The sequence below is a fragment of the Telopea speciosissima genome, chromosome 1, assembly GCF_018873765.1.
Source record: "Telopea speciosissima isolate NSW1024214 ecotype Mountain lineage chromosome 1, Tspe_v1, whole genome shotgun sequence".
Lineage (NCBI taxonomy): Eukaryota > Viridiplantae > Streptophyta > Magnoliopsida > Proteales > Proteaceae > Telopea > Telopea speciosissima.
This window is the reverse complement of record NC_057916.1, coordinates 3,229,961-3,476,188: the sequence shown is the minus strand read 5'-3', so window position 1 is coordinate 3,476,188 and position 246,228 is coordinate 3,229,961. Positions and strand designations below refer to the sequence as shown.

Below are 246,228 nucleotides of genomic sequence, written 5' to 3'. Positions count from 1 at the left end.
TCTCTCCTAGGGAGTTGGGGAAGAGTTTTTTGTCCAGTAGAGTGACCCATACATCAACCCGGAGGTCAATGAAAATGCATGCAGAAGCATCAACAGATGCATGATTTTAGTCTTTCATGGGGTGGGGTGGTAATTTTGCTCCATCCTCTATGCCCCATCTTTTGCCCCCTATTGATGTCGCCTACTGGCTTACCGTATACAGGCGGTGTGCCTATCCTTCTCCCATAAATAAATTTTGTATACGCAAATAACAACAAAGAATGCTTGATTAAATATCAAATATAAATAATTTTTGTTAGGATAATAAAATACATTATCACCAATGACAAGGAATAATATTATTAAAATCTAAAGAACAGTCTCTATCCTCTTCCTTTTGGTTTGCATGCTAAGGTTTGCTAAGTTGGTTCTTAGCTGGTTGATTGAAGTTGAGCGCGGTCGGTCCAATGACTCGGTGGCGGCGAAAATAGTCTCATTCTCTCTTATTAACAAATATGACTTTATTCTTTTTACTTGGCTAATGATGAGATGTGGGAGATTCCTTCTACATTGGCATTGTATGGGTAATGATGATAAAATTTTCCTTTTTTAATTTGAAAATTATCATTTTCCTTTCCTTCAATTTCACTTGCAACCAAACGGAAACTTATAGGGAAAATTATATCTGAGCCGTTGGAGTTTCCTAAATCCTCTATGCTCCAGGGAAATGGAAAATATCACCCATATTGGATGCCTCTATGTGTGCTCTCATTGGTTTTTGTGTTGATGCAACGTAGAGGCCACGCAGCCTGGTAGCGATCCCCCTACTTTTTAAGGTAAAATAAGGCTTCCATGCTACGTTAACTACGTGGTGCTTGTGCCTAGACATAAATAGTGCGAAATGATTGCTCCAACCCTATGAAATGAAAAATCCAACTCATGTTGGATCCCTCAATGTGTGCTCCCATTGACCCCACACTGATGCAGGGGTTACACGGTTTGGCAGCAATCAGCAACAACAAACTCAACATTATCCCAACTTAAGGGGGTTAGCTACATGGATCCAACCAGAACAAAGTATAGAAAGGCCTAAAAAAGGAGAAGGGGAGAGGGATGAAGAGTTGAGAAATGGAAAATGGAAAATAAAAAGAAAATTGAAAAACGAAAGTAAGAAGAAAGAGGCACAACCCAGTGAATCAGGAGAATTTCAGAAAACAGAAAGTAAGAGGAAATAGCAGCGATATCTCTCGTTTTGATTTTTTTTAGAAATTGATTTAAGGGAGACTGTTCTCTGTGGCGGGGGCGTAGGTTGCGTCCAAATATATGGTGGTAGGTGCAATGACCACCCTGCCCCCCTCAGTGGCAGGCCCATGTGTCTAGGCACAGCTTGCGCTGCAACACAGAGAACATGAGCCCTTGATTTAATTATACCCTGGCGGCTCCAGTACCCTTGACAAATTATTAATTAGTTGTTTGGCCTTGCATCATTTGGTAGGAACTGGGGAAGGAATACATGACTCAATATTGCTCAAGGTAGAATGCCACATCCCGTGAGGATGACATGTAAATGTGAATGGGACTCCTTCAAGGCTGAAGAAGTCCCTAAATGAGAACTGAGGGCTTCGCCTATCCCGCAATTCAGCTCGGGTTTTTTCAATGGGTCGGGTCTTGGAGTGCAGATCAAGAGTTTGGATCAGGTTGTCGTAAGTACAGGCACGAGCCACACAGATGGAATCCAAGAGAGGTGGGTTCCACTCTTGGATTCCATCTGTGCGGCTTAGGCCTGTACGAGAACCTGAGCCAGCCTCCAAGTCTTGTGGTTCTTATCTTTCTAATCACCAAGTGCCCCCCCCCCCCTCCAACGGTTGGATGAGAATAAATTGTACAGTTATCTATAAGTTTCATATTTGTCACCACAATCCAAAATCTGAAAAACTTCATGCAAATATTTCTTCCCCGTCACTATGTCCATTGAAGTATAACACTTTTCAGTATCTGTCACATGGTAGTACATTAGTTAGTCTATGTAATAAGGAATATGGATGCATCTCATTAGTACAATTTAAGCTTAAAATAAGTACAGGAATTAACCTTTTTTTTTTTTTTTTTTTTTTTTTTTTGTAAATTAGTACAGGAATTAACTAAAATTACAAAAGATGTTAATTATATTTATATGCATCTCCATTTGATGACCTTTTAACTTAGAATTAGAGTATGAACAATTTTCCTTATAAAATTTGATCATTGATATGTATGTCGGGTCCTCTATCACATGTACTAACCCATGTAATGTCATGTGGCAAATAGTACAACGTTAAACTTCACTATTCAACATTTGGTTACTAGAACTTCAAAGTTGAGGATCTAAGGAAAGAAGACCCATGAAGGTTACAAGTAGTCCAATCAAAGCAATTGATCAATTTCCTACAATGCAATCTAGTTGAGTTTACCAACTATATTTCTTTCTTTTTCTAACAGTATTATAAGTTTTTTAATTCTAGGATAAAAAAACATCATTCTATCATTCACACTACATATTGTTTCACATTTTTCAAGTAAAATATATATGAAATGACAAAATTTACCCTAATTATAATTTACCAAAGAGGAAAACCAAATTTTCTGACTCGACTCGTCTTTCAAAAAACCTGATGACTCGTCCTTATGAAATGCATCACGTTTTTTTTAATTTTCATACAATAAATATGATAAATTAGTAAAAAATTAAAAATATACAGAAATAGTATGGGAACAAAAAAAATAGATAAAATAATGAATCACATATCAATGCACTTTGAGTTTATACCATTGAACAAGAAAAGAGTCATAGAGTTGAACCTTTCTTATTGTTTTAGAATACGGATTTAATATTTTACTCAACTCAAATTTTAAGTGAACCGACTTTATAATTTTTTAAAAACTAACTAAACTCGTAAACTCGTCATGAATCGGGTAAAAATAGTGAGTTTTATTTGTCTCTAATGATTTATGACCTGAACTCGTCATTTTTACCCTGGCCTAGTCTACATGATAGTTGACCAAGTTTTCCAAAATTTTGACTCGACATGGACTTCTCGCCCCCAACCAAAAACCGATTTTCCAACAATGGTGTCAATAAGAAAATCCAGCTTATAAAAAAAGTTAAAAAGAGTAGAGAGTAAGGACAAGGGACTCGCAGCTTTAAAGAAAAAACGACATTAGGGAAAGAAAGGGTAGCAAATTCACATCTTTAGCCCCATCTAATTAATTGACGCATCACTTATATGGGAGCATTACAACCTTCTTGATTATAAGCATACGTACCTGAATGAAAAATACCAAATAACATTATTATGATAAATTATAATAATTCAAGCTTACTTTGGTTTTCATGGAAACCCCTCCCAAATCCAAAGCTGGCGGTTCTAGATCTCCCAAAAATGACAGCTTTTGATCGATTTAGAGGCAAGGGATGCATAGCCCAGAATAAACTGTTCCGACGTTGCCGCAGGTTACGAGCCCAAGAACAAAGCTCCAGTATATTGATTTAACTCAAATATAAACCAAGTACGCTTATTATAAAAAGGAATGGATTAAGCATAATTACTTTAATATACACATTTTTAGTGGCCTAAACTTTGGAGATGAAGGCCTTATACGTAGCAACATAATATTACATGAACCTCCTCTCTTACAAAACCGGAGCAAAAGGGATTTGGCCGAAGAGGATTCATATCGGGTTACCCAAGAATAAATTAAAAATAAACAATAATAAACAGGGAAGAAAAAGGAACAAACCATCATGTCAGTTGCCAAAGCCGAATGGGGACTTTCTCCTGCTACCACCTTCTCCATACTGCTCATTCCATTTCCTAAGCTCATTCATGCTTGTAGCATCATAAGCAACCGATGCTCCGACCTAATAAAAACCAGTCAAGGAATCAATTTCATTTGGTAATTCCACAATGTGCACAAGGCCTGTGAGGCCCTCTTGCAGGAATGGTCATCTTGTGCCACATGGTTCAGAATTAACCAAAGAAAAATCCAAGACGAGAAAGCTTAATACAAAAGGAATCATCCCAAATTATTGGAATAAATCCTCTTAATCACAGAGTTACAGAACTCCACTGTACTCCTTAGCACTTTGTGGAGAATTTCAAAATCTCTTCTTATTTTAATAGTGAAGCCAAGTAAAATTGGATGTCGGGAAGAACATTGACAAAATAGAAAGGGTGAAAGAATATAGGATGCAAGGTTCCAAGATGATAAGGAATTGCCATACAAGAGATAAGGGGAATTAAAGAGAATGTTTTGAAGATCTGAAAAGGGAGAAAGGAAAAGAAAGAAATTCTTAATTGAATGAAATTTAATAAATTGCCCAATCACTCCAGTTTGGATGAATGGCAGGGATACTCAGTACTTTGACTAGCTAGCCAGAGAAAAGATTATTTCCAAAAGGGCTGTGATTACGAGGAAAGAAATTCATCGAGGAAATTTTTTTTCAGAAATTTGTGTTTATTTATTTTTTAGCATGAACTGTTTTTCAACCAAACCTCAGTAAAATAGGTTATCCAGTTTCTGCAGTCATTACTTAATTATGAGGGTGGATTAAAATGTCATCCTCCCAGCGGGAACGGATGGGTTAGATTTAAGTCAACCACAAAGGGGATATAACATAGAGAACTAGTTGGAAATCAAATCGACTCAAATCATTGGCAAATATTGCATACATTTCACAAGGCGCATTATTAAACATTGAGTGTACATTAAGAGAGAAAATTTTCTATACCTTAGATTTTGCCTGAATGAAATCATCCAAATTAAGCAGCCTTAGAACTGGAACTGCATTAGTCACACCTCCCTAAAGAAAAACAACCAAATATTAAATGACAAAAGTTTGATTTAGAGGAAGGGCATCCAGTATCTATGTAACTAGTCCAAAACTTCATACCTTTTGATCTTCTTCCAGAAATTCTTGGACAGGCCTGTAGGCTGCAGCAATACAAAGGTTCTGCACAAAAAGAAGGTAATGAGAACTAAAGCATAAACTTCACAGAAAGGTATCAATATTAACATACTACCTTCAAATCGCTCCCTGAATACCCTTCTGTTGCATTGGCAAGCTCATCAAATCGGAAATCAGGTTCAAGGTTTTCTTTGGAAAGAACTATTTTTAGAATTTTCATCCGGTTCTCAGCATCTGGTAGGTCCACATATATCCTATATGCAGAGCCAACATGATTTTGTAAGGCAATATTCATGTAGTTTTTTAGTGAAAACATATAACCTACTACACCAGTTTCATTAAAATGGACTCAGCACAAATTTTAAAAATCAATGAAGTTCCACATATTGCATTTCTTGCCTACAATAAGTTGCTTGTAGGCCAAGCTTTGGATGAAAGTTCTATCTTCCCATGGAATATTCTATCACTACCCGAAAACAGCACCAGAATAGTGTTATTATATCAATCGATAGAACCGTTTTAATGGAACTGGTTCTAATTACATTCGTATGCCCTTTCTCATATGTGTATAATGCAATTCAAGCTTGCAAGAAACAGGACTTATCTCCCCCACCCACCACCACACACACCCTCTTACCCAACCCACCCCCCCCCCCCCCAAAAAAAAAAAAAGAAAGGAGAAACCGTCTCATAATCCAGCAAAGTACTTATAGCTCCATGAGAGCAACTACTTTCTCCAATATTTTAATGAAACATCCAAGTGCAAAGAGTAAGTGGTGCTAATCTCAATGACGCCTAATCATAGTTATCAAGGCAGGAAGGCGACCATGGCATTTTAGAGGGTAAAAAATCAAGGAGACACCGCCATGGCACCCAAGGCATCCAAGGAGCCTGGACACCTTGATAACTATGTGCCTAATAAGTGAAAACTTTGATGATTGAAACAACAAAGGAGATACCCAAACAAAACCATAAAAAGCAGTGGCTCCCAACCCTGGAATGCATACTAGGTACTTGGAACGTTCCTTTTTACAAATAGTAACAACGGTCTGTAATGCAACAACAATGGAATTGAGTGAGGAGGCAACTCCTTGAAGCATATTACCTCCTTGGCAAGCGACGGATGACTGCATCATCTAGATCAAATGGCCGATTTGTTGCACCAAGGATGAGAATTCTTTGGCTCTCTTTTGACCTTAGCCCATCCCAAGCCGCCATAAATTCATTTCGCATTCGTCTAGTTGCCTCATGCTCAAACGCACCGCCACGGGCACCAAGCAAACTGTCAATCTAAATGGATCCAGAAGTAGAGTTTTAGTTTCAGACATGAACTTAACAAGTGAGAGATCATACTATAGGCTTCGAGCAAACCATCACGCGGGTGGGAAGACATGACATCACAAAATCTGCTATATTTAAGAAATGGGCATAACTTTCACCAAAACTGGTGAACTCATTATTGTTCACCGCTGTTGTGGTGTGACATGGATGGGTGTAAATGATAGAGGACCCCACCCATCTCATGGGTCAGATTTCAGCTTAAAAAGAGCATGCCATGTGGATTAGAATGCTGAATGCCTATAAAGTTGCAAAATAGTGCAAAATAGAACTACAAAAATGCCACTAAATTCCACAAACCTTTGGCATTTTTGCAACTCCATACCTTGGACCACTCTTCTGACCAAGTTTTTATGCTAATCCAGCTTTCTTAAAATATGACAAGGGGAGGGAGGTTCAGATGTCAGGTTTTTCCTTAACAAGGTTTGAAGAAATGAAATGTTTGAATCCATAAACGCATGTGGCTAGTCAATTGTATTCAACTGGGTCCAAGGTATTCTCACCTCATCAACGAATACAATAACAGGGGCCAGCCTGCTGGCAAAGGAGAAAAGGGCCTTCGTGAGCTTTTCAGCATCCCCAAACCACTGTTTCAGAACAAAAGCATAATTACAGTTAATATACCTGCTATGAATAATATTGATGACCAATACTGCTCCTCTTATTCTACATGTGCACTTCTAATTCCCACAAAACTAAAACTTGCCAGCCGCATAGTTTCACTAACATGCAAGTTCCTAAAATTTCTTCATAATAAACTAAAGAATTGACATTCTACTCTTTATAGATAATAGTATTGTCACATTATGAGAAGGATACAGAGATTTAGTAAAATAAGTTATCTGCTTTAACATATTTAGACATGTTAATCAACTAGATTAGTGCATCAATGAGGCTCATATACTTAAGAAAATATTTCGTTACAGCTTTCCAATGCTACAAAAGGTATGGAAGGAGGCCAAGTTACCTTGGCAATTTGGTTTTTTGTTTTGCCCACTAATAATTTCATCTATTTTAGGATAGTCAGGATACTTTGATATTGTAGGCTTAATAATTCCATTAAGGGTAATATTTGAATATAGTCAACCTTAATGTTATTTTGAGTTGGTATCTGGTTGTTACTTCATCTCCAAACTTAATTTGAACCAAAACTTGAAATATCGGTCGAATCGACTGAAATTTTGTGAAAATTTTCAGTTTCATGAATCTGTGAAACAAAACTGGGATCGACTCTATAGGCATACTAGATTTCAATAAAATTTCAATTCATTTCGGAAAATTTTCAAGATTTCATTCGTCGCCTGAGAACTCCAAAACTACTAGAAACCTCGAACTTTTTAGAGAAATCCTTGCTCCAGAATCAAGACTTGGTGGTCAACAGTGGAGCATCCACTTTAACAATTGTGTGGATTTGGAGGATCATTTGGCCAAATTTCCTCAACTCTTAAATTTTCCAACCATAGGTGTTATAATAGGCTTTGAGAGATTCTTCAAGTAGAGGATGACATAGCCGCCAGGTGTCATAGGATCCAAAGCCAAATTGAATTAGGAGAGTTATGGGCAAAATATTACAAGGCATTACATTGTTTGGAGTCCAAGATCTGCAAAATGTGGCCGACCAGCTTGCCAAGGAAGGAGTAGAAAGCATGGAAATAGGTCGAAATGAAACCCAGGGTCAAAACTCTGGGTATCAACCCAAGGAATCCCAGGATCGAAACCATGTGTCGAAACCTCGAGACGAGATCCAGCATGTCTCGGTTTTGGGCCTGACCGAAACCAGGTCCGAAACCAGGATCTCGATCTTTGGTAGAAAGAAAAGGATGGATCACAGGGAATTTCCTTGCTTTTCAGGGTTAATGTATTTTTTCTTCTGTTTTGTAAATTCAAATCTGGGTTTTGGTGTTCTATTAAGCACTTTATGTGAAGATTTATTCTTTTGGGTGGTTTTGTATCTCTTCTAATGGATCAACTGCTCATTGCAACTTTGTGTGACGTTGTACCTCTCCGTTCTTCATTAAAATTTTTTTGCCTATCAACATAAATAAATAAATATATATATAATGATTTATTAATTTGTAGATCCACAATTTAAGCACAAGGCCAAGTTAGAGTCTTATTGGTTGAGAAATAGAGCCAAATGGTCATCTCCTGCCAATAATTCTGAAGAAGCATGGATGTTAGAGTAGAGAAAAACTTATTCTCCACTTGATTTCAAGAGTTCCAAATTAGACTCGTATGGATATCTATCAAATCTTCTTCTTGCTTGATTTACAAGTGATGAGTTTTTACTCTATTCCCTCCCAGTTCCCCCCAATTTTTTCAACAATTAGGGCTTCCCCACGGTTTCCTGCATTGTGCAAACTCATCAGAAAGAAGTAGGGGATAAGAACTACATTTTTATTCGCCCGCGGGGGGGGGGGGGTTTGAACTGCAATTGCAGTTATGTCATACTTATAGACTAGAAAGATACACGACTGTTGATTTGTGACATCCAAATTCGCAATTTATCAATAGATTCAAAGACTCTATAACCATCCAAACCACTGCTGAGTCATTCCATTTCAACAATATCACAATAAGATTCCACTTATAAAAAACAAAATACCATTGACAACCTAAGCAATGTATCTGCATTGTGTTTGAATAAATAAAACCCAAACTCCACTTGTAATCTGAAGAGCAACAAAGCGAGAAAAGTGTAAGGAAAAACTAGTATGCATTCAGCTCAATTTTTTAAGCACTAGAATTTGTTTGGAAAGAGGTAGCCAGAAGAATAACTATGACCACAATACTTTTTGACGAAAAAGCAATTAATATTTACCTAATTAAACAAAAAAAAAACAAGTTAATGTACGAAAAATTGCATGTATTACTATGTTTTAACTTCCAATGCAGATATTACATTGGAATATGACAGTTACTCAGGAACTGAAACCACATATGTTACATTTCCATTCTTCAGTTTCAATCCCATGAATTTCATGAACTAAAATGAAAATGAATGGGTCACAAAATATCAAGGAACAATGTTAAAGCTACAGACATACCTACGACCTTCAGAATTAAGTGCAAATATCTAACATTTTTACACAGGCTTTAAAAGCTACAGGAGCCCATGCAACAAATGAACAAATAGCATCCTAAAAAACTGATATCACCGGAGTTGCAAGAGTTTCAGAGTACCTTCGATGTAAGCGTTGAACCAGTTATGCTAATAAAATTGGCTCCAGCCTCTGTTGCAAGCGCTTTAGCAAGAAGGGTTTTCCCAGTTCCTGGAGGGCCGAATAGTAGTATCCCTTTGCAAGGCTGTCATCAGTTCCATACAATTATGATTTAGCTGGAAAACTGTAACCTAGGAATTGCAAACTAAACCACCTACCAGGAAACTACAGCCATTAAAGAAAACAAAACAAAAATACCCGCAATAGGTTTCCGTGCAAAAAAAGCTCTGGTCTTCTCATTGGAAGAATGACAAGTTCATTTAATGTTCTTTTGACTTCTTCGAGGGCACCTATATCATCAAACATGACTCCAATTTCATCAGGAGGAACCACCGCTGAAACGAAGTTGGTTTCATACTCATCCTTAGCAAGGTTCTGCAATAAATTAGGAATGTTACAAATGACGTAGCCAAGATAATTTAGCCTACTCAAAGCTTTAGCAAAGTGGACCATATAGAAATAGCTACCTTCAAGTTTTGTGAGGGTTTTGTGGATATCATTTCCTGCTCCCTTAATCTCAAAATTGCAATTTCAAGACTACACATGAAGCAACAGGGATCAACTTCCAGATCATACGAGATAAAAGGGACAACCAGAATAGTGGTAGAGAGTTCTTACCTTTCACGGGGTACATTTAACTTTTCCCCCTTTATAGAAGGAAGAAGGCACGTTGACAGGTAATGATTTCTAGCCCATCCAACAACTTTCTCAGCTTCTGCAATCCCAACACCCCCCCCCCAAAAAAAATGAAGCAAATAAAAATAGTGCAGTTAATAAAAACAGTTGTGCAGTATAATGCTCAAGTGATCCATCTGAGCACTTGAATTTCTGATTTTTTGAAACAATAATTAGTTTAATAAAAGAAATGGATAAATACTTAATTAAAAACATGCACAATTAATTACAAAACGAAAATTTCTTTTGGGTCATAGAATTAATGTTAGGAAGAACAAAACTTCTTAATTTTATCCAAGGATTTGAAATGCTTTGAGAACTTAAAATATTCTGTGAAATGCTTTGATAGAGAACTTAACATATTCTGTGAATTGCTTTGAGGTGGTAACAAGCAAAAGAGCAGCATGCCAAGTATAGCCTAGATGAAAAGGAATTTGTAGACATCGCCAGTATTTTGGGATGTAAGGGTAAGATTTAGACAGAATTACTCAATTGTCTTCTTCAACAAACCTACGTTTATTGCCTTTCCAGATGCACATTTAAAAAGCTTGAAAAAAGATTGGCCGCTTGATAGAAACTTCCTTTTTCCTTTGTTATTTTTTTTTTTTTGGTGGGGAGGGGGGAGAACTGGGTATTGCTCTATTCAATTTGACTCTACCAATGTGCCATTTTTTACTTCTTAAATATTGCTCTAAACATGTAAATTAATGATCGATTGAGTTTCTTACTTTGCTTTGTTAGGATCACACCATCTATATTTGCATGTAAAAGCTCCATGCAGGATAGCTCATGGTCCTCTAGCACCTGAGATTCATAGTTAGTAAAGAATTAAACCCAACATATTAGAGGTTCAGTGTGATCTAGTAAATAATTGAACTCACAAGAAAGAGCATGCCTTGGCATTGTTTGCAAGTAACAGTTAGTTATTGATCAATTGAAAAAAATGAAAGAGCATTTCAAGCATGCCTTGGCATCTTTACTTACAAGTAATAATTAGTTACTTGATTGATCACAAAAATAGGAAAGAGAGCATTTCCCCTTACCTTGTGCAATTCAATTAAATTACTCCGTGATATTATGATTCTCCTGTCATCTTCAATTTGTTTATTGAATGTTCTGAGTAGTTCCTCTTCCTGCAAAATGAAGAAAACAAAATATTTAATACATTGATTACTGACAAGCATATCTTGCTCCTAAGTGAAACCCTTTTGGCAGGAGAATGATATTGAGAGTGATGAAGTCCACCAAAAGGTTTAAAGGAATCTAGTTCCAAAAGAGTCTATAAATCCAAAGAGAAATAGCACAAAGCTTGAGAGAAAATCGTTTTACTCATTGATAAGGTCAAGTCTGTGAACAGACGCTTATAAAAGTGATCTGTAAAAATACATATACGGTTCAAAGGATCCACTTTCAAAAGAGTCCATATATCCATACAGAAATAGGCAATACCAATGCAAATCTAACTCAAGCTAGAAAACTAGAAGAGTGATATGCAAAAGACAGAATATTCAGAAACAAAAAAATAATTGAGCAAGTTCATATTTTAGGACACAAGGAGAACATGTATCTCTCGCAAAGGACTGATCAGAATCAAGTGATCTATTTGACAGACTACTGATCTGCAGAATTTCACAGAAATCTGAGAACAGGAAAGGTGCATGTAGGTCAATCCTATTCTACCAGGAAAATAAAGCACAGAACTAGAACCTGGAGTTCTGGATTCTAGTTAACCAGATTCAGTAATTGGACAAAGAATTTGGAAATAATTAAACAGGAACTGGAGTGTCAAATTTGAAGAAGTTCTATGAAGTAACAAGAGAGACAGAGATAGAAAGCAAGCTGTATATAGAGCTAGAACATGAGTACCACTATGGTTCAAAATTTTCAATAGAAATGACTGAAATTTTGCAAAATATTTCTATTTCGAGAAGCCTCGAAATGAAACTGGGGTCGACTCTGAAGGCATACCAGATTTTGACCAAAATGATTTCGACCAAAATATTGGCATTTCAGCCAAAATTTAAGTCATTTTGATTCAGTTCAGCAAAACTCCCAAGATTTTGCCCCCTTTTGACTGAAAACTCTAGAACTACCAGCAAACCTCAATTTTTTGGTGAAGTGCTTCATTTTACTACTGAATCAAAAATTAATGGTCAACTTTGGAACATCCACTTCAACATTTGGATGGGTTGAAGCGTCATTTGGCCAAATTTCCTCAAATTTCAAAATTTTCACCTACAGAGCTGTTGTGGTGGACTTTGAGAAATTCCTTCAGGATCTGAAACCAAACTACCATTTTGGGAATGTGTTCTTACTTCTTACAAACTAAATGTTCAAATATGTTTAGAGATGTTTAATCAGGGTTTCCCAGAAGTTTTGAGCCAAAATACAGCCATTTAACCACCAAAATAGCCAACCGAAATGTATCAGAATGACGTTCCTACCAAGATCGAAACCGAAGTCAAAACCGAAATCTTGAACTATGAATACCACTGGCTACAAGAAGTCATGAAGTAATAATAAGTAGGAAGGGAAAGTATAGAAGAAGGAATCAGATCTAGAAGGAATAGACAAGAGAAATAGCCGGTCAAATCTGGATAGAAGCCACGTATGCACAGCTCAATAACTCAAAAACTCTGAAGAAAACTCAAAATTCTGCACTCAAATCATGCTTAATTGATGGGGGTTGTATACATACATACATATACATATACATATATAGCATTTGAAAATTCCTAATCAACTCATGTTTGGAATTAAAATCACTCTCTCACATTGGCTTCATAAACTCAAATCTGGACTCTAATATGTATCCTATTCTAATCTCGTGTCCAGACCTCACCCCGCCCCCCCTCCCCCCATTTTATTTGGCTTATAAATTAGGCACATTACAAAAAAATAACCCAAAAACAAGTGGCCCAAGGCCCATAGAACCCATCCATGGTCCAAATTTGGACCCTTCCTAAGCCCAATTGGGCAGTCTTGACCAAGGTTCAAGTATCCTACCATGTCCGCAAATACTAACTGATATGTATCGTATCTTTAAGGTACCGATACAATACGGAACTGATACGATACCTAAAAATATATATCGACTATATCGGGTTGATACATGACCCAATAGGGTCAATAATCGATATGCTAGATACATCTCTTTTAAACTACAGAATACGATCTGTGACTGACAAACACATATCAAGAGTTCATGTAAGGCATTCTAATATAATATAATATATATATATTTGTTGCAAAATCAACTTGATTCCTTGATTCTACTGAAAAAAGTGACTCATCCGCAAAAGGCTTCAGCTTTGGAAGGACAAATTTCTTTCCTACGCTGGTAGGATTGAGTTGATAAGATCAATTCTTTAATCCTCCTACATCTACTGGTGTGGCATCTATGGGCTTCTTAAATCCACCATCAAAGTCATGGAATCATTATTTTGTGCTTTCCTCTGGAAAGGAAAAAAATCCTCCTAATTCCTCCACTCGATTAGCTGGGCTGCCACTTGTCTCCCTAAAGTGGAGGTAGGTCTTGGTCTGCACCGAATCTGTGACACTAATATTGTGGGCATCCTCAAATTGATATGGAAAATCTGCTCTAAGTATGATTCTGTCTGGGTTAACTAGGTCAATTCCTACCTTCTCAACCTTCTCAAAAAAGACTCCATCTGGACAGTTCCTCAACCAGCTGATTCCTCTTGGGTCTGGCGCAAAATCCTTTTCCTCCGTCCCTTGGCCCTACCTCCTCCGTGATCGCTGATGGGACTACCACCTCCCTCTGGCTCAATCCCTAGCATCCCTTGCCAATTCGGTTCTTCTGGTATCCCTAAATTTGCCCTGGCTTCCACTATAGTCAATCATGGCTCTTGGTCCCCTCCCCCCCCTTGTCTCACCAAGGTTTGGGCCTCTCTGCCCCCTCCCCCATCCCTCTCCTTCGGATAAGGTGTCTTGGCTCCCCTACCCTAATTGTCTCTTCAACTCCAATTCTGCTTGGGACTTTGTTACGCTAGATGCCCCCACTGTTCCCTGGCATAAACTTCTTTGGTTTAAAGCTCACATCCTCCGCCACAGTTTCATGATTTGGAGAACCCTTAACCATTGCCTCCCCATCCAATCCTTTCTCCTTCATCGCCAGTTCCCTGCTTCCCCCTCCTGTATCCTTTGTTGGAATGGTCATAAGGACATCGATCACCTTTTCTTCTCTTGCCCCTTTGCCTCTTCTGTTTGGAAAAAATCTTTAGATACCAATTGGTCCCGTAGTAGGAGACCTCTACCCTTCTGATGTAGATCGAAGCACGAAGAAGAAAATAACTAAAATAAAATTCAGGAGAAGTTACTGTTCATGCTGTTCACGTGAATAGTGCTACGGGCCCACCTTGACAGCTGGCTTATAGGAGGATTGTTGAGATTCTTTTCACTCTTCTAATTTGATTAGTTTCTATTTTTAAATTTAGAAAGAATATTTCATTGCAATAGTCTTAGATAGTTTATAATTTAGAATTAAGAAAGTAGGCTTAGCTTTTATTTAGAAGATTCAATTTAGTTTCTGTTTTTATGCAATATTTATTTTCTAAATATTTGTTTCTAGTTATGTTAAGTTTCAATTTCTTTTGTTACTTGAGGAGCACTTCTACACCCAACCGAACCATATTCCTGCTGAGTTTTGTGACTGCAACTGAGTGCAATCGACTGCTGCTGAAGACCAGAAGTGATTCCCAATCAAGCTCTTGACTGATTGTTGCTGACCATCACCAGAGAAGGATCAAGGTGCACCCCTGCAGATCAGTTTTCTGTCATGTTCCTCCTGCAACATCGAGCCACCTTTTCTTTGAAGCCTGGAGTTTGTTTCACCAGGGTTTTTGAGGATTGAACCAGACCATTGACTCCAGTTTGAGCCCTTGTGATGCTGGCTGGATTGTCCTGCAGCCTTAACCTTCTAATTTCATCATCATCTCAGATCTCCTCTGCTGGACATCATAACTGAACCAAATTTTTAACCAAGGATCCTTTTAGCAACCCCTACCCTCGCAACCCAAGTTTGATCATCCTCGCATGTCTGGTTTGGCTGGAAACCCTAAGTTTCTAATTCTGTTTCTGCTCCAATTTGGTATTTTTGTGGGTTTTTGGGACTAGTTACCTAGTCTTACATTACCTTCTCTAGGGAGTGGCTTTGGATGGACATGACATTCTGTGGCAGCACAGCCAGCACTATTTGTGATATCGCAGGTAAGCTTGTGTTTGGGGCCATTATCTCTCACATTTGGATGGAGCGGAATCTTCGAAGATGAGCCATCTTCTTTAATGTTAGCTCCAGACTTCACATGTTACCACATGGTCCTCTTATTGATTCCTCAAGGAACAGGCGTATTGTTGTCTCCTGGGGTTTACCTATTTCTCTTTTTCAGCTTCCTACTCATTCCTCCTAGGGCTTGAGGCATTGAATAGCTCCCCCCCCCCCGCCTTTTTCCTTCCCCTTCTTGGGGTTTTGGTAACGAATTATTTATTCACCCAAAAAAAAGGTGACTCTAGTAGTGTTAATTTCATCATCATCTAGAGCAGTTATCTATCAAAACTGACTCTTTTTTTTGCTAAAATATTGGTTTTTAATGTCTTTTTTGCAATGGACCACTAAATTAGTGAAAAACAAGCTGAATGATTGCATCAATTTTTATTTTTATTTTTGCAATGATGTGAGCATTTAAACCCTAAATCTTTTCCAAACTGAAATTGATATCTTTTTTGGTATTAAAACATGTAACAAACCTCATCCCTTATACATAATCAAATGAATGTACCCGTACTTTGTTCTCCTTTTTAAACATGATATATTTTACATATTACATATTTTTAGTGTTCATGTATCCTAAGCATTTCCATACGTTTCTTTACCATTTCCATAGGTAGCTTTAGCATAACTTACGTCTCTCCATTATGATACCATCATAGTTGTCAAGGCAGCTAGGCGACCCAAGGCGGTCGAGGGGGACGGGGGGAACCAAGGCACCACAAACAAGGCATGTAGGAGCCATCTAGGTGACACCTTGACAACTATGGATACGGTACGTCTCTTAAAATCACCCTTCCAATACGATAGCCGATACCGATACTTTAAACCTTGGTCTTGACTGCATCACAAATCCTAAGAGAAAATCACTTCATACATTGATAAATTCATGTATGGGTCTATACCTACATACACTTTCTTGCCAACACAAAAAAGTATACTTAATAAAATCCACATGCCCACAACTAACATGAAATCTGTGGCATTTATAGAAGCTCTAAGAGCTATAACCTTTTAAAACTAATTATGATACTGCTGTACAAAAACAATTTCTACGGGACATAACATCTAGCCTACCTAACCAAAAAAAAACCCCTTTATCCATACATGTTACTCAAATAATGACACTTAATAATAAAAGCATCAAACCCCAAAGTGCCCCCTAATCTGGCCTGCAACATAGTATGTTAGGCTATGATTCTTGTTGCCATTAAACTTCAAATCCCCCTCATAATGTCTTGGCTTTCTAAAATTATGAAGGGAAAAAGAAGCCCACGACGCCAGTGTACAGATTCCTGCGCACACCCTCTCACATCCTACCCATGGAACCCACACTCACCCTATCCTTATTAAACACCCCCTATTGGACGATTTGATCAACCATCCCCTTCATTGGTTGGAAACTGCACTATGGCATCGTAGTGATCCCTCTTCCAATCATGAATAAATGTTTGACCATGCAAGTTTTTTAGCATGAACTGAATCAGATCTGATGGCTGGCATGTCGCCAACAAACACTCTGAGTTCGGGAATAGTTGAGACAGATTACGAACACCAGCGTTCGATAATCACCCATTTGGTGCAAGGTTCAAGTGCAATGATGAGCAAGATACATTTTTTTTTTTTGGGGGGGGGGGGGTGTTACAACCTTTCCTCCCTCCCTACCCTTCCTCCCCTCCACCAACTCAACATGCAGTTGAAGGCAAGATTTGATCCCAGGAGGTGACGACAAGCCACAGCCCTTTCCAGCTGTACTGGCTGGGATTTTCATGAACATGCACAGTTGTAATCAGTATATTTTGAGTGGGATGGTACAGTTTTTTATTATGGTTAAGGGAATGGTTCTCTTCCAAGTTCCAAGTGGTCTGATAATCAAACATAGCTTTGTTTATGGTGAACAGGTCCCGTATCTTATTCTTTTTCAATTTTCTACAATTCTTTTGGGCCCATTACCAGCAAGTTTTGTATATCTGCCATCATCACGATGATTTGGTGAGAGCAAGGGTAAACAGGGGAGTCCTTGTATCTAAACGTTTATCCGGCTTATCCCTTTCATGGGTCCTTATAGACTTTGGATTATCTTCTTCTTGTTGTATACTATGATGTGCACTATATTTTTCTCCTGGCAATAGAAATTTAATTGTTATCTAACAACGGGGAAAAAAAGGTACTACTCCCACGCACTAGTGCACTACCATCTAACAAAGTTGGAAGAATCACATATTCTAATGGGTTTGTTGAAAAAAGAGGAGCAAAAACAAGATGTGACAGTTTTCAATGTCATTTAACAATGAGTGTTCTAAAAAAAAATTTGTACACTACATATTTACCTTTGGAGGATGAAGACAGTAAACATTATTGAAAAGCTTATATAAATCATTATCCTGCGATGTTTTTGTTGCTTTCAATCCCTCCGTAAGTCGTTTCAAGGAGAGAGGCTGTGAATAAAAAATGAAGATATAATGTTCAGAGCTAAAAAGAAAATAAGTGAAAAAAAATAACAATTCCAAATGATGTTCACAGGGCACCTACATAATACTAAAAACTACAGAAACTTAGAATACTAACGACTAATAAAATTCAATTTGGCAGAACAATTCATTCTTAAAGACATGATGCAGAAGTATGATGTGTAGCTAAAAATAAATTAGAAGCTATGTATGATGTGTAGCTAAAAATAATTTTTGTACTTGCTGTTTTGTTTTCCAATTATTACTTCAATTAAGAGAAAGAAAGAGAAATTAGAAACTATGTTCCCCAGATAAAGCAAGGGCATAGCATATCCTTCAGCATTTCACACAAAATTTACAATGAAAAAGAAGTATCTAACTCAATAGAGCATCAATTTGAAGTATCGAGGTAACATAGAATATAAACAAACATCCTAACTGTTCCAAGGAAAAGCAATACAATTATAAAGAGCGTCCCAGTGCACGAGGCTTCCGCCACGCAGGGTCTAGGAGGGGCAAATGTACGCAGCCTTACCCCCTGCTTCGCAGGAGAGGCTGTTTCCAAGTGAGAAGCAATACAATTATATACAACCAAAATAGGCGACAGTCTTGGCCTCCTCAAGCAAGCTCAGTTAGGCTACCTAACCAAATATACGAGATGTCACTACTTGTACATGGTAGATGCTAACCAGACCAAATTAAAATTATATTTAGTAAATGTCACCACTTGTACATGGTAATTACTAATGCTTCTATGTATAGCATCCACTATAAGCTAATTCCGGTAATAAAGCTAAGCATATTTAAGATTTAGAAGTTCAGGATAGCAGTGAAGTAACACAAACAACTTATCAAAAAAAAAAAAAAAATTAAAGGAAGAGGTCAAACAAGGAAAATGTGGAGACAAACAAGGAAAGTGGGACTTTGAAGGAGACACCAATGTGATGTGGAACAAGATGATGACTTGTATTAAGAGAGTTGCCAAAGAAGTTCTAGGGGAAGCAAAGGGTTGGCATCAGGGCCATAGGGAGACTTGGTGGTGGGATGAGGAAGTCCAAGCAGCCATCAAGACCAAGAAAGAGATGTTTAAGACTTGGCAACGGACTAAAGAAACAGAAGATAAAATAAGGTATACTGAGGCCAGAAATGAGGCTAAGAAGTTGGTAGGAATGGCTAGAGCGAGGAAATATGAGGAGCTATATAGTCATCTAAACACAAAGGAAGGGGAAAAAATTATTTATAAAATAGCTAAAAGAGTGAAAGGAAGAGTAGAAATTTCGACCAGGTGAGATGTATCAAAGGGGAGGATGGAAGAGTGTTGGTAAGGGATGAGTATATCTGTGAAAATCTGAATGGAGATCTCATTATTGCCTATTCTAGCGAAACCACCCATCAGAGCCATCGTTAACCATTGATCCTTAAGGCGTATTCTCAAAACACCTATATCTACTGCTGTGGCATTATGAGGAGATGGGATGAGTATATCTGTGAAAATCTGAATGGAGATAGTTCGAATATGACCGAACTGGTTAACTGCATTAATCATCAAGACATCACACATCATAGACATGTATGAAAGGTTAGTGTAGCGGAAGTTAAAGAAGCACTATGAAAGATGAAAGTAGGCAAGACACCAGGCCCGGATGAGATCCCAATTGAAGTGTGGAAGGCCCTAGGAGTACGTGGAGTATATTGGTTAACCAAGTTATAGGATGATCTCCAAAGCTGCAATAACTATAGAAGCATAAAACTAATGAGTCATACTATGAAACTTTGGGAGAAGGTTATTGAAGCTCGTCTGAGAAAAGAGACTCATATCTCAAAGAATCAATTTGATTTTATGCCAGGTGATCTCCATATGGTCTTTATTGACCAGGAGAAAGTCTATGACAGAGTTCCAACAGATTTAATCCGGCATGTTCTTATGAAGAAAGGAGTGTCAACTGTCAAGTAAATATATAGATTTAATTAAAGATATGTATGAGGGTGTGGTGACTAATGTGAGATTTGTGGGGAGCCAGGGCAAGGAATTCCCAATTACGGTTGTGTTACATCATGGATCAGCCCTAAGCCCTTATTTATTTGCGCTTACATTGATGAATTAACCAAGCACATCCAAGATGAGGTTCTGTGGTATATGCTCTTCGTCGATGATATCGTTTTGGTGGATGAGACAAAAGCAAGGATCGACCCTGGAAACAAGAAGCTTTAAGATTAGTAGATCAAAGACGAAGAATATGATGTGCAACTTCAGTCACACTAAGGCATGGTGAAAATTAAGGAGAGAGATACCGCCAAGTAACTATTTCAGATATTTGGGGTCTATCATACACAAAGAATGTGACATAGATGATGATGTTTCACAAAGAAATAAAGTGGGATGGATGAAGTGGAGAGATGTGACCGGAGAACTATGTGACCAACACATTCCTTTAAAGCTTAAAGGAAAGTTCTATAGGACTGTTGTCTGACATATCATGAATGGGGCGGAATATTGGGTAGTTAAGAAGTGCCGTATAGCGAAGCTGTGTTGCAGAGATGAGGATGTTAAGATGTATGCGCGGCAAAACTAGGAAGGATAAAGTGAGAAACGAACGTATTAGAGCTGATGTGGGGGTTGCCCCGATTAGCGACAAGCTTCGAGAATGTCGTCTGAGGTGGTTTGGCCATGTGCAACGGAGGCCTGGGGATCCCCAGTAAGGAGGAGTGATCAGATTCCGATTGAAGGAGCTAAAGGAGCTAGGGGTAGGCCTAAAATGACCATAAGTGAGGTTGTGAAGAATGACATGCATAGTCTGGGTCTTGTGCCAAATATGACCTCAAATAGAGCCTCCAAGGATCCACGTTGTCTACACCATATAGCTGGGATTTTTCTTGATGTTATGGGCTATCCACTTTCCTCTTACTTTCTTTTTTTTTTTTCTTTATTCATTTTCCATTTCTCACCTTTTTATCTCATTTCATATTTTTTATTTTGCATTACTCTAATTTTCCTTTTCTTTGTGAGGAGTGAGGATCTCAGTTTTTCCATACGTTGTTTTGAAAGGATCCATGTGGCCAACCACATGTAGTTGCGATAAGGCTGAGTTATTGTTGTTGTTTATTAAAGGCAAAAGGTTTTCTACTCTGCAGAGTAGAGAATCATCTAATCCGCACCCCTAGTTGTGCCACATGTAAGGGTGATGTGGCAATTGCATCCATTGGATATCTAGGAAATGTCATGGTTTGGCAACACACCAAATTTAAGACTAGAATTCAACCATATATCATCCCATGCATCTTTGTATTTTTAGCCATCCACGTATTAGTATGCACCTTCCTAGATTTTTCAAAGCTCTGTTTGCCACTTGGCCAATTCAATTTGGGCTGGAACTTGACATGTGAGTAAAGGACATTGGGCATTTGGGGGCTAACTGTCCACAAAAATTCAGTTGCACTCGGCGTCTTGGCCTGCCAGATGGCAAGATATATGTGTGATTGTGTGCAGAGCAGTCTACTCTGCACAAAGTAGAGATCAATCGCTCTTAATTAAATAACACATATATTTACAAATTTGACAAAACTATAAACATAAAGATCATTTGATTTCTAAATTTACTTTTGCCCTGCTAAACAGATAAACTGATTATAATACCAGCTTCCTAGTAGGATATTAACAGATGGAACCTAATTTCAGCCAATCAGATTCTGTGCCTCCTGACCAGTTGAGTTAATAGCCTAATTGTTACCTAGGCAACATTAACCACCTTGGTACAACTTAGTTGGGTTGCACAGACTAGGAGTCGGCACAAGCAAACCCTAACTCTAGAAAGACAAGCCAAACCCCACCTCAAGTTCGAATATACCCAAATGAAGCCCAACCTGCGTAGGGTTTGGCTCTAAATTGAGACCATCAGGTTTGGATTGATCAGGTTATGTTACGCACTAACACCATACATAAATGAAGCTAACTAGTAACTTCTAATTATTAAAATCAAGCCATGAGTGATGCAGATTCATCACCAAATAGGGCTCTTTGCTTAGGAATAAGTCTAGGGTTGGGTTCTACACATGTTGGACCTTTGATCCCATGGGTTTTCTATGTAATAGGCCACTTTTATGGGTCTAAAATATGGGTAATTAGGTTGCATAAGGCATTCCTTAGTTTTATTTTTATGTAATTAGTGGTCATGTGATCACTTAAGTGATCATGTGACCATGTGATCACTTAAGTGATCATGTGACTTGGTTAAGTGGTCATGTGACTATTTAAGTTGGGCTGGATTAGGACTCTGTAAGTCCAACCTTATTTTGAATCTATTTCATTTGTTATTTCACTTTCCTAATCAGTTCAAGTTACCTAATAGGTTAAGGACTGGGTTACACCTTTCCTTTTTAGTCTAGGAGTCTATTTTTTAGTCTTTTATATAAGGTTGTAAGGGGGGCAAATATTGAACACGAATTTTGATATTAATGAAAAGTTTTTGCTGCTCTACTTCTCAATTGAAGATTTTTGTCTTGTGTTTGATCAAGGCTGGTGGGATCGGTGTTTGATCCGATTGACACCTTGCGGTGGGAAGCCCGGGTGGTTCGTTGGTGGGATTACTGTTTGATCAATCAACACCTTGCGGTGTGAAGCCCGGGCGGTTCTTTTGAAGCTTTCCTTCAAGTTCTTTGAAGATCTCCTTCAAGTTCTAATTAAAGATTCAATTTTTATTCAAGTTTCTCAATCAAACAAGCTGCTGCCAAGGGAATTTCGCAACAGTGAGTTTGAATCATCCCAACCCTAACCTCTCTTCTTCTAATCTTCTAAACCACCAAACCCTAACATCCCCTCCATCTCTGAACATCATCCCATAACCCAAATTCTGCCCAGACCAAAACAGCCATCAAATACCTCCATATTTGGCTTGAATTTCCTTCTCACCCTAAGGAGAACTCAATCCAAAACCCTGCCCTAATTTCCCATCCTAAACCCTAGGTTCCACCATTATTCACTGTTCAAAAACCCAAACCAATAACCCTAAATTGCCGCAATTCCATTCCAGCCCACTTCCAACCATTAAAACTTAACAAGACATTCACTGATAGAGTCCCCTACATCAACTTGACCTAACCCTACCATCAAACACTAGGTCCCATTAAACCCTAACCCTAATTTTACCAAAAACCCTATTTTGACCTAGCCTATTCACATGTTCATAATAGATCCTGGTTGATTGGCTCCTAGTTGGTCTCCTACCAATCTAGGACTACATTAATGAGCTAGGGCTTCAGATTGGTAACTTTTGCCATATAACATGCTATATGGCCTCTACATATATGTTATAATGAAAACTTGAGCATATTTAAATTTTCTGAATCCAAGCTCAACCGAACAGTGTAACCTAGGGCACAACTCAGACCTTAACTGAACTAATGCATCAATATCTTAATAGCATGTTCAACATTCTTTTCTTCGTCATCTCCCTCAGGATCAATATATATTAACAGAATAACAGCATGTTCAACATACATTTGCCCACCCAGACCTTGCAGTAGCGGGAGCCTCGTGCACTGGGGACACTCTTTTTTGCTCAACGTTCGTTTCTTGGTCATCTCCCTCAGGATCCAACACCAGCACTTCAGAAATTGACAGAAGTTAGTTGTAGCACTCTTCTCACCCATTTGTCATAGGATTTTGGTCATTGGATGAATGCTCAATTGACACAACAAGTCGACAACAATATATATTGACCTAATGACCCATCCATATAACTTTGCCTATTCAGATCAACAAATTTTGGCAGAGCATATTATCTTATCTATTAGTTGAATGACTTCTGAAAAGAAATGCTGACACATCATCTAGAGAACCTCCCCCTATACTGGTTTTGGATCAGGAATGGATATTTGAAGCCCTTGTCAACAGAACGATGGCCCTGCAATCACTGTCTGTGTTGACCACAGCTACCCAATGCTCCTCCGCTGCAAAATGATTCACTATAGCAGCAGATAGAGATCCTTATTTTCTTTATAAACCAAAATTTTGCATCTGTATTCTTATTCTCACTGCTTAAATCAACTATATTCAGTTTATCAGTCTATTTCTTGAGACTTCTCAATCCCAGATCATGCTGTCAGCTAAGATGCACATGGTTAAACACAACAATTACAAGCATAAGACACCAAAATCAATTTCATCCAGTGTGACGGATACAATGCATAACCCTATCCACTAACAAGATAGATCAAATTTTAGACAAAAGAGAGCGTTGAAGGGGACAACAGTTTTAACATTAAAAATCAAAAGGAAAATACATAAAAAATGGCAGGAAAAGTTAAATTTATGTAATGACAAAAATGCTTACCAGCTTTCCAAGGTGACTGAAATTAGGTAGTATCATGGTCTGCCAAACAACATAAGAACAAAGCATTAGTAATATCTTATAGGATATCCGAGTGAGACCCAGATCCTGTCATATAGAAAAGTTACTCAATGGAAAAACTTTGAAGCTTACAAATTTTTCTTTCTCCTTCGAACCCGTTCCAGTTTCAACTTTGTTCTGCCCACAAATCAAAACAACAGGGCCAGAGAGTTGGTCAAACATTTCCTCGACCTTACGAACAAAGTCCTTACGTTTTGACTTGGGAACAGCCCTTGACAACCACTGGTAAGAATCTGGAAAATAAATGATAAGGGGTTGCAAAGATGGCAAAACCTGCAAATGAAGGAAAACCAGACTTCAGGTTTCAAGGGATTTCCATAAAAATGCACGAGGACATCACAAGAAGGATCTTACCAAATTTCTAACCTCCCATACATTGAAAAAAAAATGAAGAAGATAACTTGACATCATAAATTCTTTATACTAGATCATTGTACTTCACCTATTTAAATTGGTAGGCCCAGTTGAGCATCTCACCTCACAAAGTGCCTCCATGGCTATGTACCAATCTTCAGACTGTATATCAAGATCATGCTCAATATCCTGAACTGAAAATAAATAAAATTTGATCAGATTTTAGCAACTTAATATAAAGATATTATGTAACAGCAATAAGAAATTTTATTATGACATTTAAAACTGAGCAAGTTAATCATATTTCAATAATTCGAATTTATACAGACAACAAAATATAGAGACATTGGGAAATCTACTTAATATGTGTGCAAAGATGCAATAAATGTATTATCAAGAAAAAGAAAACTCTGCAAATTCAATAAGGAAATTTCCGTGCAAAAATAGTGAAAAAAACAAGTAGCAATGTAGCATGGTATCTTAAAGTCAAAAAGGTAGAAGCTTCATGGCAGATATTAGCTCTATATGTGTAGATGCAATCTCAAAATATAATCACAAGGAATGAAAATATAAAAGGAAAATAACAATTCAATGGTCAAGACTTCATACGAACTCTCCCTCCCTCCGTCTCTCCCATTCAGTCTCAAAAAATGATGAAAAACTTCAACGCCTCAGAAATAGGAGAAAAATGAGGATGATTCAATTAGGATATTATCTGTATAGAATCCTCCTCACATACAAAATCATTCAATATTGATGCGAACACGGGTCGGGACAACCATTATTGGGCCGCTTGTGGGCCCATCCAAAAAATAGAATACCCAAATCAAAGATATAGGGGCAATGCTGTAATTTTCTCGTATTTCAAAAGCAACCACATAAATAGGAGTGGAGTTCTAACATAAGAGAAGCAATTGCTTGAGGGTATTTCTGGAAAAGCAATAAAAGGAAAGGAAATCTTGTAATAAACAAGAATTACAAGAGATATCTCGTCTTCTAACCCCATTGATTCCAGCCAGTTGCACTTCCAATCACCAACTTTCAATCGAATGGTATGATAACTAAGATCAAAGGGTCTTCAGGTTTGGGTCTTACGAGACATAAATCGCCTATGAAAGGGCTTCATAAACCTAAGGTCTGAGAAGGGAAGTAAGGCAGGAGAGATTGAAATCAAACAAGGGTACTGCTGTAGCGCAGAACAGTAACAATAAAGGAGGAGGAGGGAACTCTCGCACAGGACGGGAAGAGAAGAGATGAGAAAGAGAAAGAAAGGGAAGCCCACAACCAGCCAACAGGCCACACAACTATTAGAGATGATTTGAGTAAAGAATATGATTTTTTTTCAAGATTTTTGGTGTTGTTGGGGAGTGCATATGGGATTAGTATTCAAAACCTTATTTCTTCTCCTCTTTTGTTCACTTCTTCCACACTTTTTCTCTCTTCTACCTCACAAGAAAATCGATCACAACTTTTTTCTCTACTCTTCCATCGATCTGATTTCTTCTCTTAACAACACAGTTGCATCCTTTTATCTCAGATCTGATCCCAGATTTGATTATTGGCCTGCTTGCATCTGAGATCCGTAAGCTGGATTTTCAGATTGCATCAAACAGTAATGGCAGGAAAACTAGTAGGGCCTATCAGATCTCAAGGAAACTAATGGTATTGAAGCTAAGGGTAAATATACAAGGTTAAGAACAAGACTTTGATGAGGCCGGCTCAGGTTCTTGTACGAGAACCTGAGCTGAGCTCGGATTTGATTGGCTAGAAGCCATAATTTTAGGGACAGCTCAGTTGTGCTGAAGGCTGACATTTGTTGAAGCACTGACCATTCAGCATTCCTATCTCTCCATCTCACTCAGCTGGAGAGGTAATATTGACAATACTAGAAGGGCCCTTCAAGACCGGACAGCAATCTTTTTGTTATGTGGGTAATCTTCAACGTTTCTGTCCTCACACTAAGGTTTTACTTTACTTCCCCTCACAGCCTGTAATGTGGCAGATTATTATTTGAAGTCCAAATTAACTGGACATACAGTCTAGTGTCTGTGTCATCCTTGACTTATGTGGCAAGTTACAACCCAAAATCCATGTGCCACAATCAACAGGTCAACTTTAATCAGATTTGGACCATAGTTGTCAAGTCAACAAGATGACCCAATGATGTAGTCCTAGGTAGGAGTAATCCCACTAGGAGCCAGGGTAATGGGTTCACCTAACAAGGCTGGCCGATTGGGGCAGCTTAGGCTAAATAGGACAGAAATTAGGGTTAGGGTTAACTAATGGTAATGGGGTTTATAGGGTTTTAATATGCAGGTTTTCAAGGTCTTAATGAACTAGGTTTGAATAAGTTTTTTAAATTTCAGAAATTCTAGGTTTAGGGTTTCGGGTTTTGGGAATGAAGGGGGAGATGAGATTTAGGGTTTAGAGCTGGAATTAGGGCTGGAGCTTAAGGTCGAGTGTTAAGGGCAGTGTAGGGGTGTTTCGGTTGTAATATGGGCAGATTTGGATGGTTGGAATGGTCTGGGTGATTTTTAGGGGTTTAGGTTTTAATAGAGAAGGAAGGGGATTAGGGTTTTGAGTTGTAAGTTGGGGCTGGGATGGCAGTCGAGTGGAGGGTCTGCTGTGAGGGGGTTGTGGTCAGATTTTGGATGAAAATTAATGAAGGATGAGGGCTGGACTGGTTTAAGAATAATTAGGGTATATGAGAATTGATTGGGAGAGTGTAGGTCTAGGTTAGAAGGTGAGAAACAGCAAGGTAGTTGCAGGAAAAATAAATAACTTACTTGTTTTGCAGGGGATCTGAAAACAGCAAGTAGAATCAGCTTGAAGAAGAAAAAGGACCTCCCGATCTACAAGATGCAAGGAGTCGCCGGAGTCCACCAGCCCTCACCCTTGATATGACTCACAAGGGCTCCTTGATATTACCCACAAGGAACACTCTCAAAGAGCAAGCAGCAGCATTCATGGCAGCAGCATAAAGAAACGATTTTTTAAAGCATAATAGGTGGGGGAGCCTCTCCCACGATTCCTTATTAAATAAGAGGCCAAAGGCCTTATTCCTAAATCTATTACAAATCAAATCTCTCACTTAAATCGTGGAGAGGTGGACCAATTTAAAAATAACTTAAAAACTTAAAAGAAAAAGACTTATCTATCCCCAATGACTTAAGACAACTTAAAACAACTTAAATAAAAGAAGATTCCCTACTAGCCAATAGGATATAAGAGCCTCTTAGCCAATAGGATCACTTCACTTAAATTAGACCAATTGAACCAATTGGATGCAACCAATTTAAACTGGTTCAATTAAAAACACAAAATAAAAACTAAGTATAGAAATAAACTAAACTAAGGCTCCTACTAAAACCCTAGGCTTAGGGTGGCTTCTTCAATTCGAGGAGGCTAGGATCTGCATCACGCAAAGCGGTGGAGGGGTGCCTAAGCGCTTAGGCGCCCAAGTGTTATTTTTTATTTCCCCTCTTTTCTAACATTATTTAGTATGCTACAATATACATATATATATATATACCTTAAATCATCAAAAATCAACATTAAGCCACATCAATTCATCAAAAATCAACATTAAGCCATATCAAATCATCAAAATCAACATTGAGTCACATCAAGTCATAAAAAATCAACAATAAGCCACATCAAGTCGTCAAAAATCAACATTAAGTCGCATCAAGTCATAAAAATCAACATTAAGCCACATCAAGTCTTCAATTCTCCTCCCAATGAGATGAGATCTCCCCCTCCCTCTTCCTCCCTCTCCCCCCTGGCTTAATCAATAAATTTGTCCGCCCTTCTCTCTTCGACTTTCTCCAATCTATCCCTTCAGATGATGAGATCCTCAAAGTGATCCTCTCTCACAAGTCTAATTGGACCTCTAGCCTTGATGGTTTTAGTATGGGGATCTTCCTAGCTAGCTGGGAGATCATTAAAGATGACCTCGTCAAAGCCATCCGTAGTTTCTTCTTCAATCCTAGTCAGCTCCCTCGGATCAATCAGACCTTTCTTTGTCTCATCCCCAAAAAAGTGGAGCCTCGTCCTTATCTAACTTCAAACCCATCTCCCTCTATAATCTCCTCTATGAATTCATCATCAAAATTCTTGCTAATCGTCTTCAGCAAGTGGTCACCTCCTTAGCAGAGTTGATAACATCCTCCTTTGCTCGAAAATTATTAGAGGCGTCGATCGCAAATCTCATTCTCTCGCTGCCCTCATGAAAATCGATATCCAAAAAGCCTTTGATTCCATTCGTTGGGACTTTATCTGTGATGCCAAGTCTCAGAAGTCCTTCCCCCTGCTTTTGTTCGTTGGATCCACTCCTGCATCTCCTCCCCCTTCTTCTTGGTCATCAGTAACGGTTCCCTGGTTAGGTTCTTCCCCTCCAAAGTGGGAATTCGTCAAGGATGTCCTCTCTCCCTTTTTCTCTTCTCCCTTACTCTTGAGATCCTTTCTAGGAGTATTCAATCCAAAACTGCCCAACTCCTCATCTCCCTAATTCCTAAATACAAGGCTTTAAATCTCTCCCATCTTGCCTTTGCGGATGACCTCATGATCTTTTCCAAGGCTGACCCCACTTCCATCTCATCCATTAAGTCTCCCTTCATCTCTTCGAAAGCCTTTCTGGTCTTAGGATCAATCTCTGGAAGTCCACATCATAGTTCAAAATCTCGACGAGATCTCGGAAATCTCGGTAAACTCGAGCTAGTCGAGACGAGATAGCATACGAAACACAAAAATGTCAAATCTCGACCGAGATTTCGAATATTTCAAGAAATCTCGGTGAAATCTTGACCTCCTCAGTACTCATAGAGTCATAGTATTGTATTGTTGGGACTTCGGAGTTAAGAATTGAGTGCTTTTTTTTTCAATTTGAACCTTTAAATATGTTTATTAAGCCTAAAACAAGCTAACCTTAAAGTTTCGGAGCCAAATATGGCCATATGCCCATCGAAACATAATTCCGAAACATTAAAAAAAAAAAATGCACTGTCTCGCCGAGATCTCAGAAAACTCGACCTGGTCGAGACCAAGTTTTAGAACCTTGGTCCATATCTTCCTCTCAGGCAGCGTTCCAGATTCCGATAAGGAGCATCTCCTTCGCCCAACGGGATTTTCTCTTGGTTCCCTTCCAGTCAAATATCTTAGCCTTCCTCTTATTCCTGCCAGGCTGGCTGGTCATCATTGTACCCCTATGCTTGACCTCATCCATAAACGGCTCCAACTATAGAAGGGTAGACTCCTCTCATTCGCTGGTAGGGTTGAATTAATTAGATCCATCCTCCAATCTTCCTACATCTACTAGTGTGGTATCTATGGGCTCCCCAAATCCACAATTAAAGCAATGGAATCCCTCTTTTGTTCCTTCATTTGGAAAGGTAAAGAATGCTCCAAATTCACCCACCCTGTTAACTAGGCTTCTATCTGTCTTCCCAAATCTGAAGGAGGTCTAGGTATTCGTAGGATCCGCGATTCAACATCACGGGCATCCTCAAGCTTATCTTGGAAATATCCTCCAAACATGACTCCATCTGGGTCAATTGGGTCTACTCTTACCTCCTAAAAAATGACTCCCTCTGGTCAGTCCCCTTTCCTACGGATACCTCTTAGGTTTGGCGTAAAATCCCCCTCCTTCGTCCTTTAGCCCTCAGAGCTACCTCCTTCAAGATTGCTAATGGATCATCCATTTCCATCTGGCTAGATCACTGGCACCATTTTGGTGTCCTTTTAAATCATTTAGGAGCCCGCTCTGTCTAGACCTCTGGCATCCCCAAGCATTCCCCTCTGTCTTCTTTTATAACAAACGACATGTGGTCTCCCCCCTCCCCCTTTCCCTCGTGCCTCCCCGGTTTGGGCCTCTCTCCCCCCTCCCCCCCCCCCCCTCTTCCTCCCACTGGGACAAGATCATTTGGAACCCCTCCTCCAATGGCCTCTTAAGTTTTAGATCCGCTTGGGATTTTGTTAAGACCCACGCCCCCCACCATCCTATGGCATAAACTTGTATGGTTCAAAGGTTGCATCCCCCGCCACAGCTTCAATGTCTGGAGAACCATGAACAATTGCCTTCCCACCCAAGCCTTTCTCCTTCACCGGCATATTCCTGTCTTCCCCGCCTGTATCCTTTGCTGGGATGGTATTGAGGACATTAATCATCTCTTTTTCTCTTGCCCATTCACCTCTACTATCTGGAAAAAAGCCCTTTATTCCATCTAGCACCGTAGTAGAAGACCTTTACCCTTCACCCAAGAGTGGCTTTGGGTGGATATGCATTTTCAGGCAATTCTATCTATGACTCGACAAGTAAACTTATGTTTTGGGCGGCTATCTCTCAAATTTGGCTAGAGAGAAATCTTAGAAGATGGACCTCCAACTCTCGTTCTTTCGACAAGAATTGGAAAGCCATCTTCTTTGATGTCAGTTCCAAGCTTCACTTGCTTCGCCTTGGTTCTCTCGAGGACTCTCACACAGGCACATTGTTACTTTTTGGAGTCTTGGTGCTTCTTAATTTCAGCCTCCTAGCCCGCCCCTTTAGGGCTTGTATTGTTCTTGGAAAGGATCATTGTCCTGGTATACCTAGTCTCACATTTGGTTTATATTGTTACTGGAAAATAAGATCATATCTATAAGTAATTAAACCGCTCTCAATTTTGAGAACTTGTTCTCTAAAAAGTTTGACTGGTCAAATGATTTTATTTTTACATGAGACTTTCTGTATTAGGTAAAGCGCAAAACCAACTTTCCAACAAATCAAATTTATATTGAAGGAATAATGTTTCGGTCAAACCTTATTTGGTGTGTGTTAATGCTGTTTAAAATCTCCCTGAATGGAATTAAATTTTTAGACATCAAAACAAAAGATTATTTTGCCGCTCTTTCGGTTTTTAGCGATGCACAATAGGATTTATGAAATTTTTAGATTTGAGAAAAACCCTAACATTTGAAACTTGAAAATCGCACTAACAACCGAAAATTCAGTTTTATTCTTAAACTAGGGAGTTGACTTTTTAGCCTTTTGGAATTTGAATTTTTAACTATTTTTATTAGATTCATTTAGGAGGTGTTTGCTTATTTATGAATAATATCTTAAGTAATGAAGTCATTTACTTAAATGATGTATGGCAAAAATCAGTGTGAAACTTGGTTCAATACCAATAGAAACATAATAAGTGGAATCATATCTGTCACGGAGTCTAGGGACCCAAGGCGTTGGACAAGGTCCAAAATTAAAACGACCAAGACGCCTGAACGCCTAGGCGACGCCTGAACAACTATGAATGGAATAAAAGAATAATAAAAAAATGAAACCAGTGACTTGCACTAAGGCGTCGCCTAGATCCCAAAAAAACCGCTTGGACGCCAAGGCAGGAGCCTAGGCGACTCCTTGACAACTGTGTTTAACAGCAATATAGGAATCTAACTAAATGTGAAAAAGAAGCATACCATGTATCCAATAAATTGAAGGTTGTGCAGCTTGTTCTGTATTTTTCTCATCCTTATCCCCATCTGTTTTGTTTTCAGTATTATCTAATATGACTGCCACTCGATCCCCATTCACCTCATACACTTCCCCACGCTGACCACTTGACAAAGACCTGCATAAGTTTTATTTGCTGATGAAAACATCACAATTAAGAAACCAAGCATATGAAACAGTGCTAACATCCAGAAGAAACGGCTTATTCAAAAATACTGAAGACAATAAGACTACTACAGAAATGTAAATAGTTTCCAAAGGAAATCTGTATAGATTTTACTCGACAAAGAATGATCTGAAAATTTTTAAAAAAAACATATAAGATAAAAAGAAGCCTCTATAAATCTGAAATCTGAAAAAGAAGGTGTAGAAGGAATGTATCTGAGAGATGAATTATATGATTCCAAGGTCTTAGTGTTTCCAAGCTTAAAATCAAAGCCAAGATTGAAAAAGTATATATATCTAAAGTTTCGCATACCAAAGGTATGAATTTGTATCATAACTTGCTCTACAGTACTTGCTAAGACAGAGTATGTAAGAATGGCATTTATAATATTTTCACTGAAGGGTTGTCCATCACAGAATCTATCCTGATCACAGTTTCCATTTATGCAAACTAATAAATTGCAACTGCTATGGATTCAAAACTCGGTAACATCTAAAATGAAGTTACATAGGACTAACACATCTACTGTGACTGATAGAACATCATAAACTGGAAAATTAAGTAGTTATGTAACAAGGCCACTGCCAGGTGTGTTGGTGACTTGGTGTTCACTAATTATATAAGATATCTTAACACAAAGACATCAGGAGATTCAAAAGGTGAATAAGTCCTCATGGTTTAATTCATATAAAATACGTTTGCAAATAATCTATAGTCCATATAAGAATGGAAGATAAACCGGAAGTGTTTTTAGTAAGCTAGAGTGCATGCAAAATACAACTGGTGTAAAAAAACAAGTGATATACATATGTGGATATGAAACTGCTGCGATTATTTTAGAGAAGAGAACATTACTTGTTTGTTGTTACACGTTAGCAAAGACTACAATTTCACAGAATAATTAATATGCTTTTACCGAAAGTGAAAATTCCTCCAAAGGACACAACCACCACCACCACCACCAAATCCAATAAGGAAAAACTAATCAAACCCAAACCATATGACCACTGATTTTCTCTTTGACAAGTCTGACCAGCAGAAAACAAGGGTAACTTATTCCTTCACTGACAAAATCCACAGAACACTGACATCTTTCTGATCCAATGTTGTCACATCAAGAAAATTTAACCTTAAATTGATGAAGTGCTAAAAGTATGCTACAAGAGCACATGCTTTTAAAAATATGTCAGCATAACAATTAATAAGACCTCTCTGCATAACCTTCAAGCCCCTCCAACTAGAGATTCAAGCGTAAGCCGTCCTTACATTCCCCTTTAACCAGCAGATCGGTCCAACATTCCTCCTAGTGAAGGGTATTGACCACTTATTTGCAACATTTAAATGTTATCTATAATAAATTCTACCAATTATCGACAGTTTTTTTTTTTCAGAAATAAAGATCACTTATGTGATTATGTCATTCTAGTAACCTAGTTTAGCATCAAAAGATGCCCTAAATTCTTTTGAAGCAATATAGTGAGATATTTTGGATCACTTACCAACCATGAATACAATTCAGAGCCAACAATGAAAAATTGGTCTTAAAAATTAAAATGGCAAGCATTTTACTTCATTAAGAATGACAAAGCTTAATTATGTTTGTAGATTGTCGCATTTGAGATGATTATGTACATAGAAAATACATTGAAATGTAGGGGCAACAGAAAGGGTATTCTATAATCTTTACTACTTACTAGGGCTCCCTAAAATATATCCAACCTTATTTCCTCTCTCAAGAAGCCCAATTTTTACATGAAGAGCTAACCATAATAAAGTTCACAATTTCTTAATGTTCTGAAGAAGAAAGTGTATGGACCATGATATATACTTGTACATAGTAAAAGGTGGTGATTGGTCAAGCAACACTACGTTCATAAGGTGCATAACCCTAAAGCTCTACCTTAAGGAAGATGAGATTAGTCCTTTTCACCTGGTTCAAACAGAATTTAAACCCCCCTCCCGACAGAAAAGTATTTATATAATAAGCATCTATAATTTCTTATACACATCAAGATGAGTATGTACACACTGCTAAGGGCATAACTGGCAATTCATCCAAGGATCTTGGAGAATGGATGAACATACAACCTCTTCAACTATCCCCAAGTATCATAGGTTCACTAGCACTGACTATTGACAAAACAAAAAAATCATTCCAGATTGTTGCAGACAAAATGAAAACATATATAACAAATACACTGTAAAGTGTCAAGAGCAAAATGTGATTCAACACTCAACCTAACAATTGTCTTCTATATATCACGAAGACTTACCAACCCACCTGCCACGAATAATGGTATAAGCATTTGTTGGACCATCAGAAGTTGATATTTTCCCCAATACGATCCTGTGATGCAATATATATGTTAATGGTTAGGTTTGGACGAAGTCATAGGTCATCGGTGACGAGATAATGATTAAGAAGGATCCGAATAAATACACCTATGAAATGACCCTCTATGGAAGCCAACCAACTAATGGGAGTATGGGACAACTACCTCCTCTTAACAAATTGGCTAAAAATCTTGGAAAACCCATGTGACATCAACAATATATTTTTAAAACCAGTCCTATTTTTTATTTTTTTTTAAAAACATAAATCCAGATTGCACATAGAGCAACATCACAATAAATCTATTTCACCATGTGTTCTATTTCAAGATGTCTGCATAATCAAATCAAATCAAAGCACTGACTCCTATATGCATCGGGCTCCTCTCCAGCAACTCCCATCTCCCAGGGAGTGCCCAGTGAGCATCCAACGCACACATCCCGGCGTGCGCCCAATCAGCCCAGCCATTGGATGCCTCATTGGGCACTCCCTGGGCAACGGACTCCCTGGAGAAGGGCTCGATCCCTACATAGGGACAAAATAGAATGACTAGAAAAGTCTGACTGACTCTACTAAACATCTACAACAGGTAACAAAACAGCATATGAGTAACAGGTTACTTATGTAATAGTTGTCACGGCATCTAGGCAACCCAATGTGTTGGAGGGGGTCCAGACGCAAGGAACCCGCCTAGGTGACGCCTTGACAAATATGCATGTAATGGAAGTATGGAACCAAAGAGTGCTCACAACTTTGTCTTCCTATGTGTTCATTGTGGTAATCCAAATCAGGGGAGTGATGTTTTGGTAGCCAAAAATTCCTTTACACGTTTTTCTTTACAACTTGGAATGGCAAGTTGCAAAGGTATGGGTAACCATTGGTAGAGAACATACGTGAAGAGGAATTCTTACTCTAGATTGTTCTGCAGGTGTAACATCCTCAAATTGGAACCAGAGGGCATTAAGGAGTCTTCCTCCCCCTCTGGAAATGCGTCATGGACCAGCTGCCAGTTGCAATTTGTAGGCATGGAACATTACAACCCTTGTGGTGTTGGACTGGAGTATCAGACACCAACTAGTTGTGAGGATATCAGAAACTGGTCTCTTTCTCAGTATTTTTTTGTTCGAAACAGACTCTAAACATCTACCATTTTGGAAAGTAGGACCAATGAAATAGAGGCCCCCAGTCTGTATCTCTACTCTCCTTTTTTCACTCTGATAAGAGAGATGGATGTCATACAGTTCAAATGGATGCAAGTCCCCAACATCATGTTGCAGGCTTGGTCCGATGCAGTTTCCAAAGCCATTGAGTACATTTGAGTGAGGCACTTCCATCGGAAAGAGGATATCAGAAACTGGTCTCTTTCTCATATTTTTTGGTTCAAAGCAGACTCTAAATATCTACCATTTTGGAAAGTAGGACCAATGAAATAGAGATTAGAGCCCCAGTCTGGATTTCTGCTCTCCTTTTTTCACTCTGATAAGAGAGATGGATGCATACAGCTCATATGGATTCAACTCCCCGACATCATGTTGCAAGCTTGGTCCTATGCACTTTCTGAAGCCATTGAGTATATTTGAGAGAAGCACTTACATCAGACAGAGGATCAGAATTCATACTGAGAGATGCTTGACTGTGTCAGAATTTTGGTCTGGTATAAAGAGGCCCTATCGAGCTTCATCTTCAGATGTAGGAGATGAAATCCACAAGAGCTCGTCTGAAATTGAGCAAAAAATGAGGTGCCCAGCTATATGTGAGGAAAGAGGAATTTCAAACCCGTGTCCTCTTATCTAATATTGGATAAATAACTATTTCAATTCTGAGTATGACATGTTCTCTATTTCTCCTGTTTCAGGGGCCAACATGAGAACCCTTACAGCTTGGTGAGAGGTCCATCTCTTCTACAATCTTCTCCAACCTGTAAATCTTGGGCATAGGCTCAAGCTCATGGTGTGCAGTCCATCTCTCCATCAAATCCAGCCTTGAACCTGAATCAAATGGGTCTTGCAGTGTTAGTTCGGGTGTGAACAAACCAGATTTAGGACCTGGCTGGTTTGGCTGAGAAAGTCTTTGGATTATCATTCCCAAGTCCTGGACTAAATCCTGCCACTACCACCCCCATCCCAATTTCCCTTTCCGCAAAGAGAGGGAAACTTAGTTGTCAAAGCGTCACCTAGGCGTCCAGGCTCTTTCTTGGTTCCAAGGCGACAGCATGCCTTGCTGAAACTTCACGAATTTATGTTGATTTATGTTTATTGTTTTGTTCCTTATAACCAAGGCGACAGCACGCCTTGCTGACACTTCATGAATTTATGTTGATTTATGTTTATTGTTTTTTTCCTCAAAAGAATATGCTTATATTATATCCTACGCTTTGTTTGTAATAAGTTGGTTTGTATATTAGAACATTACTAGCATAATTAAACATATTGCATTATGGCTTATATGTTGCATACAAAAATAATTATATAAAACTATCATTGCTATATTACATAGTCATCTCCTGCACGCCTAGTCGCCATGACAACTATGGAGGGGGGAAAAGTCCAATTAAGAAACCCAGTCCATGGGTTACTAGAGGAAACTGGCTTCACCGTCTGGCCTCATGTTAGGGTGAAGGGTGTCGGACGGGACTATTCTCATGTTTTTGGTTAATTGAGGGGGATCTCTAGCATCGTTGAGCTCTTTTTCTCATTTGGGGAAGGGTTTTCCTTTTTGCCCCACTGCGCCATTGTGCAGCAACATACTAGTCAATCCATGGTGAATGGTGATGTGGAACCCAGGTCACAAGACCCTATTGGGTTCGCTTATGGCCCACTCAATTCACAAATACCCAATTTACAAGGAATGGCAGATTTGTAACAACGTAGATTATTCAAGGAGCAATTTGGTAGTTAAATAGAATAAAGGACACACAGAGGTTTATATTTATAGATCAGGGGCAGACAAGGGACAAGCTCAAAACAAGAAAGAAGGGGTACTTGTGGAGAAACAGAATTTTGGGTGTAATACCAAAAGAAGAAGAAGCATCTTCTTCAACCTCTCGACCAAGAGAGTTACGATAGAAACAGAAAAGGGGAAATCGATTACAGCCCTTGAAATCAAATTCCACGAATCTGGCACTACAGATTTAGGATGACCCACACCCTCTGAGTTGGTCTAAGCCATGAGAATTCCCAACCAGCAAGTATTAATAAAAGTATTAGATTTCTGAAGTTGGAGATGGCGATAGTTGCAGGTCAAAATTGGGTTCAGAGTTCAGACGACACCAACCTATGAACTCTAGCAAGCATTCAAGGAGTTCAACAACTATACCCTTGAATGAAACCTGCAGAAACCAGATCTGGCAGACATGCACAAAGCTGGCTTGACTGCAGGTTTAGTTCAAGTGATTAGGTACGGTGCGGGATCACTCTAGGGTTTTAATCGACCCTCAAGTACGGTATTAACCTCCAATTCTCAGGCTTGATGGATAGGAAGATGAAAGGTTCGATCAACTCTACCTCATCTGAAGCAGCGCAGGTAACAGAGGTAACAGTAACAAGCAAGAAGAAAGGAGGGAGAAGAGGGAGCTATCGCAAGGAAGGGAAGAGAAGAACAGATGAGAAAGAGGGGGGGAAAGCTCACACAACACAGCCACGCAGGCTCTCACAACCTCAATTCATTATTCCACTCATCTAATATGCCCAATGAAATGGGTTACAAGCATATTTATAAAACAAAATTGCAGTTTCCTAATTGTAGTCTAATGCTGAAATAGAAATAAAATCTAACTCCAACTCCTAATTATCTAACCCAATCTAAATCTATAATGGAATCAAACTCTATAACTAAAAATGGAATGGAACTCTAGCCTAAGTAAAAGATTACAAGATAAATCCAAATAAGTAAATAAATAAAACTAATATGCTACTAGACCAAAGACCCAAAATTGGACCCGGTTCTCAATCTGGATTCTCGAACGGATTCAGCCCGGTCCAACTAACTGCTCCCGCGCAGGTGGTAAACCCGATTCCTACCAGCAACAAGCTGCGACTCAAGGTGGCTTTCAAGGTGGGAGCAGGTCAACCAAGAAGAAGGTGTTGCTTATTTTCATTAGAATTTCATCAAGACTATGGCATGTGGCCAAATTGTCCATGTTAAAGAGTTGTAGGCTTCCAGCGCTCATGAGGACATGGAATTGAATGAAATGTTGTACCTGAGGAACTTTCCTCTAGCATCTAGTATTTGCAATTGGGAAGAGAGGAAATCCTCACATCCAATCAATGATATATATAGAAAAAGATCTCTTTTTGTTCCTGATAAGAAAGATACTAGTCTTTTATAGCTCCAAAGTCAGGGAAGAAGGTAGGTCCCATTGTATTAGGTAGCAAAGAATATTAGGCCAATTTCCTTAGATGAACCTAGATGCATGACTTTTCGAGATATCAGGCAAAGCCTACTTCTCTTGCTAGAAGAAGGGTGAGTCACAACTCACATATGAAAAGGCTGAACATGCAGGGAGAGAAAACTGTTCTTTAGAGGGGGGGGGGGCAAGTTGTAATTTAGAACAAGGGTGATCTAACTGTTAGTGAGTAGTTGAAAACAATTTTTAGTGACTCTCTTTCTTTAATCGATTCCTGATTTCAAACCCTATTTTCTCTCCTAAACCAATGACTGCTGTTTCTCCATCCTCCATTCCACCTCATCAATATCAATTATCTATAGTGCTTTATTTCTAATTTTCTTGCCTATGAATTAATTATTGAGATCTGCTTGTTATTCCTTTAAAATCTGACCATTAGATCTGAGATCATATTTTATCCAAATCTAGCAATTAGATCAAGATCTCTTCCTCCAATCTCAGAAGTGAGCTCTTCACCTGTGAATTGATCTAATCAAATCTTCATCAAACTAGCAGACTTCAATAAACTGCTACTATCATATCAAGAGGTTGATCATTGCATGAACGTCAAGAGACAAGAAGAAGCAATTCCTTCACACAATGTCACCATGAACCACAACATAAAGTCACAGGTATAATTGACCCATAAAAAATGGAGGTCCAACACAGAAAGAAGTAATTCCTTCTCATTTCTGGCTCCTATTAAAGGAAACTCCAGGACATGATACCAAACATGATATCCCATGCAATCAAATGAATCTTCAAACAGATAAGGCATAAGAGAAGGCCAGTAGCCACTCAAACAGCACAGTATCTAGTAGACAATTCCCCAAAGGAACCTGAAGCATCATGGCACAAACAACTGAGAAAAAGAACAGTAAATAGGGTGATGTTTGATGTTACCAGGCCCATGGAAAAGCACATCCATAAGCTTCTAGACTTTCCAAGGTATAAGAGGTTGGAGACAGTCCAACGGTCAACTTTTGGGAAGATGTTTGGTGAGGAAACTTATCCCTAAAAATGAGTCAACCTACAGTTTACTTGATTGTTGGAGGATAGGCTGATAGCTCTTTATGTAGCACTGACACGGAAGCAAGATGAAACAAGATATAGATCACAGAAGAAATCTAACAAGTTTAGAGCAACTAGAGGCCATCTGTTAATCGAAAAAGGCCCCTATGGCTCCTGCTTTGACACGAATATTCACTCTTTTCATTACAAATTAAACCCCTGCAACCAAGAGGAAATAGACCAGCCTCCCAAACCTTTCCCTTTACATATAATTTGGAAAGTTTCGGCATAATGAGGAGTTTAAAGCTTGTAGTGCTAGAGGAACAATATGATTTTTAGGGATTCTTTTAACAATCAACGACAAAATAATGACAGTACGGGTATAAGTGCAGCTCAAGGGGCATCAACCTTTGACATCCTTGGGGGCATCCCTATTTTCATAGGAAATCAAAAAAGGAGTAGGAGGATTATCATACTCGCAACGAATCACTTCCACAATTATTACTGAATGAATTCCATTTCCTTCCTGGAGTGTTAAATCTTAACTTTGATGGCAGTTCATTGGCGAACACAGAGAGGTTGAGAACTACAAGATCATGGTAATATCCAAGTTGCCTATTCAAGTCCATGGGGGAAGAGAAGTGTTCAATATAGACAGAACGGAGAGTACCACATTGAGATATAGCATTGACTACAAGAATGCAGATCATATCAGTTGCAAGTTGGTGACTCAACCATATCATGGGTTGGATGAATTAGGACTTCATCATAAGAAGAGCTTAGTTCCTAGCAGCCATTACTGAAATCTTCCAGATACAGCCCCAAGATTGAGCAACACACATGAGCGTGAATTAGATGGATCAATTCACGTAGAGCCTCATTTCTCATTGCAGCAAAGGAGCCAATGTAATAGATGTGTAGATGCAGTGCTTTCATGTTTGTTGATTTAGTGTTTGTTCATATATGTTTGTACCTGGTCATGCTGATTTCATTTGAGGAATTGTGATTGTTCATCATCAAATGAGAAGGAAAAGAGGACAACAATTGGGCACTTCAACCAGTGACCATAATAATCTCTTTCCCAAGCAGCATGACCCCTAGTGTTCCGGTCAAGGCAGCAGAATAATTCCCACACACAAGTATTTAGAGAAAGTTAGAGAGGAGGTATGTGAAGAATGACATGCATAGTCAGGGTCTTGTGCCAAGTATGACCATAGATAGATCCTATTGTAAGGCAAAAACCAAGTTGTCGACACCATGTAGCTGAGATTCTCCTGATTTCCTGGGCTATCCTCTTTCTTCTTTCATCATTCATTTTTCATTTTTTATTTTCCATTTCTCACTTTTCTTATCTCATTTCTTCATTTTTATTCTTCATTCCTCTTACTTTCCTTTCCCTTTGTGTGGATCTCTGTTTTACTTAATTTGTTCTGAATGGATCCATGTAGCCAACCCCATTTAGTTGGGATAAGGCTGAGTTTGTTGTTGTTGAGAGAGAAGGTATGTGTAGAAGCAAAAGAAAAAACGTCTCAAGGCTGCAGCACTTAAAACTGAAAGACAAGACATCCATAACAAATATATATTGTATGATGGAAAAGAATTGATGAGAACCTGTTATCAGCTTCCACACATACAGCAGGCCCGACATATTTCACCCGATCCCCTAGAACAAGACAAAAGTAGTCATACATAGATATTATGACTCTAAAAGTCAAGACCAAAAAGTTCCTACCAGATCCAAAAAAAAATCTGGTTCAAACAAAAGAAAAGTGATAAAAATAAAAAAAAATTCCTCTCACAACTTCAAGGATAATATATATACATTACCATTTTAGGACCATACCACCTTCAAAACAATGTGGATCACTTACATGGACCATCAAGTGATTAATTCTCAATGTATCCTTTGCACTTCATTGTAACCCTTTCTTTACCAGTGGCATGCTTGCATTTTCAAAACATTACATTTTCTGATTCCTCATTAGCAAAGGATGTCTGAAAAAAGCTCGATTTATTTTCTCTTCAAGTAATCATCTTATCATACTCAATGTAATGGTAACAGAGTTGAATGGTGAAACAGGCTAAGTGTAGTCCAGCCCATTTAGTTAGGAAAAGGCTTAATTGAGTTGCATTGAGTCGTATTCTATTAAATTATTGGCAATCTTTACTTGTTCTAAACAAACTACTATTTGAAATCACATTGAATTGGCCCAGTCAAACTTAAAAGAAACTGGATGCTAGCAAAAGTAGATCGTGTTTCTCCTCAAACTCATCAAGTTTTCACAGAAACTCTGTTGACCGGGTAGTCATAAGAAACTATCTATTATTTATAGTCTCCTTCTCCCCTTTGAAAAAGCAGGTGAGACACTACAAAATGCAAGAAGAACAATCAATTCTAGAAACCTGCCAGGAATGTTGATCGCCAAAATAAGATATAGGCTCTCATGGGCTCAATTTAGGGTCCATATTAGGGTATATACAAATTCAGGCATAGTTGTCAAGGCGGCAAGGCAAACCAAGGTGGTGGAGGGGGCCTAAGCGCTTAGGCGACCAAGGCGCCTAAGTGTTATTTTTTATTTCCCCTCTTTTCTAACATTATTTAGTATGCTATAATTTATACCTTATATCATCAAAAATCAACATTAAGCCACATCAGTCATCAAAAAATCAACATTAAGCCACATCAAGTCATCAAAAATCTATATTAAGCTATATCAAGTCATCAAAAATCAACATTAAGCCACATCAAGTCATCAAAAATCAATATTAAGCCACATCAAGTTATAAAAAATCAACAATAGAACTACAAGACAGCAGAACTGAATAAGCAAGCTATTGGAAATTTGAAACAATCAAAACATACATTTGGTTTATATTGTTCTTGGAATTGGTCATTATCCTGGTAATGGTATACCTAGCCTCACATTTGGTTTGATTGTTCTTAGAAAATATGATCTCACCTATAAGTAATTAAATTGCTCTCGATTTAGAGAAATGTTTTTGTTCTCTAAGAAGCTTGACTGGTCAAATGATCTTCTTTTACATGAGACTTTTTGTATTAGGTAGAGCACAAAACCAGCTTTTCAACAAATCCAAGATTGCTTAGATCCGATTTATATTGAAGGAATTATGTTACCATCAAACCTTATTTGGTGTGCGCGAGTGTTGTCAAAATCACTCTAAATGAAAATATTTTTTTAAATCTCAAAACAAATGAATATTTTACCACTCTTTTTGTTCTTTTAGCAATGTTTTATCATATTAAGATTTATAGGATTATTTGAGTTTAATTTTTTTTTTAAAAAAAACCCAACATTAGAAAGATTTATGGAATTATTAGATTTGAGAAAAATCCAATTTTTGTTCTTGAACTGGAGGGTTGACTTTTGTCCTTCTGGAATTTGATTTTTTAACTATCTTTATTGGATTCAAATAAGGGGAATTTGCTTATTTATGAATAACATCTTAAATAAATGAGAATCATTTATGTAAATGATATTTGGCATAAATAAGGGTCAAACCTGGATCGATACCACTAAGGTGACAGTCGCCTAGGCCCCCAAAAATCTGCCTTGACAACTATGAATTCAGGAAGCAAGGGCCCTTTTAGGGTTTCAAAAAGATTACATTTCTCCACAATCTGAAGAAACCCAATCTGAAGGCCATAGAAATCCAATCTGAAAGCAGAACTGATGGGCTCAATTTAGGTTCCATACAAGGGCCCATTCCTGGTAACTATATTCTGTTAGGAATTATTTTAATTATTGGGGGCAATCTTGTACATTTGGTCTTTCAAATTCAGTAGCTTTTTGCTGATCGTAGGTAAAAGTATGTCTATCACAAGTCAGTCTTAGTGCTAGAAGGTCTGTAAAGGGACTATTTTATTGGAAATAAGTCCGTAAAGGGACTATTTTATTGGAAGTAAGCCTTGGGTTGGGTTATGTATGTGTTGAGCCTTTGATCCCATGTTTTTCTTTGTAACGGGCCTAAAATAGGCATAGAAAGTAGGAAAGCGGGATTTACTTCATTACTTTAGTTAGAGTCCTGTTTTGAGTCAGTTTATGTTACCTTACTAGTTAAGGATTGGGTTAGGCCTTTACGTTTGAGTTCGGATCTGCTCCCCACTTGGGGACGAGGGGGGAAGATCTGAACCTTTAATGGGGCGTGGGTCCCACACCCCATGGAGGGATCAAATCTGTCCCACTGCTCCCCATGTGGGTAGCTGATCCCTATTCTTTACGTTTTAGTGTTTTGAGTCTATTTTTGAGTATTCTATATAAGTTTGTAAGGGGCTACACAGCCTTGTATACGAATTTGATTAATGAGATCGAGAAAGAAAAAAAACACATAGCTTTGTGCTTTGCTCCATGAGAGAGTATGGTGACAGGCCGATCTGAGAGAGACTACCCAATCTTGAGTATCTTCTTCCCATCTTCAATTTCTTAAAATTTCCTGCAAATCTGAGAACCGATCAAAGTGTTTACTGTTGCTGGACCTAAAGTTTGCGATCCTGTTGTGGACTGGTTATCACTTGTGACTGGTCCACAATCTACATTACATTTCAATCTAATTCTCTCCCCCACCCTTGCGACAACATGCTGCCTCCTAAATTCTCTCCTTTTTTCTATCTTCTCTTTCTCCCGTCAATCTCCCTTTTCCCCCCTCTAATTCTTCCATTTCATAACCTGTTCTCTGTGTCTTGCTACTGTTACAGGTACTGTTGGCAGATAACTCAGCAGTTTTTCACTGTTGCAGGTCAGTCACCTTTTCTATATTCTGTAATTAAGTACCTTGCTACAGATATGTCTTCTCTTTTATTCTTTCTAGTATTCTTGTTCAGGTAACTTGCTATTCTGCTTTCCCTTATTGCTACAAGTCTGATCTCTGATTCTGTCTTCTATTACATACTACTGAATCCCCGCAATTCATTGTTTGAGATCCTCGTTGATAGCATTGAGACCTATTTATTCTGTCCCAAGTCTCTTAATTAAACACACTTAGACCATACAAAGAAGAAAAGAAACCCAAAAATCAAGTCTGCTCGAACACACTGCAAGACAGCCCTCAACCAGACAGGACTACGTAGGAATATTGGCCCCAGATTTAAGACTACGCGAAAGTTTTTTTTTTTCAGGGGGGGTGGGGGGGGGGGATTGGGGTTGGTGATAGTTTTTTTTTTAGGATTTAAGACTTTTGCAGGGCTGGGGCAGCTTCTTTTGATTTTTGAATGTTGAGGTTGTCCAGTTTAGTCCCCTCCTTTTTCCCTCTTTCTTGTTTTTTTTCATTGGTGGTTTTACCTCTATTTTCAGAAGGAACGTTAGTTTTCCAGGTCACATTGCTGGGAAATAAGTCAATACCATAATCTCCACAAACAGCAGAAAAGTAAATAGACAACAACTAATATTGTTCCAGGACACAAACGGTGGACTCAGCAAGACTATTATCGGCCCCATTGTTTTATAGGCCACAAAAATTGTGGGATCAGGACAGGACTGAATGAGGAACTATCCCAACTAATTGTGATGTGGACCAATTAGGCTGCTAAGTAGAAAATATTAGGCCTGTCAAGGAATGCTTACTTTGACGACCAATCAAGGAAACACATGCAACATGATTTAAGCAACATAGCTTAACAATCATTTAACTTGAAGTAACTACAATAGAGAATGACATTTAAACATAGTAATTGCAAGGAGAGAGACAAGATACCTTTTTTCAATAACCGTTTTGATTGCTCTGGAGACTCAGCAGCATCCGACTTCTCTGATCCATCACTTTCTGCTTCTCCAATATCTCCCTACAAAACATATGAACCCAGGATAACATTGTCAATCAAATTTCACTAGTTATTTAAATTACTAAAATGATGGGTAATTCAGGGTATTTTGGAGAGAACAAACTTAAGAGTTCAATACATCAAAACACTAAAGACAATTTTCGCTTCTTTTGTTTCAAAAGGATTTGATGGTACAACAGTATACCCTACTTTCATATGTATCTCTCGCCCCATAGTGAAAAGAGATGCAATTGCTGAACATTCACTCTCTCTTGTTCTCTAGAGAGTATTCACTAAAAGGAATAAAAATTCCAACCTCTGACCTAGGCCATGTGATGTAGATCTTAGTCTCCTCGAATTGAAGAAGCCACCCTAAGCCTAGGGTTTTAGTAGGAGCCTTAGTTTAGTTATTTCTATACTTAGTTTTTATTTGGTGTTCTTAATTGAACCGGTTTAAATTGGTTGCATCCAATTGGTTCAGTTGGTCTAATTTAAGTGAAGTGATCCTATTGGCTAAGAGGATCTTATATCCTATTGGCTAGTAGGGAATCTTCTTTTATTTTAAGTAGTTTAAGTTGTTCTTAAATCATTAGGGGTAGATAAGTCTTTTTCTTTTAAGTTTTTAAGTTATTTTTAAATTGGTCCACCTCTCCACGATTTAAGTGAGAGATTTGATTTGTAATAGACTTAGGAATAAGGCCTTTGGCCTCTTTTTTAAATACAAACCGTGGGAGAGGCTCCCCCACCAAGTTATGTTTAAAAAAAATCATGTTTTGCTGCTGTCCACGACTGCTGCTGCTTCTCTTTTCTGAGAATTGCCTTGTGAGTAATATCAAGGTTCCCTTGTGAGTCATATCAAGGGTGAGGGCTGGTGGACTCCGGCGACTCCTTGCATCTTGTAGATCGGGAGGTCTTTTTTCTTCTACAAGCTGATTCTACTTGCTGTTTTCAGATCCCCTGCAAAACAAGTAAGTTATTTATTTTTCTTACAACTACCTTGCTGTTTCTCACCTTCTAACCTAGACCTACACTCTCCCAATTAATTCTTATAAACCCTAATTATTCTTAAACCAGTCCAGCCTTCATCCTTCATTAATTTTCATCCAAAATCTGACCACAACCCCCTCACAGCAGATCCTCCACTCGACTGCCATCTCTGCCCCCATTCCAACAGCTAAACCCTAATCCCCCTCTTCCCCATTAAGACCTAAAACCTCTAAAGTCTGCCTAGACCTAACCAACCATCCAAACCACACCAAACTTCAACCAAACCACCCTTTCCATACCAGTGACTCTCGGACAGAACCCCTTGACCTAATTCCCCTTAAAAACCCTATATCCAATCATCCCCTTCATTCCCAAAACCCGAAACCCTAAACCTAGATTTCTGAAATTTTAAAAACTTATTCAAACCTAACCTAACCTAGTTCATTAAGACCTTTAAAACCTGCATATTAAAACCCTATAAACCCCATTACCATTAGTTAACCCTAACCCTAATTTCTGCCCTATTTAGCCTAAGCTGTCCCAATCGGCCAGCCTTGTTAGGTAGCCCTATTCCCCTGGCTCCAAGTGGGATTACTCCTACCTAGGACTACATCACCATGTAAGTTACATTTAGTCAACACAAAATTCAAGATTGGTAGGTGCATCTCCATCATTGATGATCCAAGATCCAAAGCTTTACATATGTTTCCTATTTGACTCAATAATATTTTCATATGGGTCCTATTTGACTCAAGACTGTTTGCAAAAATAGGTCTTAAGAAGAATATAAGCTATTTATATTCTTAGGAGACTAATGGAAAGACTTAAGAGAATGTAAGAAGGATCTCAATATGGTCTTTATTAACTTAGAAAAAGCTTATAAGAGAGTCAATAAAAAGTTAATTTGGCAAGTGTTAAAAAGAAAAGTTTTCGAGTACATATGTGGACATGGTTAAATATATGTATAATGGTGTAGTGACTAGTGCAAGAACTTTTGGGTGGTAGAGTACTGAATTCCCAATTACTATTGAATTATATCAAGGATCAGCTCTAAGCCCATATTTGTTTGTGCTAATTATAGGTGAGCCGACTAAGGACATTAAAGATCAGGTCCACTGATGTATGCTTTTTGCTGATGACATTGTTTTGGTGGATGAAACGAAAGCAGGGATAAATGCGAAGTTGGAATTACGGAGACGAACCTTGGAATCAAAAGGTTTTAAGATCAATGAAACAAAAACAGTGTATGTGGTGTGTAAGTTAAGTAACAATAGGACTGAATATGGGGTGGTGAAAATTGATGATAGGAAGATGTGTGAAGTGAAAATTTTGGGTACCTAGGTTCAATCATAACTAACAAAGGAAAAATAGAGGATGATATTGCAACGAATTAGAATAGGGAGGATGAAGTGGAAGGAAGAGTCCAAAGTGTTATATGATCGAAGGATTCCTATAAAACACAAAGGAAAAATTTTATGATTCAATTATTCGACAAACAATAATGTATGGAGCTGAAAGTTGAACAGTAAAGAAACATCATATAAACAAACTTAGCGTAGCTAAAATAAAGATGTCGAGATGGATGAATGGCGAAACATAAAAAGATAAAATAAGTAATGAACAAACTAGAGGTGGCATAGACATGTTCAACGAAGGCCTTCGAATGATCCAATACAGAGGGGCAATTTGATTCAGATTGAAGGAGCTAAAAGAGCCAGGGTTAGGCCTAAAATGACTCTAGGAGAAGTGGTGAGGAAAGACATGACACGCATAAGGTTTGGTTTCGAATAGAGTTGATCATAGAAGAAAGATCTATGTATCCAACCCCATTTAGTTGCAGTAAGGCTTGAGTTGTAAGAAGAATTTAAGCTAGTAAGGAAAAATCCCTGAGAAAGGTCTGTGGAAGCTAGATTTCAATAGGTTTGGTTTTGGAAGCACCTAGTAGGCAGCGATCTAGACTCAAGCGTTAAAGAAAAGGGGAAGCAGCATCCTAAAAAGTTTACCTTTTTCTTCTAGCTCTCTCCGGAACAAATTATCCAGAAAATGGAGCAAAGAGAGCAACCACTTCCCTATACTTAAAATCTCTCACCGTACTAAAATTGGCAACAGATCATGGAGGAAGACTCACAAAATGCTTCGGTTGGAGCAGTTCATTACCTTGAAGGGACCTATGTTGGATATATGTGTCCCTGCAGGCAATGAGACTAAGTCTTGTGCTTTTTGGCCTAGGCATTTCTTTCTTCCTAACTAGCATCTCTCCAGCAAGAATGATTGGAGGCTTCAACAGATGAAGGACACGTGTAAAAATATATGTGTCCATTAAACCCGAAATAAGAATGTTAATTTGCATTATCATTTTATGTGTGATGTGTTGCCCTAAGGTCATACCTTCAAGTATCAACAACTAAGAATTGTATTGGGCATACTGTTCATAGATTGTCACGTTGTATATTTCTCGGAATGTGATTCAAGAACATAGACGTGAGCATTCATATTGTATGAGTGTTTGGCATGATCATTATGAGAATCTTGTATGGATCACCATCAATTGTTTATGCAACAAAGCTCTTTGACGGTTGTTTTTGTCCTCATACATGAGAGGTCCCTATCGGTGTAGGTAAATTTGTGTGTCTTGGTGTGCCAATAGTTGATGCCTACACTGGCTATATATCGGTAGGCCAGATTCATGATGTGTATCTGTGTGTGGATGAGATACTCAACAAGGAATCCACTTCCTGATAAGAGAGAATATCCTGAGAGATTTACAGACAATGATAGGACAAAATCCAAGCTTCGTGGCAGTTTTGTAAATTGTTTACAAACGCATTTAAATATTATTATTAAATAATTATATTTCAAAAATGTTTTATGTCCAATCAATGGTAGAATTCTTTGTATTGGCTATTTTGACGGACTATGGCTTTCGATGGTTGTATACCCATACTGGAAAATCTGTTATGCGATATTGTTAAAGTGGAGGGACTTAAATGTAACATTTTCTATCACTCAAGGGTTTACAAATTATTTCTAACTGTTGTTGCACTTGTTGATAATTAGTGCTATTTACTGAGTAAATAATACTAATTATTGTAGATGAGTTAGACTCACCTTGTGCAACCTTTGTGGGACACCCTAAAGGGTCACACCACCTAGCTGGCACACTCAGTATGGGAGACTATTAGATGGCAATCTATAAATACGTAGTTAGGGAGGAGAGAAAGAGAGAGGCGCGCTACATCACTATTAGCCAACAATTTTAGGGTTTTAGAATCCCAAAAAATCGTGGCAGTCTCTCTCCCTCTCTCTCCTCTCTTTAGGTTTGAGAGATAGGGTTTGTGAAACCCTAATTCAGGAAGAACATCTCCGCTGTGTTGATCTTTGTCGCTCGTGCATAGTAGCCAGTTCAAGTGCTGCAATCCTCAGAGAACCTGCAATTGTGGGTTTTGAGGTAACCCTAAACCCCACTGTATGTTTTTTATCAAACCTGTATTGCAAGTTCCACGGTGTGGATGCAAAATTTTTGTCCGGCATTCCCCACCACCAACAACCTGGAGACTCGAAGATATTGTTGATAACAATAGAGATCCCCCCCTCCTCTTCTTCTAATTGATAGGTAACAGCACAGATCTATGTTCACATTTCAAATTCTTTTCAAGGAAATGAGATTTTTGTTTCAGTTTGGTGTTTTATTTGGTCAACCTAACAGGTCCAAAATAAAATAGCCAACGTTTTGTCTAAAGATGCTGTCTCATGCAGTGCATTGCACAAGAATACAGCATCAATGCAGATGTCTTTTTTGCAGTAGGCCAATTAATCACATGATTTGCTGGCAAACTACTAGTTTCATGAAAATTGTACATCCATAAATATAAAGTAAATATTTTGCAAGAGAGCGCCGTTTCAACTGCCTATCATTACCTTTTCAACGCCTTCAAAACCATGTGGTAAAAACTTCCTAAGGACTTCAACAGGTGATTGCACATCAACCTCATCATCATCGCTATTATCTGATTTCACCTCACTGCTACTAGCCCATCCTTCTTCATTGCTTGCATCATGTTCATCCTCCTCTGACTCCGATGAACACTCTTCACCCAGTTCAGCATTATCATCATCTGACTCATTTTCTGAGCCACAGTCTTCACCAAAATCCTGCACCGAATTTACAATAGATACCAATTGTCATATATTCTTCATGACCAACAATAAGCAGAAGAAATGCATAAGAATTCCAAAAAAAAATCTTAAAAGCCATAACAAAGCTTACATAAGGTGCAAGAACACTGCAGTCAAGAACCAGCAGGGGGACTTGTAAATCCTGTGCAAGTGCCCTAACTAGTCTTTCTCGATAAAGCTCGGTTCCTGTAGGGAAAGTTCATGATTCAACTTTAAATCAGCCAGTGTTCTCAATATAAAATGGGGAAAATAACACTGAACAGAATGGTATTGTTAGGGGCAACCTGGGATACTCTGAAGCAATATTCTCCCACTTGAAGAGTCCAAGCGAGAACCATAAGACACAGCAAACTTCCTATGTTTCAAATGGGAAGCTGCACATTCCACTAACAGGTTTTTGGTGTGTTCACTGCCACAAAGAATGCAATTATATTGGATGGACAAAGCAACAAGGCTCAGATGTAAAACATAAAGGATAATTTGAAGAAGAAGTGAAGTGAAGTGCAAATACATACTGAATATAATATGGAAATGTATCCCACGAAACTGTAATTTTATCCCATGGAACCACCCTCCGCAAAAACTCATTTTTGAACTTTTCCCGTCTAGAAATAAATGGAGACTCCTTCTTTTTACTCTCAATGGACAATTTCTCATTGTTTAGCCACTCCTTCTGATCTTGCACCCCAAGCCGGGCATGCTCATCACTGTGCCTCCCATCTGTCTTGACCTTCTCCCGCCGGGTCTTCCCCTTTTCAAAGTTAGAATCTTTTACCGGTATATGTTTATCCTCACTTGCATTCCGTCCATCACCTTTAGAACTATAGAACCTCAATGCTATACACGTTAAACGAGTATCAAACGTCCCATGCCACCCAATATAATTACTTCGGCTAGATAAACCTGACAATGGGAGTGGATTTACAGGCAGTTTGGGGAGCATACTACTTAGGTAAGGGTGGTTTCGGGATCCAGGTAGAGCTGTCTGGTGACAATATCCGTAATGTGAGAACTGCCGCTGGTTTGGCTTATTCAAACAATTGGATGGTTGAAACATATAATTCCATTTATGATTCTTACACTTGAATCTCCTTGAGTACATTGTAACGTGTTATTCCCAACTCAAAACAAATCTAGGATACTGCTGCCTTTGATCCCATCAGTAAACTTGAATATCTGAAATTTTGGACAAAACCCAAATCAAACATTGGTTGCTAGCAGAAAACTGCATTTTTTCGGAACATTAGCATATCGTGTTGGAACAGAAGAAAAGTCAAGCTCATCATACCTTAAACACAATGAAAACTAATAATTTTCACGATTTATGCTGTCGAATTATCTTGAATGCATTACAAGGAAAGTGCTCGATTTGCAGATGAAAAATATAAACAAAGTCCATTCACACACTCGGTGGACGTCGACTACAATCCTCATCCCACCCCAACAGTTACCCAACAACACAACACACCCCCCCCCCCCAAACCAAAAAAAAACCATGACGGAATCCTCAGAAGCTCCAAATCAGCAATGTAGAACATGAAACCAAACATTTAAAAACAAAAAATAAAAATAAAAACTTTAATTCAAGGTAAGCAGCGAAAACAAGGTTCTCGAATTGAGAGTTTAATCAAATAACTTATTTTTAATTGAAGGGCTGGAAAAACACAGGGAGACTGAAAGGAGGGGGGGGGGGCAGTTTTTCTATTCAAATGAGAAGTATGTGCTTCGCCAATAAAACGGCAGAAGTTCAAAAGCTTCAGAGAGAGACACGTAAACGACGAAGAGAAACTGAAACCGAAAGCCAAACCAAACCTAATTGAACATAAATATCGAAGAGATTTCGGAAAGGATGAGATCGATATCAAGCTCAAAAGAAACATACCTTAAGAAGCTTTGGCGGTAATTGCTGCGGAGAGACCGTTTATCAGATTATTAAGCAAAAAAATTTCCCTTCTTTTCCTTTTCTTATCATGGATGGATTCGAGCTTTCGACTGGTTCCAAGGAATAAGTGGAGCTTTTATGGCGGGAGAGATTAGATAATCCCTCAACAATCTCTTTCTCCTCCTACTCCTTCTTAGGATTTTTCTCGTTTGGGAAGAACGGCTCCCTCTCCTTCAATCTACTCTGTGCGTACTACGCAGTGGCTCCCAGTTGCCTCTCTTCCTCTGTTCGATTTTAGGTTTTTTATTTTTTCCTTTTCTTTTCTTTTCTTGTGTGGGCCAAACTTGTGGTCCTTGGAGTCCTCGAGATTAGCGAATCTCTAGCCCTAAGTCGAGCGCGCCCCACTTAGCGCTCACGTGCAAATCTGAGACTGGCAAGGCATGGGTTTGGTTTGTCAGCATGCAGTCTGGACAGAGTTGAGAATTTCAGACCCGGGTTAGTCTGTGCCGGACAAGACCTGAGGCATCGGTTTGAGCATGGCTTGGCATTGCTTAGTTATGTATAATAGATGGGCAAGAGATCAATGTATGGTCGAGTAGTGCCTGTACCAGCATGGGGCCTAATAGATGTCTGTTCAAGAAAAATCAAGTGGTCCTGTGTCTGGCATAGGAATCACACGACTGGTTAGTGTTCTATTTTCCATAATAGTATAATCACATATAATTTAATGGGAATGTTTGAATAACACCTCTATATGTGTATATATAAAGGGAGAATGTTCTCTATGCCGCAGTGCAGGCTGCGCCCAGGCACATGGGCAACCTATGCAGGGGGGTAGGGTGTTCATTGCGCCCACCCCCATGTGCCTGGGTGCAGCCTGCGCTACGACACAAAGAACAGCACCCCATATATAAATTAGCACTTAGTTTTGATTGCCTTTTATCTTACTTTCAAAAGTTCTTTAAAATATGGATATAAAATAATTTTTAAAAATAATTTAAAAATCGTCTATCATTATGTCATTACTAAAATATGTCATTGTCATTAACATACATGTGACATGAAACCATTTCCCATAGAAAATAAAAATTGTTATACATTCTAAAAAAGGTCTTAAAAAAACTTTCAAGATTACAAATTATTGAACACCTTCAAGATTAAAATTCCCTTCCTCCAATAGTTGAAAGTGGCATGTCTCTCTTCCATGTGGCACAACCAAATTTTACAATTTGATCCGTAGATTCCAAGTCAAATCATCCTTGAATTAGTCGGATGTACCCTAATTTGACCTAACTTGATCGGATTCAATATGCATAGAACCAAAATTTAATTGGAATCACTTTCGATTGATTTTGATTCCGATCTCTTTTAAAACCACCAGCATAGTTAGTTAGACCATCAAAGAGAGACATCATTGACTTCTTTCATCATCCTTTAATAATTGGTAGTTTCCTAAATCTTCCAACAATCTCAAGTGTCATCTAAGAATATTCAAACATATTCAACCACTTTGATTCAATGACATAACCATTAAGTAGACCAATTCGACCTCTTCTCTCTATCTCTCTTTCAGTAATTTATAAATGAAAGAGGGTTATTTGAGCAAATGGAGGTAAGAAACGCAATAGAGAGGAATGGCGGCTTGTATACAAGAGGTTTTTTGTTTTTTGGTTTTTTTTTGGTAGAAGGCTTGTATACAAGAGTTCAGAAGATAAAATGTCAAGAGGAGAGAGAGAGAGAGAGAGAGAGAGAGAGAGAGAGAGAGAGAGATAGATAATGACTGTTGATGTATTCCATGCCACTTGCTCATAGAATTTTTTCTCTTAGTGAATATCGATTTTACCCTCAATTTGCTTATTAGATTTGTCCTTACACTTGTTTTAATGTTTTATAACTTAGAAATTACCTTCCTCTTTTTAATGAAAAAAAAACATATTTTATTACATATGGCTATAGCATATCCTTCCTCTTTTCCACTTGCGGATATAATATACTTCATAGCTTTCTATTTTTTATTGGAATTTTCTTATTGACATCCCTAAGGTATCAAATAATCTTTTTTTTTTTTTTTTTTTTTTTTTTTTTTGTGTCTTTGTAGAACTACACACAAATTTTTTCAATGAGGGCAAATATTGTTATTTCACATGTGTACAGTGTACTCAAAAATATTTGCATAACAATGACACATTTTGAAAATGACATAATGATAGATTAGTTTCATCTTATATCACTAACTTAAAGAACTTTTAAAAATAAGACAAAGGTAAGTGAAAGAAAAATGTCAAGTTTTAAACACACCTATAGAGTGTCATTCAGAAACTCCCTATAAGGAATGGTTCGAATAAACCATCGTCAAATCCAATCATATATCCTCGCATGTATTAGCATTTGTTTGTTTGTTTCTTGTTTTTTTTAGTACGAAAGAAAATAAAATTTTGGGAAAAAGTTCTTTGAGCCTAAGGCGTACACTGCACCTCCCCACATCCTATTTTTTGTTGTTGTTTTGTTTTTTCCATCAATAAATGAATAAATATTGTTTATGTGAGGGTGAAGAGTACATTGCTTACTTAGAGAACCCTCGCCCTGAAATATTTTTACCACAAATTATCTTCTTTTTTTTCTTTTGAAACCATATTTAATATGAATCCTTTTCTACTAGATTTTCAAAGCTTTATTTACAAATTTAACCAACTCTATGTAGGCTAAACTTGAAATTTGAACAAAGGTCCACAAAATTATCATATCCAACATTCTTTATGAAAATATTATTTGAGCAATGGAAGAGAGGGATGGGGGAAAATTATCTCCTGCAATTCTCTGCCCGGTCCATTTCCCCAAGTCTCTCTAATAGGGGGGGTGGATCCCACCCAGGCAGTGTGTTGGGACAAGGGGTAGAGTAGTCATTTTTGGCCCTCATATGAGAGGAATTGCAAAAAATGGACAGGCAAGGAATTGTAAGGGATAAAGATCCAAGGGATGGATATGGTAGCGATATACCGCAAGCTAGAACCCTACGTGTTTATCTCTCTTTCCCCCCCCCATTCAAAGGGAGGAAGAGAGAGATGGTGGTTGACCACTGACCCTCCAGCCACCGGGGTAGGAAAACTTTCCCCATTAAAGACTCTCCCTACAGTTTGGATGCAAGCACAGCGTTGAAGGGTAGAAAACGGTTATAATCTGCACTGACCTTACAGACAACGTATCTAGTTTAACCACCATTTATAATAATGATTTTTTTTTTAATTTATGAAAATTTATAATAATGATTTGATATTAAAACCTTGGATGCCCAAGATCCATTCAGAGGAGGTTTAATATTTACATGTTTACCTTAGACGAAAAATTAAAGCTTAAAAACTCCAGTATTACAGCGCTCTTAGTTCCCTCTAGCTCACTACTATAAAGTCTAGAAAGTTAAGGTTGATATCATTCAATGATCCCCAGAACAATCACTCGGAAGATGGCTAATGTATGATCTCTAAGAATTTGAGATGTTTCTCTCTTAAAATAGTACCCTTTTACTCCTTTCCTCACTTCATAATTTCTCAGGGAATTACCAAAGAAAATCAAGTCATATTGCGAGGGTGAAGTTCCGCAACAGATGAATACATGCAGTATCATCTAAACATCTGAAACAGTTTTGGTTCCCAAAGCTTAATCAATGATACTACCTATTGATAAACACCATCAACGTCAATCATCAAGCGCATCGATACTTAATGGGCAAGACATCAGGAATGTTAAACAAACTGTCTAACATGTGATCAAAACCTCATGCTTCCAAATAGAATTAAGATCTGCAATACCCAATTTACACTGGTTCAGTGTGTTCTTAAGCGTTTTGGCATGTCAACAGTATACAAGTTCCTCTGAACACCAGTGTATAAGATAATGTTTATAATAAGATTACATTTAATAATCATAGGAGAAAAGTGGAAGAGTACTACTCAAATTTCTTTATCAAAGAGAGGTCATTTAACATTTTCTCAATAGCCTCGTCATCAAGCCCCCGTCCTCTGGTCTGCAAGACAGGTAGACTTGGTAACATAAATGAAGAAAAGTTTCCAACCAAGGAAAAAGAAAATGGAATCAAATATGAAATTGCTTAGACAAAAAAAGGCTCCATGAAGTTAATGTCTCATCATAAAAATGGAACCTAAAGGAAGCATCAACATGAGGACTTTTCAAGCAAATTTTAGCTGCTCACAGTTTTGACCCCAGAAGAAAAATTAAGAGGAGGATCATTATCTCCATCAAATTAATTAATAAAGAGCGTACCCAGTGCATGAGGCTTCCATTTCGGGTATGGTCTCTACAAGCCTTATATAGTCTCTCTAGTCCTCGGAAAGTCACTATAGGGGTAGATAAGGTTGAGTATGAAATCGTGGATACACAATCCCTGATCCACTCACACTATGGCGAGGTGAAACCAAACTGCTTCGAAGAAGCAACACTTAGATTACCAGATCCTGGACAATCTTCCGTCAAACAGAGAGCCCCTTGCCTGTTTCCCGACTCGAATCCACTATATAAGCTACTTGCATGATCAATTAGCAAACTAGGTCAAATTAGCTGCCTCAGGACCTTACTTCAACTTCAAAAAGATAGACCGGAACTAAGCTTTGCACTAAATAGTAGCTGAATGACTAACCAGCAGTGGAAATTGACAATCACTACAAAATCTCTCTCATCAAGGATGGTAGACGTTGACTTTTCACCCAGAATTTTCTGCTTAGAGAGGCTCTGGATTTCATTGAAACTTCGACTGGCTGCTTCTGCAGCGAGGAGATGGTGATTTTGTTGTTGCTGCTGCTGCCAATGGTGATGGTCTTTTAATCCTTCATGGGCCAAAAGGGAAAGGAAGATGCACTTGGAGAGGATTGAATGGAGGGAGAAAGGCTTGTAAAATGGCTGCATGGCTTGGCCAGATTGGTTGTCGTCCCATCCCCCTCCTCCCCTGCATTCTGAAACTTCCTCTCTCAGGTACGATTCTTTTGTTTCTAGAATCAACCCTCCCTCTTTCTTTGAATCGATTCCTTCTCTCTCATTATCCCCTCTCTTTTGTATTCACTTTCCTAACTTTGTTTGTTGCTCTTATTTTCTCCCTCCCGCTGTTGATCCCTATGGTTTGTAAGTTTCGTGCTACTAGCGACAAAATAGAAACCTATGAAGAGGTTATAGAGCATACCTCACTGATTTGGTCTGAGACTTGGGGCATGATCCTCCTTTCTTGGATGATCAGAACCCTAGAAGACCAGATCCCAGAGTGCCCTCTGTTCTGAGAATCAACTGCAACAAGAACCTGGTTCTCCTTCTACTAGGTTCAACCTTCTTTGGCCAACCCCTCCTCGAATCACTTGTTGTCCGGGCGCCTCTTGGTCGATTACCAGAGACCTAAGTGTGAGGATCTTTCACCTGAAATGTCAGGCCAGTCCATGGGCGTATGGAGGAGTTCTTCCCTTCAAGGTAGCTGTTTTTTCCACCTCCCTGTTTTGGCTGGAGGCAGGAGACGAGGGATCGGGATCCTTTCAATGAGGAGATCGCCCAATGAGTGCCCAATGAGGCATCCAACAGCAACCTGCCTGGCACACATCCCGGCGCACGCCCAGGCAGCCTAGCCGTTGGATGCTCATTGGGCGATGCTCTCATTGGAGAGGATCCGGATCCGGCCAGAAACCCTACTCCTTTCTTTGATATTTAATCCTTTATTCTTTATTACAAAGATTACCCTTCCCTATACTTCTATTTCCTTCATGTCCTTTCATTTAGTTCCTAGCTTACTCCTACTCATTAATTTCTAATTCCCCTCTTGCCCCTTCCTCTATCTAATTACCAACCACCCTTTTACAATTCTGACTATTTACGGTCCTGCCACTCCCCCTTGCAAACTTGGAGTTATTTACAGAGTTGCATTACTTCTCAACTTTTGGCTATTGTACACTTGGGTTGGCCCATAGCGACTGAGATCTAGGGTTTTTGACCCGTGGTGGCATCAACACAGTACCAAATCTTTGTTTCACAACCTCCCCCCCCCCCCCCCAAAGAAAACAAAACCTCCAGCTTGACCTTTACTTACAGATGTAAGATCTTGTAAATTTCAGCTAGGGTTAAGCAATAGCAGGGTTTGATGTTTTGAAACTAGATAAGAGAAACAAGAGAAAAGTTTCAGGGTCAAGGAAACAGAGTTTGATAATTGAGAAAATTGCAGCTGATTATGAATCACAGGATGAAAGTCGGAAATCTAGGTCTAGGGTTTGAGTTGCATGTTTAAACTTGGTGGGATCGGAGAAGAGGCCTCAGTAGGGAAAGGTTCAGATTTGGAAGAGATTTAACATATAGATATTGATATCTTCATCAGGTTCAATGAATGATCAAATGATGGGAGCATCTCCAGCTTCAAAGAATGTAGTATTGAATTTGAATTTAGAGAAATTAGCGTAGTTACTTTTCATTGCTGCTCTTAGGTTTGATGTGTTTTGAGTCTAGGGATAATTGGTACATAAACCTTGGGTAGGCTGCAACTCATCTAGTTGTTTCTTTCTTACCTTCTTTTCTCTTTTAAATTCTCATTAGAATTTGAGCCAGCTACTATAGGCACTTCCTTCTACCCTACACCATGAAAGGTGGGTAATGCAAAAGTCGACCTCGAACCAGGGAAACCAGCAGAAGAGCGATTGCAGCCAAGATCGATTGCAGCCAAGATCGATATAATGAAAAGAACAAATTAAAAACTGCAACTCTTTTTTATTATTGCTACTTTTCTGTTACATATGAAGAAGAAGAAAGGGATATAGAAAAGAAGGCGGGGGGGGGGGGGGGGGAAGGGGAATGGCTCTCTCAGCCTGGGTCTCTCACCCACAGCTATCCCAGCTGTTGAAACATGGAATTTCTCCCATAACCGATGGTAACAAGGCCTGAAAAACCTTTTTTCCAAATCTGTTTTATTACAAGAGGGGCTGCCTATTTAATGGAATAGGTCAGCTTACAAAATTAGAAACTTAAGAAATAGTAACTTCTAAAAATAGAAACCAAATGAAAATAGAAACTAGACTTTATATTTCAGCCAACATGTAAGGAACAAAATTAAAAACTAGTAAATATAGTAACTATTAAAAAGAAAGAAACAAAATTAGAAACTACTAGATACCTAGATTTAATAACTAAGAAACTATTACAAAATAGAAACTAAATTAATAGCAGCTTCTAATAGAATAGTATTCCACCAACATCCACCAGCTAATCTTCACACCAGCTGTCCATATCAGCCCCCAAATCACTGTTCACGTGAACAGTAACTCGGATACTGTTCATGTGAACAGTACTCGGATACTGTTCATGTGAACAGTACTTCCTTTTTTTTAAATTCCTGTCTTGGTCTCTTTTCTTCTTCATGCTTCTCTCTAGGCTGGGGCTGCTTTAGGTGATGCTCTATCGAACCAACAGAAATTTGCCACATCATCAGACCAGGCTGCCTCACACAGCAGTCAAATCCACAACCTTGCTGGGCTGGTTTTGGGGCTTGTTTCTTGCAGGTACATATGGACTTGTGATCTAGTGGGTCAAGATATGGTGTCCTTCTGGTTACGCCAGGAGAAGGACTTAGGTAATAAAGAAGGATTTCTCTAGCACAGGGCCAGGAAGAGACTATGGCAGTTGGTGTAATTGATGGAATCAGGTTTAGGATGACGAATCTATGAATTGATTGGAATAGTTGAAGGATTGACTTTTATCTAATGTAAAAAATACAAATAAATGTTCTTTTCCACAACCATGTACTCACATGTGATGCAAATTGTCAAATGTGCTTGCTAAAACACCAGAAATAAATGCTGCAGAAACTCAATGCACTCAGAAAAACATGACCAAGTGGACGAAATCACCTTAATAGATGGCACCATAGCTATAGCTTCCTCCACAGTTTCAGGGCAAAGGTTTCCAAGTACACAAAGCTGCATAACATACACAAATGACAAATAAATATGGTTTTTAATGGTAACAAGGAATTTGGATTTCATTTAGAGAATGACTAGTGGCATTACCTCAAACTCAGCCAACTGGTATCTGCTAAGGATTCTGAATGTCAGTTAAGAATCACATTGCTGATGTCATATACTACTCAACTAAAATCAACTAAGCCTTTTCCCACTGCTGATGTTATATCTAAATGGTATGTTATTAAATGGATAGGACAACAAAAGTTTTAAATGCATAAGAGATCACAAGTCGACAAGAAGCCAGCAGATGGCACCTAATTACTCAGATAAAATGAAATTTGTTGAGCTTCGTTATTTTCTCATACTATAGAAATGTAGAAATCTCCTGTTTTGCACATACATTTATCATGCATCTAATTAGATTTTGGAGGGATCTTCTAATTAGAAATCTAGTTGAAAGGGACTGCAAACTGACACAGGATCATAAATTAATGGTATAAATGAACAAAAACAAGAAGTACTTCACATCTATGCAAAAGTGGGTCCAAGTACATGAGATTTATATATTCACTGAGCAACCAACAACAAAAAAAATTATTTTAAAACCTAAGAAATGCATCTTGCTCATGTTAACAGAAGTTCCTTTGCCTGTTGTTCCCATATTCTCTTAGGATACAGTAAGATGGAAAAGATGAAGTCATGGTTGTGACAATAAAAATCATCCAACCAAGCCACATACTCAACCTCATTAGTAAATTAGTCTGTCCCCTAACTAAATTCTACTAATGAATACTCATTATGATGCTATACTTATCACACAAGACTAGGTATACAATCAGCCACTCAATCACTTGAAGGGGGGCTTAATTTGGGCTTTCCGATTTGATAGAACCAGAAAACTCCTGGGTAAACTAGAATTCATGGAATTCTTCAAAAATTTCAGTAGTCCCAGAGTACTTTGAGCAACAGCCACAAAAGATGGACATTTCAATATTTCTCCACAGTTAGGAAAAAATACTATTATCACATTTCCATAAAATTTTGAAGGATACTCTCGAACCTGCCTAACAGCATCAGGATTTTTGCAGCGGCTAAAGCGCTTCACATACTGCAATGATTTTTCAAATACTCTGGAAAAGGAAAGACACAAGATACTAAATTCTCTGGCTTAAGATTAGATGGATTGAAGCTGCTAAAATTAGTCTTGTTCCGCTACCACAGAAAAGAAAAGCCTCACACTCACTGAGAAATTTGATTCATAGGATCCTCAGACATCTGCTGGAGCTGCTCATATTTCCGATCAAGGATAAGTGCCACTTCACAGTTCATTAAACACTTGGCCTTCAAAAATTCTGACAAAAAACTCCAAGGTTAAGATTGGAAATAAAAAAGGGAGGAGGGGAAGATAAATTATACCCTGTAAAAGTAGAACAGGAGCCATAAAAAACATAAAAAAATTTCAATATCACAATGACAAACAAACAAATAAATATAACAGCAACAACATTTAATTGTTCCAGGCAAGAGTAATGTCGGGGTGGAGGGGTGGTTGCATATGTCTTCTTGAGATTGCCACAGAGCAAAGATGAGGGTAAAGGCAGGGATAAAACAATTCAGTCAGCCTCTTCTAAGCAGGTGAATTCAGTCAGTCAAACTTTTGAGCACTTAGCAGGCAATTTAAGTGATGCTTCCCCCCCCCCCCGGGGGCTTTTTTTGGTCCCTGCTGGGGTTACCTGGTGCTTGTGTCCCTTCAATGGTCTCACAACTTGAGAATTTTTAAGAGAAACAGTAGTCCATAATCAATATGAAAATAAAAGCATACCATCTCCAATTTTGAGCTCTGCAGCATTTTCTTCCTCTTCGCCAGACCCAGACATAATGAGAAATAAAAACTAGAGATGATCCTGAGAAATTCAACATGCAATTATTCAGAAAGCAAAATCAACCCAAAAAACAATAACTTCAAAACATATATTAAGAGAATCTCAAATGCAGCTGTAGTTGCAAAATAGCAAGATAAAAAGACATTTAGAATAATCTTAATAGAATATATGCAATTGTGAAGAAGAAACATATCATAAAGCTAGGTTTTTCTAATCAACCATTTACGAGGTTACTAAGATAAGACATAAATCTTCTAGTGTTTTATGCTGCCGGTCCCAATCCCAGATAAAGGAGGGTTGGTCCATCAGGTCAGCATCCAGCATTGTCAAAACCTTAGCCAAACCATTTTGCATGGATCCTAGAATTTCGACCTTATGTTAGGACATCCCTCTGGAAGCGACACACTGCACTGGCTCGAGTGTAGTAAATGGTGAACACGGGTTAGCTAGGGTGTCTCTTGAAAGTGACACACCAATTCGTTGCCAATTATGGTGACAAGTGGGAAAAGGGTTCTTGTATCATAGGTGTGGCCAGAATTTACAGAATTGCCGTTGGGCATATATTTTTACAATTTTATTGCTTTGGTGGGCTGTAGATCACATCAGTTTGGGGTTGCACTTTTTGAAGATTGGTACTTGCATGGAGTGATGGTTGTTATTGCTATTATAGGAGGAGATTAGTTGCTCAGATTTGTTTAAATCTGGCCTATTTGGGATCTTATTTGCGGTTGCTCTTGATTATGGGATTTATGTAATTCTCATCCTTCGTGATGCTGGTTATTATTGACTTATGATGGTGGATTATTCTTTATCGCATCCTCTGCATTATTTGTCCATGTGTACTGCTAAACGTTAGGGGGAGATTAGAGAATATTATTACCTACAGACTATTATCTACTTCTGTCATCTGCTCATCAGCATAGTGTCATCTACTTATTTGAAGATTATTATCATCGGTTCGTATCATCTGCTCGTGTCTTCATCAATAATTTTTTCTTATGAAGATTGTTATTTCTGTTATTCAGCAACAAGATTCTGCTACTTCTGATTTTGATTCTCAGCAACCCCATGCTATGTTATTTGGTCTCCAGCAACCTTATGTTGCTACTTGTGATTCGCAACAACCTATGTTGCATTTTATCAGTGGTCCCCAGCAACCTTATGCTGCTACTTGGTTCACAGTAACCTATACTGCATTTTTATTAGTGGTCCGTAGTAACCTATATTGCACTTTTATTAGTGGTCCGCAGTAACCTATGCTGCACTTTTACCAGTGGCTTTTGGTGAATATAAAATTGATTACCAGGAAACCTCAGAAGGGGAGGAGGAAAAATACAAGAAGAAAAGAAAAAAGACTAGCAACATCCAACTCAAGAGGGAGGGACAGACAGCTGCAACATAGGTAAAGGCAGGCCCTAGGAGACAACAATGAGCATGTTCCTTGGGGTATTAGAAACACTACCATGCAGAAACAAATGAAGTTTAGAGATTACATCAAAGAATATGGAGCTCCAAATCTTATCGAATGAACGGGAAGTGGAGGTAAATCTGCGGAGATTGCACTCCATCCAAATGTGGTTGATGGTGGCACCAAAGGCAAGCTTACTGGCAACATCACAAATCGATTTCCCAACAAAAGTCATATCCATCCATATCCACTCATGAGCAAGAGGGAGAATTCTTCTATTACAAGGCTAGCACTTACCCAAAACCGCCTTCTAAACAGCTGAGGAGAAAAGGCAAGAGAAGAAAAAGTTATCTACATCTTCCACTCCATTCCAACACAGAGCATAGGCCGGGGAGAGGGTAATTTGGCGGGGGGATGAGGAAGGACTAAGTTGGGAAGCAACACGAGAGGGCTCTCCAAACAGTGAAGCTGTCACGAAGGATGTGACCTTTAAACCAAACAATCCTACGCCAAGGAATTAAAGTACCTTGAGATCTAACATGCTTCCAAGCAGAGAAGGAACTGAAGATGCCGTTGGAGGAAGGAAGCCAAACTACCGAATCTCCTCTGGATCTCTGCCCAAGGGGGAGGGGGTAAAGAGTTCCAAACAGCAGCGGGATGGGGGTCCCCAAACACCTTGCAAGATAATGGAAGAAATTGAGGAGAACTTACAAATACTCGTAGAATATATATAGCTCTATTTCCCACAACTGAGTGAAGAACACCCAAGGGATGCCAGTTGTCAAGCCACAGAGAGGTAGACTCACCCATCAACAATCTTAGAGGAGATGGCCTCAATTGCTAGAGGCCTGAGACTCAAGATCTTATGCAAAACCCAAGAAGCATCAAAGTGGATGGAAGTCGTCCAGATGGAATCCTTACAGAGAAGACTGGAGTAAACCCAATTGACCCAAATGTTATCCTACTTAGTCACAATTTTCCAGGTCAATTTGACGATACCCGCATTAGTAGATCTGTTTTCTTTGTGGAGATTAATACTTGCCTTCCTTGAGAAGGGCTTATGATGTTGCTTTAATGCTATGATGTTTTAGATTACAGTCGGTGTTTTCTACCACTTATTTTGTTCGTTGTTGTTTGGGTTTATTCAACACGAAGATTTTTCTCTACTATGGTTGTTGATGACTGGTGTGCTTGAGTTGATATTGCTACCTGTAGACAGCTCTGAATATGAATGCTTGAGTGATCTGAATCGATCACCCAGGCCCTTTATTTATAGTAATCTGAAGTACATGTAATTGAAGTAAAACTCCTCAGTCCTAATCCTACTAGGAATTCCTAGTACAACTAGGAATCCCAGAGTAGTACTCGGCTGAGGAGGAAAATACAATAAAACAGTGGAAAATAAAAAATAAAAGAAAGAAAAAGAGTAATCCTAACACAACTAGGACTGCAATCCTAACACAAACACAACTAGGACTGCAATCCTAACACAACTAGGACTAGTTCCCCCAATCGGGTAACTAGCCTATCTCAACACTCCCCCTCAAGTTGGAGCATAAATGTCAACCATGCCCAACTTGACAAGAATAGGATGAAAAATCTTTCCACTTAAGCCTTTAGTAAACACATCAGCAAGCTGGTCAGAAGATTGCACAAACGGAACACACACTAGCCCTCCTTCCAACTTTTCTTTAATAAAGTGTCTGTCAACCTCCACATGCTTAGTACGATCATGCTGAACCGGGTTGTGAGCAATACTAATAGCAGCCTTGTTGTCACAATACAACATCATGGGAAGAGGAACAGGAGTCCTGATATCTTGTAATAAACTTTTGAGCCACAACATTTCACAAATACCTTGTGCCATAGCACGAAACTCTGCTTCAGCACTAGATCTTGCCACGACGTTCTGCTTTTTACTACGCCACGTAACAAGATTGCCGCCAACAAATGAGCAATAGCCGAAAATGGACTTTCTATCGGAGGAACCAGCCCAATCCGCATCGATATGCTTCGACACGAAGATGACCATTCGAGACAAAAGAATACCTTTACCCTGTGCTGATTTTAAATATCGAAGGATCCGGATAACAAGATCCATGTGAGAGGAGTGTGGATCATGCATGAACCGACTAACCATACTCACAGATATCGCTATGTCGGTCTTGTATGAGACAGATAGATGAGCTTACCAACCAATCTTTGATACCGACCTTTATCAACAGGAGTTCCCTCCTTTTCTTTAAGTCTTGTAGTAGCATCCATAGGTGTATCGGAAGGATGACACCCTAGCATTCCAGTCTCGGTCAATAAATCTAGGATGTACTTTCTTTGAGAAAGAAAGATGCCTTTAGAAGATCTAGCAACTTCTATCCCTAGAAAGTACTTTAGTTTTCCTAGATCTTTTATTTCAAATTCTCGCCCAAGATAAGTCTTCAACTGGGTGATTTCATGATTATCATTCCCGGTCACCACAATATCATCAACATAAACTATTAGGAGAGTTACCTTTTCACCATTTTTCTTGATAAACAAAGTATGATCAGCGTTGCTCTGCTTATAACCTGCAGAGACCATTGCCTTATGAAATCGTCCAAACCATGCACGAGGGGACTGTTTCAGTCCATATAAAGCACGCTTCAATTTACAAACTTTCCCGCCGGTCTTATCACAAGAGAATCCAGGTGGAATGTCCATGTACACTTCCTCGTCAAGTTCTCCATGGAGGAAGGCATTCTTCACATCTAATTGTTGTAACTCCCAGCCAAGATTCACTGCACAAGAAAGTAGCACTCTGACAGTGTTTAATTTCGCGACTGGTGCAAAAGTCTCCTGGTAATCGATCCCATAGGTCTGAGTAAATCCTTTTGCAACCAAACGTGCTTTGTATCGATCCACAGTGCCATCTACCTTCTGTTTCACCACAAACACCCACTTACATCCAACTGGTTTCTTTCCTGGAGGAAGAACCACAAGTTCCCATGTATTATTCTTTTTTAAGGCTTGCATTTCTTCCATCATTGCTGCTTTCCACTTGCCATCTGCAAAAGCTTCCTGCCAATTTTGGGGAATACGAACAGAAGAAAGAGAGGAGACAAATGTACGAAATGATGGAGAAAGGGAGTCATAAGAGACTACATGAGAAATGGGGTGCTGGGTACAAGCCCGAACACCTTTACGATGAGCAATAGGTAAATCAGGAGATGAAGGAGAGGATATGTTACCTGGAGATCGATCTGGTTCCAGGGCCGACAATTGTGGTGGTGCTGGAGCTACAGTGGATGGAAGCTGCTTGTATTGGGAATGTCCCCTGTGATATGTTTTGAGATTAGAGTCGTTAATTTTCTTCTGAAATTCCCTAATGGTTTGTTGGACTGGAGTCACCTCCCCCTGAAGGGAATTATCACCAATAGGATTTTCAACATCCTCTAAGTTCTCCCCCTGGGGAAAAGCCGGTGGGGGAGTAGGAGAGGGGAGAGGGGAGGAAACAACAGTCGGTTGAGGGGTGGGTGAAATAGGTAGTTGGACTCGGTCCAGGTCTCAGATGGGAAGGTCAACCATCACATCTTCACCAAAAGTCTCCCCGAAGAGGTGTGGGGTGATAATAAGATAGAGTTTCATGAAAGACAACATCCATACTGGTGAAGGTGCGACGGGTAGGAGGATGGTGACACTTATATCCCTTTTGGGAAGGAGAGTAACCTAAAAAAATACACCGGGTCCCACGGGGTTCAAGCTTGCCCGGAGATCGGGTATCGCGAACATACAGACACAACCAAACTCCTTTGGTGGGACAACAAAGGTGGAGGACCCTGCAGAATGAAGCGGGGTGGCGAGTCAAGGACTCGAGTAGGGAGCCTATTGATAAGATAGGCAGCAGTTAGGACAGCATCTCCCCAATATTGGGAAGGGACAGAATGGGCAAACATAAGAGCCCGAGTCACCTCAAGAAGGTGGCGGTTTTTTTCTTTCAGCCACACCATTTTGGGCTGGGTATCAACACAACCGGTCCGATGGAGTATTCCATGGGCAGCAAGGTCTGCTAAACCGACCATCCATGTATTCTTTACCATTGTCACTACGCAATATCTTGAGAGTGACAGTGTATTGGGTCTGAATCATTTTATGAAAATTTTGAAAACAAGAGAAAACTTCACTTTTGTTGTGCATTAAATATACCCATGTACACCTAGAATAACAATCAATGAAAGAAACAAACCAACGGTGGCCTTTAAGGGATGGTTTGCGGCTAGGCCCCCAAACATCAGAGTGAACAATATTAAAAGGAGAAGAGCTTCTTTTAGTAGAAATAGAATAAGTAGAACGGTGTTGTTTAGCCAAAACACAGGCTTCACAAAAAAAATCATCTTTATGACATTCTTTAGCTAATGCTGGAAATAAAAGGGATAATGTTCCTAAAGGGGGGTGACCTAGTCTATTATGCCATTGTTGAAGTTCAGAAGAAACTAACGCACTTTGAGGGATGGGAGAAGCCAAAGGCAGTGGTGAAGTAAGACTCCCAGTATCAAGCAGGTACAATCCACCATGCATCTTACCACATCCAATCGTCGCCCCCGTTGCCAGATCCTGAAACACACAGTGTGAAGGAAAAAAGGTTACTTTACAATTTAGGTCACGGGTAAGACTACTGATAGAAAGAAGATTAGTGGTAAATTTAGGAATATGTAAAACAGATGATAACTGTAAGGAAGGTGTGCAACTGATGGAGCCCTTTCCAGAGATAGAGGAGAGAGAGCCATCAGCTACTCGTACTTTGTCTTTACCAGATGTAGGAGAGTAACGAGTAAAGATCTTCGAGGATCCAAATATGATGATCGATGGCACCGAGTCTATGATCCAGGAGAGGAGACTACCGATGCACAGTGACCAACAAAAGAAATACCCGAGTGAGCTACATTTGAACCTGGAGGAGTGGAAGAATTGGCGGTGTTGTTGTAGCAGCGAAAGCCTCGTAACATACGACGGAAAGCCTGAAGTTCATCCTTGGATAGTCCAGGTCGTCAGGAGGGGTAGGAGTGCGACTTCGAGATGATTAGCTTTGTTTTTCGATTTGCGAGCAGCACGTTTAGCCTCAAAGTCGGCTGGTTTGCCATGTATCTTCCAACAGGTGGCCTTGGTGTGCCACAATTTTCCACAATGCTCACATTTAACCTGTGTCTTCTCAAATTTAGAAGTATCAAGAATCGAAGGAGTAGAACCAGCCCCGGTCCGCAATGCTGATCGATCCGGAATTGTAGTATTGAGCATAGCAGTTCTTCGGCGATCTTCACTGTTAACCAAGGCATAAGACTATTCCAATGTAGGGAAAGGGTCTTTGCCTAGAATCTGAACCCTAATTGGGTCGTATTCCACATTAAGTCCAGCCAAAAAATCATAAACCCTAATTTTGTCAATATGCTTTCCGTAGGCAGCAATGTCAGTGGCATTAGTGGGCTGATAATCAGAGTAATGATCAAGTTCTTGCCAATACTTGCGGAGTTCAGCATAGTATTGAGGGATTGACGAATCATTCTGCTTGGTGTCATGGATTTTCTTCCTTAATTCGTAGACCGAGCATCATTCCCTACCGTGAATAGGTGTCTTTGGCGACCTTCCATATCGGGCAGCGTGTCTAGGAGAAGGTAGCCCGATGCAATTGAAGGATGCATAGAATGAATAAGGTATGACATGACCATGGAGTCGATGGATAACCATTTAGTCTTGGCAGCTCCTTCTTCAGAGGGATAGGAGTAGTGCCTGTAAGGTGTCCGTGTAGCCACGGCCAAGCAATCGTAAGGTAAGTGGATCTGGACCACATTAAATAGTTTGTCCCATCTAGTTTGGTGGGAGAAGCAAAAGGAAGATACTCTGGTCGAGAAGATCCATCAGAGTCAGCTGAAGTGATGTCAGACATCATGTAAAGTTCCTTCAAAAATCAGAAAAAAACTGATGATGTAATAGGAAACCCTAATCGAGTAGAGCCCTGGGTTTTAAGGCTGTATGAGTTGCAGCCCTTAGAACTGGCTGAAACAAGGTTCGAGTGTCTTCCTTGTAGCAGAGAAAGTGTCCTCCAGACAGTGGCCCCTTCGGATGAGCCAATAAAAGCCCTGAATTGGAGAAGATTTAGATCAGCAGGGACAGATCTGAATGCAAAATAATTGCAGATTTGGATCTACTGTGGATTGAATTCAGATCTGCAGTTTGAATGCAAAAAATTGCAGCTTTGGATCTGCAGTTTGAAAACAATAGGGTGTAGATCAGAAGGTGCAGGAATCAATCTCCAAATAAAACCAGAAATCCAGCTCGATTAGGGCAGCAGCTTGATCTCCAAGGTTGGAGGAAACCTGCGGCAGGTTCAGATCACCCCAGTATTTGAATGATTTTCAGAGAGGTGTCATGGAGGGCAGCAGCTAATTCTTCATTGAATCACCTCAAAGATGCTGCCCTGCATGAAGTAGAGAGTCCGAGAGAGTTGGAGAAGAAGAGAACCAGAAGCCGAGAGTGTGTTGAAGATGGAAACCAGAAAAAAATCGAGGGGAAGCTGTTCTTCAGATCAGAGATGGCTCTGATACCATGTAGACAGCTCTGAATATGAATGCTTGAGTGATCTGAATCGATCACCCAGGCCCTTTATTTATAGTAATCTGAAGTACATGTAATTGAAGTAAAACTCCTCAGTCCTAATCCTACTAGGAATTCCTAGTACAACTAGGAATCCCAGAGTAGTACTCGGCTGAGGAGGAAAATACAATAAAACAGTGGAAAATAAAAAATAAAAGAAAGAAAAAGAGTAATCCTAACACAACTAGGACTGCAATCCTAACACAACTAGGAGTAGTTCCCCCAATCGGGTAACTAGCCTATCTCAACACTACCAAAATGAAATTCTCTGTGGTCACTGGCATCTACGACTGCTATATATGTTCGAGACTAGTTCTGTGGTTAATATCTATTCTTGTTGTTCCAAGTTTGAGTCTTTAAGGTTACTCACACTAGGGGGAGTGTCTCTATTCTGAGTTATGTTGAGTTGTAGAGTTTAGGTTTGTGCCTAAGTTGAATCTGAGTTTAGTTGTTAGTGACTAATATTAATGTTTATTTTCCTTTGTTATTTCCTTGTATTAGATTGTAATTAGGTGTTGGGGTATTAGAAGGTTTCCTACTAAGACTATACTTTGCTGATTTATAAATAAAGTTGGCTGGATACTCTACCAAATAGGGAGTCCATACTCTACCCACTTTTCTTCCCAAAAAACAAAACAATTGATCCCAGATATCAAGAAACATCACAAACATGAAGTAATCCCAAGCAGATATAATTCTCATCTTAGGAACCACACTTAACACCATCCTATGCCTTCAAACAGCACTATGCATCAACTGATCAACCAAAACAAATGTCCAGCCCCTAAGAATATACTGAGCATTTACAGCAAAGTCACACATGGTTGATGATATGATATAAAGGAATTGAAGCAAGACAAGGCTAGGTCTCAGCTGGAGCAAACTAATAACTCCTCAAGGACAATCTTACCAGAATGTGCCCAGTCCAAGTAATTGGTATTATCCAGCTTGAAAATAGAAATCTAGACATTTGTGCTTTCCAAAGTGACAAGGCAGTGATTACCACTACTAATGTCACCAACTTGGGATTCTACTGGTCCATTAACCTCAGACATGATTCGGAAATATACTAAGGAAGCTGGTAGGATACCCTAACCAAATGGGGAGTCCACACTCTACCCAATTTTCTTTCCCAAAAAACAAAAACACTTGATCCCAGATATCAAGAAACATCACAAACATGAAGAAATCCCAACCAGATATATTTCTCATGTTAGATACCACATTTAACACCATCATATGCCTTCAAACAACACTATGCATCAACCAAAACAAATGTCCAGCCCCTAAGAATGTACTGAGCATTAACTTGGTCTTCAACTTCCATAAAATTGCATCACAGAGAGATTAAAGCATTTACAGCAAAGTCACACATGCTTGATTATATAATATCAAGGAACTGAAGCAAGACAGGGCTAGGTCTCAGCTGGAACAAACTGATAACTCACAAACTAGGGCATTGCTAGGGTTAAAACATAGTCATCAAGGTGATGCAGTTAGACATTGGGTTAAATAGCGATATATGTCAATTTGTTAATTCTATGTGTCTTTATCTTTTTTGGAGTCGACAATAGCATTAGAGTTGGAACTTAAAGATGGATCGAATCTAGTAAGAGAGATGAGATTTACAGCAAGAAGAAGAAGAAGGATAGAAGAGAAGAGAAGAGAAGAGAAGAAGAAGAGAAGGGAATGAGAGAATCGATTATGTGTGTTGAGTGATTCTCAACACACATTACTTCATTAATAATCTCTTCTACATTACACAGGCCTCCCTAGGGAGGTAAAGGGAAATAAAATAAGAACAAGAAAAATACAACTTGGTCATGTCTTATAATATGACAATGACAGAACTACCCCCACAAGATATACTAACAACTCTAACAATTAGCACATAGGGTAGGAGTCCAAAGTAAACTCAAAGTCTATTTGGGTTTACGTATGATTTAGGAGTTTCTGTGATCTCTATCTTTGGCTTAGTTTCAGTACAGGAATAGGATTGTTTGAGTCTTTAAATACTCTTGTAACCATCGTATTTTCAGATTGGAATGAAATTACATTGAATTTACCTGCTGCTAAAGCGTGACTGTTCGTTCTTGTTCTTCTCTGGTCGATCCCTGTCTCTAGTGTTTGTATTCCTCTTATTTTCTCTCTTGTCTCTTCTAGTCTACAACTGTTATCTTTGTTTCCCTGGTTGTTGACAGTATATTGAGACTCAAAGATTTCATCGGAACTCTCTGGTTTCTGATCCTATCAGTTCCAAATTCTGGGAAGTGGGAACCAAATCGTTTCTCTAAGGCGGCTAGAATCTGAGTAAGGGTGTCAAATTAGAACCGGAACCGAAAACCAAAATCAAAACCAAACCGAATAAATATGTGGACATAATTAAAGAAAAATTTAATGGTGTAGTGCCTATTGTAAGAATTGTGGGGGTGTATGGTAGTGAATTCTCAATTACAATTGGATTATATCAAGAGTCAGCTCTAAACCCGTATTTGTTTGTGTTAATCACAGATGAACTGATTAGAGACATTCAAAATCAGATCCCTTGATGTGCTTTTTTTTTTTACGATACTGGTTGGACGATGAAACAAAAGCAAGGATAAGTGCAAAATTAAAATGGAGACTGAATTTACAATCAAAAGGTTTTAAGATAAGTAGAACAAAAACAGAGTATATGGTATGTTACATTAGTAATAATAGGACTGAAAGTAAGATGGTGAAAATTGATGATAGGGGGATACCGAAAAGTGAAAATGATGTTGTACAACGAATAACATAAGGCTAGATGAAGTGGAAGGTGTGTCCAAAGTTTTGTGTGATCGATGTATAAAAGAAAATTTTATAGGTCAACTATATGATCAACGATGATGTATGGAGCAAAATGTTAGGCAATGAAGAAACAACATATAAACAAACTTGGTGTAGCTGAAATGAGGGCGTTGAAATGGATTAGTAGTAAAACTATAAAATATAATGGAATGAGAAAATTAGATATAATTTAAGAGTAGCTCCAATACATGATAAGTTGTGAGAAAGTTGTTTGAGGTGGCATGGACCTGTGCAATGGAGGCCTTTGAATGCTCCAGTACAGAAGGGTGAACTGATTCGGATTGAAGAAGCTAAAAGAGTCATGGGTAAGCCTAAAATGACTCTAGGAGGTGTGGTGAGGAAAGGCATGCATAGTTTAGTATTCATAATAAATATGGTTTTGAATAGAGTTGATTGGAGAAAAAAGATCTACACAGCCAACCCCATTTAGTTGGAATATGACCGAGTTGAGTTGACGAAGATAAATATTTAACTGTGCCATAAAAACTGCACAATTCTACTAAAATAAGGTGAGAAATAAGCACAACTAGAGATGTAAACGACCCACAAAGAAGAAGAGCCCTAGAACAAAATGAGACATAGCAAACTAACTTCTTAGAGATACATAATTGACCACTGATCTCGGTAGCTACACCACTCATGGAAAATTGGAGCAAAATTGGCACCATTGGACTTCGAATCACTTTATGCTGGTAGCTATCCAAATTCAGTGTGATATTCGCCAAATACAAGAAAACAACTTTCAAATTTGAATTAGATTACTGCAGATTAGTATATCAGGTATCCAGATAATACCCAATTCCATTCAATGAACAAATAATGAATCTCTTAGATAGCAGGAAATATCCTATTTTAAAGTCAGCATGCTCCTAATTTTATCTCTGCAACTCAGTTAACAAACATATGTCCGCATGTCCATTAAAAACCAGAGTCACTAATAATGAGAATTAAACAGAAGACATAAATTCATTATCTCCATCAACAGGTGAAGAGGTAAAACATCTTGAAAGTGTGTTTTGCAGAAAAATAAAAGCCCGAAATAACAGTTTCAAGGATATGTCAAACGGAAATGGGCAATAGGAGACTTGATCTGAGTAATTAAAAAAAATAAATAACATCACCCTTAAGATATCAAAGAAACCCTAGCTGCCTGAAGGTGTTCAGAGTTGAGAGAGAGAAAGAGAGGGGTTTACTTGAAGTTGAGCTGAGTTGCGGGTTTGTCCGAGAAGGGAAAAGGGAACGAAGAAGGAAAAAGAAGAGCCGGGCTTGAACTTTCGAGCCTCTTACACGTCGATGTACGATCTACGAGACATATATAATGTACTCGTTTGAAAGTCTAGGTTTGGATCAGAGGGAATGTTTGGAAGCCATGAAGGTTCCGTTTGGTTGCAAGGTCAATTAAAGGGAATGGAAGTAAAATTTTCATAATTAAAAAAAGGGATTTTTGTAATTATTATACCATGTGACAATATCACTAACTTCAAATCATTTCATATTTAAAATAAGAAAAAAAAATTCATACATAGCCGTGTCCCCTCACACAAAGAGTTGAAAAAGTCATAAACTCGAATTTTTATCTCCTACAATTCTGACACCCTCCAATTCCCCTACAATCCCTCACATGGGAGCTGAAATGACCACTTACCCATTGTTTGGACACACTTCCCAAGGCAATGGGTAAGTGGTCATTTCACTCCCATGTGAGGGATTGTAGGGAATTGGAGGGTGTCAGAATTGTTGGTGATAATGATCCCATAAACCCCCACCCATTAATTAATGCCTTAAAACTTCCACCCGTCTCACATACATGGTTGTCCTTAAAATAAATATTACGTATAAAATGTATCATTACTAAATATGATAAGAAATTTAAGTAGTTGGGATAATGATTACAAAATGTTTTTTTTAGGTTTAAAAATTTTTCTTTTCCATTCCCTTTAATTTCCCTTGCAACCAAACGGATTCGAAAGGAACATAAAAGAAGGGTTTTCTTCCTCAGTCACTGTCCCTAGTAAGTATAAAAGGCTTCACTTTCTATTACACAATAGCAGATGGGTTACTCCATATGATAGATGACTAGGCAGGCATCTCATTGGTATACTTTCAACTTCAAATGATAAGAGTAAGTAGATAAAGTTACAAAAAATGTCATTTTGTATTTTGTATTCATCTCCATTTGATGGCATTTAGCAGTCATAAATCACGATACAATTTGATTTAATATCACACAATCGTTCAAACAATTTTTAATAAAAAATGATATAATTCAACCGTAATGTTTTAACATTTTTAAATTTTGGATTGTGACAATTCAATTGTATTCTAAATAATAACAAACACAATAATCCAACATTAAACCACCATAAAATTTTTACAAAAATGTTTCAATTGAAATGATACAAGTTAGTGATTATATTTTTATCTTTCTTAGACCTTTGATTTGTATGATAAACCCCACAATAGCTAAAATGGGAAAAAAAAAAAAATGAAGAAGTTGGTTTTGCATGTTAAATGTCTAAACTCTAAAGAGGCAACAACAAAAAAAATTTGAATTGTATTATTCCTATTATAATCTTTTAAATTGTAATATTGTATGATATTAGATGAGGTTGGATCATTGCATTTCTCATGATTTAAAATACTAATTTAATTTTCATAATCCAAATCAAACATCTAAAAATGTTAAAATAGTATGGTTGAATCTTATCCTTTCAATTGTAATCTTTTTGAAGTTATTGATTGTTACCATGGTGTTTGCTATGATTTTTAAATACTATATAAATGACCATGATCTAAATCAAATGCTAAAAAAAGTAAAAATGTGATATTGAATTGTATCTTCCAATTAAAGTCTTCTTTTATATATAGAGGAACTTGGGGCATTTAGATCATTTCATCCTCCTATATTAACATTCCTTGACACGATTTGTGTTTGAGGTCCAAACATAGTATTTAAAAACGTTAGGTATCTTAAATATAATTTTCTTAAACATTAGGTATTTATTGTGTAATTTAGTAAAAAAAACAGAGAATACAAACCATAATTGGAAACCACATTCTCTTCAAAACCGGTGACTTGAATGAATCATACCTAGTTAGCAAAGCTAGGTTACAAGTAGAGCTGAAGAGGAGAGCTACCTAGGGATGAGTTTGCATCTAAGATTATTCTGAGTGATTGTAAAAGATGAAACTAGCCATTGTTGTGGAACCAGAAGTCTTCACTGTGGTAGCTTACATAATCTTGAATACAGACACATGATAGGAGCAAGGAGAAGTGATAGGACTCAGCGAGTTTCATGTGACTACTTAGACCAAGTCTAATAACTTTTTTATATTGGCCGAGTTGTCTACATGACTCTTGACCAAGTTTTACCATTTTTTACTCGAATTGGGTATGACTCATCCGAGTCAATACATGATTTTCCAACTATGATATGAACAAAACAAATCCTATTCAAGTAAGTTTGTTAAATTTCAAACGGATAAGGTTTTGCGCACAACTGTGCATGGTGCATGCTCATGCTTGCAACTGTTAGATGAGAAGAATTTTCGTAAGTGGCACCATGTGTTTCAAATTATTTAAAAACCTTTTTTTTACCTATGACTCAAAGACCATTTTATCTTAATGATATGGTTTGGGGTTTTATGGAACTGGTAGAGACTACAATCAAACTGGACCAATCAAAACTAAGCCGCTGAACCAATAATAATCCAATAAAAAATTGGGAATTTTTTTTTTCTCAATGATTTCCTTGTGTACATGTAAAATCACAATCTAAGCGAACATAATAGTAATCCGATTACAAAGGGATAAAAAAAAACCGGATACAAACCAATTAAAACCAAAACTTCTTTAACGGTTTGGGTTTCACAATAGACCAAAATTGGTTTAACCTGATTAAAACTATATCGAACCGATCGGTTTTGATTTGGCCAAGTCAATTTCAATCAAGAATTGGTTGAAATCGGCTAAAATTGGGCCATAGCCATAGTTTTGGGATGTGGATCAACTGTTTCTACTAGAGTAAAAAACGATGGTATCAAATTTTAGCTTGACTGGTTTGATCAATTGTAATCGACAAAGAAAACCCAAATCTTCTACCAAAAAAAAAAAACCTAAATCAAATCGAACCAAATGTATATTCCTATTGGTTGTGTTCAATATAGGGCTTTTAGGAACTAGTACTAAATGAAACCGATCAGATCAATCGTTGAGATTGGTTGGAAAAAAAAAAATAGATAAAAAATGGAAGGGTAAAGAATGGGCAAGCTAGTGCTATGCCCAACATTGTGTCTGCCTCTTCCCCCGGTGGAAAAGTCCCCTAACCCCTCCCATATCAGCCTCCCATTGGTTGAGCTGCTAGTTCCAGAAAATCTAACAGTGTGTCCAACCTCTACCTTTAAAAAATATTATAAATATAAAAAAAAGATTGGATCACTAGAGTAATGCATTAGTGCCTTTGGGTTTATATTTTTCCACCCGACATGAATATACCATAATATAAGAACCTGTTAAGATTGAATTTTTTATCTTCTCAAATGTGATGCACTATGAAGTGTACCTTTAAAGAGCATTCGACGATGGTCAAGAACATGTTATTGAATTTTTATCCTTTCAAATACAATAGCCACCGTCGGATGCACTTTACATATGCACTAGAAAGTGCAACGCATTTGTGAGGATGAAAATCCGTTAGGACTACCGGGCTACCCATAGGTCGAAATTGAACCTCAAATCTACCTTGACACACGACTATGGACGCAGGGAATAAGCAGCGAAGCGAAAGAAGTTCGCGCGAATTCTCTGGCAGAGCGAGAGAGAGACAGAGAGAGAGGGGTAGCAAGTGCCACAAACAACTAACAAGGCCGTTCGTTGGCTCGGCTTTACGCCGAGCCGTTTGAGACAGCTGATGGTGGTGGGGCTTCAGCTTCGCTGACGGGTTGGCAGTGATAGTGGAGTGTCTGGGTGGGTCTTCTTCATTATTAAAATATTAGAAAATAAGTACGGTCGTTAACGAGGTGGGCCCCAGCATTGCGTAGGCATTGCCGCATTAGGACTTGATGGTGACTGGACAATTTGCGCTAGGGTCTGCGCACAAGAGTTACCACGCGGGTTATCACGGGATTCATTAAACTACATCCAACGGCTAGGATGGTTCCATCACATTAGTTCATGGAAAATTCCAAACAACGTGTTGGTGCAGTGTAGTGGACCTTCGTCTGCACGGTGTGTGGCCCACAAGAATCTGGAATGCCCATCGTCACATACTCATGACACGACACGCACACCACTGTGGCACTTTTTGACACTTCCCATCCTCTTCTTGTTATTTTGGGAAACGGTTCCGTCATCCGTTAGACATAGGAGGTCATAGCCGAGTGGAAACTGGGGAAGAGTTTTCTGAGCGTGGCTCCTGCGCAATGAGAATCCATAACTAAGGGAAATTTATCAACGGGGCAGTCAGGTAGTGCATCGTACTTGAAAATCCAACCATCCATTCAATACTTGAGAAGATAAAAAGACGTCACTATTTATGTTTTTACGATTGGATTTTCCAGTGTGATGCATCGCACTTGAAAGAATGAAAATCCACCACTAACTAAACATTAAGAGCAAGTTACAAGTATCTCCCCCTACAGTTTGGTTTAATTATAAGTAACCCCATTTGAACAATTACATGTACCTCCCCTCGAATATGGTGAGACTTACAAATAACTCTAGTTCATTAAGTTGTAACAAAAAAATTCGTAAATGGTCATATTATCCTTCATTAGTGTAGTTTTACCCTTTTACCCTTAGTTTAGTCCAATTTATACTTTTCATAGGGCTGAGACAGTCATTTCAGACAAGGTGGTTGAGAGCACATGAACTACACTCTTGGACAAAGTCTTAATTCCTCATATTTATTTATTTTTGGGGAAAGATAACGCTAACCGAGCCAATAGCCCCTATGACTAGACTTATTTGGGGTCCAAAATGACCGCCCCGCTATGGAAAGGTGGAAATCCCGCCTCCCATGATGCCTCCATGCACCCTCTAATTTTCTAAACATAAAAGTTAGGTTTTACTTCACTTTTCACCTTAACTATCAAGGAAATTTTTTTTTTTAATTCATTCCCATCTCTAGCTTTCGTTATGTTCTGAGCACCTCATGTTCTTAAGAGTCTTTGGGGATGATTTTCATTCATGGCCATATAAGGAGGAGTGGGTTACAATGCGTCAAATAAGGGTGGTTGATTATTTCAACTCCCTGTTGTCCAACTCTGATTGAAAGTTTTCTTTTACTGTTACTTTTCATTTTGTGTTATCATTGAAAATTTTATTTTTCTTCTTTTCCATTCTGACCAAAAGGTCAATTATTGGGTTTCAGCAACAACGTGAGATTTAAATTGAAAAAAAATTCCCCACGACGTCATTGTGGGAAGGAATGTACACACCACACCAATGATGGTGCAAATAATGGTATCATCCTCAAAGGGCATCCACATGGGGCCTACTACAAGTAGGAGAGAAAAAATAATAACGAACCACATATGAAAGGGAAATAGTATTCTTGCCTTGTGGGAAAGTTTTTCATTTAAATTTTATGATAACATCATATCAAGAAGTAAAATTTCTCATTTAAATTTTATGATAACATCATAGCAAGAAATAAAATTCAAATTTCATAAAGTACTTGAGGATGATTGATACAATCATTAGAAAGATAAGTATAAATTTTCAGGGATATATCTTGCTTCTGTCCAATTTTAAATTCATTATTTGCTGGTTTAAAAGCAAGTTGGTTTAATAAATTATTTTCTTAAAGTACTTTTTAGAAGATAACAATGGAGGTTAGATGGTAGGAAACCTACAGAACATATGCCCATTTGACTGAACACAAAATATTCAATTGCAGAATTCCACCAATCAAGTGTTATCAAGAGGAAGATAACACGAAATAAACACTTATTAAGTTTTTTCATATGGTCAATGCACCAATAAATATTCTCACTTAATTTTTAATTTCTGATTTAAATCTCATGAGTTATGCTTGCATAAGTGATGAGATGAAGTATTACCGAAAGGAGGAGGGGGGAATGTAAAACTTTTTGAGCTATCCATCTTGATAAGCTTATTAAGGCAGCAAAAATATTTGTTGTGTGACAGATTGGATGGGGTCCAAAAGTTCTTTGTTCACAAGAAAAACTTTTGTCTAAAGTGATAAATTTGAGATTTGAAAATTCAGGGCGTACCCAATGCACGAGGCTCCCGCCACTGCGGGGTCTGGGGAGGGTCATAATGTACGCAGCCTTATCCCTACCTTCGCAGAGAGACTGTTTCCAAACTCGAACCCATGACCACTTAGTCACAATGGAGCAACTTTACCGTTGCACCAAGGCCCGCCCAGATTTGAAAAATCAGGATTATGAGATATTGCACAATACCAGTTGGAGTACCATAAGTATGCATGGATATACATGGGGAAGTATGTCGATACACTTGAGGGTATTTAATTGAATTAGATTATAATTTTGACAAAGTGGCTAATGGAGGCCATTTACCCTCTCATGTATGCTATGCACTCTCTTGGTACCAATCGCATCGCCCTTGAACTAGCGTGGGACCAATAAGAGGATGCGCGGGGCATTGACTAGGGGGATTTTTCATTTTTTAAGGAAGTGAGAAGGTCATTTTCATGGGGGGGGGGGCTGTGTCTTGGTGCAGGTTGCACGAGATTAGACAACATTATTTTTTCCTAATTTTTAAGGGAAAAGGTTGGGCATGCTGCAAGGGTGCCCAACACGTGTCATCCTCTCGTCTCCCCCTTTAGAAATGACCCCCTTGCCCTACTGTGTCCAACCCTGTGATTGATGTATGCCACTAGCTTACCGAAAGCTGGCGACATACCCAACCCTCTACCTATTTTTAATATGAAATGATAGAAATTCATATAGTGGAGGAAGGTAGACGTCATTCTCTCTTTTGATGTAGTCAATTATATTAACTAAGGGATTTTCTCAGACACCCCTCAAGGTATCAAATAATTTGTATACTTACTTTTTTTTATCCCTTTTAGTATGGCATACATTTTTTTCCCAATAAGGGTAATAATGTCATTTCACATGTACACTAAAAAATGGGCCTGTCAATTACATCTTTTGATGAATAATTATCACCTCCAATTTGTGGGACCTCCAATTCCTCTAATAGGGAGGAGTGGACCCCACCTTGGGCAGTGTTTTCGGGCAAGGGGTAGGGTGATCATTTCCTCCCCCATGTGAGGAATTGGAGGAATTGGAGGGGATAACGATTCTCTTTTGATAGTGATACAATGATATGTCACTTTCAAATTATTTTTGAAAATCCATTTATACCCATATATATTAAACAATTTCTAGAATAAGACAAGAGGCAATTAGAAGAAGGTGTGAAGTTCTAAATACACTTATAAAGCCTTAAAGGTGTCATACAGATACTCCCATTAACTAATTTAAAAATACATTAGTATGATGAAATCATATATGAGTGGGTAACTACATTTTTCATCATTGCATTACGTGGAAAGATTGAAATTTTATCCTCTCAACAGTCAAACTATATATTTTTAGGAAAAATGATAATCACGTAGTCGGTATCATGCCTCTTTCATATTTTCTATCTTTCTGACACTCTCTCATTCATGACATGTCGGCCCGTATATATCAATTGGGTGACGTCCCCTCCCATGCTCCCATTGGTTTGGCATGAGAGATTCTATCCCACACTGGTAGTATGTCAATCCCCTAACCATTCTCTTAATAAGAAATGATAGATCATGTATATATCAATAGAGTAGGGTTAGTATTTAATGTAGGAAAATGAAGCTATAGTAAGCATTCTCTCTCTCTCTCCCAATGCAGTCAACTCGATTTAACTAATTAAAAAAAGTATTATTATGACTAATCACCCTTAGGTAGGTTTTGGTACAGGTTTCATGTTTGAGGATGCATGATGCAACCAAGTTGTGATTTACCCCCAAAAACAAGAACAAAAACAAAAACAAAAACAAAAACAAAAAAAAAAAACTACCAGTGATAGGTGCAATGTTTGAGAATCAAGAACCTCCATAAAGTTTACTCCCATCAGTAAAGGTGACTATTTTAAGCCAATCATGTCTTGTTTATGGGATCCCTTGACTTGATTCTAATTCTCAGGTTGAGAAAGAATAGTATCGATTCTATTGTTCTAATGTTAATGATTCAAAGGGTAGTAAGTTGGCAAATAAATGTCCTTGTAGTTCTTAAGCAATCGAATTAGATCCAATTTTATTTTTTCGGGTAACCTTTGAACTTAATTCGTAATATTTACAATATAATAAATATTTTATTCATGTAGTATTATTAGTTGGTAAATGCGTAAAAAGGGTTGGAATAAACCTCTTCCACTTACCTTCTCTACCCGGACAGGGTGCTGGACAGAATCCTTTTCGCTCCGCCAAAACTAAAACGTATAAGATCCTTATCCTTGCGATTTTGTTGCATGCCGTGTCCTTTCATGGCGTAGTGAGGCAAGGCAAGGTGGGGCACGACCGTTCGGGTATGTGAGTATTTCTTTTTGGGCAAAAGGCCTAATATTTATAATGAAGAGAAGAGGTGTCTATGTATGGACATATCTCTTAATATATGTGCAAGAGATATGGCTTTTGGATGAGTCACATCCCTTGGCAAATGAGCAAGAAATATGGCTCTTGGCTCACACTCACACCCTTACATATACAAAGATGTATGAATCAGACTCCTACATATACGTATGTGAGGAGACATCTCCACATACTTGGAAGGGTATGAAGACATGTTTCGATGTAAATGAGACATATCCATATGTAAGGTTGTGTCTATACTAAAAGGTACCTAAATTAAGAGGTGTGATCAAGAACAAATTAAGATTTAGAATATTTCATTAAGATTTAATCCTAGTTGTACATGTTAGATTTCAAATAGATGTTTCTGAAAAGGTGTCTTCACTCTATAAATAGAGCGGATGGCTTGCATCCCAACTCCCTCAATCCGTGCTATTCTCCTCTTTCTATTTCTTCCAATTTTATGAGTAAGAGTGTGTGCTCTAGTAGCCTATATTTTTATCTTTCAAGTTCCATCCTTCTTGAGTTTTATTAATCAAGTACATGCCTATTGTTGAAAGCCAACATGTTATTATATCTTTGAGGCTGTTTTGTAGTTACCCGGTTGCATCCATCATTCTTGAGTTTTATACCATGTTTTGCTGATAAAGAGTTCTTTTGGGTTTGAGCAAAACTCCGACGTATTCGAAAGTAAACAATAATCAAATACATGCCTATTTTCAAGAGATAGGTTCACGTTCACGTATGTGAGCGTACGAGAACGGGTCACTTTCGTTCAAATAGAATCCATCTTATGGGACCCACATGGGATAGATTCCATCTGAACGGATGTGACCCATTCTCGTACGCTCACGTGTGTGAACGTGAGCCCAACTCTATTTTTAGAAGCCAATAAGTTGTTATATCTTTGAGGCTATTTTGTATTTATTCGATTTCACGATAGGGCAAAATACAGTATTTTAGAGAGTGTCAAGTGTCACGTCTCAGCCTACATAGATCTTGGAATGTGTATACCCATTGTGGCATTCATCGAGTTGTACAAAGCACTCTCATACCAGTTCAAGAGGAACACTTAAAAAAGACAATTAAGTTCATTCTCTTATTAAGTTTGACTATTATTTATTACAACAGAATCAAGTAGGGCGGGTAAAATTGAAAAACGGATTTCGCTTGTTGCCCTAAAGAAAAAAGAGTGAGACATTTATAGACACTTCATTTTGTTGCCACATCAATGAGGTGCGATAAAATAATATCATATATGAGGATAGAGAGGTCATTTTATATTAAGAGGAGAGAGGTAAGACATACACGTGATAGTGTACATTACTCCAACAGTTAAGAAAACCTTTTTTCAAAAAGGGCCAAAAAAAAAAGTATACTAAAATGCATTGCTCCTTCTAGAATTATGTTCCAAATATAAGATTAGAAGGCAACTTTTATTATAGAAAATAAATAGAACTACAAGAACTGAAAGGGGCCAACCTGATGATGCATGAGGGGGGGGAGGACCAATGATGATGGGTCATTGATTGGTAGGGGAGTGTGTTTGAGTCAATTTTGGCTTTTGATGAGAATGACATTTTGCTTGGAAATACACGAAACCATTAGCCACTCACCCCTACACCTTGACCTAAAAAAAAGATTGAGAACTGGACGTTGTGTTGTGTTGTGTTGTGTTGCGTCGCCTTCGCCCAAAAAAGATTTAAGTCTTTTTCTTCGTCGTGCGAAAGTCTGGTTAGAATGATTTTTTTTTGTTTATGTGGCGAGTGGCCAACATAGCAAAGCAAGAAAAGCTCTAAACAAAGTTTCAACATTTGACAATGCCAACCAAACCCCGGCCCAAAACCCACGAGTCCCACCCAACACAAAGGACCACACCACAACAAATTTATGTATTGGGAGAAAGTATTAGATTATTTTTTTTGTCTTTTTCAAAAAAATTAATAAAAAAGAGAGAATGTTCTTTGGCTACAGCAGAGGTTGTGCCTATGCACATGGGCCTGCCACTCAAGGGGGCAGGGTGGTCATTGCGCCCACCCCCATGTGTCTGGGCACAGCCAGCGCTGCGGCACAGAGAACAGCACTCCAATAAAAAAATAAGAGTTCTTTTGGCAAATGGAATAGAGGAGCAACACACTAATGAAATGCACGGGAATAATTTTGTACATCAAAGGGTGGCAACTGGCAAGGTTATTTCATGTGAATAGAAGAGAGATTGAGAAAGAGATTGCTAACATACCATCCCTTTGTGGTTCAAAGAACCTTTTTTCTTCTTTTTGTTTTTTTCGAAAAAAATTCTTGAGACACTTGAGCAGGGTACACTAGCACTTCGCTGTCTAGTTCTCTCCTTCTCACATGAAATGTCCTTGCTGTTTTTCAATATCGCTTCTCATATGTGGGCTTCTCTATGCCGCTAGCTTATAGAATCCTCTCCTCCTTTTTTAAAAAAAAAAACCTCGATTTCTTTACTTAGATGTTCTTTCATATCTTTTAGATCTGTCAACAACAGAAAAGATTACTTTGGCTATTTGAAGCATGGATTTGGTTATCAATATTGTATCAGTCATATTGAATGTTACATATTGATACGTATTGACTGATATGATAAAAAAAAAATGATTTTTTAATCAATATGTGATTTTTTTGTACTAAAATCAACCAATACAAATCAATATAGCCAATTCATTTCGGTATCGATATCAGTTTCTATGATGACTCAAACCCACCTTGAAAAGGGTCCATGTAGGTTCCAACTTGCAGGCGAGAAAAGGTGGAAAGTAGAACTTTATAGTCTCAATAAAACATTCATTAAAGGAAGAGTGGGATGAGCTTCTAGCTCAATGGTAGGGGCTAGAGTGCTAGAGAATTGGGTCTTTTGAAGGGGAAAAAAATCTCAAGTGAGCACTCAAAAAGTTTCCCAACTTTTTTTTCTCAATAAAAATTAGTAACAATAGTGTAGTGGGGTGCAGTTCAGGGTGGTGAGGGGTTACACTTAGCAACTTGAACATCCAACGGTCCAAACTCATTGATTTCATTTTTTTTCTTTTTTTTGAAGCTTGGCATCGTCAGAGAGGATTTCTTTTTAGTAGAGTAGACTAATAGAACAAGTAATCACATAATAAGAGGACTGAAGTCTAAAATGGCGGCCGAGGATCCATTCTAAACCTAATTACAGCACGTTTGTGATTTGTTCATCCATTGTCTTACTCACTCTTTTAAGTACAGTACTTAGGAGTTGTTTGATTAACACATTGATTCAATATGAAATGATTTATTAGCTTCCAAGAGTCCGCTAATTACATCTACTTGACCAATAATATTAATGGATATGGGTCTACACACCACCGGTGTGTAATGGCATCTATACACCAAATCAATGGGAACACGGAATACGGTTCGTATACACAGAGGCATACGTGTTAGGGAGAAGTAAGAGTCTAAGGAGAAGAAAGAATGTGAGAGTATCATATAGGCATAGACATTGATGATGTGATCATTGTATTTATCACTCATTGTAATTCTTCTTCATACTAATGAATTATTTATCTTATTTATTCAAAAAAAGTGAAAAGATTCTCTTAGCCGACCGCAAAGAGTATATTAACATCCCCTCTCTCTGTTCCTCACATGAAATGACCTCTCTACCCCTATTAGGGTAGAATCGGATCAATGAATCGGCCGTGTTGGATCAATGGAGAATCGACCGATTTGGATCATAATAGGTTGTGACTGATCCCAATTTCCACTAATCCAACACGGTCGATTCACCAAAAAAAAAAAAAAAACCTTAAAAAATTCTATGTTTTTGGATACGATGATCGATTCTAGGGTTATTGAGCACTGATTCAGATTGATTCCGATCCGGAGACAGGCAATGGATCCTGTGTTTTAAAACCTTGGTCGCTATGTATTGAAAGCATTTCGTTGTTCTTCATCGGTGTGCAAAGTCAATCATTTGGGCCAATTGATTTTGGTCCGGCCTAAATCGCCCCACCAATTTAAGGCTACATACCCTTTTCTCTCATTTTGGTAATTGGGCCTTGTAGGCGAGGGCATTAACATGTTTCTATTCAATCATTCGATTACTAATCCATAATTAGGCTCAAGGTAATCAAGCTTTTAAACTGGCTAATCAAAAAATTAGGCTATAAACGATCCTTAATTAATGGGGGTTATAAACGATCCTTAATTAATTTGAGAAGGCATACCAAACACAACTTTAGCATCGGAGAGACGGAGACCATGTTGGGCAACACCGATCTTGAGACCGATTGGCAGATACGGCCTAATCTAAACAAGTCATTGGATTAGAGACCAATTTCACTTAACTAAAGAAGTGGAAGAATCTTTTTTTTTTCTATAAGGTCTTTACAAAACTAACCATTGATATTAAGAAAAATATTTCTAATAAATCATTTTAGATTTCTATCTTTTCATGGGTCATCTGATCAAATTGAGCTGTATAAGGAAGGAAACTATTCTCATTTTGAATGTGGGATGGATAGGGGACCACATAGATTGGCCACGTCTAATAGTTATTAGCTTAAAGGTGGAAGAGGACAACCCACACGTCCTCCATTAAATGGGTAGGAAAATAAAAATTATTTTTTTGACAGCTGATTGGTTGACATGACTCTTTTATTATAGTGTAAAATTATTTAGATTCTAGGTTTTCATGGAATTATAGATTTTAAATAACTAATGAATAATGATTAGAGCATCGCATTAAATACTTGGGAAATTTTAACGTACCTCCCTTGAGGTATCACTTATCAGTTTTGAAAAATTACACATGCCCTTTATTTTTGTAAAAAGTTATCAAATGCACCTATGCTGTTAAATTGGGACTAACAATGCTTAAATTAAATAGATATTGATCAAATTGCCCTTGCAAGTAAGGTTTGAAAAAAAAAACCCACATCTGAAGAGTTGGAATACCTCAAAAATTAGTCAGGATTTATTCCAGTTTCCCCATTGTCAACAGAATCTAAATCAGCAATTATTGACAGTTTTTTTTTATAGAACATCAATTTGAAAAGTTTTTTATCAAAAAAAAAAAAAAAAAAAAAATTTTTGAAAAGTTGATTCTTTACGTTTTTTTTTTTTTAATGGATTTGATTCTTTAGATCTATAGCCCATCTTTTTTTATTTGATAAATAAATTATATTAAAGAATAAAAAATAAATAAATATACAAAAAACAGACATCCACCTAGAACCCTCTTCAAAACAAGTTTAAACAGGGAAATGGGAGACCCCTAAGGCCCTAACAAAAACGGGATAGACTCCACATCAACAAAGTGCTAAAAACAAGGAGGTGGGGTGATTTTCTCCAACCGAATGACTTCCCAGAAGAACTTTATAAATTGATTAAGGGGGATGCTTATTACAAAAATTCTCTTCTCCCCACCTCTCCCCGTTCCTCCCAAAAATGAAAATGAAAGAAAAAAAGAAAAAACCTCTAGTTCTACTTTTTCATATTATTAATATAAAAAACTATAAAGAAAACCTATGTCAATATGCATAGTGATGTTCAGTACCTCATGATCTATGCTGGGCATCGATGGGTCCATATGACGGGGACCCCACAACAAGCTCACATCAAATTTTTTTGGTGGAGTGGTGGGAGGGAGAGATCCCAGTGCTAGATGAGGAACATGAGGTCTCAAACTCAAAACTTCTTAGGGGGCTCGGCTCTACTGTACTAGCTTCAAGCCAGCTGCGTTAGCAATTGTCCTCAAATCACTAATAAAATTTCTGATAGATTAAATCTATAGAAATGATTTTTTATATTTTTATATTCATTACAAATACACTCTTTCATCTTTGACTTTGTGATCCCTTATCGAGAAAACCAATTCTTACATATTGATTGGTGTGGTATAGGAGATTTCCCCTACAATGGCAGTACGTAGAATCCTTGCTGAAAAAGAAATTCTCAATAAGGCACTCAGAAAAGCTTCCATAAAAAAGGGTCTAAAGTAGTATGGGGGATCCATTATTCACCATGTAGGTGTGTTGGCAGGTGTGATATAGCTTAAAAGTACTAAAGAGAGGGAGGCTTTAGAGTAGGAAGTAAACTAATAGAACAAGTAATCACATCTCCAGTCTAAAATGGCGGCAGAGGAGGCATTCTAAACCTAATTACCACACGTTTGTGATTTGTCCATCCCCCGTCCCACTCACTTTTTAAGTACACTACTTAGGTAGTTAGGTGTTGCTTGTTTACCATATTTATGCAACATGAAATGAATATTGGTCTCCAAGACGAGCTAATTATATCCACTAATCCAATAATATTAATAATGGGCAAAAAGTCTATACACTGCTGGTGTGCAATGTCATATATACACCAAAACTATTGGGAGTAAGGGAGGGGACATTCTACGGTTTGTATATATAAAGGACCCACATGTCAAGGAGAGAAGGAGAGAGACAGAAAGAGTATGGGAATGCAGTATACACTAGCGATGTGTATAGTCTTTTTCTATTAATAATATGAGACAATGTATTCTACATGGGAGTGTACCCTACGCTCTCAGATACTGTGTCTGTCTCTCTCCTTCTCCTGTGTAATGATATTAAGTTTGTCACAGATCCTGCAATGATGATTCTATGATGTAGAGAGGTTATTTTAGCTGTAAGAGTATCGAATAAGTCAGTGATTCTATTAGGACCACAGTTGAAAAACCAGGTTTTTTGACTCGACTCGTCTTTCAGAAAAACCTGATGATTCAGCCTTATCAAACCTGATAAAAACGAGTCACGTTTTTTATTTTTAATGCAATAAATAAATTAGTAAAAAATCAAAAAAGGTTTTTCAAAATTTCGACTCAACTCGGATGACTCACCCCAGTCAAAACCCTATTTTCCAACTATGATTAGGACCAATATTACATGAGGTTTGTACTAAATACAATGCAACCCCCTGTATTTTGAAAACACAGGGGGTTGCACTATATTTAATACAAACCTCAATGGGTGACAGTGTAATTTTCTCTTTACTATTTAGATCATGTGGGTCCCATGTAAATGATACTATTGTATGCACCACCATTGGTGTGGTACGGGAGATTCTCCCACATTGGCATTGTGAAAAACTCTCTCCTATATTTTAATAGGAAAAAAAGGTCCCACGATGCCAGGGTAGAGATTCCTTCTCGCATAATGAGTCATGAAGGCTTATACTGACATTGTCTCTCCTCATACAAAATGTGTACTCTTTATCAAATGAATGTCTCCTACCCTCTCATCGGTGCGATTTTCCACTCTGACATTGTCGGAAACCTTTGTCCATTCTAATATAACATGAACTATTTTGAGTTGTGGCAACTGCAACCATTTCTATGGAAAATTGTGACCCACTAAGGAATGAACTTTGAGACTTGAGAGGGTGGATTTCACTATCTTAGAAGGACAACAAATGCAAATGCTATAAGTATGAATAAGTGTTGTTCATGATGGAACTAGGTCCCTTTATTGCATTACTATATTTTTGCTCTCTTTGAATTAAGAAGTAGTAGTTTGCTAAGAATTAATTGGAAACCCTACTTGAATTTAGTTTGCCGATTTTGTTAGGTATCTATGTATAGAATGAAAACCTAATTGCATGAATCCACAACTCATAGACATAGCTTTAAAAAATAGACCAAACCTGCCGGTTGAACTAGATTCGATTACACACACACATATGCACCCATAGTGTCTGCTATGCATTCTTACAATAGTTTTTGGATCTAGAATGCATTTTGAAACATGATTTTCTCTATTTTCTCGTTTTAGAATATTTTTTAGACCCAAAATATATTCCAAAAATCCATATAAATATAACTTTAGTATCAGAAACCATATTGGACACAGCCGATCTTATGAATTATTGTTAGATCCAATATATTCTAGACAAATTATTGGATTATAAACCAATTTCTCTTAACTATAGAAGTGCAAAAAAAATTAAAAAAAATATATATATAAGAGTCTTTTACAAAACTATCCATTGATATTATGAAAAATATTTCTAATAGGTCATTTGGATTTCTTCTTTTCATGGGTCGTCAAATTGAGGTGTATAGGAAGGAAGCCCACCTCATTTTGACAATGGGATGGAGAGGGGACCACATAGATTAGAAGAGAACAACCCACACGTCTACCTTTAAATGGGTAGGGAAATAAGAATTATTTTATTGACAGTTGATTGGTTGACGTGACTCTTTGCGCATTAAAATTTCATTTTTTTTTAAAAAGGTATTACAATTTCATGACCAAGCATTTTATTGTAATGTAATAGTTATGTAGATTCATGGTTTTCATAGAATTATAGATTTTAAGTAACCAATGGTCTAAGCATCTAGCACAATAAATACTTTTACTGACCTATTATTATATTGGAAAATTGAATTGGACCACATGGAGTGAAAAGCTCTTAAACAAAAGAGAGAGAGAGAGAAAGAATAAGGGATGAATTTAGGTTCCTAGATTCCTTAAGGTGTCAAATAAATTGTAATCTTATTTTTTTTATCCTCTTAATATAAGAAACATTTTTTTAAATGAGGATAAATTCAATCATTTCATATGTGTGCTCCAGAAATGTGCGAGACAATTAAAGCGCTTAACAATAACATAATGGTAAAATAATTTTAAATTATTTTAAAAATCTTCTTTTACTCTTAACTTAAAGAACTTTTTGAAATAAGACAAAATGACAATCAAAAGAAGGTTAAATGTTCTAAATACACCATTAGAGGTGTCATTCAGATAATCCTTTATTTTACATTTTTTTTTTTTTTGCCCTAACCCTTAAATTTAGGATTATACTATCTTGTGAACTCTTTATCTTATTTCTGTACAAGGTGGATCATGCCAACCACTCATCTGAGGTGTTGGTTTTGACTTGAGATTAAATTTATGTAAACTAAAATCAACTTGGATTATGAGAGTGTATTCTCCTGTGGCACAAACAAATAATTGCCTTATCATTTTCTTTTTTCAAGCTTTTAACGAACCCTTCAAATGCATTGGAAAGGTGAGATTTTGATTCATTGCCAGTTTAAACTTTAGGGGATTTGTACATGCATGAACATTAACAAATAAGAGTTTTCAGATAAAAAAAAGGTAAATTATACCAGAATTGAGTTAGCTATCCACCTTACTATGTAGTTATGTTAGGGAAAGTCCTCATTGTCTATGGGTGATCTTTCACTTTTTCTTTGTTTCCATTCCAAAAAGGTGAAAAAATTCTTAAGTCAATGTCTAATAACTTTGTAGTAAAAACCATATCTGTGGTACTTCTCCTTTTTTTTCTTGGGCAAGGTTTGCCACGCTAGCAACTTAGGGGATTCTTCCACCCCATGCCAATTAATCAACACAGGAGAGTTAGTTTCATCAATAGCGAGCCAACAAGGTCAAGACGGAATGAGAGGGCGTGAGAAAAAAATCCTCACACTATCAACATGGAGATCTCTTTCCCTTTGTTTTTTTTAGGGATAGGGAAAAGATTGTACATTGTTCTTTCTCATCCCTAACATGTGGTTACTCATATATAAATCGTGGGGTGTTCTCTCTCGTGCTACCGTTGATTCATTCGACATGTAGATATGATTACACATTGACAATACGTAGATCCATGATTATTTTTGGTAAGTTGAAAGAAAATACATGTTATTGGTTTGCACGTTTGTCTCAATTCTCTCTTAACTCATGTCATTGATTGAATATCTTCTCATTAAATTTAACATTTGTATTTCGTACTAGTAACTTGATCCGTAAACTACTAATATAAACCGACAATACGTAGATCCTTCTTTTTTCTTTTAAATGATGAGAATGCAGTTTTCTAATTGTTTTCTCTATATGATAGGCTCTGTTTGGTTGCAAGAAACGTGAAGGAAAATTTTTGCATATTCTAAACAATATCTGTATTTTTTCTTCTAATCAAACCCAAAAAAAATTCACTTGTTCGCAATTATTTGCATTTACCTTACAACCCAAACAGAATTGTTGAAAAGGATGTTGATAACAAACGTGTGAAATGACCACGTCACCCTTATTTTTGATGTCGTTTAGTGGGGCTGGACGATCCAGCTCCCACCAACAGGATCTCTTTTCGTTGGTAACTCAATCCTAAGGTACTAAACCCCAACCCACCCCCAACCCCATCCCGCAAAAAAAAAAAAAAAAAAACTCAACCCTAAGGAAAAGGCGTACCCCGTACTTTCTACACCGTACATTTTTCAATTACCTTAAATCATTGGAGAATTACTGATTACGTAATTACCAATTACAAAATTACCGATTGGGTCATTATGGACTTGGTAAGTGGTAACTCCTCCTGCTTCGAAAGACGTCACATGGGGAGGTCGGAGCATCAAAAGGGGCCCCACACTCCAACAGTTAAGTACAGTACTCGACCGCATTCTTTTACTTCGTGCGGAGTAGTGTTTCTACGGACTCGACACCTTTGAGACGAAAAAAGACAAAAAGAGGTGCAGAAAACGGTCCCCCACTTACCCGGCACGCGAGTGTGGGCCCCACTGATTTGAGCCGGCAATATTTAGACCTTCGCAACTCCAACCGGCTCGGCGCGTCACATACACAACTACACCGGAGATGTCGCCGTTTGCCAGCTCAGCTTTTCCGTTTATTAGCTAAGCAGACACCAAAATATTAGCCAAATTAATTAAATTAAATTATTTTCCCTTTTTATTACTTAAATTAATTTCTTTCTGCTCTGATATTTTATTTTACTTTATTTATATACTCCTTGTGTGTTGCTCTCGTTGACGCTCTACCTCTTTTCTACTCTTCCTCTACTCTCCTCCACGGCCTTCTCGTCTCTCTCCCTTTCTCCTCTTTCGCGTCTTCTGCTCTTAACAGTTCATTCACTCCTTCAATCTGCTCTAGATGTCGTGGAGATCTGTCAGGTATAGATATCTTCTGCATCTTCGTTCTGTTTGAGCTGATGATTTATTCGTTTTTTGAATTCCATGTGTCTGGATTTTCTGCTCGAGTGGTCGAAAGCAAGCTTTCGTTTTTGGTGGCTAGGGATTGTTCTGTGGTGAATTGGTCTGAGTGTATTGATTGTGCTTTTCTATTACTCTGTCTAATAATTGATCGTATGAAGGATTGCTTTTAGCTTCCTTGAGTGTAAACCTTTGCTTTTCTCTTTTTGATTTATTCCTTTTATGCGTTTCGAATTAAAGTGTTGGTAATTTCTGCTTAGATATTTTATAAGTTATTGGATTCGTGGCTATGTGTGTATTTGTTCCCTGTTTGGAAGAAAAGTTGTTGGTCTTGATCTTGTTGGCTACTATATTGTGTTTTTTTTTTCCAGTTCATTAAGGCTCCGGTTGGTAGGAGATTGGACTTCCAGCTTGAATTTTAGTGGTTTTGGTCTGGAATCATGTCTGTTTAAGTTCTTTCAGTTTCTATTTTGTGAGGATCTATGGAGTTTTCGAGTTGCTGCTGTTTTATATTTATTTTTTTTATTCGAAGTAGCAGCTGAGGCCTGCTGATGATCCAATGGAGCAAATTAAGATCCAAAGTGCTCCTGGGAAAGATTAGCTATGAATCTACCTGTTAGATCTGTAGGACGGCTCCCTCTCTTCTTCTTAATTCTGATATTCATGCTTGAGCTTTGCATTGAATTTCAAGGAGTATTAACTATAAATGGTTATAAGCCTTCTCATCAGGGTAATTTGCTCTTCAGAATTGATTGGAACTGTTATGTTGGATCTTCTACTGTATTCTTATTTCAAGATCTCCAACAGAATAAATGGACCGGAAGAAACTGGCTTCTGAATAATTTTCATGACTTACAATATTTTCCCCCTTTTGTTCTGAAGCTTGGACTGGTTTCTGAAGCTTGGACTGGTTTCAAGTTATGCACTACAGCGTGTGCTCTTTTTGTATAGAGGTTCTCTGGAACTTTCTAATTTACCAGGTAAATTATTTATTTTAGAACATGTTTTAGGGTAAATTTATTTGTGAAGTTATGGACGTGTTTAGTTTTCTGTGCTTCCATTTTCTGGCCCCTAAACATGATAACTTTTAGAAGCTTGATGATACTACAAATTACATACCTACAATTAAGTTTTCGGACCAAGGAATTGGATCTCTACTGGTGCTTCAGGTTGTGGAAAGAATTTCTTAGCATCTCTTTTCTTTTTTAAAGATTTAGGGTACTGTTGTTGTCAGATAAAATAGTAGTTTGATTTATTTTTGTTCTTTAAAATAAATAGAAATAATATTTTTTTCATGGGAGAGGGTTCTCCAAGCTGGTGGCTTGGAGAATGTATTAATCAAAGGCGTGCACAGCGGTTCGTTAATGGGGGGCAGGCAAGACAGAGTGTTAGGAAGAGAGAAAGAAAGAGTGGGTTTTGGGGTAGCCTCCACCGCCAGCTCAGAGAGCCTTTGCCCTTCTTTCATTTACTTTTTGAATGTCTTAGTTTTACTTTGCACATATATGTATTCGACACCGCATCTCCAAAAGAAACGTCTGGAGACAGGAAAACATTGGTTAAGTTTCTGTGTGCTACATTTTAGCTGCATTACTTAAAACATTTGTTAGCTCAAGTTGAAATGTCAACTATAGTAACTTATAAGTGAAATACTCCCATTATGTATTGACGGATTCGTGGATTTGGGTGCTGGTTTCTGTGGCGTAGCTGCATGAATTGGATTCTGGAAGATCTCATTTGAAGGGTGGTTTGGTGGAGACATGATGGCTAAGATGGGTGGAAATTGCCCTCATAAAAGATTGTTACATTGACTGAGACAAGTCATCTTGAGACAAGTTTGAAAGTTATTTTTTAACTCCTGTGCAATGGATCATTGAAATTCAATATGGTTTTGGGTGCTCATATTCCCTGTTCTATGAAAATAAGTCACTTTGAGATTGCAGAAACTGATTGTTTTTGGTAGTTGGTAGGTTCTTTCTTGTTGAATATGAGAGATTAGTATTTCGAACATAATATTGTTGCAATGACTTGGTAACTCCTAATTCTTCTAATTTCACAAGGAGTTTTAAGTTGAGATGCAATGTAGTTCCACTCCATTAACGAGTAGATGTAGTATGTGTTGGAAAACTCTTACCAACTTATAATACTAGACCATGTATATGGACTGTTTGGTTTTTCTCATATGGCTACTTGTCACATGATCCTTTTCTAGTCTCTTGTATAAGGATATCATTTGGGGTTTGAATTTTCCATTCCTCAATTCTAGTTGTGATCAGAAACTTGACTGTACAAGGCGCCACAAAGTTTGTTTTCTTCTCCTCCTGCCCTTTAAAAAAAAAAAAAAAAATTCGCACAAATTGCTTGTCTCCTGGATGGATTAATTTTAGATGAAACAAGTGAACATGGCTGTGCCTTTAATAGATCATTGCTTTAGGCAACAAGATAGTAGAGAATGTTTTGCTCTAACATAGTGATAGTGACAGGGAGTTGTCCGTTCTGAGCTATTGGGGGGGGGGGGGGTTCTATTGAATTTGGTTAAGAGATTTGTTGTATCCACAAAATACTTATTGCACTCATGGATGTGTGGCAATATCAGGCAATCTTTTAGCTTTGTGTGCGTGTTCATTTGGTTCTTGGGGGGGGGGTGCTTGAATGTTTTATTTTCTTTGTTTTGGGATATTAGCTAGGAAAGAGCAGGAGCCACCCTTAGGAATGTAAAGTCTGATTTTCAAGTTCTCCAGTAGCATCTCTGGTTAGTGTGGGAATAGTGCCATATTTGTGGATGACTCAATTTAGAGTGGTTTTTTTGCCTTAAATGCCACTGAATTGAATCTAATGGTTCTCTGTGAATGGAATCTTCAGTCAGTTCTTGCCGGTAACTCCTTTTCTGAAGAGGACTTTCTTAATAGGACCAAATGGTATTGGAAGAGTTTCAGTATGGTCCAAGGCTCCCTTTCCCATTAAGTTGACCAAATGGACATGTTCTTAAAATCCAGCAGTGTAGCAAAACCCTCTCAGTAAGCTTTTTGGGAAAACAACATCCAGAAAATCAATTGGAAGTTTTCCAAAGTTTTGCATTGTATTTCAGGAAAATAATCTCTGTTCCTTTTATTCCCATATAATTTCTTTTTGCTGTTAAAGAGGGTTACTGAGAAATATTTTTCATTGAAATAAAGGGAACCTTTGTTCATACCTACCTTTTTTCTCCACAGCTCATGTCTTGGCTCCAGAATCGGTGGTTAGGACTGTCTGGTTGTTTTCTTTTCATTTTCAAGCCACTCAAGGTAGGTGTTCTGTACTTGGGCAATTCAGAATATTTTTCTCCACAGCTCATGTCTTAGCTCCAGAATAGGTGGTTAAGACTGTCTAGTTGTTTTGTTTTCATGTTCAAGCCACTCAAGGTAGGTGTTCTGTACTTGGGCAATTCAGAATATTTTTTGGATACCCAGGCTATTCAGAATTGATGTGGCTTCGTGTGACCTAATTAGTGTACACACTATAAAAAAATGGACTCAGATTATTTTTCTAGGGAAAACCATTCTTTTTAGACAATATTTTAACTTATTGTAGAATGGAGGGTCTGGAGTCTGGAATCGAGACAATACATGATTCACTCCACAACTGAAGTAATGTGTTACTGGCCAGTATTCGACACAGGTGATTTCCAGTTTTTCAATCAACATACGATATAACTGAGAAGTACTAAGTTATCTGATTTTTTGAGTATGTATACTTAATATACAAGAAATAAAAATATGCAATGGTGCTTAGTGTTTTGTTTAGAATCGATTGAGGAATTAATATATAGAAATACTGAGATACTTCTTCCATTTCAGGTTCAATGAAACTTAAGAATTCTTCGACAAGGAGCAAAAGATGCACTGTGGATCCTATCCTCTATTTGATTTTGACTTTTCTCATGAAAGGCTTCTTTCCTAGAAATGTGATAAGATACTCTTGGAACTAAGTGCTCTCATATTAGGTCGAAATTGATTCCTCACCAGTAATAATGGACAGATCTGACACATCAGGATTTGTCAGTGGTGGTGGTCACTTGTTCAAGTTCGTTCAATTTGTTCATTTGGATTGCTACATAAATCCCTGGAATTGCTTCGTTGTATGGCTGATCTTCTAGGAAGGCATCAAAATCTGTAGTGACTCTGCACTCAAACCCTCTCTTTCCTTCTTTTAACAGCTTCTTTATTGCATACAGAGAATGGATCTCAACATGACAGATGTGATGTTTCTTGGTAACGGTGAACCGGAAAAAAATGACAATTTTGGTGATACTGCTCTGCGCCTGGACTGTCTTGGCTATGAAACATGCAATACTGCTAGGTCTGGGGATTCTGGGAGTAACCATGGTGTGTTTTCTGCCAAAGTTCCTGATGACGGCTGCAGGTTAGTACTTGGGCTGGGGCCCACCCCAAGCTCCTACCATGGCAATTATTATCCTGTTGGGATAAGAAAAAGCAAGGAATCTGTCATGACATCTGTCCGAGCATCATCATCTGCAGGCGATTCTCATATCCTAAAACTTGGCCTTTCTAGAGGGACTGGAGATGATCTGGGCATGGAGGAGAATTCAGTTTCCTCCCAGAGCAATCTCACCACTTCCTTCCTCCTAGGCCAAACTAGACAATTTATCCCGGTTGTTGATGAGGGCTCGACTTCAGCCAAGAGATCAGGTGGATATATGCCATCCCTTCTCCTGGCTCCTAGGCTGGATAGCAGTAAAGTTCCACTCCAGACCCAAGAGCTTTTAGAGCGTGGGACCAGCATCCTGCAACCTCATTCTCACTTGAGTCCTGAGCCTTCAGTCACCACAGATTACTCAACAAGCTCTGTGTCTGAGTCTGCAAGTCAACACACCCACCACCCTAAGAAGTGCAAGTTTGAAGGGTGTACGAAGGGGGCAAGGGGAGCATCAGGTCTCTGTATTGCCCATGGAGGTGGGCAGAGATGCCAGAAACCAGGATGCAATAAGGGTGCCGAGAGCAGAACTGCATACTGCAAGGCCCATGGGGGTGGCAAGAGATGCCAGCAACTAGGATGCACCAAAAGTGCTGAGGGGAAGACAGATTTCTGCATAGCACATGGAGGTGGTAGGCGGTGTGGGGAGCCAGGTTGCACCAAGGCAGCAAGGGGAAAATCAGGACTGTGCATCAGGCATGGAGGGGGCAAAAGGTGCAAGGTTGACGGGTGCACCCGTAGTGCTGAGGGGCAGGCTGGGTTGTGCATCTCTCATGGAGGGGGTCGGAGGTGCCAGTACCCTGGATGCACCAAAGGGGCGCAGGGTAGCACTATGCATTGTAAGGCCCATGGTGGGGGAAAGCGGTGCATATTCGCAGGGTGCACCAAAGGTGCTGAGGGAAGCACACCGCTGTGCAAGGGGCATGGTGGTGGGAAGCGCTGCCTGTTCGAGGGTGGAGGCATTTGCCCAAAGAGCGTACATGGTGGGACTGATTACTGTGTTGCACATGGTGGAGGCAAGAGGTGTGCTGTTCCAGGCTGCACTAAGAGTGCCCGTGGCCGCACTGACTGTTGTGTCAGACATGGTGGTGGGAAGCGATGCCGGATTGAGAACTGTGGGAAGAGTGCTCAAGGGAGCACAGACTTCTGCAAGGCCCATGGTGGGGGGAAACGTTGCACATGGGGACAGGGAACATGTGAGAAATTTTCCAGGGGAAAGAGTGGGCTGTGTGCAGCTCATGGTAACATGGTCCAGGACCAAGAGACTAGCAAGGGTGGAATGATCAGGCCTGGACTCTTCCATGGACTTGTATCAGTTTCCACAGTTGGGAGCAGCTTGGATGAGTATTATTCTTCCGGAGTGAGTGCCAATTCTGATTGCGATGACTCAACCGAAAAGCCTGCAAAAAGACAACAGCTCATACCCCCTCAGGTATTGGTTCCTCCTTCAATGAAATCGACATCCTCTTCAGGGCTGTTAGGTGTCGAGAGGGAAGGTGAAAGAAGCAATGGGGGTAGGGGAAACAGGAACTTTGATTTTATGGTCCCTGAGGGGAGGGTCCACGGTGGGGGTCTGATGTCTCTGCTGGGAGGAAATCTGAGGAACCCCATTGATGGGATCTAAGTTTAGTTTGGCATATATCAGACTTGAAAATGTTTGTTCTATTTGTCATTTGTAAGGGAGGGTTTAGGTGTAGACTTTAGATTAAAACTGTCCATAAGGTTCTGCTTGTTAAGGACTTTGTTTCAATTTGGTTCATCCTCTGTGATTGAGTGGGGATTATTGCTGCGACAATTGGAAAGCAGCTGCAGTGTTAGGTTTTCTCTAAATTTTTTAGATGTGGTTCAGTGTAATAGCCTCATATTCTTTCAAAATCTTTCCAATTTGAAGATTTTGGGAGATGGATGGAACTGTCTGTACATTATATGGACTGTGTATGTAAATAAAAGTTGATTAAGTGCAGCTGTGTCTTTTCGGCCTTCCCTTCCCTGCTGTAAATTTGCTAGAATTCCTAGAATGAGTTTCCTTTTGATTCTTAATTTCCATGGGTCTGCGTGTACATGTTTTTAAAACTCGGTAATCAAAACTTATGCAATCTTTTTCTTTGCTTAATGGCTTCTTCAGCTTTCTCATGTGGGTGTAGTTTTGATGGTGGTGGATAATGGATTGTTCATGTTCCTATGTGGACCTCATACAATTTTGTGGATATAGAACCATATTGTAACAACTCGATCAGTGGTGGGGAAAAAACCTGATCTTTTAATATCTTTTTCCTTTGACACAGTTGCAAGTAGGAAAATACTAGGACTACGAATTTGAATCTTTGCCACATGGTTTTCAAATTTTTTTTTTATTTCTATTGGAAAAACTTTCCCACGACGTGAGACTACTATTTCCTTCGCTAATAGTTTTGTGAACTTTTTTTTGGGGAAATGAAAAGAACCACCAATTTGGATGTCAGAATAATCAATAAACCATATAATGCACTAGGATTCGTTTGTTTTGATGTAAACAATTTTACATGTTGAAAAGTTTTTTAATTTTTGTTCCCCATGTTTGTTTTTCAGTAAACATTAGAAAACTTTTCAACATGTAAAGTTTTTACGCTGAAACAAATGAAGCTAAAAAAAGAAGGCTACCATGTAGTACCTGTACCTAGACACAGGGCAAAATGACCACCCCATTCCCATGATATGAAAAATTACCCCCTTTAAGGAGGTCATCTCCTATATCAATGAGCACAAGCCGATTCCCCTCACCCTTCAAGCTCTTATCTTGGACATTCGACAACTCTCAACTTATTTGTTTTCTTGTTTCTTCTTTTGTATTCCTAGGGAAAGCAACTCCGGTGCAGATACCCTAGCTAGGAAGGTCGTGTCCATGTCGTGTACGACAACTTGGCCAAACTCCATCCATGGTTGATGGAACCTTGTATTCCTTCTACCACATGTTTTCCACGTGCTTATCAAAATAGATTTTTGTTTAACCCAAAAAAAAAAAAAAAAAAAAAAAAAAAAACAATTACCCCTTTGAATACCTCCACATGTACTCTCATTCCCTCGCCACTAGTGTAAAGGCCACACATCTGGCAACGATCCCCCTCCCATTCTTTAAATAGGCGCTGCATAGCTAAAGTTTGTGGAAGTATAATTTTTTTTGGTGAAGGTGAAAATAGAATCTGGATAACGTGTATGACTGCATCTCCTCCTTTTTACAAAATTTTCAAGAGAAAATCTCCAAAATAGTGGGTTACTGTTACAACAGGAGTTTTTTTTTTTAAGGCTGTGTTTATTTGGTACAAAAATAGATAAAATAAAAAATAATATGAAGAAAATAAAAGGAAAATTAAGAAACAAAATTTTTTTATAAAATCTTATAATTTTGAAAATTTCTTTTTAGAAGAAATAAAACAAGTTTGTTTCAACACTCTTAAGATGATTTCATATTTGGAAAGAATAATATTTATTCTTTTATTTTATTTTTCATTAACAAATTGAAATGCAGAATATTTTTGTGTTTTCTTTTGTTTTGGCCAAACAAACATGGCCTTAGGAACAACTCGGGCAAAATTGGAAAGATAAAAATTTGGTGGAGAGAGAGAGAGAGAGAGAGAGGAATCCGAAAAAGTAAAGAGGAGGAAGTCGCGAAAGAGAGCAGACGGAAAAATAATTGGAGACCTGAAAGTCTGAAACTAACTACTCAGGAAGGGGGAATAAGAAGAACATCGCATCTCTGTAAACTGTAAAACAGGGACGAAGGTTCTTAAGAAGTCCCCTTTCAATTATCTCTTCGTCGTTCTATTTAAAAATCTTCTCTTTATTATTTTTTTTTTGAGAAGAATTAGTAATTTACAGGGAAAAATCGCTGTCACTGTTGTCTTTAGGGGTGTCTCATTTTACAGTCTGACGTCACCAGAACTTTTTTTTGCATTCTTCCTTTCCAGGAATTCTCTCCAAGCCAACGGAATAAACCGCCCCCTGTTAAGGAACCCAAGAAATTTCAAAGTTAGAAATTTTTTTGATGGGTTCAAAGATAGAAAATTTTCCATCGTGCCCTAGATCCGGACAAAAATCCCTCATTTTGTAAGTCTTTTTTTCGTATCCGGAATTCCTTTATTGGGTTTTTAGACATCCTTATCGAGCCGGAGATCTGTAAGTTACAACCCGATTTTTGGCGAGTAATCGCGTTCAAAATCAAATTTGAGGAAAATATTGGTTTGGGTTCCTGGTTGTTGTTTGATTCTTTCTTTTTTCCGAAGGTTTTCCTTTGTTTTGAGCTAATCAATTACGCCCATGGGTTTATTTCAGATCGTAGTCCACAATGTATTTTCGAGTTTTTGATTTACTCTGAAACTTCTTGGCTTATTTAAAACTTTTTTTTTTTTTTTTGGAGGGGGGATTCTTTTGCTTCTATCAATTTTCTCAAAGATGGTTTTCTGGGAAGGTTATTTGAGTGATGAAGCGATGGGCACCTTCGCACCGATCGTAGTTTATTGGGTGTACGCTGGAATTTATCAGCTATTACCACCTTTGGACCATTACCGTTTGCATACCAGAAGAGAGGAAGAAGAGAAGAACTCGGTGCCCTTACCAAAAGTAATTAAGGGTGTTTTGCTGCAACAACTCGTTCAGGCCACCGTCGCCCACACACTCTTCTTGGTCAGTACCTGAACTCAGTTCATTATTTTTCTTCATGCTTTATTGTTACTGGATGAGTTTGAATATTTCATCACAATGAGAAATTGGAATTCTGATACATTTTTAGCTGGAGATTAAACCATTTGATTTGTTTCCCCAAAAATGTGCAAGGCTTGGACCTTATTAACCTAGGTCAGAATCACTGGAATGTTGTTTCTCTACAATAACATCGAGGTTGTAGTGGTATCAAAATAAATAAAAAATGATATTAAGAAGACAAGTCCTTTCTTGGGGAAGAGATCTGCTATTTATCTTTTGACTGGGTAAGCTTTGACCTAAAACAACTTAGTTCATTCCTCTCCAAAACCCACACACAGAATATTAATTTTATAGTGAGGCAAATTTTAATTTAATTGATATAATAAGATTTTCTAATGTGATAGAACTACCTAAATAGGAATGCAAGTGATCTGATAGAAATAACTTAATTACTAAGGGTTCTGGCATGGGAGTTGTTTGTTGGTCGTGGGGCTTCAATTTCAGTTTTGAACTGAAATAATGACTCTGTGTGTCCTTTAGTGAAACAAAGAATTTAATAAATCTAGTGTTAAGTGATATAAATAAACTTCCTAATATGATAGAACTGCCATAATAGGAATGCAATTGATCTGATAGAAATAACTTAATTATTAAGGATTTTGGCATATGACTTGTTCGTCCTTGGGCCTCAGTTCCAGTTTTGGCCTGAAATAAGACACACTGTTTTCTTGATTACCCACTGAAATATTGGCTGCCCCTTAGAAGTTCATTTTTTCGCCTTTGTTCATGCAAATGTCTGCTTTCAGTCACGGGGACCTGTCCCTGCTTCCTTTTAGTCTGGTCGTTGTTGGCCTGAAAAAATTTAAGCAGCATGAGTTCATCAAGAGGTGGAACCTACGGAGATGATGGCCTATTTGGAAAAGGTGAATCCTTAAAAGTTATTAGCGTTTTTGGTTCCTCCAATCTGGTTTTGTTTATTTAATTGACTCACTCTGTAGAGGCTTCTTCATGTATCACTTCATGATGGTACCCGTCTGGACCATTAGTGACACCCAGTTTTTAATGTGATCAACATCATGCTGCTCTGGTTTCTCAAAATTTCTATTTTTCTAGAAATAGGAAAAAATAGTGACTCGCTGCTTCTTGATGCTCAAAGGGATCATAGATTTAAATCTCCTACTTCTAATTATACTAGGAGTGATGCTTAGTTGCACAGAAATAAAATTGCATTTGGTTGCTTTCCTAAAGGTAGTGGGAGGAGAAACTTGGCAGAAAATTGGAACATGCACATGTTTGGTTGCATTATGGGAGATAAGAAATTATAATCAGAGACAAGTTGAGGTTTGACAAAATACAATCTGTGAAGCAACTCATGAGTGTCTATCAAATTAGAACCACCTACAAGAAGGAACTCAAAATAAGTAAGAAGAGTAGCTCCATGATCACTCCAAACCGAAATTCCATCCTGATAGAATCACTTTTCTCTCTTTTCTTTAGGGGATGCCATTCTATGATAGGTATGAGTGTTTGAGGGGTTTAATCAATCAATCCAATCTGTTGGGATATTGTATTGGAATCATCTTTGAAGTCCTAAAAAAATTCCTCAAACTGAAATCTTTACATTCCAAATAATGCTATTTAGAGAGGAGAATTTATTCATCAAAACTCTTTTGTTCCTTTTTGACCAAAGAGATCAACTAATGGCATGTGGAAATTCTTTCTTAATAATTTCACATTGCTTTCCGAAAGGGACCATCAGTCCACATGGAGAAAATAACCAGATCAACTCAACACATGGGAAGATCCAAGCAAGATCCAGGAGTGGAATAAAGTGATGGCATATTTTCTGAGCCATGAGATGGTGAATAAATAATTAATCAATTGTCCTTCTATCACATACGTACTTCTCCTAGGATGTTGAACTATTTTAAATTCCTTATCACCTGTGTTCCTCATTGCCACCAACCCCCCAAGAAAAGAAAAAGCTCTTTATTTTTGGAAATATTCAATTGAAAAATGATGCCTGTGCAGTCCAAATTACTAGATTCTCTAAATCAAGTCAATGATGTTTCAACCTTGGACGGATTAGACAACAGATAGATGCAGGGGTTGATGCTGCTCAAAGTTGTTTGTGTGTGTTCCCACTCATTCCTTCACCACCCCTGAGTTGCTACTCAGGCGTCATATTACGTATTGTGTCAATTGTGAACTAGATTTTTGATACATCTATCCATGAGGGGATATACTAACTCAAGGAGGTACTATAACATCTCAGAATTCAACCAGGAAAATATACATTGACCTAGGGGTTAATCTTATTCTAGATGAAGTTTTCCATTTATAAGGTTGAAACAAAGAGCTTTCAAACGAAAACCTGGCTGATCCATTAATGCATTGAGGAGATGGATATGAGGCCTGTAAATCTATGAATATATGTATGTATTTATGGTGACACAATCTATAAGTGAAGATCTGGCATATATTTTGATAATTAAGTTCTTAAGTTCAAGGTGGACCTCAGCACAACGGTAAGGTTGCTCTGTTGCGACCTAGAGGTCGCGGGTACAGGAAACAGCCTCCCTGCGAAGTGGGCAGTAAGTATGCGTACATTATGACCCTCCCCAGACCCTGCAGTGGTGGAACCCTTGTGCACTGGGTACGCCCTTTTAAATTCTTAAAATCATCCTGTTGTGTCTATTATGTTAATCATAGAGCTAATGACTCTGTCTTTTGGATTCATAATCACCAACTCATTGTACTTAAAAGTTAAAACTTCTCTTTTGGAATAGTTGGGAAAATTTAAGTATTCAGGTGAAAGAAAAACATGAAATAATACAGGGGATCCCCTTATCTTCATTTGATAGAGAACATGGATTTTGGGTCCGTTGACTTTGAGGATATGTAGTAGTAAATTCATTATCGTACTTGTTTCTTTATGGGCTTGTGACCTGGTTACATCCCTCTACTGGTTTCTTTCTATTTTTTTTTTTAATGTTATGGTTTTTTTCACAAATTGATGTTGTCCTAGATTGGTAGATAATCCAACTAGGAGCCAGTAACCAGGACCTGCTATGAACTGGTAAATTGGGTAGGTCAAAATTGGAATATTTTTTTTTTTTATATCAAATTAGGGGTAGGGTTTAATGGAACCAAGGGTTTGATGGTAGGGTTAGGCTAAGTTGATGTAGGGGAGTCTATCAGTGAAGGTTACGTTAAATTTAAATAGGGGGGGGGGGAAGTATGCTGGAATTGAATTGCAGCAATTTAGGGTTAGTTTTCTGGGTTTCTGGAAAGAGAATAATGATGGAATCTAGGGTTTAGGGTTGTCTGTTGGGGCTATAACCAAGATCGAGTTTCCCACTAGGTGTAGGGGATATTCGGTCCAAGTTTGGGTGGATTTTGATGGTCTGATGTAAACTTATGGTGAAATCACAGAATTAGAAAGTAGAAGAATGAAAATAAAAACTTAGGATTTCAGGCAAACTAGTCACCACTCTATTGGCAAAATTGGATCAGATTGAGAAGATAATGTCCAGTAGGTGTAATTCCAAAGATCAAAGAATACTGATGTCTTGAAGATGGAGACCAGAAGTTGCAGAGAGTCGCCTCCAAAGTTGTAACAGAATCTGGGATCGCAGGTGAGCAGCAGCCTGCTAAGGGAGATGTGTAACAGCAGCAGTCCTTGAAGATGATTAAGAGTTGTCTCAGCTCTTCAAAGAGTTCTCCAGCAGCAGTTTGTTGCAGTCACAAGATAGCAGCACTAGCAGAGAAGTAACAATTAGCAGTCCACAAAAATAGAGTGAACAGTACTTTGAAGAAGAAAGAGAAGAAGAAGGGAAAAGAGATAGAATTGGGAAGGGGGATAGGGGGACGGCTCTCACAACCTCTCATTAGGCTTCCAATTACACAAAACAAAATCTTATTCATTCAATCGTGGGCTGAACTGAGCAATTACACTATATTTATAGCCATAATGGCTGGACATAGAAACTAAAATCAAACTCAAACTAGGATTCCCAACTAGGATTCAAAGCTAGATCCCAATTAGGATTACAACTCCAAATGGAACTCAAATAAAAGACTAAATAAAAACTAAATAAACTTTAAACATAGTCCTACGATTTAGTGCTGGTGTAGGGATTCCCCTACACCTACCCTACACCCATACTACTGCTGCAACTAGGATTCAAAGCTAGATCCCAATTAGGATTACAACTCCAAATAGAACTCAAATAAAAGACTAAATAAAAACTAAATAAACTCTAAACATAATCCCATGATTTAGTGCTGGTGTAGGGGAATCCCTACACCTACCCTACACCCACACTACTGCTGGTGTAGGGAAGAATACCTACAGCTGTGGCTGGTTTTAGATAGTCGATTTACATCACAAATCCTTGGCGAGTGGAGTCCCGTTCTATCCATGCACTATCATTTTAGATTGTAGAATTCGGATCTCATTATCCAGGACTGAGTCTTATGCAACTTTTTGACTGGTTACTGATTCAGTTGACATGAAAGTCTTGAACTAGATATCTTTAGGCCCTGTTTGTTTGACGGAGAAAAGTGGAAAATGTAAAAAGGGGTGGGAAACTTGTACTTGTTTCCCACAAACTACCACAAATGTGACCGTTTGGTTAGATGGGGTGAGAAACTTCTAGACAAGCTCATTAAATGCATTTATTCTTGTCCGGTGAGGTGGCACCCCTCTTTTTCACACCCCTATTCACTTTCAAAGTCCTATCAAATTGGTAGGACTTTGGCACTATTCATGGAAAAGTTACTTTTGAGTCTGTCTCTCTCCTCTTCCTATTTCCTTTCTTTCCCATGGAATCCCACCCCATGTCCATTTCTTCTCTCTCCCACTAAATCCCACCCCACTACAAGATGCATATTCCATTATTTCCTTTCCTTGTCAACCCAACCCACAACATGTGGGATCCATCCTCACAAGTTTCCCACCCCTTTTTATCCGTCAAAGAAACGGGGCCTTAGGGTTCAAGCCAAGGTTCTTCTCCAGTTTGTTTAGTCCCTTGATAGGATCTTCAAAATGGACAGAGAAATATATATGGTGACAGGAGTCACAGGAAATATGAATGCAGCAGCAAGTGAATCAAGATGCATCTTGAAGGGATGCAAATGAATGGGCCAAGTTATGTTGCCTTAATCAATTGATAGAATGATTAGTGGTCCCATACAAATGTATGACTAAGGAACCAAGTGACACTATCAAATGGTGTGTCAAGGGCATACCCAGTGAACGAGGCTCCCGCCAATCGGGGTCTGGGGACGGGTCATAATGTACACAGCCTTACCCCCGCTTTGCGAAGAGGCTGTTTCCTGATTTGAACTCACAACCATTAGGTTGCAATAGAGTAACCTTACCGTTGCGCCAAGGCCCAACCTCTATCAAATGACATGTATGTTTGGTTAAATCAAATTCGACATATCCTAAATATGTAGTTTATTTCTAACCTACAACGGTGATCAGGAGCTTGGTTGGAATCTGTTTTCAAAGTTTTAGTTCTACGCAGTCCAATGGTGTCCTGAATAAAATGGAAATCCTGTCCTTTTTGCTGGATGCGACTGTTCAAGTGAATTTGGTTGGTCATACACTTGAAAGAGTGATTCCAATTTAGGGTACATGTGATGCTCTATGAATCTTTTTCTTTTTTGGGGCAAATGCTGCTTAGATTATTAGAATAGTATAGTTACATTGTTTCATGTCATAATTGGGCTTGAATGATGACACCATATCAACCTAATTGCAGTCCAATAAAATAGAGTTGGGGTGGATCCTTAGAATGGCTTGCAAGTGTTTTAACCTTAAATCCATGAATAATGCTCTTGCTTTACTCAGATAGTTCTTGAGAACATTTATCTTCACTGGACCTTATTTTGATTATATATTGCCTCTTCATACTAGAGAGTGCTAAATACCTGTACAAAATATTCTTGTACAAACTCAAGAAAGCCTAATCTGATGTACTTGGTTCCTGCAGAAACAACCACCAAAATTTAGTTTGACAAACATTATTCAGTTGCTTTCTTTCATTTCTCAGTAAGCTTCTAGGCCTCTGTCTACCTCCCAATGTCTGGCTGAAAATGGCTTCTAATATCACATTTTTTCTCCTTCCGATTAAAACAGTGACTGACAAAACTCTTCCTTAATCATCACTTTGTCCATGACCAAGGTTTAAAGTATCCTTCCGTATCTGCTGATACTAACCAATACCTATCATATCTTTAGTGTACCGATACGATACCTAAAAAAATGTTATTAGTACATGTAAGAAACCTCATCCTTTATATATAACCAATTGAATGCACTTGTCTCGTCGTACTTTGTTCTCCTTTTATACATGATATATTTTACATATTATTTATTTATAGTGTTTTATGCTTCAAAACTTTTTTTGTATATATCCTAAGCATTTCCATATGTTTCTTGACCATTTCCATTTGTATCTTTAGTGTATCTTGCGTCTCTCCTGTACAATACGATATGTCTCTAAAAATCATCATTCCAATACGATACCTGATACCAATACTTTAAACCTTTTCTATGACAATCCTGCTGTTGCTTTCCTCCCAGAATTTCCAGGAGCTTTTATGGTAGTATGCTTTTAGTATTTGATGGGTCCGTGAGCCCAAACTACACCTTCTTTGTCACCTCTGGCAAGGGCCCAAGGAGATCAAAAGAATGCTTTAGCGATACTTCCACCTCAAACATCTTTACAATTTCAGGATCTGAACATTTATTGTTGAAAATGGTTTGGGACACGAAAGAATTACCCTGCATTGAAAGAACCAGTAGAAAAACTCACACCCACAATTGTGTTCTCATCCATCTCTTCCCTGGCAAAAACCTCTGCTCATTCAAGAAATCTGATTGGCTACGAAGACATTGCCAAGTTGCAAAACATGAATGAAATATTTGAATTCATATTGTTCTACAGGATTGCATCAGACTTATTTTATTAACTTCCTTACTCATCAATTCCATTCCTGCCTACTTTCTCTTGTTCTCCTTCATTAGTCATGTAAAAGGTTGGGATTCGATTCTTGTGCACGTGTGTCATTTGTGAATAAATCCCATTGCGAATCTTTGTTTTTCTGAGATGGATAATTTCCACTATTCAATAGTTAATGTACTCTTGGTTTGTGATGCAGTTGACCTCAAAGCCGAGTTCGTCTGGGATAACTGTTCAGCCTTCACTTCTTGTTCAACTTGTGCAGATCTTTGTTGCAATGCTGGTCATGGATGCATGGCAATACTTTGTGCATCGATACATGCACTATAACAAGTTTCTCTACCGCACTGTTCACTCGCAACATCATAGGTTGGTTGTCCCTTATGCAATTGGAGCCCTTTATAACCATCCGCTTGAAGGTCTCCTGCTTGACACTTTTGGAGGAGCCATCTCCTTCCTGGTATCGGGAATGACCGCACGGACTGCTGTGATCTTCTTCTGCTTTGCTGTTATCAAAACTGTTGATGATCACTGTGGACTCTGGCTACCTGGAAACATCTTCCATCTTGTCTTTCAGAATAACACTGCTTACCACGACATTCACCATCAACTTCAAGGTTTGAAATATAATTATTCTCAGCCATTCTTTCCAATTTGGGATAAAATTCTTGGTACCCACATGCCTTACAATCTAATAAGGCGACCGGAAGGAGGTTTTGAAGCAAGGGCAGTGAAAGACTAGTGCAGATCATTGACCAATGTAACATTTCAGGAACTGCGGTGGGAGCTGGTAAACCTCCTCTGCTTGACCCAATTCCAGAAACAAAAAAGCTGAACCATGATAAGAGGTAGTGTAAGTTTCAACTGTTATGCGGCTTAGAGTTTTGGTAGGAGGTGGGATTGGTAATTGGAATTCGATTAGTTCATTCCTTTGCATAAGACACTATCTTCTTGTGAAGTGTGTATGAGAGAGCTTCACCAGGCAACCCATGGAGGTGTACCTTTGAGCTGTTTTGTGTAGTATATTGTTTATGTTGCAGATCTTCATGTAGTGGTTGATGTATTTAACGTTGGATTTCTATTTATTGTGTCACGTGTGCATGAAATATGATTGAGCTTCACAATCAATGTTGTTATCAATGGTTACTGACTAAACAAAACTGGATTTTATCCTAACAGGAGAAAATAATCAAGCCCAAGTATCATCAGTACTAACCCAAAACACACTGGAACATTGTGATTGTTTCCTCTAGTACATCTTTTAGTTTAGGACCCAGTGTCTCTCCACCCATGGTGAAGAGAGAATCTTTTCCTCCACCCCCATTTGACCCTCAGATTCAGGGATTCCGGATTGATCTTGGCCGATTCTAATCCAGATCAGATTTAGAATCGGCTTAGATCGGCTCAAAATTGGTGTTTTGATGCCTTAATCCTAGTTTCCATGCAAGGATTTGACGATCTGGATAGACCAAAATCAGAATCATCTTTGGCTGATCTGATCTCGATACTTGAAAGCCTGGTCTGATTGGATTGGAGAAGGGTATTTTGGACAAAAAACAATAAGGGATGGGAGTTAATGATAAACCCAAAGTCCAATTATAGTGTCAAATCACCATCCTTTAATTTATCTCTTACATCGGATCTATTTCTAACTACCACACCTTTAGAGCCTTGACTGAAAACAGGTTTGGGATTTGGGAGAAAGATGTGCAAGCCCTTTTTCTCACTAAAGTTTGATTTAAATCATGGAGTCATGGACTTAGTCACCTAGTTACATCCCCCTCTCTCTCCCTTGTCTCTCAATCTAACCATCAACCCATGCTTCATGAAGAGCATAATTGAATTCTTAGGCGATACAGGGTGGTCTTCCAAGACCTGAACATGGAAATTGTAAAGCACAGCAGCTGCGACAGACTTCATTTGAGTGAAAGCTATGTCTTTGCCAAGACAAGTTCGAGGTCCAGCATTGAAAGCCATGAACTTGCAGGGATGTTCAGTTTTCAGCTCTCCTCTGCTTGTAATCCATCTCTCTGGCTTGAATTCCTCGGATTCTTCTCCCCAAATCCACTCCATCCTTCCCATGGCATAGATTGAGTAAACCACCATCATCCCTGGCTTCACAACATGACCAGTTGGAAGAACCACTTCATGATCCACACCCTTTTGATCTACTGGAAGGGCTGGCTACAGCCTCAGTGACTCACACAGAGAAGCATGTAAATAAACAAGTCCACCCAGAAAATCACTCTCAAATACCTCCATCATTACTTCATCGTTGTAATCTCTCTGCAACTTTGATCTGATCTCCTCCAGGATCTTAGTCTCTACATTGGGGTTTTTAGACACTAACCAGAAGAACCATGTGAGGGCTGCACTAGTGGTGTCTCTCCCTGCAATGAACAAGTTCAGTGTGGTGTCTCTGAAGAACTTGTCATTTCCTTTGTGTTCAAGTTCTGATTCCATATAACAAGTTAGTAAATCACTTCCTTTCTGGGCTTTCTCTTGTTCATCAATATCTCTGCTCTTCCTCAGCTCCTCCCTTCTGTTTGAAATGCAATGAGCTATGAAATTGTCTATGGTCACCCTGGCCTCGGCTAGCTTCCTCTTCCCCAGTTTCAACCTTCTCAGGAACTTCCAGACCTTCCCAGGCATAAGATACCGATTAAAAATCACCTCCGGTGCCTCATCCACTGGTCTCCCAAATGGGCTGGCCTCAGATCCCAGTGAATTAGCTTCAACATCAAAAACCAAAGCACATGCACTATCAAACGTGAACCTTAGCAACACATCCTGCAAATCCACAACTTCACCTTTTCGAGCTATACTAGACAGAAAGGGCATGAGCTCCTTCTCCACCATCTCACTACCAGTCTTTGCCAGATGCCGACGAAACACAGGCGCGTTCAAGTGGGTATGAGCCAATTGCCTCTGGCATCTCCATGACTCAGAGTCTGCATTAAAGATTCCATGCATCCCCAAGAATATCAAACATCTCAGAGTAGTCAGATCCTTTAGGGAAGTTTGTGAAGTTGGTGATCAGTATGTGGTGGAGGTTATCAGGGTTGCAGGTGAGGAGGGTGTCCCTAGTGGTAAACCATGGTCCTTTGAGCACCAAGGTGCCACGATTGTTACTAAGGATCTGGGTGCACCAGTCGTGGAAGCGGTTCAAGTTGAGGACAAGGGAAGGTAGTGTTCCAGCTATGTTCACTAGGAACCCAGTTTTGTGAGTGAGAAACAAGGTGACCAACAAGTAAGAAACCAAGACGAATACGATCTCAGAAAGAAGACAACTGAGAAACCCCAGTAAATCCATGGTTGGATTTGTTTGTGGAAAGCTCTTATCTATCTAATCTACTTATTTACAAGTTCACATTGTCCTTAGTTCATTAGTTCAAGCATCCAAGCTCCGGGTGGCACTATTTCTGTAACATTTCAGACACTATGGATGAAAGGGAACAGAAGACTCATAAATTGGCAATGGAAGTAGTTCCAACCACATTCTGATATCCGTCATGTGTCTCCTTGCATGCAATTTCTTTGTCCACTTGGATAAGGTGCAGGTATGAGCATGATCGACTGGTTGTAGATTACCAGGGTTTTCCAGTCTCGGAGTGGATCTGAATAAATATGCAGAGGAGGTTACATGGTTCGGGTTTAAACGGGGGTTGGCAAAATGGAGAACCAGTGAGGTCTGGCATGGCTGATTTAACCGAAGTCTGAACGTGGTCGATCTAACAGTTCATACTCACACTCTAATTAATGTTTGGGATAGGGTCTTGACGCAGTATGAAGAATCTCCTACATTACACCAATGGCCACACAGAAAATGATATCTCTTCGTGTATGTGCATGGTGGTGTAAGTTTGGCCATGTGAACCCTAGTTTGTCTGAGTCCGTCTAGAGCCCAGACCAGGCCTAGGCTGGGCTTTTCAGCCCATAGGGAAGGTTTGGGCCGGGATTTTCAAGCCTGAGGCCAGGCTGGGCCGAGCTTGGGTTGAAGTCTTGGACTGAGTTTGGCCCGGTTCAGCTTGACCCTGATTTCATATAATTATATAGGGATAAAGTTCTCTACACCGGGGCGCAAGGTACGTCCACACACATGGGTGGTGGGCAAAATTACCAGCCCCCCCCCCCCCATGACACAAACCCCGCCCCTATCCAGCCTCATGTGTCTGACCAATAGCGTTGACCTAGGCTGAGATAACCTCAGGTCAAGTTGGGCTTGTGAGCTAAGAGGACTCAGATTGGACTAGGGTTTTGAAAAACCAGCCTAATCCGCTTCTGTTCAACCCCTAGTGAGGTGGGTGGAAAGACAAATAATGGAAGTTGGGGGGGGGGGGTTACATGTGAATGTGATCGGGACTTGGGACTTTGCATCACCCATGGATGGGCAAGAGATCTCTACTTGGTCGCATGGTCTCTGTACAAGCATCTGGGTCAATGGGTGAGTACACCTGGGTATCTACCCAAGGGGCAGAGGCATCATCTCACGGTGCCTGTGAGAGGGCGTAAAAACACCACCAAGTAGAGATCTTTTTCCCCCACGAAAATATAGAATTGCATACGCTGCCTTATAGGAGAAACGTGAAGGCTAAGAGCCAATGAATGTATAGTTTTTTGGTCAATCGCGAATGTAGATAGATGAAGGAAAAATAACTTCTACGATTCTCTGACTGGTATAATTTCCCTAGTGCCTCTAATAAGAGAGGGGTGGACCCTATCCAAGCAAAATATTCGATTAGCGGTGGAATGGTCATTGTGGCCCCTTGTTAGGAAACTGCAAAAATTGTACCAGGCAGGGAATTGCAGGGGATAAAGAATTAAAGATCCTAAGAGTAGATTTGACTCATTGAGGGGAGTCAATTATTAGCCAAGGATCTGATGTGGCTTTCTGCTGGTTTGGACATCATTTAATTTGGCCATATACAAGGGCCAAATGACATAACTAATAATGGAGTTCGAAGTTTCAAGCTATGGAAGTCTCCAAAGTCAAGAACCAGAAAGGCTCAAGAGTCTTCACTCTTGGACCACGGTTTTAATAGACGGAATCGAATCGGGTGAATCGGTCGAGCCCGATCCATTCCTCCCATTCCAAAGCGGCCGATCCAGCCAATCCGAAACCGAATCGGCTTCTTGTTTTAAAGCCCTGACTGTGAGGGTGACTAAACGAGGACGAGGATGCTTTCTTCTACAGCTAAATACAGAGAGAATGAACAAATTACAGAGAACCACCGCATTGATTCTTCTCTGCTCCATTCTCTCTCTTGGAATTCTCTCTGTAATTGCAGTGAGAATGAGCCAAGACGTTGAGGATAAACCAACCAAGCCCTCTCTTACAGAGCTTGCAAGAAGCATATTCTCTGCAATAACATCACATCACCAACAATTGGTTTACATTTTGGGAGATATTAAATCGTCCATGAATTCTACCCAAAAATAAAAAATAAAAAATCGTCCATGAATCTGGTCAGGATGTATTTCTTTCCCTCCAATCATCCATAGTAAGTTTCATGGATACATCAGTAGCTGCAAATTTGGGATTTGGGGTTTTGGCTTCTGGCTTCTATGCGTACATGGTGTTTGTGATTGTGTCAGGAGAACCACTGAAGAGCATGGCCCTGCTGGTGGTGGAGAAGTGGTGACAGAGGTTGTTGCCAAGAGTTTGGGGATGAGTAAAGCAACAGTTGAGGGTAGTGTGAGATCGCCCGCCTAATGTACTGGGCGATGCAGTGCGCAAGACGGCCGAGACGGTGAAGGTCCTGAAGAACAGCATTATCGATGCAGAAAGAGACCCCGATGACGAAGAAGACCTTTGATCTACGCTATTCTACTTATGACCTGCATATTGAATTGATGATCTGATCTGTGTCTAATGGTGCCAAATTCCTTGTTAGTTTTTTCAGATGCAAAAGGAAAAGAACCCCAAATCACAAAACCAAAAGATCGATTCTAAGAGGGAAAACAAAGAAATGCTTTAAGAGGAATAAGAAAAAGAAAGCTTAAGGCATTCATTCTGGCATTTGCGGAGGCAAACGTCGTTCCAATTGGGGACTTGGTATTGGTTAACGCAGACGGTGCGAGCACAAGCGTCAATACAGGCGCCGATCTGAGAGACACCGCAAACGGTGATGCAGGTATCAGGAGTTGGGTCCTTGGTGACTGCACCCACCTTCTTCAGCATCCTCTTGGATGTACAGACTCTCTCGCAGACGAAGATATCACCGGAGCTATTCTCCCTTGCACTCCTGAGCCTCTGCTCTTCCGCACGCCTTCTTTTCATCCTTATAGCTTGCCCTGCAACGACAGCCGGGATCGCAGCCGCCAAAAGGGACCACCATATATCCACCATTACAGTCAATCCCCTGAAGCTTCTTTTTCTCTGTAGACCACCTACTTAAGATGATAACAAAAATCGATCCTCTGAAGCACAGATTAATATGACATCAAGAACCCCTAGAACAACAAAATTCGTCTACCTCTGAAGCACAGACTGATATGACATCAAGAAACCCTAGAACAACAAAATTCGGAGTCTACCTCTGAAGCACAGATTGATATAACATCGAGAAACCCTAGAACGACAAAATTCAGAATCTACCTCTGCAGCACAGATTGATATAACATCGAGAAACCCTAGAACAACAAAATTCGGAGTCTACCTCTGAAGCACAGATTGATATAACATCGAGAAACCCTAGAACGACAAAATTCAGAATCTACCTCTGCAGCACAGATTTATATAACATCGAGAAACCCTAGAACAACAAAATTCGGAGTCTACCTCTGAAGCACAGATTGATATAACATCGAGAAACCCTAGAACGACAAAATTCGGTGAACACATTGTGATTGGGCTTCACCCTTTTATCTTTAATAGTCCACTACAGTACAGTACTACAGTCTACAACCCTAGGAGCAAAAAGACGGGAGAGAATGAATCCGATATCGCTTTACCCCTAAAAACAAAAAAAAAATGAATCCGATATCGGAAATGAACTAATCATTTCTTATGTGACTAAAAAATCGTGTAACTTTCTTCTGTTTACTGTAACAGTAGAAATAGTTTTTTTGCAGGTTTACCAAATAGTCCTTATTGGTACAAAATTATTCCCAAAATTCAAATACGGAAAAAACTGTTCCTGACTCAGCCCCAGTTTTTTGAAATAGAAACGTTGTCGGCCAAAGAGGCTTACGGGTTCTCAACCAGTAGCTTTAAATTTGGATGTCCATTTAGAACCAAAATCGAAACCAAAACAACTGTTTAAAACTGAACCTAATCGAATCGAAGTAAATTGGTTTGGTTTTGATTTTCAAACCTAGAATCTTTTCTAGGTTTGATTTGGTTTGGTTTCGATTTCATGCCTACAATGGTAAACCGAATAGAATTATCTATTTTCAAATTGAATAAGGCATCGTATAAAATTATATTTTTTTTTATTCAAATGTAGTTAAAAAAAGTTTGGTGGACTAGGGGTTTTTTATTGTTGAAGATGTAAACAAGTTGACCCAAACATTTCAAATATGACTTAAACCAAATATGAAACCAAATTAAAACCCACTAAGAAGTTGAATATAAAATCGAAACCGAATTGAATTAAATCGATTCGGTTTTGGTTTTGAAAATATATTCCCATTCTCAATTCAATTTAGTTTTGATTTCTATATTTTGCTTCTTAAGGTGAGCCGAAACTGAATCGATTGACATCCTTAGCTTCAAGGTTGAAAACCTAGAATCAGTCATGAGATTTGTCTCTATATATTTTAATTCAAATCAGCACAAACTGATTAGAACTCTAGAAATTGAAATGCGAAGGAAGAATTAAGATTTTCATAAATTTGTGATTTTTTGTAGTTTTTGTTCAGAGGTAAGTTCCATTTATTTTTGTTGTTATTTTACTAATTAAAAGAAAGAGACTGATTTTTTTTTATGAATTAAAGGGGAAAGGTTCTCATCTAAAGGAGGACAATACCAACTTTCGGGGTCGGACAAAGAAGATATCAAGATCTAAATATCTACGATAAATCAGGTCAATCCAAAAACAACAACACACATTCGAAAGAAAGAGAGAAATATCCACAAGGCAAGCAAAGCGAAGAGAAAGTTCATAGATCATATACTTTAGAGGTCGACATCGGTAAAGTCCGACCGAGCCGTGGACTTGTGACTACTCACTCAGGGCGACCTTACTTTGAATGAGTAGGGGGCTTATGATTAACCAAATTACTATCGACTAGTGAAAGGATGACATGTGGAAAACATCATATTTGAGGCCGACCCGAGCTGATCATCCATCTAGCTCATCATACCTGTCAAATGTTGGGCCGACCCGATCTGACCTAAGTCGACCATCTAAATATCCATCCAAGTCATCATACCAGTTAATGTCGGGCCGACTCGATCGGACTTGAGCCGACCTTCAGATCATCCATTTAGCTTATTACAACTATCAGATTCTAGGCCGACCCGATGCCATGCCGACCCAATGCCAAACCGACCCGAATCAACAATAAAACTAAGGACATAATCACTTCACCCACATCATGCATCTGCTTTTTTTTTTTTTATAGGATAAGGAAGTATTTGCTACCAAATTCCAATAGTGTTCACTCTCCCTTTTTCTTTTTAATCCTTCTTTCTTGCTCGGACAAAGTTCATGGTCAATAGTTATCCACAGGAATCTCAAAGAAAATCTTGATTGTTTTAGATGAAATCTGATTCGAGATTTTCATTTAACCCATGAAACTATGTTTCTTGATAAAGAAAGGGATGTATATGTTGCCCACATTTTATTGGTAACTTACACGCAAATCTAATTCGGGATTTTTTTAGATAAAATCTGATTCAATATTTTCATTAGTTTCTTGATAAAGGGAGAGGTTGGTAATCGTAGCTCCATTCCCTTGCCATAGCAGCTCACAGCTCCATTCCCTCCTTCCCGAATAGAGAATGGTAGTCCCAATCTCACCATAACAAATTGAACTTCGGTACAAAGGTTTCATCAGCAAGATCACGCGTCTCCACTTTCCGCCTTTAAGTGACAGGGTTCCAAACCTTGCTTTCGCCTAGCTGTTTATTGAGTCGACTACCTTAGATAGGAGTGAATATGCGATGGATTTCATTTAGTCTTTTAAATGGTACTTGAATCTATATGTTGCCCAATTTTATTGGTATCTTACACACAAATCTAATAACATGGTGTGAAACGTAGATATTTAATGAGGAGAGAAAAGGGAGCTAAATATTTAGAGAGGGGAGAGGACAGAGATATGGTGAGAGGGAAGTAGACATTGACGACAAAATACTTCACAACCAGGTACCTCTTTTTCCTTTCTTTTCTATTTTAAAGTGTTGGATATTTTTGTATTTGTATGGTATTTCAAATATTTTTGTATTTAAAAATACGAAAATATGTTGCCCCCTTGTTGTGACGGGGCTACAAAACATGTAAAAAGAAATGGAAAAAAAAAAAACAAAAATATGTAGCCCGCTTCTTTCAGAACACAAGGGGCTACATATCTTCGTATTTTTTCAATATCTTTTCATACAATCCTAGTGTTTTGAAATCCAATACAAAGTTTCACTAGATAGTTGGTCGGATAGTCTGATCCAAGCTTGGTTCAGCGTATGTGTTCCGGGACGGTATTGGAGCTGAGAGATCTACGCACCATCTCAATTTTTAAATTCTTAATCTTTTTCTTCTAGGGAATTTTTTTTTGGGCGGGCTAGTATGGAAAGGTTATCTAGGTAGCCTATCTATTTTAGTCATGGGTGGTGTGATAATTTTGACTATTGGATATCTAGGAGAAGATCTAAATTAGACAAGTGTCAATTTTAAAATAAAAATATCTTATTGTATATGCGCATGCATCCTTATATTTGTCAAACGTCCATGCACTCTGTCCTAGGGGTGCAAACAGGCCTAGCTAAGTCGGGTTCGATTAAAACCCCAACTCAATCCTAGCTTCCCTTGATGTACTCAGCCTAGGACTAGAGGCCATCCCAAAGACGGGCATAGATATTTCAGCCAAGGCCAAACCCTGTTGGGCTTTGCCTAGCCTACCCTAACCCTGACTCACTCTAGTTGGGTCGAGTTGGGCCAGATTATCCTATGCCCCAATGTATGTATGCATATATAATGGGAAAAAGAACTTGCAGTTGTCTCATCTTTTCATTTTAGCAGATGATGGCATTGTTGTAATTTTAGTTAAGTTGATGGGCTTTTATACGTAACACCCCCATATAACAATGGTAACTGTCCAATATTTGTGTCCGTCTTTAGTCTTTTAGTTAAAATCTTCCATGCGTTTGACGTGTTAAGCTCCCATCTTTTGCCATGTCAGATTTGGAGACTTGTCTACTCTAACTTTAAATTGATTGGGTGGTCAAGATCTTCTCGTGTGTTGATGTAGAAGACAAGTAGTCGTCTACAGTGTGTGGGATCCACATATCTACTTTTGTACTTCGTTCTTACGCGCCTCACAGGAACCTACAAAAGAGCAGTCAAGGAACACAACCTTTTTCCATGCAACAACCCTCCACCGCAGATCGCAAAATCGTATCCTCAAATTGAAGAGGCCAAATGGCTCGTGGACTGAATCAGAGGAGCAGGTTTATGAAGAAATCTCACACTATTATAAAGGTGTTTACACAGTTGAAGAAGTAGATGGTGAAGCTTTGAATGCGGTGCTCTCTACGATCTCCCCATCTATTACTTCCAGTCAGAATCAACAGTTATGCTCGCTGCCTTCATTGGAGGAGATTCGAAAGGTGTTGTTCTCTATGAAGCTTCTAAAATCCCCAGGTTTGGATGGATTTCCTCCTATATTTTTTTCAGAGATTCTGGGAGTTAGTTAAAGATGACCTCTATGAATTTGTTACTAGTTTCTTTTCATCAGGAAAGCTGCCACCAGGATGTAACGATACCCTCATATGTCTCATTCCAAAAGTGGGGAACCCGGAGAAAATTGAGCAATACCGGCCCATCAGCTTATGTGAGGTTGCAAGCAAGGTGATTACAAAAATCTTGGCAACAAGGCTTAAGCCTATCTTAGCAGACATCATATCTCCCCAGCAATCGGCATTTATTCCAGGCCGTGCCATATCAAAAAATATATTCACTGCTCATGAGGCCTTCCACTATATAAAGAGGAAGAAGAAGGGGAAGAAATTTCTTGTGGCCTTAAAGCTTGATATGCAACGTGCGTATGATCGAATCAACTGGGCTTTCCTGGAGCAGCTACTGTTGAAGATGGGATTCTATACTGTTGGTGTGCCCTTGATTAGGGAGTGTGTTACTTCAGTCCAATACTCCATTCTAGTTAATGGGGCTGAGAGAGGGAAAGTGCATCCAAGCAGGGGAATTAGGCAAGGAGACCTAATGTCTCCAGCTTTGTTCGTGCTCTCTATGCAAGCTTTCAGTTCATTGGTGGGGAATACTTGCAGGAAATCTACAACCTCGAAGCCAAATTAGATGTTTTCCGTAAAGCAAGTGGGCAGGCCCTAAATCTTGCAAAATCGAGCATGTGTTTTAGTCCAAATACCCCTTCTCGAATCAAAAGGTGGTTTAGTAGAATTCTAAAAATCAGGTATGGTGACGGGCTAGCGAAGTATCTTGGCTTGCCGGTAGAAATTGGAGCAAATAAGATGGCTCTGTTCCATGATATCAGTGATAGAAGAAGTAAAAGGGTGTTCGGCTGGACTAAAAATTTCCTTTCGCATGCGGGGCGTGAGGTGTTGCTCAAGGCTGTAGCTCTTCCCACTACAAATTATGTGGCTTCACACTTTAAGCTCCCTATGAAACACCATGAAAATACCCACAAGGAAGCAGTGGGTTTCTACTGGGGAGATTCAGAAGAGGGCAACAAGATACACTAGCTGTCATGGGATAAATTGAGTCAACCAAAGGAAGTTGGAGGATTGGGGCTCCGAGATCCGGCACTTCACAATTATGCTCTGCTCTCAAAATCAGCATGGAAGCTCCTTAATGAACCCTCTACTCCTTGGGCCCTGTTTATGAAAGCCTTGTACTACCCTCACTGCGATTTTATGGAAGCAAAACTTGGCAGTAACCCTTCGTGGGGTTGGAGGAGTATATTGGAGGGAAGGAATATTGTGAAGCAAGGACTTCTCTGGCAAGTGGGGAAAGGAGACAAGATCAATGTCTGGACTGACCAGTGGGTTCCTTCACTCCCAGGATTTATAATTCCTCAGGAAAAACCCCGTAATTGTGCAGTAAACAAGGTCTCGGATCTTATAGACCACGACAACCAATCTTGGAATCGTATACTACTGCACCAGCTATTTACTAAGGAGGTTGAAGATGCCATTCTCAAGATTCAAGTCCCTCTGTTTCCTCGAGAGGATAGGCGTGTGTGGGGAGCTTCGAAGGACGGGAGGTATTCTGTGAAGTCAGCATATTTCCTACAATGCAAGCCAAAACCTGAGCACAACCATTTCAAGCCAAGGCCTTCGCGGATTAGCAGATGGGGTGCTACACCTTCTGCTGTTTGGAAGACAATATGGGGATGTCAAACTATGCCGAAGATAAGGACTTTCTTATGGAGAGCGTGCGCAGCAGGTCTGGCTACCGGGGAGGGATTTATGATCAGACATGTTAATATCGATCCCCAGTGTATGCGATGCGGCGTAAGTGTGGAAAGCCCAGATCATACCATCCTCCACTGCCCCTTTGCTAAAGTAGTCTGGTTTGGTAGCCCCTTACTATTTCGAGTACCAGATAAGGAGGAGTTCTCGCTTCAGAATTGGATTGAAGGTTGGTTGGAGTGGAGGAAGGTGGGGAAAAAGCAATTTAGAGAGCTAAGTGGCCTTTGTTCCTTCTTAGCCTGGTTGTTGTGGCTGGCGCGAAATGCCTATGTGAGGGGTCAGAGGAAGATGTCCCTTGAGGAAGTAATTCAAGCAGGGATTAAGGCTCACTGTGGCTACTTGGGTTGTTTAAAGGAGTCAGTGGTACTTCAAGAGGGGTTGACACCACCTGTACAACAAAGTGAGGTGGTTTGGACAACGCCTACCCAACCTTTCCATTCGATTTGCACGGATGCTTTGTGGTCTCCAGATCATAAGCGAGGTGGTCTTGGAGTCGTCATCAAGAACTATCGGGGAGAGTTGATCTTCGCAAAATTAGATCCAAGTAAATTTGATAGTATGATTATTGGAGAAGCGCTTGCAATACGGCTTGGCCTGCTGGAGGCAATTTCGGAAGGGTTGGAGTTCATTAAGGTGGAGTCAGATAATCAACAGGTGATCAATTACCTTAATGCTTCAACTATGTCGGCTCCCCTACAGCTTCAATCGGTGCTCCAAGACATCCTACATATTGCAGCTTATTTTTCTGATTGTAAATTCACTTTCATCCCTAGAGAGGCAAATGAGGTTGCCGATTCTCTAGCTAGGAAGGCCCTGTCAATGGTGCATTCGACAGTATGGCCGTGTTCCACTCCGTGGTTGCAGGAGATTTGTAATCCCTCAAACATGTGCCCTTCGCACTTAATACAATAGACTTCCTTTTACCAAAAAAAAAAAAAAAAGGAGTCTTTCTCTTCACCTTTTTGGTTTTTCATTGAAACGAAGAGGAGAGCAGAGTGGACTGGAAGGATAAGAATCTTTGTTACCCTGAGGCAAATTAACTAAAACAGAGAATGAGCCGATCGCGATTTGCTAGTCTTCGATAGAATACTTAATCGAAATTCTTATTTAAGATCCAAGCATAATCACCTTCAGAGAAGACGGTAATGGGATTTTGAGGTATAGTTTTTCATCCTCAAAAATAATGAATTCGACGGATTATCAGAAAGAAATGATTTGATTCCTTCATTTCTCATTGATTTGTAGAGCTTAAATCCAATTCTAAAAGATGTAATAAAGATTCTATTGATTTATGGATACTTCTTGATTTTTGTGATCTCCTCTTCCTATATCGATGCTAGGCAACATGGGGACTCCACCATCAAGGTCGTCGCCTATGTTCAATACGCCTACTTTGCCTGGGTTCAATACGCCGGTGAGAGCTACAGAAGATGTATTGGAAATGGACGTGATTGATTTTGGATCAGTACAGGGAGGACGGCGTTCAAGGTCGGGTTCAAATCCCCGAAACTCTTCTAAAAACAGCCTCTATAAGACGACAATTTGCTAGAATTGGGGAGAGTCGAAGAGTTGCCCCTATGGCCCCAGGTGTCAGGTGAGTGCTCGTCCTGAGGTCTCATATTATATAGGAAAGCCTGCCACCGTTAAGTTTTCTCATAAAAGAATATTACAGGCAATACATGCACACTGTACATATGAGCAACGCTTGTCACTTTCTCCAAAAATTTTTCTTCCACAAATGCCCCTTGTGTACTCTAAAGGGTAGTGGGCAGGACAAGGGTCGAGCACGGTCCTTACGTGCAATGTGAAGATAGCACAACTCGTTAAGTTCTTTCCGCCGCTTGCATTTGCTGGAGGAGCCAACACCGGTCCTGTCTGTTGTCATTTAAAGGGTGAAGAAGGGTATTTATCGAAGGAAAAGGGACAGTTGTTGGCACTTGACCTGTGAATGTTGGTGAATGCATGTGCAGAGGAATTGAACTCCAACTTGTTTAATGAATGTAAAGAAGCACAGTGCTTTAGTCCTTAGTTTAATATCGAGTTTGAAACTTTTCAAAAGGTATTTAATGCATGAGTAATCTTGTTAATTCATATGGACAATGATAACTTTTGAAAATGACATACTGATAATTCACATTCAACTTATTTTGGAAACCTTTTTTCATTCGTGATTAAAATAACTTTTAAGAATAAGACAAGGGCAAAAATGTATGGTTACCATCTTATTGTAGCCAACCATGTTTACAACAAGATTTTGTTTTTTTTTAAGATTCGAGTTTCCTTTCACCTATGGTGAACCAAGGCATGGATACTATTAGATTGCCATGAGGGAGTTAGTTTCGACTTCCTCGATAGAAGTGTGAGTTTAATGTTGACCTAAAAATCTAATCATTAAGCTAGTTGACCATTAGAGAAGGAATTCTTCCTATTCTTTGGTGAAGGAAAACTTTTGCCTCTTATTCTAAGAAAGAGTATAAGAAAGAAAGTGTAATATGACAAAGGAAAAAATATATGGCAAAATATAGAAGAATCCTCTCTCTATGGCAAAATATAAAAGCATAGAATTAAAATGCATTTATTATATGAAAAAATAAAGAAACATAAATTAACAATGGATTTGAGCAACATTTGGCAACACTTTTGTTTCATAGGAATATTTCCCTTTTAAGACCTCAAGAAGTTTTTTTTTTGTTAGAAGACCTCAAGAAGTTATGAGAAATCTTTGGAGTCTAGGAATATCAAGTGTTTATGAAGTGTAAAATGCATTTTTTCACTTCATGGGAGGACAAAAGAAAAACAACACATCTAAACGTGTTTTGGGTGATTTTTTTTTGGGGGCGCTGTTCTCTATGCCGCAGCGTGGGTGGGTGCAATGACCATCCTACCCCCTACACCAGCTGCCCATGTGCCTAGGCGCAGCCTACGCTGTGGCATAGAAAACATTATCCCTTTAAATTTATTTTTTTTTCCGACTGAAAACACAATACAAACACTCCCACATAGTATCATCGTATGTGGTCATTGTTGCTATTTTCCCATTTGGAAAACAATCTTTTTCTTAGTTGTAGTATATTTGCAATTAAGGATGTTAACTAATTGAAAATTTGGCATCCTGTAGTTTCCCTAATTCCATTTTTTTTGAACACACCCTAATTCCATTTCATAGTTGTAAAGAAAACTTGGCTAATGACCTTAGAGTTGGCAGTATGGACTATGCCTTCTCATACTCAATATTTATTTTTTTAAGAGAGAAAAAAAGAATTAAAAAAAGCATGTGAGTCAATGAGTGCATGTACCTTACACTACCAGCTCATTATTACTTTTCTGACTGTTATATCTCCCAACTCTCTGTCCATCATGTACAAATGAACTCTCCGTCCTTTTTTTTTGGGATAAGTTTTTCTTCAACGTAATCGTACAACCATTATTTGTCATAAATGTCTCCCCATATTTATGAATGGTCAAAATTACCCCCAGTGTTGTGCAATAATACCTTATGAACACCACCCAAAGGACTCAAGGGATTCTCCCTTGACCGTGACTGAAGGAAAACTTGGTTTTTTTTCTTTCATTTTTGAATACTCTTTATCTTTTCATTATTGCTTATGGTTTGAGAGTGGGCTATGGCCTCTCATAGCTTGGTATTTTATTTTTTTTAAGAAAGAGAGAAAAAGAATTTAAAAGGCATGTGAGAGTATGTACTCTACACTGCCAACTCAGAATTACTTTTCTAACCGTTACATTACCCAACTCTCTACCTCACCAAAAACGACTTCTCTGCCTTTTTCTAGATCGTTACATTACTCAACTCTCTGCCTGACTAAAAAACTCCTTCACTACCTTTTTCTTTTGGGGAAAGTATGTGTTCCTTCATCATAATCGTACAACCATTATTAGCCATAAATATATGCCCCTATTTATGAATGGTCGAAATTACTCCCATTGTTATGCAATACCTTATAGACACCATCCAAACCCCTCAAGGGATTCTCCTTTGATTGTGGCAGAAAGAAAACTTGGTCCTTTTATTTTTTTGCATACTCATTATCTTTTGATTATTGATTAAGGATTGAGAGTGGCTAGTAAGAGTACATACTCTACACTGCCAATTCAAAATTATTTTTCCAATTGTTATATTACTCAATTCTATGTCCCACCAAAAACGCCATCTCTGCCTTTTTCTTTTGAGGAAAATTTTCCTTCATCATAAATACTTGCATCCTATTTATTAATGGTCGAAATTATCCCACTATGGCACGATACTCTATGGAGATCAAAGGATGAGATCTCCATGACGAGGAGATTCTATCATCACCATGGGTTAATAGAAACCGAGTACGGTTAGAGTCTTAAAGATTACTAATAATTAGGGGTGTAAATGAATAGTCGAAATTCGTTTCCGTATTTGTATCCGTATCCGTTTAGTATTATCCGAATCCATCCGAAAGTTAAACGGATTCGGATACGGATAGGCTATAGCTATCCGAAAAGCTATATTTACATGTAAACGGATAAAATATCCGATCTGTATCCGTTTAGCACTATCTGAATCCGTCCGATAGCTAATCGGATGCTGATATGGATATAGCACTATCCGAGCAGAATCCGATCCATTTACAGCCTTACTTATAATGGACTAATATGTCTTTATACATCCATTAAATCCCCACGGTATTATTCTCGAGGTTGTTAGATTCGAATATTTGGACCTAAGGGTGCCACAACGTATTCCACTCAGCTGTTTTGACTTAAATTGGAAGTCGTCAGCAGCAGCTTTAAGGTATCTTAAAACGGACTTATAAATTAGAACTTGGAACTGATATATAGTTGATACTGTTAGATTTGATTTTATTTGAAGCTAGCTAGCCATGGCAGAAGACACCGAATCCTTTAAGGTATACTCTGAGTTTTTACTCTTTCTGTCGATCTCCTTAATTCTTAGAAAGGTTTCTGAAATCTTGATACTGTAATGTAGTCTTTGATCTCCTTCTTAACGACGATCCATGAATTTTTTCCTTGCAGTATGGTCATGGACAAGGGGAACTCCATCCTCGCCCCCGTACCAAAACCAAGAACAGCAAAAACGATGTAAGCAGGGTTTCTTTCTTTCTCTTTAAAATTTCTTCTTATTTTCGTTTTTCTCCATTAACGGGTGATGGTGGTGTCCCATCAGGGGCAGGTGTCCAAATCTTTGAACACTGCTGTAGGGACAACTACATCTGGCACGAAGAACCGTTTCCCTGCCCAAGCAACGGCAATGGCGGCACCACCACAACCGCCAACAGTAACACCGCCCTCGGAGATGAAATCGAAGATCAAACCCAAACAGGAGAAAGGCACCGGTGGTGGTGGTGGTGGTGTTGTGGCAGATTGGTCACCGTTGGATGATGGCATCAATATTCAACTCCCTTCTTCTTCGTCTTCCGCCGGTGAATCTGAATCCAAAGAAAATATCGACGCTTACATCAATGGTGTTCTGTATGGCCCTTCCCGGAAGAAAAGATTGCCTGTGTTTGTTGAAATATGCCCAGAGTAATCATTGAAAAGTAGTTTTAAGCAAATAAAGAATAATAATAGTTTGGCAAACTCCATTAAAGAATCTTTGAACAATTTCTGATTTTCTTCATTGTTTTGTCCTTCTTTATTTTCCGGTGATTCCCCTGGATTCTATGTATATCGGTTTTGCCGGAGACCGATACTGATACTGGTATCATGCAAATATCACCAAAAAGTGGATTTTTTTAAAAGGAAAAGGAAAAGTAGCTTCTTGATCTCGAATCGGTCTGATACAGCCTATGTGTACCAATATCGATACGACATCGTTACCATTTTATATAACCTTGTCCTCCGTCATGGATTTAATTCATGGTATAACTGATGGTATCGGTCGTGACGTACATGATACTGATATTTATCGGTTTGTATCAGTCAATTCTAGATCAAAACACTATTTTCCCTCTTCATTTGGGAAAAAGAAGCCAACCCGTACCGTGTGTGATCGTCTACCTGTGAAAAGATAGAAAGGTCTAAAGATGAGGTGGTCTTTTTGTGCTACGCAGTATCTGGGCAGATATACATGCCCACACACAACACCAGTTAACGTTTTATTTTTTCATAAAAGAAAGAAAAAATCCGATTGGTAGGTATGGAACTTTTGTCTGAAAAGATATTTATAGTGTGGCCCGACATCGGATTAGATATTTGCGTGGTTTGTTTATATCACATGGCATACGTCGTTGCTTTGGCGCATAACTCATGCAGAATCGCTTGAGATTTAGATTGTGACTCTTCAATCAAAAAACAAATTATGGAAACATGTTTATCTTTATCACATTTTCAATAATTGGAATCGGATTGGCCGAATCAGCTCAGACGAGGTAGTTCGATCCCAATTTCGGGTGATCCATAAGCCATTTTTAGGATTATGGTAGAGCCTAGTTGATTCTTGATCAATTCTGACTCATCCGGGTGTAAATCGGCTTACCGTATTCAGAAGTTTTGTATCCTTTCTTGGGCCAATGCATGGGAGGGGGCGTAAAAACATTTTGGGGGTTAGGATTTTGACCTTTCACAGGAGGTCATCCCACACTGTGTCTGGGCATGGCTGGTACACTCCTCCACTGAGAACTTTTTCTAAATTATAAGATCAATTTCTCTCCACTCATGGTGAGGACATCTAACATTATGATTACATGGTTTTAGTACAAAGTATCGGAACGGGTATCAGCAACCTGCAAAACTGATATGATACCGATACGACATTGTCTTGGATCGGATAAAATTACCCCTGAATTTTCTTAAAAAATGAGTTTTCTGACCATTTTACCTCTTGTCCGTACTGTGCTACCGATACAGTATCGGCATGGTATCGGAATTGTGACTAACAAAACCAGTACGTATTATCCGATACCGATACTTAGAACCATGATGATTAGCATCAAGAAAAGTATTTTTAATCCTATAAAAAATATGGGGTGGGAGTTAATCATGACACAAGATTCCAATCAAAAAGTAAAATCAGCATTGGCGGGATGCTTTCTTTTTCACAATGAACTATGTTTTCAACTTTCTTTTTCACAATGAACTATGTTTTCATTTAGCCGCAGAAAAAAAAGAATTCCTTTTCCACGGTGATGTGGATTCGGGTTTTTATTATATGAAATCTGATTCTAGATTTTCATTTAACCCATAAAACTATGTTTCTTGATAAAGAGAGGGACTTATATGTTGCCCACTTTTTTTCGATATCTTATACGTAAATCTAATTTGGGAATTTTTTAGATAAAATCTAATTCGAGATTTTCATTCAACCCATGAAACTATGTTTCTTGATAAAGAGAGAGGTTGGTAGTCGCAGCTCCATTCCCTTGCCATAGCAATGGCAACCCTAACAGAAGTGGTAATCGCAGCTTCATTCCCTCCTTCCTGAATAATGGTTGGTAATCCCAATCTCACCATAGCAAATTGAACCTAAGTACAAAGGTTTCATTAGTTGGATCACGTCTCCATGCTATCCGCCTTTAAGTGATAGGGTTCCAAACCTTGCTTACGCCTAGCTGTCTATTGAGTCCACTATTTCGGATAGGGAGTGAATATTCGATGGATTTCATTTAGTCTATTCAACGGTACTTGAATCTATATGTTGCCCAAATATATTGGTATCTTAAATCCAAATCTAATACCATGGTATGAAACATATATTTAAATAGGGGAGAGGGCAGAAAGATGGTGAGAGGGAAGTAGACACCGATAACAAATATTTCACAGCCATGTACCTCTTTTTCCGTTCTTTTGTATTTCAAAGTATTGGATATTTTTGTATTTGTATGGTACTTCAAATATTTTTTGTATTTAAAAATACGAAAATATGTAGCCCCCTTGCTGTGAAGGGCGCTACTGAATATGTGAATATATTAGTTATACAACAGAAGCTTCACTGTAGAGTTGCAGCGGTCACCAACGTTTGAATGATCGGCTCAAAATGTAGCCCTTCCGCCCCTGTGGCTTGTTTTGTCTCCGCCACAGTGGCGTGATTCCTTCCGCCCCAGTGGCGTGTCCTCTTCTTCTTTTTTTCCTTCCCCTTCTTTACATTCTCTCACCGCCTCAGTTCAGATCTCCGCCAGATCCGTCAACGACATCACGCTTTTACTCTCCTTCTTCTTAGTTCTGAACCAGATCTGGGTTTTTCGTATTCCCCTTTACCTATCTTTCCTCCTTCTCAGATCTGTTTCAGATCTATTTTATAGATCTCCGCCGTATCCGTCAACGACATCACGCTTTTACTCTCCTTCTCAGACCTGAACCAGATCTGGTTTTTTCGTACTCCCCTTTGACTTTCCTTTCTTTCACTTGCCATTCCCGTTCCTTTCCCTTTCCCTTTCTTTTCCTTCTCATCACTCATCTCATTTTAGTTTATCGGCCCAATGATATGTTTAGATCTGTGCTTCTGTTTGTCCGATCATACAGAAGAGGGGGTTGGAGCCGACGATGTTGGGAGTTCTACCGCCACTGACGCAGATCTCAAGCCTTGCTTTTTCAGCATGTTTACCCTGCATCACCGCATCCACTCTGTCTTTAGTGTCTGGCTTTGTATTCCCATTGTCGATAACCACCTTGGAGGTCTTTCTTTTTTCTTTTTATTTTGTGTGTGTGTGGGTTTGCAGGTGAAGCCGATTCTGGTGCAGATGGCACCGTGGCTACCATCGGCTCGGATGACTCAACAACCGTTCAATCTTCACCAACCACCTTCTGTCGTTGGACGTTGCTCCACTCACCGATACAGCAGATCTTGGCAGATCTGTTCGAAAGTAGACTGTGGCAGCCATTTTGGTGGTCTTCTCACCATCAATCGAAGTTCCACTCGCCGATCCATCAGACCTTTGCCTATCCGGCATGTCTGTTTGAAAGTAGGCTGTGGTTGTATGTCGGCGCGCGTGGGCAGTGTAGATTTGTTCTTTTCGGTATGTATGAGGATCCCTTTCTTGGCACATAAGTGCATGTGCCGAATCTTAGCTGTGTTTACAGCTTGATCTCTAGGGAAGTGTTTGTGAATCGACCCGTAGCTTGGATGACCCAATCAATGGCATGTGAGATCGGGTCAATTTCCATTCCTTGGTTTTGGATATTGTATATCCATTCCTTGTGTTTATCATGTCCACTATCTACCTTATGTATTTGGATTTCTTTTGTTTGGCGTTGGGCGCGCATGAATGAATAGCCTTTTTTTCTACCAAAAAAAAAAGAATATGTGAATATTGAAAAAAATACAAAAATATGTAGCCCGCTTCTCTCACTTTGTGTTGGATTTCAGAACAAACACAAGGGGCTACATATTTTCATACAATCCTAGTGTTCTAAAATCCCATACAAAGTTTCACTGGATAGTTGGCTAGATAGTTTGATCCAGGCTTGGTTCTAGGATCAGATGGATATTGGAGCTGAGAGATCTACGCACCATCTCGGTTTTTAAATCCTTGATCTTTTTCTTCAAGGGAAATTTTTTTAGGCGGGATAGTATGGAAAGGTTATCCAGGTAGCGTATCTATTTTAGCCATGGGTGATGTGATAATTTTGACTATTGGATGTCTAGGAGAAAATCTAGATTAAACAAGTTTCAATTTTAAAATCAAAATATCTTGTCACATATGCACATGCATCCTTGTGTCTGTCAAACGTCCATGCACTCTCTACTAGGGGTGCAAGCAGGCCGAGCTAAGTTGGTTTCATTTAATACCCCAACTCAATCCTAGGTTCCCTTAACTCAGCTTAAGACTAGAGACCATCCCGAAGACGAGCAGGGATATTTTAGCCAAGGCCCAACCTTGTTGGGCTCAGCCTAGCCTACCTAGCCCTGACTCACTCTGGTTGGGTCGGGGTGGGCCCAAATTGTCCTAATCGATCTCCAATGTACGTATGCATATATAATGGGAAAAAGAACTCGCGGTTGTCTCGTCTTTTCATTTTAGCAGATGATGGCATCATTGTAATCTTGGTTAAGTTGGACTCCTCTACTTCCAAAGCAGGCTGTACTTCCGTGCGCCCCACATTGCCCGACATACAAGGCGTGCAAAAAGTACCGCCTTGCCCCTGTCCAAGCTCCCTGCTCGAGCAGGGGCAAGGCGGTACTTTTTGCATGCCTTGTATGTGGGGCAATGTGGGGCGCACGGAAGTACAACCCGCTTTGGAAGTAGAGAAGTCTCTTCCTACGTAACACCCCCATAAAACAATGGTAACTGTCCGTCTTTAGTCTTTCAGTTAAAATCTTCAATGCGTCTGACGGGTTAAGCTCCCATCTTTTGCCATATCTGATTTGGAGACTCGTCCACTCTTACTTTAAACCGATTGGACGGTCTAGATCTTCCCATGTGTTGATGTAGAAGACAAGCAGTCGTCTACACTGTATCAGTGTGCGGGGTCCACATATCTACTTTTGTACTTCTTTTTTTTTTGGGTTAAAAGGAGCTTATATTAGTAGAAAGTAATTTAAACTTACAACCTGTAGTATGTCATTCCATTAGCATCATTCCTAATTATAGTGGAAAGAGCTTCTGGAAGACAATGTAATCTAAAAACAACATCTTGAGATAGATACACCAAAACAGCCAAATAGTCAGCACAGCCATTGATCCCCTTATCATGAGGAATAAAACTATAAATGCGAAAATTGTCACGCAAGCCACGGATCATCCTTGGCTTAACACGTGTTTCCATCAAACCAAAGACCACAAGCTGATTCTTCATAGCCCAATCAAACACCGCCCTGCGCTTACCGGGATCATTTAAACCCCGAGTATTCCACTCCCCAACATTCATCAATGCGAGGTTGGAGAAGTGGAGCAATGCGCATAGTTGCCTCGATCCGGACTGCGCTCATGTACACGAAGTATTGCAGAACCCTCAACACCATCATCACTAGTCACAATAGGCTCCACATTCTGTAATGGAGCGAATCTATTACCAACAAACGACTGATCAGCATCCTTCCCAGTAGAGTTGGTCCTCAAACCCGTACCAGTTCGGTCCAGCGAACCCGATTTTTTCCCCGACCCTCTACTTTTGTACTTCGTCTTGCATGCCTCGCAGGAACCTACTAAAGAGCCGTCAAAGGGAGTCTTTCTATTCACCTTTCTGGTTTTTCATTGAAATGAAGAGGAGAGAAGAGTGGAGTGGAAGGATACAAACCTTTGTTACTCTGCGGCAAATTAACTGAAATAGAGAATGAAACGATCACGACTTGCTAGGCTTCGATAGGACATTTATTCGAATTCTTATTTTAGATCCAAGCATAATCACCTCCAGAGAAGATGGTACCAGGATTTTGAGGTATAGTTTTCCATCCTCGAAAAGTAATGAATTTGATGGATTATCGGAAATAAATGATTTGATTCCTTTGTTTCTCATTGATTTATAGAGCTTATTCCAATTTTGAAGGATTTAATAAAGATTCTATTGATTTATGGATACTTCTTGATTTTCGTGATCTCCTCTTCCTGTCTCGATGATAGGCAACGTGGGACCCCACCATCGAGGTCGTCGCTTGTGTTCAATATGCCTACCCCGCCTAGGTTCAATACATCGGTGAGAGTTGAAGAAGACGTGTTGTTGATGAACAAGATTGATTTTGGATTAGTACAGGGAGGACATCGTTCAAGGTCGGGTTCAAGTCAACTCTTCTGAAAACAACCTCTATAAGATGACGATTTGCAGGAATTGGGGAGAGTCGAGGAGTTGCCCCTATGGCTCCAGGTGTCAGGTGAGTGCTCATCATGAAGTCTCATATTATGTAGGAAAGCCTGCCACCGTTAAGTTTTTCTCTTAAAAGTATATTACAGGCCGTACAAGCACACTGCACATACGAGCAGCGCTCGTCCCTTTCTCTTATTTTTTTATTTCCACAAATGCCCCTTGTGTACTCTAAAGGGTAGTGGGCAGGCCAAGGGTCAAGCATGGTCCTTACGTGCAATGTGAAGATAGCCCAAATCGTTAAGTTCTTTTTGCCGCTTGCATTTGCTGGCTAGGTGCCAACACCGGTCCTATCCGTTGTCATTTAAAGGGTGAAGAAGGGTATTTATGGAAGGAAAAGGCATAGGTGTTGGCACTTGACCCGTGAGTGTTGGTGAATCATGAATGCATGTGTAGAGGAATTGAACTTCAACTTGTTCCAAGGACTATGAATGTAATTGCAGATGCCCTGGCAAGGAAGGCCATGTCTATCATGTGTATGACAGATTGGCCGATTACCACTCCGTGGCTTGATGATCTTTGTTTATCTGAAGTCACTGACTGTGCACATGTTTCTCATAAGCAAATCTTCACCGTACAAAAAAAAAAAAAAAACCTTGTTTAATGAATGTAAAGAAACACAATGCTTTTAATCCTTAGTTTAATATCGAGTTTGAAAAATTTTCAAAAGGTGTTTAATGCATGGGTAATCTTGTTAATTCATATGGACATTGGTAACTTTTGAAAATGACTTAATGGTAATTCACATTCAACTTATTTTGAAAATCCTTTTTCATTTGTGATTAGAATAACTTTTAAGAATAAGGCAAGGGACAAAAATGTGTGATTACCATCTTGTTGTAGCCAACCATATTTACAACAAGATTCTGCTTTTTTTTTTTTTTTTTTTTTTTTGTTAAAGACCAAGTTTCCTTTCACTTATGGTGAACCATGGCATAGGTACTATTAGATTGCCATGAGGGAGTTAGTTTAGACTTCATACGTTTAATGATGACCTAAAGATCTAATCATTAGGTCAGTTGACTGTTAGAGAATGAATTCTTCCTTTTCTTAGGTGAAGGAAAACGTTTGCCTTCTTATTCTAAGAAAGAAATTGTAATATGGCAAAGGAAAAAATATATGGCAAAATTTAGAGGAATCATCTCTCTATGGCAAAATATAAAAGCATAGATTTATAATGCATTTATTATATGGAAAAATAAAGAAACATAAATTAACAATGCGTTTATAATTGAGCAACATTTGGCAACACTTTTGCTTCATAGGACACATTCAAACGAGTTTTGGGTTAAATTTTTTCTATTTCTGTCGTCTGAAAACACAATCCAAACACTCCCACATAGTATGATCATATGTGGTCATTTTGCTATTTTCCCATTTGGACGACAATCTTTTTCTTAGTTGTAGTATATTTGCAATTAAGGCTGTTAAATAATTAAAAAATTGACATCCTGTAGTTTCCCTAATTCCATTTCATAGTTGTAAAGAAAACTTGGCAAATGATCTTAGAATTGGCAGTGTGGATACTATGGACTATGCCTTCTCATAGCTCAGTACTTAATTTTTTAATAGAGAAAAAAAGAATTAAAAAGGCATGTGAGTCAGTGAGTGCATGTACCTTACACTATCAGCTCATTATTACTTTTTTGACTGATATATTTCTCAACTCTCTGTCCATCACATACAAATGTCCTCTCCATCCCTCTTTTTTTAGAAAAGTTTTCCTTCGGCGTAACCGTACAATCAATATGTATCATAAATGTCTCTTTGCTATTTACGAATGGTTGCAGTAATCCCCAATTGTTGCTCGATATCCTATGGACACCATCTGAAGGTTTCTATAGATTCTCCCTTGATCATGGCTGAAGGAAAACTTGATTTTTTTTTCCTTTCATTTTTGAATACTCTTTATCTTTTTGATTATTGCTTATGGTTTGAAAGTGTGGGCTATGCCCTCTCACAGCTTGGTATTTTATTTTTTAAGAGAGCGAAAAAGAATTTAAAAAGGCATGTGAGGGGGCATACTGTACATTGCCAACTTAGAATTATTTTTTCGATTGTTACATTATCCAACTCTATGCCTCAATAAAACGCATTCTCTGCCTTTTTCTCGACCGTTACATTACCCAACTCTCTGCCTCACCAAAAACGCCTTCTCTACCTTTTTTTCGTCAGTTATATTACTCAACTCTCTGCCTCACCAAAAAGCGCCTTCCATGACTTTTTCTTTTGAGGAAAGTTTTCCTTCATCGTAACCGTACCATAAATAAGTGTCCTAATTTACAAAGAGTCGAAATTACCTCCATTATTGCGCAATACCCTATGAAGACCATCGAATTCAAAGGCCTCAAGGGATTCTCCCTTGATTGTGGTTGAAAGAAAACTCGGTCCTTTTCTTTTTTTATTTTTGCATACTCTTTGTCTTATGGTTATTGCTGAAAGATTGAGAGTGTGAGTTATGACCTCTCATAGTTCAATATTTTATTCCTTAAGAGAGAAAATGAATGTTTACCAAAAAAAAAAAAAGAGAGAAAAAAAATTTAAAAAGGCAAGTGAGAGTACATACTCTACACTATCAACTCAGAATTATTTTTCCCCTGTTATGTTACCCAACTTTTTGCCTCATCAAAAACACCTTCTCTGCCTATAATGGACTAATATGTCTTTGTACATCCATCAAATCCCCACGGTATTCTCGAGGTTGTTGGATTTGAATATTTGGACCCACTCAGCTGTTTCGAGGGATTTACTTTTGGAAAAAGATCCTGTGCATCTGGGCAGCCAGGCTGCATGTGTAGTGTCAGGCTCAAGGTGGCGCATTTTGACCGCCTTACCCTTACTCGGGCAAGGCGCTTGGGCAGGGGTAAGGCGGTCAAAGCACGCCGCCTTGAGTCTAGTGCTGCACATGCAGCCTGGCTGCCTGGATGCACAGGATCCAGGTTCTTTACCTTTCCCCTTTGGGTTCACAAATACTCTCTTAGGTTTTTGTATTTTCAAAAATACCCTTCTGGATTCCAAATCAGCACCTACAATTGGGGCAGCAGGAACAGAGCTGCAACCGGAGCAGCAGCCAATTTTTGTCCCTTTAAGGTATCTTAGAACTTATAAATTAGAACTTAGAACTGATTGACTTAAGATTTGATTTTATTTGAAGCCATGGAAGAAGAAGAAGAGACTGAATCCTTTAAGGTACACTTAGTTGTTTTCGCTCTTTCTGTCTCCTTAATTCTTAGAACAGTAGAGGGCTGGCAGCTATAAGAAATTAATGTAGCGAAGCAGGTTCCTGAATCTTTCTCCTTCTTAACGACGATCGATGAAGTTTTTTCCTTGCAGTTTGCTCATGGACAAGGAGAACTCCGTCCTCGCCCCCGTACCAAAACCAAGAACAGCAAAAACGATGTAAGCACTGTTGGAATTTTCTTCTTCTCTGATATTTGTTTTTTTTTTCCTCCATTAACGGGTGTTGTACAATCAGGGGCAGATGTCCAAATCTTTGAGCACTGCCGGAGGGACAACCACAACCACATCTGGGACGAAGAGCCGTTTCCCTCACAATGTAACGGCAATGGCTGCACCACCACAACAGCCAACAGTAACACCACCGGAGATGAAATCAACGATGAAACCCAAACAGGAGAAAGGCGGCACCGGTGGTGGTGTTGTGGCAGGTTGGAAACCCAAACAGGAGAAAGGCGGCACCGGTGGTGGTGTTGTGGCAGATTGGAAACCCAAACAAGAGAAAGGCGGCACCGGTACCTGTGGTGATTGGTCACCGTTGGACGATGGCATCAAGATTCAACTCCCTTCTTCATCTTCCACCGATGAATCCGAATCCAAAGAAAAAATCAACGCTTACATCAATAGTGTTCTGTATGGCCGTTCGCGGAGGAAGAAGAGATTGCCTGTGTTTGTTGAAATATGCCCAGAGTAATCATCGATCGTTAGCTTCCGTCCAGCTTCTCCTCCCCCATTACACTAAACAGCTTTCTTTATCTAGTTTCTGAAAGGTATTTGAAAATAATAGGAAACAATACCAACACCTTCTCCAGTGGTTGCTATTTCTGAACTTTCAGCAATCCACAACTCTTTTTTTTTTTTTTTTTTTTTTTCATGCAATGTGTTTTGATACCTGATGGTTTTTATTTATTTATTTTAGTTTATAGTTTATATAATAATTTCTGATTTTCTTCATTGAGTTTTGTCTTCTTTTTTTTCTTTACTGATTTGAAGGACCAAGGCTGACCATCATCCTTTTCTATTTTCCGGTGATTCCCCCCTCCCCCAACCAAAAAAAAAACCCAGAGTTCTATGTATGTCGGTTTTGCCGGAGACCGATACTGATACTGGTATCATACAAATATCACCAAAAAGTGGATTTTTTTTAAAACGAAAGTAGTTTTTTGATCTCGAAACGGCCTGATACAGCCTACCCGTACCAATATCGATACGACATCGATATCATTTTATATTACCTTGCCCTCCGGCCGCATGGATTTAGTTCATGGTATAAATGATGGTATCGGTCGCCACAAGTACAAGATACCGATATTTATCAGTTTGTATCAGTCAATTCTAGATCAAAAACTATTTTTCATTAAAAACAAAACACATTTTCGGTTAGTATGGAACTCTTGTCTGAAAAGATTTTTAGTGTGGCAGACTAGACTAGGAACAAAGCTTGACCCGACCTACACATTAAGTTATTGGTCGGGCTCAGTATCTAAATTTTGGAAACGATTAGTGATGGGGACCGGGTCTTCCAATGGTTTCAAAACTGAGAGACCGATACCAAAACTCCGAAGACCCATTTCAAACTTACCTTTAATTATATATTTTGGTGATGTGGATTTTGAAATTGTTGGATTTATTAGTGTAGACACCACATTTTGACACCTTGGAAGTGTGTTTTGACAATGATGATCAATGACGTAATTCGTGTGGTGACTGAATGACAAGAATTATCAAATTACCACCCCTACCCCACTTTTTGTAATCAAACTGTCCCAAATAGAGCCGAAACCCCTAACATAGCCGTATTTAATCATTTCAAGTCCACATTTGAAGTTTCACCCAAATCCAACACCTTTTATGAAAATGATCGTTTTGCCCCTGACACGGTTCTCAGTATCTGAATCACCCGATTTAGTCCGAAATACTTTGGATGACCTCATTTAGTCCTATTAAGCTTTCACGTAAAGTTCTGGCAAAATCGGGTAATTTTTATGAAAATGATCGTTTTACCCCTGATATAGTTCTTAGTAGCCGAGCCACCTGATGTGACCTGAAACCATTTGGATAACTTTATTTGGTCGTATTGTGCTTACACGTAAAATTTCATGTAATTCCGGTATCATTTGGACCTTGATCGACGTGAAACACCATTTCTGTGCTTTCTTCGATATCTGTGCCACTTTTTGGAAATATTTGGCTATATCAACCGTACGGATGGAAAGCACGTGTTGCAATCTTCACGTCGATATGTGATGCGTCAAAATCGGCCATCCGGATTGGGAGATATCAATGTTTGAACATGAACCCTTAATATGGAATCTTTCTATAAAAGAGAAGCCAAAAAAAATCTGTTGACCGACCCAAGTCAGACCGGTTTGACCCAAACGGATCAACCCGGCCTGACCCAGCCCAGCTGGGCCTGTTGGCAGGCCACAAGGCGCACCATTCCCCACACATGGGCATGGCCCCATGCCCATTTGGTTGCCAAAGTCTTGGCTGCACCGGCCTAGGCTGCCCAGCAGGCCTAGGCACGCACAAGTCAAGCTCATGTGCGCCTATCTGCCAGCCCCAGCTGCCCACCAGCTTCTTGTCCCCTGCCTTCAATGCCCCCGGGCTCATTCAGTCATTTTCTCGAATGGATTTTCTCCTATAAATAGGAGGCCATTTGGCGGGTTTAAAAACAGAAAAAAATCATGATAAAATTACCTTCGTGAAGCCCGTGCTCCCCTCTTTCAACCCATACTAAATATATTCCGAGTCCATGCTCCCGTAGATATATAAAATTCCACAAATACTTCTTTCTCACCACTCTTGCCATTCGGAGCAACTACATTTGGAACGGCTTTCAGAGGTTTCCAGTGACTATTTATGGTCACATAAGGTTACCCAAGCTGAGCCTAGGCCCTTCCACGATTCAAGGGTATTTTTACATATTTTTATATATTTTATTTGATCTTCTTTACATAAAGAGGCTGTTTTTCAGTTACAAAAATATTAAAAATCATAAAAGAGTGAGAAAATTCTGAAAATTTCAGGAATGATATTTACCACTGTTTTTTATGTTCACTAATTTTACTGAGCTCTGAATCATGTGTTTTGAGACACTTTTGCCCATGTAAATATTTTGGGGTTTTGCAAGAGTGGAGCCCACAAAATAGGATTCATGCTTAGCCACTGACATGGATGTGAAGAGCATGTTTACCTTAGTATGTCACTGTTTTGGTTTTGTCTGATTCGAATTTTTAATATTAATTTTGTATTTTCTTTGTTCTAATCCATGTTTTTACCTTCCAAAAATACAAAAAAATGTGTTTTTATGACTTTCTTTACAGGCAAGGACACAGAGTGTCCTCTGTAATGTATCATATTATAGAGAACAATCCCTAACCATGTGTGAGTTTGATTTGTATGCCATCCATGCCTTTTCTCACCACAAGGACATAATGGTAATTTTATAGGTGAAAAACCCAAAAAAAAAAAGAAAAATACCAAGAAATCAGAAAAAATGCTTTTATGAATTGCATGCTGTTTTAGGATGTTTTCATATGCATACATCATATCATGTGTCATAACCATGCATAATGCTCATTCTTGCCCTTACCGGCATTTTGGTAATTTTACCAAATGTGGGCCCAATGTGTCATCCAGTAGCCTTATTTGGCATTTTATTAATTTTAGGATGTTTAACGACATATCAAATGCCTAAAATTACTTGAAAGTGCATGTTCTTGCATTTTTATCATTATACCCTTTAGGGGCATTTTGGTCATTTTGTGACCAAATCATGTTTAGGGCCCTGGAAAGGTTTCTGTCACTTTATTTGCATGTTTTAATTTTCAGAAGCATGTTTTAAGTATAAGCTTGCATTTTAATGCATATTTATATTTTTTTGCTCTAACAGGGGCATTTTGGTAATTTTTACCACCTTGCATCTCCATAGCATTTTATATGTTTTTGTTGATTCATATACATGCTGTTAATAATTTTTAGTCTTGTTTTAATCTTTTCAGCATTTAAGTATGATTTCATGTCTTTGTACATAATTTGGCCCTCTAGGGGCATTTTCATAATTTTGGCCATTCCGGCTCTTAAGTAAGTTTGTATTGCGAGTTAGGTTTTCTAACTTGAATAAAACACACAAAAAAAAAAAAATAGTTTAATTAGGTGCATAATATGTATAACACAGTAGTACACAACACAGCTTGGTCTAGGAAGACCGGTCGTCGATCGGGCGGTTGCTGGGTGCCTAACACCTTCCCAGCCCGTAACTTGACACTTACCTAGAGATTTGGGGCAGACCATCCATTGAGTCATTGGAGTTAATTTAGCGCCCCTTTTACAAAGGAGGGGCACCATTCATGGGTCTTAGACCCTAAATCTAGGTGGCGACTCGCATTTTTCCATTTTCTTTCTTTCCCCCCGGGTGCACGCCAGTGACCCTCCGTCCGCTGCACCTACAATTAGTATGCTTAGTAATTGATATTTGTTTTTTAGTATTTTGGTTCATATTTTTATTTGTATATTTATGGATGAGTATTTGATTATTGGTGTGCTTATGGATGGATATTTAGTTATTTGTATGCTTATAGATGGATATTGATTATTTATAAGCTTATGAATGAATATTTGGTTGATTGCATGTTTAGGTTAAAGTTCTTTGAATTTAGGACATTGAGATAAGCCTGGAACCGATTAGGAACCAGAACATGCCCATCCATTATTAAACTGTTCTTAATCTCCAAGTATGGAATCAATTAGATAAACGGATCGGTTCTAGTCTTGACCCCTTAGGATCAGAGCCGATTGTACAGCCTTTCTGGATCTCCATTGAGAAGTTTCTTGTACACACTTCCTAGTCGTAATGGCACTTTTCAACATGTCAAATTTAATCATAAACCCTCCCATGCATGTTTGTACATCTGTAATTCCGGTAGTCACACACTTTAGGGTCTACCTATTCATAAAATTTCAGTCTCGTTGGAGATAGAGATACCATGTGGTTGACCCCCTACTAGTATAGATATCCCTACTAGTGCTGGATATCTTTGATCAATATAAGATGCCTCTATGTGTGTTCTTACCGGCCTCCGGACCATGCGATCAGGCATTTTTCTCTTGCCCTTGTGTCCATGTTCTCGAAGGAACCCTTCTTTCAAGAGGATTCGTGGCATGTCAAGCCTTGGAAATGTTCTTCATTTTGCATCGAATTAGACCACATGTTTCACCGCTTTGTGTGGTTCCTTGTTAAATCCTTTGAGTTTCATTCTGGGCGTAGGAGCCACACAGCTGAGCAACGTTCTTTTCCCCTATTAATATTCATAGAGTTTAAAATCATGGAATCGAAATTTGGATTGGACCATAATCAATTTTTAAATCTATGTTTTTAATGTTTTCTAAGGTTTTCATACAAAGGATCAACGATCTATACTGGCCAGAACCAGGATTGGCCTCAGCCAATTTTGATACAGATTTGACCAAAATTGAGATCAGTCTCGACCTATTTTGAACCGAATTAACTGGAATAAAGATAGACCTCAATAAATTCCAATCCGTATCGATTATGAAAATTGATAGGGACCGATTAAACCATAATCCTTCTTAGAGCCAACCATGACCCATAAACAGAAGTAATGACAGCCATCCATGAAACCCCCACAAACGATATACACAAGCGAGATCTTTTTCAAGATTAAAATAGTTTTGGCCATGCAAGCAGTTTTCATTTTTTTCTTTTTGGAAAACAAAAAATGGAAATTAATCAAATAGAAAAGAGTCAAAAGTTTTCTAGATTGGCACGTGTTTAAACAAATTTTTTAAGGTTCTTTTTATTATCATTTTTATTTTTGTTTATGGTCCATTTAAAAAAAAAAATCATTAATGAAAACTATTTTTATAAAACAATTAAAAGCCATTTGGTAATTACTAAACATAATAGATTATAGAATGAGAAATAGATTTGATATACCTATGTATAGAATAATAACATTGAAACTTTATTTTAATTTTTTTGATTGAAAAATAGATTTGGTATACCTATGTATCTTTGAGGATAATATGAAAGTTTAACAAAGTGAGTCACTTATTTCTATCCATGGAGCGAGGTGTGATCCAGGAATTCCAACCATTGGATATTGAGAAAGTGATTTTGATTGGCCATATGTCAATTCAAACTCAAATTCAATCAAATATCCCATATATAGCATCTTATATTTATCAACCATTCAAATTTTTGGCATGCACTCTTTGTACGTAGTTCTTAATTTTTCTATGACTAAGAGATCTCTATTTGATCGCATAATCTCTAAACAAGTGTCTGGGGTGACCAAGTAGAGATCTTTTCCCCTTTTTCTATACTCGAATTTATTTGCCTCTTATCTAAAGGGTGGGGTAAAATTAGTATAGGCCTAAGATATAAAATAGTCATTAGCATTATTACCGGAAAAAAAAAAAACAGTAGTATTACCTATCTGCCAATGGACTGCAGTTTGGCCCATTGTAAAATTGGGCGAAGGCTTGTAATGTTGCATGGGCCTCTAGAGCGTGCATCTGCGTGCTGGCCAATGGAAGTGTACGCACAAGTAATGGCCTGGTCAGGATTTTTGCCTTTCGATGGAGTCAAGGTGGTACTTTCCATAGTAATAAGGTGGTTTTGTCTCTAAGTTCAAGAGCCACGCTGGCTATGCGATCAAGTCGTGTTATATATTAGGAAAAAGAACGCTAATTGATGGCGTGGTTCCTACAACCATACACAAAACTGTGTGAATTTACTGTTTCACCCACAATGAATTGAAAAATTCCATTCCAACAGATCCCCCTATGCACGCTCTCATTAGCCCTAATTTGGTGCAAGCAACCAAACAACAATGTCTTGCTCATATTTTTTGTTATTTTTTAAATCATTTCTTACCAATCAAACACAAAAAATAGGAATTTTTTCTTTTCTATTTAGGACAAAGTTTTCCTCCACGGCTTGAACATTCAACCATCATCCAAACGTTCACAAACCCCTATAAGATTTTAGTATATTTCCTAAATATCCTCTCGATATCCCGTGCATCTGAACCGGCCACGGTGAGTGGATTTCCATCCACCGTGCCTGAAGGAAAATTTTTTTTTTTGGATAAGTAAATTATATTAAAAAATATATATATACAAAAAAACAGGAAGTCACCTAGAACCTCTTTAAAATATGCTTAAAGAGGGAAGTAGGAGACCCCTAACTAAAATGGGACAGGCCTCGTAGAATCCAGATCATCTACGGCCTGCCTGCCCGTAGCAGCCATAGCAGCGCCCTAATGAGGAGTGGTGCAATGACCGCCTTACCCCTGCCCGAGCAGGGGTAAGGAGGTCATTGTGCCACGCCTCATTAGTGCACTGCTATGGTTGCTACGGACAACAAGCTGTAGAAGATCCTGATCCAGCCCCGTATCAACCAAAGTGCCAAAAACAAGGAAGTTACAACCGATAGTATTAGGAAAAAAAATTCCTTCGGAAGATGGGCATGGTTCTAAGTATCGGTATCGTATTGCCCCGTATCAGGCAATATGTATCAGTTTTGCTAGTCATCGATACCAATATTGTATTGATAGCACGGTACAGACAAAGGGTAAAATGGTTAGAAAACTCATTTTTGTAGAAAATTCAGGGGTATTCGATACACCCGATCCAGACCGATAGCATATCGGTATCGTATTGATTTTGCAGGTTACTGATAGCCGTTCTGATACCGTGCACTAAGAGCACGAAGATGGGGGCGGAACAGTGTGGACTCTAGACTTAAATTACTAAACTAGATATTACACTACAGTACTACTTCTGTCCTGTTGTCGATAAAACCAAAATATCCTGACAACCACGATTCAGAGAGAGCAGCGAAACTCTCTTTAGTCACTCTCTTCTCATCATTTGCCATCGCTTCTTCGGACTTGTATCACTTCTGTGGGTGGGAAATCGGTGGAGGAGATCTCCGTCACTGTGTTCACCGGCTAGCTCTCTCTTGATAGTCTTCCTATAATAGACTCGAAGATGAGGTTTGCTTTTCTGCTTTAATTCCTTTTTTTTCTTTTTCATTCTCTTAACTGTGGTTGTAGATGTTGTTTTGCTCAGAAATGCTATCTGAAAACCTAGGTTCTGGTTTACTTGAAATATGTTGGTTTAAGAAGCTTTCGGATTAATGTATAGTAATTTTAGGGTTTCAGTTTGTGTTCTGGATTGTTTAGGTCCACTTGAAGTTTCATTTTGGGAGAAGAACTCGATTTCCTGGAAGAATTGTGAATTACTGGCTGTGCCTTCGTTATGATCTTCCTGTAAATTGCGTTTTACGGATTAGGCAGGCGCCATTGTAGAGCTAAGGTCGTCTTCTCTGTTTCGATATAAAATATGCTTTTGTGGTCTTATGGATCCGGACTTATTTTCTTATATATTTTGATTGCATGTTCATGTGGTATGGACTTTGGAGCTTGGACTTGTGTTGACTCGGTTGTGTGGTCACCGAGAACTTGATTCAAACCTCTAATGGTGGGGAATAAAAGAGGAGTAGAGAAGAAAGAAGAAGAACAGAGGAGAGAAAATGATTGATTTCCAAATTGAGATGGAATCATGAGTGATATCTAACTAAAGAGATACTAATGATAAGGGAAATGCAGTTGGTTTTGGTGAGAATTGACCTTATCCAGTTTTGGATTGGAATTATGTATTTAATTCTTAACAGGTGTGTCGATGCTGACTTGTGACACAAAGGGAGTTCTGGGTAGTGATGTGGTTAAAAGTTAGTTTTTAATATAATGACCTAGAGAATAGAGATGATGTGCGCTTGAAAGCTTAAAAAGTGTTTTTCTCCTTACTTATCAGAAAAAAAAAGGCTAGTGTTGGTATCCTAGTTGCTTAACTCTTTTTCCTCTGGAAAAGCACTTGTTTATCTTGTTGCCATAGTCAAAAATTAAACTTCCATGCTTTGTGAAACATAATTATAAGCACAGACCAGCCTGGCCTCTTCAAAATAGGGAAATGGTGACATTGGTGTTGGCATGTCCAACTATCAACACAGGATGTTTGAGAAATTGGGCACTTGGATGAATTGTGTTGTTGTACAATTCAAAATAAATCACAAACGAAATAAGTAGAAATGAAAAACAGTTCAATCACCCCCGACTTCAATTCCTTACCGGTTCAGTCTCTGGGTTTTATGATTTCTGCTATTGGTATGTGTCATTCTTTATATAAATTTATTAGTCAGTCTTTAAAGCTGTAATGCATGTCTATTGATGAAATAGCTGTGAACATGGTGCTTAAAGGGAGCTAAATTCGTCCATTTAATGGTACCATCTATTTAATCCTGGTCAAAGCATAACCCATTCAGGTGAGTCGGAATGGATCCTATTTTTATACGAGGTGTTTTTTCAGTTACATTAGATCCTAAATCATGATATAAAATCCTGGCTTTGCACCTTTTTATTACATTGTATTTCTCTGACCTAATTTTCCTGTTTGGATATTTTAATTTTAGCCGTCATCCTACTGTAAAAGGGGCTCAGAACTTTGATAAGGTCTTCATCAAAATTGAGCGACCTGATGCCAAGGATGTGAAGCTGAAGCTGGAACCAGAAGGCAAATTATATTTCTCCACTACCAGTGGTGTTGATAATATACCCTATGAAGTTGATATTGACCTGTATGATAAGGTTAATGCTCGTCAATCGAAGAAAGGCAGGAAGCAGGTTCGTATTGACGAGCCGGCCGCCGAGGAGAGTTCTCTTCCACCCTCTCGCTCCATACCTCGTCCGGCGGTCCTCTTATTTCCTGTTCATGGTTCGACTTCGGGTGGTGGCACAACACAGTCGCCGCCGGCTGAGGCATCTCAATCCATGCGTAATGAGGTGATCTTCACCCCGGGTTGGGTTGTGAAAGATGATGATACCGCCTAAGGAGATCCCAAGGTGGCTCGGGAGATCATTCTCAGGAGTCGTCTTCCTAGGGACGTTGAAGCCTTGAAGGGCAATACGAACGGTACTGCCGCCGCTCGGGCATATTCTGCGATGGCTGGGGTGAGTTCTCTCCTCTTCAGTTCTGTTTGCACTTTTCCATCGCTTTTCCTAACCTTGTTATCGTTACTGTTTTGTTGCAGGTTCTGCTATACACCGTGGAAGTGATCTCTCGCCTTGAGGAGATGACCATCTTGTATGACCGTGTGGTTGAGGAAAAACTTGCTCTTGTTAAGGAGCGGGACGAGCAGGAGAAGAAGATTCGGTCCCTGGATAAAAAGAGATGAGGAAGCAGCGGAAGGATTTTGAGAGGCAGCTGAGGGAGCATTCCGCGAAGGCAATGGAAGACCAAGAAGCTGCGGTGTGAACAGTGGCACGAACAGCGGTTGAAGATTACAAGAGGTCTGAAGCATTTTCCCAGTTGGTCGCGGAGGAAGGGGCCGGCGCCTTCTTGCAAGGAGGCACATTCGTGCGGGACTGGACTCTTGCATCGCACCCGAACATTAACTATGGCGAATGTCCGATGTTCCGTGGGGCAGACAATGATCAGGATGAGGTCGAGGATGAAGACCTGCCACCTACTCCCAGTCGAGGGATGTGATTCTGAAAGCATTTGTTTCAGTTAATGGTTTCTTGATGAGGGTGGTCTCCATAGCGCATTGCCCAGGTTGGAATCTGTACTAGCTAGAGAGTGTTGATTGACCTTAATTCATATCTTTCTCTGTGCAGAAGTTGAACATGGGTGGTCCAGAAAACTTTGACGTCGACGACAAAGATGAAGGTTAGTCTTATTATAAAGTGATCGGAATGTGTTTTCTACTTCTTCATAACTAGTCCTAAACAGAGGAAAGAGGTTCAAACAATTAACTAAATTCTTACCAAACTAAAAAAATAAAAAAAACCAATTAATTAAATATCTTTGGGGAAAAACGATCTGCACGATTTCTATGTGTGGATCCTTGCGGATGCCAAGACACAAAAGTTGGGCCCCACACCTTCTCTCTCCTCCAAACACCAATATTTACAATTCGTACCCCGGGCTTCCCGTACGCCCAAATTTGTACGAAACCCTCTGCCATATCTTAATTCTTTTGACTATCGGTCTAGCCGTTTAGGTATATTAATTTTGTGGTTAAGAAGTTGTAAATATTGAAGTGCTGATCAAGATTATATTCTGAATGAGTACTTATCAATATTGAAGTGCTGATCAAGATTAATATTCTGAATGAGTACTTGCTTATCCACTTTACACATGATAGTGATACTAATGGTGACGAGGCTCCGTTGCCTGGCGGTGACTCTCAGGCCAAAGTCTGATGTATGCCTCCGCAGTTTGTAATGGATTCCTTTTTTTGCCTTCGAAAGCATTTCCAACTGTAAATAAGTCTGCTTTTGTGTTTAACCAATCTTTTACCTACCTAGGATCCTTGAATGAATACCTCTTGGATTAATTTTTGAAGTTGTAGATATATCTGCAGTATGTTAATTAGCTACTTCTCAACTAAGGGTGTCAAAACAAAATCGAAATCGTTTAAACCGGAGCCGATAGACCATTTAAATAAATGGTTTGATTATGGTTTTAGAAATGCCATCATTTAACTAAAGGGTTCGGTCTGGTGTTAACCAATTAATCCAACGGTTTCAGGTCGTTTAATTCAATTACAACTGATTATAACCATTTAAATCAAACATCAAAAGATTCAAAACCTAGCAATAGCAATTACTAAGTATTAACCACTAAGTCACTAACTTATTAAGTCATGTTTCTTCAATAAATGATTTTTTTTTTTCAAAAAAAAAAAAAAAAAACTAATAATTAATTAGTATTAGTATATAGAAGGTAAACCGTTTTCTAACCCAAAAAAAGAAAGGATAAACAATGATTGAAGATACAATATTTTCATGGGATCCATAGTCCATTGAAGGTATTTACTAATTAAAAGAGATGGCATTACAGGCTACAACCCATTTTTTATTAAAAAGTACAGGAGGTTTGGTTTGAAAACTATTAAACTATAGTAAATCAGGGATGTTATTCATAATCATCTAACCCAAATCGGGTAAAATCGTATAGAACCATTTAATAAAAAATAGTGTATAACCATTTAACCGAAATCGTTTTAAAATTGTATAACCAAAACTGTTTACTAAACGGTTACTGTTTCGGATATGCAACTGTTTAGCTACACGGTTTGATTACAGTTTCCACCCTCAAGTAATCAAAATCGAATTAAATCGAATCGTTTAACTGAAACTGGATCGTTTAACACCCTTACTCTCAACCCTTTTAATTTTTGAAGTTGTGTAGAGAGATATCTGCAGTATGCTAATTAGCTACCTAACCTCTGTTAGGTATTTTACGCAACCCATTTAGTTTGATTTGTTTTTTGTGATTTAACCAATAATTTTTTGTCTAAAATAAAAAATAAATCGAATAAAAGTTCACTAAAATCGAAACAAAATCAAAACCGACTGGACTGACCGATACGATTAACCATTTGGATCATTTTAGAAAAAACCTCATAAAACGTATTATTATTATTTTGTAATTTACCAAAAAAAATTTTAATGTTTTTTTAAAAATATGTTATACATGAAAAACAAGATTGAACCGATAAGGAACCATGAATTCGGGTGTGTTTGGTTGCATGATTCGACAGATTGACTGAATCAGACCGATTCAGACAGGATTCTGACCCATTCAATTCCCAATTCCCATTTTTTAAAACCTTAGTTATAAATCAAGACTCAAGCCCACTGCGGAAGGGCCGAAAGCTGCAATCCCACTAATTGTCTGAGCAGCGAAGATGCATCCACCACGTGGATCAGTTTTAACCATCCAATGAGTTCCGCTGTCGGCAATAACGTGTTCCACGAACTTTCTTCATTTCTTCCTAAAGTCACCATTACTTCTATTGAAGGCTTATGGACGATTTGTAAAGAAGAATATGTTTGTAATCGTAAGAACTGATCCACATAACCAGAGGCCGACAAGCATGGATATGGAAGCATGGACCTGTCCATCATGGAAGGAGAAGCTTGAGCCGCCTCTGCTGCCTTTACCAAATTCGGTTCAGTTGATTGCAGTGGAGGTGCAATGCAAGATGTCTTCTCTAAGTGTAGGACTGTTGGGACGGCCAAGATACTAATCCCAGATTTCATGGGAAACTATACGCCACGACAATACTTACACTTCCTTAGTTACTGAGGGATCTCACAATGGCGAATGTAATGGTATCATTAAATTCTGTGTCAGGACGCTTGGATCGCAAAGCTTAGCTTGGCCCGTTCTGCCCCAGCCTTTCGATTTTTGGGCAGCCACAAATCAGAAGAATGCTTCTGGTCGGAGTGGCACAGCCCTTGGTGTTCCAGTTCCAGTGCTCTGTGGGTGCAGACATGTATATAGGTATTGGGTGTAATTATTGCTGCCATACAATCCTGTTCCCTAAAGACGTCCTGCATTGGACCTCCACCGTAATCAACTGAACCGAATTGGGTAAAGGCAGTGGTGGCAACTCAGCTTCTCGTTCCAGGTAAGTCCCTTCTTCCCTTTCTATGCTTGTCGACACGTGAGTCAGTTCTTACGATTGTGAATGTATTCTTCTTTACAGATTGCCCGAACAAAATCCCTCAGTAGAGATAATGGTGACTTCAAAAAGAACGTGTTGCCTTCTCCATGTTTGATGAAATGTTCTTGTCGCTTAGACTTCTTTTACGTACGAACCCCATCTTTCTATACATTAAAAAACACTGCAAGAGGCGAAGGTTCAAGAAGAGTTGAAGACTAGAAGAAAGCAGAAAGAGCCATCCTCGAATGGTCGGATTTGGTTGCCAAATATGGGAAAGGAGAGGCACTCTGGACCGATCCGAATTCCAAATCTTTAATTAGTATATAGGACTCATCCCAAATACGGCATTATGCGCAAAGTTCATGGAACTTTGTTATACAGTAACTGTTCATCCGGATTAAAACTGGTCTAGGGATGAAACATCATGGTGAATTCCTCGTCATTGCTGAAAGAATTACTCGTCTTATCATGGATTATTGCCTTGTAGCAGGCTAAATGCTTTATGTACCCCATCTTTTATTAAGAGAGATGTTTCTTTCGATATTGATACTGGAATTTATTTCTACCAAAAAAAATTAATGGATTTTATTCTTGGTAAATATTTGGGTTTGCCTTATAATTTTGGTCAATTAAAGAATTTAGACTTATTTTCCCACATTATGAGGAAGTCCAATCCAAACTCTCTAGTTGAAGAAAGGACGGGGGCTTAGGCTTTTGGAATTTGGAGTGCTTTAATGTAGCACTCCTAGATGGGTAGTGTTGGAGGCTTTTACACAATGATAATGCCCCCTGGGTGCAAGTCTTCAAGGGGAAATATTATCCTCCCTTTTATTTTCTTGAGGCTTCTCCTAAACACAATTGTTCTTAGGGTTAGAGAAGTTTGTTAAAATGTAGAGATCTAGTTAAAGGTCAATTAGAAATGGGTGCTCAAATTTAGTTTTCAAAGATCTGTGAATTCCATTTCTCCCCTAGGGGCACATTTAGTTTGATTCAACATCCCAGTGTAGTTGCGGTCTTTGATCTTATCAGTCGGTCATCTAAACAGTGGAACTTCCCATTTATTCATTATTTGTTCTCGACTGCAGAGGCTACTGCTATTTCCCCAAATGCCCCGATGTCTCTTCTAAGAAAGATAACCGGTTTTGGACCCATACCCGATCTGGTATGTTTACCGTGCAGTCAGCCTATTATTGCTCTGTCCTCCCTATCTCTTGCTTCCACTTCTCATGACCCATTTTGGGATTTCCTTGGGTGGTTGCACTTGGTTCCTAAAATCAAATTATCTGTGTGAAGGTGCTACACTAATTCCATTGCTGTTAAACAACTTCTATTTGGTCAAAATTTAGCCACTAATAGGGGGTGTAAGTTTGGCTCTGTCGGCCTGTGTGTATCTAGCTTTTTCACCTGAACCAAATTGGACCTACTTTCAATGGTCCCACTAGTTGTACTTGTACCCAGTCTTTAGGCAGATGTTCTAACACCAGCTCACAACTTAATTCCTATAGGTTAGCCCAAAAGATTGCACAACCACTACCATGTGAAGGTCTTAAATAGTTATAGTTACAATTAGAGAATTGGGTTTTCACCATACCAATCCTTGGTTTCCAAGGTAGCACAACTAAGTTCTGACCATTGAAGCAACCAAAGGTTTGGTTGGTTATGGTTACAGTTAAAGTGAGGTTTTTCTAAATGTTATTAAAGTAACTATTGTAAGTTTTAACATTACCTGTAATGGCAAAGGTTAGTTGTGTGGTTCACCCAATTGTGCCACATAGTATTTCAGAAGGGGCAGAAATATTAGTGTATACGTATATCTCAAGGCCCCTTGCTCACAAGTCACAAGTCAAGTTTCAATCTAAATGGAGAAAAAACATAGTTATTGAAAAATTCTGGGACTACCAAAAGGTGCATTGATCATTAACAATGCCAAGAAAAAGTGTTATGAAGTTCTTTTTATTTTTTGGTTTAGTTTTCTGCTTCTATCTTTGAAATCAGCCAGATTATCTGGACAACATGTATTCTTTTCTATTGATGAGAACCATATAACTTTTCCTTTCTTTTGGGAGGAGAGGTGATGGGAGAATAACGTTAGTAATTTAGTACAGTAGAATGAAATTTGCGAATTGAACATTTTCTAATGGTGTACATAAACAGAAAACAAACCAAAATACAGACTGCACAGTGAAGCAACAGTCAAAATTGAGGATCATATATAAAAATTAAATTTAGATAGACCACTTCCAGGAGAAAGAACTCACTCATACAATTACTTTCTTGATTTCAGCTTGGCACGCCGCTCTTCATAAGATGCTGTAACCAGATCAAGAAGTTAGGGGGAAAAAAAAAGTTTCTCATTGGTGTACATGAAAATTGATGAGAAAATCTATACCACAACCAGTACTGCTGAAATACTCAGCAGTCTGCATCAGAGGAGCTAGTGCTCTGGACAACATAGACTGCAAAATACCAACTCAGTTTAAACTAGTGGTTAAAAGTTCAAATGGCAACCACTATGATGGGATGTCACACTGAGTTAATCAAATCCACATCTTCTGCCCAACTAGTAACCATTAATCCTTTCAGATGTCCTAATTAACTACTTATAAAATGTCTCTTTTTCCCCAGTAAACTTTTATGGATGATCAATGACACCATACTAATCTGATTTCGTGAAATAGACAAACACATCGAAGAATTGCCCCCAGAAATGATTGTAGACAGAATTGAGTTTGTGTTTATGTATCCAATAGCATTTATTGTTATTTCAGTAAGAACTGAGAGTTCATATTATTTCAATATGAAGATTCAACTCAAGTTTCCATCAATAATGAAATCTATTCCAAGGATCCCTAACTGAACAAAGGTTTTGCATGTTATGGGATGCTGTGACTTACGCTCAGTTGGTCGTGACATGAGAGGAACATGGACTGCCTTCTTCTTAGAATAGCCCAAGGGATTCCCATCTGAAATTTGATAACTGAATGGTAATATTCAAGAATTATACATTTAAACCAAGAAAAAAATGGTCAGATTTGAAATTGTTTCATGTACCGGTCATTGCAGAAGAGCAACTTAGCAGTGCCGTACGAAAGATAGAAGCCTTGAGCCTATAACTTTGACATTCATGCTTCAAGTGCTCATACACAGCCTTCTGTGCATCTGTACATGAAACACACTAGCCATAAGAGAATTATTCATTACATGTAAAAGTATCTGTCAAATATAAAGACATCACCCAGAGCCACAAAATTTCAGTAAGGCCTTGAACTAAGACAGATCCAACATCCAAATTTCATTGAGGAAATGCTCTTTCTTAAAGACTGCATGATTCCATACAACTCGGTAAGTGATGAACTGTGTTACAGTACTCTATGGACCAAGTATGACATTGAGCTCCATAGCAAATGTTACACAATTCCCAGACCATACACTTATCAGCTTGTTTCCATTAAGAGGGAAAAAATTAGTTTAAAAATCACATTACATTTGTAGACTGAAATTTTCTGAAAAGATCCTTTTTGACATAGACTGAAATTTTATTATAAGATTCATTTGCCAAACTTGCGAGAACCGGAGGAAGAGGGAAGAAATGCTACAAAAGGTGGCAGTAAGGAACCCACATGTAACTACATTATAACAGCAACCATACAGAGCAATAAGAAGTAGCTACCCTGGTTCAATGCTAGCAACCACTGAAGAGCTATTAAATAAGTATTAACTCATAGCTACAGGAATGGGAGAAAAAACATCTTCATATTCAAAACACTGAAGAAATGATAATAGTTGACAACCTTCATGGACCATCAAGGGGCATAAATATCAAACAGAGCTCAAGTGAAACACAAGTCAAAAGATGGAATATCAAAGCAAAATACTGTCTCGTAATCACCGTCCGTTTTGAGATTGCACAAAGTTTAAGGTGGCACAGGCAAAGCTGTTGAAGTAAGGGGTAAAATATTAACATTGATTAAAAAAAATTATTATCCGACTTGTAAGGTGGACTATTAGCAGAACTGTGGGTTAGAAAGAGAGAATTAGAGAATAGAATGTGTTGTATTCATTGATAGGTAAGCCCCTCTATTTATAATAGAGGGGAAAGTTACAAAGGGACTGAAATAGACATAATTACCCCTAACTAGCTGACTCAATAAGAGCAGCAGTCTAATCCTAATAACTTAACAACTAAATAAGCCCAAAAGGACCAGAATACCCCCACGGCATTCTGGATTACATATTTCAACATTCCCCCTCAAGCTGGATTAGACAAACAAGTAAAGAAAGAAGATCCAGCTTGAACTAATAAGAAAAAAACTTCAATATTCTAACACTCCCCCTCAAGTTGGCGCATATAAGGCGCTAATGCCCAACTTGAACAAAATGGGAAGAAATAAAGTTGCAGCAGATTCCAGCTTGACAGAAGAATGAAGCTCCCAAATAAACCTTCAAGAACTTGAAATAATTGATCTTCAAAAAACTGGGCAGACTTGATCAGTAAAGCTTTCACCAATCTTCAATAGCGGTCCAGTGATGAATCTCAAATTGTCATAGTGACATAAAATCTTGAAGTGAAAGATTAGGGCAGCAAGCAGCAGAAACTACTGAATCAATCCAACTGTAAATCCTCAAATAGTCATCCAAATAAGATCCCAAAAAATCTTCAATACTTCAATCTCCCCCTCACGGCAAATTCAACCCAATAACTAAAGATACCCAATGGCAATGGTGGAAAAAACTGATCTTCAATGTTTTACACAAATGTTCTGCAATGGTTGCAAGGTTCTACAAGTTTCTGCAATGTCTGCAATGTCTACAAGTTTCTACAAGTTCTGCAATGTAATTGTACACAATCTCTCCCTCACGTGTAGTAGTAAACATGGACAAATAATGGAGATGATGTAAGATTTAATGGCAAAATTTTAATTTTCCAGAATTTTCCAAAGGTGCTATGGGTAATTAAAAAAGGAAGGAATGGCAAATTATACTTTACCAGAAATTTCCAAAGGTGTTATGCGTAAATACCAATGGTATGGGATCTGAAGAGAATTAGAATTATTGAAAGGGAAGAGAGTTGGAAAAAGGATGGCATGGCTGTAATTTGGTTGAAATCCATTTTTTAAATACAATCCAAGCAAAAAGGCAAACTGGTAATAAACCAGAATTTTCAAGGGTCAATTAGGTAATCAATAGGGGAATGGCAAAATTGCAATTAAATTGAAATCTAATTATAAACCCAACTAGGCAAAAGGGTAAACTGGGAAAGGAATGTAAAAAATGGATAAAAGAGAATAAGAGATAAAGAGCAGGGTATTATTGGAACTCATAAAATAAGGTTTTAAGAAACCAACTTACGAAGGCTGTCTTCAACCTTACGACAAAGAAACCAGGGAAGAAGAGGAACCAGCGGTAACTAGGGAAGGACGAGAATTATGGAGGACAGGGGGAGGTAGTTTCCACGCAATCAACAGAATAGTCTTCTTCTCAATAACGTCTTCAACCCTTCGACAGACTATGGTTATGGCAGTGGAAGAGCAGCAGCGAAAGAGAATTGGGAAAACTCCTCAACAAGAAAGCGATTCCAACATAACAAATCTCAAACCAGGGCAGGGAGTATCGACAGAAACCACAGGCGGAAACATGGGTCAGTTCCATGAACTCCATAAAAAAAACACGGCTACTGCAACCGAGAACTAGGGAGAGAAGGAGGCGGTAATCTAGAAACCTTTGGATTACACTTTGGAAGGGGAACAGCTTCAATCGAACCAGCAGCAACAAAATACTAGCAAAGAATCGATCCAAATAAATTTTCCCACAGTAAGGATCAACCAGGAAATCAGAGATCAAAGAACACCTTCTTCTCAGTTCACTTGCTTCTCAAGAGGAGAGGACCTTGTCGAACTGAGAAACCTTTGTCTTCGAACCGACGGTACAGTAAAGTAGGGAAGAGTTGGGGAAGAAAAACCTAGGCAACTCAAACCTCCAGTGTGAACCAGCCGGAAACCAAATTCTAAAAAAAAGGAAGAAGAGAACCAAAGGCGGAAATCTCGTCTTCAACCTCATCAAGCAGAAAAAGATGAAACTTCAGATAGGAAAGCATGATTGATTGTAAATCGATCAGCGAAATTTCTTTGATCAAACCACATATCCTAAGTTCTTCAAGCAGCAGGGCAACAACAACAAATCTTTTCTTGTAAACGAGAAACAAGAAGAAACCACAACTAACTTGAAGTCTTCTTCCTTTCAGAAACCAGAACCCACAGAGGAAATCAGGGAAAGAAAGCCTTAACTGCAGATCCAACATCACTTCGATTATCAGCAAGCACGCCCAGTAGAACGTAAACTAGAAAATCAGCAAATCAATCCTCCTTGTTCAATATCTTTGTTCAATTCAACACTGTTCGTGTAGCCGCTGATCGAAACGAGAACCTAGTTCAAATATGATCTTCAGCAGTACCAGCAAACCGATACCCAAAAATTGAAGCAGTAACCAGATAGAAGACCATATAAATCTTTGATCATCAAATCAGCAAAACAACGTTTACATAATCACAAGTATGAAAAAAGAGGTAGGTTGGAGGGGCAACTAGATCAATGGATCACCTCATTAGTGCTACCCTCTTACAAGGATGAGAACCAAAAAAGGAGGAGGAAAAGCTCAGAGAGAGAAAAAAAGGGAGGGAGAAGAGAAACGATGATGAGGGGGGGGGTGTTCTGTAACCCTAGATCAGATTAGGAGGCTCTGATACAATGTTAGCAGAACCGTGGGTTAGAAAGAGAGAATTAGAGAATAGAATGGGTTGTATTCGTAAGCCCCTCTATTTATAAGAGAGAGGAAAGTTATAAAGGGACTGAAATAGACATAATTACCCCTAACTAGCTGACTCAATAAGAGCAGTAATCTAATCCTAATAACTTAACAACTAAGTAAGCCCAAAAGGACCAGAATACCCCCACGGTATTCTGGATTACATATTCCAACATGGACAAACATTTTGGGACATCCAAAAAATGGGTAGGACCATCTTTATGGGATGGACAGAGTAAAAAACAGCTGGCTAATTAATAGATGATGTTTTATTTAAAGTGGGGGCAAAGTAGTGTAGTAGCCACAATTTGGAATAAGAGTCTCCACCATTTCCTGTACTTCAAAGCATGCATTGAAGTACCAGAATTGCCTTGTTTCACTAGAAAAAAGAAATTGCCATCTGAAGTAAATCTTCCATGGGCAACTTTAGCTATTATTGGTCGCAGACTACATGTATCCCAAATCTAAATTGAGATAAATAAAGAAGTATTAACAAAGTGCTGTTTCTTACAAGAGTTCTAGGGAATTATGAAAGATAAGTGCTTGAAGACGCATTGAAAAGTAGAATGCAAATTACCTGGAGAACAAACAAAGCTCAAGTCACGAAATTCACAGGAATAAAGAATCAATGGAAGCTCAGGAGCCATGGTGTACTGAGGTTTCCTTGGGGTCTTGCTTGTGTCAAGCAAAATATCAATTACCTACACAACATAAATATTTGAATGACATTTATGTCAATGCTACTACTGCACTAGACTCGAAAAAGCAGGATAAAGAAGCCATTTCCTCAAAAAGGAATCAAAGATCTCTTAGCATAGATCATAAATTAGGTTCATCAGAGAAAATCATCAACTAGATGGATGCAAAAAAGGAGAGGTGGCACTAATCATTGGATGGATCTTAACTAGCTATATTTGATCCATTAGGAATTAAGTGATAATCCATTCATCTGAATAGTTCAATGCTTTTATTCTAACCATCCCAAAGAAATAAAAAATATTGATTGCCAGAAAATGAAAGCACCAAGTGGATTAATTCATAGGCACCATTTGTATAAGTATGTGATGCAAGCAGACTGGTTCAATTGGGTCTAGTTAAGCCTTGTTTCAAGCCATTAATGGGACATATAGGCTTTGGAAGGATTAATTTTGGTTTATGTGTTGTACCTGGCCTTAATTAAAAGCCTGTATAGAGGGGCCTTTGCTTCTATACGTGAATAGTAGTTTAGTTAAGAGTCTTTTATGTTTCATAGTATTAGTAGAGTTCAGTTGTGAAGGCTACAAGTAAGTATGAGGTCAACAAGCAATTGAGTTTTAGAGTTATTAGGAGGCAATTTTTGTATTTTATTCAGTTTTCTCTCAACTTTTTGGCTGGGTGGCTTAAAGGGGAAATTGTTTAGTAGGTTTAGGAGTCCTAAAGAAAGTCAATATTGTCTTTATTATACTTAATCCATACATGATTCAGTGGAGATTTGTGTGGCTGTTTAGCTGAATATTGGCCAGGGTGGTCTCGCTGAGATTTTAATTGGTTTTCTATTCTTTTGGTTCTCCTTCCTTCTGATGTAGATCGAAGGAGGGAAGAGAAGAAAGGCCAGCAATATTATTCAAGCCCAGTCAGCCTAGTATCAAGCCAGCCCTTGGGTTGGGTTAGCCCAGTCATGGACTTAATTTCCAGGCCATTAAGTTGTCATCGAATAAGTTCTTGCATGGGGGACAGCTAGCATCTATCTTCTAAATTTATTTAGTTGTTATTTTATACTTGTCTTTTATGTAATAAATATTAGTGGGTGATGTATTCACATAGTAGTTTCTATTTTGAGGATTTCAGATGTAAAGGGGATCTCCATCCACGCATGGGAGTTTCCTACTTACTATTTTGAGAATTATCCATAAAAGAGAGGCTGCTACATCCTACCCATGATTTATGCAGTTAAAAAATTCTGGTTTGATAACTGATGGCTTGTGTGGAATGCAGCTGGACTGTGAGAGACAGCTGGTGAGGTTTGAGTTAGACACTCAACCATCTATCCTTCATCTTCTTTTCTTTGTTATATTTAATTCCGTACAGTTTTTCTTTTCTCAGTTTTAAAACAATAAAATTCTAGATCTGACTATCTTCCCCCAAACGTGAACTGATCTGTTTTGTCTCCAATTCTATCAGAACATCAAGAATCTTATGGGGAAAAGCTGTTGGATTAGAGATATCAGAGTTCCTGAAAAATAGAATCTAGAGTTTCTAATTCTGGAACTGATCAACAGTCCAACATCCAGCCATTGTATCATCTTCAAATTTTGGGATTTTGATATACTGTTTATGGGGAACACAGTACACTCAACCAGATTTTGTTTCAGATCAGTCTCAGATTTTGAGTGATTAAGATTCACTACGATCTGGTTTTCTAACTTGTCACTGCATTCCTATCCTGTGAGCTGCGTCTGAACCTATCCTTGGGTTAATCAGATTGCACTACCTTTCCTCCTACTCCTTTTTCTTCAACTACTACTATCCGTTATTAGTGGCACCCCTGTTTCTTCTTAATTTCTTCCACCTTCTTATCATATGTCCTTCCATAGTTCTTCCCTGCTTTAGCTTAGATTTTAAGCTACTAGAGTTGCATCTTTACATTTCTAGAAAGTTTTCCAGATTTTAATATAATCTGGTTGATCTGATTGGAAATATAGGAGACTAAAGTTTCAGGCTAATCAAATCGTCATTTTTCAAGTTATCGAAATGTTCTTTAGCCTATCTTCTGCTTCAGCTAATCAAATCACCATTTTTCAAGTTATCAAAATTTTCTTTAGCCCATCTTCTGCTTCAGTTAATCAAATCACCATTTTTCAAGTTATCAAATTTTTTCTTAGCCTATCTTCTGCTTCTTATTGACTTCATCAGTTACTCCCTATTTTGTCCACCATATCAGTCCATTGCTTTCACCTATTATTAAGTCATTAAATTCTATTTTATGATTTTATCTTGTTATCAGTTCCAGAATTTGAATTCATATAATTTCCTCTCAGTTTTACATCAAAATTGTCAAACTTTTCTTCAATTTTACAAGTCTGGTTCCTTAGTTTATCGGTGTTTCCAGCAAAACTATTTTGCCCATTTACTTCCAGTTAGGATTCTCGCTTGCCTCAACTACATCACTATGTTGCATCCTTCCTACAAATTTCAGCCACTTAACGGTTCACTGTACTCAGTCAAACAAAATGAGAAATTTTTTGTACTCAAAATATATTCCTAAAGCATACCTATTTAAGAAATCAAAATTTAGATATAGAGAGAATGTCACGTTTCAAAAAATAAGAAAAGGGAAATAACAATTCTTGCCATCCACTTAAAATTCAAAACCCTTTAACCTAATGTTACAAACTTAAAGAACACAATTGGTCTGTTAATTCGCACTGCTTTTCACTACAAGCAAGGTTTGCTGGATATTGAGTCACACCCATTTTTTGCAACCCTGTATGTTGGAACATTTTTTTGTGGATTTCAACATTTGAATGTTCCATTTTAGGAGATGAAGAAACAAAAAGGTGGGGAGGGATGAACATCAACCAACAAAACAGTATACATTTGAATGGTTTCGATTGTTTCACTACAAAAATTGGGGAAAAAACATAAGCCCACTGAATTCATTGTATGGATGGCTGATCAAGACAATGATGATTCATGTGGCCCAGACTGCACACTTCTGGATTATCAGGAATTCACAAAGAATTTCCTATCTCTTAGGTGTATGTGATCAACCTAGTTAGCCCATCAAATAGGATCTCACAAGCAGCATAAGTACCAAGCCAACACTGGGAAATTGGTGGCCATCTAGTCTGCATAAGAAGTGGCATGCACCCCAAAATTAGACTAAAAAAACTCGTCAAATTACCAGAATGACATAATTATCTCTTATTGCACTTTTTGGATTATCAGGAATTTACCAAGTAGGCAAGGATTTTCCAATCAAGGGTATTGTGTGCATGTGAACAAATCAGCGCAGCCCATCAAATGGTAACACACAAGTGGCATGTGTACCAAACAACAGCTAGGGGCACTGGCCATTCAGTCTACATAATGGCATCTTCCAGGTAAGGTCATTTTGAGCTCCTAGAATACGCAGCTTAAAGAGCATGATGCAATCACGCTGATGCTTCAAAGGCCAACCATAGATGTTGCCGGGTTGGGAAGGAAAGAAGTGAACTCATTTCCAAATTCCAAGTATGAGGAATGGCCGAAAGCGCCCTTTGCCCTGCTGGCTCTCTAGTAGAGCAAGACCACAGCTTAGATTTCATTTTTACTATTTACAACTCAATCAGCTCCAACAAATCAAAGACAAGATAGGGTGTTAAAACAGTGAGATACATTCTTGCAATCCAATAATTAGTACCAGCATCAGTCAACAAAAAGACATAATAGTCATCATCAGAAAAAGGGGGGGGGGGGGAATCTGTTACAAGGATTTCAAGTATGTACATAAACAGCACAGAGACCATGCATCTGACCTGGTGCCATAGAAAGGAACATGTACCAAACAACAGCTAGGCCACTGGCCATTCAGTACACATGATGGTATCTTTGGATGTATACTATTTATAACTCAATCAGCTCTTACAAATCAACGACACAACAGGGTGTTTAAACAGTGGGGAGACATTCTATTGTCTTGCAATGCATTACTTAGTACCAGCAATAGTCAACTAACAGACAGACATAATATTCATCATCAGAAAGAGTGGGGGGGGGGGGGGGGGAAGAATCAGTTAAAAGGATTTCAATACATACGCTAGGGGATTCAAGACCTTGACCAATCATAAACAGCACAGCAACCATGCATCTGACCTGGTGCCATAGAAAGGAACTACCTTTGATTGTCATGGCCCATATTTGATCATCTTCTGACCTAGAAATATAATATGGAAAAAGATTTAACTGCTGAAACAAATGCAAGGACAGAAGCATGTGTGCATATAAATTCAAATTATTTCCCAAATATAGTATTTGAGAGAAGGAAAAAATTACAAGTTTCTACTGCCTGCTACACAGAAGAGACTACCTAAAAAAACATAGTTAATAAAGTTCACAAGATCCATCTTTAAGCAGTAAACAGTGTTGCACAACACCAAAAACAGAACAATGCCCAAATTTCTAAAATTTCTTATGTTATACACATGACTACATCCATCCAAGGTTTAAATATTGGTATCAAGTATCGTATCAAAAGGGTGATCTTAAGAGACGTACCATATCAAAGAGATGCAAGATACGCTAGATATGTATGGAAATGGTCAAGAAGCATATGGAAATGCTTAGGATATATGGAAAATACAGTTTTGAACCATAAAACACTACAAATAAGTAATATGTAAAATATATCATGTATAAAAAGTAGAACAAAGTTCGATGAGACAAATGCATTCAATTGATTTTTTATGAAGGATGAGGTTTCTTACGTGTACTAATACCAAATTTTTTTAGGTATCGTAATCGGTACCTTAAAGATACGATACGTATCGGTTAGTATCGGCAGGTTATAAGGATACTTATCTGGAATGCAAGTTGCAGACATTTCTATTCACCTCAATTGAGAAGTGAGTTGGACCACATCATAATGTCCTTCTCAGGGGAAGTATTATTGACAGTGCAACTTTCTTATGAGGAAGGAGTTTGAGGCAGCCTGTACAAAGAGTAAATCCCTAGAAATCACTATGTCAAATTGACAGTCATAGATGCAGCACAATTATCTAAATACTAGTGCAAGAATTTGTGAATTTCAAAGATATAAATATGTAACCCATTTCACAAACACCTGTAAATCCTATTCGAACTCATCAAATATTAGAATGTCAAAACTTATGTTCCCCCAACCACTTCAAAGGTTTAGATCATATTGGATGATGTCGAAGGACTAGAAAGGGAGCTCATAAGGTGATGAAAATGGTCTTTGGTACACTGCTGCAGTATTTTCACATTTGGCAATTGGCATAGTAAGAGATAGAATACTACCCAAATTATCAGTGGGCCCCTCCATCCACTAAAGTTACACTTTAGCATGACAAATTGGAAACCAATGAAAAGCTATCAATAACTCAAATCTTTTCCTACATTCCTGGGAAATGCCTCAACTATATAAACCACCAATTTAAATACTACGATAATAGACTAATATGAAAGATATTAATCAAAGTTCAACACAAGGGAATACTCGTATAGGTTCAATTCTGAACCAATAGAATCTAGCAAGGAAAACTTCAAAAGAATTTTACGAAGTCATGGCAATCATCAGATGGCAATTAACTCAATTAACTAATTGTATAGGTTCAGTTTCAAATCATTATAAAACAATCTATTTCAATAACATAACTGATGTGGGAGTATTGCTAACACTCCCCCTCATGTGTGGCCCCTCTTTTTGAATGGACAATGGCAGTTACCGCTAGGGAGGACCAAGTGATGGTGCTTTGATACCATGTTGTAGCTTCCTACTTAAAAGCTTAGCTCACAAGTGGAGATACCTCCCAAATGTATAGGCCCAACTCCAAGGTCCCGGTTAAACCGATGTGGGACTATTCCCAACACCTTTTGGGTCCTTTCATAGTCCCCTATAATACAGATTGATAACCTCTGGGCCAAGATACACAATAACAATGGATCTGAAAGTCTAACTCGTCAGAGCATATGTTCCAATCTACACTTTGGCCAGAGCATATGCTCCAATCTACACTTTGGCAAACTCCCACAGAAGTTTTGCAAGTTTGGTTAGATGGAGATAATATCCAAACGGTACTCTGACAATGCCTATCAATTGTAGGTAAAAAATGAAAACAAGAACAATTAAAAAATTCGACCATAATAATTAAAGCCTATAATGTCCTCTATCGTCAATGATACACAATGGATAGCCCGTAGAAATAACATGTGACGGGTTAATTCTGAGCCAGTTTCAACCTTTCATTGCAAGATGAAACTTCAAATGATAAGATATTGCGTCTGTAGTTGTGGACATTCACTGCATCCATCTTGCAAAAGTTCCTGAAGTCATGTTCCCCCATAAATTTTTTACCAGCAATCTCCATTGCCTGAAGTAGAAATCAAACAAGATATTCTTGAGTCATGCATTACCAATAAATGAGAAGTGAACAAGGACCAAAAAATATTAAAAAGAAAAGCCTAGGGGAAAAAGAAGACCAAAAGAGAAACTAAAGGCTCTTGCATGTAGACATTATTCCAAAACAGAAAATTTATATTTTCATACTGATATGTCCAGATTTTCCCTCCAGAAAAGGTACTTGTACTCCCTGCTCAAACAGCTGAACCTGCAGTTATTAAAAGAATCTACGTATTATGCCACTACATCTGAAACCTGGAAAATCAAATTTATAGAAGTATAGTAACTCATGCTTACTATTTTGGTATTTGAATTTGCGGAAAAGTCATTCAATTGTAGCTTGCATTTGATGGACATATGATATCTACAGAAATAAAATAAAAATATATATATATATTCATGGCCTTCATGCCTGAAGTGTTTCTTCAAAAAGAATGTATACAATCTGCAATCATCAACATTGCTCAGGTTCTATACAGGCTTCATAAAGTTATTCAGGAAGGGAAACTTTAAAGTTCAGTCAATAATTCTGTTTTAGACTAATTCTCCTGTTTTGGATATGAGGGGTATCTTTTATAATTATGGTTTTTGATCCAGTCATTCAGATATGGTCTGGTTCAGTTTTGTATGTTTCACTTGATGTTTGGATTCAATTTAGTTTCGTCTAAGTTAATTTTTATCTGATCTGGTTGTTAGGGGATGCTTGACTTCCAACGTGGGTCTTAACTAAAAGTCCTATTAGGAGTATGATTATGAGATGTAAAATTGTCAAGGTTCTAAAACTCGGATCTCGGTACTAACTCGGTTCTGGGAAAAACCGAGTCGAGTCGAGATCTCGCTGAGTTTGAGCATTTTTTTTTTCCAACTCGAAGCCTCATCTCGGTGGGTTTTAGACCTAGTTTGGGTCTAAAATTTGGTATTCAGCCTATTTTAGGCCATTTAAACAAAATGGCACTATCAGATTTTGCAAAAACAAAGTCCAAATATGAGTTTCACTTCGGACCATAGGTTGATAGGCATCGAGGGCGACGACGTACTAAAATACCCTACTCTACACGTAGTTTAAAATGGTAGATGGGCATTAAAATGGTAGATGGGCCATTAAAGGGTAGATGGGCATTAAAAATGGATCAAACCGAAATATCGACCCGAGATCCGAGATCTTGACGAGATATGGATAAGATGGCTAATAAAAATGGTTCAAAACGAGATATCAAACCGAGATCTGAGATCTCACACTTTTGAAAATCGCCTTAAGTCTCGTCTCATTTTTTCAAAAAACCGAGAAACTCGACGAGATCTCGCGAGTTCTCGAACTCTAATAATCGTAAGCATAAAGCATTGTCAATTTTTCCCCTCTTAAGTTTATGATAAATTCTTAGTTATTGTTTTGTAATGTTAGTGCATGTCAGCATGTGTATATGATGTTTTATCAACTAGCCTCAATGTTCTCAAGGTGTTCAAGGTTCCTAATAAGTAGGAGTATAATTCTAAACAAGGTTTGAGGTCTCGGTATCTCAGCTGGTTTCAGTCAGCCAAAAAACCGAGTTCTCTCGATAGCTCAGCAAGATCTCGGCCGAGTTGGTGCATTTTTTATGTCAAATTTCGACCCTTGGTTTCGGTGGCCATATGACCTAATTAAGTCATGAAACTTGCAGGACAGCCTATTTTAGGCCCTATAAACATGGTGAAACCCTTTGTGATTTTTTAACATGCTTAGGAAACCAAGTATGACCTCTCCATTTCATCCATCACACTTTAATTCTCTGTAAAACATCATAGAAGAAGTGGTGAGAAGGACATGCTTAGTCTAGGTCTTGTACCAAGTATGACTTCGGATAGAGCCTATTGGAGGGCAAGGATCCATGTAGGCAGACCCCATTTCATATATATATATGAGGCCATGCGAAATGACCACTGTGCCCCATGAAAAGGTGGAAATTCCTGAGGGAGTGGCGGTCATTTCATGCAGCCTTATACTGGGCTCAAGGGCCGCGCGTTGCATGCAAACAGGTAGCGTTCTCATTCCCATATATGTACATATATACATATTAGAACACATACAATTCAAGTAGAACTTAAATAAGCAATAGGAATGAAAAGACATAAAATTATGAACCATTTCATAAATCATACATCTAACATTGTTTGTTATATAGAATCAAATATATTTTGAGTAAACATTTAACAATACAAGTCAACAACTACCAAGTACCAAGTCACCCCTATCCCTATATGCTCATCCTAATATTGAACGACCGTCGGGTCTTCAAGTTCAAATCTCCTCCAAGGAAGGTTGTTGGGCAGCAAATCTCATCCAAATGTTGTTCTTGAGCATCAAATCCAAGTGTTCTAATCTTTTTTGTAAGATTTGGAGCAAATAATTGATTTGAAGCTGTTTTCTTCACAAACTGAAGAAACCAGTCGAGTTTACTGAGAATAAATTTCGATCAAAAAAAGTCGAAACATGGTATTTATATAACCAACTTTGTCACATTTCGGCGAGATACCAAAATTTCGGCCGAGAAAATGTATTCTTCTTATTCCTCAGCCTACTCAACTCAACCCTTGTCGAAACAGAGACAATTGCTGAGATCTCGTGAGACCTCGAACCATTATTCTAAAGAGTTTCCCTCTTTTAAGTATTTTTTCTGCAAGTATAATTCGTTCATTGCAGTTCAAAGCAATGCCTGTAGATGAAGGGTAATTTCATGATAGAATTGAAAAGTCTGTGGCCATCTGACAGGAGTTTCAATGGAACCAATGGGTGTGGTGCAGCAAAATGGCTGGCTAGGACAAGGGCTTGAGGTAGTGTAGCATGACCCTCAATGATTTTAGGAACCTCACCATTTACAAGTAAAGGTGAAAACAGGGTGAAGCAGGTTTGGTTTCACCAATAAAGCATGCACGGAGCTCACCGAATTATATAAGGCAGCTGGATTGAAAATACTATACCCAATCCTGACAAGACACATCATATCATGTACTAACCATCAGGAGCAGGGTGGAACAGGCAGAGGTCATGTTTGACCCACCCTATCACCATGATGCCATCCCTAGTTACTCCCTTCTCTAAGCCTTCTATTTGATCTACCATTAGATTTGCAGGACAGGAAAAGAAAAGAATAATAATAATGACTTGTATATAGTATAGATCAACCACATAATTCTCCAATACCATAAATAGAACAACAAATGGTTAAAATGGATCATAAACCTTGCATGGAGATCAATAGGAGCAGGACACCAGCCTATAACTCGGATATCTTTGGGAAGGACTCTGTTCAGGACCTTCACGTAATCAATTTCCTCTTCTACAAAAGAAACAAGAAAAAGAAGACTTAGCAAACATGCATGAAATGAAAATTGTTTTCTTATAAAAAAAATTTCAATTTATGATACCATGGTATTTATGTTTGATAGATAGTTATTTGCAAATTCCCCAAATTGTGGCATTAACTACTCAATACTTCGAAAGTTTATTATGGTCATTGTATTAGGTACTTATCCCAATCCAATGAAAAAACCCTATGCACTTTCTTGTGTTAGATTGGAAAATGAGTTAAATCCGCATCAAATCCTATGGCTAGAAAGAAATCAATCATATGGGTGTACACTTACTGAATCAGACTCCCACATCTCTAAATTAATGTATATCTAAAGAGATAAATCAGTGACTAGATCAAATAGACTATATTATATTTCTAGGCCAAAGTAATCCAGGAGTAGTCAATCATCTCCAAACCAACATTGTATACTCATTGTACCAAACCCAAGCACGGAGATCTTAACAGGCAATGGCCATAGCGAAATTGCAGGCTCTCTCGGCCGATTGAGACCTTCCAGCCAAGGAGAGCACCAGAATCCAACTGTTTCAGTAGTATATCAGCAGAAGATGCAGTGGTGGCGGTAGGGATATATCAGCCAGAGTGTTGCAAAGTGGAGGTGAGGTATTTCAGCTGGGAAGTTGATTGTGTGTGTGTGTGGGGGGGGGGGGGGGGAAGTCAATCCTCTTGCCACCAACCCTGTTGATGTATACATTTACACTGTCGTTCCCTAACAGTTTGAGCTTTTAGATGAAATGTAGTGAACATGGTACTAGAGCAAGGAGGTTGAGTGTTCGACTCCTAGTGATATACCTAAAATCGACCCCCCTATGGCAAGAGGACACATGGCAAAGCTATGACAAGGCATTCGGACTTTTACTGTATGGGTAACAAAGTCAACATAGTAGCTCATCAGAGACGGCAGGATGCGCCCCCGATATGCAAAAGGTCGAGGGGCACCTCCGGCAAGTAGAAAGCCTGGGCGCGCCCCCTCTCTCACAAAAAGATCTAGGCGAACCGTCCACTGGCAAAGGAGCCTAGACGCTCCACCGCCCATAGGCTGGAAGGCCTATACTCTCCACCGCCATACTAAGAAGTCAGATTCATGCACCACTTCTCATATAGATTGGAAGGTGAGACTCAAGGTAAACACTCTAGACAACATCTAATACTGTTCTATTCACCACTGCTCTCTTATTGTTCCAAACTCTTCTCCTGCTATCTGAATTCTGACTTAAGCATCAGAGAGTCTCCAACAGAGTCCAACTCCGTCCCTGTCTTATGCTCACTCTCTGGTTTCAGGTAGTGCGCAGGTCTCCTGGTGACACATCATCCATTCAGATTTCACTGACAACACCTGGGAAGTGCAACGGAGTTTTTCCAACAGTTCTTCCCCCTCGGTGTCAAGTGTGGGCATGCATTGTGTCACGTGCAAAGGTCTAAGATTGGTATGCACGTGTGGGTTCCCTAACAAATTGAACTTTTAGGTGAAAAGGTAATGAATAAACCCCACCATCAATCTCTGCCTAGTATCGAAGATGAGAGCATTTTACAATGGGTCTAGGATTTTTCAACTCTTTCAATTGAAAAAAACAAGATGTCAAATTATAGAAAAGGGAACTTCGACAAAAATTAGTTTACTGGCACAAAATAAAGGTTTAAAGCATCCAAACACAAAAACAAGGTTCTATAGTTTTAAATTATTTTTTTAATAAGACCACTTTTCATCATCTCTTCCAAACTTTTCAGACAGATGGAACCATAGTCAATAGTCCAGGTTACTGGATATTGACAATTTGACATTAACAGGTGTAGATATTTAAGGGCATAATCTTCATTCAATAATCCAATGCAATCTTAGCACATCAAAAGGAAACTAAATAATAAGAGAAAATGGCAAACCACATCTTTCTTTTGGAGCATTTTCCTCACAATTTGCAAGCAACTTGATGTCCTTAAGGTTTGATCGTAAAAATAAAGAGACAACCTGCATAAAAACACCTTTTATGCTATCAACAATTGAAAGTAAAGAGGCCAGAAATGCTTTGTGACCTACAGCAAGAAGGATGGCATCCCCCAAATTTTCCTTCCTGCCCCACCCCCTAAAATATAGGCATTATGAAAATTTTAAGAAAAAATACAAACAGAATAAAACATATTAAATGTGCCAAATACACTTAGATGATGATTCACAAAGAGAATGAACAATGACCAGTAAATTTATCAAAGAAAAATGACGTAGTGGGAACCAATTAAAAAACAAATAAACATAGCCATGCACACACACAAACAAATACATATATACCAGGGTTTGAGAAGTTGGAACCAGATCGGAGGAATTGGCTGTGGCCAATCCCGATTCCACCCAATCCAGAGCGGACCAAATGGGATCTGCTGATCCGGTCCAACCGATCTGAATTCTGAAGTGGCCAACCCAGTGTATAAAATCCCTGTAACCTGAGAGTGAGTGTTCTACCGACTTCTACCACCCCCCAGAGATTCCAGCTTTGATTTCTCCCTGAATTTGAAGCCGGATCTCTGGAAATTTGGTAAACCCTACTATTTTTTGGGAATCCACCAAACTGGTTGACAGGAAAACACTCGGAAAAGGAGATCAATGGCTTGAAATTTCCTACAACTTTTTCTTCCACCCCGAGAAATTCCAGGCTTGATATCTCAGCCGATTTGAGTCCAAATCATGTGAAATTGTGAACCTCACCATTTATGGGAGGAGAACACATCTACCGGAATCAACCTCAAAGTACAAAGGAGGACATCTAAACCACCTGAATTTGAGCTTTTTGAAGAACACAATCTGAGATAAAATTTCTGTGATTTCTCACTTGATTTGTGGTTTTTGGCCATGAATCTTCAGTATTTGGTTCGTACATTGCTGATATAACTTTTTTTATCATAATTTATGCTAAAAAAATGGAAGAAATATGCATTCAGCCATGGAAAAAAACAATTTATTTTTCATTTAATTAAAAAAATTAGCAATTGTAAATTCATGTTTGTATGTGTAATGTTAGTGCATTAGACTGAGAGTTAATGATGTTTCCATTTCCTGAGTTAAAAAAAAATATGTAATATTTTTATGGATAACCAATCCATTTTCAAATATAGTTGGGAAACTACCCCCAAGAGACCGTCGTTCAGTCTAACGGCTTCCAATTTTTGTCAAACCTACTATTTTGGTTTAGCAATGGCCGCCTCTTTCTGGACACAAGGGCGAGAGCTAAACTGAAAATACAAAATGTTGCATAAAAATAATTGTAAATCAGAAATTTTTGGGTGATCTCTTTGCCATTTGGAAAATTTTTCATAACCAACATAAGTTGTGGGCTTTATTTCTATTTTTTCCACATATATTACGTTTTGGGCTTAATTTTAATAATTTCCACCAAAAAAAATTTTTATATTGGTTTTATTTTCCTAGGGATATGTATATTTTTCTATCCTTTTAGTATTTTTTATTTTTAATTTTTATATTTTTTGGGCTGATTCAACCCCAATCAAATAAAGTGGATCGTTGGGGAAGAATCGGACGATTATTGACTGATCCTGTCGATACAGATTGGTATCGGCCAGGGCCAATCCCGTCCCCGATCCTGAGTTCTAGAACCTTGTTATATACTATACTCTCTGTAATTTTTAACATTAAACTGAAATGTAATAAGTGGATGAGACTTTTCCCACATCAATAATTTTCACTATTTAAGGCATATCAATTATCAACCAAAGTGTAGCCAAGTACGGCCCTAAAACATATAGATGTCCCACCTAAAGTATTGACAGGATGGAGCTATCCATCTTAAAGGCATATAATGTTATGAGAAAATCAGAAAACAAAAAATATATATAAGTATATATTTTTCTTTGATAAGGGGGGAAGAAACGATATTAGATTTAGGGCGTACCCAGTGCACGAGGCTCCCGCCACTGCGGGGTCTGGGGAGGGTCATAATGTACGCAGCCTTACCCCTGCTTTCGCAGAGAGGCAGTTTCCAGACTCAGACCAAAACAAAGAAAAGCTGAAAATTACCGAATCTCTGCTGCTATGGTTAGTTATCCATAGAATGAGCCTACCCAGTGCCCACTACCACCGAGTAAAGCCAGAGCAAAGGTTTTAACCTCTATGAACTCATCCTCTCTCAAGTTCTACCCCCTTCATATTATACGGCCATCACAGGATCCCATCCCACCCCTATATTCTCATATGAATTATTCATAGTCTGACATTCCTCAATCGATGCCCTAGCCAATTGAGTGCAATATTGACATCCATGGCCAAAACTCTATTGTCCACCAACACCAAAGACATGCCTATCTGCCTCAATGGTGATCCAAAGAAAATAATTAAAGCTACCAGTGCAACTTAAAAACAGGAAGATTTTCTTCAAGGCATCATGCTGAGTAAGAATCCTTGAGCTATCTAGAATACCGTGCTTAGAGTCTCATGATCCACCATAAGACACCTAGGAAGGTTAAAGCAATCAGTGGGACAGGTGCAATACTCCATCCACATAGTATAGTTCCAAAATTTTTTCATTTTTTTTTTACTTTGCAATTGTGGGTTCCTAGTGCATAGGGCTCACTACCAGCATCCAAGTACCGAGACTTTTCAGAGGATAGAACGAAGAAGATGGGTGCTTCTCTAAGTCTCTCAACACAAACTTTGGATGAAGAGCTCCGACCCTAGACACTAAGCAATATTATCTGTCTCAAATTCTGATTCCTCAAAGCAACCTACCAAATATTTGTGTAAAAAAATTTCTCTTGTCGACCGACTTCTGAGACTTGGCACTCATGAAGAGTAAAGAAAAGCCAAAAAGACTTCCTCCTCTTTGCTCACATCAAGAATTTTAGACATCCATGGATGAAAATCATCAACCAAGTAGAATGATACTAATTGAAAGTAGTTAGAAAAAAGTGTTGTACTACCTTCTATTTCTTAAAAGAGGACAATAATCAATTGCAAACACTGCGAGAAGAGGCAGAAACAATGAAAACTGGATAACCCGATTTACCAGTTTGATGCCTTCAAGAAAAAAACAAGGTCAACGAACATCCCGAAAGAGGCGAATGCCAAGGAATGGAAGCATGAGCATTGGAGATAAAGACAGATCTGACAAAAGTTTTAACACAAATGAACACATACACACACACACACACCCTCTTCCCATGCACTCTGTAAAGCAGTCTAGGTTCCCTATTATTTGTTTACCACAAGGTTCTCTAAGCCCGACAGGAAATATTGATCCTGCTATGTTCCATGACATGACAACACTTTATCAAATCAAGACGATTAAAATTAGAAACAAAATGAAATATAATGGCTTGAATATCTAATGTTTCCATTAATGAAACTTTTCTTCTCTTGCCAACAAACATGAGATACAGAACAGAAAGTTGACTCAACATCAAATATTAATGTTGAAAAGAAATAAGAAAGAATATTCTGGAATTCACTAACCTGTCCAACAGATGAAACACCCTTGTCAGTCCTACCACACCTTGAGTACTGTAACTCCTCTTTCTCACCAATCAAAAGCTTTGTTTGCTTGAGTGCCTTGAAAATTTCAGACTGCAGGAATTGTAATATCTTATAACATAAAGGTCTTTGAATTTTATTTTATGTTAATACATAAAAATTCCAGCTTCCAGAAGGGAATATGATCACATTGAGATTGTAACAAAACCCCAAGTTATTCTTATTGTGGTGTGGCTTGCTTCTTTCATATAAAAAGGTACCTTCAATTGCAAACTTATAAATCTAAAAAAAAAAAAAGAGCAACTTGTAATTTCCAACGCCTAAAAATTCTCAATGCAGAATTCCGACAAGAAAAGAAGATGGGCCTGTTGTTTTGGGTTTGGTTTAGTTTATTGGGTCCAACTGAACCTATGGTTTACGTTTTGTTTAAGTTAGACTATTTGAGTGCCCAATAGGTTATATGGACCATAGGCTTAGTATATTGGGGTTTACTATTGTAATGGGCCAAACCTATAAGCCCAAATACTAAGGATTTGAGTCCTATATGGGATTACGCAGTTAGCTTGTATTTTGGTGTTTATTGTTTGTTTTAGAAGCTTTGGAGGAGCATTGCATGGAGCAAATTCCAGAAGATCGAATGAAAATTTGCATGAGCCCCATGTGATTATGTGGAGAGGAGTTTATCTAGAAGATTGCTGGAATATTCTGTTAAATTACTAATACTTTAGTTTCTATTTTTTGTAATGGGTCTTAGTTGTTAGTCAATAGCTACTTAGTAGTTACTATTTTCTGTATCTTTCATTTTTTGTGTTTTAGCAACTAGATCTTTCTATAAAGTTGCTATTTTGTACGCTACTTAGTAGCCAAGACTTTCTATACACAGGCTCTAATTTTATAAGTACAAGCAAGGGGAACACATGATGGCCAACGATTTTGTGTGACTGAGAAATTTGGTTTTGCCTCTTTAGATCAATGGTGATGTTGTTCCTTGGTCTGTGGTGATGCAGCTCCAGCCCTATTGTGGTGAAGCAATACATTGGGATTGGTAGCAAGTTAGCAATGCCGTTCCCGTAGGCCTAGTGGTTATTCTAGGTCATATCTCTTTTACTTCTACTTTCTTATGTTTGAAACAAATAAAAAAAGGTTAAAAAATTCCATTATCAATATCGGTTTGTCCATATTTACGATCCTGTTGCAATTGATCGCTCGTTGGCTTTACTGGATCGAGATCAATTCCGCATTAGTTCTTTAATATATGAATTTACTAAACAAAACCATTGATAAGAAAACCTAGCTATCACACACACCCCTCCAAGATTTTTCCTCTGACGTATATCATATGTCAAAATAGAGTTACAGACACAAAATAAGAACAATAAGGACAACATAAGAGGGGCAAGAAGTAGAGTGCTTCTAGGAAAGTCTCTCCCATTGTTAGTGAATCATGTAATAGAGACACTGTGATCTAGGGCCACAAGTACAGAATAGATCCCTGGATCAATTGAAAAAGCTCTTATTCTGTAAATTGAATAAGAATGCTTTTTTTGCACCTGATGGATTAATAATCAGAAAATTCAACAAATGTCTTTTTCACAAGGAACCCTGTAGTGTTCCCAAGAAAATGGATAGGGAACTGGAACTGGTGAAAATAGAAAAGAAAATGCTCTCCATATAGTTTCTGACTTTCTGTCAAATAAACATGATGAATAACCAAATGGTGGGTTGATGCAATGGGGCATTGGCTGGCTTGACAAATATCAGCCTATCCAAAACCCTCCATCCAATGCATATTAGTCCAGCTGTAGCCCATCAATTCTTAGCCATATAAGCATTGCTTTACAAGCCTATGCATGGGAGAAAGTAGTTAAATCCATCCTGTTAATTCTTTAAAGTGGAGTAATTAGGATCTATATTGTGGTTTCTCTTTAATCAAAAGTGATTATTAAGTTGGTCATTAAGTTGTGGTCCTATAGTTGCAAAGCTGCCTTCTGGTTGAGACTTGAGAGATTACGAGTGATTCTGTCGCAAACCCACATATAAGGGGTAAGACTGACATCAGCTGAGTTGTCAACCCTCTACGGAACTCAGATTTTTTATTAATTTCTTAATGGAAATAAATTTTTACTAAGGTTATTTAGTTGATGTATAAATTTACGCTGCCCTTACTTAACAGTTTGAGCTTTTAGGCTAAGCGGTAACACACATGGTATCAAAGCAAGGAGGTAGAGTGTTTGACTCCTACGAATTGCAAAGAGGTATCCCGACAATGCTTCCCCTTCGGTGCCATGTGAAGTGTTTCTACTTGGGTGTCTCATGTGCCAGGACCGTGTGTATACAAGCCTGCACGTGCGGGGAGTGTTGATGTATACATTTACATTGCCCTTAACCACTCAATTGGATGTAGGCAGGTGACCAAAGGAAACTTATCCTTAGCTTAAGTAACATGCAGAATGGACAATAATGTGACAAATACAAAGTAATAAGTGGAAATGACCAAATTGCTGAATAGAGAAGGAAACATTTAGTAAGAGTTTGACTCTAAAATCATTCATCAAATAATAAAATCATATCCTAAATGTCCGAAATAAAACCCATAGGAAGCCACAGCTGAAGGATAGAGGCACTCTTCCTAAGGTAGTGGATGCTTCCAAGCTGCAGAAAGCCCCATGCATCCACTGTATCCATCAAGTTCAGAAACTAGAAATGGATTTTCAAGCTTAATGTACTATCGAACAGTAAAGTACTAGGAAATGAATGAGAATTGGCAAAAATATAGGTTCCATAACTTTGGATTACCCTCTTCGTCAAGAATTTTCCTACTTCATATTCTCTATAATCACACAATATTTGAGAGAGAGAGAGATGAAGAAAAGGACCTCGACAGTTGGATCCATTTGTCCCTCTGAAGAAAAACCATGAAACCTGAGAAAATCTCAAATATAATCCTAAATCAGAAATGACACATGCAGTAAGGAAGTGCAAAAACATGTAACACCAGATTGAAACAAATCCAAGCAGTGCAATGAGAGTATTTTCATTGAAAACAAGTGCCAAGAAAATCATTTGGATGACAAGGCGTCAAGGGTATAAGAAAAATAAAGGATTAATGATATTTTAGCATTTATAACATGAAAATCTGAGACGAACACTAAAATGTTCCAAGTTAGTTTATACATTTTCATAGTTATCAAGGCGGGAAGGCAGCCATGGCGTTTTAGATGGTCAAAATTCAAGACGACACCGCCATGGTGCTCAAGGAGCCTGGACGCCTTGATAACTATGTACATTTTCTCAAGCCTGATAGGCATCATTTCTCCATGGGACAAAACAATAGCATTTAGCAAATTCCTATTTCAAAAACAGTTCAGACCCTCTAGTGTTTGGTTAAAGTTTGGAGAAAAATAACCAGGCTTGGCTTTGTGATGCAGCTCCAAGTAGGAAGAAGAAGAAGAAGTCCTGAACTTAGGGCTTAAATCGGGAGCCATAGATTAGGTTTACTTTGCTAGTATTTTCCATACTTTGTTTATTTTTCTGTTTTTAAATTGAACCAGTTTAAATTGGTTGCATCCAATTGGATCAATTGGTCTAATTTAAGTGGAGTGCTCCTATTGGCTAATAGGTTCTTAAATCCTATTGGTTAGTAGGGAATCTTCTTTTAAATCAGTAGTTTTAAGTTAGAATCTTTTAATTAAGTGAAAAGGGGTAACTAAGTCTTTTCAGGGTTTTAAATTAGTAACTTTGTTTTAATTAGGTCCCTTCCACGATTTTAAGTGAGGAGGTAGTTAGATTGTATTAGGAATTGGCCTTTGACCTTTAATTATAAAAGGACAAATTGTGGGAGGCTCCCCCACAATTGAAAATTTGAAAAAAAAGACTGTTTACTGGCTGCTAATTGCTGCTGCTGCTCCTTGGAGTGTTGCCTTGTGGATCTATCACGGAAGAAGGACAGGTGGATTTCCTGCGACTCCTTACGCCGTGACGGCTGGGAGGTTCTCTTTGTGAAGGTGGTTCCATCCTTCTTTGTTCAAGCTGCTGCCGGTGGATTCCTGCTGTAAGTTTGAATTTTTAAATTCTGTTTTCATTCCTTTTCCTTCCCCCAATCAATCCCCTTCATTTTCTGTTTGGATTTCACAAACCCTATATCTGCTAAGCTCTGTCCAGCCCTATCCTCTCACCCAAAATTCAGGTATAGCATCCTTATCCCAACCCTTTCACTTGATCCAGCTTTGGGCCTGATCATATCTGTTCAACCCTAATTCCCTCTTCTCCATTAAAACCCAAAAAAAAACCCTAATTTCTGTCTAGACTTATTCAGCCGTCAGAATTCCTTCAAATCACAGCCGAACTTCCATTCCCTTGTTCCTCACACTCGACCTCAAGCCCTGGTCATAAATCCCACTTTAAACCCTAGTTTTGGTAAATTTTCCTAATTTCTAATACCCGAAAACCTAACCCTAATTCTGCAGAAATTTTAAACTCATCCAAATCCCAATATTTTTATAACAAAATAATCCCCTAGACCTGCTGATCATTATCTTATATCATATTCACCCCTAACCCGAGCCTAAACCCTAAATTTGCCCTAAACAGCCCCAAATCTGCCCCAAACAGCAGACTCGATCAGGACCTGATTTTACTTGGCTCCTAGTAGGATTATCTCCTATTCTAGGACTACATTACTTTGCACTTTATTTTCACAAAACATATGAAACTGGGTTTTATCCTGTACAAGATAAAGAACCTCCAAGTTATCACTAAATGTGCAATTTTTCAACTACTGTGAGAACCATCAATTCTAGATTCAAATTCAGTACTTCTTTTCTTAATTCTCTCCCCCTTTTCTTTTAAACACGGTGAAAAGGTGCTTATATTTGCTATTTAGAAAACTATACATAGGAAGGAAAACCTTACAGTCCTTACAAAACAATCTATCAGACCTTCTAGACTTTCTAGTTAGGAAGAAATCTATTTGTCTACTATGATGCCCAATGGATTAGTGGTCATGGATATGTGCCTAATTATGCAGAATTGTAAGAAAGGTGAGCTTATTTGCCCTAGAATAAAGTGGTGGAGCTTAAAAGGAGATACCTTGAATTTATTGAAAAAATGGCCAAACAAGGAAATTAGGACTTTGAGGGAGACACTAATATGATGCGGAATGAGATGACTACTTGTATAAAGAAGGTTGCTAAAGATGTCCTAGGTGAATCGAAAGGAAAACATCATTCCTCTAGAGAGATTTGGTGTTGGGATGATGAGGTTCAAGCAGCCATTAAGACTAAGAAAGCTAGTTTTAAGACATGGCAAAGGACTAAGGATGTAGAGGATCTAAAAAGGTATATATTTGGAAGAAATGAAATTAAGAAGATTGTGGGAAAAGCAAGGGCAAAGAAATATGAAGATCTTTATAACAATTTGAGCACAAAGGAAGGGGGGAAAGGCTATCTATAAAATAACTAAAATGAGGGAAATGAAGAGTAGAGATATCGACCACGTTAGATGTATTAGAAGTGAAGATGGTAAAGTACTAATAAGGGATGAAGACATTAAGGAAAGATGAAAATATTATTTCTACAGCCTACTAAATGAAGACAATTCGAGTAATAATGTCCCGAAAGACAGCATTACCCATCAAGACACCAACTGTCGTAAATATGTACAAAAGATTAGGGTGTCTTAAGTAAAAGAAGCTTTAAGGAGGATGAAAGTAGGCAAGACACTAGGCCCAAATGAGGTCCCAATAGAAGTGTGGAAGAGCTTAGGAAACCATGGTTTATCTTGTCTAACCAAGCTGTTTAATAAAATTATGAGCACAAGGAAAACGCTTGATGAACCGAGGAGAAGCATTGTAGTTCCGATTTACAAAAAGAAAGGTGATATTCAAAGTCGCAATAACTATAGAGGCATAAAACTAATGAGTCATACTATGAAATTATGGGAGAGGGTTATTGAAACCCACCTGAGACAAGAAACTACTATTACAGAGAACCAATTTTGTTTTATGCCAGGAAGATCCAAGACATTAGCTATTTACTTACTTATGAGACTCATGGAAAGATTTAGAGATTGCAAAAAAGATTTCCATATGGCCTTTTATTGAGCTCAAAAAAACTTATGACAGAGTCCCTAGAGAGTTAATCTGGCAAGTACTAGAGAAGAGAACTGTTTCAAGTAAACATATAGGCACAATTAAAGATATGTCTGATGGTGTGGTGTAAGAACCATAAGGGGTCAAGGTAGTGAATTCCCAATTACAAGTTTGTTACATCAAGGATCAACTTTAAGCCCTTATTTGTTTGCGCTGATCATGGATGATTTAACCAAAGACATTCAAGATGAGATTCCTTGGTGTATGTTTTTCACTTCTGATATTGTTTTGGTGGATGAGACAGATTAACGCCAAGTTGGAGTTATGGAGATCAACCTTGGAATCAAAAGGTTTTAAGATAACTAGAACGACGGAGTATATGGTGTTTAACTTTAGTTACACCAGGACAGATAATGAGATGGTGAAAATTGATGAGAGGGAGATTCCACAAATTGATTATTTTAGGTATCTGGGCTCACTCATAACTAAAGAAGGTGATATAGAGGATGATGTTTCACGGAGACTTAAAATAGAATGGATGAACTAGAGAGGTGCATTCGGAGTGCTGTGTGATCGATGTATTCTTTTAAAACTTAAAGGAAAATTTTATAGGACAGTTATACCGACCAGCTATAATATATGGTGCGGAATGTTGGGTAGTTAAGAAGCATCATGTAGATAAACTCAGGGTAGCAGAGATGAGGATGTCGAGATGAATGTGTGACAAAACTAGGAGAGATAAAGTAAGGAATGATTATAGTAGAGCTGATTTGGGATGGGAGTAGCTTCGATACATGATAAGCTACGAGATTGTCATTTGAGGTGGCATGGTTGTGTTCAATGGAGGCCTTTGGATGCTCCAGTACAGAGGAGTGATTTGTTTCAGATTGAAGGACCTAAAAGAGCCAAGGGCAGACCTAAAATGATCCTAGGAGAAGTGGTGAGAAAAAACATGCATAGCTTAGACCTTATATCAAGTTCGACCTCAAGTAGAACTGACTCCAGGGCTAGGATCCATGTAGCCGACCCCATTTAGTTGGGATAAGGCTGAGTTGTTGTACATAGGAAGGAAAACTCCCCATTTTTTCCCCTTTTTTTCTTTGTAAGGAAAAGAAATATATATACATATATATATAAAAACAGGGGGGGTTAAACCCTGGGACTCTGAGAAAATGATGTGATATAGCAAGTGGTAAGAACAACAAAGAGCTATACAAAGACAAGTCATCAACAATCATTTTTCACTGTACTTAAAACACTAAACTCCAGATGCAACCAAAATAGAGGTAATTGCATTTAAGTGTAGTCCCTTATTTAATCACTGCACTTGATGAAGGTTACTTCTGACTTCTCATCAAAGAGGCTCTTGTTCCGACCCTTCCAAAATGTCCAACAGATTGCAAAGGGCAGAAAATTCCTCAATCAAAGCACTTTTCAAGATTCAATATGATCATAGGAGTAAGTCGCAACATCCCAAGCTTCATCATAAAGAGGAGACAAATACCAACGGAAAACGGACCATTTGGCTGGTCAGAGCTTCAAGAAAATGGGGTAAATATTGAATAAACTGCTGCACTTCGCAATCTCTTGGACAGTTTGGAAGGAGGTGAACACAGGAAAAGTCTCAACTTCATTCTTTACATACCCCCCATTCTCCACCAGGAAAAAAAAAGAGTAAGAAGTAAAGGGAATCAAAAGGAACCCTTAACGGGAGAAATATTTGTTGGTTCATGGCTCTGTCAAAATTTGTGTCTACAGAGTTCACACAAAACGGAAGTAAGTTGCACTTAACCAAATTTCAAAGGTAATGGAAGTGATAGGGACAATAGATTAGTTAGAGCATACCTCTGACCGAAGTACATAATCTTAAGAGCAACATGTCTCCTAGCATGGTGACGCATGATCCCCGTGTCACAACCTGCTTTCAAAAGATTAAATTTTTTAACTTCAATCATAATCATGATTACTGTTTTCATCCATGTCTACCAAGACGTGACAGTCACTACCAACAGTTATACTAGAGCAAATCTGACTTCAACAAATTCTGTTCTTTGCCTAAATAAAAGCAATCATGAATGCGTAGGTGTATCAAATTAATGCATAGGCATGAAATTAGTTCTTTTGTAATTTACTATAAACATGACTTTCTTTAATTTTTGGGTTCATCTTTTTATCTTATTATCAAGTTAGAATAGGAAAGGCTTCTAGTTGAGTTTCCTTGTTTCATTCTAATTAAGTTCAAGATCATTCCAAGTCTAGTGAAAATTCTAATAAAGGCAGAAATAGTTGGGATTCTGTAAATATATGCTGCAGGAATCCTAACTAAACTATGGAACAAAAAAGACCATTGGTTTCCCACAGGAACTTCTTGGATTCTTGACTGTGTTCAAGCTTTCTGGCAGCTGCTGTTGCTAGTTGGTAATACTGCTGCTAAATTTTGTTGCTGTATTGAATCTGGTTTACTAACAGGTCAGTTCTTGAATTCTGGTTGGGTACTATTCAATTCTTTATGAGTTTATGTTGTGGAAACCTGGTTCTTGACCTGTGGATAAAGGGATTGATTAAATCTTGATTGGTTTCTTCATCTCTTTGGTTTTCTTTCAATCAAATTCTTTTAGAACTTAAATTGATTCTTTCTAGTTTTTATTGCTTGTTATTAGTATTTCTATACAAGAGCTGATTTTGCTTTCAAGAAATCAATTCATCTCAATCAACCACCTCACTAAGGAGAGAAATCTATTTTCTCCAAAATGGCCTATTTGTTTAGTCCTATAATTTCATTCTGTGAAGTTTAGTTGGTTCCTATTGCATCTGATTGAGATTTTTTATTTCTCCCATGCCACATTCTCTTTACTTTTCTTGTTTTCTTTTCCACCAAAAACATTTCTGTCAATCCTTGTTATCCTTAGCAACCTACAACTTCATCAGGTTATTTTTACAGCCATAAACTCTATTACCCAGACATGGCAAAGAATACAAGTTGGATGATAGAAAGATCCCATTTCTTGCATTCTCATTGGCTTACATGAAATGTTGGACACAATTATGGCTCATAATTTGAAGTTTCGGGGTAACATAGGCCATAAACCACAGGATTCAAGCTTCACTGAACATCAATCAGAAACAGGTTGACACTAAACACAAGAAAAAGGAAAAGAAAAGACGAAATAAGTGGGACAAACCAAACAAAGAGAGACTTAAGAATATATTAGATAAACGATACAATATGTACCAATAACTAAAATGAATATTATAAGAAAAGGGGGAAATCATGAAGCACATACTACCTGAAAAAAGGAGCAATTTCAGAACTGCTGTTTTTAGCTAATTCTGGATGAACTATAACACATAAAGTAGGGAAAGTTGGATTCGTTACTTTTGCAAGCATATTTACTAATGAATGTATCAATGGTAAACATCAGTTCATATACGAAGGAATACTATACACTCGTTTCCACCAAGCAAGAGCATAGAATCACATATTTGAATCATAAACCATCATTGGATTCATTTTTAAGGGATAACATCAAAGTTGCACTAACAAAACCAAGGGATCCGACAATGATAGGTGACCCAAAATGGGGAAGCCAGCACACAGTACAACGACAAAAGGAGAGAATATGGCACAGACTAGAAGAGAAAGAGGGGACAACACACAGAATAGTAAATCCAGGTTCATAGGCGATAACATCAAAGTTGCACTAACAAAACCAAGGGATCCGACAATGATAGGTGACCAAAATGAGGAAGCCAGCACACAGTACATCGACAAAAGGAGAGAATATGGCACAGACTACAAGAGAAAGAGGGGACAACAGAAAGAATAGTAAATCCAGGCTCATAGGCCTAGAAATGCCCTTTCTAGCTTGCTCATCTTCATGGGATTTCACATATCTATTTCCTCGTACAAAACCGAATGTTTAATAGTACAACAGTGGCATAAATATGTTTAATCAAATGGAATAACCCCATATACCATCTAGGCTAAAGCAAAACTACCTAATAACTATAGCAGAATCACCCTCGCCCAAGAAACTCAAGGCCCCAGTTAGAAGTGTAAATGAATAGCCGAAATTCGTTTTCGTTTCCGTATCCGTTTAGCACTATCTGAATCCATCCAAAAGCTAAACGGATGCGGATACGGATAGGCTATAGCTATCTGAAAAGCTATATTTACATGTAAACGGATAAAATATCCGATCCGTATCCGTGTCCGTATCCGTTCAGCAGTATCCGAATCCATCCAAAAGCTAATCGGATGTGGATGTGGATGTGGATATAGCACTATCCGAGCCGAATCCGATCCGTTTACATCCCTAGCCCCAGTACCCAAAAGACTTATTCCTATAGCATGGATGGACGTAGATCGTCTCATTTCTGAGTGGTAATAGTGGCCTAGAGGAGTTGATAAATCTCAAAGGAGAGATTTTCAAACAGATTGGTGGAGTATTATTTTGCAATTCAGGTCAATTTAATTGAAAAACGAAGAGAACCTTACTGTTTGAGTCAAGTTGTTACCAGCCCACTCTGAACAGTTTTTAGTCCAAGACATGGCAAGCAAATAAGAATAAGAGAGAGAGAGTTGTTTTCTCATTGATTCTTCCTAGAAAACGATAGTTCGTTCAAAAAACTCCGTTCAAATCTCTCTCTCTCTCTTCAATTTCTACATCATTATTCATAGGAAGCTGTATGTTTAATTCAAAATTTGAGATCATCAACTAACCCATTGTTTCCTCTTTTGATTTCTTCTTCCTATTCCCGTCAACAGTTTTGGTTCCCTCCTTCTCTCTTGTATATATGCCGCCTTCTCTGCAATCCTCTTTGTATGACACTGCTCCAACTATACCAATACCAGAAGTTGATTGCACTATGTCCTCAACTGAAATATCAGCAGATATAGCAGAACGTTCATGACTCTCTTCTATCTGCATGGCCAGAAACCTAATGAATTTCAACAAGCAAATAACAAGCTGTGTTTTTGGGGATCAGTTTGTAAAGAGAGTGATGAGTTTTCAACCTTAAGTATCAAAACTAGCTGAAACATCATTTCTTAATATTATTATTCACTTACTTAAGTGGATTTTGTACAGCATAGTTATAGACTATAAACACATCGTGGGATCCCAGTTGAAGCATAAATCAATTATAATCCTTCATTTATCAAAATGGATGGAAACCTAATGAGAAACAAGTTTCACTAGTCAAGCCAAGGAAGTGATCGCATAATAAACACCATATTTATAAATATTTCATCCCTATTGCCTAAACTCATGTCAGCATCTGAGAACTATGTTAATAAAACAATAATGATAGAAAATATTAAAGCTCCATGGGCGAACCTTCCGGCACCGACAATTTGAAATCTGAGATAATCTTGCGTTCTCGAGCTCTAATTCCTGAGTTTTAAGTACATTTGAGAAAAGAAATCAAGGTGCGCTGAAATTATAAGAAAATAACAAAATAGATGACACAGAAGAACAGTCGCTAAAACGTGCGTGACAAGTGGACGGAAGTAAGGATGATACCTTGATTCTGCTTCGTAGAGATTTAAGCTGAAATTGCAAATCAATCATGAGGTCTTCCCCCTCCAATCTTTCAATATGAGGATCGAAAGCTTCACTGTGGAGAAAACCTTCTCTTCCCGCCATTATTGCTTCTGTCGATGCTACTGGAAGAGTAGAAGTATAGCAGACCTCCAACACGGGGACAGAGAGAAGTTGCAGCAGCGTTCGAGATAAACGTTATGACTTGAGTCCCGTTGGGTTGTAAGTAGAGGTGATTATAACTTGGGCCCCGTTTAGTCGTAAGGGAAGGTGATTATGACTTGTCCACGTTAGCATTTCATCAAACACGTCAAGAACAAACAACACAACCCTTTTAAGGTCTGATCGAAAGATACCCTTCAAATATTAACCGTTTATTTATACCTAGCTTTGGTGATCGACCTAAAGAATCCTCACTTCCGTCTCGTCAAGCGACATTTGCAATAGCGTGCGTTGGAGCTTCAAGAAATCTACGAAGTACCATAAACCACGAACCCTCATTTGATTCTTGGCAAAAAGGATTCGACATGTACGACGCACCGCACTTGATTAAACACCTTAAAGAATCCTCACTTCCTTCTCGTCCAACGACATTGCAATAGCGTTGGAACTTCAAGAAATCTCCAAAGACATGAACGACGAACTTGATTAATCACCCTTACAGAATCCTCACTTCCTTCCGTCTCGTCCAACTACAATGCAACAGCGTTGGAACTTCAAGAAACCTCCAAAGGTTAATAGACCAAAACCCTAATTTAATTGTTGGCTAAACAGTTTCGACGACGTAATTAATCAAACTCCCTTACAGAAACCTCACTTCCGTCAAACTCCCTTATAGAAAACCACACTTCCGTCTCGTCCAAATACACTGAAATAGCGTTGGAACATCAAGAAACCTACAACATTCAATAGACCACAACCCTATTCTACTTGTTGATCAAAACAATTTCGCCATGGACGAGCAAATTAATCTAACACCTGACGCGCATACAAAAGTTCAACTTTCAAATTATAGGGTTTCAATCCATAGAAAGAAACCCTTCAAAAATTGGCGTATGCCGTTTATAAGTGGCAAGCACACGGTATTCTTTAGTAAAAGGCGAAAGAATAGTTCGCTCTGTGCTTACCACACGGCTGCGTGATTTCCAGTAGTCTCAAGCGCCCGATTATATAGAGGTCCGTCACCTCATTCTTCGTTCCAAACCGATGTGGGACTAAATGCCATAAAGCTATGTTTTCTTATCGGTATTACGGGCCCCAGCAGTATTTTCTATTAACAAATCCGGCAGGGAAATTGCCAAGCGACGATCCTTCCATCTGTACTCATTTTCAAATTTTTTTTTTGGTAAAAACTGATTTTGAACTTCTAAGGTGCATTTTTGTGGGATCAAAGTATTACCTTTTTTTTTTTTTTTGGGGAAACGAGATCAAATTTTTACTTCAACTTAGGTGAAGGGAATATTTAACCCTCACCCCCCCCCCCCAAAAAAAAAAAATTAGGTGAAGGGAATCCACCACTAGGATGCCATAATTAAGGAGAATAATTATCACCTCCAATTTGTGGGCATCTCCAATTCCTCTAATAAAGGGAAGTGGATCCCATCTTGGGCAGTGTTTTCGGGCAAGGGGTAGGGTGATCATTTTTGCCCCCATGTGAGGAATTGAAAGAATTAGACGGATCAGTGAATTGGAAGGGATAACAATTCTAATTAAGGGTGTATATTGCAAATTAAAACTATTTATTAAAATTGAATCGTTAATTGGAACTATTAAATTATTTATTAATCAATTCAGTTTTTATTTTGAAAAGTGACACTGTTTATATTGAATGATTCAGATCATTTTGAACCTATTAAAATTGGTATACTAGTAATTAAACCAACCACACCTACTAAGCTGATTAAAAAAACTGGTTAGTCCTACCATTCTATATACATTTTCTAGAAAGAACGCTAACTGGTGATGTGTCATAGTGTGTACATACGCCCAGACACAGCCCGACAAGTAAAGACCGGCACTACCCCTTGCAAAGGTGAAAAGGCCAAGGACTGACGCCAGTTTTTTTGCGCCAAGCTATGTCTAGGCACAGGTACACGCCCAAGCATAACACTGCTTAGTGTTCCATTTTCCAACATTTAAAGACAATAATAATAATAATGAAAACATATAAAAACTTAACTAATTATTCTTTCCAAAACCAATAATAACCTACCCCATTACAAACATATATAACACACACTCTCTCTTTATTGGCAAGTACAACATACTCTCTCTTGTCTCTCTCTCTCTCTCTCTCTTTATTAGCAAGTACAAGATACACTCTTTCTCTTTCTCTCTGATAAGGTGATAATCAAATCAAATAGGAATACCTTTGGGAACAATCTTATCTTTGAGCCACATGTAGGTAGTTATTTGAACATAGTAAATTGCTGCTATAGTACCGATAAGAGAACGTAGATTGAAACCAAAAGCAATCAGAGGCTTCTTCTTCTTCTTCATATCTTCTGCCTTTGGACCACCCAATTGTTGTAGAGGAGAATCTCCTGGTATCGACTTCACTCCCGTTACACAGCATCCAATGATAAGCCCATGCCGACGGACCCCACGGAACCATTTTGGACCAAACCTCTTGAGTTGAATATCTTTGAATCCAGCTCTTTCAAACCATTTGATGTACTCTTCCTCCTTAGGGAAGAGCATCCACAGATCTGCAATGAAACGAGTCAACCAATAGGTTGGATACACAGGTCCAATCATACATGCCTTCCCACCAAGTTTCAAAACCCTAAATGCTTCAGTGATACCACGCTGTGGGTCAGGCCAGTATTCGATGCTTCCTGCAGACACATATCTATCAGCATAATCAGTTGGGAAAGGAAGATCTTCAGCATCACCTTCAATGATGGTGCAGTGCTTCAAGGCTTCTTTCTGCTTTGCCTTGGCAAGTTGGTGAGGAGATTGGTCGAGAATGGTAACATTCTTGGCATCTACATGCTTAACAACACCACAAGTGGTGAACCCAGTTCCACCTCCAACGTCTACCACTATCAGGTTCCGGTCATGGAGGTCCAAGGTCTCTACGGCTTCTTCCCTCATATCTTCGGTATAGTGTGGAGGGTTTCCAATGGTGTCATAGAATATAGAGATGATCCTATAGAACCAATATGCCTCTTTCTTGTTTTGAATAAACCTCCACTGAGAACCCATCATCCGATGAGGTGATCAAGAAAGAAACCTAATAACAAAGGGATATGATGAGAATAGTTGAAACCTCACCCACAACCATTTATTTATATAGTAGTAGAGACTAGAGATGCACATATGCATTGGTCTTCACGTCAAGGGAGATCAGTTTTCAATTCTGACTATGTAATGTGGACTATACGTTTCGAGCAGGTATGATATTTCATTGAAACATGAGTTCAAGAGGAAGGAAAGTCGATGTGATCCTTGGAACTTGCCATTTCTAGTCACAGAAGTCATGGAACCATGTTGTCCTCCACATCAATTTAGGAGGGGGACCCCATGAAAGGTTAAGAGGGTTACTCTCACGCACGTAAGATTTATAATTAGATCTCTTTGCGGCTCTGGCTTCCATTCGTGGGTGAAAAAACCAAAGAACAAAAGAAAACAATGTATTGGATTGCGGTGTGTCCACGTTCTAGTTATTATCACATGTGATATCTTAATCAATATTTTTCCTTTTAAGTCATTATCACAGTTCGGTTCAATTTTCTTCGTGACAAGATGTGGATTTGTGTGTATAAATCCCCACTAAGGGTGTTAATTTGGGACTGGAATCGGGAACCGTCCCAATACCATTCCGTTAAAATCTGGTACCGGACCGTCCCATTAGTAAATGGGATGGTACTTGTATCTGATTTTGGTATCGAATGATAAATGGGACAGGACGGTTCTGGGATGGGATTCCCAACGGTACTAGTACCGAAATACCAATTAGGTACCGGATGGTATCGAAACTACTAGTACCGTTTTAAAAGAAATAGTATATAAGATCCTTTTTTTTTTTAGAAAGGGTATAAGAATTATGACTCATTAGAGTTTCACTAATTGCCTTTTGAATACGAAGAGGAACAACAGGTCAACAGCCGTAGCTTGAAGTCTCTCCTCATAGAACCTGCTACAATGCTACTCCCTCCTTCCTCGACCAACTACATCTACTAGGTTCTTCCTTTTTGCACTAGGTACTTCGTACCATACTACCATGTGACATGTGTGATAAATAGAGTTTTGTTTGGAAAAATCAAAGAGAAAACACAACGGGATTCTTCCATTTTGTAGGACTTCTGTAGATATAAAAAAATGAGAAGCTTATTACATGTGATCTTAGGGAGTTTAAAGAAGTAAAACTATGATTTCATAATTTTTTTTTGGTACGAACTATGATTTCATAATTTAAATTGCTTTATAAAAAATAGTAGACAACATAGATTTCATGATAGTGAAAAAATTCTACAACACCAATAAACCTGCCTTGTTAGAAACAATTAAATTTCTTTTCCCTTTTTCTACAGTGCCTATAACCGTTTAAGAACCGGTACCGTCCCGTCCCACTAGTAATTAGACTGGGATCTAGGTTTGGTCCCGTTAACTAAATGGGACGGTACTGGAATTAGCACTTTTGATACCGGTACCGATACCGTCCCATCCCAAATACCGGGAACCATCCCAATTGACACCCTTAATCCCCACCTTGAAGGGGTGTATCAACCAGAATCATATCTTATCCTATCTTTCCTCCCATAACTTGAGCTGACCGATATATATTCTTTCCTTTTAATTTATTAGCACATTTGATTTCTTAACCAATATCTTTCTTATTTGGTTGTTATTACATGTGTTTAAGGTAACTTTTTAATAAATTTAGGACTACTTTCCTTTTTCAATGGATCTCTTAAGATCTCACGAGTTGTATTTCTCTCATTTGTATGCAGCTATATGTATCTCCAATATTATGGAGATATAATTTTCAAAGAATGAAATCAATCTTCAATCTCCAATAATCATAGTAGTATAAATACACACCAGCAAGGATAGAAGTCATGGAACCATGTTGTCCTCCACATGAATTTAGGAGGGGGGGACCCCATGAAAGGTTAAGAGAGTTACTCTCACGTCTCTATCTATAATTAAGATACATGAAGATTTATTATTAGATCTCTTTGCGGCTCTGGCTTCTATCCATGGGTGATGTAAGTACCGTGGTCTTCGGGACGAGGGTTCCTCAGCCTTATGGCGACAATGATTGGCTTCGATGAATAACGGCGTATCGTTCCGATATATCATCATGGAGATCATACTTCATAAAGAAATGGAGTCGCCAACTAGGATTAAGGCCTAGGACCCAATGGGTGTAGCCCATCCGGGATTAACGGAAAGGGCTACGTGATTCCATATGGTCTGGTCAGAGATTCAAGGTACGTAGTCAGGTTACAAGAGTGGGAAAGTGTTAGGCACCCACCTCGTCCGGACAAACCGGTCTTTCTACTAGATGCATGTTTTTGAATATTCTCCCTTAATAATATATCATATACTAACATGCGAGGCTAAGTTATGTTGTACTAATCATGATAAAGAAAGAAAAATCATTTACTATGTACACTAAAGCGAATTACTTTAATTGTCTACATTATGCCAAAAATAATAAAAAGGAAAGAGACAGATACTTGTCAAGAAATACAAGAAAATAATGAAAATACACAAAGTACAAAATATGTGATGTCCCACGGCTCAGGTGGAGATGGACAATCGGCTTGCCTCTCTCTTGTCGGACAGAGCAAGGACTATACGAGATGGGTATCGTTGCTCTGACTTCGGGCAGAGTAACGACTGTATAAGGGATTCTCGTTATCTGTATGCAGACAGAATAATGGCTGTGAATGAGATTTTTCATTATCCGTACACTGAAGGGATAACGAAGTTGCGGAATAAGAACCGCTCTTTACTCGAGTGGGTAATTGAAGGATCTACCCATACCTTTGGAGTCTCGCTCCAATAGACGATTAAGAGGGAGAGAATCGGGGGGAAACTGGGTAAAAAACGAGCTGGGAGGGTCTATTTGCCCTAAAAACTGTCTAAAACAAGGGAGGGGGACCCTCCTATTTATAGGGGGAGGGTCCCACAAGCTGGGCCAGATAAGTCCTCCACGGCGCAGTGGGGGACTTTTCCACGGCGCCATGGATGACGTCAGCAGGCTGATGTCACACCCCTTTACGGCAACGTGAAAAAAGTATAATGATGTCGTGGTGGGTCCCCACGGTGCCGTGGGAGTGTCCACGGCGCCGTGGGGGCGCAGTGCCAATTTTCCTTGATTTTGGGCCTTAAATGGGCTCCTCTAGTATTGGGGTTCTGTCTGGGCCTGTGGGCTTGATCTTTTTGGGTTTTCTTTTCCTTTTTGACTCTTTAGAAAATTTTCTGTCGGGGGGCTGCCTGCCCCCCTAGACCCCCACGGCCCGCTAACCGACTAGCAGGACCGTCGTGGTTGGGGAAGGTGAGCAGTACCTCTTTCAGCATTTGGTAAAAGGGTCTTATAAGTCATTTCAGGGATGTTAGGGTGATTTGATTTAAATGTAGAGACAAGAGTCCTTCTTGAGAGAGATACCGATGTCTGTCCGTGTCCTGTCGTCATCATCGCTGGGGGTGACAAAATTCAGTGTCTACAGGTGAAAAAACAAGTGCATTGGTAAAATCACCTTATTTAGACAACGAGAAAGCTCATGATTGTAGGACACATAAACCCAATAGCCATGGGTCAGAAATAAACAATACCATCGTGCACGTTATCAATAGGGCCTTTCTTGCCATGGAGTTAGCACAATTGTTAATCTTACTTGGAACAAAACAGAAGATACAACTTTCAAAACAAGAAGATAAATGTATAGCATCCTCCAAGATGGTGCGTAAAGAGTGTGGTGAAGAGTGCAACACTCCTTGCAAATATGAGATTATACTCTTGTTATCCGATTTAATAATAATCTGATCATAACTTTCAAAAAAAATTTATTGCTTCAAGCAAAGAATGTTGAATTGCCAAAGCAATGTCACCAAAATGCGTTGGAATCAACACCGCATGGAGAGGATGACCAACACAATCACAACAGATTATTCCAATATCACTTGTAGAACCATTTAAAGGTAAAGATGGATCACAATTTATTTTCACTTGGCCTGGACCTGACGCACTCCAAGATACCGAATTTGTTGAAGCAACAGGTAATGAAACCTGATGAACTAAGGTTTTTCCGTATTGTGAGAGTACTGTACTCTTGTTAATCCACCTTTATTTGGTGAGTTACTTTATATTCCAAGAACATTTTGTTGTTGATATTTTGGTAGTCTTTAGTATTGTCGAAGAAGAAGATCTTGTAACCCCATTATTTATTATAGTGGAAGTTTTAGTTGGACAAGATTATGTGATTTTTCTCTTTTGTCTTGGAATGGTTTTTCACCATTAAAATCGATGTGTACTTTTGTAATTGTGTTTGATTTGTTTCAGCGTGTTATTAATTTATAATTATTTAGTTATCATTATGTATCTCCAACTATAAAGCTATGTGCTATTATAATTATTATTTTTATTTATAAAGAATAAATCATATCTTTCTAATTTGGGCAAGCATGAAATATGTTTTTTTTTTTTTTTTTATACTTTTCAAGATGTAATTATGGATTTGGACTCACCACTTCCAAGAGAGACTTTTTTTTAATATTTTCAAAGTGTAACGATGGACGTGGAGTCACCGTCTTCTAAAGAACAGGTCACCAATTTTAACCATTGCATTAATGGTTCACCGTTTTCTAAAGATCAGGTCACCAATTTTAACCTTTGCATTAATGGTGAACAGAAAATTTTAGCTAGATATAGAGACTTCCATGTAGGGCTGTAAACGGATTGGATTCGATTCGGATAGTGTTATATTCGTATTTGCATTCGATTAGCTATCGGACGAATTCGGATAATGCTAAACGGATATGGACACGGATACGGATTGGATATTTTATCCGTTTACATGTAAATATAGCTTTTCAAATAGCTAAAGCCTATCTATATCCGCATCCGTTTAGCTTTTGAACGGATTCGGATACGGACACGAATACAAAAACGGGTTTTGGTTATTCATTTACATCCTTACAGTCCCATGGCAACGATGACTATAAAGGGATAAGTATGACCCTAGATTTCATTAATTTATTAATTATAATTATAAAAATAAGAAAGAATTTTATATTTATGGATCACCCTTATAAATAAACGTGAATTGAAAGATTCCTTATAATTACAACTCCATGACCGACTGGTACTACCATCCAAGTTTACCTTCTTGGCAATCTTATTGCAACAACATGGCTAACAAGAAAATAGCTAGGAAACATATAAACACACATTCTCTCTCTCTCTCTCTCTCTCTCTCTCGACAATCTTATTGCAACAACCGGGCTAACAAGAAAATAGCTAGGAATCATATAAACACACACTCTCTCTCTCTCTCTCTCTCTTGGCAATCTTATTGCAACAACAGGGCTAACAAGAAAATAGCTAGGAAACAGATAAACACACATTCTCTCTCTCTCTCTCTCATAATGAAAGAGACCTTTATCCCGTCAAGTACAGTACACCTTCAAAGTACATCAAAAAAGTACATTTGATGGTGCACATGTACTTAGGGAGTGTTTTAGAAAAAAACACTTTAAGGTGCACCGTCAGATGTACCTTTTTGGTGTACTGTACTTGAGGTGATAATTTTCCTAATGAAAGCAGTCACATCCTTTACGTTGGATCAAGTGGTTCAAGAGAATTTCTTGTATGGACTTTGTCAAAATGATGACTTGAATAGTGAGTCAGACGGTCAGCTCTCAAATGGACTATAGCATGTGAATGAGGACAAGGGCTCCATCCATTATTTAGGGGTGTCAATTGGTATGATTTCGATTCGGTATAGTAGATAGAAAGTAGATATTAAAATCATATTGTACTAAATACATATTATATTTTCAATATTGATACCATATTGATTCGATATAGTACAGTTTTGATTTTTATTCGGTATGAAATAAAAGAACCAAAATAAAGGGTATAGTGATTCATAAGGATATTTTATGAAGTTGTGATGGATCAAAATAAGGGTGTCAAAACCTAACCTGAATCATTCAAACTCGCATGGCCCGAACCGATTGAGCCTAATCCAAATCGAACGGAGGCTTTATCGGTTTGCGGATTAAAACACCATTCATTTTTGCTTGTTTGGGCTAAACCGATTGGCCCGACCGTTGGGAACGATTCCAAACTGAACACTAAAACCAATCCAAACCCTAAAAACGCTACATAATCCCCATCCAAAGCCAGTCTATAGCCTTTTTCAAACCAAACCAAATCGAATTGAACTGATAACATAAACCAAACCTGAGTCCAAACCAAAACCAAAAAAATAGTTATTGGTTTGGTTTGGTTTCGATTTCCTAAAACTCACACCAAAACTGTAAAAATCGAACCGAACCGTCTGATTGACAACTTTAGATCAAATAGTTGTCTCACAACTCCCCATTTGCCTAGAACTTGATAAGTCCACAAGAAACTTGGGAAAGATAACTATTAATTGAACACAGTCAGTTCGGTACAAAACCGGATAATTCAGTATGTTCTGGTACACACACCGGTACCACCTTGGAAACCGATACACTTGTAGCGTTAGAGATTTAATCTCCCTAAGTCCCATTACCAACTACTCTTAAATACCATTTCATCAAACACCTCAAGAACAAAAATCACAACTCTTTTAACTATAGAATTATAGGGTCTCAATCATTAGAAAGAGACCCTCCAAAAATTGGCGTATGCCGTTTGTAAGTGGCAAGCACACGGTATTCTTTAGTAAAAGGCGAAAGAATAGTTCGCTCTGTGCTTTCCACACGGCTGCGTGATTTCTCACTGCAGAGACCACCTCATTATGTAGAGCTATCCCACCTTTTCATTCTCCGTTCCAAATCGATGTGGGATTAAATGTCATAAAGTCCAACATCACCTTAATTATATAGAACTGGAGCCTATTATTTTCTTCTCAACAGGTTGGGCTAGGATATTGCCAATTGAGGATCCTTACATCTTTACTGAATTTCAAATACCTTAAAATGTGAGACGCAGTAACTGTCATATGATTGAAAGAATTAATTCTTTAAGTTGCAACAAAATAAACACATAAATTAAATCCAAGGCAAAACCCTATTGTGCTCAGCCTAGCCTACCGTAGCCCTGACTCACTCTGGTTGTATGGGAGTGACTGTGGCCCTGTATGTGAATGTTCAAACTAACTCTTCTCATTATCCAAGGCAAGGTTCAAGTAGGCGTAATCGGCCAAATGTTGGCCAAATTAGACTGAAACCGACTTGGACCTTGAAAATGATCATATTTTTTTGAATTAGGAATCGAATCCATTCAAGTCTAATCCGATTTTAATTCATCAAACAATGGTTCTGGAAGTTCCATCTGAGTGCCAGAACCCATGAATAAACAAATTAACCTTTTATCGTGAGTGGGGAAAATCTCAATCTAGACCCCGATTTTGTGTTTTCAAACCCTATCCATACAAACTTCCCATGGTTCTATCTTATCTTGTTAGTCTCATTCATTGAATGTGTGGACTATTTTATGGAGACTTAACTTATATCCTAAATTTTGAATTTTCTTATGGAAGTTGTTAAATGAAGGTTTTACTATTAGGCTGCGTTTGGTAACGGTCTAAACGAAGAACACCCGTTCTTGATTAGAAACGTTCTTTTATGTTCTTGGTCTAGAACGGCATTCTGAGATCGAAAATGACCGTTTGGTAACGGTCTCAAGAACGTATTCAGAACGAAAATGGTATTTGGTAAAACCTGTTCTTTCAAATTTGATATTAATTACAATGATGCCATTTCCTTCTAAATTATACCAAAAAATATTTGTAAAATTATTTTCTCTCTTACCAACCTTAGCATAAAATTAAAATATCTCATTAACAGAACCAAAATAATTATAAAAATATGTCAAATTTAAAAAAACCATTAATATTGGGTTCTTGTGTGGATTAGTGCTATAACTGACTATACTATGAACAGTTAAATAAAAAGGATCTTGGTGGATTCGAACCACCATCCCCTTGGAACATGAGCATGTGCTCTACTAATTTGAGCTAAAGACCCATTAAGTAGAGATCCAAAACAGAAATACAACAAAAAAAAGTCACAGTAGCATGAATCTTCACATGAAGAATGAAATGAGCCAAGGTCTAAAACAGAAATACAGCAAGAGAGTCGCAATGAAATGAATCTTTGCATGAGAAAGTTAACAAGCATGATTTCCAAATAGGAATTCAACAGGTGAGTTATGATCTCATCAAAATGGGAAATAAATAGAGTCAACATGAATGCATCTAACTTTAAAAAAAAAATAAAAAAGAAAAAAAGAAAAAAGGGAACCTCATGCTATTCTTTCATCACATAACAGGTATGTAATTCATGACTGAACTTTGTACTGCCTCAATCTCAATGAAGACCAATGGAAATAGGGAAGATAAATAGGAGGAAGGGAACCTCATGCTATTCTTTCATTATACTAGCAGTAATGATGTCAATATGGTAAGAATTGAACATTAATTCTTAATTAGTTTCTCCAAGAAATAGGGCAACTTTATGTTTAATAATATTTATTTTTTGGGGTCCAACAACTAATTTAATACTCTTCTTGCTTTTCACTATTGTAGGTTGGAATTCAGGTCAAACACATTGAGAAACTTGAAGAGCCATTAGGCGAATTCTAGTTGAACTTGGAATGGATGTCTTTGAGACCTTCAAGGACAAGGAGGGACAGTTCAAACAAGAATCAAGTGAAGACATAAGAGGACTGATGAGTTTATATGAAGCTTCACACCTTGGAATGGAAGGTGAAGACGAAGACGACACACTACTTGTTGAAGTCAAGTACTTCTCTTAGTTTTAGCTGATCTATTCTGCTTAGTTCTGTCCATTAACAGAGGAATCCCCTGTTTCTGTGGTTAATGTTTATTTAGGCCCCCTAAGAAGGTTCTATATACTCACAGGATGTCCATTCAAATAAAGGTAAAGAGTATTTCAAGGTTAGCGATGTATGAAATAGTTTAAAAATCCAATGTTCATCCATATCTCTGATCAGTAAAAAAAAAAATGAGAGAGAAGGGATGATCATGTTAAGTTAAAGTTTTAGCACCAATAACCATATTACTTCAACAAAGCATCTTCAAATCAAGTTCTGGTTTTAATGCCAATGACACATGAAAATTAAGAAAATCTTAATTAAAGTAAGCCACGAATTAATCAACTTATAAATATCAAAATCTAGCATTTACCATGTCCAGAACAATATTAGCTTGCAATCCTTGCATGGGTACGGACTAAATTAAAAGCTATATATATAACATTCTCTCTTTCTCCAACTCACTCAATTTAGCTATCTTCTTTACTGAGAATTAAAATGGTTTAAATTGGAACAGGCATGGAATTCGACAACTTATGTGTATAATGGGCAGATGGACCAGCATATGCAACCCAGTGCCCTATTCAAACAGGCCAGTCTTATGTGTATAACTTCACTATTACTGGACAGAGAGGGACCCTTTTGTGGCATGCCCATATCTCATGGTTGAGGTCTACCCTTTATGGACGTATTATCATCCTCCCCAAGCTCGGTGTCCCTTACCTAGCTAAAGTCCTATTGGGCAGTTAGATAGGGGAGATAAAAGAATAATTCAAAATAGCCACATCATTTGTCCATATGACACAATGAGAATGGACCGTTTTGATATCATAACAAGGGCGTGAGAATGAATTCTTACCTTAAAAATTGCAAACAGAAAATGTCCACTTGAGTTAATAGATGGATTTGTTTTTCAAAATTAAAAGCCACAAACATTGCCAACTGTGAACATATATATTAAATGGAATGCAATAGGTAACCACTGCATTTTCTAGATTGAGTATGCATATTGGACATTTATATAAGCATATCAGATCTAACAAACACATGATTTTCCCTACTATTACAAAATTATTAATGAGACAGTGGGTGATTATGAAATGTTTCTCCATTATTACTACATGAAGTTTATGTTACAAAATCCTACTAAGTAAGAGGGCCTAATTGCAAACCTTTACCCTACTATTACAAAATTATTTATGAGACAGTGGGTGATTATGAAATGTTTCTCCATTATTGCCACATGAAGTTTATGTTACATTACCTGATGCTTCTTATGGCCAAATATATATATATCTTGGTCTAATCAGTAGCAAGGTTGAGCCATGATTTTCAGCCCATGGCTTTGCTCATAGTTTTTTGGTAATGCAAGGAAACACCCCACTCACACCCCACTCCATGACCCCCTCCCCCAAAACCCAATAACCCCATGTGAGGTAGGACTTGATCTTTAGTCTCCTTAGTCTCTACTACATGAAGTACCAACAACAGAGACTTTACCACCAGGCTAACAATTTTCACCCCATGATTCACCCCCCTCCCAAAAAATAACAAAAGAAGAAGAAAAGAGTTCTGCCTCCTGTGGCTGTATGGCTGCATGCAAATGTGGCACTAACAGGCCCTAATTGATTAGCATTGAACACCTTGATACAACTAAGAAATCAATCTCAACTCTCTTAATAACAGTTCCCCAACCCTCAGAAAAAGGAAGCAACAGCAACTGATAAACCTCACAATATCTTCTTCTTCAAATCCTAATAATCACTACTATATCTACAGAAAAACGAAGCAGCAGCAGGTACAGTCAGTAAGTAAGAAAGATAGAGCATGGCTTTCCTTCTCGACTATCTCAATGCTATTAATAAGGGGCCCTGCAACAGCTTCTGCTCAACTACTACATCTACATACGGTGGTGGTGGTGGTGGTACCAATAACAGGGAGCCCAAACAAATCGGTTTACTCAAATTGAAAAAAGGGAATAGAGAGATCTGATTACCCAATCAAATCAAACTTTCACAACACACATATGTATGATGAGTAAGGAGGTGCAACATCAAATTTACAAAACAAAAAATTAATACCTAGAGCAGAGAATAAAATCCATCAATTGTATACCTAGAACAGAGAATACCTAAAATCAATTTTTCTCAAAAAAATCCCTGAAGCCCAAACCTTTTTGGTTGAGGAGTGTTGATTAAAGGGGTGTTTGATCCTATTCCTGAGACAAAAATGGGGAAAAAATTGCATAAATTGTCAGAGAGAGTGACACAGAGACAGTGAGAGGGAGAGTATGAGAGGGAGTGAGAGAGACAGAGAGAGGGAAAGAGCGAGAGAACGACACAGAGACAGTGAGGGAGAGTATGAGAGGGAGAGAGAGAGACAGAGAGAGACAGAGAGAGGGAAAGAGCGAGAGAGAGATGCAGAGAATGAGAGAGAGAGACAGAGAGAGGGAAACAGCGCAAGAGAGATGCAGACTACGAGGGATAGAGAGGGAGAGAGAGAGATCTCACCTGAAGGGTTGCAGATCGAGCTCTGATTCTTCTTCTCCAAACTTCCACGGCCAAAGAGACCCCTTCCTTCCACACTTCTCCTCACGGGTTTTGTCTCGCAAAATCACGGGTTTCCAAATTTTGTCCCCTTCCATTCGTTCTTGTTCTTTACAGACCATCTCAGAGACGGTCTGCAAAGAACGTTCTTTTGGTGCTCAAGACCTCCGGTTCGTTCTAAAAGAACGAAAAAACAAACAGTAAAATCAAACACTTTTTCATGTTTTTTTGTTCTTTTTGAACAAAAGAACTGTTCAGAACACTGTTCTGAACGTTACCAAACACACTCTAAGAGATATGCTATGTTGATTTTTAAACATTGATGTCAGTATGTTTTCTTTTCTTTGGAAAGAGAAATTTCTTGGTATCTTTTTATCTCGTATTCTTTGTCAAAAAAGATATGGGCAACATGTTTATTAGGATTACAACCTGAATTTATAATTTTTTTTTTTTGATGAAGAAACAAAAAAAATTGATCCGCGGACTAAACATGATGTGTATTACTTCTCATCTGTTTTCTCTATCACATGTTACTTCATGTGGGTAACTACGAATATGTGTATTGCAAACACTAATCTGTCAATGATTATGCAAAGCATTGAGAAGTGGATATTAGATTTAAATCTTTTTCAACCTTACCGTGATAGAAGTTTGGAACTTTGGATTGATTGTTCCAATCTGGTTGAGCGGTTAGATATTATGTTTGTAGTTAAGTATTTCTTTAAAGTATGAATTTTGAAATAGGGTAGGAATAGAATTTAATTAGCAGATAATTTATAGATTTTCTTAAAAAAAAATAGGGGAACACGGCCGTGTCCCCTCTCACAAAGAGTTGGAAAAGTCATAAACCCTCACCTATTAATTAATGCCTTGAAACTCCCACCCTCTCACATACACAATCATGTTTGAAAATTTTTTCCATAAAAATAAAAGGGAAGTAGTTTTCTGTCCGGGAGTGTGGCCTACGCCAGCACTCCCATGTGTCTATCTCTCTCCTCCTTAAAACAAGGGGGCAGAGGTGTCTTTTCAAATGGGGAGGAGAGAGATAGCTAGACTCATGAGAGTGCTGGCATAGGCCACACTCCCGGACAGAGAACTTTCTCCCAAAATAAAAATCGTTATCTTATTCTTCATCTTGCATTTCAATCTCCACAGGTCACACACAAGCCCTCATGAGGGCATCCTAATATCTAAGGGGCATGTTGAACTTACACCGAAACCAGGAACAAACACAACCCCGTATAATCTATCAGCTCTATCCAACCTTTTACAATCTAGCAGCTTTAGTTGTCGTGAGCTAACTTCCCTCTTGTCTAACTAGGGAATTCTAACTCTTATTACCATTTCATCTAACACCTTGAGAACCAAAAACACGTATGTGTCGATTTTTATTTAGGTGTAGTTCTATGTGATTATAATTAGTTATTACTAATTATATGTATCTACGGGATAATGGTTATTTATTATATGTAGTTATTAAAAGTGGGATAAGTTTAGGGAGATATTTTAAGAGTTGAAAGAAATTGTAGGAGTGGGGAAGTGGGTAGTTAATATTAGTCGTGTATTTATTGATGTATGAAGAAGTAGAAAGGAAGGAGAAAAATATTAGTTAATTCTTGAGTTTATCTTGAGAGAAGATTGGTGACCTCCCAATTGCGCCAAGACGCCATTGCTTCATTTGTAAAGCAAAACTCTATCCCAAATTTATCTCTCCCTTCCTCTTTGTCTATCTCTATTATTGCTCTTTTATTTTATTTTATTTTCAGATTATCTCGCACATAACAAATGACATCAAAGCCAGGCATAGCGGAGGAAATCGATCGTCCCGGGTCAATACAGGTGTATCCTCCTCTGTTCAAAGGCTGGATTGAAACGATTTGTTCAACAGAGATTGACCGTCTCGGGTCCATACGAGTTTTTCATCTGGTTCTTCAAATGTTGGTATTATTGGACCGACGAGTTCGCGGGCGTAACATTGGCGATCGACGGAAGTAGCTTGGGAATTACCCAAACAAGATTTGGGATCCAGATGTAATTATTTTTAATTTTTATTTGTAATTTAATGGTCTTGAGGACAAGAGCAAAATTTAGGGAGATGGAATGTTATGTGTCGATATTTATTTAGGTGTAGTTCATTGTGATTATAGTTAGTTATTATTAATTATATGTATCTACGGGATAATGGTTATTTATTATATGTAGTCATTAAAAGTGGGATAAGTTTATGGAGATATTTTAGGAGTTGAGAGAAATTGTAGGAGTGGGGAAGTGGGTAGTTAATATTAGCCGTGTATTTATTGATGTATGAAGAAGTAGAAAGGAAGGAGAAAAATATTAGTTAATTCTTAAGTTTATCTTGAGAGAGGATTGGTGACCTCCCAATTAAGCCAGGACGCCATTGCTTCATCCGTAAAGTAAAATTCTATCCCAAATTTATCTCTCCCTTCCTCTTTGTCTATCTCTAGTATTTCTCTTTTATTTTATTTTATTTTCAAATTATCTTGCACATAACAAATGACATCAAAGCCAGGCATAGCGGAGGAAATCGACTGTCACGGGTCTATACGGGTGTATCCTCCTCTGTTCAAAGGCTGGATGGAAACGATTTGTTCAACAGAGATTGACCGTCTCGGGTCCATACGAGTTTTTCATCTGGTTCTTCAAATGTTGGTATTATTGGACCGACGAGTTCACGGGCGTAACATTCGCAATCGGCGGAAGCAGCTTGGAAATTACCCAAACAAGATTTGGGATCCGGGTGTAGTTATTTTTAATTTTTATTTGTAATTTAGTGGTCTTGAGGGCAAGACCAAAATTTAGGGAGATGAAATGTTATGTGTCGATTTTTATTTAGGTGTAGTTCTTTGTGATTATAGTTAGTTATTATTAATTATATGAATCTACGGGATAATAGTTATTTATTATATGTAGTTATTGAAAGTGGGATAAGTTTAGGGGGATATTTTAGGAGTTGAGAGAAATTGTAGGAGTGGGGAAGTGGGTAGTTAATATTAGCCGTGTATTTATTGATGTATGAAGAAGTAGAAAGGAAGGAGAAAAATATTAGTTAATTCTTGAGTTTATCGTGAGGGAGGATTGGTGACTTCCCAATTGCGCCAGGACGCCATTGCTTCATTTGTAAAGCAAAACTCTATCCCAAATTTATCTCTCCCTTCCTCTTTGTCTATCTCTATTATTTCTCTTTTATTTTATTTTAATTCAGATTATCTTGCATATAACACGACTCTTTTAACTACAGATTTATAGGATCTCAAACGAGAGAGTCCCTTGCCATTTCATAAACACTTTGAGAACCAAAAATATACGCCATTTGTAAGTGGCAAGCACACGGTATTCTTTAGTAAAAGGTGAAAGAATAGTTCGCTCTGTGCTTACCACATGGCTGCGTGATTTCTTATCATCTTAGGAGGCGCCTAATTATATAGAGCTCCGTCACCTTCTCATTCTTCGTTCCAAACTGATGTGGGACTAAAGGCCATAAAGCTATGTTTCCTTATCGATAACATGGGCCCCAGTATTTGCGGGTCGTCGATACCCGTTCCAATACCGTGCACTAAAACCATGGTTACAATTTCTATGATATCGGTTTTTAAATTTCTTATATATGGAAGTTGAATTGGCTGTTAGCCATAGATTGAATGATCAATTGAGTTACTTTATCAAAATAAAATAAAATTGATCAGTTGAGTTATCGGAATTGTTGAAGTAATAACGTGCCTTACCTGTCAAGGGAATATTTTTGCTGCCTTCTTTTTTGGTTAAAAGGAGCTTATATTAGTAGAATAAAAGAGATTACAACCTATAGTATGTCATACCCGAAGCATCATTCCTTATTTTAGTGGAAAGTGCTTCCGGTAGACAATTAGAATTTAAATCAAGTTCATGCACAGAATGAACAAAGCCAGCTAAGTAATCCGCACAAACATTTATCTCCGTAACATGATAAATGAAATTGCAACTTCAAAAACCATCACGCAAACCTCGGATCTCCTCTAGTAGCCAAAGTAATTCCCAACGAGCTTGGAAAGTCCCCACGATCATTTGCACCGCCACCATTGAATCCAAACGCACCTGCACAGTCTCCAACAAAGCAAAAATCCCAAGCTGATTTTTAATTGCCCAATCAAACACCACTCTCCTTTTATCAGGGTCAGTCAAACCCCTAGTATTCCATGATGCAATCTTCATTATTGTGTGGAAGGAGAGGTAGGGTGATGCACTGGGTTGCCCCTTCCTGGACTACGCTCTCGTACACGCGACACATGAGAGGAATTTTCTCACCTTTACCACAACCAATCACTGGTTCCTTAATAGTAGGATTAACCACGTTCCCAATTAAATTTTCATTATTCTTAACACGATTGCTGCCTTCTTCCTTAGCTTTTAGTAGCCAAGCCCTTTATGGTTCAGGATTTCGGCATTGGAACGTGCTTGTTTGGTCTTTTTCATTTGCAATTAATTAAGCCCCTTAGACTTGGGTTTTTAAATTTCTTATAAATGTAAGCTGAATTGGCCGTTAGCCATAGATTGAATGATCAGTTGAGTTATCGGAATTATTGAAGTAATAACGTGCCTCACCTCTCACAATGAGAGGAGAGTACTTCTTTTTGCTCATTCTCTATCAAATCTGACAAGTCCGATTTCTCATCCAGCGCTGCCCAAGAGTCTAGTACGTGTTGGGCACTGCACTAGAGTTGCATGGGGTAGTTGTGGATGAGGAGAGCGATTCTAAGGGTTACAATCATGGTTCTAAGTATCAGTATCGTATTGTTCGTATCGGGCGATATGTATTGGTTTTGCTAGTCATTGATATCGATATCGTGTTGATACCGTATTGGTAGTACGGTACGGATAAGGGGTAAAATAGTTAGAAAACTCATTTTTTAAAAGAAATTTAGAGGTATTTTTGTTCTATACAACCGAACCAGGCCGATACTGTATCGGTATAGTATCAGTTTTATAGGTCGTCGATATCCGTTTCGATACCGTGCACTAACAAGTCCGGCTGAGAAATTGCCAAGCGACGATCCTTCCATCTTTACTCATTTAAAAAAAAAATTTAGTAGAAACTGATTTTCAATTTCTATGGTACATTTTTGTGGGATTAAAGTTTTACTTCAACATAGGTGAAGGGAATCCCCCCCCCCCCCCCAAAATAATTTTTTTTAGTAGAAACTGAATTTCAATTTCTATGGTACATTTTTGTGGGATTAAAGTTTTACTTCAACATAGGTGAAGGGAATCCCCCCCCCCCCCCCAAAAAAAAAAAGGGAATCCCCCCCTCAAAAAAAAAGAAAAAAAAAAGGTGAACGGAATCCACCACTGGGATGCCATAATGAAGGGGAATAATTATCACCTCCAATTCCTCTAGTAGGGGGGAGTGGACTCCACCTTGGGCAGTGTTTTCGGGTAAGGAATAGGATGGTCATTTCTGCCTCCATGTGAGGAATTGAAGGATTTGGAGGGGTGGAGGGGACAGCGAATTGAAGGGGATAACGATTCTAATTATAGGTGTTTATTGCAAACTGAAACTATTTATCAAAATTGAATCGTTAATTGGAACTATTATATTATTTATTAATCGATTCAATTTTGATTTTGAAAAACGAAACCGCTTAATAAATAAAACATATAAAATCTTAACTAATTATTCTTTCCAAAACAAATAACAGCCTACTCTATTACATACATAACACACTGATCACTCTCTTTATTGGCAAGTACAACACACTGTCTGTCTCTCTCTCTCTTTATTAGCAAGTACAACAAACTCTCTTTCTCTCTCTCTCTCTCTCTGATAAGGTGATAATCAAATCAAATGGGCTTACCTTTGGGAACAATCTTGTCTTTGAGCCACATGTAGTTAGTTATTTGAACATAGTATATTGCTGCTATGGTACCGATAAGATAACGTAGATTGAAACCAAAAGCAATCAGAGGCTTCTTCTTCTTCATATCTTCTGCCTTTGGACCACCCAGTTGTTGTAGAGGAGAATCTCCTGGCATCGACTTCACTCCCGTTACACAGCATCCAATGATAAGCCCATGCCGACGGACCCCTCGGAACCATTTCGGACCAATCCTCTTGAGTTGAATATCTTTGAATCCAGCTCTTTCGAACCATTCGATGTACTCTTCCTCCTTAGGGAACAGCATCCACAGATCCGCAATGAAACGAGTCAACCAATAGGTTGGATACACAGGTCCAATCATACATGCCTTCCCACCTGGTTTCAAAACCCTAAATGCTTCAGTGATACCACGCCGTGGGTCAGGCCAGTATTCGATGCTTCCTGCAGACACATATCTATCAGCATAATCAGTTGGGAAAGGAAGATCTTCGGCATCACCTTCAATGATGGTGCAGTGCTTCAAGGCTTCTTTCTGCTTTGCCTTGGCAAGTTGGTGAGGAGATTGGTCGAGAATGGTAACATTCTTGGCATCTACATGCTTAACAACACCACAAGTAGTGAACCCAGTTCCACCTCCAACGTCTACCACTATCAGGTTCCGGTCATGGAGGTCCAAGGTCTCTACGGCTTCTTCCCTCATATCTTCGGTATAGTGTGGGGGGTTTCCAATGGTGTCATAGAATATAGAGACGATCCTATAGAACCAATATGCTTCTTTCTTGTTTTGAATAAACCTCCGCTGAGAAGCCATCATGAGGTGATCAAGAAGGAATGAAGGAAACCCAAATATGATGAGAATAGTTGAAACCCACAACCATTTATATAGTAGTAGCTAGAGATTCACGTGTCCGGATCCTCTCCTTGTTCAGGGAGAATAGTTAATCTCCTCCAACGTTAAAGAACCGACACGTGGAAGGGGTATGACCGGCAACCTCTTCTCTCCAAACCATCATTTTTTTTTTCTTTGACACCCACAACTTAAGTGGGTCCCACTAATATTTAAAAATAAATATTTACTTTTCATTTTTTTATCCTCTTCTTCATCCTTCATCTTCTTCGTCTTTCTCCTTCTTCTGCGAACATCGAAATCCAACCATAGAAAGCTTAAGGAATGTGATTGAAGAAAGGATTCTCAATGAAGCCTTTTGGCATGGAAGATTCTTCAATATCTATATTTAAAGATCTGCTTGTAATCAAAGATGAGGGCTGTAAGAATTTCCAGACTCACAAGAAATATTCTTCTCTCTAAATCTCTTTTTTTATTTTTAAATTCTATCTTATCCCATTATTGTCTCTAAATCTCTTTCATTCTATTCAACAATGAATCCTTCCCATTTTTTTATTTCAATCTTTATGATCCATTACTCAACCTTATAATTTTTTTTAACTTTTTATTCACCCTGCAAAGAATAAACTAAAATAAAGATGTTATTCATCAGTGGGTCCTACTTAGGTTGTGGTTTAAAAAAGTTCAAAAAAAATAGAAGGTTTAGTTGAAGAGGTTGCCTTTCTCATCTTTTGCACGTGTTGGCTCATTAATGTTGTAGGAGAACAACTACTCTCCTTCGCGTAGGAGATGATCCGGACTCAAGATTCAGATATGCATTGGTCTTCACGTCAGGAAGATCAGTTTTGAGTTCTGAGTATCTGATGTGATCATGGGAACGAGGCAGTAAGTGGTGCGGAGGGAGCGAGTGAAGCATACGTAACGGAGTAGGTATGATCCATATTTCATCCATGAGTTACGAGTTACGACGAAGGAAAGTCAAAGGATCCTTGGAATTTGCTATTCCGTCAAACATTTTGTTCTATGCAAGGGTGGGAGAAGAATTCTTTACCAAAAAAAAAAAGAAGAATTCAACAGTAAGGATCACCATCAGTAGTATAAATACACACAAGTTGGGATAGAAGTCATACAACCATGTTGTCCTCCACGTGAATGTAGGAGGGGGGGGGGGGGGGGACCCCATGAAAGGTTAAGAGAGTTACTCTCAGGTCACTTTGCGGCTCTACCTTCTATTGGGTTGCGGCATGACCACGTCCTCTTTTATTTTATTTTTATTTTTGGTAAAAGCACTTTATTTAGAAAACAAGAAAGGTCGTGATTGTAGGACACATAAATCCAATAGCCATGGATCAGAAATAGACAATACCATTGTGCACGTTACCGATAAAGTCTTCCTTGCCAGGGAGTCTATGCAACTTGGAAAAAAAACCAGAGATACAATTTTCAAAACAAGAAGATAGTTGTATAGCATCTTCCAAGATGGCATGCAAAGAGAGTGGTGAAGAGTGCAACCCTCCTTGTAAATATGAGATTATACTCTTGTAATGTAATTCAATAATAATTCGATCATAACCTTCAGAAACTGTTTTGAATAAAGAATGTTGAATTGCCATAGCCTCACACATCGCATGGAGAGGATGACCAGCACAATTACGATAGATTATTCCAATACCACCTGCAGAACCATTTAAAGTTAAAGATACATAACAATTTATTTTCACTTGGCTTAGACTTGACACACTTCAAGATACCGAATTTGTTGAAGCAACAAGTAATGAAATCTGATGTATTGAGGCTATTCCTTATTGTGAGGGTACTGTAATCTTGTTAATCCACCTTTGTTTGGTGAGTTTCTTTATTATCCAAGAACAGTTTGTTATTTATATTTTGGTAGTCTCTAGTATTGTCTAAAGAGAAGATCTTGTAACCCCATTATTTATAATAGCAAAAGTTTTAGTTGAACCGTAGAATGACAGATATACCCCACAAATGGTAATTATCACGAACCTTGACATCAATATGCTTTAACGTGATAAAATATTTCTTAAACTATTTTTAGTATGGGGAAAGGTTTTGTACACGGTCGTGTAAACCGTGTACGAAACTTTTCCCCCCTTTACTTTTTTTTATTTTATGAAAACGCCCCCTCCTCTTTCCTCTCCGTTTCCTTCTACCATTCTTCTCCGTCACCGGCTCCCATCCCCCTCCTCCTCCGGCTCCAGCTCTCTCTTCCCTTCCCTCCCTCTCTCTCTCTCTTCCACATACGGCTCCTACCCTCCCACCCCCTCATCTTCCACAACCCTCCATGCCAGCATCCCTCTTCTCTTCCCATCCTTGTTCACCCAAGGTTTCCATTATTTCTTCTTTCAGGTTCCCCTCAGACTAGTCTTGTGACATTTCACATTGTTGGCCAAATCATAACCTTCCCTTTCATCTCAATTCTCAATTAATTCATTCTCGCATTCCATCAACACAGTTTGTTTGTTTTCTAAGCAGCACCATTTTCCCTCCCTGGACAAACTATCTACGATCGATTATCCATCATGTGGAACAGAGCTCTCCTCCTTTTGGGGTTGTCGATTTTGGCCTTTGTTCAGGCTATAGATGGCTTCTCTCATCATCACCACCACCAGCTCGACCATCAATCCGCAGTGCAGGATACTGATAGCAATGAGCTTCAAGCAGGGATGCCGTACTACATTGTCTCCGCTATCAAGGGAGGCGGCGGAGGGGGTGTCTCGGTGGGCAGGAGAGAGAGCTCCACCAGTCAAAGCCACACGGCCCACACCCCAACGGTGAAGCAAAGCACCAACGAAAGGAACATGGGTACCCCAGTGATGGTCTCTCCAGCATCCTCAGAACACCCAGAATTGGAATTGCCGTCTGAAGAAGAAGAAGAGGGAACGATGATAATTCGGGAATCGATGGACATGAACATTTGCTTCTCTGGAATGGACAATAGGGTGTGGTAGGTGGAAGAGATGAGGGAGCAATCCAGAGGTTGGTGGTGGTCGTCGTCAAAGAATTCGAGTTTGAGGTATGTGACGGTGAAGGGGAAGCCAGGGCACCCAAGGGAGTTGATAATGAGGAACTGGTTCAAAATCGAGAGGATAAGTGAGGGTAACCCTGTATATAGGATCGTCTACTGCCCCAACGTCTGAGAGTCTTGCCATGTGGTGTGCGGGAGGGTTGGGATCACCAAGGAAAACGGAGAGCGATGGCTATCGGTTTCAGAGCACAGAGAGTTCCCTTTTGTCTTCGTCAGAGCTAGGCAGTCCCACGACAACAAGAAGAAGGATGAATAAAGAAAGAAAGAAAGAAAGCAGAGTTGAAAGGAATAAGAGAAGAAAGAGTCTAGCTATGGCGCTGGCTAAGCAGATAACCTCTTCCTTCCTAGGGAGCTGGAGCCGGAGGAGGAGGGGGATAGGAGCCGGTGATAGAGAAGAATGGTAGAAGGAAACGGAGAGGAAAGAGGAGGGGGAGGGGGGTTTCATAAAAAAAAAAAGTAAAGGGGGGGGGGGGGGGAAGTTTCGTACACGGTTTACACGACCGTGTACAAAACCTTTCCGCTTTTAGTATTCAGCAAATTTTTAAATGCGTGAACTTTTGTGGTCCCTTCTTGTGAACATCAATGTCATGGATTGGTTATTGGCGCATACAAAGGCTTCCTTGCATGAAAGCTGCTTAGCAATCAACGTGGAAATCTCTGAAACAGTTGATGACTTAAATGGATATTAATGGCTAGTTTCTTCAAATGCCCAGTAGAAATAGTTTATTTAGATGCGACCTTGGATTACAGAAGGTAATGGAAATGCAAAGAACGTCAATGAAGTTTTGTCTTCAAAGAAAAAGATTGGTGAACCCACAATATTGACAAGAAATCTCATAATCTTACAATCCAATAATTCCTCTTTAACTCAAAGGACAGCAGTCCAATGTAGTTTTTTTTCCCCCCAGATTTTATGTATCTGCCCTTTTCATAAGGTTATGAAAATTTTGTTCCAGTTTACTCCAACGGAACCCCTTTTTTTCTTTTCTATATAGAAGGAAAAAAAAAAAAAAAAAAAAAAATTTCACCTTTTTTTTTTTATCTCCCGCCCCTTAATGATTAAGAGAAAATTTTGGCTACATATAGAGACTCCCATAGCAACGACGACTATAAAGGGGTAAGTATGACCCTTAGATTTCTTGTATCAACGATTCTAAGGTGGAGTCATTTATCACATTAATTTATTAATTATAATTGTAAAGGTAAGAAAGATTTATATATTATGAATCACCTTTATAAATAAACGTGAATCGAAAGATTCCTTATAATTACAACACATAGGGGTACAGGAAAACCTTTTCTATTCCACAAATTTTTTTTCCCATATATTTTGAAAACGATGATAAGTTTTAGCTCAACCCAAGGAGGGGGTAAAAAAAAAAGAATAAAAGAAACATCGGACTTAGCATGAAGCCCAAAAAGATTATGTCCAGCACCTGCCCGGGCTGCATGTGTAGAGCCGAATAGAGTGAGCCATGAAAAGATCGCTTCACCCCTGCTCGGGCAAGGCGCTCGGGCAAAGGTGAGGCGGTCTTTTCACGCCTCACTCTGTCCGACGTTGCATGCGCAGCCCGGGCAGGGTGCTGGACAGGAACCAAGTCCGCATGAAGCTGGAATCCTACCAGATGACCATTAGTCCATGATCGGCTAGTACTACCATCCAGGTTTAGCTTCTTGGCTAACAAAAAACAAAGGACGGACACATCACTCTCTCTCTCTTAATGAAAGCACTAACATCGTCTACATTTGATCCAACTTGTTCAGGAGAATCTCATGTATCGCTTTGTCAAAAATGATGACTTGAATATTGAAACAACATCCTCTGCATTTGATCCAATTTGTATAGGAGAATACACACACACACACACACACACTCTCTCTCTCTCTCTCTCTTTTATAATGAAAGCACTAACATCCTCTACATTTGATCCAACTTGTTCAGGAGAATCTCATGTATCGCTTTGCCAAAAATGATGACTTGAATATTGAAACAACATCCTCTGCATTTGATCCAACTTGTATAGGAGAACACACACACACACACACACACACACACACACTCTCTCTCTCTCTCTCTTATAATGAAAGCACTAACATCCTCTGCATTTGATCCAACTTGTATAGGAGAATCTCATGTATCGCTTTGTCAAAAATGATGACTTGAACACACACACACACTCTCTCTCTCTCTCTCTCTTATAATGAAAGCACTAACATCCTCTGCATTTGATCCAACTTGTTCAGGAGAATCTCATGTATCGCTTTGTCAAAAATAATGATTTGAATATTGAAACAAAACACACACACACACACACACACACACACTCTCTCTCTCTCTCTCTTATAATGAAAGCACTAACATCCTCTGCATTTGATCCAACTTGTTCAGGAGAATTTCATATATCGCTTTGTCAAAAATGATGACTTGAATATTGAAACAACAAACCTAGTCAAAAGATGAATAGTGAATCGGCCAGTCAGTTCTCAAATGGACTTCAACATGTGAATGAGGACAAAGGCTCCATCCATTATTTAAGGTTGTCAATTGGTATGATTTTGATTCGGTACAGTAGATAGAAAGTAGATATTAAAATCATATTGTACTAAATACATATTGTATTTTCAATGTCGATACCATATTGACTCGATACAATACGGTTTTGATTATTATTTGGTATGAAATAAAAGAACTGAAATAAAGGGTATAGTGATTCATAAGGATATTTTATGAAGCTGAATCTTGATAGATCAAAATAAGGGTGTCAAAACCTAATCCGAATCATTCAAACTGGCAAGGCCCGGACTGTTGAGCCTAATTCAAACCGAACTGAGGCTTTATCGGTTTGCGGGTTAGAACACCATTCGGTTTCGGCTTGTTCGGACTAAACCGATTAGCCCAACCGTTAGGAACAAACCGAAATCGAACACTAAAAACCTACATAATCCCTACCCAAAGCCAGTCTATAGCTTTTTTCAAATCCAACCAAATCAAATTGAACCGATAACATAAACCGAATCGAAACTGAGTCCAAACCGAAACTGAAAAGTAGATATTGATTTGGTTTTGATTTCCTAAAACTCACACCAAAACTGAAAAAAGTGATTTGAACCATCCGATTGACACCTTTAGATCAAATAGTTGTCTCACAACTCCCCATTTGCCTAGAACTTGATAAGTCCACAAGAAACTTGGGAAAGATAACTATTAATTGAACACAGTCAGTTTGTACAAAACCGGATAATTCAGTATGTTCTGGTACATACCTGTACCACCTTAGAAACCTATACACTTGTAGCGTTGGAGATTTAATCTCCCCAAGTCCCATTACCAACTACTCTTAATTACCATTTCATCAAACCAACTCTAATTACCATTTCATCAGACACCTCAGGAACAAAAATCACAACTCTTTTAACTATAGAATTATAGGGTCTCAATCAATAGAAAGAGACCCTCCAAAAATTGGCGTATGCCGTTTGTAAGTGGCAAGCACACGGTATTCTTTAGTAAAAGGCGAAAGAATAGTTCGCTCTGTGCTTACCACACGGCTGCGTGATTTCGTACTGCAGAGACCACCTCATTATGTAGAGCTATCTCACTTTTTCATTCTCCGTTCCAAATCGATGTGGGATTAAATGTCATAAAGTCCAACATCACCTTAAGTATATAGAACTGGCTGGAGCCTATTATTTTCTTCTCAACAGGTTGGGCTAGGATATTGCCAATTGAGGATCCTTACATCGTTACTGAATTTCAAATGCCTTAAAATGTGAGACGCAATGACTGTCACATGATTTGAAAAAATTAATTCTTTAAGTTGCACCTATCAAACAAAATAAACACTTAAATTAATTCCAAGGCCAAACCCTGTTGCGCTCAGCCTGGCCTACCGTAGTCCTGAATTACTTTGGCTGTACAGGGAGTGACTGTGACCCTTGGATCGTGATCTTCTACAGTGCGCTGCCCGTAGCGGTCTGAGCAGCATACAAATAAGGTGAGGTGCAATGACCGCCTTACCCTCGTTCGGGCAAGGTGCTCGGGCAGGGGTAAGGCAGTTATTGCGCCGCACTCTGTTTGTGCACCGCTCAGACAGCTACGGGCAGCACGCCGTACATAGAATATCTAGATTGTGTTTGTGAATGTTCAAATTAACTCTTCTCATTATCCGAGGCAAGGTTCAAGTAAGCGTAATCGGCCAAATGTTGGCCAAATTTGACTGGAATCGACTTGGACCTTAAAAATGATCATATTTTTTTGAATCAAGAATTGAATCCAACCAATTCCAATCCGATTTTAATTCCACAAACAATGGTTCTGGGAATTCCATTTGAGTGCCAGAACCCATGAGTAAACAGATTAAGTTTTTATCGTGGGTGCGGAAAATCTCAATCTAGATCCCGATTTTGTTTTTTCAAACTCAATCCATACAGACTTCCCATTGTCCTATCTTTATCGTATTAGTAATTAGTCTCGTTCTTTGAATGTGTGGACTATTTTATGGAGACCTACCTTATATCTTAAATTTTGAATATTCTTATGGGAGTTGTTGAATGAAGGTTTTACTATAAGAGATAAGCTATGTTGATTTTTAAACATTGATGGCAATATGTTTTCTTTTCTTTGGAAAGAGAAATTTCTTGGCATCTTCTATTCTGCATTCTTTGTCAAAATTGATATGGGCAATAGGTTTATTAGGATTACGGTCTCAATTTATACATGCTCCTTCTATTCTTAGGCTAGTTCATTGAAAGTATGTATGAGTTGATCCGTAGACTAAACATGATTTGTATTACTTCTCATTTGTTTTCTTTATTACATGCATGTTACTTCATGTGGGTAGCTACGTGTTGCGTAAAGAGTTGAGCGAGCCGACCTAGGAGGCCTGCAAAAGGAAAGATTAGCACTAAAGTGACCTAGTCGAGCCAGTCTCGAACACTCCGATGCTTAAATTAGCTCTCTTAGCAATAGATAATCCGATTAAAAATTGAATGAATGAAACTAGGGGATACCACCTCATATTTATAGTGGTAGGGAGTGTGCGAGTTAGGTAAGGGCTCCCGCGTAGGAGTTTTTTAGCATAATTGGAGTCTTTTCGGTGTTGTGGATAAGTTCCCGTCGGTTACCTCTTGTGGATAGGATTGTGGCACACTAGTCGCAGGACCGTTACGCTTTTCCGAGAGTGTATTAGGATCGGCCGTTAGTTCGCATAAGGTCGGTTCTGACCAAACCATCCCTAACGAGTAGGGTCGTGTTTAGGGACTCGGGATCCGTTGTTCTCTCGCCGAGGCTTGTCCCGAAATGTGTTCCACTGAATTTTTATCACCTGCGATTCCCCTGCCCGATACGGTTCCCTAATGCCTCTAATAAAAGGGAGGTAGACCCCACCAGGGCAGTGTGTTCGATCAGGGGTTGGAATGGTTATTTCAGCCCCCTATGAAAGGAACCGCACAACCGTACCGATCAGCGAACCTCAGGGGATAAAGGTCCATACGTGTTGTCTGTCGTGTATAGAATAACGGACCCCGGCACTTAGCATGGCCTTCTCCCTGGGAGATCGGTCTTTCCTTGTCTCATAAGCTCGGACTCGGTCCGTCATTTCCGACCCATCACTACGAATATGTGTATTGCAAACAAGTCCAAATCTAATCCGTCAATGATTTAAATCTTTTTCAACCTTACCATGATAGAAGTTTGGAACTTTGGATTGATTGTTCCCATCTGGTTAAGTGGTTGGATATTATGTTTGTAGTTAAGTATTTTGAATTTTGAAACAGGGTAGGAATTGAATCTAATTAGCGCATAATTTAAAGATTTTATTAAATCAAAATAAAACTCGTTATCTTATTACATACATAACACATTCTCACTCTTTATTGGCAAGTACAACATAGTCTCTCTCTCTCTCTCTCTCTCTCTCTCTCTCTCTCTCTGATAAGGTGATAAACAAATCAAATAGGAATACCTTTGGGAACAATCTTATCTTTGAGCCACATGTAGGTAGTTATTTGAACATAGTAAATTGCTGCTATAGTACCGATAAGAGAACGTAGATTGAAACCAAAAGCAATCAGAGGCTTCTTCTTCTTCTTCTTCATATCTTCTGCCTTTGGACCACCCAGTTGTTGTAGAGGAGAATCTCCTGGTATCGACTTCACTCCTGTTACACAGCATCCAATGATAAGCCCATGCCGACGGACCCCTCTGAACCATTTCGGACCAATCCTCTTGAGTTGAATATCTTTGAATCCAGCTCTTTTGAACCATTCGATGTACTCTTCCTCCTCAGGGAACAGCATCCACAGATCCGCAATGAAACGAGTCAACCAATAGGTTGGATACACAGGTCCAATCATACATGCCTTCCCACCTGGTTTCAAAACCCTAAATGCTTCAGTGATACCACGCTGTGGGTTAGGCCAGTATTCGATGCTTCCTGCAGACACATATCTATCAGCATAATCAGTTGGGAAAGGAAGATCTTCAGCATCACCTTCAATGATGGTGCAGTGCTTCAAGGCTTCTTTCTGCTTTGCCTTGGCAAGTTGGTGCGGAGATTGGTCGAGAATGGTAACATTCTTGGCATCTACCTGCTTAACAACACCACAAGTGGTGAACCCAGTTCCACCTCCAACGTCTACCACTATCAGGTTCCGGTCATGGAGGTCCAAGGTCTCTACGGCTTCTTCCCTCATTTCTTCGGTATAGTGTGGAGGGTTTCCAATGGTATCATAGAATATAGAGATGATCCTATAGAACCAATATGCCTCTTTCTTGTTTTGAATAAACCTCCCCTGAGAAGCCATCATCTGATGAGGTGATCAAGAAAGAAACCTAATAACAAAGGGATATGATGAGAATAGTTGAAACCCCACCCACAACCATTTATATAGTAGTAAAGACTAGAGATGCACATATGCATTGGTCTTCACGTCAAGGGAGATCAGTTTTCAATTCTAAGTATGTGATGTGAACTATACGTTTCGAGCAGGTATGATATTTCATTGAAACATGAGTTCACGGGGAAGGAAATTCGATGGGATCCTTGGAATTTGCCATTTCTAGTCATAGAAGTCATACAGTCTTCCACATCAATTTAGGAGGGGGACCCCATGAAAGGTTAAGAGGGTTACTCTCACGCCCCTATCTATAAGATACATGAAGATTCCCTTTCTTATTAGATCTCTTTGCGACTCTGGCTTCCATGCGTGGGTGAAAAAACCAAGGAAAAATGATAAAATCAGACAGTGACTTCTCAAATGGACTTTAACATGTGAATGATAACATGTGAATGAGGACAAGGACAAGGCCTCCATGCGGACCATGAATTATTTAAGGGTGTCAATTGGTATGAATTCGATTCGGTAGAATACATAGAAAGTAGATATTAAAATCATATTGTATTAAATACATATTGTATTTTCAATGTCGATACCATATTGATTCGATATGATAGGGGTGTTGGTTTTTATTTGATATGAAATAAAAGAACTGAAATAAAGGGTATAATGATTCATAAGGATATTTTATGAAGCTGACTCTTGATGGATTAAAATACAGATGTCAAAACTTAACCTGAATCGTTCAAACTGGCTCGACTCAGATCGATTGAGCCTAATCCAAATCGAACCGAGGCTTTATCGGTTTACGGGTTAGAACACCATTCGGTTTCGGCTTGTTCGGGCTAAACTGATTGGCCCGACCGTTGGAAACGAACCCAAATCGAACACTAAAACCGACCCAAACCCTAAAAACCCTACATAATCCCTACCCAAAGGCCAAAGCTAGTCTATATCCTTTTTCAAATCGAACCAAATCAAATTGAACTGATAATATAAACCGAACCAAAACCAAAAATAGGATATTTTATGAAGCTTACTCTTGATGTATCAAAATACGGATGTCAAAACCTAACCTGAATCGTTCAAACTGGCTTGGCTCAGTTCGATTCGGCCTAATCCAAATCGAACCGAGGCTTTAGCGGTTTGCGGGTTAGAACACCATTCGGTTTTGGCTTGTTCAGGCTAAACCGAATGGCCCGACCGTTGGAAATGAGCCAATCTATATCCTTTTTCAAATTGAACCAAATCGAGTTGAACCGATAACATAAACCGAACTAAAACCAAAAAGTATTTATTGATTTGGTTTGGTTTCGGTTTCCTAACACTCACATCAAAACTTTAAAAAAGAACCGAACTGTCAGATTGACACTATCCGAACTGACATCCAATCCGTTTACATCCCTACCCAAGTCCCATTACCACTAATTACCATTTCATCAAGCACCTCACGAACGAAAATCACAATTCTTTTAACCATAGAATTATAGGGTCTCAATCAATAGAAAGAAACCCTTCACAAATTGGCGTATGCCGTTTATAAGTGGCAAGCACACGGTATTCTTTAGTAAAAGGCGAAAGAATAGTTCGCTTTGTGCTTAGCAATGTGCTTAGCACACGGCTGCGTGAATTGTTGTTGAACAGACCACCTGATTATATAGAGCTCTTTTACCTTTCCATTCTCCGATCCAAATCGACGTGGGACTAAATGTGGGATACGGTATTTTCTTCTCGACAGGTTGGGCTAGCAGATTGCCAATTGAAGATCCTTCCATCTTTAGTCTTTACTGAATTTCAGATGCCTTAAAATGTGAGACGCAGTGACTGGCACATGATTAAATGAATAAATTCTTTAAGTTGCACATATCAAACAAAATAAACCCATAAATTAAATCTAAGGTTGTCGTTCTAGCTGAGTTCATGTTCATTTTTTGAGCCAAATTGAAGAGTAACTTGAGTGGCATATATATAGGATTGAATTCTTAAGGGTGTGAGCTCCTTGGAGGGGTAGTCACCATTCACAAGGCTGAGCCGAGGTCGGGGTGTGGGTGTGGGTGTGGGTGTGGGTAAAACCTTCTTTTTAGATAGTAAAAGTTTTGCATTTGAGTTTTTTCTAAAACTCGGTTTACCATATTCGTATACGATGTACATGTATACAAATAGACACAACCCCATGAATGGTTACCTCCCTGTACGTGGAGGAATATATATAGACACACTTCCCCCTGAAAGAGTTCATTCTTGTACGTATAGGCTACATGTATATGTATAGGTATACCCCTTCATGAAAGGGTATTTGAACCTTATGTATACCATGACTTGCCTGACATTTTACACATCAACAGAAAACGATTTATGTCTCTGTAATTGTCCATTCCAGAGACTATTTTCTTCTAAAACAGATAATATAGCCATTGAAAAATCCTACTGTACTCGTATTAGGTACTGCTAACCTATACGTTTAGTGAGTTGTTTCATCTATGAGGGCTAGGTGCAAGGTCAACCCCGTTTGCAGAGGTGAGGCATCTAAAACCTTAATGAGAGTATCTGCCTGATACGATTCAACTCAACCTATTTGTGCTTGTCGCTGTGCGTGTTGTTCGAAATTATTTTTTCTGGTTCGTGTCCTACGATTGTTATGCTACTACAAGTATTTATCTATTACCGTATCACAAATTAGTCTTACAAATTCTGCCTTGTAAGTATATTTCTAAAATATGTATTTTAAAACTAGATAGGAAAGGCTTTCTATATGTAGTTTGCTTCCTCTCTAAATTTAAAGATTTTCTCTCATAAAAAAGAATCGTTATCTTATTCTTCCTCCTGCATTTCAATCTCCACAGGTCACACACAAGCCGTCATGAGGGCATCTTATAAGACTATCGATGCCCTAATATCTAAGGTCTATGTTGAACCTACACCGATCGAACACACCAAGAACAAACACAACCCTTTACAATCTAGAACCTCTTGCTTCGGTGAGCTAACCCTCCCTCTTGTCTAACTGGGGAATCCAGACTCTTATTACCATTTCATCTTGTCTACCACCTGGGATTCAAACTCTTATTACCATTTCATCAAACACCTCGAGAACCAAAAGCACAACTCTTTTAACTATAGAATTTGTTTGCTGTTTACAGGTGGGATTCAAACTCTTATTACCATTTCATCAAACACCTCGAGAACCAAAAGCACAACTCTTTTAACTATAGAATTTGTTTGCTGTTTACAGGTGGCACGCACAAGGTATTCTTTAGTAAAAGGCGTAAGAATATTTCGCTCTGTGATTTCCTATGCTCTAGACCACCTGATTATATAGAGCTGTCTCACCTTTGCATTCTCCCTTGACCAAATCGATGTGGGACTAAATCTCACAAAGTCCCACATCACCTTAATTATATAGAACTATAGGATCATGGAGTCCAGTATTTTCTACTCAACAGGTTGGGCTAGGAGATCGCCATGTGAGGATCCTTCCATCTTTACTGGCTAGTCTTAGCATTCTATATACATTTTCTAGTTTTGTAGTAGAATACACTATGTAAATTAATTTAATATATTTTTTAAGTCGGAATTTAAGCCTAGATGTCATGGACGTGTTCAAGTCGGATTTTTATCGTCTCCATTTATCTGTCCCTCTATTTCCTCCATTTCCTCTCAAGGGGGGTGGAAATGATCACCCTACCCCTGCCCGAACACACTGCCTGGGTGGGATCCACTCCCCTCCCCCACATTAGATAAAATGGAGGAAATAGAGGGACAGATAAATGGAGATGATAATTTTCCGGTTCAAGCCTAACAAAACCAGCTTCAATCCCATTTGGACACAAAATTATTAATTCTAATAGACAACTAAATTGAAACTGAAATCGAGAAAGCCATTTAATTAGAACTACTTAATAACCATTTAATCAGAATCATTAATTAATTTGGTAAATCATAAACGTTTAATAAATAGTTTGGTTTTATTTTCTACATTTCATTCCTTGAAATGGACCGATTAACACCCTTAGAGCCCATAATAACATACCCCCAGCGGGCAAATTTTCTCCTCCAGATCTCTGCCCGGCCCAATTCCCCAGTTGACCAGTTCCTCTAATAGAGGGGTGGTGGATCCTACCTGAGCAGAGTGTTCAGGCAAGGGTAGGGTGGTCATTTCACCCCCACCCCCTTGTTAGAGGAACTGTGGAACTGAGCCGGGCAGGGAATTGGAGTTGATAAAGATTCCCCCAGTGGCCCTACATGTGAATGTTCAAACTACTTTTCTCATTATTCGAGACAAGCGCAATCAGCCTTTATGGATTCCGATTCATTCAGCCAAAATCAAGAAACTTGAAAAAAGATCGTAGAGGAGAAGTGGAGGTCTTTCTCATTTCGAATTAAGAATGAAAAACTATTGGCTTAGTTGACTCCTTCACTTGACGCTGGTCTCTAACGTGCAAATTAAAAATATATACTTAACTATGGCGTGACTCTTTGTAGAAGAAAATTTGCAAGTTAGATTGTTTTTGTGAATTGGGTTACTATAGTGTGACCTTTCTTGGATTAATTATCAAGTTATTTGCACCATATGGGAGGATGATGTGGCAATTCTAATCACTCACTAATAGAGGAATAGTATGGACTGAATAAGTATCAAATTTCAAGTTCAAATTCAATTACATATCACCTCTTGTATTGGTACTGTTTCTTGGTATTTTTTAGGCGAACATATAATGAAGTGCACCCTCATGTACTCTTGGATTTTCAAAACTTTAAACTAACTTGTTAGGATACAGTGGACCTTGACATTGTATAAGCAAATTGGTAGGCTCTGTGGGAGAGCGTGACCCCTACATGCCCAGACACAGACGAAAATGCTGTCCCAATTGATGCTTCCATGTGTACTCCCATTGGCCTACGCTTTCGTACAAAAAAACACATTCTTTTATTCTATATATTTGAAAATAACAATAAGCTTAAGCTCAACCCAACCCAAGAAAATATATATATATATATATAGAAGACATGTACCATTTCAACACGTGACCATATTCATTGACTTATGTGACTGATTCCATCACCACTTCATCAGTCATTTGGGAGTCTTGGGACAAGCTCCAGACCCTCTACTACTGAGTTGTTCGGTAGCACCGTGTTGCCAAGACACGGTGAGGAATGTAATGACCGCCTTACTCCCACTCAAGTAAAACGCTCGAGCAGGGGTAAGGCGGTCATTGCATGCCTCACCTTGTCTTGGCAGCACAGTCTTGCCAGGCAGCTCGGCAGTAGAGTATCCAAATTGGTCTAGAATCCTACTTTGATGATCACCATCACTCCACGAACCCGGCTGGAACTATCATCCAGGTTTAGCTTTTTGGCAATCTTATTACAACAACAAACTAACTAACAAGGAAAAAGAAACACACACACACACTGACACACAATTTCTCTCTCTCTCTCTCTCTGTGAGATAATCAAAGAGGCTTACCTTTGGGAACAATCTTATCTTTGAGCCACATGTAGTTAGTTATTTGAACATAGTATAATCCTGCCATGCTACCGATAAGAGAACGTAAAAGGAAAACGAAAGCACTCACTCTAGACTTCTTCAAATCCTCTACCTTTGGACCACCCAGTTGTTGTAGAGGAGAATCGCCTGGCATCGACTTCACTCCCGTTACACAGCATCCAATGATTAGCCCATGTCGACGGACCCCTCTGAACCATTTCGGACCAATTCTCTTGAGTTGAATATCTTTGAATCCAGCTCTTTCGAACCATTCCATATACTCTTCCTCCTTAGGGAAGAGCATCCACAGATCCGCAATGAAACGAGTCAACCAATAGGTTGGATACACAGGTCCAATCATACATGCCTTCCCACCTGGTTTCAAAACCCTAAATGCTTCAGTGATGCCAAGTCGTGGGTCGTGCCAAGCAGATTCGATGCTTCCTGCAGACACATATCTATCAAGATAATCAGCTTGGGAAAGGAAGATCTTCAGCATCACCTTCAATGATGGTGCAGTGCTTCAAGGCTTCTTTCTGCTTTGCCTTGGCAAGTTGGTGAGGAGATTGGTCGAGAATGGTAACATTCTTGGCATCTACATGCTTAACAACACCACAAGTAGTGAACCCTGTTCCACCTCCAACGTCTACCACTATCAAGTTCCGGTCATGGAGGTCCAAGGTCTCTACGGCTTCTTCCCTCATATCTTCGGTATAGTGTGGAGGGTTTCCAATGGTGTCATAGAATATAGAGATGATCCTATAGAACCAATATGCCTCTTTCTTGTTTTGAATAAACCTTCGCTGAGAAGCCATCATGAGGTGATCAAAAAAGGAAGGAAGGAAACCTTAAAACAATGGAAATGAATGAATATTACTTGAAACCCGGCCACAACCGTTTGTTTATAGTAGTAGAGATGCACATGCAATGCTCTTGAGGTTAGGCAGGGGGGTCAGTTTTCAAAATTTTTGCTCTGGTCCGGCTAAAACTAGAAGGAGAGAAAAGACAATGCCGTAAAACTTTGGAGGTATATTGGATTAATTATTATTAGGGTCGGCATCCTCTACGGGGGAGTGGCCCCTGGAGCGGTCATTTTATCCTCTTCTATCATGGCGTAGCCGGTACACTGCTTCCCCTTGAAAATTTTTGTCCTTATTATTATTTCTAAAGATCAAACCCATTTCTTTTTAATTAATTTAGAGGAAAAGGCCCAACATGTCAGTTTTTTTTCTTTTTTTTTTTGTAAAGATCAAACCCATTTCTTTTTAATTAATTGTGTAAGGTTTGTTGTCCTAAAGTAGACAATTGCCTAAATCCACACGATTAAATTATTTTGACTTTAAACTAAACCCACATGACTAAGTTTGCATTAACATGTTTGTTTTACCCACAAAAAAAAAAAAAAAAAATTTAAACAACATGGTATCCACTACTTGTTACTCAGTTACATTGGCAGAAAGCCTTACAAGTCGTCTTAAAATCGATATTTCACACAACAGACAAGGTTGTATAGTTAATGATATTTTGAGTAACCAAATTGTTCTTTAATTAATAACAATTAATCTAATCTAGTAAAAAATTTCGTATACCATGACTTTTATATCATCCACATCCAAGCATTTAATTATGCCAGTGTCCTTTTCGAATATTCAGACATTCTTGACTTACCTTATCCTCATCTCATAATCATAAAAATTTAGAGAATTCGTTTTTAAAATTTTCATTGAAAGCGGCCATAATTCCTATGTCACTTAGGTTAGTCCATAATTTGCACCACTATTAACACACACCCTACATTGTGAGCTATATATATATGATTGATTAAGAATTCATAATTCATAATCCTTCTATTGTGGTGATCACTACTTTCTCATATAATCATGATAGCCAAAACATAGATAGGATATCCATCATATGACTTATGTCTAGGGGTGTCAACCAGTCGGGCTCGGTCGGGTTCGGTTTGGCTTAGCCGGGTCTGACGGTGCTTAAAACCTGCATCGTGACAGCTCGTTTAAGTATTCGAGTCGGGCCTGGTCAGGCTCGATCGGGCTTCGGGTTATAATCAGTTAATATAATTGGGCCTTAAACGGTGCAAAACTAGGTTATGTGCCTGTTTACATATAAACGGGCTTTAAATAGTGCAGTCCATTAAAATTGAATATTTTAATTTTACAAAGAGGTGTACTATCTTACCACCTCTTTTCTGTTTTTTTTTTCCACTAAAATTAAATATTCCAACCGTTCGAACATGACCGATTCATTAAAAATAGGTTGAAATAGTGCAACTCGTGCTGGCCCATGTTCCATGATATAAATTTAAACTAAAAATAATATCATAAAAATATACCCAATACATCAGCCTGGATGTATATTCAAACAGGTTTTAGTCGTGCGGTCTCGATCGGGTCTATCTGGCCAGGCCTAAAATATGCATAGAAATAGTTTATTCAATTGTGGGATTGGATTAAAAGGCAGCGGGCCGGAATGAAAAGAACATTTGCAGTCCAATATTACAGTTTTTTTTCTTCTATATTTTACGTATGGGAGAGGGATAGGCACACCATCCATGTGCCATACCAATGGGGGATGGGACAAAACATCATAAAGGATGAACAAGGGGTTAGTTCAAAGGGGAAAACAAAAAAGATAGACATTGAGGGCGTTGGCTTCGTTTGGTTACAAGGAGAATTAAAAGGGAAGTAAAATTTTCATACCTAAAAAAGAAACTTTTATAATCATTAACCCATGTGACTCTATCACTAATTCCAAATCATTCCATATTTGGTTATTAAATTTCACTTTACTTTGCATCAATTCCCTTTGTTTTAAATTGTAAAATAAAAATTACATTTAAAATGTATCATTACTAAATATGGTTATAATTTATGTAGGTTATACAATCATACGCGATAATGATTATAAAAATTTCTTTTTTAGGTAAGAAAATTTCACTTCCCTTCCCTTTAATTCCCCTTGCAACCAAACATAGTTTTTATGTATATGACATTTTAAAAAAGTTTTAGAAAATTGATCACAAAATAAATAAATAAATAAAAAAGGAAATGCTAGAATAGGTTTACTCCATTATAATCCCATTTTTTTTTCTTGAAAAAAAGGCTAGGCATACCACCGTTATACTGCAAGTTAGGGCCTGATGTGCATATCTCTGTCTTCCTTCCATTCAAAATGACCCTCTTGCCCTCTTATATGATACCCCCATCTACCGTACTCTACGCAGGGGATGGTAAAAGGATAATTATGACACCATATTTGTTATACCACATGGGTGGAGGAAAACTTTTGCCATTTAATGAATTTTTTTTTTTTTACCTATATATTCTAAGGAGAAAAGTTCTCTATGGCAGGAGTGTATCTCCTACGTCCAGACATAGAAGGGTTGAAATGACAGTCTCATCCCTCATGAAAGGTGAAAATTCCATACCCATGATACCAACACGCAAACTCTCATTGATCCCATGCGTGCGTAAGAACCATGCATCCCCATAGAGAACGCCGACCCATATTTTGAAAAAGATAATTACCTCTAAACTCAATTGAACGAGGAAATTAAAACAAAAAACAACAAACTCATACTTCCCATTAATCATACACCATTTCAAAATGTGACCTAATTCATTGACCGAGTCTAACACCACTTCATCAGTCAATTGGAACAACCGGTCTGGAATCCTACTACATGACCATTACTCCACGAAGCCGGCTGGTACTACTATCCAGGTTTAGCTTCTTGACAATCTTATTACAACAACAGGGTTTAACAGGAATAAGGAAACACGGACATACACGTACACTCTCACTGCTCCAGATCGTCTCCAGCGCAGCTACTCGTCTTGCCTGTCCATAGGGCTGCACGCAAAGATCGCCTTACTCCCACTCGGGTAAGGCGTTCGGGCAGGAGTAAGGCAGTCTTTGCGCACGACCCTGTGTCTGTGCAACACAGGCAGGAAGGGCAGCTGCGCCGTAGACAATCCAAATTCCACTCTCACTCTCATAATCAAAAAGGCATACCAAAGGGAATAATCTTATCTTTGATCCACATGTAGTTAGTTATTTGAAAATAGTATATTCCTGCCATGGTACCAATAAGTAGTGAACCCAGTTCCACCTCCAATGTCTACCACTATTAGGTTCCAGTCATGGAGGTCTAAAGGCTCTAGGGCTTCTTCCCTCATATCTTCTGTCTAGTGTGGAGGGTTTCCAATGGTATCATAGAATATGGAGATGATGCTATATAACCAAAACGCCTCTTTCTTGTGTTGAAGAAACCTCCATTGAGAAGCCATGAGTTGATAGAAGGAAGGAAGGAAACCCTAAAAAAGAATGGGATGAGAATACTTGAAACCCACAACCATTTATATAGTATTACTACTTAGAGATGCACATGCATTGGGATTTGCATGTCATGCGTTGCCTCTTGAAGTCAAGGAGATCAGTTTTCAAGACTTGCCATTTTTATCAAACTGTCTGGGCCGGCTACAACCAAGAAGGGGGAGAAGACTCTCATTTCGTAAAATAAACTTTGGGATATGTCATTTTCAAGGGAGAATAACAGCTTGACCGACTCTCTGACAAAGAAGGTATTATCGGTAACGTGTAAGATGATGTGACCCATTTTCGATCCATGACTCAGCGGTATTTGTAATCTACAGCCATGAACATTTACGTTATCCTTAATAAATGCTTTTACAAAAAAAAAAATGTCACTTATCATGAGAAGAAAACAACAACAATAAGGATCATTTGTATTATATATTACAAAATAAACATGATTTTAGGGACTAGAAGCGGATCAATGGAATCGCCCGATCCTGATTCTGGGCTCATCCCTTATCGCTGCATGAGTATGGATGAAGGTTAAAAAGGTTATAAAAAAAAACATTTTTTTAAAATAAGATAAGGGTAAATCTGTCTAACCCTGACCCAAATCAATACGATGCGATCAAAATTGATATCGACCAAGACGAACCCCATGTCCGATACCGATTCCTAAAAACCTGAAGATAAGTATTTTTTCTCATTATTTTCCACCATAAAATTCCTTCTTCAGACCGGCACCACAAAGGACAATAAGCTCATTTGCGTGCCACACATCAAATTTCTTGGGTGGTCAAGAGACTCAAGACAAGCATGGCCAATAAGATAAAAACCAAAATCATTAATTTCGGGACGAGGTTAAGCTTGAGATTAGGAGTTATTAGGTCCAAGTTGAGTTAATTAATTGTTTATACAGGCAAACCGACACAAGTTAATGTCTTAATTAGCTTGTGATTGATAAAGTCGTATTAAAAACTGACTGACTGAATTGACTACTTTACTTAGTTCACTAATCCACTTGACGCCGGTCTCTAGCATGCAAATTAGAACTATATATACCTTTGGAGATACCTTGTCAATTGGTTAACTAAAAATTTTGACGAGTTAGATTGTTCTTGTGAATCAATTGCGTTAACTATGGTGTGACTGTACCTTATTTATGCCACGTGGGAGGGTGATGTGATATTTTTACGTCACGTTCCCCAAACAAGAGACAAAATACCTTTCAGTTCTCAGATCAGTAAGTTCTTGTAAGTACCCATCTAAAACGTTGACACGTGGATAAGTAACATTCAACGGTTATTTTTTAATCCTCTCGAAAACCCACCCAACTCTAACTCAGTCGGGTTTCTCTATTCGGGTTTCCTCTCTCACTAACCCGGTTGTTCTTCTCCTCTCTTCTCTCTGTCTCTCTCTCGTTGCTGGAGTGTTCTAGCGACGGCGCGACGGTAGTGCAACGGAGACTAGTATCTAAGGTTATGAAGAGAGAGCTTACTGTGAGAGATGCTCATCGTTTGGGATATCGTCCCTGCTTGGATTTCAGCCAGGAGAATCAACGGTACGTACAGTGTGGGATTGTGAAGGATCGGACCAAGTATTTGATGGTTGTGGTTTCTGGTGGTATGAACAAACAGGAATCAGATGATCCGATGTTATTGCAAGTGAATGTTATTTGGGGAGATGAAAGGTAAAGACATAGTGAAAATTCATAGCTCAGATAAGAACTAGTGAAAAAAATGGTTTTCTAAGATCTGAAATACAAACGATTTAAGAGTCTTGTTCTAGTGTTCCTGTTTAGATTTTCAAATCCTGGTTTTCTAAGATCTGAGTTGTTGAATCTGATTTTTGTTGCTGTTTAAGATTTCATATCATTGTTTATTTACCAAATCAGATCATCATTGGTTTACTCTTTTGAATCCCTTACATCCTGCAATCGATTTCTCAATCCTGTCTAGGTTTCAAGAATCTAACTTCGAGTACGATGTTTCTAGATTATTTACCTTACTGAAAAGACCCTTCGACAAGAATATCTTCCATATTTGATTTGTTTCCATTGAGTTTTTAAATAGCTTTTGAATCTGGGTTTTATCCCTTACCTGCGATTCTGGTTTCTTTTGGGCTTTCGAACTGACAGAGTTCTTATTTTATCAAACTGGTAAAGGACTAGATTAGTAGAGAGGGTGATCAAAGTCAAGCACAGACGAGCTTATAGGCAACCAATATCAAACATAGAGATTCTGGTGGGTTGTCCGTACATAGGGGGTTGCCCATTTGAATTCCCACTGAGATTAAATAATGAAAAATCACTCTGATTTCTGAACCCTTGCTATTTCGTGCGAACAATTGAGAGAGGCTCTTCGTAGCTCGTGGGGAGAAGCTCTGGTTTGACGCAATCCGTCGCCGTCGCTAGAACACTCCGGCTGCGAGAGAGAGAGATGAGTGAGAGAGGAGAGGAACAGTCTCGGTCAGTGAGGCAGGGAGGCGTGAGTCGTGAGAGAGCAAACCCGAACAGAGAAACCTGACTGAGTTAGGGTTGGGTGGGTTCTTGAGAGGATTAAAAAATGACCGTTGGATGCTACTTGTCCACATGTCAACTTTTTAAGTGAATACTTACAAGAACTTACAGATCTGGGAACTTGAGAGGAGAAAAAAGAAAAATCCGAGGAGTCGAACTCTATCCCGCCAACTGAAGATAAAGTCCAGGAACACAACCTCGGAAGTGTGCGAACCCCTACATGCGTCTGCTACAAGAGTTTTCTGATGTATTTGCATGGAACTATGCGGAAATGCCTGAACTTGATCCGGAGGTCCATCTTAACAAATATTAATGCCATAGCAACACCGCACCTTGAATGAGCATTTCATCAAACACTTTAAGAACTAAACAGTTTACAACTATAGAATTATAGGGTCTCAATCAATAGAGAGACCCTTAAAAAATTGGCGTATGCCGCTGTTAGGTGGCGAGCACACGGTATTCTTTAGTAAAAGGCGAAAGAATAGTTCGCTCTGTGCTCTCCACACGGCTGCGTGATTTTACAAAGCTTCGAGCGCTTGACTATGTAGAGCCCTCTCACCATTTAACTCTCCATTTCCAAAACGATGTGGGACTAAATGCCCTAAATCCATCTTAATTAACTTTAGAAAGAGGAGCACGTGGCCCTGTATACTTTCTCAACAGGTTGTGCTGGGAAATTGCTGAGTCAGGATCCTTCATGGTGAATTTCAAATGCCTTTGAACATGAGACGCAGTGAGTGTCATATCATATTGTCACATGTGATTGAAAGAATAAATTCTCTACGTTGCACTTATCAAACAAGATAAACCTAAGGTTGCCGTTCTAGCTAAATTCAGGCTCATTGGTTTTTCAATCCAAATTGGGTCGAGTTTGGCCAGGTTCTTCATCAATTTGAAGGGGTCTCATTTAGGGATGTAAATGGATAACGAACCGAATCCGAATTCGCATCCGTATTCGTTTAGGGGCATCCGTATTCGTTTAGAGATATCCGAAAATAATCCGAATACTCCGATTAAAATCCGTCCGAAAAAATCCGAATACTTAATAATAAAAATTAAGTAAATAATGATTTTTAGGGTTTTGAAGATTAAACAAGTTCTAGAATATGCTTAAAAGAGAATCATGATCTAAGAGATATGGATTGAGAGAGAATTGTATCCGCTAGGGGAGGAAGGTCCGGTTACACAAGGCGATATGTAAACGAATGGTCGAAAATCCGAATCCGATCCGCATCCGAATCCGTTTAGAGGTATCCGTATTCGGCCAGGGAATATCCGCTCCGATCACATCCGATCCGTATCCGATCCGAATCCGATCCGTTTACATCCCTAGTCTCATTCACCTAGGGGCAGGAGAGGGTGGGAATGGGTATTGGGAGGGCATTTTGGAATATACTAAAACCCTAGGAGGGGTTTGTGAGCCCTAGGATGATGGGTGAACAGTCTTCTATGGGTGAAGGAAAACTTTATCCTAAGTTCATTAATTTTTGAACTCAAATATTGAAAGTTTCAACTTTAAGGTATTGTGAGTTGATTACTCAAAATTAGGGAAATTTACAAGGTTAATCAAAGTAGGGTTTGTAGGGGTGGAGAGGGAGGGAAAACAGGGGTGGGGGTGGGGTTGCAGAAGAAGAAAGAAGAAGATGAGGGCAAGGCAAGATTCTAAAACTCTGGTTTCGATTAGGTTTCGATCAGCTAGAAATCGAGTTCATCTCAATTTCGACCATATCTCGGTCGAAACCTGAAACTTTCTCTAGTCTAACTCGAACCTTGGTTTCGAGAACCAAAAGTTATTTTTTTACTCTGATTCTTGTTGTGCTGCCTATTTTTTACATTTTAACTCCAATCCATGCATTAGTTTCACATAGAGAACACTAAAAATAATATTTGTGGCATTGATCCAAGTTTGATACTGTATATTGTTCTTGGACATGATATCGAATAAGGTTTGACTGGAACATAACACCTTCAATATAAATCAAATTTAAGCAATCTTGGATTTGTTAGAAAGCTTTGTTTTAATAGCTTTCCAACAAGTCCAAGATTGCTTAAATCTGGTTTATATCGAAGGAATTATGTACCGGCAAACTTAATTTGGTGTGCGTGAATGCTATCAAAATCGCTCTGAATGAAAATATTTTTTTGGACATCAAAACAAATGACTATTTTACCGCACTTCTGGGTTTTAGCAATGTTTTACCATATAAGATTTATGGAATTTTTAGATTTGAGAAAAATCCGAACTTGAAAATTGCACCAACCGCCGAAAATCTAGTTTTTGTTCTTGAACTGGGGGATTGACTTTTTTTCCTTTTGAAATTTGATTTTTTAACTATTTTATTGGATTCAAATAGGGGGTATTTGCTTATTTATGAATAATATCTTAAGCAAATAAAATACATATACAAAATCATTTACTTAAATGATATTAGGAATAAATAAGTGTTTGTCCTGGTTTCTGACATTGTTACTGCCATACTTAAGTTTTCGTACTGGTTTCGAGTCAAGTTTCCCCAAGTTTCGATGGGCATAAGTATCGAAACTTACAAAATTATCAACATCTCGGTCGAAACCAGTCGAAACCATCGAATTTCGATCGAAACCCTAGATTTTTTAAAATCACCCTTCAACTCATCTCGAAAACCTGGGAAACCGAGTTAACTCGGTGGTTTCGACAGGTTTCGATCGAGTTCTTCTTCCATGGGGCAAGGTGGTGTTCCTATTCAAAGAAGAAGATGATTGGGGGTAAAAATGTAAATAAATAATATGTAGATGAGGAAGATACATTGTTTTGGGTAGTTTTGAAATAGGCATTTTTCACTTGGGGAAGCCCCTTTTGGCATGGTGGCGGTTGCTAGTACAGTAAAGCGCTAGCCTAAGTCCAAGGAGAGGTCATTGTTTCGACTCCCCCCATCAGGGATAAAGATCATTTACAATCCCCCCCCCCTCTTTGGCCGGTCTTCCTTGAGTTGGGACGCTAACCTCTAGTGGCCCATGGGCCATAGGTAAAAAACATTGAACAGGTACTTTAATAAAATCAAACCCAATTTTAAATAATTTTATAATTTTCCCAAATGTTTTTTTTTGGGGGGATAAATCCCAAGGTTTTTTCACCTAGCTGTTGGAATGTCATAATAACCTACTCTTATATTTACGACAATATGAATAAGAATACCACTCTGAAGTGGTTTGATGCACCAACAATGTCCAAAGTTATTCCAGGGACAATAAATACTCTTGTACAGTGTAGGGGTGTCAATTTGGGACCCAAACTATTAAAGTCATCTCGGACCAGCTAAAACCGGAATCAAACCATGCCATTAAAGGATGGGTTTTGGGATGGATTATTAAATGGGGTGGGATGGTTCTGGGGAGTTAGTTTTGGGACTAATTACAAAATGGGATTGTTCAAGCCTAACAAAACCAGCTTCATTCCCATTTGGGCCCAAAATTGTTAATTCTAATAGACAACTAAATTGAAACTAAAATCGAGAAAGCCATTTAATTAGAACTATTTTATAACCATTTAATCAGAATCATTAATTAATTTGGCAAATTATAAACGTTTAATAAATAGTTTGGTTTTATTTTCTACATTTCATTCCTTGAACTTGACCGATTAACACCTTTAGAGCCCATAATAACATAACCCTTGCGGGAAAATTATCTCCTCCAGTTCTATGCTCGGCTCAATTCTCCAATTCCTCTATTAGAGGGGTGGTGGACCCTACTTGAGCAGAGTGTTCGGGCAAGGGTAGGGTGGTCATTCCACTTCCTTTGTTAGAGGAATTGTGGAACTGAACCGGACAGGGAATTGGAGTTGATAAAGATTCCCCCCCCGTGGCCCTACATGTGAATGTTCAAACTACTCTTCTCATTATTCAAGACAAGTGCAATCAGCCTTTATGGATTCCGATTCATTCAGCTAGAATCAAGAAACTTGAAAAAAGGTCGTAGAGGAGACAAATTAGATCCTCTACTGCCGAGCTGCTCGGCAGGACCCTACTGCCAAGACACAGCAAGGTGGTAAATGGCCGCCTTACCCCCACTCGAGCAGGGGTAAGGCGGACATTCCCCGCCTTGTTGTGTCTTGGCAGTAGGGTCCTGCTGGGCAGCTCGACAGTAGAATGAAGTGGAGGTCTTTCTCATTTCAAATTAAGAACGAAAAACTATTGGCTGAGTTGACTCCTTCACTCCTTCACTTGACGCTGGTCTCTAACGTGCAAATTAAAACTATATACTTAACTATGGCGTGACTCTTTGTAGAAGAAAATTTGCAAGTCAGATTGTTTTTGTGAATTGGGTAACTATGGTGTGACCTTTCTTGGATTAATTAGCAGTTTATTTGCGCCATATGGGAGGGTGATGTGGCAATTCTAATCACTCAATAATAGAGGAATAGTATGGACTGATTAAGTATATATCAAATTTCAAGTTCAAATTCAATTACATATCACCTCTTGTATTGGTACTGTTTCTTGGTATTTTTTAGACGAACATATATTGAAGTGCACCCTCATGTATTCTTGGATTTTAAAAACTTTAAACCAACTTGTTAGGATACAGTGGAACTTGACATTGGATAAGCAAATTGGTCGGCTCTGTGAGAGAGTGTGACCCCTACTTGCCCAGACACACAGAGGGAGTGAAATGACTACCCCCATGAAAGGCGGAAATGTTGCCCCAGTTGATGCTTCCATGTGTACTCCTACAGAAAAACACATTCCTTTATTCTATATTTCTATATATTTGAAAATGACAATAAGCTTAAGCCCAACCCAAGGAGAAAGAAAAAAGAAAAAAAAAAACATGCACCATTTCAGCACTTGACCTCATTCATTGACTTATTTGACTGATTCCATCACCACTTCATGGATCCAGATCCTCTACGGTGCTCTGCCCGTGGCTGCCTGACTGACGTAGACTAAGCTGCATGCACAAAGACTGCCTTACTCCTGTCTAAACGCCTTACCCAAACGGGGGTAAGGCAGTCATTGCGAACAAGGCCCAGTTTGCTCCGCACAGGCTGCTACGGGCAGCTGCGCCGTAGACGATCTGAATTGCCACTTCATCAGTTATTTGGGAGTCTTGGAAAAGCAAACCAGACTCCAGAAACCTACTTTGATGATCACCATTACTCCACGAACCCGACTGGAACTATCATCCAGGTTTAGCTTCTTGGCAATCTTATTACAGCAACAAACTAACAGGAAAAAATAAACACACAATTCTCTCTCTCTCTCTCTCTCTCTCTCTCTCTCTCTCTCTCTCTCTCTCTCTCTCTCTCTCTCTCTCTCTCTCTCTGAGATAATCAAAGAGGCTTGCCTTTGGGAACAATCTTATCTTTGAGCCACATGTAGTTAGTTATTTGAACATAGTATATTGCTGCTATGGTACCGATAAGAGAACGTAGATTGAAACCAAAAGCACTCATAGGCTTCTTCTTCTTCTTCTTCTTCATATCTTCTGCCTTTGGACCACCCAGTTGTTGTAGAGGAGAATCTCCTGGCATCGACTTCACTCCTGTTACACAGCATCCAATGATTAGCCCATGTCGACGGACCCCTCTGAACCATTTCGGACCAATTCTCTTGAGTTGAATATCTTTGAATCCAGCTCTTTCGAACCATTCCATATACTCTTTCTCCTTTGGGAACAGCATCCATAGATCTGCAATGAAACGAGTCAACCAATAGGTTGGATACACAGGTCCAATCATACATGCCTTCCCACCAGGTTTCAAAACCCTAAATGCTTCAGTGATACCACGCTGTGGGTCAGGCCAGTATTCGATGCTTCCTGCAGACACATATCTATCAGCATAATCAGTTGGGAAGGGAAGATCTTCGGCATCACCTTCAATGATGGTGCAGTGCTTCAAGGCTTCTTTCTGCTTTGCCTTGGCAAGCTGGTGAGGGGATTGATCGAGAATGGTAACATTCTTGGCATCTACATGCTTAACAACACCACAAGTGGTGAACCCTGTTCCACCTCCAACGTCTACCACTATCAGGTTCCGGTCATTGAGGTCTAAGGTCTCTAGGGCTTCTTCCCTCATTTCTTCGGTATAGTGTGGAGGGACTCCTATGATGTCATAGAATATAGAGACGATCCTATAGAACCAATATGCCTCTTTCTTGTTTTGAATAAACCTCCGCTGAGAAGCCATCATAAGGTGATCAAAAAAGAAAGGAAGGAAGGAAGGAAGGAAGGAAGGAAACCCTAAAACAATGGAAATGAATGAATAATACTTGAAACCTGGCCACAACCGTTTGTTTATATAGTAGTAGAGATGCACATGCAATGCTCTTGAGGTCAGGGAGGTCAGTTTTCAAAAATTTTGCTCTGATCCGTCTAGAACTAGAAGGAGAGAAAAGATAATGCCGTAAAACTTTGGAGGTATATTGGATTAATTATTATTAGGGTCGGTATTCTTTGTGGGGAAGTGTGGCCTCTACTTGCATGTGGTCCATGAGTTAGAACATGTGCATTGACATCATGGAGACGAAGTTTCCGCCTCACTGTCATGGCGTAACCGGTACACTGCTTCCCCTTGAAAATTTTTGTCCTTATTATTAGTTCTAAAGATCAAACCCATTTCTTTTTAATTAATTGTGTAAGGTTTGTTGTCCTAAAGTAGACAATTGCCTAAATCCACAGGACTAATTATTTTGACTTTAAACTAAACCCACATGACTAAGTTTGCATTAACATGTTTGTTCTACCCAAAAAATAAAAAAAAAAACAAAAAAAAAACAACATTGTATCCACTACTTGTTACTCAGTCACATTGGCTGAAAGCCTTACAAGTCGTCTTAAAATCGATATTTCACACAACAGACAAGGTTGTATAGTTAATGATATTTTGAGTAACTAAATTGGTCTTTAATTAATAACAATTAATCTAATCTAATAAAAAAGTTCGTATACCATGACTTTTATATCATCCACATCCTAGCATTTAACTATGCTAGTGTCCTTTTCGAATATGCAGGCATTCTTGACGTACCTTATCCTCATCTCAAAATCATAAAATTAGAATATTCGTTTTTTAAATTCTCATTCAAAGCGGTCATAGTTCCTATCACTTAGGTTAGCCCATATTTTGTACCATAGTTAACACACACCCTACATTGTGAGCTATGGTTATATCATCCACATCCTAGCATTTAATTATGATAGTGTTCTTTTCGAATATGCAGACATTCTTGACTTACCTTATCCTCATCTCAAAATCATAAAATTAGAGAATTCGTTTTTAAAATTCTCATTCAAAGAGGCCATAGTTTTTGTCACTTAGGTTATCCCATATTTTGTACCACAGTTAACACACACCCTACATTGTGAGCTATGATTATATCATCCACATCCTAACATTTAACCATGCTAGTGTCCTTTTCAAATTTGCAGGCATTCTTGACTTACCTTATCCTCATCTCAAAATCATAAAATTAGAGAATTCGTTTTTTAAATTCTCATTCAAAGCGGCCATAGTTCCTATCACTTAGGTTAGCCCATATTTTGTACCACAGTTAACACACACCCTACATTGTGAGCTATGATTATATCATCCACATCCTAGCATTTAACTATGCTAGTGTCTTTTTCAAATTTGCAGGCACTCTTGACTTGACTTACCTTATCCTCATCTCAAAATCATAAAATTAGAGAATTCGTTTTTTTTTAAATTCTCATTCAAAGTGGCCATAGTTCCTATCACTTAGGTTAGCCCGTATTTTGTACCACAGTTAACACACACCCTACATTGTGAGCTATGGTTATATCATCCACATCCTAGCATTTAATTATGCTAGTGTTCTTTTCGAATATGCAGACATTCTTGACTTACCTTATCCTCATCTCAAAATCATAAAATTAGAGAATTTGTTTTTTAAATTCTCATTCAAAGCGGCCATAGTTCCTATCACTTAGGTTAGCCCATATTTTGTACCACAGTTAACACACACCCTACATTGTGAGCTATGATTATATCATCCACATCCTAGCATTTAACTATGCTAGTGTCCTTTTCAAATTTGCAGGCATTCTTGACTTACCTTATCCTCATCTCAAAATCATAAAATTAGAGAATTCGTTTTTTAAATTCTCATTCAAAGCGGCCATAGTTCCTATCACTTAGGTTAGCCCATATTTTGTACCACAGTTAACACACACCCTACATTGTGAGCTATGATTGATTAAGAATTCATAATTCATAATCCTTCTATTGTGGTGATCGCTACTTTCTCATATAATCAGGATAGCCAAAACATAGGTAGGATATCCATCATATGACTTATGTCTAGGGGTGTCAACCAGTCGGGCTCGGTCGGGTTCGATTTGGCTTAGCCGGGTCTCACATTGCTTAAAGCTTGCATCGCGACCGCTCGTTTAACTATTCGGGTCTGACCTGGTCGGGCTCGATCGGGCTAGAACGGGCTTGGGGCTATAATCAGTTAATATAATTGGGCCTTAAACGGTGCAAAATTGGGTTATGTGCTTGTTTACATATAAACGGGCTTTAAACGGTGCAGTCCATTAAAATTGAATATTTTAATTTTACAAAGAGGTGTACTATCTTACCACCTCCTTCCTGTTTTTTTTTTTTTCCCCACTAAAATTGAATATTCCAACCGTTCGAACATGACCAATTCATTAGGAATAGGTTGAAATAGTGCAACTCGTGCTGGCCCATGTTCCATGATATAAATTTAAACTAAAAAAAATATCATAAAAATATACCCAATACATCAGGTTGGATGTATATTCAAACAGGTTTTAGTCGGGCGGGCTCGATCGATTCTGTCAGGCTAGGCCTAAAATTTGCATAGAAATAGTTTATTCAATTGTGGGATTGGATAAAAAAGGCAGCGGGAATGAAAAGAACATTTGCAGTCCAATGTTGCAGTTTTTTTTCTTCTGTATTTTACGTACGGGAGAGGGCTAGGCACACCATCCGTGTGCCATACCAATGGGGGATGGGACGAAGCATCATAAAGGATGATCAAGGGGTTAGTTCAAAGGAGAAAAAAAAAGAGATAGAAATTGAGGGTGTTGGCTTCGTTTGGTTGCAAGGGGAATTAAAAGAAAGGGAAGTGAAATTTCCATATCTAAAAAAGAAACTTTTGTAATCATTATATCCCATTTGACTATATCACTAATTCCAAATCATTTCATATTTGGTTATGAAATTTCACTTTACTTTGCATCAAATTCCTTTTGTTTTAAATTGTAAAATAAAAATTACATGTAAAATGTATCATTACTAAATATGGTTATAAATTTATGTAGGTTATACAATCATATGAGATAATGATTATAAAAATTTCTTTTTTAGGTAAGAAAATTTCACTTCCCTTCCCTTTAATTCCCCTTGCAACCAAACGTAGTTTTTATGTATATGATATTTTTAAAAAGTTTTAGAAAATTGATCATAAAAAAAAAAAAGGAAATGCTACAATAGGTTTACTCCATTATAATCCCATTTTTTTCTTGAAAAAAAGGCTAGGCATACCACCATTATACTGCAAGTTAGGGCCCGATGTGCATATCTCTGTCTTCCTTCCATTCGAAATGACCCTCTTGCCCTCCTATATGATGCCCCATCTAGCTTACTCTACGCAGGGGATAGTAAAAGGATAATTATGACACCATATTTGTTTTACCATGGGTGGAGGAAAACTTTTGCCATTTAATGATTTTTTTTTATTTTTTACCTATATATTCTGAGGAGAAAAGTTCTCTATGGCGGGAGTGTATCTCCTACGTCCAGACATAGAAGGGGTGAAATGACCGTTCATCCCTCATGAAAGGTGGAAATTCCATACCCATGATACCAACACGCAAACTCTCATTGATCCCATGCGTGCATAGGAGCCATGCATCCCCCACAAACAACGCCCACCCATATTTTGAAAAGGATAATAAGCTCTAAACTCAAATAAACGAGGAAAAATAAAACAAAAAACAACAAACATCATACTTCCCATTAATTATACACCATGTCAACATGTGACCTAATTCATTGACCGAATCTATCACCACTTCATCAGTCAATTGGAACAATTGGTCTAGAATCCTACTACATGACCATTACCCCACGAAGCCGGCTGGTACTACTATCCAGGTTTAGCTTCTTGGCAATCTTATTACAACAATGGGGCTTAACAAGAATAAGGAAACACGGACATACACTTACACTCTCACTCTCACAATCAAAAAGGCATACCAAGGGGAATAATCTTATTTGAAAATAGTATATTCCTGCCATGGTACCAATAACAGAACATAGAAGGAAAACGAAAGCATTCACAGGCTTCTTCACATCCTCTGCCTTTGAACCCAATTGTTGTAGAGGAGAATCTCCTGGCATCGATTTCACTCTTGTTACTGAGCATCCAATGACTAGCCCATGTCGACGGACTCCACGAAACCATTTTGGACCAACCCTTTTGATTTGAATATCTTTGAATCCACCTCTTTCCATCCATTCCATATACTCTTCCTCCTTTGGGAAGAGCATACACAAATCTACAATGAAACCAGTCAACAAAAAGGTTGGATACGCAGGGCCAATCATACATGCCTTTCCACCAGGTTTCAAAACCCTAAATGCTTCAGTGACCCCACCTACGCTGTGGGTCAGGCCAGTATTCGATACTTCCTGCTGACACATATCTATCAGCATAATTAGTTGGGAAGGGAAGATCTTCAGCATCACCTTCAATTATTGTGCAGTGCTTCAATGCTTCCTTCTGCTTTGCCTTGCCAAGCTGGTGAGGGGATTGGTCGAGAATGGTAATTAACATTCTTGGCATCTACATGCTTAACAACACCACAAGTAGTGAACCTAGTTCCACCTCCAACGTCTACCACTATTAGGTTCCGGTCATGGAGGCCTAAAGGCTCTAGGGCTTCTTCCCTCATATCTTCGGTATAGTGTGGAGGGTTTCCAATGGTGTCATAGAATATGGAGATGACGCTATAGAACCAAAACGCCTCTTTCTTGTGTTTAAGAGACCTCCATTGAGAAGCCATGAGTTGATAGAGGAAAGAAGGAAACCCTAAAAGAATGGGATGAGAATACTTGAAACCCACAACCATTTATATAGTACTACTTAGAGATGCACATGCATCAACACAGATCTTCTACGATGCGCTGCCCTGTCCTCCCTGTGTTGCGCAGACACAGGTCACGCGCAATGATCGCCTTAACGCCTACTCGGACAAGGCACTCGGACAGGTGTAAGACGATCAATGCGCACCGCCTTGTGTCTGCGCAGCATGGCAGGACGGGCAGCCCGCGCTGTAAAAGATCTGGATCCTACATGCATTGGAATTGCATATCATGCGTTGCTCTTACAGTCAAGGAGATGAGTTTTCAAGATTTGCCATTTTAATCAAACTTTTTGGTCTGGGCCAGCTACAACCAACAAGAGGGAGAAGACTGCCATTTCGTAAGATAAACTTTGGGATATGTCATTTTCAAGGAAAAATAAAAACTGTTTGGCTGATTCCCTGACAAGAAAGGCACAACCCGTAAAGTGTAAGATGGTGTGACCCATTTTCGATCCATGGCTCTGGGATGTTTGTAACCATGAGCATTCACATTATCCTTAATAAATGCTTTTACAAAAAAAAAAAAAATCTTTCACTTACAACAGAAAGAAAACAGCAACAATAAGGATCATCAGTATTATACATAAAATAAACATGATTTTAGGGATTGGTAGTGGATCAGTGGAATCGCCCAATCCGGATCGACATTGGAAGTCTCCGATCCTGATTCTGGTTCATCCCTTATCCTTGCATGGGTATATGGATGATGGCTAAAATGTTTTAAAAATATGGCATTTTTAAAAAATAAAAATAGGGGTAAATCTATCTGGCCCAGAACGATGTAGTGCGATTGGACATAGTATTGTCCAAGACCGATCCAATATCCGATACAGATTCCTAAAACCATGTAGACAAGTCTTTTCTCATTATTTTCCTCCATAACATTCCTTCGTACGACCGGCACCACAAAGGACAATAAGCCACACTTCAAATTTCTTGGTGGTCAAGAGACCTGAAGACTTTACCCTTAAAAAAGACCCAAAAAAAAAAAAAAAAAAAGTCAAGTGCCATCATGCGGCTGGGGCACCACCCATGTGTGCATAGTGGGGCCTACTGTACACACATGGCTGTGCCCAAGCCGTATGATGTGCATTTGACCGTCCTCAGTACTGGGGGCGATAATTTTCCAAAGACAAGCATGGCCAATAAGAGAAACCAATATCAATAATTTTGACGCCGGTCTCTAGCATGCAAATTAGAACTATATACCTTTAGAGATACCTTGTCAATAGGTTAACTATACTGTCACTCTTTGTGTAAGAAAATTTTGACGAGTTAGATTGTTCTTGTGGTGATCCTTCGTGGGATTAGTAGCTTATTTATGCCATGTGGGAGGGTGATGTGACTTGTTTACGTGAGCGGAAAATCTTCATGTACGTGAACAACTCACAGCCATTCATATGGAATTCAATCTATGAGAATATTTCATCTGAGCGACTGTGAATCGTTCGCGTACACTCACATACGTGAAGATTCACTAGACCCCTTATTTATGCAATGTTTCCAACACAGTGAAGGTGAAGAACAAGTCCCGACAGTGAAGAACAAGTACCCCATTCCCTACTAATAATATGGATTGATTAAGTGTCAAATTTCAAATGCAAAATCAATTACATACCACCTCTTCTTATATTGGTGTTGCATTTTGCATTCTTGGATAATAAAAACAAATTTATTTTTTTTTTACGCCAAGGGTTGGGAATCGTAGCATTTTGCATTCTTGGATAATAAAAACAAATTTATTTTTTTTTTACGCCAAGGGTTGGGAATCGTACTCAGAACCTTCAGCTTCCTTAGATCTCAAAAACAATTGTTTTTAGGGTTTTTTACAATTATCATCCCAAAATCTTTCATATTTATTATTACCCCTCAAAAAAAATAACTTTGAAACAACTGTTACCCTCGATCCCCGGCCTGTTGCATACTAATAACTAACTGGCCCCCACCGTTACAAACCCGTAACGGAGGAGGTTAGTCATGACAGTGTGCCGTTGTCACAAATTTTTTAAGACCAAAATGCCCTTTTTTGAGTGGTAATTATAAAAAACTCCCACCCCATCACCGTCCCTCTCCTCCTCCTCCTCCTCCGTCTTCTCCTTCTTCTTCTTCCTCCTCCTCTGCAACCCCAACCGCCCCGATCGATGACGCCATCCACATTCAAAAAGAAAAATGGAAGAAATAATACAGAATGCTTGCTTGCCTTTTTAATAGCAAAAGTGGGTTTCTGCAACATGGAGAAAAGCAATAAAGGAACAATGAAAAGAGAAATAGGCCTCAAAAACCCCATCGCTAGCTTCTCTGCAGCTTTGCTTTGCTTTGCTTCCTCTGTTAGAAGAGTAAAATGAAATTCCTCTTTCCCCTGTTTTTAAAAGCTCTGATCAGAAGAAGCTCCCTATTCCTTTGGGATGGAAAATCTTTTCAATAACGGAAAGTAGTGGGGGAATTGTTCTATTCAAAGCAGCAATCATCGAGTCTTCTATAATTTTTTAATTATCACCATTATAAAGGGCAATTTAAGAAAGATAAATAAATGTTCCTCTTCTCATCCCCTGTTTCAACTTAACGAATTGGTTTTTCTCTTCAATCAATGCAGAGCATTCCAGTGTTGTTTCAGTCTTTCCAAACAGAGGAAGACAATTGCATACGACAAGGTCATGGGATTTTCTTGGATTAGAGAAAAATGGTGTAGTTAAATCTGGATCGATCTGGGAAAAGGACAGATTTGGGGAAGATACAATTATTGCGAACCTTGACACTGGTAAGTTCTTCATTTATTTATCTTCTTAATTCTTATCGTCTTCTTTCATAATCTCTGAATCATTTAAACAAAAAAATTACAGTTGAAGAAGTCGGATTCGAAGGCCAACCCAATCTCTATCATCTTCCAATCTCTCTTCAATTTTTCGATTTGCAGAAGAAATTACAAAGGGATTGATGGGTGATTATAGGGTTTGATTTTAGGGTTCATCTTCCCCAAAATCATGCATACTGGTTTTAGGGATTGATGGGTGATTATAGGCTGTACGTCAGGTGGTGATGGCGTCATCGATCGGGGCAGTTGGGGTTGCAGAGGAGGAAGAAGAAGGAGGAGAAGGAGAAGGAGAAGGGACGGTGATGGGGTGGGAGTTTTTTACAATTACCACCCCAAAAAGGGCATTTTGATCTTAAAAAATCTGTGACAACGGTACACTGTCACGATTAACCCCTTTCATTACGGGTCAATAACGGTGGGAATCAATTAATTATTAGTATGCAACAGGAGAAGGTAACAGTTGTTTCAAAGTTTTTTAGGGAATAATAGTAAATATGAAAGATTTTGAGATGGTAATTGTAAAAATCATCCAAGAATACAAAACCATGCCTTCCCTCAAGTTTCCATCATAACAAATAGGGTATTTTACAATTACTATCCTAAAAACTTTGATATCTACTATTACCCCTCAAAAAACTTTCAAACAACTATTACCCTCTCCTGTTGTATACTAATAACTAATTGGTCTCCATCGTTACATTTCTGGAGATGATTAGTCGTGACAGTGTGCCGTTGTCACGGATTTTTTAGGACCAAAATGCCTTTTTGAGGTGGTAATTGTAAAAAAAAAAAACCACCCCATCACCGTCCCTTCTCCTCCTCCTCCTTCAAACTCAAAGGTGCAAAATTTTCCTCCCCCGTTCCATCCACCCAGTGAGGTGCAATGGCCGACAAGAAATTGATGGTGATGAACTGGGATGGGTTGGGAGACGATGACGACCAATTCTTCGAGTCCGTCGATCGGATGTCCACCGTCATGGCAATGGACATGGCCTCTTCTGGTTCCGATGACGACGAGGACGAAGTCTACGACGACAACCGCATGTCCTTTGCGTCATGTATTTCAGCTCCACCGGAGGAATTCCGCGGCTTCACCATCACAGCGGCACCCAGCAGAAGAATCTCCAATATGTCTGAAGACTACGATATCTGGATGGCCGAACCAGGTTCCACCAAGGAGCGCCGCAAGAAGCTTCTGCAAGGCATGGGTTTGGCCCACGCCGCCTCTATAAAACTCGGCGTATCTCTAACCAAGGTCGCAACCACAGAAATAGAACAACAAGAACAAAAGCAAAAGCAATTAGAACCTTCACCTTCTCCTTTGGCTCGTACATTGATTGCTCGATCAAGATCAGATGGAAATGTGGCATCTTCCTTCATGATTGCCCAGCAAAGAATGGAGGATCTTCATGGTATTTCATCGAAGCATCGATCGTCTTCTCCGAACCAATTCCGGGTTTTCGTCGTCAAGAGACCGCAAGTCGCAGTTACAGTGCCCTAACTCTGTTAATCTTTCTCTTGATCGATGTGGAAGACGTGCAGATGCATCGCTGTCATCTAGGACATTTAATGGGAAAGGTAGCAAGTCTTTTGTGATAAAGAATCTGGACACCGGAAAGGAATTCATTGTCAATGAATTTGATGATGAGGGTATGTGGAACAGAGTCAGTGATCTTCAAACAGGGAAGCAATTGAGCAGAGAGGAATTCGATAAGAGTCTGGGGTTTTCAGAAGAGTCGAAGGAGGAAGAGGATCAGAAGGGACGGGGTTTTCAGAAGAGTCGAAGGAGGAAGAGGATCAGAAGGGACGGTGATGGGGTGGGTTTTTTTTTTACAATTGCCATCCCAAAAGGGCATATTAGATCTAAAAAATCCGTGACAACGACACACTGTCACGATTAACTCTCTCCGTTACGAAAATATAACGGTGGCATAACGGTGGGGGTCAGTTGGTTATTAGTATGCAACAAGGAAGGGTAATACTTGTTTGAAAATTTTTAAGGGGATAATAATAGATATCAAAGTTTCTGAAATGATACTTGTAAAAAACCCTAACAAATATTGATGCCATAACTACGCCATAACTTGAATGAGCATTTCATCAAACACGTTTAAGAACTAAACAGGTCACAACTATGGAATTATAGGGTCTCAATCAAAGAGAGACCCTTCAAAAATTGGCGTATGCCGCTGTTAGGTGGCGAGCACACGGTATTCTTTAGTAAAAGGCGAAAGAATAGTTCGCTCTGAGCTCTCCACACGGCTGCGTGACTTTACAACCCTACGAGCGCCTGACTATATAGAGCACTCTCACCATTTAACTCTCCATTTCCAAAACGATGTGGGACTAAATACCCTAAATCCATCTTAATTAACTATAGAAAGAGGAGCACGTGGCTCTGTATACTTTCTTAACAGGTTGTGCTGGGAAATTGCCAAGTCAGGATCCTTCATGGTGATATTTTCAAATGCCTTTGAACATGAAAAGGCACATTGTTTTTTTATCCAAATTGGGTCGAGTTTGGCCAGGTTCTAGCTCAATTTGAAGGGGATACTATTCACCGAGGCGCAAGAATGGGTATTGGAAGAGTATTTTGGAATATACTAAAACCCCTATGAGGAGTTTGTAAACCCTAGGATGGTGGGTGAACAACCTTCTATAGGTGGAGAAAAACTTTATCCTAAATTCATTAATTTTTTCACTCAAATTTTGCCAGTTTCAACTTTAAAGTATTGTGAGTTGATTACTCAAAATTAGGGAAAATTACAAAGTTACTCAAAATAGGATTTGTACGGGTAGAGAGGGAGGGAAAACAGGGGTGGAGGTGGGGTTGCAGAAGAAGAAAGAAGAAGATGAAGGAAAGGTGTGTTCGTGTTCAAAGAAGAAGATGATTAGGGGTAAAAATGTAAATAAATAATATGCAGATGTGGAAGATACATTGTTTTGGGTAGTTTTGAAATAGACATTTTTCAATTGAGGAAGCCCATTTTCGCATGGTGGTGGTTGCTAATACAATAGAGCGCTAGCCTAAGTCCAAAGAGAGGTCATTGTTGACTCCCCCCCATCAGGGATAAAGATCATTTACAAACCCCACCCCACCCCCTCC

General features: G+C 38.7%; 11 protein-coding genes, 1 long non-coding RNA gene, 6 other non-coding genes and 3 pseudogenes across 24 annotated transcripts; 3 read left to right on the top strand and 18 right to left on the bottom strand.

Annotated features, from left to right (window-relative positions):
* Nucleotides 1-3,504: 3,504 nt before the first annotated feature.
* Nucleotides 3,505-53,098, bottom strand: LOC122665308. 2 transcript variants are annotated; one of them, XM_043861427.1, is made up of 25 exons: nt 52,857-53,098; nt 51,490-52,150; nt 51,259-51,383; nt 51,066-51,160; nt 50,717-50,950; nt 45,745-45,832; nt 41,647-41,698; nt 34,590-34,655; nt 32,109-32,260; nt 24,780-24,850; nt 24,375-24,575; nt 24,225-24,263; nt 17,776-17,883; nt 11,202-11,291; nt 10,887-10,962; nt 10,102-10,198; nt 9,951-10,020; nt 9,682-9,858; nt 9,446-9,568; nt 6,766-6,849; nt 6,030-6,214; nt 5,040-5,178; nt 4,910-4,969; nt 4,748-4,819; nt 3,505-3,877 (listed from the first exon to the last, which is right to left on the bottom strand). In XM_043861427.1, the coding sequence occupies exons 2-25, from the start codon at nt 52,074-52,076 to the stop codon at nt 3,764-3,766; spliced, it is 3,105 nt and encodes a 1,034-aa protein (XP_043717362.1). In that variant the 5' UTR covers nt 52,077-52,150; nt 52,857-53,098; the 3' UTR covers nt 3,505-3,763. The 2 variants fall into 2 exon arrangements, with proteins under 2 accessions (XP_043717362.1, XP_043717367.1); XM_043861432.1 differs by lacking the exon at nt 34,590-34,655 and having other exon boundaries at nt 52,857-53,097.
* Nucleotides 53,099-56,553: 3,455 nt separating this feature from the next.
* On the bottom strand, nt 56,554-74,782 carry LOC122656877 (DNA-directed RNA polymerase II subunit 4). The gene is made up of 7 exons (XM_043851568.1): nt 74,727-74,782; nt 62,613-62,704; nt 62,034-62,142; nt 61,843-61,920; nt 60,896-60,929; nt 60,737-60,805; nt 56,554-56,877 (listed from the first exon to the last, which is right to left on the bottom strand). Exons 2-7 carry the CDS (start codon nt 62,665-62,667, stop codon nt 56,800-56,802), a joined length of 423 nt encoding a protein of 140 aa, XP_043707503.1. The 5' UTR covers nt 62,668-62,704; nt 74,727-74,782; the 3' UTR covers nt 56,554-56,799.
* A 6,712-nt stretch (nt 74,783-81,494) lies between these two features.
* On the top strand, nt 81,495-111,304 carry LOC122648593 (very-long-chain aldehyde decarbonylase GL1-9-like). Of its 2 annotated transcripts, XM_043841807.1 has the most exons (4): nt 81,495-81,505; nt 84,631-84,638; nt 102,954-103,219; nt 110,411-111,304. In XM_043841807.1, exons 3-4 carry the CDS (start codon nt 102,989-102,991, stop codon nt 110,951-110,953), a joined length of 774 nt encoding a protein of 257 aa, XP_043697742.1. In that variant the 5' UTR covers nt 81,495-81,505; nt 84,631-84,638; nt 102,954-102,988; the 3' UTR covers nt 110,954-111,304. The 2 variants fall into 2 exon arrangements, with proteins under 2 accessions (XP_043697742.1, XP_043697741.1); XM_043841806.1 differs by lacking the exons at nt 81,495-81,505; nt 84,631-84,638 and having other exon boundaries at nt 102,626-103,219.
* LOC122648590 lies at nt 93,918-100,520 on the top strand. The gene is made up of 2 exons (XM_043841805.1): nt 93,918-94,051; nt 97,924-100,520. The coding sequence occupies exon 2, from the start codon at nt 98,304-98,306 to the stop codon at nt 100,182-100,184; it is 1,881 nt and encodes a 626-aa protein (XP_043697740.1). The 5' UTR covers nt 93,918-94,051; nt 97,924-98,303; the 3' UTR covers nt 100,185-100,520.
* LOC122648595 lies at nt 102,228-114,585 on the bottom strand. Its single transcript, XR_006331101.1, has 3 exons — nt 114,575-114,585; nt 103,959-103,964; nt 102,228-102,438 (listed from the first exon to the last, which is right to left on the bottom strand). It is a non-coding gene; the product is annotated as an uncharacterized LOC122648595 (long non-coding RNA).
* Nucleotides 112,224-113,524, bottom strand: LOC122648592 (annotated as a pseudogene).
* A 1,553-nt stretch (nt 114,586-116,138) lies between the features above and the next one.
* On the bottom strand, nt 116,139-117,072 carry LOC122648594 (uncharacterized protein At5g64816-like). Its single transcript, XM_043841809.1, has 2 exons — nt 116,749-117,072; nt 116,139-116,687 (listed from the first exon to the last, which is right to left on the bottom strand). Exon 2 carries the CDS (start codon nt 116,558-116,560, stop codon nt 116,186-116,188), a length of 375 nt encoding a protein of 124 aa, XP_043697744.1. The 5' UTR covers nt 116,561-116,687; nt 116,749-117,072; the 3' UTR covers nt 116,139-116,185.
* Nucleotides 117,073-122,257: 5,185 nt separating this feature from the next.
* LOC122644075 lies at nt 122,258-124,270 on the top strand. Its single transcript, XM_043837683.1, has 2 exons — nt 122,258-123,637; nt 124,061-124,270. The coding sequence occupies exons 1-2, from the start codon at nt 122,258-122,260 to the stop codon at nt 124,268-124,270; spliced, it is 1,590 nt and encodes a 529-aa protein (XP_043693618.1).
* A 29,187-nt stretch (nt 124,271-153,457) lies between these two features.
* Nucleotides 153,458-185,866, bottom strand: LOC122648902 (tRNA pseudouridine(38/39) synthase). 3 transcript variants are annotated; one of them, XM_043842204.1, is made up of 15 exons: nt 185,672-185,866; nt 185,486-185,542; nt 184,870-185,071; nt 181,992-182,064; nt 176,935-176,980; nt 174,041-174,151; nt 170,467-170,551; nt 168,456-168,552; nt 165,386-165,446; nt 165,079-165,209; nt 162,916-163,033; nt 158,717-158,840; nt 154,389-154,496; nt 154,232-154,314; nt 153,458-153,647 (listed from the first exon to the last, which is right to left on the bottom strand). In XM_043842204.1, exons 1-15 carry the CDS (start codon nt 185,792-185,794, stop codon nt 153,618-153,620), a joined length of 1,449 nt encoding a protein of 482 aa, XP_043698139.1. In that variant the 5' UTR covers nt 185,795-185,866; the 3' UTR covers nt 153,458-153,617. The 3 variants fall into 3 exon arrangements, with proteins under 3 accessions (XP_043698139.1, XP_043698137.1, XP_043698140.1); XM_043842202.1 differs by having other exon boundaries at nt 154,232-154,300; XM_043842205.1 differs by having other exon boundaries at nt 154,232-154,300; nt 168,456-168,549.
* An 844-nt stretch (nt 185,867-186,710) lies between these two features.
* Nucleotides 186,711-186,825, bottom strand: LOC122649301. The gene has a single exon (XR_006331263.1). It is a non-coding gene; the product is annotated as a U5 spliceosomal RNA (small nuclear RNA).
* A 1,219-nt stretch (nt 186,826-188,044) lies between these two features.
* LOC122671822 (2-methyl-6-phytyl-1,4-hydroquinone methyltransferase, chloroplastic-like) lies at nt 188,045-188,909 on the bottom strand. Its single transcript, XM_043869271.1, has one exon. The coding sequence runs from the start codon at nt 188,897-188,899 to the stop codon at nt 188,045-188,047; it is 855 nt and encodes a 284-aa protein (XP_043725206.1). The 5' UTR covers nt 188,900-188,909.
* Nucleotides 188,910-195,506: 6,597 nt separating this feature from the next.
* On the bottom strand, nt 195,507-195,622 carry LOC122649303. Its single transcript, XR_006331265.1, has one exon. It is a non-coding gene; the product is annotated as a U5 spliceosomal RNA (small nuclear RNA).
* A 7,911-nt stretch (nt 195,623-203,533) lies between these two features.
* On the bottom strand, nt 203,534-203,645 carry LOC122649305. Its single transcript, XR_006331267.1, has one exon. It is a non-coding gene; the product is annotated as a U5 spliceosomal RNA (small nuclear RNA).
* Nucleotides 203,646-206,053: 2,408 nt separating this feature from the next.
* On the bottom strand, nt 206,054-206,953 carry LOC122671833 (2-methyl-6-phytyl-1,4-hydroquinone methyltransferase, chloroplastic-like). Its single transcript, XM_043869281.1, has one exon. The coding sequence runs from the start codon at nt 206,924-206,926 to the stop codon at nt 206,075-206,077; it is 852 nt and encodes a 283-aa protein (XP_043725216.1). The 5' UTR covers nt 206,927-206,953; the 3' UTR covers nt 206,054-206,074.
* Nucleotides 206,954-213,443: 6,490 nt separating this feature from the next.
* LOC122649299 lies at nt 213,444-213,559 on the bottom strand. The gene has a single exon (XR_006331262.1). It is a non-coding gene; the product is annotated as a U5 spliceosomal RNA (small nuclear RNA).
* A 2,376-nt stretch (nt 213,560-215,935) lies between these two features.
* Nucleotides 215,936-216,842, bottom strand: LOC122671811 (2-methyl-6-phytyl-1,4-hydroquinone methyltransferase, chloroplastic-like). The gene has a single exon (XM_043869262.1). It carries the CDS (start codon nt 216,813-216,815, stop codon nt 215,958-215,960), a length of 858 nt encoding a protein of 285 aa, XP_043725197.1. The 5' UTR covers nt 216,816-216,842; the 3' UTR covers nt 215,936-215,957.
* A 1,499-nt stretch (nt 216,843-218,341) lies between these two features.
* LOC122649306 lies at nt 218,342-218,468 on the bottom strand (annotated as a pseudogene).
* A 7,604-nt stretch (nt 218,469-226,072) lies between these two features.
* On the bottom strand, nt 226,073-235,377 carry LOC122671792 (2-methyl-6-phytyl-1,4-hydroquinone methyltransferase, chloroplastic-like). Of its 3 annotated transcripts, none has more exons than XM_043869234.1 (2): nt 234,471-235,377; nt 226,073-226,134 (listed from the first exon to the last, which is right to left on the bottom strand). In XM_043869234.1, exon 1 carries the CDS (start codon nt 235,362-235,364, stop codon nt 234,504-234,506), a length of 861 nt encoding a protein of 286 aa, XP_043725169.1. In that variant the 5' UTR covers nt 235,365-235,377; the 3' UTR covers nt 226,073-226,134; nt 234,471-234,503. The 3 variants fall into 3 exon arrangements, with proteins under 3 accessions (XP_043725169.1, XP_043725186.1, XP_043725178.1); XM_043869251.1 differs by lacking the exon at nt 226,073-226,134 and adding an exon at nt 234,391-234,446 and having other exon boundaries at nt 234,505-235,377; XM_043869243.1 differs by lacking the exon at nt 226,073-226,134 and adding an exon at nt 234,431-234,454 and having other exon boundaries at nt 234,505-235,377.
* Nucleotides 229,584-229,703, bottom strand: LOC122649302. Its single transcript, XR_006331264.1, has one exon. It is a non-coding gene; the product is annotated as a U5 spliceosomal RNA (small nuclear RNA).
* A 3,896-nt stretch (nt 235,378-239,273) lies between the features above and the next one.
* Nucleotides 239,274-240,263, bottom strand: LOC122643866 (annotated as a pseudogene).
* A 5,005-nt stretch (nt 240,264-245,268) lies between these two features.
* Nucleotides 245,269-245,386, bottom strand: LOC122649304. Its single transcript, XR_006331266.1, has one exon. It is a non-coding gene; the product is annotated as a U5 spliceosomal RNA (small nuclear RNA).
* Between the last annotated feature and the right edge of the window lie 842 nt (nt 245,387-246,228).

Excerpts from the sequence above, each read along its gene's own strand:
- LOC122648902 (XM_043842204.1), bottom strand. The coding sequence starts at position 185,794 with ATGGCGGGAAGAGAAGGTTTTCTCCACAGTGAAGCTTTCGATCCTCAT. Across the intron at positions 170,552-174,040 it reads GTGTTTCATCTGTTGGACAG|GTTGTCTCTTTATTTTTACG; the intron begins GTTAGTGAATTC and ends GTTTTTATGCAG. Across the intron at positions 153,648-154,231 it reads CATGTCACGACCAACTGAGC|CATCTTATGAAGAGCGGCGT; the intron begins GTAAGTCACAGC and ends ATCTGGTTACAG.
- LOC122648590 (XM_043841805.1), top strand. The coding sequence starts at position 98,304 with ATGGATCTCAACATGACAGATGTGATGTTTCTTGGTAACGGTGAACCG.
- LOC122644075 (XM_043837683.1), top strand. The coding sequence starts at position 122,258 with ATGGAAGCAAAACTTGGCAGTAACCCTTCGTGGGGTTGGAGGAGTATA. Across the intron at positions 123,638-124,060 it reads CTAGGAAGGCCCTGTCAATG|AGCTTAAATCCAATTCTAAA; the intron begins GTGCATTCGACA and ends ATTGATTTGTAG.
- LOC122671822 (XM_043869271.1), bottom strand. The coding sequence starts at position 188,899 with ATGATGGGTTCTCAGTGGAGGTTTATTCAAAACAAGAAAGAGGCATAT.
- LOC122665308 (XM_043861427.1), bottom strand. The coding sequence starts at position 52,076 with ATGTACTCAAGGAGATTCAAGTGTAAGAATCATAAATGGAATTATATG. Across the intron at positions 24,851-32,108 it reads TTCAATTTATTGGATACATG|TTCAGGATATTGAGCATGAT; the intron begins GTATGCTTCTTT and ends ATTTATTTTCAG. Across the intron at positions 10,199-10,886 it reads TGTGATCCTAACAAAGCAAA|AAGCTGAGAAAGTTGTTGGA; the intron begins GTAAGAAACTCA and ends TTGGGATTGCAG.
- LOC122648593 (XM_043841807.1), top strand. The coding sequence starts at position 102,989 with ATGGTTTTCTGGGAAGGTTATTTGAGTGATGAAGCGATGGGCACCTTC. Across the intron at positions 103,220-110,410 it reads TCGCCCACACACTCTTCTTG|TTGACCTCAAAGCCGAGTTC; the intron begins GTCAGTACCTGA and ends TTTGTGATGCAG.
- LOC122671811 (XM_043869262.1), bottom strand. The coding sequence starts at position 216,815 with ATGATGGCTTCTCAGGGGAGGTTTATTCAAAACAAGAAAGAGGCATAT.
- LOC122656877 (XM_043851568.1), bottom strand. The coding sequence starts at position 62,667 with ATGTCTGGGTCTGGCGAAGAGGAAGAAAATGCTGCAGAGCTCAAAATT. Across the intron at positions 62,143-62,612 it reads AGAGCTCAAAATTGGAGATG|AATTTTTGAAGGCCAAGTGT; the intron begins GTATGCTTTTAT and ends GTTTTTTGTCAG. Across the intron at positions 61,921-62,033 it reads CCTATGAATCAAATTTCTCA|AGTATTTGAAAAATCATTGC; the intron begins GTGAGTGTGAGG and ends TTCCTTTTCCAG.
- LOC122648594 (XM_043841809.1), bottom strand. The coding sequence starts at position 116,560 with ATGGTGGATATATGGTGGTCCCTTTTGGCGGCTGCGATCCCGGCTGTC.
- LOC122671833 (XM_043869281.1), bottom strand. The coding sequence starts at position 206,926 with ATGATGGCTTCTCAGCGGAGGTTTATTCAAAACAAGAAAGAAGCATAT.
- LOC122671792 (XM_043869234.1), bottom strand. The coding sequence starts at position 235,364 with ATGATGGCTTCTCAGCGGAGGTTTATTCAAAACAAGAAAGAGGCATAT.